Source organism: Temnothorax americanus, unplaced genomic scaffold (assembly GCF_048541705.1).
Source record: "Temnothorax americanus isolate GAGA-0224 unplaced genomic scaffold, ASM4854170v1 Scaffold12, whole genome shotgun sequence".
NCBI lineage: Eukaryota > Metazoa > Arthropoda > Insecta > Hymenoptera > Formicidae > Temnothorax > Temnothorax americanus.
In genome coordinates this window covers 2,744,287-2,988,079 of record NW_027509253.1, presented here as the reverse complement: position 1 = coordinate 2,988,079, position 243,793 = coordinate 2,744,287, and the positions used below count along the sequence as shown (strand labels likewise).

General features: G+C 44.8%; 4 protein-coding genes across 12 annotated transcripts; 2 read left to right on the top strand and 2 right to left on the bottom strand.

Annotated features, from left to right (window-relative positions):
• Window positions 1-6,505: 6,505 nt before the first annotated feature.
• LOC143893367 (uncharacterized) lies at window positions 6,506-174,077 on the top strand. Of its 5 annotated transcripts, none has more exons than XM_077398641.1 (14): window positions 6,506-7,922; window positions 104,587-104,687; window positions 104,779-105,008; window positions 107,160-107,353; window positions 159,934-159,999; window positions 164,379-164,675; window positions 164,887-165,242; window positions 165,562-165,846; window positions 167,538-167,675; window positions 167,878-168,061; window positions 168,135-168,434; window positions 168,567-169,186; window positions 169,352-169,867; window positions 169,995-174,077. In XM_077398641.1, exons 1-14 carry the CDS (start codon window positions 7,883-7,885, stop codon window positions 170,313-170,315), a joined length of 3,648 nt encoding a protein of 1,215 aa, XP_077254767.1. In that variant the 5' UTR covers window positions 6,506-7,882; the 3' UTR covers window positions 170,316-174,077. The 5 variants fall into 5 exon arrangements, with proteins under 5 accessions (XP_077254767.1, XP_077254766.1, XP_077254769.1 ...); XM_077398640.1 differs by having other exon boundaries at window positions 107,157-107,353; XM_077398643.1 differs by having other exon boundaries at window positions 6,507-7,922; window positions 168,579-169,186.
• Window positions 174,078-174,319: 242 nt separating this feature from the next.
• LOC143893369 (G-protein coupled receptor Mth2-like) lies at window positions 174,320-179,908 on the bottom strand. 3 transcript variants are annotated; one of them, XM_077398647.1, is made up of 6 exons: window positions 179,641-179,908; window positions 176,186-177,090; window positions 175,731-175,809; window positions 175,488-175,666; window positions 175,197-175,362; window positions 174,320-174,929 (listed from the first exon to the last, which is right to left on the bottom strand). In XM_077398647.1, the coding sequence occupies exons 2-6, from the start codon at window positions 176,985-176,987 to the stop codon at window positions 174,557-174,559; spliced, it is 1,599 nt and encodes a 532-aa protein (XP_077254773.1). In that variant the 5' UTR covers window positions 176,988-177,090; window positions 179,641-179,908; the 3' UTR covers window positions 174,320-174,556. The 3 variants fall into 3 exon arrangements, with proteins under 3 accessions (XP_077254773.1, XP_077254774.1, XP_077254772.1); XM_077398648.1 differs by lacking the exon at window positions 179,641-179,908 and adding an exon at window positions 177,842-178,529; XM_077398646.1 differs by lacking the exon at window positions 179,641-179,908 and adding an exon at window positions 177,774-178,528.
• Window positions 179,909-181,122: 1,214 nt separating this feature from the next.
• Aptx (aprataxin) lies at window positions 181,123-182,782 on the top strand. 2 transcript variants are annotated; one of them, XM_077426717.1, is made up of 5 exons: window positions 181,123-181,284; window positions 181,371-181,543; window positions 181,622-181,900; window positions 182,348-182,481; window positions 182,544-182,782. In XM_077426717.1, the coding sequence occupies exons 2-5, from the start codon at window positions 181,434-181,436 to the stop codon at window positions 182,702-182,704; spliced, it is 684 nt and encodes a 227-aa protein (XP_077282843.1). In that variant the 5' UTR covers window positions 181,123-181,284; window positions 181,371-181,433; the 3' UTR covers window positions 182,705-182,782. The 2 variants fall into 2 exon arrangements, with proteins under 2 accessions (XP_077282843.1, XP_077282844.1); XM_077426718.1 differs by lacking the exon at window positions 181,123-181,284 and having other exon boundaries at window positions 181,401-181,900.
• A 240-nt stretch (window positions 182,783-183,022) lies between these two features.
• Pdk1 (Phosphoinositide-dependent kinase 1) lies at window positions 183,023-206,286 on the bottom strand. Of its 2 annotated transcripts, none has more exons than XM_077426714.1 (4): window positions 206,162-206,286; window positions 188,560-188,802; window positions 187,061-188,425; window positions 183,023-186,865 (listed from the first exon to the last, which is right to left on the bottom strand). In XM_077426714.1, exons 1-4 carry the CDS (start codon window positions 206,228-206,230, stop codon window positions 186,752-186,754), a joined length of 1,791 nt encoding a protein of 596 aa, XP_077282840.1. In that variant the 5' UTR covers window positions 206,231-206,286; the 3' UTR covers window positions 183,023-186,751. The 2 variants fall into 2 exon arrangements, with proteins under 2 accessions (XP_077282840.1, XP_077282841.1); XM_077426715.1 differs by lacking the exon at window positions 206,162-206,286 and adding an exon at window positions 198,204-198,729.
• Window positions 206,287-243,793: the final 37,507 nt, after the last annotated feature.

Here is a 243,793-nt window from a genome sequence, read left to right as displayed (position 1 = left end):
CGCCCTTTTTCCTCCTCCTGTCACTCGTGCATCTCGCGCGTCTCGTCGTTTTATGCTCACCCTCATTCGGGGACGCAGATCGTTTTGCCGCAATTAGTTTTGCGGCTGGCGCGCGCCTCTAAATCGGGCGGCGATCGTAAATCCGCGCCGACACCGACCCGGAATTCATATATACGCCGAACGATGCACCACGGAAAATTGGAGCGTATCGCGATGCGGGGTGGTCGACGTTAAAAAATTGACGCGTTATGTCAGTGAAATTGTGATTTCGGATATTCGCCCGCGATCGCGCGTGTATTTTTGGCAAAGACTGCGGGCTGCTCAACGCGATTCGCGGTTTCTTCGCGCTACATGCTTCCTACAATTTTCCGCGTGACAGTTGTCAATGAAGAACTCTGAAGAAGCGTTTTTACAATTGCTTTTCCGTATCTTGTTATATCTATTGTCTTCAATTTTTTAAATCCCCGATAGTCATTTATGTGAATTTTACAACTTGAATAGAATTTTTTATTTTATGTAATATATGCGACAATATATTGTGTAAAATATGCGACTGCTAAATAGAATAAATTTAGTACATCAATTGTGTGTTTTAGAGGGAATTATTGTTTGCTACGTGCTATAAATTTTGCGAATACAATTAGGAAAATTTTGCCCGCCACAGTTTGACGAATCCAGTGTCTTCATAACGCGCTGAGTGTTCGGTCGTTGACGTGATGTCGCGCGCGGATAATAGTCCGCTCGTATTCGAGAGGGCGGCTCGTGAGAAATTAATCTCGGCATTATATTGCCACGGCGACGTCTGGCTGCCGCTTTATTTCGGACTTTTGGCCCGACCTACTACAAGTATATCTGGCTGCCGAAAGTGTTTAGCACCTTCTTCTTGGATTCTATAATCAACAAAACGTCACATACCGCGAAATGATGTCTCATTCGACTCGACTCTATATTCATCTTGGTGCCCCAAAAGCTTTACACATGGTGCGTCATTGTTGGACACATTTTTTCTACCATATATTTCTCTTCTATGAAACTGCGATTCTTATAAGCAAAGCAGCTCCTCAACTCATCTCTCTTGGAATTTTTTTTTCCATTAGAAGCAATCCTACGTTTGAACTCTGTACGAAATTTTCTGTACATTGATTCGTTCAATGTATGCCGAAACCGTATCCATCGACGGCGATCAAGATGTTATCGAGCCTTCGCCTCTCGATGCGGCGATTGACTGACGTCCCCGTAATTACGGGAAAGGCACGTGTCGCTCCACCAAATATAAAATTAATCCCGACCGCGCCACGAGATATCGCGAGATAACCCTGTCGCACTTTCACACGCTCCTTTCTCACGCCCCCACGTGTAACATATCTTTCGAAATCTCGGCGATATATATGCGTATAGATTTTGACAAGCAGAGCCGATAACGCGCATAACGACTATGTAATTTCATCTCTTATTATCACCGCGACAGATCGCTAAGAGCTGTCTGATCAGAAATCAGAACCAGTATGATTCTGATTTCTGAGCTGAAATTTCAATGTTTTACACGCCACACGGATTATTTTTAAGTCTGCTCGTGAAATCCGAAAATGCGCCATTGAGAGCAAATTATTGCTCACAATACGCAGCAATGAATTTTAAATAGTATCGTTGATTTTAAATGTTAAACGCGCTTCCGCGATGCTGCTAAAATCTTTCGAAGAAGATCTTTTAGATCTGTTAGATTATGTCACACCAAAAGAATATAATTTGGCGAAACAACTTTTATATAGTTTCGTGTATAGATATACAGATAGAAGATAATAAAAATCGTAATTAGATCGTCTCACTTCTACCAATTCGCCAGATTAGGTGAAACTCGAATTCCAGTGGGAACATGCTTGTTAGGAACGGGATTTTTGCCAAACATATCTATATAAGGAATCGTACGATTCAGATTACTTTATCTTATACTTAGTACAAGGTTAATTTACATCAGCAGCTATTATAGCTAGGGCGTCCATTAACTTGAAACATTAAAACTTTATATGTATTCTGAAGAAATTTAAATACTTGAGGTTTAATAATAAGGATATTAAAAACCTAAAATTTTAAATCTTCCGAAATTTGATACAAAAGAAATGTAACTTAAGAATTTTAATACATGAATGATAAGCAGAAGTGAAATTTCGCTAAATATTGTAAATACTCTGTGATATTGAAAATTTTACTCTTCCTATCCGTATTAAGCAATTTATTCATGGATGTAACAGCGACGGAAGGGCAGGGGGATGAGCCGTGATCGTTACAAAAACACCCTCGGAACGGTCGGCTGCTGTCCGTTTGATTCACCGTTTCCTGCGATCGTCGTATTTTTGTCCGCGCGTGCCTCCACTTCGTTTCTTTCGGTGCTGTCTCTCGCCTCGTCCTTTTTCCGCACTCTTTCATACCCCCCCTGCACTATCTACGACCCTGTCGTATTTTCTTACGCCTTCAACCCTTCCTTTTTTTCGTTCGCAACGCTCGGCCCTCCCACGCGACGCGAAGAAAACACCTCGCGTATCCGTGTGCGTGCCTGCGAAATGGTGAAGGCATACGCGCGCGCGCGATCGCGTGGAGGTGAACCTTACGTAGGTTTAATGAGCGCTATTATGACCTAGTTGCACTCGACATCGCGCACATAAATCCTCGCGGTACATTAATCCTCGAGAATCTCGAACTCTCCCGAGTGGTACCGACGCACGCGAGCAGGCCGCGGAGAATTTATTAATCGTTCAAGAAAGAAAAAACGAAGTCCCCGGCGCAGAAGAAGGATGATCGCACGCGTCCGAAAGCGATGAGCGTGGACTGCCGCCGCGACGCGAAAAATTAAGAGATCCGTGAGAAGATCTTCGCGCAACTCGCGTCCATAAATAAGCGGACGACTCGAGATTTCGGAAACACATAGATGTGTTTATTATATATGCCTCATATTTTGAGTCACGGTATAGTACGGTTTTAATCATTAATTAATTGAGATATCGCAGATTATTTACTAATTATGTTAACTACCGATTGCTAGTTATCTCATTGGAAATTGGTATATAAGACTGAACGTGGAATTTCCAAGATGTTTTCAATATTCAGGAAACTTATTTTCAGAACGGTATTTAACGAGGTATTTAATTATCTCTCTGCTTAATTCCGCGAACATTTCTCTGCGTGGGAGTTTAATTTAACTTTAAAGGAGTATTTCGTACTTCTTCGAGCCTTCTTCGAAAGGATCTTCGGTACTTACTACGCCACAAAGATACACGGCGTACAACGAGCAAAGAAAAAAAGAAGAAAGAAGAAAAGGCACGGCCGCGAAGAAATACAAGAAAAGGTGAAAAATAAATCCACTCTGCCGCTCGCGCCTCTCCTCGCGCCTTTATCTCTCGTCATCGCTTTCTCCCTGGCGGCGTGATTTACACCTGGGTTGTTTTCCTTAATTAGGTTAAGGCTCTTTGGTCCTGCTGTTGCTCGCTCACCAGAAAGGAAGACGAAGGAGGCGGTCCGAGCTTCCGATTCGCCCGCGAAATTTACTCGGCGCGCTCCGCTTGACGTAAAACGTCCGTGGTTCGTTATAACGACTGAAAGACCGCGGAAACTTTACGGAGCTCGCCTAATTAATCGCCTTTCGTTAGTATCCTTTCGTCGCGCTCGCCGGCCGTTATTACGCTTCATTGGTAGCTTTGCCGGGGCCCCGCTCTTCGCGAGAAAGAGAGAAAGAGAGACGTTTAACGAAGCGTGACACGGTAACCGACGACGGTTTAAGTAGTAACCGCCTTCTACGCCCTGGTTGGTCAGCCGTTGCGTACTCGCAGCCACCGAAGGCTGTTCTAGGCCGTTTGGTAGTAACCGTTAGGCAATGCTTCTTGTGCACCGGTTACCTTAAGCGTTCGTCTGAGCGCGCCCGTTGTCCTTGCGAAGATTCGAGCCACCGTGTATCTCCTCGAAAAACATACACGGCGACGTAATCGCCGTTGACCCGTGAACGTAAGAAGAAAGAAGAGTACGAACGCTATAATCACCGCGTGCTCGGGTAAATCTCGTCTCGGGTTATTTTCTTCTCTTTCTCTCTCTGTCTGTTTCTATCTAAAAGTAATTTCTTTTTTCTCACACGTTGATCGAAAAATACAGCGTTCTGCGTTCATGCGTTTGTAAGTCTGCATTCTTCGCGACGTGTTCACTTCACGCGGGTCGCATTTTTTCGTATTATACGTATTTTGATAGGGTTGACACCACCTTTATGGCACATTAGGTCGTAACTCGTGATACCTCGCCGCTTGATTTACGCGAGACGACCCGTGTTTATTAATTCACCGGTAAGGTACGCTGTCTCAGGAGCGCGATTTAGTAAAAGAGTCGACGCGTTAATTCGCGGTAACGTGAAATCTCTGCAGTGCGTCGCGCGTCGGGATAAAAGCGGCGGCGAAGGTAGTCCGGGACATCGTGCCCGTTGCTCTCACTAGGGAAACTCTGAAATTTATTAACTTGTAAGGTACGTTCTTGCGCCGAGCAACACAGCCACCCAGAACTCAATAAAATGTACTTTCGTTACTTTCTCGCGGTCTCTTTTTCCTCCTTGTTCTCCACGCCGTTTTGGCGCACGCTCGTTTATTTGTTGGCCGCGCGATAAAACTTCTCTTTCTCCTCTTTCAGTATATCTCTCCCTTTCCTTCTTTCCCCGTTTCTTCTTCTCATTCTGGTGGATCTCTCTTTCTTTTTCCGGGATCTTTTCATTTAAACTGTCCGCCGGTCGTAAGAAATAATGCTGGAAAAAGTCGCCGCTTATATACTTGACTCAGTTACGAGATACCCTTTTTAACGATCGCACTTAACCGTATGCCTTTTGACGCTGACGTACGACGTACACAATCTTCGCGATTGCGACGGGAATTAAGCCCAATATAAAAATGCAGTCCCTTTGGTGGCCGATTGGTGGATACGTAGATCGTATACGTTTCTTCGCTTTAGAGCCTCCGCACAAAACTTTCGTATAGTAACGTAACGTAGATCAACGCACAAGAAACGTATTGACGTATAACGCCGTAACCGATGCGTTTCTTGTGCGTTGATCCACGTTACGTTACGCTACGCTATCATACGAGAGTCTTGTGCGGAGGCTCTTATACTGCACGAGTTATAAGGCTTTCATATCTCCTCTCTTTTCTTTCGTTAATCTTATGAAGCGAAAGAGAGAGAGAGAAAAATTTGGTCGTGTTGGTCGATGTGTAACAAATGTAATGTCGTGTTATTGTAAGATCAGCAAGTATATACAGATGTTCTAGATGCGCGATCATATGCCTGGATTACGTAAGTTCGCGTTGTAGAAGGTCGGTGGTAGATTTGACAAGCGTCACACTTTTCGAGAATTGTTCTCTCGCTTGCTCGATGTCGGGCGGACGCAAACCGACCATGATAATGGCAGTATGCATATGCTTGTCGCGATTCCGTAAAGTATGATCGGTACATTGCCGAACGGCGCGGCGGCACGGTCTATGGTCAACTATAAAGGCCATCTGTTCGCTTTTAGAGTCTCCTTTATACCAGCATATGGTGACGTCACTCTCGCGCCGAGATAAAACGAGATGGACGCCCACTCCGCCACCGCGACTCGCGTATAACACCTTGCAATCTTCTTTGTCGTCCCCCCCCCTCTCCCGCGCGTCGCCGCTCACGTCCCCTTCTGTTTTTCGTGAGGAGCCATCGAATTCTCAACGAGCCACATTGACTGACGCGCATGTTATACGATGGGACTTTAACGAGTGTTCGTCTAATCGTCGTGAACCGCGTTTCGAGGAAAGTCTCACGCGAGACTGCTTTTGGCACGGTTCTTGCCATGAACGTCATTGTCGTTCGTAAATCATTTACTCGCGCTCGTTTCGACGCGTCCGTGATGACTAGGCGCAATAGTAGTCAACGAGAAGACGATCCGATCGATCGAATTTATTTTTAGGGAAAGCTCGATGTTTCTCCACTTATCCATTATTGCTTCTTCGTTCGCGACATTCTTTTATAGCAAAAGTTTTATCCGAATTGCAGTATTTTAAATAACGTACTCTCTTTACAAACAAATATGATTTCTTCGAGGCTCAATTTCTCTCTTTTTATTAAATGATACACTTAAATGATAGCATTTTATTAAGTGTTATCAATTTTAACCCATCAATTTTATCGAACCTCTCGACTATTATAGCTTCAAATTTTTTGTACTTATCTCGCACTATCGCATCTAAATTACCGAAACTCTTTTCATGAAAAATAATGAATAATTACAAATGACAATGCCAAATAACTCGTGTCATTTGACCGATCTTCAAGAATCGTTTGCGATCTCGTAAAGGCGCGCCGCGAGATTTAGTAAGGCGGCGTTAACGCCTTCCACCGGAGGAATCGATCGAGGCTGGTCGCACGTTGGCGCGATGCCAGCACGGGCATCCCGACGCTTCCCGAGATGGTGGACCGAGTCCGACCGAAAGCAAGCGTCCCGGCGTCGGCGTCGGCGTCGGCGTCGGCGTCAGTGCGCGTGTGACATGGCTGCGAAGCGCTACTACGGCGACCTAGACGACGCCCTCCACCTCGCGATGTGAACACACTCGCCCGCGACATTCTCGCCTACGATCCTTGCGCGGCTCCTCGGACTCGCAGCGGTACACTGATACCCAAACCGATACGGAGATGAGTCACAGTGGTCGAACGCTACACAAAAGACTGCAGATAATGCGATCGATCATCGTGTGATTGATATTGATACGTCGGAAAGCAGGAAGAGGAAATCAGTATCACTCATAGGAAGATCTCTCTATCTCTCATTCTTTTACGTTATCGTTATCGGCGGTGCGTCGTGCCATAGTTGTTACTCACTTATCGGTGATTACAGAAGTTCTCAATTGTCTGGAGATTCGTGTAGACCGGAATAAGAGACGGTCAGCCCCGCGCGTGACGAAAAATCAGGACGAACATTGTCTCGGAGATTTCTCTCGAGGCTTAATCGTTCGATCGATCATCATGTCGGGTCTCTGATCGTCGAGGCGTCACGGCGGCACGGTGATCGCGTGTCGAGAGACCGAGACGCGTGGACAGGAACAGGCGGAACGATGTAAGAGAAAAGAGTGCGAGGTGAAGCCGAATCTCGTACAAGATGGCAAATCGGAAGGGTTGATCCTTAGCAAGTGCGATCCTTGTCTCGCGCGTATGAAGCACAACGTACCATTCCCACAGACAGATGAAGCTGCATTCCCTCGAATCTCGATCGCGGCGAAAACAGTGGGCGACTGTTTTCGAACAATTGTACATAAATGCACGCATAGAAAGCATGCGGTCGTCAGCGCACATCTATTCCTAAAATCGAACGTTAATCACTTTATTAGTAAGATTCGCCACATTCAGTGCTGTCTCGTTCTCATCTCGTGGCGCCAGAGTGTGAACTATAAACTGTTACGCGGAAAGTCTCCCAACTTTCTTGAAACGCGATTTGCTGCTTATAGCAATATACATCGCCGCTTTGAGTGTCTCAAATCATATTAAGTTAATCACACTAAGTTTCCTCAGCGGTGCTCGATGAAGCATAACGCAACTTCGAGCGGGAACATGGACGAGCGAGGATAATCCTCGGAGTCGCGATCGATAATCGATGATCAACGCGGATAGTGCATGTAATACGGCTGCGGGCTGCACGTCGAGACAATTTTCTCTTGTGTCTGACTAGGATAATAATTCGTCGCGCCGCGAGAAGTGCAGAGAGAGAAGGAAAGAGAGAGAGAGGGGGTGGGAGGGAGGGAGAGAGAGTGGGTGCATGTGAATGTGCGCGCTCGTGCGTGTCTATGCGCGAAGTGCATAAAGCGACGATGGGATATCGGTGAGATCACGAGGTCACCGCAGAATGCCTGAGCCGAGGGCAAAGCGCTGTAAACACTGTGACGGTACGGTACGCGTGGCTAGCTGGACTGCAACACGTCATGATGAGTGGTTACCTCGCTGACCCTTAACACACCTCGATCGCTTGCGACTAACATCTGTGTCGACTAATAAAGAGTGTTACGTTTGAGCCGAGATTGCGTTTCAATCCCATTAACCCCCTACCGCTGTTGATGTGTTCGTGTGAGAGTTACGGAACGTCGCTTCGTCACGCCGAGTTTTACGCGAAGTCGATGAGTATGTAAGTCAAGCGGCGAACTCTCTTGGCGTACGAAGTAACGTTTCGCTTGACTCTTTATTCGACTTTGTCGCTAAATAAAAATATATCTTGATTTTTTTTAAATTTCAAATGAGAAAAACATAACGAAACTGATAAATGGAGAATTTTAACGGGTTGATTACGATAGTACCATTTAACTCGCGAGTCGTTTATCAGGTAACTGTTAGCGGACAACTTGACTAGATTTTCCACGTTAAAAGTCGATAGAAAACGAAAGCTGTAGATTTTTCACGAATGCAAGGGATACCAATCGGGATAGTACTATTTTATTTGTGGGTCATTTATTCCACGACTGCAACCGGTCATTTGGACCAGGCTTGAGGCAGACCGAGACGAATGAATGCGTAAAGCGCATTCCGGATCGGACGGCGACCACGTCCAACTGCACTCCTCCCCCTCTACTCATCTCGTTCTCTTCCTCGGGCTTTTTCTCTTCATCCCTCTGTCTTCGTCGTGTCCTTTTTCCCCGTCACCTCTTGCACTCCATTCTGCCAGTATTTTTACCCACGGTTATTCACCCTCTTATCTGTAGACGCTTGACGGTTGTCCACCTGTATACTAACCATCGGTTTTTATATATGTCAGTCCCGCGTGATTTTATTACGTGGTATTTTATATTTGCACGCGAATGGTCAAGGGAGCTTTTAGGAAAATAGCAGTTATTTTAAAAATTGGATTTGAAATCGAGATCTTGGTGCCGGATTAGTCGTTTATTTGAATTTCCTTTGCGATTAAATTCCCCTGTAAACACCGAACCCTACAAGTATGCTAACGATCACTCCGATTCCTGGTATTGACCTACTTACTTTCCTCAACGATTTTACCTCGGGGAACGTGTTCGTTTTCTTTACTGCTGCATCTGTTGGTAGTTTAATAAACACCGTCGCAAAGTACGGCCAGACATTCGCCATAAGTGTCAAGTGGCATAGCTTAAAATGCACATCGTTCTTTAACCAGGGAGGGGATTGTTATTTCCAAGGAAGAAACTTCATGGATGACAAATGAACCGTATTTCCGTAGACGCTTCGAAGAACTTATATATATATATATATATATATATATATATATATATATATATAGGCTGTGCGCTAATCGATTTTCTCGATAGTCGGAAATTTAAGCCAGAAAACTTTCAGCCGAACACAATGATATATGATGTTTGAACAGTCGAACATTTTTTTTCACTCTCGTGGAGAAACTATTCTTCTATATATAAATATCCGTTTTTTTTTAATTAGCTGTTGTAATTATAGAACTCAGTAAAATAGGTCAACTCTCACGTATTAAATGTCATATGTACTTGAACGTATAGAATTTTTGAAGTTCAGATTTTTTTGTGGAAGTTATTCTCTTTTTTCGATAATTCCAATTTCTAAAGTTCACCCGTGTTTCTGCAGACTTAACTTTCATCGTGGATGTGCTTGTCAAAAATTTCACGTCGACATCCCATGAACATAAAACAAACGAACCGGCTCGTTTCGCGAATATAGAAACGATGATGTGATCTTGCTGAAAAAGTTGAAGGTTACATGCTTCAGCTTTGTCTCATACCGAGCGCGTAATATATCGTCCATTTTCATCCACCTTTTCTCGTATATTTCAAAGAGAAATGGTAATCGAGTGACAGCGAAATTCTATTCTCGTTCTATCAGACGGACTTTTTTTTTATTTCCTCTTCTGTCACACGGTTATATAACACGAAGTTTATTTTTACGTTCTTTTTTTCGCGATGGTCACCGAATTCGCGGACAATAAGTATAAAATGGTTCGCTCCCGTGGGTGTTGACAATCGCACGATCGCGGGATGGATCGTCCGAGCCGGACGAGACGATCGATAAATCTCGATCTAAATTTATCTCCCTCGCGGGAACATGTTGCTCGTAATCCGCGTTGCTTTTTTCGATTTATGGCCAGCGCCTTCCGACTACAGTTTTACAGCTTTGCGCTATTGCATAAACACACATTATCGCACGTTATTCTGTAAATTCATGGCAATTATTCAGCCGCTACAGTGATGGTTACAGCGCTCTCGGGGCACGGTGTTTTTCGTCTTGACGTATGTCTGATTTTTGGAGTTTTTTTTTAATTTTTGGACGGTGTGCCGACGCGAAGTCTAACGCCCATCTCACGACGGCATAAAAGTGATTCGTAGATACGCGAATGGCTCATAAACATCGGGTTGAGCAGCTGTCGATGGAAAACACGGGCTATATTTAAGCCTGACCGCGCCGAATATCCCATGGTTAACTCTTGACAATAGATCGGACACGATTTCATTCCGCTCGGAGCCCGGCTTACGAGATACGTGCGTAATCGGAACGCAGATGTGATTAATCGTTTCCTAAAACCGACATTCCAGCTCGACCGGCGGCAGTCAATAGCAGAGCCAGGAAAGAATGCCGCGTCCAAATATTATGAAAGTAGGTCTAAGAATTTCGGGACATTGACGGCCGGCGCTGCCGCCCACGTCAGCGTAGATTTAAATGGCTTTTAAAGAGCAACTCTTTTAAGCGATTTCAGATATACTGTGTAAACGTTGTAAATCTAGGCCAGTCTAGGCGAGGACGAGATCACGAACTAACAGGTGGATCGTGCATCAATTTTATCCATCCCCCGCCATTATCATCGATCGGCGGCCGTTTCTGTCACAACTGTTACGCGTTTGGCTCATTTTTGCGGTATCTATGGACGACGTAAGTCGTCATCTAGATCTCGTCCAGCGTGGCCCGACCTTCGGAGGATTCGCGACAAGAGGGTCGTTTGCGGGATGAGAATTTTGGCAGCTCGCGGCTCTGGACGACTCTTTAGATTATTTATCGGCACGGTATGCGCGAAACGTAGGCGGTGGTCCCCCCCCCTCTCTCTCTCTCTTTCTCTCTCTACTCCACCTCTTTTCCGTTTTCTGGCCGAGCTCCAAACGGCAGCGACACCCTTACACCTATGGATTTATTTCTCGTACGACGGCCGGGTATACGTGCTAACACGTCTACCATACTGACGCCTTCGAGTGGAAGTCTTACGTGCGAACGCCTACGCTCGCACGCGCGGTTACGGGCTTACGCATTACGTCGTCGCGATTACGTGCATCTTTCGCGCATCACGCATCACGTTTGCGGACTCGGATCCACACTCACGACGTTAGTAGAAGTGCACAAAGTGTATTACGCGCGAAACGTTTGATAAAGAAAATATGTTTAAAGCTACATTAAATCTTGGCGCGTGCATAAACTAACATATTCAAGAAAGTGATTTTTTTGCCTTATCAAACTGTGCTATTTACTCGGTTTCGTTAGATAAAAATTGCAACAATCTGAAATCGTGGTCGTCAAGGCAAAACAGGAATATAATGAATAATGATACGCCTAACAAAAGTTGCGAAATATAAATTGGAACAGTTGCTGGCATGCCACACGAAAATAATCCCATAAAATCGAAGACTAACTATATGCGAATGTCAAACGTATTTGTAGTTGGCTATATATTGTTCACAACAATGTTATTATAATTCGCACATTGCATATTGTATCTATATAATTATCATTTATATAATGTTTTATATTAATTACATCGTACAATATTTTCAATTCTAAACGTAATTTTTGTATTCATCTATAAATTTCACATAAAATTTTATAAAGCTTGGCGAACAACTCATTATATTCATAAATTAAAAGAAACAGGAAATGCTCGACGATTACAAAATTATAAATAGAAAGGAATTGAAGGCCTAAAATGAATCAGACGCAAGATGCAATAAAGTATTAATCATCGCTCTTTTTACGACGCTAAAACGTATGCTTTTTTCTGACTATTAAACAACAGTACTTTTATTTTTCGTTCTGACAGCAAGAGCAACGCGTTGAGCTTGCTATTTCCGTCGTCACGATTAGGCTTGTTTATGACGGTGGCACAGAATGAGAGTAATCCCCCCGAAATATGATGTTGGACTCTCGGTATATTTAACGGCGTACGCCGTTGTCGATTGATTCCAATAGAGTAACGTAATATCTCCGCGCCGCTTCCTTCCTTTCCCCGTATACTTTCCTGCCTCCCTTTTGGATGCACACGCGCCGCGTTCTTCTGTTGCTCTTGGCAGATACAAGCGTAGTTTACGCTGTAACAGCTGTGCGCGCACGCACTTTGCTCGCGCAAAACATCGCTAATGGACCGACAATCCCGAATCCAGTCGGCTTAGGCGTATATATATGTATATAGTATGCGTTTTATCTAGACGTACTTTCCTTGTATTTTTTTTTCGTCCCTGAAATTGTTATCGACGTATGGAAATAATACGTGAGCAAAAATTTGCACTCTGATTTCGTAATATCTGAATGTTACATGTATAGTAATCCTGTCAGATTCATTGTAAAATATTATTAATGACATATGTAATTTTTAACCATTGTTCTGTTACGTTGGTACGCAGATTATTCCAATTATGATCTCTTTTTAAAACATTAAAGGTAAAACTGTAGTCATTGTGTTTAAATTGAAATTAGTATTGCGTATGTGTGTGTGAGACTGAATAATAGAAACCATTTCAAATAACTTTTATGTTAATTTCCATCAATAAATTGTCGACTGTGCACACTTAAATTCTATACAGAAGTTTACTCTCGTATTAACAACGTGGAATTCAACAGGAAACCTTCGTGAAATAAGAAGTAAAATGGAAACGTTCACGTGCAAACACGCTTCCTTATCTATAAGCTATAGCTTCGTTTTTCGCAATTCGGCACGTTCGATTTTGTCATTGAGCCTCGAACGTTTCCGCACGCGCTGCGGATGGTATCGCGCGGCGTGAATCATCGTATTTATTATGCATGCCAATGAAATTCGGCGGCGGTTCGGTATATAGATATGCTACGACGTGCAGTGCGATGCGCGCATGCATATGTGCGCGCATCCGATGTGCCGAAGCTAAACATTCCGCGGAGCATTCACCCTGGCATTGCTGTAAAAATAAACGGATCACCAACGCTGCACACGCACCCGCCTCATCTCCGCAGAGGTCTCTGTTTCATTTACGATATACCACTGAACTGAAGGTGACGTTACTCTTTCTATCGGCTTCCTCAAATCGGCAGATGACCTTCGTAGTTACGACATCTCGACAGAAGCTAACAGATATCTTCCGCATCACAAATTGAAGCCACCAATCTTAACAACGGTGTTCAGATCCGGTTCGGGGTAGATCTTGAAATCTTCGGACTTCGAGACACTCGAAAGTCCTCTTTACTTTTCGCCTCTTCCTCTAGTTCGGGAAATGCGAAAAGTTCCGCCAGCTTTCACGCGAGATCCGGCAATCCTCTAGTATTTTCCACGAAACACAAGCGAAGAAAAGAATACACTATTGCGTATATGTGCCAAGTGAGTCAGTGAGTTGGATGGCACACACGAAATTAGATCGCGTAGCTATTACGCGCGACCACCGGCGACGTCCGGCTGTTCCCGTCCAATTTGCATCATTGGAACGTACCTGTGTTGATTCAGCGATTCGACGCGTTTCTTTACGACGTTCGGTCACACCTATTACATTGTCGTCTCGCGTTAATCGAGGCTGTCGGTAATTTTTTGGCGGCGCGACATTTTGCAAATTGCACCGTACTTGTCAAAAGAGATGCGGTAGCTCCGTCGTTCTGGCTAGACGTCGCCGTTGTCCTATCGCCGTACATCATTCGCTATACTTAGAACGGAATGAGTGCCTTTTGCAGCGGGCAAGAGCGTCGAAGACTACGACTCATCACGCTAATTCACCTTACTGCGAAGTTCTTTTGAAAAATTAGACGAAGATACGTAGAAAAATTTGTAGAAGATTAAATGTTAAAACAACGAAATCTTAACCTTCTGTAAAAAAAAACAAAACAAGTTCCACGGGAGTTATTTAGTTAAAATGCGAAATTTTATTTTATTTATTTTTATTCTTATTAAGGTCTAGTTGGTCAAATTCGACCTTGTCGAATAAAATCGAATATAGACATTAATTTTATGCTTGATAATATTTTACTATTTCGAGGTGATACAAACATTTAAATGAATCTGGACCGCAAACAGCGGCGACAAGAATTAGAAACCTTCTGGCACCATTTTGACGAAACACCCTATATATACCTAATAACGAGACTCCACGAATGGAACAACAACGGAGTCCGAGATGAAAAACGATGATTAGACGAGATATGACGACACTTGGCGTGGACTTGGCGAGGAGTCTAGGAAGCGACGCGGCTGTTGTAGCCCTTAATGAGCCCAACGTGAGATCAGTCCAGCCTCTTTAACTCCGTTGCTTCTGTCAACCTCTCTGTCCGCTAAGAACTTTCACTGTCTTCTTCTTCTACTCGCCCTCTTCGTCTCCTCCTCCGCCTATCCACTCTCTCGTCCGCAGCACGTCGTCCGGAGGATGACCTGGATGGTACCCAAACGAAATACCACCTTCACTGCTTCCTTTTTCACGAGCCATTTTGGAGAAACGGTTGTCGCTCCAGCTTTCTTGGATTATTACGCTTTAGGACTACCGAGCGGAGATGATGCAACCTTGTTATTAGTCTTTGTGAGACGTAAACAACCGTACATAACTAATTTTTTAATTTTTTTTACGGAACTTTTGCAATGGTCCTGAAAAATATTTATTTTAGAGAAGTATGTTATATAAAATTTATAAGAATATATTTACAATTAGACATGCATTGCTATATATGTTATTTTTAACTTTTCTTTTTTTTTAATATGTATGTCAAATGGGGTTCACACAAACACACGCAGGAAGCAATTTTTTTTTTACACATCCATCGCTTGAGAATATGATCGATCGCGTGGTGAATTGGCGACTGAACGCGTTTGCAACGTGCCAGAAAGATGATTGAATAACCTTACGTTCTTCACCGGTAATTCTGTTGAACGGATCGACGTCAGTGCCATTGAGGGCTATCGAATGCCAATGAACTGATTTCTCCTGATATCCACGTAATCGACGTAGTCTCAAGGGTTGACGCACTCCCGAACATCACACGGCAGGCATGCATGCCTAATCGACTGCAACGTCTATGAAATCAGCAGATTAATGGAATATTAGGCAATAGGCACAATTTTGCGAGATCTGGCACGGTATTTTGGCGATAAGCTTTCCCATGATCTACTTCCTGTTAGCGTCATTGTATGCACGCTAGCGAGCGGGTAAACTGTAGCGACGAATTGGCTGCCTTCCGGACTGCGTTCTAAGTCGAGTTGGTCGACACGAAAGTCGTTTGCCATCTCGACGAACGGAGACGGCCAATTTTCGCGACAAATATTTTCAGGTATTTTTAAGCAGATTAGGCTAGGTAGAACTAAGATAGATGACGGAAATATGTGTTGGAGAATATTTAGAGGACATAAATATCTGGGAGGATACGCGAATTACCGGATGTCGATAATTAGAAGGCATTACACGCACATGGAACCTTGTAATACTTCCTTTAAGACAAGTTTAGCGATTTCTCGACGAAAATTTGAAACCGGACACGTTTTTCAATTAAGATTATATTTTGCGCTATAATATCTTACTGTTAAACATTTTGTTAAATGCTTCAATTAGCTTTAAACTGAATATTTTGATAAAAGATCTATTTTATATATTTTAAAATCTATATATGACTTTTTAATTATATATTTTTATGAAAGAATTTCTATTTAATAATTTTGCTAGAGCACATATACCTATCTATATAGCAATAATTGATAAAAGGCTTCATAAAAAAAAAGAAATATATGGATATCCTGAATGTCCTTGTTTTGCCTGTATATCTTGTAACCCCAGTTTGTCAAACGCGTGATGCGAGAGATAGGTTGTAAATGTTCATTAAATAAAGCCATATATTTCGCATTTTCATAATTCACGGAAACAACTACGCGCAGCTGAACGCCACCCACGTTCATTCGACGTCGTTCATAATTCTTCGTTATTCTCTGTAGTCTTTAACATGGCCCCCAAGTTTTGGAGTGCACGACGGTCGTCTATCTTTGACTCCCGCGCGCGCAAATGTTACTTATTATATGAGTAACATTGTGAGATAAAAACGTCAAGTGCCATTCTAGTGAGGGCGAATGAGAGTGCATGGAGCGTGACATATCTGTCATGGTATTTTGGCGAATCGTGAACTTAGGCGCCGCGAAATAAACAAGTTTATCGAGCCGTAGTGTAGCGTGCTTCTAGAAAATTAGACAACGAGGTATATTCCTGTCACGATGGCAGGTGTAACCTCCCTCACACTGCCCTACGACAATTCTTCGATTTGCTCTAAACTTCCTCTAAATTTACACCGCGCAATAAGTCCGCAGAAACATCGAACAATCATATGCATATTAATAATCTCACATTTTTAGTTTATTACATATATTAACACAAAAAAATACATCTTTTAGAATATTATAAAAACAATCGCATGAGAAAAAGATAGAAGTAAAGAGAAAATATTTACTCTTATATATATATTAACTCTTTCAGAACATAATTTGATTATATAATGCATTTTTTTATAATCTTAATTTAACATATTAATTTTTGTGCTTCTGATGTTGTCTTTAATTTGTTTTGATGCTGTCCGAAATTTTCACAATCTCGGAAATAACGGGCGCAGCTTGTCGCATATCGTAATATTCGTCCGATTTCGTTAAAAGCCTTCATGTGTCTTAACTTGGCTCTCGACTACATTGTTGCTGCGAGTTGGCCTAATTTCGAAAGGCGCCGATGTACAAGTTGGCACTAAGTCCATCGCGCGATAATGTTGAAAAGCGTCTAAATTCCCGTGGTCCGTGACAATTTTGAGATCGCATTTTCTCGAATAAGCTCATACTTCGCGCATTTTGTGCGAGGATTATGACACGCCGGCGATGCGAGTTTCGTACGTAATTAACCGGGTGTTCGTCGCGGGATTGAGCGGATTCGAATTCGGGAGTTGCGTCGTGTGTTGTGGATGCCGATATAAGCCGAGCCGGTTTCGAAATCCGGCGATTCAACGTGGCAATTCGAGCATCTTTATGCGACGTTCACGAGTTACTGAACACGCCACCCACGTGCGACCGCTGATTCGCTCCAACTCCGACGAAAAACGGGAATTTGTCTCGTTGCCCCGCGCGAGCGCGGTATACACGCGGATCGCCCGCGCCGCTCCGCACGATTGATGTCTTATGCGTTTATTCGATTTCGCGCGCAGATGGTGCGCGATTAATCAGCAAGAAAATATAAACTTGCGTCACGCCGAGTTACTACGCTTTTAGGAGATGGTCTAATGGCGGGAGCACGCGGAGGACCCTTCGACATTTCACCTACGCGTATAGAGAGAATCATGTTTGCCTGCATTTTCGCGCGGCGCATTGTAAACCGATGAGCTGTTAGCTACGAGAACAACAACTTAACAGATATTTTGAACTTAATGCCGTTTCGCTCGCGACTCGCTTGGGCGAACGTGTGGGTCGCATTGGATACATATCACGTATCGAATTTAGTCGAGCATGAGGTTCAAGAACAGGCTTTAAAATGGAAACTCTGACGTAGGCGAATTTTCGCGTTTGCGTAAGCGGAAGTCGTTTGCGCGATCGAATGGCGATTTACAGTTCTTCAATACACATCGCGAACGATGCAGAAAAAAATCTTGCAAATCCAACCGTTTACAACTTAAATTCTCGCATTTATTTCCTTTAAATGGAATATTTGTAACCGACTTTGCCCGTTTATCGAATTCGGTTCGATTGCAATTACGAGAGTCGCTTATCTCGCTCGGCCCGAAAGCTTGGCGAATATTTCGCGTTCGATGCGAGCGGTCGAGCTAGAACCGCTTGCTTGTCCTTGCGTTACGGATATTTCCGTCCAGAGTATTAGCCGGTATAAAGGCAGAAGGTCTCCCCTCTGCCATTCCCGGCATGGCCAGACGTTGGCAAACGCTATGTAAAGCGTCCGAGCAACGCCTTTCGTGCCCCTTTTGTGCCTTTAAGCGCCGGCAACGAATAACGTCCCTTTTTCATCATACTAATACTCTACATCGTATTTACTTATCGCTAGATATAACTATATAATCTATATTTAATCTCTCTCTCTCTCTCTCTCTCTCTCTCTCTCACACAAGATATTTATTTTCTAATATAAATTCATATTAATCCGAAACTATCAACTTTTAATAATAGGTAATGGATAATAAAAAATAAGTATACGTGAAGAATTATTTGATGAGAGATTTGATCCATTGATTTTTTCTAGACTAGTATACTTTATACCGTGTCGAAGTTTTATGGTCGATTAGGCAAATTACAGCAAATCATGTAAGATCGCTGTGATGCAACTTTTGTGCGAGGTGTGAGGCTCTCGATATTCTCGTTCCAACGGTCGATGCAGTTTGACTGCGACTTGTGACGAGAAAAGTCTCTTGATTATATTTTATTTAATCATTTGTTATCAAAGTCGATATTGCATCGACTTTGTTTCTTCGTCCGAGAGATTCTGTTACTTTTGGATATTATCGTGAGTTCCAATTTGTCCCGCAGGGATGACTGATCTGCACAGTCATTTGGGCTTAGCAAACCCACGGATCCGAGCTCAATATGATGCGGACACTTGCATACCTTTACACGTATATACATACTCATATACATATATATATATATATATATATATATATATATATACTTTTTTGCGAGTGATAAGGCAACAAACATTTGAGAAAAAGAGGAAGCGAGATAATTTAATTTAAAAATAAGAAGAATAAGAACCAAATATGGTTAATAAGAAAAATAAAAACAAAATATATGTATTTGATAAATGGAGCAGGATAACGAAACTAAAGCTAATTTTTTATTTATATCTTTTAATTAGAAAAATATATTTTTTGTCAATAGGCGCAAACTCGAAAAGTTTCTCTGCCTTAGCCAATCTTCGCTTAGCGCATCCGTGTGTACAGCCTTTCCAGAGTTTAAATCTGTTTTACACACTCTGTGCAGTTAAGGCATTAAATATATTAGACATTATAGATATTCCATTAGCGAGTATGTACGTGCGTCTTAAAGTTTGCATTACCACTATATGATGCTTATATGACTTCAAAGTTAATGAATACGTGTGCAAAACGCGAGCTCACTTGTCCTCTTTACACTCATTTCTTTCACATTCCGACATTCGGATTCGCTGCAATCGCGATTGCGAGTTCCTCTCGGCGTTTACCAACACGCGTTCACAGTTTCAGCAACACCTCGAATCGGTGATAAAATTGTTAAAATATTTCGCAATTATGACAGAGGTACGCAAGTGTAAGTCGATATACTATAGTAGATTTAGCTACATTATACAACATTAGAAGCAAGGAAATTTTCTCCAAGCTTTTATAAAAGTTAATGTAGTACGATTTAATATGAAAAATATATGTAAAGCATGGTTAAAGTTTTAGAGATAGACCTTATGATATGCAATCTAAAGGCAAGTAAAAATAATGAAAATTATTTTTAGTAATTCTAGATTATACTCTAGACTGTCAAAATGAACTGATGTCAACTCTGATGCTTTTTCTCCCATTAATTTTTGTTGTCGTATAACAATAACTGATTTATAATTCATGCTTTTTTAATCGTCTGTTATGCAAACTTTTATAAAATGCGGATTATTACAATTTAATTTGTTATACATATACGTAATTCAACTTGAAAATTTTCGGAAATGATTCGAGCGTCTCTCGTGCACGTCGTTACATGTAGAACGAATGTGGGTATAGTCGCGGTTTCGCTCGTTAAACAGTGATCGATCGATCATTCGCAAAGTAATTCGGGGGCTATTAAGTACATTATCGAGCGTTGCGGAAGAAACATCAACGGAACGAGGTCCTCCCCTCGTTCGTCGTTCCATCGCGACCGAGACGAGGCGAGAGCGTGCAAAATTGGGCGAGGCGAAGAGGTGTGAAGGTATGTGATATTTCCTTCGAAGGGGTTTCTTTCCCAGCCGAAAGTAATTTTCTCGCCGTCGCAGCGGCGTCGACGGCGCGCGGCGCGGCGCGGCGGCGCGTACTTAATCGCGTATACGAATTTCAGTTACTGCAGAAAACGGGGTCCGTCGCCGCAAGCCGAACGGCAGTTTCTTCCCGTAATGATCGTTCGTTTCATCGCGATTATTATTTTGCACCGTTACCTCACGGGAGCACCATTGAATGCGCGAAGTGTACTTACGTTTATAATTGCGCGCGGTGTGTTTTTACCGTTAAAAATAATCGGACACCGCCTGGTATTCGGTGATTATTAATTATCCGACGGTGCGTTTTCATCGAGCGCCCGCAAGGAGCAACGCGAAAAAAAGCGAGCATCGTACGTCTCGTATGCAAATTTTGTGGGTATACGAAGGCGACCGCGCGGCTCTCCGTAAGTAATCACGCGAGCGAGCCGCGCGCCAGACGACTTTTTGGTACAAAGTGCAAACGACTCTATACCGACTACTTATACCACCAGTTCGTTCCCGATCGATGTGTAAACGACTCCTGGCAACGACTCCAGTTAAGACATTATCCCGACGGCGCTTTGTAAAAAACACGCGCCGTTACGAAACGCACCGACGACGACCGACCGGCTTATTGTGTCTCATCGACGGACGTAATTTTGTACTTTCTTATCGAATCGCCCCAAATTTCGCCGTCCGTATCGCGCGGTATACGAGTTATAGGAAACGATTTACGAGGCAACGCCCGTCGAGCGTGTTATTTTGCAAATAACTTCATACCCTATAAATAAATGTCACTTTCTTCCTCTTTTTCTCTCGACTTATCTCCTGTAATTTGTATTCAACATAATTTAAATCGAGATTTAATTTATATTTTAAGAACGTTTTTAAAATTAAAGACGTAGTTTACACATACGCACTCACATGTTATACTTTCTGCTATTTTACATAGCAGAGCTTTCTTTATGTACATCGAAAAGACGTATATAAAGCAGATTTATCGCATTTGCAGTGATTCACGCGTAACGCGCAGAGCGGAGCGTGTGAAGAATACAGAGAGAATTTTCGAATTACTATACCTACGAATGTTCCTGATTCCTCAGGATCCGAGACGTGATCTCATCTGCATGCTCGGATATGCGTTGGCCCCGGGGAACCCACACGCGTTCGAGGATTATGCACGCGCGTGCGTTCCGATGGGAAAAGGAAAGGCGAGAGGCGGACCGGAATGGAAAGGGCAGAAACTCGTGCAAACATTTCACTTTGCGGCTCGCCGTGCTTGCCGCGAGCGTGGGCTAATATTTTTATTTAACTCCCGTAACGAGATCGCGCTCGTGAAATCTACGGGAATATTTCTTTTCGCGATGCCATCCCCCGCTATTTTTACGCGCGAACGCGGCCGCGGATTGTTATGCGACGCGTGTCGAAGTCGCGTCGGGTGCGAAAATCCGAGATATATACGTAATTTCAGCGTGTAACGCTTTCATGGATTCTGCCGCATTTATTACGTGAAATTTGACACTGTCCGTCGCGTTCCCGTAGACCGCCCGCCATTCGATGCAAGAAATAGAAAATTAGAACATATCGCGGTCTAGGAACACAAAAAAATTTATCGCAATTTTAACAGTCTCGAAAACACGACGATATTTTTTTCGCACAGCTGTAGTTTCTCAACGAACTGAGCCTAAATTCGAGGAGATACTTCATTCTCGCGTAATCGTTATTCGTTGTTTTTATCTCGTCGTTAAATTATTCTTGTGACTATAGGTATGACGGTCTGTGCTAGATGTTTCGAGTATAATAACTCAATTCGACGTCTCCTCACAGAATTTTATTTATTGGCGCTTCCAGATATCTTTCTTGCCGGAAATTTGTTATCTCAATTATCTGACATTTTTATTCAGTAGAGAAAAGAGGGATATAAAATAGCGGCGCGGTGAAATTACTCAACGCAAATAAGAGCGACATTCTCGAACGCATTAATGAAGTCTGGGAATGTATTTTTTTTCTCTCCGACGAACCATTTACACGTCGCGCTTACGCGTTTTACGGCAGGCGCCTGTCGCCGGGCAAAAGATCGATGGACCAACGACAGCGGCCGAATTTAGGTATCCGTGAAGCGCGATGAAATGTGGCGGGCAGGTGGCGTGAAAAAAATGGAAGAGTCTCAGATCGACGATTTCTTTATTCGCCGAAACGCGAATAGGCTCACGGGCGCGAGAGGCTCGACTTTTCTCTTATTCATGGGTGAAGAAAAAGCTCCGTAATCGCGCGAGGCGTTGATTTCATAAAGCTGTCGTCGCCGTCGCTCCCCCGTAACAGAAATCACGGGCGATGCGGCCGCGGTGGAAAGTAAATATTAAAGCAAGAGAGGGGAGAAAGGATAAACCCCGATACGCCGATAGTTCGGCCGGCTGAGTCATTGTTCATTAATTTTCTTGTTCGCTCCTTCGTTCGCTCTCGACCACTGCTCGTTTATCGTGCCAAAGTATCTCGCGATTCACTTCACTCGCTCATTTTGCGCTAATGCCTAATATTATCGTATTTTTTAAGTTACGGTACGTATTGATGGTTTATAATTAATGAATGAGCTTATGCGTTAACATATCGTCAGATTTTAATTACTTTTTTATCTCATATATCTATCCGTCACAGTATCAAATAATAAATATTTTTGTTTTCCTGATTTTTCCCGGTAATCTCTAAGTGCCTTATCACTTCCTTGATATTGTCTATCTAATCATAGGAGTTTTCATCGTAATAAATTATCGCGTTTTATTCAATAATCGCGCGCGATGATGAACGATGGACGGTTGCAGGCAAATGCGAAAGGTGTCGGCAGGGCGAGGAGAAAGAGGAAAGCTATGGGCAGACGAGGAGACGTTGGTCGGTAAGCGCGCCTGGTCCAACTTCCCCCTTGATCCGCCTAGCGAGACCGTTAGGCTAACTTGGGCGTTCTATTTGCGTCTTTGACTTCTTACGTCTCACTCCCCCTCATCTCCCTCCACCTTGCCTGCCCGCCGTCCGTTTTCCTCTTCAGCATCCCTCGGAGAACCCTCCTCGCTCTAGCAACGGCCGGTCAGCAACGCGGTCAAACCCAACCCGAATTACCGTTGCTATCGAGCGGAAAACATCAAAACATTCCTAAGCTTTCGATTCGCTCCGCTTTCACCTGTACGTAAGCACTCAATCTTTGTCGCGTGCAGTTTACGCGCGATTCGTCACGCTCGTAGTTTAAAGTGCAGGACGTATTGACGCCTAAATTTGATAGCAGATGTCAATACATATCCCGTTGAAAGCTCGTACTAAGATCACATTAAGATTATGCGTCAGAGATTTGATCGATTTAGCCGACGTCATGTTTATTTGGTTAATTCCCAACTTCCGACGCACAATCACAATGCAGTTATCGATGCGTGTTCCGAGACTTAACGCGTATCTTTATATCGATATCTACCGATATCAATACAGCAGGTCTTGATATTTTGTACACGATAATTTCATTGCGGGATTATCATTTCGATTATTGACGCGAATCATGCGCGAAGAATGCTAACGTTCAGAGCAGAAATTTTACAAGCATTTTACGATATCAACGAGCGCCCGAGTCCCCGACGAGTTCGCGTGCGAAGGCGGCGAGATTTCCCGCGCGATCGTTACGAAATAACTGGCACGAATAAACTGGCGGTATCGCGCGCGCGTGGTAAAGGACATATAACTCTTTCTCTCTCTCTCTCTCTCTCTCTTTTGTATGGAGGAAAATGAAATGAGAATAATTTCATCATGCGTGACCGCATTCGTCCAAAATCTGGCCGGCCGTGCGTTGGTCTCTGCCCCGTTTCCGCGAAATCGTACATTTTGGTGAATCGCACGGATCGGTCGTGGAGAGTAGGTCTTACACGCCTACCTACGTACGTGTGCACGTGCATCTTGCGGTGTATTTACATGTTACGCAATCTTACATGCGCGCGAGGGAAAAAGTCTGCTTGACCCGACATACACGGCGGCCGCCCGCGCCGCAAGTATCATCCTTTGAGTTTGAAGATGCATACTGCATCTGCAATAATGCACTCCATATATTTATCTAGCGCGTATATCTATCTGTAAGTAAATCATCGTGTTGCATCAAAATAGGGCTGTTTAAAATAATAAGAAACAATATCATATATTCTGTAAAAAGGTGGAAATTATTATTGAAAAAATTATTGTTTTTCTAACAATTTTTTTCGGTGTATACGGATTTTATACTTTATGTATCTCGGCTTTATTTATTAATTCTTAGTATAATATATGATAATAAGTATGCGAGTAAATTTGATTCGGCAAGAATAGGAATGGGTCCGCCGATAACAAATTCAATCGATAGATATAGTCGTTGGCCGTTGATACAATTCGTAAATTGATTTGCAACGGTATCAAAGAACGCCGCGAGTATTAAATGGGGTAACAAGTGAGTTTCTGTCGGGGCGTTTCGTTCTCGCGGGCCATTGGCAGCCTCCGCGTTATTATTTTAACGTGAATGTTCTGGCGATCGTCACCAAGATAAATAACAACGCTTACATAACGGACATGTAATGACTCCGTGTGGAGAATGCGTATGTCCGCTCTTAAACGTTCCGTTCCTCACCACGCTTTCCGAGCCCCCGTACTTCGGTCGCGAAATAGCTTTCGGCGATTAATCAGTTCGTTAAATCTGGCGGCGCGATATTCCGAGCTCGCGTCGCGTAGTCATTCAGAATTCTCGCTTTGTGTCTTCAATGACGAGCGCGAAGAAAAATATTGTATCCGGGTAGTAAGTTAGAAAGGTGCATCCTTGAATGCGGTGAAAAACCGCAAACTAGCCGAGGGAAGAGTTTCTTGAAATTGAGGCGATTCCTGCCGAACGGTCCTTGAGCATGAAATAGAGAAAAACCGCGCGATCCCCCTATAATCTTAACTCGGGAATGTTATAATCCCGCGTTGAATGTGTCACGAGGATCGTGAGGTAGGCGATTCGCGCGATCGAACGAAATCGGCGCTTGGATTCGGAGCGAGCGAGTGTATAGAGGAATCGCGCGAAAACACACATTCTCTTTTGGATACATAATGCTCCGAATATAGAGCGGCCGTATGTAAAACGAAAGGGATCCAAGACGCGCGATTCGCGGAGATTAATCGAGCGGAACAAAGTGCTCCTCGGGTGTGCGACGGCAAAACGCAAATATAACCGAAAGATGGCGACCACTTATGTACTACAATCAAACGTGTTTGCGGTTTCGCTGTTTATTGGCATGCGCGCGCGCGTAGTAACCGTTTATCATAACGATGCTCGCTTGCCGGTTCTCTCTCAAGGGACGACGATAATGTTCTATCGCCGATGTTTTCCAAGGATTTTACAACCAGCTCCGTTCTAGAAACGAGACGAACGCGTGACATTCCGTCGCGAATGAATAATGCGATGTGTGTCGCGAGTGACACCAATCTTGTTAATGTCGTACATACAAATGTCGCTATCACCTATAGAATCAGCGAAATTCTGTTCAAGGTAGCATTAATGCTTCGGCAGATGACCGTTAAATTTATATCCTTATGACTTTATAAAGTAATACCTATACAATCATATCTTCTTTTCAAGAAGGAACACGAAATTATTAGCTGCCATATACTCATATATACAATTATCAGCTTTCATTACGTCCAGCTTTCAAAGAATGATACCTGAAAAGTAAATATATCATGAAAATAACATTCGTATTTAATAAAGATATAAACTTATTTAACATTTCTTTCGTTACGTTCTCAACTGAGCGTTCGTTAATATCGGTTCTACTTCTGCCTTCTAAATTTCGGCACGATGAGTCTCACAGCTGACCACCGGCGGCTTTGGGACAAGATGAAATTTTCTATTTCCGTATCCGGGCAACGAGTTGGTCAACGAATGACTTTTTATTCGGACACTTGTCAGCCAGCACGTGGGCGTACATGGAGTGGATAAGGTCAGCTTCCGTTAGAAGAGCCGCCATTAGATTCGTCGTAGAAAAAAAGAAATGAAACTGTACAGCGAGCAGGAATGGCTCTCTTCCGTTCCGCGTGTTTTGAAAGAGATCACCGTCCCAAATTATTCTCTTCCGTGTCGGAAGTCTCGCGTCAGAGTCGGTCAGAGTGCTCCATTTTTCATCGACAGATGCAACAAATAGAATTAGCTTTGAATTCTCGTAGCATTTTTCACGACTCTTTAAAAATATGGGCAAAAATGGTTATTTTTAATAACAAAATAATTGATCGTACTTTATTAATCAACTTTAACATAAGAAGTGTTCGTATAGCGAATTGTCTATAAACGTTAGATAAATCAAATGTAATAATCCCGTGATTTATAACATTGGAATTTTTAGCATTATAATTTCTCTTAGTATATTAAAATATACATTATACACACATATTGAAATTTTATTAGTTTTTATCCCAAAGCTATTCTGTCACAAAAAGCAAAAGAATTTTATTTTTTATTGAACATGTATTTAAAAAAATACCATAGTAGTACCTTTCGCTACGCTCACATATAGCACTGGCACAAAGCGCTTGTCTCTTCTTTTCTATTCCCGTTTCTGTTCACCTGTTACGCAACTAATCCCCAAACGGGGTCTGCAGTCTGCACTACCAAACATCCCAGGCACGTTATGCTTAGGACATTCCTTACACCCGCTACGACGTCGAGTTTTTAAGCTACTCGTGAAAAATATTTTTGAAAATCTAGATTTTTATGTGCACCTATGCCGCTTATGTGATTTCCGGGTTTGCGACGTGTACTTTCGTACACGTCGAGTTTGTCTTTGACCTAAAAATGCATAGCTGTATATTTCTAGTCAGTCGTCTTATGTCATTAGCAATTTCCAGAAATATCTTGGGCGCGGCGTTAAGACGCAAAGTAGCGTTTCATAAGTAACGTCTGATATATTTTTGCCATTCCGCAGACGGTTTATGATAACCGTCATCAAATCACGGCGTATTTTATCATGATATCCGAACAATAATATCCTTGGCTCTTATAACGATGACGGGTCTGATCGTTGTTGATTTTTGAGCACAATCGACTTTTGGTGCATTAAACGTATAATAAGAATCGCAATCGGTGACTTCAGAGGAAGGTACAAAGGGAGAGGCGCAATGACGAAGTGGGACGGTGGGCGCTTTCGTGCGAGCTTGTGCTTGTGCGAGTCGGCAAATCGAAGGAGCAAACGAGCGAGCGCCGTTTAATTCTCGGGTGAGAGAAACGGAGCTCGGTGTGTTACGACCCTGGGCTTGAAATGAACTGCGAGGAGTCAGCGAATTTTCGAGAGAGCGAGTGCCGAGCTCAATCAGCCCGGCCCGGCGTAATGCTGCCGCCGCCGCGCGCAATCCGCCGCCACACGGGTGTCATTAACTGCCCGTTCGAATATTAATTACCTGGTCAAGTAGCGCGCACTTATCTCGCGTTCTGCAATTCCTACCTCCGGGTGCAACCTCCTGTTACGTTCGAATGACATAATTATTAAATCGGCGCAGCAGCAAACTAGCTGTTTCGACTATCTCGACGTTGTTCCATCGATTATAGACAATGATATTGTTTAAACTAGTTTGTTCATCTTTATACGCTTAGTTTCTAACTCTCCATCGAAAATTTAAACAATTTTTTTCTGAAGAGTAAAAACTTTTTAAATTATTTTATTTAAAACTTTGATAAAATTTTTCCTGGTAGCGTAATACATTAGTGTTTTAAAAAATGCGACAAAGTATGAGTATCATTTTAAATATGCACGTACTTCTGTAGGAGAAAGAGGGGCAAAGCAACTGTCGATAGCGTTTTCCTGCTTGCATAGATCTTACGTTGATTAATTCCGATGGATAACGTTATAAATGATGTGTTCCTCTGGTCGTACCGGTTTTGCAAATGTGAGCGAATATAACGGCGGCCCGCGCGTACATTTGCTCCATTTTACCGGCTCTCCGGGGACAAACGAGTAATGGTGTACCGTCGTCGTTATTATTATAACGGGAGGCCATTTATTTCAGTTGTTTACTTTGGGCGTTTGCGAACATTTTCTGTCGTTGCCTCCTACGAAATTATTTACTTCACAAACTCATCGCTAACATTATGACTGCGACACGAAATCAGCGATCGCGGTTGGCTGTTCTACCAGCGTTAGCAAATATATAATTATAAAGCGGCGCCTCAAGCGACGCTGTTGACTAAGCTGTACTTTTGCGCGATTAATATGAAACAAATATCTATTTTGAATCTTTGCTTTTCATAGAGACTTAAGATAATTTCTCAGTTAACTTTAACTAAGAATGTTTATCAAATTTGAGATATATATATATATATATACATATACTCTTTTATAATCAACATTATTTTATGAAGCATTTACTTTGCAATTTTTTCATACTTGCTATCAATAATCTACTCATATTATACATGTAGAATTTTATAATATATCTATATATTATATTATATCTATGTGTAATATATTTATAATTCTCCAATATATTTTGAAGTTTTCTGCTTAGTCACCGGTCACCGGTTGGGTACGATAAGGTCTATTCGATTGGTCGCGAGTGGTCGACTCTTCAGAATTCACGCGTCAACGCGAATACGTGCGAAATCGAGAAAAAGGCTCGGCACGCCGTTCATTTTTTTATCCCCTATTCACGTGCCATCGTGACCCCTGCATCGATATGATGAGAGGATACGACGGGTCAAAGGCGCGCTCTCCTGAGGGCAGAACGAGAGAGGACGAAAAAATGTATGAGGACCGAAGAGAGAGAGAGAGAGAGAGAGAGAGAGAGAGAGAGAGAGAGAGAGAGAGAGAGAGAGAGAGAGAGAAAGAGAGAGATGAGTCTCGCCCTCAGGACGCAACAATGCGCTTAATGAACCCCGCCCGGCTTATTACCATCGTATCTCACCGACGGAATACTCGTCTCTCGCTCTTGTTCATTGTTCGATTCTTCTCGATCGTAAACTGTTCACTCCCCGCGCGCCGCGGAACCCCGATATGATGTGCGACGACGACGACGACGACGACAAGAATGGTGATTCAGCTATGCCCATAATAATGGCTAACGAGTATGGCGGCATAGCGCCCGTCTACCAGTCATATTCGCGAATTCCCGGCCGAATTTTGACGACTTTCGTCACACCGTCGTCGCCGGAATGCCGAGTAATTCACGCCGATATACATGCTGTGCTGTCCGTCTCCAAAACGTCGCCGCGCCACGGCTGCATGGCGTACGATGATTTAACGCCTTGTCGAGAGTGGAGGACCGGTCCGCGCGACGAAAGAAATATCTTATATTGATCGTTAGGCTCTCTCTCTCTCTCTCTCTCTCTCTCTCTCTCTCTCTCTCTCTCTCTCTCTCTCTCTCTCTCTCTCTCTCTCTCTCTTTCTCTCTCTCTCTCTCTTTCTCTTTACTTGCCCGCTTTTGCGCCCGCGATCGATAATTATTTTCCCTCGTCGGTGAAGAAATCTGTCGTGGTGCCCTTAATAATATTTCAATCTTTCACGCTGCAATCGATATCGCAGAGTTGCGCAATTCATAAATATGACTCGCATGCGTGCGAGAAAATAATATATATTCGATCCATATAGGCCAGTCGTTGTATATTTTTATATTAGAGAAAAAAATGATCTCGTTTTTAAAATTCTTTATCTTGCATGTAAATCATGTTAAAAAATCGCGCGTATATTTTAAGCTTTAAGTATTTATGGTCCTTAAATCGCTAACGCATTTATGAAGAAACAAGATTTGTATAATCTTATAGTAGAATTAAGGGGGATTTACTTCATGAATTTTGTTAAATTTCCACCGCGAAGTCTGCCTAAAAAAATCATGTGATTAATTTTTATAATAATCTGAAAAAAGTCTCGTAATAGCTGAATAATAATTAACTCAATCGATCATAACGAGTCGCGCGTCACTCGTGTTAAGATTAAAATACATATTAGTTATGCGTGTTAACCGAACGGACAGAGTGGGAGGGCAGTTTGGAAGGCAGACAAAAGCGGAGGCTCGTCCAATTGTGTCACCCATCTCGAGACTTTCGCCGGACACGGGGACGGGGATGAGGCACGGGCTTTACCTCGACTTGGATGAGGAACGATTCACGGGCTGAGGGGAATAGTGCCAAGAAACCAATCGGCCGCCTCGCCCAGCTATTTCGCTTATGCGAACGTGCTCCGGAGAGAGGAGAGAGAAAGAGAAAGAGAGAGAATTCCGGCGTCAACGCGCGCGCCGACAGAAGGCACAGACGGTGTCTGTGAAAATCTCCGCGGGATCTTTCGATCAGTATTTTAACGAGCGAATTATTGGAATAAACGGCTCGCACCGCCTGTCGGATCTCGCGCCTATTTCTAACCAGAAAGCACGATCCGCCGAGTCTCGTTTCCTCGCTTTTTGTCTAGACGAAACGACGTAAAGCACGTGAGATAGGACGGCCGATACGCAGGAAATCGCACATATATCTTGGAATTTATCACGATCGCGCAAAATATTTACACAATCGTGCATAAAACGAGTGAGAAAGCGTCTCTTATACGATACGGATTGATTATATTGAAACGCACAATCGCTTCTACGTAATTTCTGTTTTGAAGCGTGCATTGATTTCAATGTGTAAATCGCGAAACAAACAGCGACGTGTCTTCCCGGCTTTGAGAAAATTTCAACGGCCTTGTTCATCTGTCGTTGCAACATCAATGACGAATGACAATTTACAGCTTCGCCCTCTTAAAAATAAGACATGCGGAAATAGAATGACGAAAACAAGTAATATTTTTTATTATAACTTGACAAATTACGTGGAATATTTTTTAAGAAAATACTTGATTTTTTTCACTCGAAATATCTAGTTTTATTGTGTCACATTTGCCAGAAATGCAACTGTCAAACTTTGAAACATATTTTGAATTAAATGTGTCCTGCAATTTCCAGATTTCTGACATTAATGTATATTATTTGTAACATTCGGATATTTACTTCTTGGGTAAAAATCGGACTTCCTGCTATATCCGCGATATCGGAATTTTATCGTAAAATCGGACGTACATAAATTTTCAATAGAATTAGGCTAGACTATGTCCTCCGTTCCTCAACGAGTTCGGGCAGGCGCGACGTCTTCGCAGGGAAAGCCGAGGGGCTCGTTTTACGATTCACAGCGATCGTAAATCAATAGCCGAGAGCTCGCGCGCGATCGGTCGTGATCGCTGCCGGCAGATAATGCGTACCGGTGGTGGATGCGATTTCACGCGTGAGATCGGTACACCTCACGCGGAATCCTGCGCGGAATGTGGCTTTTCTTTTTGCGAGAGACCTGGCGCGGGCCTCGCCCAAGAAAGGGTGCCTGAGGCTCGCGGCGCGCGCGGGACCCGTCGTCTCAGCAAATATGCTCTGCAAATGTCGATTTATAATGAGTGATAACGCCCATCAGATACCGATACCAGATACCAGACTGTCAAGTGACAATCTACTGCCCCGCGATAGATTGCACTGTGCGTTTTATCGCCTTTCAATTTTGTTCACCAGTGATATTTTGCTTTTTACCGATTACCATGGCACTAATGGTCTCGAACAACAACTAGTTCAAGGCAAATGTAGTGTAAAAACTTACAATTGGCACTAAACACTAGACAAATTCTTAGTCTTCGTACGTAATTATTATCGCCTATCGCTCTTATTTTTTTTGGAATGGAATCGAATTTCGACACGTCACGTTTAAAAAGCGACTAACTTTTTTTTTTTCTCTGCATTATACAACTGCAATTTGGAAGGGGGACCTTGGTCATTTTTTGACTCAAAATTAAACTGGATGCGCAGATGTATAGCGCAACTCAGTGATAATCGAACGTGAAGAAAAATAAATAGGCGCACGCTTGCGCGCGCGTGCGAGTTAAACAATTGTAAGCAAGGCGCTAGACGAAAGCTTATTTTCTTCGCTTTAGGTTCACGCATGCGTGAGCCCGAGCGGGATATCGCGTGGGCGTCGTGCTGTAACAACCGAGAGGGCCGCGCACGTGATGGCGCTAGAAGAGAGATATACGAAGGAGGTTGAAGACCATACCACGATGAGTGTACATTAGCGCGAGGAAATCGTTTCCCATGGCCCGCTTGGCTGGAACGCGAGGCAGCTCCGACAACCGCGCAGTTAATCCACGGTGTAATTATAAAAGGAGGAAATCCAGATCATTAAGATTATGGCCGACGTTAAGTTGCACCTTGTGATACCGGTACTTTGGCAAGTGTATGTGTGCGCGCACGCGTGAATGGCGGTGATGCATGCATCGCGCGCTTCTATAGCCGAAAAAAAGCAGCGTCTCCAATTGCGGACTTTAATTTTGTCAGCGAGCAAACGGTTCTCCCTACAAGATCGTCATTGATGTCGTAAATTTGTCTGCAATTAATCCAATTGTCATCGCTTTTTTCGATGTTACTTTCGAGGTACAACGATGCTTACGGAATTAAAAATTAAATTCATCGAAATTTTACCGAGTCCAAATTTATGTTCGATAAGTAACAAAATGTTATTTCGTTTATTGCAATTGGGTGGAGTTGTCCCAGACCTCGTCTGGCCACGCCGGAATGTTACCACTTAAACGCGAGAAGAACCGATAAATTCTCGACAAACTCCGCTCGGTATAATTTATGCGACTTTGGCTGCACGCTTTGTAACAGTGTTTCGCTCAGGCGTGTGCACGTGAACACGCTCGCGAAAGTGGTTCATGGCGCTTGATTTGTATACCCGGTAGGAAGCGAGAAAAAAAACAGCCATTGGCTTAATGCGCTCGGGCGTGCGAACGAGTCCGCGCGCCGCCGTTCGTATGAATGGAACTTCACTCGTGAAATGTACGAGCGTTTAATTCGCTCGCAATTCGGGCTAGTTGACGCTATAATTCGAACAATCGATAGAACGGACGACAGTGACTACATCGCGGATCGCGGACTAATAACGTATCGAATGCCGAAATTATATTCGACGAGTCGAACGTGTTGTTAACGCGCGTCTCCCCGAATCCCTCCTCTTATTTTTAGATCGCGTAACAGTGTTCCATCCAGAGTACGTGCACGTGTATGCAGTCGCGGAAGAGAGTCGGATACTCCCTCGGTGTTTCACGTGCAGCGTGCAGCAGAGGAGCAGAGGGCAGAGAGGGAGAGAGCTCGGGCTCGCGTAAAGCGTTCTACGTGCGTCGAATCGTGTTTACTCTGTAAACTTGTCGCTTCCTTCTGTCATCGTCTTCCGCGCCGGTCCCGTCGATGCCCGATCCCGCGACTGCATCGATCTCTCGAGCGCGATCCGTTCCGAGGAATCGATTCTGCTTGGCTTTTCTTGCACGTACGGAGAAACCGCATAGAATCCGGAGATACTCGAGATTAGATTCCCCGGGCAGTTTTGACGTGCAATTTACTTCCGCCGCTGCGATTGGCTCTGCTGTAATAAATTAGCGACATAAGTTTACTCTTCGGGTGTTATCTATATTATTATATATATAATTTTTTCACAAAATAATAGTACAGATTTTGACTCTCTTATATATAATTTGCTGTCATGATTTAATTATTATACAATTGTTTGCTAACAATTGTTTTATTTGGTTTCTATAATTCACATGATAATGTTTTACATTAGTAATTAATTTGGAAATTGGCGGGTTGGCTAGATTTTTATTTGAGTCTGTTGGAGGATTGATTATCTTTTTGCGTATACTCCTTTTTTGTTTTCCAACGACGGAATTTTCTCTCTTTCAGCAGTTTAACCCTTCACTCAAAACCGAGCGTCATTTAGAAGGTATCCGCGTTACCAAGCGCGCGACGACGACATTAGTAGACGTTAGTGCTACTTTCTTGCGTGAAACAATGTTAACGAAGCGACGTAACAAATATTTCTTCGGTCGCTTTCCACGTGATAACAAATTAGCCGACGCTGCATGAGATTGATTTGACGTTTGCGTGACGAATGTTGCGAGGCATTACCGCTAAAGTGCATTCGAAGCCATTTATGGGATCCATCAGACGCTAAAGTCAGGCAATTGCAAGCATTAGGAAATATTGAAATCGGTGTCCAAATAAATTTTAATATTTATTTATAGAATTTTTAAATATAATAAAATATAGTGCAACGTGAAATACAATTTTTTTCGAGCGATAATTCATGTGTGTGACAATCTTTATTACACCAATTAAGCATTACGTTATTATGTGCCTCACGTACGCAAATAGTTATATTCATTCCGCAAAGTTACGGCCATTGTCTTTTATTGTTACATACGAGAGAAGCAACATTGCGATGCGAGAAACATTTGTGCGTGCGCGTAAACGACCACTATTAAAATACCAGGTTAATACGGCGCGCGCTCCGCGAGGAGCGATATAGATCGTTATCGGTACCGGTACCGAATCGTTCGTATAATTCGCTCGGCATATTAACGTGCATGTTTCGAAAGCGCGTTTCGTATTAATCTCGAGCATAGGAGGTTCGTTTTATGCACCCGCGGTTACGCAAGCCGCGAGATAACGCGCTCGCGATTCTCGCGATGCTGAAACGTACTTTATCAGTCGATCTTGCGTTTGCTCGCGGAGGCGTAAGCAAACCGTAAAACGAGAGTAGACATGTGGAAAATGAAAGCGAATCGTGCGTTAGGAGAGTCGGAGCTAGCGTGCATGGAAAATTGTTTACGCGACATTTAGCGAGGGCGATTGATCGATGTATAAACTTTAAAGAGTGAACGTACGCGAGAAAGAGACAATCTTGAAAAAAAGTAATATAAAATTTAATATATAATTAAATTGAATATAACACAAAAATATACCCCGTAAAACTTAATTAATTACATAATTATGCATGTAATTGCGTAATATAAAATTTTATAGTATAAATTAACGTAACTTCGAAAGTTGATGAGCGGACATCAACGACGATGGCACGCTGAATAAATGTAAAGCAAAAAGAACACGAAGATGGACCGGCCATTTAGACGCGATCATTCGACAATAAATTCGCGCGTTTATTCCATTGCATACTGTATTCGATTATTCATTATGTAAGTTACAGCGTGACCATCTCGTAGCGCCGCCATAGAGTGCGGACCGCGCGCGGACAGGATTCTGATAATACTTGCGGAGACCTCGTAATCGACCGAATTACGTGATCATCTTTGCGTGGGAGGAGCCGAGTCGAGGAAAGTCTTCAAACAAACGCGGCCGCCGCCTATAGCGATTTTCGGGATTATTTTTTAAACAATCGCGGTCGTGCGAGGAAACGATATCTGGCTTGTGTTACTAGCTTCAATCTGACGTCACTATACGCATTCTATGTCTACGCGGTCTAATCATCTTTGTTATTGCGCCCGCCGTTGCAGATGGAGCATTTCATGGGCCATCACTTTTATTATGTGTGTGCGAAAGCATGATTATAATAAATTTTTAAGTATAAATATTATCTCTATAAGATATACATGCAAAAATATGCAAAATTTCGCAAAACCCACTATCTTAATTTTGATAACAAATTCTTTGACGAATTTCACGCCAATTTGTTTTTTAATATTCGCACACGATTATCTTTTTTATATTTAAACATCAAATATCTATGTCTACAAATAACTATATCTACATTCAATTAGAATTCATATTCTATTTGAAAGTATTGTCACGAGTAATATTCCATGTTAGATATTGAGTTTTCTTTATCATGCATTGGCCGGATAATCAACAGTAATTATCGTTATAAGCGTACCGATTATTTAACAAAGGGATGTATTATGCGCCAAGGGGCGCTGATAATTTAGCAATTCATTGACGTGTGGATCGAAATGCGTGATGCTCGATCTCGATCTCTGGGCCCCGCGGCCCTCTATTATGTCGATGTAGATACAATACGCGCGATGATAGAAAACTATCGAGTGGAAACTAATTACACCGGTTAATTGCTGCCGCTCACATAATATCGCGGGCTGCATTTTCCAGTCACAAAGTGCAACGAAGTCGGCACGGCGCTGAGAGAAATATTGCCCTTACACAACACATATACACAGTCACGGCAATCCAGATCTCGTAACTGATTTATTCGAAAGTTCTCAAAAAATTCTTGATTTACGTACGTGAGAAATAAAGCGTGAAAAATGTCGATCTTCCCCCCCCCCCCAAGAGATAAAGACTCGAGTTGAAAGGATTAAGCGCGATACATTATCAGATCACGGCTTAGCTGTTCCGCGCCGTTGTACGGGCTCTTCGCGAACGATAGGGTCAGGTGATTTTAGCGTAAAGTAGTGAAGCGATCGTCGTTCGTTGGGCCGAAGCTCGATATCGCCATCAACGCGGTTCGCGGCTTCCACGGGTGTCCAGCATACTTCTTTCTCGCACACAATAAGATATTTATCGTTCGCGTTGGATGGGGCTGAGGCCCGTGGCCCGAGTCCCCCGAAGTCACCATTGTATCTACCGGGGAGTGATGTATGGCCGTGGAATTGGTAGGAATTGAAACTTGTTACCGCCACGAGGAGGAGATACCGCCGAGATTTAAGCCCTGTCCTTATGCCGCCGCTGCCGCCGCCGCCGCCGCCGCCGCCGCCACTGTCGTCGTCGTCGCCGCCAAGATAACAACCCTCTTTCGCCGTTGCCTGCAATAGCAGTTGCGGCAATGAGCAGCGAGCGTTCCTCTCTTCTCTCGACAAAATTTAGACCGACAAATCCGTCCCTGATGTGCGCTGACCTTCTCGGCTAAATATAAATGAGCTAGTATCAGATAATATCGCGCCCTTCTAGAAATAAGATTATATTGTGATAGGAGAGAGAGGACGCCGTATATACCTACATACTCGATCGTAGATAGACAAACTTCGAGAAACTTATTTTAAAATGGAAATTGCAATGCGTTTATCGCACGCAAGATGCGAATCAGACAGCTTTTATAATATGCGCTGATAATATGAAGCATCGACAATTTGTTTTGAGACAATAATTATTTGCTGAAACACTTTAGAGCGCCTAGAAATTCTGTTCGACTTTACGTCTCGATGTTCCCGGTTTCGATAATGATCTTTCCGGGTCCTTCTTTTTATTTGCGCTCGACACCGCGAAGCCGAGGAAATTTGTACGACCGGTCGTCGTTATAGATTCGGGACAAGATTCCACAGCTGCATTTTTAACCGTCTCGGGGGCCGCGCCAGCGGTTCTCGGATAAAGACGAGCATTTGTTATCGACGACTTCGATCTGGCTGCCGCATTGAGATTGTAATTGGAGATACGTTTTATTGAGCTAACGGTTTAACGCGAAAAACTCCCGGTTTTTCCGTTTTGTGATTTAAGGTTGAGGAATTTAATTAATAGATATGGCACGAGAGAGAGGAAGATTAGTACCGATTAGAAAGTTAATATTTGCTTTATGTTTAGCAATAGCGTGTATTTTTTGACAGGCGACAACCGATAACAAAGTGCTTTGTGTATTACCACGCATGAGATCATCATCCTTAAGGATGGCTAATGTAATCACGCGTAGGCAGGAAGCGTGGGCTCGCGAAGCCGTGCGTGGCGCCGGTATAACCCCAGAGGCGATAGCGAACGAGGAGCCGAAAGCACGTTCGCTTAATTAGCGATAATTAGTAATCGTTCGAAATTGATCATCGTGAAGCCAATTATCGCCGGCGGGCCAAAGGGAGTACTTGACTAATCGCTGACGCCGCGCCCTTTGCCTGGCCAGATTTATCGAACGATTTATGAATTATCCACTAATCGTTCGACCTTCTTTATCGTCGTAGCATTTAATTAATTATGCCTATCTCTCATAATTGATAAGATTGAAACGACAAAGCGGAGAGGATTTAAAATGCCTTCACAAACCGCGGCATTTTTTACTTTCCTCACCAGTCGCTTTCGCGGAAAAAGCGTTGCAATTTACGTTTTATCGGCGCGACTGTAAATACGGGGAGTTTATTCGCGTTTCTAAATTGCCGAGTATAATAATATAGAGTCGGTCAGATATCTTGCGTGCGTGGGTGGTGACGTTTGTCACGATTTAAATGTCTGCGCGAGATCGGCCCGCGCTATCGATTTTGCTTCGGAGCTGAGAACTTTTAAGGGTCGTAAAACGACGATAAAAAGACCCGATGGTGATATTTTACTATTTTACTAGACGTCCTCCTTGTCGGCCGGGAACCCCCACGTGGAAATCGCGCGATGGAACGTCGCATGAGAACGTCGAATGTTCCGTTATCGCGAAACCGCTCGCTGGATGTATGTCCCCTTTCTTTCCCTTTCTCATTATTCCTCCCTCGATCTAAAATGCATTTTGAAAAATGATGGGACAAAAAGAAATCGGCGTGCGCGCGCACGAGAGAGAGAACGCACTTGAAAATCCGATCGAGCGATGACTCCTTTCTGCCTTTTTCAGTTCTTCCATTCGGCGCGGCCACGCACGCCATTAATAACGTATGAATTTTTCGAGCCTCGACAAGACAAATTGGCGCCCAATCGATGGTGGCCTGGTCTCGATTAATCAAAACTCGACCGTGTACGAACGGCTCCTCCGCCGTTCATTATTCTGCTTAATTCGCTACCATGGTAGGTGTACCGTAACGAGTTTTATCGCGCCGACAAAAGTGCCGTTTAATCGACGATATAGTACCCGAACGTTTCGATACCGGTGTACTTTCCGGTCTGCGAATTTGTTGTTTCTTATTGGGCCGCATTATTGGCCGAATTTTATGTAGCGTTTAATCAATGCGATCGATGCTCGGGTCGTTATTCCCATCGGTAAATCAAAGCCAGTTTAGAAAATGGATTTATTAAATTTCTCTTTCTTACATATATAAGATATATTATATTTAAATTTAAAGCAATTAGTGATACCAATGAAAATAATAAGAACAATAACGACAACGTTATAAAGAGACATAAGAGAAATAAATTTTGTTATAAATAAATATAAATAATTTCTCTACGCAGAACATATACGTATAACATCCCGTGTAGAAATGATCATAAGGCTCTAATAAGGGCCCAACTAGTTGGCCTGAATTATAATTAACATTGTATATGTATATAACATTATGTATAATTTTCTCTCAAGTCTAAACGAGCAAATTATCATATTTTTGACGCAGAACTCTTAGACTATCGCGATTACAATTACAAAATACCTACATACAACAACTAGTTTTTGTTCCCCGCGGTGCCTCCATTTATCAGACGCTCGTCACTTCCGCCCACGACGCCTCTCCTCGCGCTCGCCTTTCCGTGCGATACCAGCACGATCCCCCGCGTACTTATATCCGGCGTGGATCTGATAACGCCGGTATATAAACGTGTTAATGGCACCAGCAGGATGCTGCACGTTATTACCGCATGCTCCAATCCGCGAAATGCCACTCCAGCCACTCCCGCGGGTGGGTTACTCCCGTGAACGGGCCTTCCTCGACGTGCGGCGGATTACCCACACGCTTCACGAAAGATTACATTATTTACAAGCGGACGTCTTATCCCGCGGATCTCGCCGTGCGCCCTATAAACAACGAGCTCGGGGTACGCCATGTAAAAGCCATTACCGGCAACTCAATTATCGTTTAAAGGCGCTCCTTCGCTTTTTCGCCCGCGCGCGCTCGTTATTGTTAAAATTTCGCGTCCTTGTCCCCGCCTGCGAACGCTTACTTCGTCGCGGCAACGCGAGAGGAGATAAGCGTTGATTTATGCGTACTCTCGTCGTTCTCGTCGGAAAATAATTAACATCGCGCAGATCGATCTGTCCATCCGCGAAGTATGAGAGGAGGTGGGGACCGCTTTCAAGTTCTGTCGAGATTCGCGGTCACGCCCATTAAGAATTAGCCGTGGCCACGCTGCCGTACTACGCGACGTACGTGCGATAACTGACGTTTAACGAGCTCGAATTTCGACGCGCGTTATTTCCCCAACGATTTATACGAAGCCCGGTATGTTCTGCTCTCTCGCAACATAATACGTTGGATCGCTGGCAGTCTCATATAGTTGGAGAAATAGCGATGTATATCAGTGACAACAAAAAGTCATACATATAAGAGGTGTAATGTGTAATTATCGTAGCGCAAGATTAAGTTTAAGGTTTTTCTCTTGTTACAAAACGAAAGAATTATTTTAATACCGGATACTTTAATCCAGCCTTTTTGTCGAAAAATGCTTTTCATGCACATGCAAGTAAAATATACTTGGACACACAGAAAGCTCTACTTATACAATTAGCGGTATATAGCATGCTGTAGGATACACTGTTTACAGTATTCGTGATAAGAGTTCGAACAATGGCAAATACGAAATATTTGGCGGATGGGAACGCTCGCGCTGCCAGAATCGCAGATTTCGGTCATCTCGCAGCGGTCCGTCAATCTCGCGTGTTGCGCTAGATCGATCCGTCGGGCGATTCACCGTCACGAAAATCGTATTTATTTCTTTTGGCAGTTCTTTTTCCTTCAGCTACCGTCCCTCAAATGCGATACGAGCCCAAAATCTCGCGCCGAAGTTCTTTTGTCGGCGCGCTTTCGTTTTCGCACCATTTTTGGCGAGGTCGCTTTCGCCAGTTATTAGTTTAATTTGAGATATAAAGCTGATGTAACTCTTGCTTGCAATTAGTTACCGGCCTTATCGATTGCTCTTTACGAGTCACACGAAGGCCGCCCGTGAGCCATACTTTCGAAAATGTATACTCGCGGGCGATTTATCATCGAGCCTTTGATTACATTTTATGTTCGTTTGTTCGTCCGACATCCGGTGTAGTTCTGGAAAATGGGAGCGAGACGTGATTGGTAACCCATCGAGAGCTCATCAACGCGTATACGATGGACGTCCGTCGCGCGTTACGAATCAGCCGTCGATAACAGGGGAATGGACAGTGGCGAGGGAAAGAGGGAAAATAATTTAAAGGTCCATAAAAGATAGGACAACGCAACCATGAAATGGTCGCGACTAGTATGACTTACGAAAGTTCAGGGCGCTTACTTATTGCCGGCTCGCCTCGCCCGAATCGTTATTCAACGCGATCTTTATCTACCTCACTCAAGATTGACGTTTATTTCCACGCGAGACGGTGGTGTTCGATTTCCTGGTGGTGCTTGTTCCGAACGTTCCTCGTAATTATCCATACGCGTGCGTGATCGTATAAAATAATCCCGTAAAAGATAATTAATAGATTTCTCTATTCGTTGAAAATAGGCTCATGATAATCTCGGCAATTACACTGAGATACGCTATTCTCGAAAATTCTATTTTAATTATATAAAAAAATGTCCTATATTCGCTGCTCTTAGGTATATTTATACAAATTTGATACATGAGATTTTTTTCCAGTCACGACATCAGAAGTAAAAAAAATTGGAATATATTTTCTAAGAAATTCTGTTCTTTTGTAAGCTTTCTTTTATACTTTATATTTCTTTCATTGATGTGGCAATCACTCGCGACTTTACACGCGCCACGCGCCGCCACGTGGCATTAACTCGCCGCGTCTAACGCACGACGTGTTTCTTTGCCGTCGTTACCGATTTACGGGTAAATAATTTACGAGTGTACCGGAAGCGAGCGAGCGCGCGCGCGCGCGCCTAGCGGCAGCGAGAGATTATCTACGAAATACCGTTATTAAGGGAACGTTATTAATGAGGTACCGGGCGCGCGCGTTTGCGGCTGATGTAATAGTGGGTTTTCGAGATAATCGCGCAGGCACACACTCTAAGCGACTCGTGACAGACGATTACGGCGAGCGCAAGGGAGAAGGAGCGAGAGACGACGAAAGCGAGGGTTTCGTGCGAGGCTGGCTGGCTGGCTGGCTTGGCGAAGGTGTCGGTGCTGGAATGCGGTATTACCATATCCAAACCTGACGTAACTTTCGTTGGGCAGTGACCTAGAGACGATCCTTTCGCGTGCAACTGCGTCTCATTTACGACACCGACTGCTCGGTCGTGCTGTTCGCATTTCACGCGTGCATCCTTGCTCCATTATGTTGTCGTTCTGCGTTCTGATGCGAACGCAGTTAAGCACGCCGGTGAAAAGTGATGCGTCCATGTTGATCCTTCGTCGTATCACGTATTATCACTCTTCTCTTTGATTTTTCATTCAGATTCGACGTCTTATCTTATTTGCTTGCTTTTCTCTGCTCTCGATTTTATACTCTGCTTATTACGGCATTTATTTTTCTGCCCGACTCAAGACTCGTTTAAATTTATTTATCGTGATGTACATTTATTTAATTTATGAATTACTGATAATTAATTAGCTGCTTTTCGTCAATTTTTTACGTTTGTTTATGTATCTCCGTATATATACGACTCTTATGTCATTATTTATACAAGATCCAAATTAATTCAAGAATGAGAGAATTTTTATTTTTTTCGAGTCGGAACTTTCTGTTTAATTTCTCGTTTTGCACAATAAACAGTTGCGCTTTGTTACGTAAATGCATCGCGCGATGTACGTGTGACAAAACCCATCAGTTAAATATTCCTCGGTAACTTGGAGTCTAGTGGCGATCTCCGCTCGAAGAGTGTTACGCGCTTGTTGCCATTAATAATATCATCCCGCGAGAGGTATTGCGACGCTGGCTAGAATCGCTTTTTATTTTCTTTACTAATGCAACAGCTGGTTAGATGACGTCATGCGACTCCTACATACTCGCCAGAGTAGCGATGTACTCAACTGCGCTGAAATCTCACCGTGGAGGAAGATTACTCAATTCCTGATCTCTGGATTCTGTTCCGATTATCCGTAGTACTTTTCATAACCACAATTTAGATTCAATTATTGTCTATTATCGCACGTTATTATAGAAATGCATTTTTATAAAATCACGAGATTAAAACTTAAAACACACTAAATATCACCATAATTGATAAATTATTTGATTACTGGTCTTTAACATTTCTTTTTATTTACAAGCGTTAGTATTAGTTGATGAAATAAGAGACGAGAAATGTTTGTCTCCAATTTTTACAATCGGAAATCACACGTAGCGAGACGAGATGCCAACTCATGCGCACCGCTGTTTAAGGAATAACAGTTGTTGATATTTTCCCGAGTAGCCATTACTTTGTATCCTATTCCTTCGCTGCCGTACGCGTCGCCCACGGTGTGCCATGCACACGCCAAACTCAAACGTCGCTTCGTCGCTCCGGGAGCCAGTGTTTGTCAGTCATCTCGTCAGGTCCGACGAGTGTTTGCGGTGTTTGCGCAGCCTCGAGTGAGCTGGTTAATGCTCGCGCGATAAATGCAGTCGAGTGATTCTTCGCGCCGCTCGTCTTCCTTTTCCTCTCTCGGCGCGCTCGCCGCGTCCCGAGCGTCCGTCCTCCCCGTATTCTTCTCTCGCGGTGAACGCGAGAGGATAACGTTGTACATTTTAAGCGCGCGACGACTTTGATTTATGGGGAAATCGAGCGTACACCGTGTTTTACGCGCCGGCGAATCCGCGAACACGGGATAATATTTTCTCCTGAGATATCATAATCGCGAGAATCTTTTGCTACTGTTCCGACACGCATATATGCGCTGCTCTCTGTCTTCGCAAGTTCGTTCTCGCCCTCGTAAACGCGATATTACGGTCACGATTGAAAGCTTAAAAAAAAGAAATAGTTTATAATAATTTAATTGATCAGCAAATGAATAACTATTGATTACTGAATTTATGTTTACTTTTATATATTAGCAATATATAATTTAATAAAATTTTATTTATTTTAGTTAGAAATGTAGAAGTTGACAGGAATATTTACTTATAGTTTTACTTTTGGCTATTATGGTCTTACTATTCTTATTATTTTTACTACTATAATTTAATGATATTATATATTAGTAAAACGCTGCTGATATCAATCTCTTTCTTTCTGTTTTCTCACTTACCTTGTATATGATACGTTTAGATTTCTATCTTTATCTAGCAAAAAAGTTTTGAATTACCCAAGTATATTTTGCGATCAGTCATTCACTAATGCATCTCTATCCTATATGGTGCTTAAAAAAGTAGCGTAAAAAAGCAGCTTTTCTTTGATGCGGTTGTTACGAAGGCGAATTGATTCATCGATTCGGAAGTAACTCTCCCGATTGAAAACGAGGCACCGATACTCTCCCTTCCGCGAAATTCGTTATCTGTAGCGCTCAATCATTCCGAGGATCATGTTCCTCGCGGATCGATTCGCGTATGCTACATTCTTCCGATGTGAGAGAGACAGAGAAAGAAGGACGGTCGGTCGTTGTTTGCAAGCTGCATGCACGCAGGAAAGCAAAAGGAACTCGAGGAGAGGCTTCCTCCTTTTCGCGCTCTCAAAGGCATCGGAGCAGAGATCAGATAGGGCACCTCGGCCCCGCGGCCGGACTACAAAGTGATATCCGACGGAGATATTGTGTGTGTGCACACCGTGTTCGCCGATTACGTAACTCTGCGGCGAGCGACCGCGGCTGATTCACCGCGGGACCGCTCGAGAAGCAGGGCCGGCCTGATGCAGCAAGCAGTGCAATTGTGGTGCCGAGCCCTGCATTCAGATAATATGCAGGGTGTCATGCGCATTATATACGTTATATATAAAATAAACAATATAAATTTTTTTAAATGTAATTATGAATATGATAAATGTGATAGTGATAAGCAAAACTGATTTTTTTGCTTATTTTGACTTGCGAGGCGAAATGCAATGTTTACGGATACTGTTGCAAAAAGTGTGCACACATATAACCGAAGCGGTAAACACTTGTCACGGTCCGTCCGATTTTAATTAATCAATTTGCATTAATCAGGACGCGTCGCGTCGTCAAATAATTGGACTGGCGAAATAAGTTAGCGACCGTCACTTTGACTGACGGACGATGTCGAGTAATTGAAAAATGATGTTCAGATTGAAAGTCGGATTTTGCTCGAACGTTTAATTAACTTTATAAATGGACCTGTTAGGCACGCTGCGATTTTTCACACCTGGCCCCCAATCTGTCGCGTACTAAGATTTTATTATCAACAGTTTGAACACTACAAAGTCGTCATTCCTGTGTTCTCTTTCTTATAATAAATCATGACGGTAATTTATTATGTGCCAACTAACGCACACAAGGGTTAAATCTGTTCATTTATCGTATATCTCACTCTCGCGATTTAAGGAACTTTTTTTTTCCTTAGAGGAATAAGTTAGATAAGTTTTGACATCGTAAATTTTCGGGCCCTAGACAGTGGTGTTCCGTGGAACCTAGGCGATAAAGCGTCCCTGAAACGCGAAAAACAGGATATAAGTATCACGTGGTCTCGTTTCGACGATAGTGGCGCGATCCCTCCTCAGCCTCCTCCGTGAAGCTCGCCGGCGCGGCGCACGGAACGTCGATCTTATCTCGAACCGCGTACATACATACGACTGCGCGTACACGCGATATCTCGATCGTGCCCTCATCTGCATGCCGCGGTAATAATTCGACCGGGGCTACGAGACACGATGCGTTATACTGGTCTCCTCTCTTCGGGCCCGGCTGATGCCCGGAGAAAACCGGGCCATGGATCGCCCTCTTTATCCTTCTTCCTCCGGTTAGCCTCCCGTCGTCTCCTTTCTTTTTCTCAGCTCGGCTCCGGTTCGGCCCCGACGGATCAACGCGCATTCAATTACTCTGACAAAATCAGTCGTGATCGCTCCTCGACTCGAAAGGTGGTGGCCATTTATATTAATTCACGCCGGTGATCTCGAGCGTTAATGACGAACACCCGTTTGCCGTGATCCGGCAGCCACGGGCAGGCTGTCGTAACCGATATTTTTTCCTCGCCGAGACGACGCTATTAGACGACTTTCGTCGATCGCAGATTCGCGAAAAGTTGAAGCAACAATGCGTGCGAGACAACGTCAAAAATTTTTATAAGCCTCCTTATCCTTTATCCCCATTGAAAAAAAATAACACTGCGATCTAAAATTAGCATAAAGAAATGTTGTGGGACTGGTTGTCGACAGTATCGATTCTGCTCGTAGTGCTTGTTTCCATCATCATTCTCCCCGGTTTGCCTAGGCGTGAAATCGGCCCCGGCAACTGCGCGCATGTCTTAAAGAACGACGTCGACGCGGCGCCAGACTGCGCGGAAAGAAGCGCTTCTAACTCAACCTTCGTGAAAGCGACTCGTCGCTGCACAGTTTACACAGGCAGGATTGCAGAATTAATTATGCGTCGGGACATTGGCCGCGCCGCGGGAGTGTGTCGGCAATATCATTTAGCGTACTTCCGGCGGAGCGTTTACGACTTTTTTTTACGCGATCATCCGACGCTTGCTGTTTAACGTCCGTACTTGCAATTGGTAATCATGCCCGTTGAAAATCCGATTGTCTGTCACGCCCTTTGCGTTACGCATCGCGAATTTTAACGCAGCTTTCGCTTAAAGACAAATGTAAAATTGTTTAATGACTTTTCTCGCCATTATAATCGATAATTGAAAACAAGCCAAATATAATTGGATAAAAATTTTTGATATTTTTTAAAAAGATGCTTTAAAAAATTACACAGTAGCTATTTAATATAATTATATTAAATCTTAATTTTTTTTATTTTATTCTAAAACATTATAAGTTGCTCGTATATTCATTTTCGGTCAAATAATGGATCTGTGAAGAAAATTTGCATCGCTAAAATGGACATGTGCTAAAGAAGTTTTGCAATGCTCGAAAGAGCCTGTGAACGTAAACAGAATCGTCATTGTTCAGTTAGAGAAATCGCCTTTTCTTTCTTTTCCTGGAGAAGGGTTGTCGACCTCGGAATAATTTTCCCGCGTGGGCAAACGGGGGAAGCTTTCCCGACGCGCTGGCTCTTTCTTCGGCCGGAGTTTACGAGTTTGCGCTTACGAGGCGATTCGCGCGTAATTGTGAATTGATCGGGCGCGCGAGTGTCGACACTTAGAGAAAAAAGAACCCATCTTGAGGAGATGAAAGAGAGGGTAGAGAGAGAGAGAGAGAGAGAGAGAGAGAGAGAGAGAGAGAGAGAGAGAGAGAAGTGCGCGTGGGCGTGCTCATTGATAATCCGACAGCTGACGTCTGAACGCGACTAAACGCAACCTCGCGCGATGCAACGTCGATTTTCAACTCGAAGAGACGTTACTGAATTGAATATACACACCCCACATTGTACATATAAGCGCGCAACTAGAGAAGAAGGTGAAAATATTTATTGGTTACCTATTCTTTTTTTTATCTTGACTGTTCTCATAAAACGTATAAGGACGTAACTTATAAGATTAAACTGCAGGGAACACCGCGATATGAAATGGGGATTCCAAAGATATGAATACGAATTATATTCGTATACTACATACCAATAAATTTTTATATTTTTCTTAAAAAATGAAAAATCATATTTTGAAATTTCTGCTCACTCGCACATATCCTGTTACCTTCTTACGGATGTTGATACATACAGATTCTGTATTATGAATCTCGATCGCTATGCGCTATTTATTTTGATCTCAGAGGGAGAGAGAGAGAGAGAAAGACAGACAGAGAGAACGAATCGGCGTTCTCTCATTTGCATTCGCGAAATCTATTTTCTGAAAGCGCATAAGAATTAAACGACCTTGCGAGTAACTCGATTGCGGCCCCTCTTCGAGAGGGAAAGAGGGACGGCATGTCGATCTCTCGAGAACATGCGTGGGTGCGTCCATTGATAGCCTGGTAACCGATGCGTAACCACGACCATGCCGCTACACGCCGATTGATTGAGCCGACCGATTGCGCGCCCCAAGGCGCTCGCACATATATGCCGTCCCTTTTACGTTTCTCTCGCTGAGCAAATTGAATTTCCACGAGGGACACACTGTTGAGAAAGCGGAAGAGCGTAAAACCACGGGTATACTTTTTTAATATCCAACCGCGGCTGAGTGAAAATTTAAATTCAGCTTGCGTGTACACGCACGTTGCGCTGAGCACGCGTATGCAAACTACTTGTCCGCGGCTCTTCCGTCCCGCACTCTCATATTTCTCGTTTTTCTTTATCCCTTCCCTCTTTTTTACTATCCCACCCTCGACTCTTTTTCGGCGCACGTTCGCTCTCTCTCTCTCTCTCTCTCTCTCTCTCTCTCTCTCTCTCTCTCTCTCTCTCTCTCTCTCTCTCTCCTCCGGTTCTTATCGCATCTTGCGGTTTTGCGGCGGACGCACCCGACGCACGCCCGCCGACCTCTTTTCTCTCGTTGTCGTATCGCGGCATCCTCCAAATTGAAGGGGCATCTTGTACCTTTGTAATGTTAATTGACAAGCTAATTGGACGGTAGAATCGACTCGGTGCAATCCTCGCTCGTGAATGCAGACCTGCAAATTTCGGGCTTCAAAAGCGAACGCGAAACGAACGCGATCTCACGCTGCATCTGTTTTTTCATGTTAAACCTTCATTAACCGGAGTAATCAGGGCGACTGCGCTTGAGAACTGGATTAACGAACGCGCAGTACGCCTCGGTGCATCGTCGTAATAAACAGATTAAGGGTACCTAACCAATTCCCGAGCTTGAAAAAATAATTACAAAACCGCTACGAGACGGACGGGTGGGGCCTCGGGGGGGGGGGGGAACATCGGGGGATTAATCTGACGGCAATATCTCGGTGGAGCAACGGCGAATTAATTTCGTCGGTGCAATTAAGATATCGTCGAAGGTGGACCCTGCCTGTGTGTGTCACGATCGATCGAGTACTTCGAGGAAAAGCAGGCCGGACGCGGTATACGCGCTGTCAAATTCGCTAAGTAATATACACGGTCGCGTTGTAAAACCGGAATCGACATGTTATTATGGATACATACGCCGGGCGTCATAAGTGCCATCGCGTATAAAAATACGATGTATATCTATATATCGATATCGTTCCAGTATTATACTATGCAATTAAATTTTGATGTTGCTTGACACGCATATAACGCAAGACGGATGATCCTATCCGTCAAATCTGAAGACGTGAACCTATTTTGCGCTGTTCCCTTTATCTAACGTAGAATAATCCTTAATTTATCCCTCGGCTTTGTATTTAAGGTGTGACACGTGTCAAACGCCGGCTCTCAGTTACCGCTAATACACGTCGCCCATTTCTTTACCGCGGCCGATGATTTATGAATATCTAGACGTGAATTTCTCGAAAAGCGCTCTCCTAGTAACGCGAAGGTATTTATGACGATAATGAAAGTTGTCTCCTTGCGAGATAGACGACGGCTTACCGATCCGTAAGCCCCCGACACTTCTCGTTCTTACTTGGGATTTGTCTAATGGGTTGACAAATCGAGGCCACCGACGGTAGCTCGATGCACACGTACTCTTTGCTTTCGAGCTCTCGTTAGATCGGTAGGTAGGGGGAGAATAAGAGAAACGTGCCCGTTAAACGCGAGGAAAGGAGGTGTTGAAAATAATGGCCGTTAGCGAAAGGGCCGCTAATTAATCCGGGCTAACAAGACGCGGTAACGAAATGATCAAAATACTTTCAAATTCCTTGTCTCGCGTTCTTCGTGCCTCTTGTCAATCGTGCCGAGAATAGATTTTTCGCAAAAGATCCTCGATATCGATCGTAACTAACGGCGCAGAAGTTACATTGCAACATTCTTTTGTACGCCATGTAATGGCACCGTAACAGTTAGATGTAAACGTCAATGACTCGTCATGATCAGCAGTCGATCACCGATTTCACGTTGTCAGATCGTAGACGCTGATAGCGCGTGTTTTGGCATAATCATCCTTCATTAGCATGACTCTACGAAACGCGTCCGCTCGAGGTGGATGCGGATATAAGCGCGGAGAAAGTGAGATCTATCTAGGAACAAATCGAAAAGGTAGTTAGGCGATCATCGTGACAACTTGATCCGGTGACAGGATTCATAATAACGTTCGAAAAAAAATGTATGATGTCAAAATATACATATGATATCAAAAATTCACATTATCGTTGCTTGACACAGCATTATCGATGAAAATTTAACACATTTAAAAAACTAAATTTGAAAAATTATTGCTTTTAAACGATATAAAATTTTAGATTTTTTTCTCTTTATATAGACAAAAGAGAATCAATATACGCGCGCGCGCGATAATTGCATGTTGCATTAAATACACAATCGTGCAAATTTATTTTTTATCTCTTAGAACGTGGAAAATGACTTACATATCGTGGTTTTGCTCTACGGCGCAGTCGCAATTCTGAAAACAAGTTTATTAGAGCCGTGCTAAATCGGCCTTTTTTTTCTCTCGCGTAAAGTACGGAGGAAAAAGAAGATCGATCGCCCGAAGGTTACGCCTTTCGTTTTTCACCATAGCGGGATGTATCGTCTTGCCTATTTAAGGTGGAAAATTTACTCGTTCGTTACTATCGACGCGATACGTGCCATCTGCGTCGTTTGGATCCTCGACGCGCCGTCACATATGCCTGTGTACGCGCGCGTGTACGTTCCGTTACGTAAGAGAGTGGACATGGGCCTTAGGATTGTAACAGTTACATTAACAATACCGAGAAGCAACTCATGATGAGATCTCGAACGCCGATAATTGCGATAATTTGCGATTCGCGAATTCTTAACGCAATAATAAGGCAATATATTAAAAAAGAAGGAATGTCGTTTAGTCTCACGAAAATTCGATGTATAGTTTATAAAACAAAATATATATATATATTTGTATATTTTATTTATATATTTGTATTTGTTTCATATTTTTTTTATAATTGGTTAATGATTTTAACTATGTAAAGTAATTATTATGGAATTTACAGTTTATACAAGAGATGCTAAATTTACTGCACTTTTTTTTATTCAATTTGTAATATTGAATAAAATTAACATTATTGTGACGATTATTGCGCGAACATCACTTTTTCACCTAATTTCTCAACGAGGGGTTTCGCGAGCTAATATATCCTCATTACGTGAACAACGCGATAAACATTAGCAAACTTCTGGCAGCGTTTTAGCGAACAGGCTGTGATTTAATGGCTCTTCTCTCTCCGGCACGTGTGTAATAAATATAATTATCGCGCTTACGCAACTATTCCTGTCAGATCACAGGTTATTGTGTGTACCTATTACTCCGGTTGGACAAAAGCTTATTTTTACGCATGTGAACGATCACATCCCTTTGTGTCCACCGACAAAGGCAGTTCTTCTATTTACGGTCGACGAACCTGAATCTATTTTGCCGCTTTATCTACATTGTTATGCCTTTTCTTGCGTTCGGTCGCTTGCCTGGACACCGCCTTGAGATTCGTATGGAACTTGGACCGTCGGCGCCTTGAGCTCCGAACACAAGGGAAGCATAACCCGAACTTGGTAGCAGCGTTGCTGATTGCGCCAGTGGACAGCCATGTCGCGCTTGTGACGAGCGGATCAGCCTGTTTTTCTAACGCAATTGAATTTCGCCTCGCGAGACCGCCATTCCCCCTCGTAATTGATCACCGTCTCTCGCCGTTCTCTCGTGCATCGTATAGGAATTGGACAAGGGAAAAGATTTACTGATCCATTTTTTTTTTCTGAAAGTCATTATTAAAAAATTTCCCCCGTATCTTGACGTGAGTCATATTGCCACGACAGTTTATTCCATTGCGTGAAATAAATAGAATGATATTAATAATATGCTGTAATGCGGCAGCACGATGCATTCGCAGAAAAAATATATATATTGCACAAGCAGTGAATCGCACAGGCAACGGCCCACTCCGACGATAGGTAGTAACGATTTGTTTTATTTACTCAGAAGTTCGAGATTGGTTCGCATCTGCGGCGTCGTGTATTTTCGTTCGCTGGGATACATCGATATACGTCGATATATATCTATTTATGAGTGTACGTAAGAGGATTTGGTATACGAGCTTTCCTACGCGCGTCTCGCCTCGGCGCGTAACGCCCGAGGTTCATCCATCTCACTGGCATAGGGGCTAGTGAGATTGCTGCACGTGCATACGGCGGAATTCCGATGGGTAATCCTGAGAGCATACGAATGCCTAAAAGACGTATTTTTAACCGCGCGTTCTCTCATCGGAGAAGTCTGCTTTATTGTCACGCTTCGTCTTCTAGATAAAATGTAATGATCATTTTGTTACCAACATATTCTTTTTATCTAAAAACATATTTTATATTTATCTGAAATATTTTTCTGTGAGCGCGAGAAGAGTTACTGCTTTGAGAACAGCGACCGTGCCATGGAACATTATAAACGCCTTCCAGTAATCGCAGATTTTATCGTGTTTCTCATTTTTTTTCTTGAACGCATCTATAAATTCGCTTTTCGCGCCACAATATTTCTGAACAATGAATCTTCTTTTCCCCATCTCATTCTCACTTATCTTCTCACGTTTCTTCGACTCTCTCCAGTCTCATTTTTTTTCTGTGGCAGCACGTTCGCTGATTGCGATTTATAATGTCAACCGGCCCAACGCGGCCAGAACCCATTGTCGCGCGAGATCGAGAGGATCGGTTTCGATCACACACGTATAGGAAGCTATCGAAAACCGCTTGGGCATGTAAATTTCATGTACGCACGTGCGCACGACTGATTCTCGATCTGATCTCAAATCTAAATTTTTCCAGATTAAAATTTACCAGGTTTAAAAACTTATACAAAAAAGTTTTAAGTTTTTTAACAATTTTTTTATTAATTTTTATTATTTATTATCTTATTATAAAGTTCTATTATTATTTATTATTTATTGATATTTAATTTGCAAAAATCCATGGATTTCTAAAGTAAGTTTAATTTCGGTTCGATAATAACTTTGTCAGAAACACAATTACGCCAAATTGAGCAGAGGATTGACGTGAGACAAGTACGCCAAATTGAGCGGAGAATTGACGAAAGGCATTCGTTGCGAATACGTTGATGTTCGGGAAAACTGGATCTTCCCTCGAGCACATCGGCTCGAAGAAGTAGAAGTTCTCCGCGAATGCGGATGTTGGGGGGAAAGGGAGAACGAAAGGGAGGGCGACTGAGGACGACGAAGAAAAGAGAATGTCGAGAAGAAAGAGAAAGATAAGGAGAGCGAGACCGTAACGCGATGGGTGGGAGGGGGAATAAATTAAAGAACGGGTTCTCCCTCACCGCAGAACCTCATTACGTCCAACTTCATTTGTTTCCATTTTAATCGGGCCTCGTCCAACGGCAGTGGCGGCGGCGGTGGCGGCGGCGGTCCAGAATCCAGTACCAGAAACCAGAACTGCAACGAGTCCCGGCACCGCCGCCGAATGCACCGAGCCGGATTCTCCGGATGACGATGGCCGAGAGGGAGAAGGATGTCTCTCTCTGTAGAGTTAGCACCCCGTTTGCAGAATTTCGATATAATATATGGAGCTCTTCCGCCAGAAGCTTTAGAATCCTAATACGTTTAAAAAAAAAACTTCCGATTAAATATAAAACTAAATAAGACTCTACTCAAAATTCCTAAAGGAAACGCCAGATTTCCGACTAGAATCCTATTTAGTATTACGATTTAAATAAATTTTGATTAAAATAAAAAAATTATAGTGGAAGACACTCATATTCTCAAATTCTCTTTTTGATCATTATAATTAAATTATAATTAATCTCTTTCTGAACAGTATCATCAGCAACTGTAAAATTCTTTGTAGAATCAAAAATTTTTCCGACATCCTCTCTCTCTTTCTTTCTCTCTGAAAATGGACTAGCTGAATTTTACTGAAATGGAAAGATATACTTGATAATGATACGAGTACATGCATCTTTAATCGGAAATTCTTTTTAGAACTCTATATTTAGAAACATTATCCGTTTTAAGAAAATGCAATTCTTTTGAAAAGCAGGAAAGTGATTACACGCCGACCGTTGCACGACTGTCGACACGTCGCCGTGTAACGGGTATCAAAAATAATTGTCCCATGAATTACATTCCACGTTAATTGGCGGCAAGGATAAATCGCAGGTATAACCCGCCATAGTGTCTTTATTTTCGACTGGAACGCCAATGCCGTTGCCAAAAGAATATACAGTATATATGGTTCCTAAATAAAATTGTAAATGAAAAGAATTTTCATAATATATAAGTCTAGAATAAATATAAATGCGGTTTAAATCCCGAAATGGGGGTTTGAAAATATGTGATGCGTGCAATACTCGACGAATGTTTTTTTATTCAAGAAATAAAGAAAGTCCAGACTCGCTAGCTTTCCAACTCTTCGAGCATAAAAATATAGGTTGAAAAGTGCAATGTCGTGCCCCTCGAATCGGTTCACACGGATGAAGCTGCCCGAGAACTTCGAGACAACGCGGTCGCGCATGCGAAGTTAAACGGCCGCGCGAGTCTCGGCTGTATTACGGTCCTAAATGCCATTTTTACGGCCAGGAGAGGCGATCCGTGCCCGTTTTACGAACGGCGACTTCGTGGAGCAAAATGACCCTTAACAGTGTCGGTAACTTTTCTTACGTGGCGGAGGGCCGCTACGCGGGACGCAGAAACCGTCTGCGCCGGCACAGAAAAGAGAGAAACGTAGAGACGGCGCGGCGCGGCCGGATAACGAGTCGGTCGCGAAGGCAGAAAGACAAGGGGGGTTAAAGACAATGGGGCAGGGCAAAGGAGGAGGAAGCCGCCTTTATTACAGAGCACGGCCACGATGGACAGTCAAACGGACACCTCCCCGGCCTCTCCTTTATCGGTCCACTCCGCTTTATTACTGGTGGCGAAACGGTCGGCCCAAATTAAGCGCGTTTCGTTAAAGCGAAATTCGCGAATTTTCAACACTCACGCTGCCCCGTAAATCGCGCTCGCGCAATTGAGCGCGCTTAATTAGAGCAAATACTCTCTCGGTGCTCTCGACGATTGCTTTTGCAATCGCGGTGACTCGCCGCGCCGCATTGCACCGCCCAAATATTTTCGAAACTGTATTGAGGTACGATCGCATATGCACTTTGAAAGCACTGATCTTCTTGCGATGGTTATAGCAGCTATATCTATATATAATTCGGAAGATTTCAGAGTGCTAGGGAGAAAAGTAAATATAAAAAATAAAATTTCTATCATTATATTTAGCTTATGTAAAAAATTATATAAAAAGTAATAATGTTAAAATAGAACATGATGTATGAAATTAAGTCTAAACTTCAGTTTTAAATTTTCCTTTTAACACATACAACATTGTAAGTAACTGTGAATTATTGAAAAGTCGAGAACAAGATATACGAAAGATTATCTTAATTCGCTTTTTATCTCCCGTGCCTTTTAGCGATTATTCTTTTTAAATCGACCACGGTTTCTTCGTCCACTGTCCAGCTCCTCTCACGCGAGCCGAAGAGTCCGATACGCCGATGGACGCCTTACTCACGGCTGAATCATCTGACGATTAACCTTGCCTGCCTTAATCAGCGATTAATTCCGCGCGACGAAAGTGCTGCTCTCGACCCGCAGCTCGGTTGCGCGGTGTTTTTACCTGGAAATTGGAACGAAGGGGTTGTACGTGCGTCGAATCGATCAAGCCGATCTCGCGACAGAAATCGTGCGGACCGTGTCGACATGACTGCGATTTCGTAGAACGCGATAATATATACAGAATGAGGTAGACTCTCTAAGTAAATGGTTCGTCGCATTAGGCCTTAACCCTTTGATGCACATACTTTCAGTCTTATAAGACGTTGTTGAGATAATGTGAGTAATTGCTGTTTTCTATGAAACCATCAGCAAATATAAAAGCAGCAGAGATTGTCATGTACCTCAAATGTGTTTGTACGCATTCGTGTTAATTAATTGCGATGATTGATTTTATTTTTTTTTACCTGTACGTGAGCGAAAGATTAATCCATATTTGAAAGAAATGCGAATGCATTTATTGTTTATCAAGAAAATACAATTGCTGCTTTCATCATAACTCAGTCCGAAAGCACTTTAGCGGGATACAGTATTTAACGCAGGATCCGCAACATAATGGTGATTAAACGTTTCTAGAATGTGCGTTTTCACCACTAGCTGTTGTACGGTTGCATCAGACACGCAGTTACATTGGATCGAGAAAACTCGCGCGATCGTCGAATCTCACGGTTAGCGTAGACATCTCGGGTAATAGCCTGTAAACGGGCAAAAGATTGGGAAATTAGTTGAAAAAAAAAAAAAAAAAAATACCGAGAAGGCTCGTGCTGTTGGCGATGACAAAACTTTCTTGGAAACCGGTGAGTCGCTTTCGTACTCGAATCGTTGCGCACACTTGCGAGATTGTGAGCGCGCGGAAACGCGGGCGAGCAAGGAAGGGACGTGAGATTTTTAATCCCGCGACGGGACCGTTTGTTGCAGCATTTTCTTTTGTCGCGGCAAGCGAAGTGCGCTGTATAATATGTACGATATACGATATTTTTATGCCGTAAAGTTTGGTGACCGGTTCTGCGAGGACAGACTCTTTTCTCTTACGAAAAGTACGGCGATGAGGCTCGAGCACTTTGTACCAGCCGCAAATTATTTCCGCCGGTGATGCCCTCCATTTGTCGGCAGATAAAAGAGCCACCCGGGAATCTCGCGGGACAGCCCCTGGGAAATGTTTTCGAGATCTCCCGGGCTGGACGGATCGTAAATATTGTGAATTTTATTGCGACGCGGACCCAAGGCGGGCAGCTTCTCGCGTCGCGTCGCCGCGAGAGATATCGACGATAAAAAAAAGTCGCAGACGCGCGTTACGCGCGTCCCGCGTATACGAGTATGCGTTGTTGCGGGACGGAGTTTCGTCCGTTCGTTCATATTGCGACCACGGCTCATTTTATCGGAGGAAGTCCAGGTATGTGTGTGTACGCTGTTACAGACACAACAGACAGTAAAATCAAGTGCTCCAATTTTATGGTGTCGGGATACACCACCTTAACACGTGTTTACTCGTGCAAGTCTCTCGTCCGCGTCTCTGCTCTCCTTTCTCTCTCTTTCCTCCTTTCTCTCTTTCGGCGTGTTCACGCTCGGCTGGGCGTGTGACTGGTCGAGATAAATCGCGGGCCAGTTCGCGCGAGTCCTTTTGACTTTTTCGCCGATAACACGATCGCGCCGGACGACTGCGACTCTCGATACGCGTGCTGGACACGCGTAGATATGCGCGTTTTCTTATGCCGACTCTGCAGCTCTACTTCCACGCTATCGCGTATCGGCATCTTAATTCCGGTATAAATCATTGTCACCGCCGAGGAGAAGCTGTAAATTAATACGCGCGTTCTCGATACTCGTTCTGCCCGCTTGAATTTCGGCGCGATCTCGCGTGTAATTTTGCAAGGTGCATCCTCTTTTCTCTTCTAATTATAATAATGCGTACTACTACATTTTTCAGAATACGCTCCAATAAGAGTTTGTATTAAAATTAATTATATTTTTCGCTTTTTTACGCAGAATCAGATATAAAGTTGATTGTCGACGCACGGATCAATACGTTAAAGACAAAATATATTATTAATCTACGCTTTATACCGTTTTATATAGCTGGCAGAAAATAAACATGAAAAAATATAGTAATTCATATACATTTGAAACGTGAAAATTTCATGTATACGATATAACGCCTTGGTTATTCTTATGAAATGGATAGATGAAAAAACAACTTTGGGTTTCCCTGTGTCAAACATCGAAAATCCGCGAGAAAGATGAGAAAGAAAATTTTTCAATTGTCTCATTTGTGTCCCAAGTCCCGACATTTCGACTAGACGCCCTCGACGGGAGAACTCTTGCGTGTACGACGTCATCGACTAGTTTTACATCGCGCTGTCGGGTCATTTTTTTTCACGGCGCCTTTCCACCTCCGTGAGTACCGATCGTCGCCCACGATCGCTAATCGGCGGCAGTCCTAGTGGCAGTCCGCGCGTCCGATCCTATCCGATCTGGTGGACTACGTCATACAGGTGAATGCGTCGGCGTACCCGAGTCCATTCCGCGGTCGACGGCGTAGCCATAATTCGCCGCTATATAAACAGGTATCCTTGCGCCGTAAAAATATTTTGCTAACGCCTAACGGGTGAACGGAAAATATTAATCGGACGCTTTTTTTTCCATCTGTCCCGGTTATTAATGAGAAATACACGCAAACAGGATTTCGAGAAAAATTCAATATCGAGATTAAGATCCATCAATTAACGCGTAATTCATTCATAGATATAGTCTAATTCTTGTGTACTTAATTTGAATGAAGCATTACTCGATTGAAAATTACGAATAATATGGCCAAGGTATACGGATATTCGAAGTATCTCGCGTGATTCGCGTTCAATCGTATCTAGTCCACAACATCGCGGTCATCCGTTAGACGCAAATTGCGGAGGCAGTCAATCGGTGGAGGTAGGCGCGGAGGCAGAACTCGTCGCGTGGGTCGTCGCAGAGGCAGTCTCTGCCCTTCTCAGCTTCGGAAGAATTGAGCGCGATACCTCGCGGGAAGTACCGCGCGATCGATGCCGATCGGCAGTGTTTAAGTGTCGCTCTCGAGTCCGCGGGGAAAAGAGGGAGAAAGATATAGAGAGAAGAGGACAACGTGCGTTTTCGTGACGATAACGCGCATGGATATCGACGGATCGGCCGGGGATCCGTAAGTTAAAATCTGCACTCGACCGCGTGTCGGCCATCGTAATCGCGATAAATCACGCTTAAAGGGCCGCCAGTCACTCTCTCGCGGGTGGAATAGTCCGATAATATAATCCAAATGCGTCGGAGTGCAACATCGAATAAGGAGATACGCGCGGCGACTTTGCTCGGCGAGTGTGGCAAAAATCGAGAAAAGTCTGAAATCGGAAAGGAGCGGAGAGACGCGCGCGGCGGAGACGAGAGGAATAAGGCGGCTGAGAAAGGATCGTCCAATAGGGAGGATCGATCGGTCGAACGGTGGGGAACGTCGTCGCTGCCTACACCCAACCTACGGCCGATCGCTTCAAGGTGACGAGGTATAACCCTCCTATCGGTCCGGCTTCGATCTAAAGGCGGCTTCTGTAACACGCGCCTTTCGAAATTAAGCCAGATAGATCTAGGCGCCCGAGATTTTTCAGCGTCGTCGATCGCAGGGGGGTACGAGAGTGTGTACACACGCCGGACTTCGCCACTCGGTAGCCGTGTTTAGAGATACGATCGAGACGCGTGGAGAAAGAACCCTTTCAGCTTTATCGGCCGTTAATGTCGCTTATGATTTACGTTCGCGGCTGATCGACGTTGTTTCTATGAGCGTGCTCTCGTAAACGTGGCTCGTACAATTTTGCTTTTTATCGAATACGACAACGTTCTATAATCTCGCTTCCTAACGACCATTTTTTTTTTTTTTTTTTTTTTTAATTTTATGCATTTATGCTAATACGTTCGATATTTGCTTTTCGATGCTTACGTAGCAAAACTGCTATGCTTAATTTACATAATAAGTTGGAGTTTGTAATGAGACGAGATATTGTAACACGATAAGTTTACTATGTAGAACGTGAAGAATTTTGAAAAATTACTCACGAAGTTTATTAGTTGAGCAAATTGAAGGTTCGCGCGGATTGGAACTGCGGAACCGAAACCGATTTGAATCGTTTCCGTGACTCTCATTAAGGCAGATTCCGCGAAAGATAGAAGGCACGGGAAGTATTCGTGTCGGGTTACATCTTAATTTTCGAATCTCCTGCCGTAATCCACGCCCATCGCGTGCCACGAGGTCGTTAAATCATTAGCAACCGCTGCCACGTGGCCGACGGTTCGCACTCCGAAATGGTATAGCGCACTGTAATTTCTCGTCGGAATCGGAACATTTCGGGGAACATCGGGCGAAGCTGCCGTTGCATTTATTTGCTAGTTACAGTTTAATATACATTAAACCTTGGATGGGACACGTCCCATATATATCATTCTTTGATATTAAAGATACAAAGTATCTCTAGAGACGTGCAGTCGTTCCATTTACAAGTTGTGGGATGGTCTTATTTCGAGGTATTAAATTTAAACGCCGGAACCCGGAGCAGTCACATCGGATAATCATCGATCGTGCACGGTCGTTTTTCTCGTTATAAAAAAGAAAAAGCTGGATACATCTGCATATAAATTGCGATGCTAATCGCTACGGATTACTCGCGTATGCCTTATAAAATAAAAGCGCGACACACGCGCGAGATAATCGAATGGGACTCCTATAACGAGCTAGGAAGTGGAATTTTGATCGTTTCCTTAAAGCGCTCGTTCTTCTGTATATTCTTGAAATATAAATAACCGGTTAAGGCAATTTCACGTTAGAAATTAAATGCTGATTCGATCGACTCGTTAGATAAATTCCGTCGAATTCTCGCGTCGTGACTCCTCCGTCCCCCGAGGTAAAACCTTTACGTGGAATCGGCACGAATGGTCCGGGAGCTTAATAAACCGCGATCTCGCCTTTCTTTTAATTAGGTCCGATCACGCGATCGCCATCGCAATCGCATTTAAATTCGTGTACAAATATTGCTACATTCTCTCCCTATCTCTCTATCTTTTTCTCCCGCTCGCCGTAGCCTCTTGTTATTGATGTCGTTCGTTTTATTCTATCCACTGCATGAATATTGATACGGCGCAATTTAACGTAACGGATGAGATCGTAAATCTCAAAGGAAATTAATTAAGGAGTCACGTGGAGTAAAATGCAAGAGTCTGCGTCACGCGCGCGCGCGCGGCCCGAATTGTATGCGCGGAGGTAGCGGGCGGCGACACCTCTCATTTGCACGGGTAATTCTGCAAATCGTAATTGAATTCGAAACCGCGCCGTCGCCCATTCGGAATCATTCGTCAAAGAAATGAATGGGCCGAGAAGCGATTTCTTTCGCGGCGGTCCAGCGCGAATTCCTTCGGCCGAGCGCGGGCGGGGCGAAGTGCAAATTGATCGGCGCGTCTATCGTTCCTTACGCGCGAAAATCGCGTATTTGCGCAATGTTTCATAAAAACTGGGAAAAGACACAATCTCGATCTTTTGTGGCCTCGCGACGTTAAGGGAGTAAGGATTTGAAGCAATTTTGTAACAATCAATTTTTATTTTGAGCTAATAATTTTTACAATGATGTATATTTGACAGATATTTAATAACCTTTTACATCTGCAAGAATCGGACACCACACACACACACACACACACAAGTAGATGTTGAGATAAATAAAATAAAATATGTTTATTATATTTTTTTGTACATATGTAATTTGTGTCTGTTACAGGTAAGCATTTATGGGAAAAAGATGAGCGCCTATAAAAGGCTGAAAGCCACATTCTACTTCGGTAAGGTAATACTTTAATGACACGATTTGCATGATGAATACGGTTTCGCGTATCACGAAAGAGTGATGTGCGCGTTTATGCAAGCGATCACCCCAAAACGTCGATCGAAACGCACGCTGTTGCAAAAGCGTGTTGCCACTTTCCTTCGAAGAATTCGGCATATGCGCCATTGTCATTATCCCATATATACGAATATTCCTTTAAGTCTCTTTGTCCGCACGTTCGGGTCCCGACGGGAGATGATAACCTGGCGGTCAACTGACGCCGGTTCCGCGATTGCGTACCGCGAAAACGCAAATATCCGCAAGAATGATGAATTCGCGCGGCTGTCCCATTAATTTTATTCGAACCTTCAATTATGCGGATGCGTTCTTCTCATTCTGCTGTCACATCGCGGTCGTGAGTAGACGTGAGGCAATTCGCAACCGGGCAGATATTCCCTGTCAGACATCGGCCGTAGCGAAAGTTTAATTTGCACCGTCCGAATTTTAATGGATCCCGACATATTGTGTCCCGCGCAGGTAATTCCTGTCGGATTTAAAAGAACCGCCGGTGCCGGGGCCGGCGCGGGGCCGGCGCGCACAACGAGAACTGCTCCCGGTTGCATCGGCAATCAGAACCCCGGGACCCGGGCTTGTTGTGAGACGAGATAAAGTCAATCTTCGTGGCACTTTCGTGGCCGTGTTGCATGCCGCGCCACGTCGTTCCGCGCGTCGCGCCTGCCTGCTCCCTTTTCGATACGTCGGTCCCGATATCGCAATAACGCGCCACGACTGATTTCTCCCGCGATCGTTTGTCGACTCTGTATTATTATGCGCAAACCCGAAATTTCGCGACACCGAAACTGTCGGAGACAGCGAAGCATTAAAAGTTTTAGCCTCTCCACTCTTCGTCCCTCCTTCCCCTCGAAAGCTCCGCTCCTCGAACGTTCCGATAACCGCTCGCGCGAAGTATAGGTATCGTCGGAGCGATATATTCGATACATCGTAAATTCAGGCGGGTAACGAGGCGACCGTCGAAAGTGACTCGAAATAAACGACAGGAGGAACCCCGCTTCCACCCGGTGTCCTCTCCTTTCCGTTTCCTCCTTCTCGCCTCTTGTGTGCGGCCACTCTGCCGGTGCTCGACGCAGCGGACGGTCGTAAATCAAAAAGCGCGACTCTCCCGAAAACTCTCTTCGCAAGACGGAGGGAGGAGGGAAAGTAGCCAGGGTGCCGCGAGGAAGGGAGGAAAGGGGAGAAGGACTATGAACGGAGGAGGGAGCCGTGGTACGCGGGAGTAGCGTAAAAAGGATCGGAGACGGAAGCGACGTTCCTTATTCCCGCGGGATAAATCATGGACGGCGTAAATTAAAGCGACCGCTTTACCCTCGCGCGCTGCCTCACCACCGTCTTGGTCGTATCTCCTTTCTTTCTTCCCCTTTTTTCTTAGTTTTTTTTTTTTCAAGTGACTTATCGAGCGGGATGCCGAGCCCCCGCGCATTCTCGGAAGCGTGGCGCGGCCGCGATAAATAAAATGCGCCCCGGACAAATTGTATCGGCGTTACAAGCTGTTCCCGAGACGGGCTGTAGCGGAGAGAGATTAAAGCGAGAAATATAAGCTGTGCTTAATTCAATCAGTAGGCAGTAGGCGAGGCAACGTCGCTTCTCGGATGAAGGGAGAAGACATTCCCGAGCGTCGATGGTTTCTTACATTCGATTGATGAAAGAATAACATTTGTACAATGCTGTTCCTAATCTAGATTAATGGTTTTAATGATATCTCTGATGGTGTTGCATACGCGCGCGCGTATATGTATTATATCTATATATTTTAAGTCATATGCGTAAGACGTTAGTAATTATTATTCTAGATCTTACGCTAAAGATTTAAATACATTCAAACGTGCTGTATGTGTTTGACATACATTCGCAACGTTGGAGCATTTCCTGATATCTCGTGATGTTATTTCATACTTCAAGCAAGCCTCATCATTCCCTTTGCGTGCGCCCGCGAACAAAGGTTTCGGTCGTGCGCAACGTTGAGAAAACGATGCGGCACGTTATCGCGTCGCCCCAGGAATTTGAATGCGTGGCGAGGGTCAGTTCGCTTTACGCGCTCGTCTCGTAACGGACGCCGGACGTACGTACGGTCGACGCCGATTTCGCATAAATCGGAGAAACTTGCTCTCGCGGGGTTTTATCGCGCGTACGCGGAATGGGAGCGCGATCTTCCCACGCGACCGCAGATGCGTTCTCTCCGCTACTTTACGTCGCGGCATGGACAAACGACATGTGAACACTACGATCCTGCATCCGTCCACCCGTGCCCGTCCATCCTGCTTTCTTCGGCGACAATCGATTCGAGAAACAGCGTATTCTTGAATCCTGTGTATTTTCTTCATAAATGCAACACATTTTAATACGTCTAAGATCGTTGATCGTAGAAGTGAGGAACGTTAAAAGTTGCATTAAATATTTTTCATGAAATTTAATTTAATTTTCGACAAATTTACGTCCTGAGAACAAAAAGAGAAGTAGATTGAAAAAGAAATAGTATTTACTTTTTTTATTAGCCTGTTTAGATAAATTTTTTTCAGAAACAAAAAGATCACACGATAACAGCGAAGGAATTATCGTGACTATAGAAAATGTCACGGCAGGCGCGTCGATACAAAGAGATCGCGGGAACAAAGATCAAAGCGGAGTCGCGCATCTGCATTCCGACAGGATAAGGTCGAGCCTGGCTTAGCTACTCCGGTGTCTCGCACGCAGGTGTTTCTAATTGGTTATTTATAAGCTATTCTTAACCCGGCGCTGATTTACTGCGTTTAGCGGCACGCGCAGATGGGTTTTACACGAGCCAATTACAATCGGCTGATGGCACGATTATCTTAGTCATCGGTCTCAGCTGGCCGATCTGCCAAAGGAGATCGGTACGAGGATCGGGACGAGTGTTCGTGCCGTGTCGAAGGTTCTTCTTCTGCTAAACGAACGTGAAAACGTGTCGTCCTCGATGATGAGGTCGCGATACGTTTTCGGAGCTGTTCGAGGAAATCGTTGACAAGGTTCATCTTCGCATTAGTTTTGACTCTCACGTATTTTGACTTTTCTGCTTTCGATTTCTTTAGTTACATTTGGATATAATTAACAAATTAGCATTATTTTACAAAATTCTATTTTGCACGTTATATATAGATATATGAAAATGTATGTTAAGCGTTAATTGGAACAATAGCCATTAATTTCCCAATGACATAATTTGCGACTATTATATCGTGACGATCGACTAAACTTATATAGATTCCTAAGTGAGCTTTGAATAATATCCTAGTTGCTAAATTGCTAAATGGCGGCGGTCAAGAGTCTCTTTAGGAGACACCTTAGAAAGTCTACGACATCCTGACCGAGAATCGTCGTCTGGCGTGCTTTATGGCTGACTCCGACGTTTCCGACGTCGAGGATCGTTGTCGCCGCGGTAGCGCAAGAAGTCGAGTGATTTAATGGAAATGCGTTCCCACGCATACGCGCATCTTCTCGCGTGTCTCACGTCGCTCTTTTTTCACGCTTGTGTCACGCAGATTCGCGCGTATCGCGTGCGCGGCGCATTCGTCTATTTTATATGCCGTATATGCCGCATTTTTGTACTTGAAGACGTGTTTGCCGTTATACTATAAATACATTTAGAAAATATTTATGTCGCATTTATTTAAGATCAAGCGGGATAAATGAATCCATTGAGCAAATGAGGCAGTGCAATCTTTTGTTCGATAGCTATTATAATGGCAGTAATGATGATATGTATAACAATAGTTTTTTAGTTTAATCGTGAAATCATTTTATGTGAGGCAACTATTAATTTTGTCACCGGAAGACATCGCGCTATTCTACTTACCCGGATTTCGATGACCACAATTTATACCTCACGCTTTCTTACCACGCATTTGCCAATCGATTGAATAACATCTTCCCGACCTCTCGCTTATGATTCTCTCTCGAATGCGCTTAAGAAGTGATACTTTCATTCATCAATAATTGATCATTGCTTCTAACGGGAAACGGCGCATACTTTACGAATAGGATGAATGAAATACGGGACGTGCTCTGTCGCGCTTTAGCATCACAATCAACGATCGATAACTAACTCCTCTTAAGCGGTCAAACGCGTTTTATCGTATCTTCATCTACGAATCCATTTCCTCAGTCTGACCTTCGATTAGCGCACGCAATCACGCACGACATATCGCGCATTAAGTATAATGACATTGCTAGTGGGAGGCATAATCTCAGCGATAAAGTCGTCAGCTCAATTAGGACAATTAGCCTTATCATCGTGCCTCGTCCGGACGTCGTTCACTATCATCGTTGAACCGGTATTGAGAACGTCAAACGTAAACTCGATCGCACGCGTTAGCGATCAAATTATCGGCGATTCGGCTCGTCATTCAAACACGAAGTTTCTAAATTATGACTAGCGAAATGGTCCCTAATTGCTGCGTAAATGTTTGCTTGAAAACAGGAAGCAATAAATTGTTTCGCTTGTTCCCACATCAAGCCTCAGAAAGCCTGCCGTTTTCTTTGTGTTAGCGCGTAATCAGAAACCGATCCTCGACAGATATTATCGAATGAAGTTTCTTTGTCTTTGCATACGAGACCTTGCGGTGTAATAAAGAAACCAATTATTTAATGACGGAGAAAATATTTTAAAAACTTCTTAAGTTATCGTTATTCGTTATATAAAATTATTCACGAGAAGATTATTATTCAATTAAAACATCGGTCTGGAATGGATAACCGTTTATCTTAAATATCTTCTCCGACATGAAACAATTTTTAAAATACGTCTCAGAGTACGGTGTAGAGTTAAAGAAATCCTCTAAAGAAATCCCACGCGTGCAATAACCACGATGATTGTTGGAGTTAACGAGGAAGAAATCTTTTCGATGTTTCGGCGGCGGATCGAAGTTGACTTTACGACGTAGCCGTGTTGTATTTCGTAAAAAAGACAATTCCACGCTTGACAGGAGTAACGGTGCCGTGTCGAAGGGCTCGCTGACGTCGCGGCAAAAAGAACGGGCGTTCTTCGAAGATCAAAGCGTCGTCGTGCACCTCGAGTGCGCCGCAATGCGCGACGATGCTCGGGCCGGGACCCACCTTGGAGTCGGCGATTTCTCGGACAGTAATCGAGCCAGTTACCGCCGGTAAATGACATATAACAACGTTAAGGATAACGTACGAGCGATTCGAACGCACCTATCGCCACCTGCGCTGACCTACAACTCTCCCAGTAGTAAAACACGTCCGGCCACGTGGAACGCTATTCGTCTTGGCGTAAATTATCCATCCATCGCCGTGATACATATTCGAGTCGTAGAGCATATATTAATTAAAATTGATATGCTGGCTTGTGAAATCTTGTAATTGATCTACCTTCAACTAGATTACTAGAAAGCGGGAAAAAATTCATACGTTCGTATCGTATACAGAAACATGCACGTTGTGTTGGTAAATATACGTTGTAGATTGACAGATGATTAACATTGGCAGGTGACTTGATGAATTTCCAGTTCGCGATTGCGTATATAATGCTCGATCCTCTGATTTCGGCTTCTCAATATCGATGTCGCGAGAAAATATTTGCGCAGTCGGATAAGAGATCGAAATCACTGTCGCGGTGACGATATTATTGAAGGATAGACGCGCGCCATCAAAAGGACTAATGAATCGCGTCTTGTACTCCGTCCGAATTCGAAAGTCCTCGGACAGAATAAAGCGCCTCCTTGTCGTCCCCGTCGAGTCGGCCGCGCCGAGATCGGTCCCGAGACTCACTTTCCAGAGCCGGCGAACATCACAACGGGCACAAGAGAGCAGCTGATCAATAGCTATTGGTCGGCGGGGAGCCGTCGTGTTGCCGGCGCGGTGGCGATGTCGTCAATTTTTTTATTACGACTCAGGACACGAACGCAGGCGCGCACGCACACGAGCGCGTACGTAGGGACGAGACACGCCGCGTGCTTGAAGGAGCTTTTCGAAGGAGAGTTCCTTCACATCGGATTTCACAGATTGCGATTCCGCGATCTCGATTGCCTCTCCGGCTGTATTACTGACTGATACTCTGTATTTATTATCAAATGCTTTCACGACGCTAGAGAATGACTAACGAATGATTTAAAATGGCAGAAAATGCAAAAATTTTAAGTAGATAGAAAGATCCTGTAATAGGTAAAAAAAATGATTATAAATTTGGATATAAGTTAGAAATCCTTTTATTTCGAAAAGATATGCATACATTTTTTTAAACATTTAATTTAAAATAATAGTTCTGGAAGTTTATTGAATCCAATAAAAAGAATGATGCTAAATCTAATTTGAGAAGCGTATGTATAATTTATTTCGAACTGCATAATTTATTTTGCTTTACGTATTGAATATTACAAGTTATTACATATCTTAATCCGATTAATGCAATATCGCTTTCGGAAGCTATCGGTCGGGTTGCTCGACGTGCATGCTTCGTCATAGGGATCTACCTTCTAACGAGCATCTGTATACATTTCTGCCGAATGCCTCGGCCCCCCGTTCTTCCTCCCCTCCTTCGGAAACAATAGCTGCTCCAGCAAGGGGGTTAATCTACATACGCAAATTTCAACGATAGATCTTAAGCAGCGAGAGAGAAGGCGACTACGTGTTGCCGGACGTACCCGCGTACGTCTTCAACAATAGGGACCGTCTCGCGGCTCTGGCCGGCATCCTCCTGAAGGAAGGACAATAAGCGCAGCTTGATGGTTATTGTAATCCAGCTTGTGTTTCCTCAGGAGAGTCGACAAGGGAGGGGTCAACGCTCTGTGGAAGATAATGAATATTCCCGAGTCTTTAACAATTTTGAACTTGTTGGAATAATGCTGAACATTTTATAAGCAGTTCATAGTTTCGTAGAAACTGAAGCCGGACTTTCCTTACGACTTTGCGATATTATTCTCCGGTCGCGGTTAGTTCGAGCACATCGAGGCCGCGTTTCTAATCGCGTTTTCCCAGCGTCCCAGGTGTGTTGTTACCCATCGCGGATGGCAGAAGGGAGGGGGAGGGAAAAGCGTTTCCCTCGCCCCAGGCCGCGGCGCACGATGACCGTAGGTCGAGGATAGCGCAACGACCTTAGAGGTCGATGCACTTCTCCCGTGCACTCGGTCGGCGTGCGGCGCGGCGCGGCGCGGCACGGCACGGCGTGGCGCGGCGTCAAAACAAGACCGGCTGATGCGATGTGCCGGTTCACCTCCGTAACCGGGAACAGTTCCCACCGTCTAGTCATCCGGGTGCTCCCCTCGCGCAAGGGGGAAAAGCGGATCCCTTCTGCCTCCGTTTCTCTCTTTCTCTTTCTCTTTCGTTTCTTTCGTCGTTGCATCTTTTCGCTTCGCACGCGCGCGCGCTTGCGCTCGCGCGAGCACTCGTGCGATTCTGGGAAGCTCATGGAGGCGCAGCGCTGTCTGGCCGAGCCGGGGCCCGCTCGTCTGTACCTACCGAGGCACAAATACCCGCAAAAGATGCCGGCGGGTGCAGAGAGGGTGAGAAACGGAGGAGGTGGAGATGGCAGAGAAGATGATGAAGGCGAAACGGGAAGGAGAAGGAGAGAGACGGGCGAGGAACGAGTAAAACCAGGCTGACTCGCTTACCCGGCTACCTTGCCGCGTATAGGAGAGATATCTACGGTATAGAAGAGCGAAGAGCCAAGAGGAGCCGCTTCTAAGTAGCTACGTGATCAGTGATAATAACGCGACTTGGAAACGTGGAAGATCGTACTTCCTACCCGCTGACCCCCCTTTTTTACCTCGGGAATATGTACAGGGGGTTATATCGTCGGGTTGGTCGGTTGTTTCGGTTCGCGCTACCATTGACGCAGTGCCGTGGCGACTGGGTAGTAGGAGGCATCGCCGCGGGATTTAAGTCCTATCATAGGTGCTCCCGGGAGTGTGCATTCCGAGTTCCCGGAAACCGAGAGCGGAGGTAACGGCCATCGCGTTGCTGCGCGTCCACCTGTTCTTCATCATCTTCTTCTTCTTCGTCGATGTCGATTTGCGCTCTCGCGGAACGATAGCTTTCGCAATAAAACGTCTGGAAGATCGAACGCGACACTCTTAGAGTGCATTTTTACTCGGGGTTTACGATGTTGGTTGCGATTACGAGCCGAGTGAGAGAGGAAAAGAGAGAAAGATACCGGCGGTAATATGATGCAAGTTGGAACCATGAGCAGATAACGATCTGCATCGTTAATTGAGCCGTTGGGCAAGATAATGCTACAAGACAATAAAAAAAGAGAGTATTTTATTTTTTTTAGATTGATATAAAGTTTAAAAATTTATACTTTTATGTAGCATTATAATGAATTTAGAATAAGATATTTAAACTGTATATTTAATAATTTCGTAAAGTTTTCTATTAATTCTTATACTGTTAGGTTATGTTTCCTATAATCAGTAACATCGAATAAGGAACGAGCCAGAGATTTCGAAAATGTATACTCCTTGGTGCCTCTTAGCGATACATAGTAAGTAACTGCCATCACTTTTGCGTGATAATTATAGGCTTGCGGTGAGTCGATGAGACGAAATGATTAGAGCGTTAAGATGGTGATTAGCAACTCGACAAGAAACGAATTCTCGAGGCTACTGATTGGTCGACCTTAAGACCCCGAGGTGCGGTAGAAGATCCCGCCGAATTCGAATATCTCATCCTATTTATTAATTCGGACAAGTTAATGTGAAGAAACGATACTTACGAGCGATGGATTTCAATGATCCGTTTTGTGAAACACCTCGGAGTATATTTAGCACCGGCCTGGGGCAAATTGACGTCGATCCGAATCCGAGGGGATTAGATACGGTCAAACAAATCGCTCTCGATTATTCTCGGTATGCGTTAAATACGTCCAACTCGCAACGGAGTGTCGGTGTCACCGGCTGCAGTCACGGCTGCAGCATTCTCCGCGCTGAGGAACCAGTCCTGACAAGAATCCCGGTCTCGGCTGATCGCCGGAGCGGAGTATTATCGGGGGCCCGGGCCGGTATTTCCAGCTATATCGAAACGGTTAGGTGCCTTCGATACAATAGGGCGGCGATCGTTTGTATCGAAGGTCTCGGCCTCCTCTTCATCGTCGTCGTCGTCGTCGGGAATATCTAACCGCACGCTCGCGTTTGCCGATTTAAACCGCGATTTTGCTCGTTGCACGCCCCGAGCCGAGCGAAGTCCCGGGATTCCAGGAGCATCCATCAGGCCTCGTCAAACCAGCCGGATCGGCGCGCATCAGCAGATCGGCATTCATTGGCCACGGACGGAGAAAGAGGAAAGGCCGGCGGAGGACGGCGAACAGACAGACGAAAGGGAGAAAGAAGGAGGCAGGAGGAACGCCGAGAGAGGAGACCTCTCTTCGCGAGAGTCGTCGTTCGTCTACACAAAACCTCCTCTCCTGCCTTCGATTCCCTCCGGTAGCGAGGTCGCATACGCGCGGTAGCAGCTTTTCTGCGTCGCGTCGCGTCGCGCCGACAAGAAACTGGATAAAAATACGTAGGCACAATCAGCTGACAGATCAGTCGGTGCAGTAAATATTCTCATCGAGCGCGCAGCACACGTGAACGTGTCTTGTCAAAACTAACGATATTCTTGTAACCACGGAAACTTGTGATACGACCGACTCTCTATCTTGGACCGTAATTCTGATCTCAGGATTTCCGTCAGTGTTCCTTGACACGTTGACGATGATACCGATCGACGTGCATATGGGATGAGAAAGTCCTGGACTTATCTTACATGTTGCGAAGTTATTTTGTAGAGAAAGAATTAAAATTATAACGTTTATTATATTTCATAAAATTAAATTCGCCCATAGATAAGTCATTTTATACATATTATGTATGTATAGGACACATTTCTTCAAATATTGTAGCTGAAATTAATTCAGATTTTTTTAAGCGATTGTCTTTACTGAGACAAATACCTACAACTCAACCATCAATTTAAAAAGTTCATGAGGACAGTTTCTAAAATATTACAGTTAAAAATATTTATCTTCTTTTAACGAATGTCACAAAACTCGATGTATTATTTCTATTTTTATCCGTTACCCTTACTATTCTACCGTCACACAAGACGTTCTTTTAAGACGGTGATTGTTCTAAGATTAATGATAAAAGATCTCGCTCCTTGTTACCGCGTAAAAACGAATCCCGACGTCTGACACTTGACATCCGTGATATTTCGTGACGAAAGTGCGTTCCAGATCCTAAAACGATTTCGTAAGGCCCGCGTCAGCGCGATTCGAAGGAGAGAGAATCGGCGAAGAGCAATCAACGACGGTCTGAAAACGGATACGTGGCATTAGGGCGCCTTGATGCGATGATAATGGGTCTGCGTTACTGGGAGCGGTTAGAATCTACGATGACAGGTGGATCCGCTAATCGTTTGATGGTCTCCGCGCGGCGCGACGCCATTACGGTACCACGCAGGACTGTCTGTCACCCTCGTTTGCTCCTCACTGTCGCTGACGAAATCAGCTATGATAGCTGTAATTGCTCCTAACTGCCTGATGGCCGGTAAATGGATGATAATTGTGCTAGAACGGCACGAAGAGTTGCCTTCGCAGCGCGGACTCCTTCGTCACTCGGCTCACCGACCTGTGCGTACGCTTCGTGCTAGAAAGGGGAGAGAAAGAAACGTTCGAGGGGGCTCGCGTGCCTTTCGCACGGTCCGCAGATATCGCTACTGGCGCCTGAATTCAGTTTTATCCCGTTCCTATTTTACAGATTTTATCGTTGCAGTGTGATAGCTATGTAATGCAAAGACAGATTTACTCCTCATCTAGAATGTATTTTAAATTCCTATTACATTTATACTTATAATTTATATGTTTTATATGAAAAATCCTTAATCTTGCAAACTTAATTGTCGTTTTTAATGAAGCTTTCGTTTCGCATCGTTTTGAACTTGCTGGGAAATTTATAGTGGCATTTCCCGATTGTTGTATCAAATTTTGCTGGAGCTACGCGTGCAAAGGATCGTTTCTTTAAAAAAAAAAAAAAAAAAAAGAATTGTCAGCCAAATTTATCGCATGTGCAATAATAAAAGGGATGAAGGTGAGAGACGAAGAAGCGCTGCGCGTTATCGAGAAGAGGAGCTGATCCAGACGGTATAACGTTCTTCTGGAGTTCGTTGTCTCTCGAGGCACGTCTCTCCCAAGAATCGTTCGGACTATCTCGATGACTCGTTCCTCGTCCTTACATCGAGCGCAAGGTGGGTCTCCCCTGATCTCGATCGCTCTCTCCCTTCCCGAAAATCCTCGAGAAGTCGAATCAGAGCATCTTTAATTTGACATGCTCTCGGTAGCGCTAAATCTGATCGATTAAAAGACTTTCTTAGCCATTAATGCACAGGAAATTTCTTTTTGTAAGTAATCTTTTAATAATAGATGGTTAATGGTTAATTTTTTATTTTCTATTAAATTACATTGCATGTAAGATAAAGATAGTACAATGAATGATCTAGAAGAAGTTAAACGTTTATTATAGTTACGATTTTTATTCAGATGAAAAATCGCTTACAGTAACAATGTCAATATGATTATAAAAGCAGGTGTACAGTAATTTTAAATGAATAGCATTTATATGCTCATAAGTCGAGTAACTTTTTCGACTTTCTCCTACGAATATGCGGGGTCGGAGAGATCTTATTTTGAAGCACGTCCTCGCGATGCGAGGACATGGCCGACGGCAACGTTACGCAACGCGTTATCGAATCGATGAATCTCCGAAGTGTAATCCGCACTTAATTGCGCATTTTGCGATGACACGTCGCAGGCTACCGCGCGATCATGATTTACGCAAAGACTTTTAACAGTTTCAGCCCTCGCGCGTCGCGCATATTACATTTCCATATGCGAGATTTGTTTTTCACTTGTATTGACGAATTTCGCATTACGACCTGACACACATTCTTAACCGACGATTCATATTATTGACGAGGGACGGCCAGCGCTTATTCGCGCGAGCATTCTTCCACTCTCATCGAGATGAGGATCGGATCTTGAATCGAGACATGTCGACCGATACACGAATTATAATACCGGTATGTCTGACGAGAGACGGAATAAACGCAGGGTGTGACGGGGAGTGGCCGCGTTGATCCGAATGAACGTTCGTTCGCGACACGCGGCTCTTCGACCTTGAACCGTGTTTGCACTTTAATGTCGTTTTTTGCGCGACCAACTTGGCGACCAACGTCTTCTCCTCCGATCAACGTCCCGTAGTCCGCCGCACATCGACGCGGTCTCAAGATTCGGAACGATTCCCATAAAGCATAAAACGACTGAACGCAGAAAATAGTCCGTCCGTCGTTCTCAGGAGAGATGTTCTTCCCCGTCTCGTCCACGGTGTACGACGTCGTTAGTCAGATCCTCAACTTGATCATTCCCAGAGTCGTGGAAAAAGAGAAGAAGAAAGAGAGCAGCCCTCTCTCAGCGGCAATAGCGACTACCTCGTCAGTCGTCGCATCAGTTCGTAAGTCACTTTCGTGTACGACACCCGTTAGATGGGATCTCGACGTGTATCGGTCGTCGATCCTCTCGCAGTCTCCCGGATCGTAAATTCAGAAGCGCTGCCGCGCCGGGGGCATCCGTAGGTACGCGAGGGAGAAGAGTAGCGCGCGCGTCCTTTTTTCTTCAGGACGTTGCTCGCGACGAACGATGACGAGGGCGAGTCTCGCCGCTATCGAGTTTTACTTGCAAATCAATTTCTAAACTCGCGACTCGGCCGAGCCCCGAGTAGCCCGAGAGCCCCCGCGTTCTCGTTCGCCGCGGTCGGGGCACGCTATCGTGTTTCAGGGGAGTCTCCCTCTCGTGTTTTATCTGACGTTCGTTATGCCGCTGCCTACGGGCTCGTACATCGGGATCGACATTTCACGTTTGTAACGGATGCTTTACTGCCTCGCGAGCTACTCGAACCGAGCTTTTGATGGATCTCCCTGGTGGGTGACGACGCGCCGAAGGGCCGCGTCCCGCTGACTATCCCTCTTCGAGATCGTAAGTCGTCGCGCGAGTCCGGGGGCCGTATTTTTCACCGCGCATTTAACGCTAAATACGACCCGTTCGATTCCCGAAGTTTATCGCAGCATCGCGTTTAATACGATACATTCGATGCTAAATACACGCGGTTGGAGAACGGATCAAAAACCGCAATGCCGACCAATTTATATATTCGCCATGTGACACGAAACGTTTGCTACCATTTAAGACTTTTATTTCAATGAAAGATAGTCTTGCTTTTGACGGCAATTTCGCACAGCATGTACACTCAGCCGACGGTCTTTTTTGTAATGCCTTCATCGGATATATATGCATTCGTGAGATCCAAAAAAGAAACGAGGGGCACGCGATTCACTACCCGCTCCTTTGACAGAAGAAGCGGGTAAAAAGGGAAATTACGAGAAGTTGTACAATTGTTCGATTTCGTGACAATCGTTTTTTTTTCCTATTTTTGCGGCATACATGAAAATTTCTTGATAGGATAAATTTATATTGCTTAAACTTATTTCTATAAATGTATCTTTATAAATTATAGAGATAAGCAATACATAAATTATACTCTAATAAATTACCATGCACTTGTTAATAAACATTAATATTACAGGTGACACACTCTTAATTTTACGTAGAACTGAATTATATTTTAGTTTTTTCTCGAAAAAAATTTTTTCATATTTATATAGAATCGTAAGATTTTATATATGTTTTTCTGAAGTTGTACTAGAATCTCTCAGTTGAGAGCATTATGATCGAATCGATCATCTTGTGTGTATTAGGAACTTCGCAAAATTTTTAACGCGTCCGAATTCCACCGTAACCGGTCTAAAAACACCGTGAGTCCGCGAGCGAAGGGGTACGTGGAATATCAATCGTCATTTTATTTTGTCGCGAATCGCGCCGAGAGACGCGTGACGTATTACCGCTGCTTGGCACACATTCCACGGACATTGGCCACCGTGGCAGATTCTTATCGACTCGTGTACCACCATCTCCGCTCTTCGTCTCTTGGAAAGGTGGAATCCCGGAAGACACGATAGGGAAGGTCGGGCCGAAACGAGTTTATACGATGTTCGCGCTGACAGCGAACGTATTTTTCATTTGTTATGCGTAGCAACAATGAGTGCCGTATGAGTGTCACAAAAAATGTCACGAGAAAAGAATCTCAATTTATACTCATATATATATATATATATATATATATATATATATATATATATATATTATATATATATGATATATATTATATATATATTATATATATTATATATATATTATATATATTATATATATATTATATATATATATATATATATATATATATAAGGGTATAAATATTATATAATATGATAAAATTCAATCAGCAAAAGGTATTTCTTTTTATGATATTTTTTCCTCTATTTACAGTTCTTTGAAAATCAATCATTTAATCTCTCCTTTTTTTCCATGAAACTGATGTGAATCCGATAAACCATCGCGAAACCAGTTATATTCCAAGTTAAGATTTTCAAAGATGTACTATCTCGGAATTGAATTGAAAATGAGATTACTTCATCATGATGTTCCTATTCTACTTCTTATAAAGTTGCGCGTATGTTGTACTTCGTTCTTACATATTTTTTAGCGAAGGAGGAAAAAAATAGCGAAGGTTCTTTCGGTCGTACATCGATCGCTCTTCTCCGGAGTCATTTTCGAGTCGATCCGTCCCGCCGGCGACGAACGGCCAGTACGAGGATCGTTTACGAATCGTCTCGTTGGGGTCGGCCAGCTTGAAGCTCGCGCCGCTTAGCTCCTCGCGTTCTCGTGGAGGAGGCAGTCGAAGAGGAAGAGGAGAGGAGACAGTCGAGAGTACCACGGAGGGAACTCGTTTGTTAGTTTTTGCCCGCCTACCCAACGACGCCGGGCAACGATCACCGTATAGTTGCTCACCGCGATCTCGGCCCTGGCAATCATCGATTTTTATATAATTTTCCGTGTTCGCCGCTTTCAAAGTTTCCAATACCACCACTAACGCGCACATCCCCAGAGACAAACCTTCCCTTCTCTCTTGCCTCGTATTCTCAAGAAATTTCTTCTCTAGGATATCGATCCTGAGGATTTATTATTCGTTTAAGTTTTCTTGTGAGAATGTCATCGTTTATAATATACATTACATCATTAGAGGATAGTATTGTGTCAATATAATCTATTGTGTCAATTAATTGTTGCAACATTAATTTTCTCATTCACGTTAATATGCCACTAGTAATTAATGAATTACAATTTAGTCGTAATTCAAGAAGTCTGACAAGAATATTTACCAATGGTTTTAGAATCATACATGATAGATGGGAATATGTTGCTTTTACGATCTTCTTCATTATGTTCTCAGTCATGCTCTCATTGATATTTCTAAAAAATTAATTTCAAATTTTAGTGAATCATCTATGCTCTCTAGAAAAGAAATTAAATCTTTCAAAAAGTATATATTATACATCTGCTGATATATATTGATATACATTTTGAAAGACGTGATGGAGCTTTTAATGCGAATCTGAACTTGTATCGCGCTCGATCTCCAGGCTGTCGCCCGGAGGTGGTACCGGGAATTTACGAAGAGATCCTTCTCTACCCTTCCCTCTCTCTCTCTCTCTCTCTCTCTCTCTTTCTCTCTCTCTCTCGGGGCGACAGTTAATTACAATTGGCAAACGCAGCGCGCGGCGCGGTCGTTGCGGCAATTAGTCATACACGACAACGGCATCGCGGACGTGTAGGATGATCGATAGCGACGCTATCGGCCGATGGGCGCCACGAACTAGCGGATCGCCCTTATGCCGTAATAATCTTCCCCTCCTCGCGAGGAAACCGTGATTAATACTACCTCGCCCACTTAATCTATCGCCGTGAGGCGCTTCCCGACGATCAAACCGCCGTCTTGTATCCACTTTACTGCCCGCTCGCGCCTCCGTGCGTGTTGTTGCGAATAGAAAATCGTGATCTTAGATTTGTCCAAACGATACGGATTCATTTGCGGATATATCTCTTCAGTCTCTCTGCGCGCGCGAATAAACCACCAGATAAATTCTCACTGTGAAGATTAAAGCAATAACTCTCGATATAAATTTGCTTCCGCAAAGTAACTCCGTCCGACCGTACGTCGTATTTTTACTCTCGCAATTCGAGCTCGCGAATTTACATCGCGTTTGGCCGATCCACTTTCTCCGACAAGCGCGACTTTGCAGTGAGCGCGCGCGTAAGATTTAAGGCGGGCAAGACGAGGGGAGAGAAAAGGTCGACCCCTTAAAGATCATGGAGCGCGCGGCCACTGGCATGCGTAATTCGGCGACAAAAGCGTATCTCCCGACGGCCAGTAGGTGCGATCATTTAGGTCAGCTGCTTCGTGACGTCTCCGAGCGTGCTTTTCGTGGACCGAGAGAAAAAAAAACAAGCGGCGAGTTCGTTCGTTCGGTCGTGAACCGTGCGAGAGCAAAAGCAAGAGCAAACCGATGGGACGCACGCCGGCGAGCGGAGGTGACCGGCTCCGGGCGGTTTCGCGAGTGCACGCTTGTAACCCGGACTTTTATATCCTGCCCGATGCAATAAAACCCTTCGTCGGCATTTCGGCTTCTGTGCGCTACGACCTGTCCTCCCGTGCTCCTCCCTTCTTCTCCTTTTCCCGCCCATCGCCGTACCTTTTATCGTTCGGATATCATTCCAGATATCCTTACATTAAATTCCGATTTTTTTCCCGACGTTCTTTAATATAATCGACAGAATTTCAACGGGGCGACACGCGAGAAACGTTGGCATAAAATTTTATTTCAAAATTTAAATACTAATTATTACCAATAACATACCAAATAATACATTATTAAATTATACGGGTAATACTTGTGATGGCATCATTTAATTTTTACGCCAGCTGATCCGTATGTTTCTTTTTCTCGTATCGAGAGATTTTAATAAATTTAATGGCTAATTGTTGACTCAACGATTAGAGAGTATAACTTAAGTGAGAATCGGTATACTAATTAACATCCTCTCACTATCGATGTACGAATTAATTCTTCTTGCGCCGAAATTCCCGGGTTCTCTTCTGAATTTCTCGGAGGCTTTTGCGAAATTCAATTTGAATAATAGATGGATAACAGCTGCGTCGACCATGCATGTGGCTGGCTCATTGCTGCCTCGAAGCGGATTTCTGTAATTACTTAGCACGTGCACACACGGCCCGCTACACTGTATCGGAGTGAAATATCTCTCGGCCGCGAGTGTCTCAGGTCAAGAATCTTGTCGTGTAACGATACGTTCGCACGCGAAGGTTAACACGCGTGACTTTCCCCAAAACTTGCATCGGCGACAGTCTGACGGCGGCCGAGCGGGCGACAAATTTCGCAAAATCCACCTCGCAGTTATTCACGTCTTGCGGGAACTCGTAGGCGGGGGATTTTATGCGAAATCGCGCGTTGACGCGCCGCATCGCGCTGTTCAAATACTTTACATCCTCTTGTTAAGAGAAAATACAACGTACACTCGCCACCTTAACATTTGCGCGATTAATCCTCTATACCGAGGTGGAATCTCGCAGGCTCTCGCTAAAAATTGCTCTTCTCCATGCTTGCAAGAGAGAGTGCGATCAAAGCCCAATTTTAAGTTGTAATTTGTAAATAGTATGTGCAAATCACAATGTACAATGTGAGTTAATGCAAAACAAACATAACATTTTCCAAAACATTGAGTAGCTAATTGTGCATGTGTCTTCAGAATTTTTATAGAATTCTCCAATTCTTCGAATAAGAAAGTTTTTTTGGGCAACGCTGCGAGCATTAATATTAAAACAAAGTGTTAAACGATAGCCTCAATCCGCTGAATTAATTTGGAATAGCGAACGGCCCGTCATTCGAATAGTTGCGCCGCGGGTATTGTTCGATCGTCGTAAAAAAATGGGTCAACTGGCGAAGCGAGTCGTTCTGAGAGACAAGAGAACGAGAGAGTCACTCTCACGAACTGTCTCCGAAGCACCTTGGAGGGTCCTCGGTTGCGCGATAGGTGGGTCAACCTCTCGGCCACGTCTCTTCTTGGCCGGCGTTGTTCGTCTCGGTGAGTCATTCTCGGGCCCCGCGGCACTGCGGCCTGGCGCCAACGTTGCGCAACATGTACGCGCGCTGGCCGGGCACCCTTCGCGCGCATCTTGCAGAAGACGCGCCCCGTGCGAGATATCACGCTACAACGCCACGTTATCCAATTTATCACGCATCGACGGAACTAAAGGGGGATCGCGCGCGCTCTTAATTTACTGCGAAAGCTTTAATCCGTGCGATACAGGTATTGAGAAATTTTTTAAGACGTTACTTGAAAGATATTCGAAGGCGATCGCGAGAGTAGTGTTTTGTCTCAAGAAATTTTTTTTCCTGAGAATCTCTTAAGGCACGCTGAAAAATTATCTTTAATTTATCGAGGAAATATATTATCGTCTCGAGAAATTTAACATTTTCGTGCCATGCAAATTCTTTGCTTGTAAATCGCTGTTAAACATAAAGTTTTATCTTAATATCATCATCACTCGAGAGATAATCGAAGGCGACCACGAGAGTAGCGCATCTCAAGAATTCTGTCTTGAGAATTTCTCAAGCCATGCCAAAAAATTATCTTCAATTTATCGAGGAAATATATTATCCTCTCGAGAAATTTAATTTTGAAAATCACAAGAATTTTCGTGCAAATTCTTTGCTTGTAAATCGCTGTTAAACATGAAGTTTTATCTTAATATCATCATTACTTGAGAGATAATCGAAGGCGATCACGAAGGTAATGCTTCGTCTCGAAAATTCTTTCCTAAGAATTTCTCAAGATGCGCCAAAAATTATTTTTAATTTATCGAGGAAATATATTATCGTCTCGAGAAATTTAATTTTGAAAATTACACGAGTTTTCGTGCAAGTGTACTTCGCTTGCAAATCACTGTTAAATATGAAATTTTACCGTACTATCATCGAGCGAGGATGAAGCGTGATGTAACGAATGTTACAGCGTTACCTGTACGAGGGAGGACGTATGCGGTGATAAACCCGAGAATATATTTTCTTCGTGGTACACCCAGCGCGAGAGAGGTTTAACTCTTTATGCGAAGCTCGCTTTCAAAGAGCACGATGTTCCAAGGTGGAGGCGATCTTCTCGTCGGTCTCTCTCAGAGAAGGATGGTGATTTGCGCGCTCGCAAAACAATCGTTGTCTTACAGTAATGCGAGACGAGATTACCATCGGCCGTTTACTTTTTAGACTCTCGTTTTTTTTTCGTGCTAGCTAGTAGGTGCGAATTTGCAATTCAGCTTCTTTCGAAATCGCGCATCGCGCTACGAACGAAGCAATCGGTTGTTCGATGGTCGCGCGGTTTTTACTTTATTTAAAGAGGCTATAATTTCGCGCAAGGTATACAAGTTTGCGCCAGGTTTTGTAATACCTGATTTTTATGACGGTCTACATAACACGCGATTTTACATCGTCCTTCTTTCGCGCGTTTCTTATTTTACCACGGGAAAATATGCCTTTTCTTCCGAAGCGGTGCTCGTGCCATTGCTTTTCGTCACGTAGCGATCGATTCTGCGTATATAATTTTTCATGTTAATTCTCAAGAACATCGAAAAGAAAGAAAGATCCTTAGGAGAAAGAAATGTACTTTCTCCATTGCGTAAAAATTTGTTAATAAATAGCCTCTTCGACGAGATGACGAGATTACTTGGCAACAGGAAAGTTCACGATTCAGCAGTTTACGACAAGAAAAGTCCCGGATGTCCCGATAATATTCCCCGAGATAAATTCCACTCGTGAAGTTTAAGGCGAGCGGCGTACACGCACTCTCGCACGCAGGAATGGGAGTTCCGAGTCTCACGCCTCCGCTTCGGATGTGGGTTCCGTGAGATTTCGAGAGCCACGCGAACAGCAAGTAACTCGATCGGGCCGACCGGAGAAAATATAACGTATAATCGTCGGTAATGAGGTCGGTTAGACGGTTAGACGGTTAGACGAAAGGCCCTCATCGAACTCGACTTGTATAGGTACGGACACTGGTTTTTCGGGGCATAAAGTTCATAATTTTTAGTCTCTCGACGGGAGACAGAAAGGAGATATAGAAGAATGACGTTTATTCCTTTCTATGAATAATCCCTTTAAATCTTTTAATAGAAATGCACAATTAAATGCATGAGTAAAAGCAGTTAATTATCCGTGGCGAACAGAAACAACAAACACTCATAATTAATGCTGTAAAAAAAATAGCAGCATAACCAAGCGGAAAGATATATTAAAGGGAGAACGTTTTTTTATGTTAATGATTTAAAAAAAAATCGGCGCGTATCTCTTTCTGAGCAAAATTATTCCGCTGAACTCTTGTTAGCGAGAGACTTAGGGTTCGAAAGGAATATAAACTTCGTTAGCTTTCATACAGATCCGTCCCTAGAGGCGCAAACTCTGTTCACAGCGAAGGATTCAACCGTTTATCAGCGGTGATTTCACGACCACCCAAGCGAGCGAACTTCCTTGTGGTAATTGATCGTCTAAAAATGCACCTCACGTTTCCTCGAGCCTCCTGCCCGCGATCGTTCGCCGTGTAAACGTGCTGCACTTCGATCGCTCGAACTTCGAAAGCCACGTGTGCACCGTCGGGGCTAAAGAGTTATTTCTCAATTAATCTATAATTTATGCGCGTATGCCGAAGCGAAAGCGCATTTCCACTCGTTTACCCGCTCGTCCCGGCTCTCTCGACCACCCAACGAACTTTGTAAGCCACTACGCGATTCCGTGAGGTACCTAAAAATATTCGGCTCAAGTTTCTTCAGCGAGTGGTTATTATCCCCGTAAGTGAATACGCGGTTTAACGACAGTACTTCGACGGAGAGGTATTGCGTGTCGAGTCGTTTGCATAAAACAAATAGTGCGGGCGAGTTAATTTTCGCGGTCAGAAAACCGCTCATCCGAAATCCGCGCCGAAATTCTCGTGGAGAGAGGAGCGAGTGCGAGATTCTTTTTACGAGGTGGTTAGGTAATTTATCGGTCTCCTCATTACTGACGAACGAGAAACGAGAATGAGTGGCGGGCACACATACATTACCAGCTTCTTGACTTAGGTAACGTTAGGTGTTAAAGATATTGCAATGAGGCTAGGCGCCTCGAAGAATAATCGCTATCTCTATATGTAAGCAGAACCTCTTCATATCGCCCGCAAGATTGAACTGATGAAAACAAACCGTGGGCGAATCCGTACAAAGTCGTAAAGTTTTAAAAATTTTAAATTATTACTTTTTCAATTATTTTTGGATAATTGGAACCTCCACCAATTATCCAATTATCTTTTTAACCCTGCTCTCATGTATTCATACATAATACGTAAAAAGATATTAAAGCACGATTCCTTTTTCAAGGCGTTAATATATGCAAGAAATTTTTTACATGAACAATTATATATCGTCAATCTAAATTAAATATTTATTGCCATGGAGTACGTATGAAGTGTATTATGGATTATTAGTGACATTAGGATATTTCTGAAAATTTTTTTCATTTTTGTTCGTTTTCGATCTGCTCTCAAAGCTATCGGATGGGGGTAAGACCCCGTGGAGCTGATCGCGAACGGCGAAAGAACGGGCAACGAAACGGGGCCCCGGGGTGGCGATCAGAGACTATAGGTGCTCATAAATCTTGTCTTAACGCTCGGTTTATTACTCGTAATCAAGCAACCATGAATTCTGCTGAAATCACCTACGTTATAGTCAGCGGACGCTGCCTTCTATTTATCCTCCCTTGCGCTTCGGAGCAACCCCTGGCTACGCATCCGCCGGCTTCCGAACTGATTTCAGGATTAGAATAGAAGTTTCGCATTTTCGGCGCAAGAGAACTTTCTTTCCATCTCTAGTCAAGCAAATAATGGGTTGACTAGATTACGTGTATTACGTTTATTACGTTATCAGCTGCCGGTCGATCGAGTAAGTTCGCATAAGTTATCATTTCGTATTATATTATACATAGATACCTAATTCGATACGTGTATGAGCCTATTTTAATATTAATGGCGTCATTTCATGGAAATCGAATAATAATTTGACAACTGATAGATTTGAAAGTTACGTACTTTGTGTAGTAATTAAGTTAAGGCGTCTGGAGAAAAGGAATTATATAAACGTTTAAAAATAGAAATAATTTTTATATTCTATAAAATTTGGATTTCTTTTGTAATTTAAATAATATTGACAAATATTATTTAGTAATTACTTAATTAGAAATTTATGCGATTTGAATGTGCGTATGGTTTTCTTGAATAACAAATTACTCACGAAGAATTTAATCTCTGCTTTAATTATTCATCCGAGAAATGGTTTCATATGAATATCTTCGATTTTACATTTTTATTTGCGGCAGGATTTAATTTCCTGCGGCGTGAAGGCGATGCGTCTAATGATAATGAGGCGGGTTCCGCGGACCTGCATTTATATGCGAGAACCGCTTCGTTTTTTTTTAGCTTCGTACTTTCGTTTTTATCTTCGAGCTTAGAAGAGTGAATTAGAAAAGCTAGGCAGTAGAGTACATTAGTTCCGATTAGTACATTAGTTCCTCCACACCTTCCATCGATCTTGATCCCCGCTCTAGATACCGGGGACGAGATGAGCGTACAGCTTGCGTAACCGCGAGTATTTAATAATCCGCTGCCTGATAAATAACGTCTGTTAACTTGAGTGCCCGTGATCTTCAAAGGAGCCGCGCGTGTTTTTTATCTATCTAATCGGCTGGTGAACTTCGAAACGTCTTGGTCTCGCGCGCACCTTCCTGCCTTTGTCATTATCGCCACTTAGGATACCATAACCGTCCTGAAATTAATTTAATCTATATAAACGACAAATGTTCTAAACGGTGCCTTTCCTGATGAAAGAAGTACGGGGGTGTGTGCGCGTGGGCGTTTCTCTTTCTCAGTAGATATTCCTTCTCTTTCTCTCGACGCATTCACGAGTAACTTTGCCAAGGTTTTCCAGGTGAGTTAGCGGGAGCGTTACCAAACATCGCTTTTCTCTCTCTCTCTCTCTCTCTCTCTCTCTCTTTTTTCTTCTTTTTTCTTTAGTCAAGATGAAAAACACACGCGTAAAAGTGTTATCGCACGCCTCGTAATCTTTACGGACAGGGCGGCACCGTCGATGAAACGGAGCGACGCGTCGCCTCCCGCGGAGTTTTCGAAATCGGCAAAGCAAGCTCGTCTTTTTTCGCACACACACACACACACAGCCGCGCCGCCAGCTGAGCTTCGATGGTCATTACCTTTACGATCAATCACACCGCTCATTATGTTTAAGAGCGGCGTTACACGGCGGCCGTGCACTCGCCGTTACGGAGGATCGGCCACGCCGCCGGCCAATTATACACGTCGAATGGAACTTCTTCGTTACTTTGTAATTTCGCTGACGTTATCGGGAGGCTCCTTCCGAGCGAGCGGCCGGGATCGTCCTCGTCGATGAATATTACTCGCGATGTCTCCAAATGGACGATCTCTCATTTGCGCCTCAATTACCTCGATCGGGAAAAAAATCTTGAATTTTTTTAGCATATGCTCGTCGTTCTACATCTAAACTTTTTCACGTTGTTAGAACATGCTTTGAATCCAAATAAGTTCTCTTCGCCGATAAAAAATGTCGAGAATTCATGTATAAAAGGTGTGAAGGATTTGAGACACTTCCTGCTCATTCGTTGCGAACATTCCGAGCGTGTCTTGCGCGTAGGAATAAAACTGAGAATAATCTGGAGCAGCCTGCAGAATGATGGAAGGTGCGACCCGAATCGTTTAGCGTCGCGGAAACCGAGCGACTCGTAAATCAGTAAACTTGACCTTGCAACGCACGTGCGCGCGAGTGCGGCTTGTTTTCCGACGCGATAGTGCCGCAATTAGTACCTGTCCGTGATCAATTAATAATCCCGGCGCGCAGCTAGAGCTCCTCGTCGTCGTGGACGTCTTCTTGGCATTCGACGTACCGTCGTTCGACGAATCCACTAATTAATCCGCGCGCGGACGGCGGATAATGATTAATCACGTCGCTCTTGTTGGAAATTTCGTCGTCTGTCGTATTCGATCGGTCGTATTATTATCGATATTATTGTAGTTGAAGAAGGCTCGCTATATATGTATCTACGCATCGTCTTCGACTTTCGATTCGACACGGTCGCCCGCAAAGAATATCTTTCGCCGAATAATCCTCGATCGAAAACTCGCTTGAGGATAATAATTATGGATCTTTCTCTCTCCCTTCCCCTTCGTTACGCGCGTCTCTTCCTCTCCTTTCGGCCGGCTCCGCTTAGAAGGCACGCATTAGGAATAATTGTCGGCTGTCACGCGCCTCACCTCGCATCTGACCCCTCCTGTCGTATTTCACTCGATAATAATTGTCGGTGATAATTCATTTTATCCGACGCAAGTGAAGTAAGAGCGTATTTTCCGGCAACGTATTAATTACGACGGGACTTCGCGCCCGGAGATGTTTCGAACGTCTACCCGCGACATTCTCGTCCTTGTTGCAGCGCATTATCTTCGACAACGTGGTTATTGTCGACGAACGTTAACGCGCGCCATAACGGTATAAGCGTATAACTCGAAAGGAGCCGATTAAAGGGAGCCAGGATATGGCACGAGCGCCGCGCGATTGCAAATACGCTATTTTTATATATGCGATCAGCGAATCCTCATAATTTCAAACATCTCTATTCGGAGACCGCTTGAGCCGCAAGCGTAATAAGAAGACGAGAGGGAAATAATCGTCTGTCGCGAGGCACGATACCGCGCGGCACGTGACATTCGACAAGTCACGAGCAGGCATTTCCGCAGCGGTTCCGCAGACGTGACCCGATCTCTTCCACTTCTTACGTGTTCGTGAGTCGTCCTTCTTTCTCCGTCCTCTCTTCCCGCCACCCTCTATTTCGTCGGCGAACAGGTACGGATTGGTTAAAAAATTAATCTGCATAAAATTTGTATGTATAAGTTTTTTACTTGTCATATAGCTTCATGGAAAATGGAACAACGGGTATTTTTTCAAATAATATATTCTTTTCAGCAAGAAATTTTTTATTTATAAAATATAACAGTATAATTTTTATTTATAATATGTGATATAATTTTATATCATGTTTGATATTAATACAAATTTATATACATATTAATCGTACGTTATTAATCTAACGAAGTGATATAATATTATACAACAAAAGTTATAAATTACATGTAACGCCGATCCATTAGGTTTTTTTCTCTTAATTTTTTTTATAAATATTGCTAGGCCGCCCCTGATCGAGATACGGGAGCCCACGTGATATATATTCGGCATTGGAAATGCACGTCGCGAAACGCACTTCGCAGGCAACTCACGCGCCGTTCGGCGACGATTTATAAACGTTAATGGGTTAATATCGCCGCGCGGTTCTCGGAGGAACGCAATCACGAGAGGTCCGGCGGAGAGATATCGCGCATTCGGGGGATGAAGAACGCCGATCACCGAGATAAAAAGCGCGGCTCGATGGACCACGCCATACATAAGTATAATCCACGGCTTCATATTCGTGCGGAGCGCGGCCACACGATAAACGCATATGATGGATGACGTACAATAAATACCGGAGGCAGGGTTTTTTAGGTTGTCTATTATATGTCATACTATCATCAATAATTAATCGTGGCGCGATGCCGATGAATCGAATAAATAATTCAATCGCCGACAGTTCTGAGACCAATTTTATCAAAACAGCCCGGGCAATTAGATTTATCGCTGTAACGTCGAACGTAACCGTGTTGAGACACGCGTCAAAGAGGAGCGTTAGATAGAACGGCTCTTATCGCGATTAATGAAAATCCGGGCGAGAAGAAGGTCGTGGGAAAGTCGCCGCCTGTGATCTCGATGGATCGTACGTACGTATCCGCGAACGGAGAGTTGGATCAGGGGTGAGAGGAAAGCGATGGTGAAGCGGGGAAAAGGAGAGGATACGGGAATCGCCTCTGGTGGTCAAGCGAGCAGACAGGAATCCCGATACTTTCGTCGGACTCGCGCGTACCTACGCGCGCCACGACAAGCCAGGATCGATACGATCGATACTCTCCCGTCCCGCGGAGAGAGAGATACACGCTGACCGGCCTCGGATTGATGGATCTCCTCTCGTCGACGTTTTCGTAGTCGAGCCTTCGTAGCGCGCGCCATTGTGCAACCAACGTCGCCGCGCCGCGCGATCAACGCGGGAGAGAGAAATTACCCGAGGCACCCACGGAATCTATGTGGCAGCGTCCTCCCGCACCCACAACAGCGGATTTAATTGTCCGATCTCTCGAGGCAAACGCCGACGTTTAAGTGCAGTCTCACGTTAGGATCCATCTCTCGACCAGCACTCCAGTTCTTATTCAAACAAATCTGAATCTTGCAGTGTTACAAGTTAAATAAAATAGTACATTTGGAGGGGTAAAAACCAGAGTGGTATGTAAGTCAAATTTTTTCAAATATTTTCTCGTGTGCATAGATACAATTTATATATTGTACAGATTGCATCTATGCACACGAGAAAATATTTTTTAAAATTTGACTTACACCACTCCGGTTTTTACCCCTCCAAATGTACGTAAACTAATACGAAGCAGCCGCATTAAAAAAAAAGAGCTATATGAATTAATCCCTATAAATGTTCAAGCAAGGGAATCTTGATGCCGTAGACACTTAAAAAAAATGTTAGATAGGTATATAAGAAAGTTTCGCTCTCAACTTCGCCTTTACAATGTTATTTATAATTGCAAAATGAAGAAAGGGTACGACGTGGATACAAAAAACGGCGGCTTGTTCCGCTCTGTAGAATAACACGGCTTCGACATCGTCAACAAGCGTCGAAACTATGATGGCAAACGACGTCGGTCGTGCCGTAATGTTCTACAGAAGAGGATACACCGGGGCGGCGGGAGAAGGATGCGATCAAACCCTTCGAGTCGTACAAAGACGAGTACGAAGATCATTTACGAACGATCGGTAGATCGCAGATAAACCGAGCCGAGCGGACGGAAACGTATCTCCTCGTTTGCGCCGATCACGTCGGACAAACGCCGCCGAGCGTAATGCGCGACGCTGCTTGAGCTCGCAACTAGCCGTGTGCGCGCGCAATCTTTCGAAACGCGACACGTTAACGACAACATTAGCGACTCAACGAGAGTCCGACTTACAGGGAGTCGTGTCCGGTTGATCCCGCGATATGATCTCTCGAAAGAAGAAACGATCACAGGAGAGGCCTACGTGAACCGTAATCTTAAAAGAAATTACAGGTGCATTTAAAAGTCCAGGTAAATATACAGGACACATTTCTCATTTTTCTTGGAAATTCAATCTTGGAATAAATTGTACAACATTTTACAAATAGAGAATTTTGCGGCGTATCAGAGTGATCTGAATTGACAGCATAATTTCGTTTTTCAATTAACGTGCTTGATTTTTTTAAATTAACTCAGGACCTCTATAACAAATTTCTTACTTTTAACACCTAGTTTTGCGACGCGGTTAAATCGTTATCGGATATGCTGTCGGGCATTTTAGTTGTGTGCGCCAGGTCGGAGTGTCAGACACGCGCAAAAATTGGCACGACAACGGCCGCGCGGTCGCGAAGACGGCCCGAGCGTCTCTGATCGATGGTCCCGTGTAGTTGCAACGCGTGGACTATACGCGGGCCCGATCCTTAACTTGTTAGCCCGGGATTGCCGACCTGTGATTAAGGTAACGGTAGTCATCAATTCGGCCACGTGATCGTTAGGCTGTCAGTCGGCGACCGACATTTAAGCGGCCGCCGCTGATGTGAAATCGTTCGACGGTAATTTGCCACCGTTCGACGGCTCGGGCGCGAAAATGACCTTTTCGAATTTACTACGGATTCTCGCCCGTATAACTCCCCTGTCCGCTCCGCGTGAATTATAAACAGGACACACTTCGTCGGCTCTGTTGATCCAAACGTGTCGGCATGCGCGACGAAATGCTTCTCGTGAAACTCATTACATCACGTATCTGACGGATAAATCGATGTTGATTATTTTATTTTTATATTTTTTTTTCTATGTATTTAATCACAGTAAATTTTATACTCTTTACGACACAAGACAAGTGTGATGTATATCTCTCCGAGATATAAATTATTTTATTTTCTAACGCGTTGAGTAAAGGCATGTCTATTCTTTAAGTGGTTACGGAGCAACGTGAGGTATCTCAGATAGTATTCTTAAAATAGCTCATACAGCGCTTATCCGCTCGTTTATCCTGACAGCCAGAAGCTTCTTTCACATATCATTGTAACGAGTCGTTAACAAGACACAATTTTTTATCTCTTTTATACCTATTTCCTCAGATTAAATCATATTTGCTTCTGTAAAAATCAAATTGTCGAATATTAAATATCTGAGAAGAATGTCCCAGAATTTTAATTATATATCTTTTATGGCATAGTTTTGTCAACTTGAAGTCAGTTTCTCTTAATTAAGATCTCTACTAATAATTTCTCTGAATTATAATGGTAATTAACAAAATCTTATTGATCCATTTTGCTTCGTTATAGAATATACCCCAATATAATCGTGCAAGAAATACGTCCGGGCATATATTGCGCACTTTGATGTAATACACAGCGATTAATTCGAAGAGCGGATCTACGCAGCTGATACAGCCGGATTACATATGAAATCGTGCGCGCATTCAGCATAATACTCCGAACGGAATGCTCGACTAATGACGCGGTGCTACAGTTTATCGATGATTACGATGTGACGAGGGGGATGTGGGCGGGGCGATCAATCGCTGGAAAGCGGATTCCGTTTGCGTTCCCCTTCTCTCTCTTTTTTCCTCTTTTTTTTTCCTCGTTTTTTTCTTCACGCATTTTTCGTTTCTGCAAAATGGCCTCCGGAGACGCGCCGGTCGCGCCGATTGGCCGTTTCGTCGCGAATTATGGGCATAACGTGGGCGAGATACGTCGGCCGCGCGCGTTTCCACGGATTTGTGCGAGCTCGCCAAACGTCCGGAATGTCATTCGATGTGTTCTCGTATATAAACGGCGACGGTTGCGGCGGCCGCGACGTCTGGTGTCTCTCTCTCTCTCTCTCTCTCTCTCTCTCTCTGTCTCGCAATACCTGCATTCGATTTTCATCGATCGTCCCGTGAGTAACGTGTTTTACGACTCGGAAGAATCTCCGGGGCTATAACTTCATTTCTTCCACGCGGCGAGCGAATCGATTCTCTTTGGTAATGATCGCTCGGCGTCGTTCCGCGCAGTTGCACGTCGACTAATGCTTAATTCTTCAGTTTTTTCACGGGTCAAGTTATCCCGCGATATTTTATGGCGGTGAATAACTCTCCGTTGGGAGAATTATTTCGCGTAAAAGAAATAAACCGCGCGGGATACAAGCTTGTAATTACTTTCTTGGGATTTTTTTTATCACGTAATAATGACGAAATCAGGAGAAATCCTATCGATGCGTAGTTTTAATTATCGCGCGTACCTCTTGCAATATTGATGCAACTTTCGATGCAATCAGTCGCCGGTGAATAACGTCCCTTTTTACGCCGAGCGTTTCTTTATAATCATTTTACTATATACCTCGTATCGATGATGCATTGAGTCATCGGCGTCGAAAATCGAGTTCGCGCCACCAAATCATTAATCATCGTTGGCGATTAATGCTATCTGGCGGAAATGCGTACAAGCGCGCGGGTTTGCAAAGTACAATAGTGTCACGGCGATGATTAAGACACCGCCCTGCGACCTCACGGGATCTAAAGGGCGATTGTGGCATGTACGCCAATTTAAATCGAGACTCTCCAATCGACGTGATCGACATAATGAAAACCGCGTCTAAGAGTGCGCGGCTAATTTGCATCGGGATGAACGGCGCGTTTGCGATGTTACCGCAATAACAGGCGCACTCGCGTATAGTATTGACGGACGCTGTTGCGACACAATCTTCCACTCGTCGGTTATCAAAACGTGCTATCCGTCGCTTTTTGACACGGCGTCAACAATCCATCTGACTGACATTTGACGTTTTGTAATTTAGTATGATTTGTTTGCGCATTGAACAGGACGGACAGGTAGATGTTGAAAAAATTAATCTTCAAACTCGCGAGTAGGTCAAAAGTCGCGCAATTGAGCGCGCGCGTGTCGCGCGTGGATAAAAAAATCGTCTTCTTATAGTTTGATCAAATATATTCGCTTCTTAAAAAGGAATAAATTAATCTTCTTGGTAAATAAATTATTGGATTGTAGAATTACCTTGACGCTTAATTTCAATTTATTAGAATCCGCTATTCCGATTTTTAAAGGCGGATCTTTTTCCCGGTGCGAGCAGAGTATTCTCTTAGCGACTCTTGCGCAAACTTTCCACCAAGGCCGCGGCAAGGCTCAATCTACTTGCTTAATTTATATGCGCCGTATCGAAGCGTTAAAGGCCGCGTTGAAGCATTACGTTCATATATTTAGATTAACGAGGGAGATAGATTATACGGATTTACTTTGTGTTCGGAAAATTAATACGACGCCGCAGTGTCTCTACGATACACGTTTAAACGGATGAAACGATCAATCTAGAGTCCCGTGTGAACCCCATTCACGAGACGAGTGCCGGGTGTCAGATAAACGTAACCGCACTTCGAGCGCGCACGGCCGATCATAGATTAAGACACGTGGAATGATTATGACTTATGACAAATGTAATCTAGAACTTGACAGCTCAATCGGCGCGTCCGGTATATACCTGCGAGGGTAAACATTGGTGTTCGTGTTCCCCGTGATGGGGCCTCCGACTATTTAGATCGACCGATATATCGGAGCAAGTTATTTCCCGTTTCAATTCGTCGCTTGCATCATGGATTTTTATCTTTTCAGAACATTTGTTTGTAATGTAACTCTGTGGATGTGTGCAAGGAGAAAGGCAGTTAGATCAACTTTTATTGAAAAGATATATATTTCGAAGTTATTCTTTTGATATTATTAATGGAAAGTATATATTATTTTATTAATTATGGAATATTAATTCGCGTTTGTCATTCTTCTTTAAACTGAATAAATTACACTTAGCGGTGCCTCATTGTATATCCATTTAATTTTCTCCCCGCAAAAAAGAACTCGATAATAAGTTTCTTCTCCGACAGGAGGAGGCCTTCCATCTTTTTCTGACCGCGTTTCGGGCTCCTTTTGCCGCGGCGTGAATCTCGAAAACGCGCGAAACGGAAAAAAGAACGACGGGAACGGATCCGAAAGTGAGAGAAGACGCGCGAGGGAAGGGAAAGCAAGCCGGAGAGTTAATTATACGTCGTGCGAAAGAAGATTTATCGGGCGTACATTTTCCACGAGACGCACGCGCGCGCGAGTCTCCTACGCCCGCTTCGCCTCGTCATCATCCCTGCAGCCCTTTCCGGCTCCCTCTCCGCGTCGGCCGCGTGGGTGTTTCCTGACGACTCAATATTACTACCACAAAACATACACGCGGTCGTTACCACGGGCGAGCCGCGCGGCCATGGGCGTACCGTGGACGCGCGCGTGAAACGAGATAAGAAGCCCGAACGTCTCGGTCGAGACAGAGCGGTAGAGAAGTACCGGATGAAAAAAAGTCCCGGTGGATGATGGTGGTTGTTGCGGTCGTGGCGCGACCGGCGACGGAGGCCTCGGACGGTACCTAAACCTCGGCAAGTTACGACAGCGGTAAACCCGCGTCGAGAGATTCAAGAATATCGCGCGGTGCCCCATGGAATATCCTCGACGCACACAAGATAAACAATCTCTCCCACGCCGCACGATCGCCGATCGATGCTATAATGAAGAGAACCTTCCTTCCTTTCTTTCTTTATCTCTTTCTCGAGAAGAGATTTCTCCATCTACGCCTTCTCTCTTCACTAAATAGTGTTTTCTCCTCGAATAAAAACGCGCGCGCCTGCGTCTGCTCGAGGCACGCGCGCGCGCGCGTGCGAAAAATTCTCTGACGACCCACTTCGCGTTTCTAACGTACCGTAGAAATTTCAGGCGGGAATCGCTCGAATTCCAGGATCCTTCGTTGCTGCGTCGGCATCCTTAGAATTCCTTGTAAAATTACTCGACACACGGATATTGCGCGCTCCTGGGGGCCGCAAGGCGAATAATGCGATTACCCGCTTGAAATATTCGCGTACATCCTTTTGCGCTCGGGAGCGCACGGTTAACAAGATACTTCAATTAAGTTTCTGAAATATCCGTAGGACGTGGCAGTAGATTTAAAAAAAGTGTATAAAAGGAAAGAATTAAGACATTTTTTATTTCAATACAGAATTAATCTTTTTTTCTTACAATTTCAAATATTTCGACAAATGTTTCAACAGTTTGATCGAGTCTCTAGACTCAGCGATGAAAGAAAAAATCAAGCTCAGTAAATATGTTTCGATGGACATCTCAACATTCTCGAAACCATAGAGCAACCTCGTGTTCTTTAGCGAAGAGAAACGGCGATTCTCCCCGGCTATGTAGTGCAGATTTTAATATAATTTGGTTGGATGCCGGCGAGAGCGAATAATCGAGACAGGGTGATGCATGCCTCAAGGTTCATTGTATTGTACCCACGGGGGGAATACGGCATGAGGAAGGTGGAGGAGGAAAAGAAGAAGAAGAAGGGCTCCTTTGTGAAAGCAGTGTCAGGAAATCAGGATTGATATAGGGCTGCGGTAGGTTCGCTCGTAACTTTGTCCCGCGGTACCTGGGACTCGGTCCCGATCCATTAATCACCCTCGTACGAGGCCTGAACTCTTGGGTGATTAGCAGGCGTGAACACCGACTCACCGGAGATATATATGCGATTGGCCGCCATTGTCGACCACCGCGGACGCTCCGCGACGTCGATTGAGACGTCCGTCTTCTTCGTGGATTCTGAAAACGCCGCGGCTGGAATGAAATACACGATTTCACGGCCGGAGCTCGTGCCACGATTCTCATTTGCTCCTTCCTTGTTTCTCGCGTTCCGCAAACAATTACGCTACCGCAGATATACATGCACACCGTTGGCAACAACACTAATGACATTGTTGTGTTGTATTGTTGAGCAAAGATGTAGGAGAATCATTTTCACTCATTTTTGCATTGCTTTTTATGAATTTTTAAAACAAATTTCGTTAACGTGAACGTTTTTTTCCTCTGAACAACTCGGAAAAGTAATTGTAAATTAATTATTTGTAGTCATTCTGTGTGAGATTTATTGTGAGCATAATAGAGAGTGTTTCTTTTAGGCTATCTTTCATCACAACTGCCATCAGTTTCAGAAACGTCTTTTTCTCCTTCGTAATAGATATTCATAAGTATAGATATTAACATGCATACATTGCGCGATCACAGTAAGCGAAAACGGATATATAAGCACAATACGATATTAATCATTGCTTTAAGGCTTGTTTACGATAGCTATGAAAAGCCACGCAGGTTACGCGACGCTTTACGAAAGGGGCGCTCGTTATTCTTATTCGTAAGCGTTACGTCGGTCTTAAGTCATTCCCGTTTGTCCGGCTTCGTGATCCTCCGGGCTCCTAAAAAGAGGCGCTTAATTGTACGGCGATTTAACCGGAGGGGAACCACCCGTGGGGACTGCCAGAGATTCCCGCGAGTTTCGTGGGTGTAACTTACGAGGTAATTAATGCAGCCGTAAGTTGCGAGCCTACCTCGAGGACGGGCCTTGCTTCGTGCTTCTTGATGTGCCCAAAACTATGTTTCTTGAGCACGAATTACGCTGGTCCACTCGCATTTACTTACCGGAAACTTACCGTTAGTTTAATGCGCACATTTTATCAATGTAATCGACACGATATATAGCCGACGCTAATTTTGTTCTTTTATTTCATTATATTTAAAAGCCACATTTATGCTAGACGTAAATTCTTCCAAATGTTAAAGATTTAGGAGCGCATGAGAGGTTTTGCTTCAAAATCTCACGAAAAATTTCTATATGTTAATCGACTCTGTTGGTTTCTTGCGGTCTGATTCGTATTATTTCCTAAACATTATGTAATGTGTTTTATTCCATTTTATTCTTTTGCGCGCGCGCGCGCGCGGAAATTGGAATGCGCCGCGCATACCGATCTTTCTTCTATTCCCCATGCATGCGCATCGAGATCAGTCCCATCGCTCTTCACTGACTCTCGTCGAACCACCGTTTCAAATCTAGGGCGAATATCCGGGGAACGAGCGTTCTTCGTGGAAGAGCTCGGTCGAAGAAAAGATCGCCCCGCACGATTTTAACGACGAAAGCAGCGGATACGAAAGCACCGGAATTATTAATTAGGCAGGTTCTTATGTCCGCGTCGCGCGGCACGGTGCCGCGGAATCCACGTGGATATAAAATTAGCAATTTTATATACCGCCACCGCCTCGGTCGGCCGACCGATTCTCAGACTCGTGCCAATATCGATTATTGGGCGGGTTTCTTGCCCGCCCGCGGGGCGATCTCCCGCGCGATTGGAACTTTTTCTCACCCGCCTTTTTCTTTTATTTCTACCCTTAATTACCTCCACGAGAATGACGAGATGCGGCCGCGATGTCTTTCTTCGCGAACTAGTGGGAATTTAATTACGAATTTGTGATACGTGTCCTCCTGCGACGCTTGAAAGCGGAAGGGATTATTACGCACCGCGTAAATCCCTCGTATCGAGGTATTGCTAGATACCCGATACGCACGGTAGAATGACTTTCGATTCCTTGCGCGATTCTAGAAAAGGATTTGATGGGTTTCGTATTAGCAGGTACACACCTGGGTCACGCGTGGGCCCACACATGCACACGCGTACAGCCTATCACGCCTCCTCGCGTGACGTCACACCTGGCTATAATCGCCGGGATTCGTCGAGAGAGGAGAGGAGTGAAAGGGCGAGTGAAAAAAAGGCCTCGACGAAGGGAGAAAAAAGGAGTGACCCGAACCGGTTCACGCCAGGTCAACAGCACTCGCGCCACCCCCGTAAGACCCATCGTATACATCGGCTTGATGCGCATCTATACCGGGTGTACGAGCATGATTCGCAGCACAACTCTTTCTGGTAGAACTGACTTTGATATTATACACGGGAGGAATAAAACGTCAATTTTATCTTTCAAAACCTTTTATATTTGACATCACATTTAAATATTTAAATATCATCAAGAAAATATATAGGGCTGCGCGTTGTTTTGCTCGTCGTGCAAGTCATTAGCGTTATTACATCGACTTGGCTCGTCTTATCCGGAATTACGCTAATTATGCGAAACTCTATCCTATATCGTAGTCGGTGAAATCCATCGGCGCGAATCCAGAATTATCTGAAGAGACGGGCAAAAGGCCGTTATTCCGGTTCGATAACGAGTTATTAGTCAAACGTCGATAAGCTCTTCGTCATCGAGCGCTCTTCGTCCCAAGTAATCTCTTCTCCCTCATCCCCTCTCTCTCTTTCTCTCTTTCCCTCTCCTTGTCAGTTTCACTCTTGTGCGCGATTTCTCCACCGCTCAATTACTGTAAATACACGGAGTAATAGCCGCGAGATTATTGGCGGCGTTTCGGAAGTTTTTAATGAAAAGGACGCTGGAGCGGCAAGCCTGGTAGCAAATTATTCCGCTCGCAATACGCCGGTCTCCGTCCGCCGAGCCGGCTTTTACTACTACTTCGGCGCGCATCCTGCCATTTATCATTTGCAACGTGCAATCGAAGACGGAGGGGCATGTGCGTAACGAGAGTGTTGTACAAGGTTTCGAGCTGTGTACGACCGTGCGTGCACCGGTGTCTTGTCGCTGACGCTGGCGAGAGGAGAGCAAAGCGGCGGGATAAGCCGAAACGAGATCGCTATCGAGGCGCCGTTAGGCTGTTTGTCACCTCTCGCAAGCGCGTGGGTTGCCGTCGCCGTGCTCGCGTAACCGAATATGTGCGGTGTATGTAGTTTTTTAAGTGGCGTTGTAGATATTCCGATCGCAAGGCGGAGAAGCTTGCGAAGAGCCGATTCGAATTCAGTCTGACTGCATTCGCATGGCAGCGCACGAATGCGTTTACCGCTCAATTCGCGTGCCTCTACTGCGATACTCCGCCTCGTGCCTTCTTTGCGGAATGTATTATAAGTCCGTAAAGTGCATTATAAGTTTCGCGCTCGAACTTTTAGAGAGACTCATAGGAGCCTTGAGAATAGATGACAGTGTAAAGAAAACGTTGGGTTTTATCATTGTGAGATAATAATCGCGTGCATTGTTCTAAATACGTATCAAGCTAATTAGACTATGATCAATGTAAATATAAAGCCGTAATAAAATCGCTTCATCACGAATATAATGTATGAAAAGGATGCTGCGCGCGCATCTTTCAAAATCTACATTTTTGAAAGTAGAAATTAATAAAATTTTCTTAATTAATTTAAAGCAGGAAAGTTTTTCCTATATTAAACAAATTAATCTCGTATTTCTTTCTTCGTCTTTTCTATATTTATAGACGCTCTCGCGCTATTCTCAGCCCCGATTGTGTCCGTTCACCATTTTTCTCGGACGTTCCCAAAGATATCACGAAAATATCGAGGATAAATCGAAAGGTATACCGGTAGCGGTCTATTAGCGAATCGCTGCAAGGCTGTTCGTCATCTCACGCTTGGCTAGCTATGCCGCGGCGTGAGCTCGCTTTGCCGACACGCGACCTACACACGACGGCGCACGGCGCGCGACAGCTCGCCCCGTCCTTTTCCCGCTCGCGTAAGAACAGCGCTCGTCGGACGAACGTCCTTTTCGCCTTTTCCTCGTCTCTCTTTCTGTGCCTCCTTCTCTCTCCCAACCCTCGCTACGAGAAACCCGTCCCTCTCGCTCGCCACCCACCGATCTGACAGCGAGCGCTCGCGATGGCATAAGGGAATAAGACGGAAATAAGATACGACACAGCTGATACGCCTTCGCCCACCGATTACGCGCGCTAGGTGTACGTCAGAGATTGTCGATGATGTCATTCTCGACTGTAGATATACTTTCGGTAAGCCAAGTGCAGGACATTGGCTGGCCGATTATAGATACGCGGATACGCGAAGGGCGCCGGCGAGGAGAGTTTTCAATGGAGCGTGCAAATTTCATTCTCGATTCGTAACTAGTGCGAGACGCATTTTAATTAATCGGGTGCTTTGGTAATACCTGTAGACAGTCACGACCATTCAGAGAAAATAAGTGAGGAAGGAAATGACGGAGAATTTACGTAAGGAATCAGTTGTGACATGACGTAATATGTTTTCCTCAATTTGTCAATTGTCTCAGTTCTTATATTTAATTTTTTGTCTTATTTTTTAGTATATAATATAAGAAATAATATACATATTATACATATATCTTCTTAGTATCTATATAATCTTAGAAATCTGCCCTTAAATATTGTTACAGAACATCTTTCTTTTCGCGCTTGTCAAATTAGTTGAATACCAATGTCTTCATAGAATGTCATCATTGTCATAGCCCATCCATCAAAATTAATTATTTGCAAATTGCTTATAAACAAAATAATAACTGCAAAACAATAATGTGCCGATTATATGGGTCAATCTCAATAAAATTCGCTCGATAAACCCCGACGGGACGAAATTCGTGTCGGCGACAAAGTGAAGGGAGGTTTGTGTGTTGTTCGAAGCCGCGGAGCAAGCTGCGCCAACGATATCAATCATCCCGCGTGACCGAAAGCGAGACTTTCACCACGAACGACGACAACGAAGACGTCGATGCGGCCGGTCGTATAAAATCTTAACGGCGTACGCTACGAAACTTTTCGATTTGACGACCGTCGAGAGTTCTTCCGTGCGATCACCTCGCGATCGCGCCACCCACGATCCATCATCGCGCGCTACCATCGCGCATCGGCCAAGGAGAAATCGCGCGGCGATTCAATGGTATCGTTGATCCGTTCCGCACGGCGGGGATTGGTAGCGCGCTCGATCCGGCCGATCGAACGTGCGCTCGATCAAGACGATCCCCGCTCGCGTCCCGCCTACGCACGATCGACGCGATAGCGAGATGACGAAGAAATAAGCCGAGCGGAAGAAAACGCCGAGTTCGCATCGGTGCCGTCGACTTTTCGTAGATCATCGAATAAATTCAGAAATTTCAGAAGGCGATAAACATTTCACCATACTTTTAACTTATTCTCAAATTTTTACGCATAGTTAGTGCATGATATATATATATATATATATCTGACAATTAATGTTATATAAATGAATTATGCAACGTAGTAGCATAATACGTTTACGATATAACTGCATCATATTTCGCGCTAACATTTGATATCAATACATTTAATAGAAAAGACTTTGTGATGTATCTCGCTGAGATCTTGTCAGGAGAAAATGCAACGCGAAAGAGCGCGTTAAAAGCTACCACTGATGCGATGCGCCATATTTCTCAGGACGAATTTTATTGAGGAAGTTAGGCGGAGAGCTGGAGAAGGAGGAAGAGAGGAGGGCCGGGAAGTATTGAATTCATCGGTACGCATTGTCGACAAGATATACGAAGCTGGGGGTTACGGGTTAAGTGGGCCCTGTACCTCCGGTAAATAAGTCTCCCCGCTTTCGTATACGCGTTTCGCGCGAGCGCGTGTGAGCGCGTCGCTGACCCATGCATGCATGCATGCTCCATGCATCCGTTGTCTCTCGCGTGCCTCCGAGAGTGCATACCGGCCACGATGCGCTCGCACAGGCCAACCGCGCTTTCTCAGGGCAATTTATAATCGTACGGGTTCAATGCGAGCCCGTGTGGGACGCTCGAGAACAAAGAGACACCCCGTAGTAGTAGACGCGCGGCGCGGCGCGGCGCGGCGCAACGCGGTGCGGTGCTGCGCTCACTCTCTCGGCGGTCTCTTCCTCCGGAGGAGAAGGATCCCGTCGGGAGTAACGGCGGAACGCCGCCTTCGCCAACATGTCGTTGATTAGTCGCTTGAGTACGCGCACGGAGCACTCGTTAGAGCGATTCTTCGGGATCCCCCGGACGTTGATACCACCCCCGGGACTTTTACTCTCCTGGCTGGCGCGCGGCGTCGCGCCCCTCGACTCCAATTAAAACTTTACGACTCTCTCGCGGCGGGATGTTGAATAACTGAAACCGCGCGTGCGTCGCGTACGTAGTATGTCCCGGGGACGCATTCCGCGATTAATTTGTGTTTCACGCGTCATTATTATCTTTACGGTAATATTTGCGCGACAAACCCGGGGACCGGTGCATTACTCGCGCGACGACGATAAACCTCAGGGCTGATTGTAACTTTAGTTCTGCCATGCTTGAGTGAACGTTCCGACGTTCCTCGAGATTCATTCCTTAGGTTTTTCCTTCCGGTTCTGTGACGTCAGCTATAGCGTCACGTCTATTAAATCGATATTTTGCGAACATCAATTGTTTGCTGTAATCGAAAAAATATTTTCAATTTTTTGTCATTATCGAAAATGGTTTAAAGATACGAGATGCGTATGCGATTTCGCATAGAGATTGCTGGAAAACCGGCGAGGATAAACGCTGCTGATTTCTGAGATCAGAGAGAGATCATATTCGATATAATCCGCGATGAGGCGATCCCGGGAACGATTCAGGGAAAAGGGATCTGCGCGTGGATATTGTTTGTACGTAACTTACATATACAGGAAGGAACAAGGTACAAAGCGGCGGTTCCACATGACCCACGACCTCGCCTCTAATGAGCGGCAAAGCTTGCGGCTATTGTAACAGAATCTCCTCCTCCCGCGTCGTCTGAGGGCTTCTCTCCGTTTTCTTCGTGGTCTGCCCTCCACCCGAATCCTTTCTCCGGCCTGGCCGTGCTCTCGTACGTTTAACTCGAATACAATAAGGCAGAAGAAAATTCGATCTTTCCTGTGATTCTGCATGATGGCGCATTTATTATAGTTTATATATGCTAACTTGCCCACGGCTACAAAAGGAGATTAAAAAATATTTTTCTGCAAGAATTGATATACAAACTGCGTCGGAATCTCCGTTATTTTAACAATAGATTTTATAATCAATTTATAATCGAGCTCCTTGTGCTAAAATTGATGCAATATTTTAAGTTTTTTATAAAAAATAGAACTAAGTTGTTGCCTGTCGACGTTGCCTGTCGCGGTTATGCTTACATCAGATAGATTGAATGTTAAAGGATAACGTCTCCGAATCGCGATATTTCGCGCAGAATCTCCGCGAGCCGCGATGACCGCGTGGTCATTGCCAAGAGGAAGATCGGTGATTCCACGAAGCGATCGGCGAGAGGAAAAAAAAGGATGAAACGCAACGGGAGAGAGAGACGACCCGACCCGAGCGAACCCGCGAGCTCGCCGCACCGTTCTCGTCGAGCGAATCGACGGGCGCGGCGAAGGGGAACACCCTGTACATGCCGACGACATTCCCGAAGTGCAGCGCGCAGTTTTTCGCGGCTACCAGTGCTGTGCAGCGAGTAGCCTGTGACGAGCGAACGAGTGACTCAGAGGCATCGAGGTAGACGCAAGGGCGAAACAACACGCACGTGCTCCCTCGCGTACGCGTCTCTACGTGCATCCATGTACACGTGTATACACGCGCGCGCTCCGTTCGTGCGCGTGCGTGCGTTGCCGTACGCGCGTGTGCGCACGTACGCGCGCCCGCGGCCGGATCGCGCGGAGCGATCGCGGAGAGGAAAGGAAAAAGGGAGAAGCGCGAGATTTATTTGCCCGAATTTCGATGACCGCCGCCGTTGGCCGCGCCGCTTCCGAAGAATGCATCACGCATTCGGGATCTTTCGCGGAATATGTCTTACGGTGGATTCCCTCGAGAAGGTTCCCCTCAAGTGCTCGATCATCCGTTTTTCCGAATTCGCTCCCGTCCGCCACATCTTCAATGTCCGCTTTGCTTAAGGAGGCTCTTACCCGGCTGCTCTAATCAATGTAGCAACCGAAAAATTATCATTAATAATTGGTTATAAAATTATCGGAAAATTAAATAAAAAAATAAATAATGATTTTTACATAGTGTAAGAGTAAGTTATATGTTCTATTAGTGTAAATATTAAAATTTATACGATAAGTCAGTTGACTACGTCAGTGCTAAAGAGCAGAATAATAACATGCGCGTGTTACAACGTCGTCTGCAGCAGTCTGCAGCTAAGTGAGGTGTAGCCGTGTAGCGGGGTAGCGATTGACGCGATGAAGAGATGGAGCTAAAAAAAAGATATAACGTGAGAATGCTGAGAGGGAAAATGAAAGGAAAATTCTCGAAAATAAAGGTTGTCGATGCGCGAGAGAATAATTATGCCGCTACCATACAGCGCAGAGAAAAGACATGTGTAAGTGAGGTTAGAAACTTGGCGCGATTTTGACACTCGGAAGATCATTCGCCTAACCTGTCGTACGTCATATTAAAACTACAATATCTTTTATAACTCATCGTCAACGCCAAGTTTTCTTCTTATCATTAGAAAGATTATTATTTTAACTACAATTCCTTAGTTTTTTGTTTACCTGGCTCGCAAACTTGCCAAGAAAATACATCACTTCCGGTAAAAATTTTTGTGTTTACCATATGCCCTGTGTTAAAAATGCGAATTTCAATACTGATATTTTTAAGATTTTTATCAAAGTTTTGGGCATCGGTTCGTTGTGGTTCACTTTACAACATAATTTAATTTCATAAAGATCTGTCGTTTTATGATCGAGGTAAGAGCCTCCTTAAAGAACGACGTCAAAGACGAGAGAAAATATTCCAAAAAAGAGTTTTCGCGACTTACATTTGAAAGTTTTATGTAATTGTGATACATTCTAGATTTAGAAACGTTTTAACTATCTTATTGGCGCGTCCAGTTTTAGCCTGAAAATTTAATAATAATTAATTGTTATCAGGCGACTCGTGGTCACTATCCCGAGCTGGATCGCAACGATATCCGATAAATCAATATCCGACCAACGATCGCAGACGTGCGTCTCACCGATGATATATCGTTTTGTCGTGGATTCTCTCGAATCGGCGCTATTAGGCCATCGACGTCGCCGATGCTTTTTGTGGGGGGAATCACGCGAGGTTCACCTCGCGTGTCCCATGTGTCCCGTAAACGATGGCGACTAGTACCGCGTTTAACTAATGTGTCGGACCGGTTAGGAGCGTATTGATCAGAGACCGAGGCTAGATTTATGTCGGCGAATGATTCACGGCATGTGATTTACAGCGGATTGTCCGATGCGCGCGCATACTGATTGAGCATTTATGCCGCTCTCCCGGCATCGTAATCATTTATTGGGTTAAGGTGAAATTCTCCTTCTTCCCTCCTAACGAAGGGTACATTCGGATTTATCTTTCTGCTACGGCTTCGTGCCTCAACGTTTCGATATGCAAATTCACAGAATGGAAGATTCATTTTTACGGAAAGAAATTAAAACTGATTTGACAGGAAATATCATGTCGAAATATCACAAATTTCGAAATAAACCTTGGGCTTTATGTTACTTTCCTCTCTACGCGTGACGTATTTACTTTTTACATTTCCTGAAATTTGATAAGTATAATTTATTGATGAAATTTTTCGCTCTCGCACAATCGTTACGGAATCGAAGTTACATACTCGATTCGCGGCATTTATGTAAAACCACCAGGCACGGGCAGTCAGTGTGGTTACGTTTTAGAAAGCGCGTTCACCCTAACGGCGTCGCAAAAATCGCGTTTCCGTCGCCGATCGGAGTATTCGAAAGTCCCTTGGGAGCAGCGCTTCTTGTTTTTCATCTCTCGCTCTCTTCGATCCTCGATTACGAAGGCAGGACACGCGTCTCGCGTAGAATGTCGTCGTAACGAAGGGGCCTGCTCTTCTCTTTCTCTGTCTGTCTCTCTCTCTATCTCTCTTTTGTTTCCTTTCGTGCGTCCTCACGAGGATGTGCTCCTCGAGACCGTCCTTTACCTCCTCAGCATCCCACCGGGTGATTCCTTGGTACCGATGAACGTTTAAATTAGGCAGAGAATCCTTCGGAATGCGCGAAAGAAACGACGAGACCGGAATTCCGCGAGGTTTTGATACGCCTTTGGGCGTATCACGCTCGTGGGGCACTATTAGCCCTTATGCGGCAGAGGAATGACTCTTAAGGGCCCGACCCGCGATCCTTCGCGCCGCGGCTTCGAAACTTACACATTTTAAATCCTGTCCGCGAGCAGCGACTTGTTCATGACATCACCGCTTTACTATGTACATCATAAATTATTACTTCGTCATGCTATTGTGCATTTATATTTGTACTCAATTTAATAATGTATGCACATGTGTGACTTTAAATTAAACTAACTTTTTATTCCCTTTGGTTGCAGAGTCTGGCCACAGGTTGGACAGCGGCTCCCCGTTTTGGAGGATTCAACTTGACCAGGACCTTCTGGATACCATCAGCGCGATCTATCCAGAGTGGTTTAAGGTAAGGCCTATTTTACCCTTCCTTCACGCTGTACCAGAATCGACATACTCGTTGAACGAATGCGGGATAACGAGGTACGCTCCTCGTGCAGGATTACACTAACAGTCGAGCAGCGTCGACGTCGTCCCCCACGTCCTCAAGCGTTCCCGGCGCGCAATCCTGCAACGACAGCACCGCCGTGGTCGTCGTCACCGAACGCGGCGGTGAGCACAAGGTCGCCAAAGGCGACGCCAAGTCCAAATCCAAGGTGAAAAAGGCGGACGGCCATAAGGATAAGGACCGGGACAGGAAGGACCCTAGACGCGACGCCAAGGACGAGAGGTGAGATAATTTGCGTGTGCTGCGCCGTATGTAGATTACGTGATGTAGGAAGGCAAAAAGCGTGACTCGCCAGGCTGGAGGAGGCTCAAGTTATATCGACCGAATATTAATAAAACCTCGTGAAATATAGCGAAATGGAGGAGAATAATCTGAATCGCGTTATCATCTTCTACCAAGTTTCCACGCGAGTATAACCGGTATATGCACGCATCCCGCGTACAAACAGAAGTAATAGACGAAGTACGGCGTGGTCCCGATCGCGCGCTGTACGCTAAGGCAGACCGTTATCGCGATCGAGAAATAGACACGTCGTCGCCTCGGCACCTGTCTCGATTATTTTAACAAGCTCCGCGGGCTCCTCCCCGACGCTTTGTCGCGCGTTGCCCGCGTCATTATCTCGGGAGACGTTATTTCTATTAGCTCGCGCCGACCTTGCAGAGACGCAGCAGGAGGAAGACAGCTTGCTAAGTAGCGGGTTATCGCACGAGTCTGGAAAATATCTGAGATCTCGCGACTCGCAGGAATTTTAAAACGCGGGCACTTCGATCCAGTAATAATATTTTAATGATATTAGCACTTTGACTGCCGTGTCACATGCCCATATTTAAGTGACGCATGAGTTTCCGCAAGGGCCTTGTCATTTGTAAGTGACGGTTTTTTATTTATTTGATTAAAAGTAATTTTAGTATTTAAAATATTTAAGAAATTATTTAACAGTCAAAAGTAATATTTAATTGTAGTAATATTAAGCAAGAACTGCACAAAATGGTAAAATCTCGAATTAAAACTTTTATTAATTAGATAAAATATCGGAGTACTTATAATATTTGATTTTAAATAATAATTAAGTAGGAGTTTGACTAAGACTTTTTGATAATAAATTTGTCAAAAGATTTTTTTTAATTGCTTAAGTAGGAGATAGCAGTATTAGTTCTCATGGTCTTCTCCGAGCGAGCGCCTCAATTCGCCGCTGCGAGTTGCGAGATCGCGCGAGATGCTAGGACCGCGCCGAGCGGACGATTAACCCGCAATTTAGTATCAGTACCGCGTGTAATCGTTACGCGAGAATATAAACGCTGTTAACGACCGGCTTCCTATCTCCAGCTGTGACGAGTAATCTTTTCTCGGAACTTTCCCCTCGGCATCTTAAACTACCTCGCCGGATCGTTGGCTCTCTCGACGCTTTAAAATCTTTAATCGGCTCGCCAACTTCTCTATACATATGGATTCCGCGCGAAGCGCCGCGCGCGTAATTTCCCCTGAACTTTTAGTGAGATAAACCGAACGGGCCATATCTTTTGCGTGACATTTCGCTCGCGACGCCTCGTCTATACGCTCGCGCGTACCATCTGGATCCGCGAAGCTCTCACGAACCCATCGGTCAGGTCCATCGAGATAAATGTTTTCACCCTTCAATGACTGAAACGCTTCGTTGTTACCCTTTTGCCGCAGAAAAAGCGTGACTCCAATCTTTTCTCTTCTATTATACCAAGATTATTCGCGAGATGCATCATGTAACGTTTATTTTAACGATATTTACGTCGTGTTCGTTTTATACGATATTTGCTTCGAGATTTGCTTTATCCGGGAACGAAAATTATAGGAAGAAATACATTTGTTCTAAAAATATCACAGAAACTCAAAATATTGTGGAAAGAATGCAATTCCTCGTAACGCGTTAAATCTTTTTCCATATCAAAATAATATTGTTTATATACTCTAAATTTGTTCAAGCCGGAACCGATTCGTGGAAATTCTCGACGTGGAAATGACGTATTATTTCTAGATATTTTTAGTTTATTTAAGATCGAGTACGCGGGGATACACACTCGAGGTATAAACTATCGGACGTAGATATAACTCGACGTCTGACGTTTCTTGCTCGGTGAAGATTCGCCTCGCGCTCGAGGATAAGGAAAGAGCAACTGTTTCCGACTTTGCTTTCTGATGAAAACGTCGTACGATCGAGTGTCGATTGATCCGTCATTCCGTCATTCGCGACAAAAACACGCCGCGAAGGACCCGGGGTCCGAGATTGACACTCGAGCTTCGATCGGTAGGCTCGCTCGGTCTCCTCGAGCCGACGTATGAAAGATTAATTCACAAAACGGCGACGTTTTGCTCGTTTCGGTCCGTTCTTCGGACCAGCAGGGACGCTGGAAACGGTAAGAAAGGAACGAAGCCCTCGCCGCAGCAGGATAAAGCAGCGGCGGACGCGGCAGGAAGGAAGGCCGCAAGTGCTGTTCCAGGATCGGAATCGAAGATGGCCGAGGGCAATCAGTCGCCGCCGAAGGCGGAGGTCGACGATTCACCCCTCCAGCACGCCATGGATCGCAACAAAGAATGTGAGTACACATCTCTTTTCAATCCCCAAAAATATTAATCTATAGCGTAAGAATTTCAAGAAGTAACCGCCTGTGTCGGCCAGATCTTTTGCCGAGTTTGTTTAGAGAAACGGGTGTTTGAATCTTTTTATCAAGTTCTTCGCAAACATAAATGTATATATTTTATTTTCTAAAATTATAATATGTAGGTATCATTGATCAGATTGCATGTCAGTCAATAAAAAAAAAAATGGAAATGATAAAAATCGTCCACGATTATGTACACTCTGTGTACATCAAGTTCCGTATGCCCGTATGCCGACATACGCTATTCCTTCTTGCAATTCGCTTTAACTCTGTCACCGTTTCTCGCGGCGCGTCTACTTCCCCCGTTGTAGAAACGGAAGTGTCGCTTCTCGACGTCCGGAATAAATGATGAAAAGACCTAACGGTCCCCCGTCGCGACGATCGCTTCCGATCGAATAATCGCGCGCGGAGCATTCGCTATTATTATGCGATGCAGTCCGAGCTGTTGCGTGCTCGTCGTCGCAGTTACACACCGCGATGTTATACCGAGGTACCGAGCACTTCCTCGGAGAAGGCGCCTATAATTGAAGGGGAAGGCGCGGTGTGATGGCTCTTTTTAACATTCGCGGGCAACTTGCCATTATCCCATACGGCGACTGTAATCATCCGCTCGTTATTCGGCGCATAGCTCGCTATGCGGCCCTCGATTATCGATTCGGAATCCGGCGATTTTTTATCCAATAAAAAAACGGCTCGGAGTTTTTATCGTCGTGCAAAATGCAGCTTACCGGCCCATTCGCCACTTCCGCTACTACTACTACCGGCGCCGGCAATCGGCCGATCGTTCCTCAAGCTTAGATCCCCGTTTTGTATTCGGAACGCGACTTCCCACGGGCAGGATAAAAGTATCAGTATACTACCGCTAGTATTCGATATTGTCTTTTTTAAGTGAGAAACATAAGCGCGAATAATCGACAGTATCTCGATAGAAGTGTTTTAATTTTGTATAAAAATAATTTTTTTTATTGTTATAAGTATAATTGTTAATAAATATCGAATTTTATGTATAATAATTTTCCCACACAGCTCTTAAAAAACTGTAAATTCAATTAAAAAATACTCTTTACAAAATATTTGAGATTAAGTCCGAGATGTTCTTGATATACATCGAATAAATGAAAATGATTTTAAGAAGATTACCCGAAAACAAGCGTGTAAATATCACTCGATGCCGCTTTGAAAACTTCGCGGTGAGTTTCTTCCGCGATGAATCAAACGTGTGCCCAGTTTTTTCATCCACGAATTTCGCGGTGTATAACATATATATACGCCGATTCGTCGTGGTTGACTTCCTTGTTAAAGTTACTGGCCATCGCGTGCGCAGTCTTTAGAACGTCATTTTGTCGCGTTTATCCGATCGCCTTTTTCTGTAATTACTTGCCATCAGGCGCTCTTGAGGCGCTCTCCCTTCACGATCACGATCTCCGCGAAGAACGCGCAACGAGAGCACGCGCAGCACGCCTGAACAACGTGTACGTATCACTTTTAACGAAGAAACACAATATCCCCGTAGACGGCCGTGGAAATCAATAACACAGCCTTTTGAAACCTTTTTCAAATAAGATTTTAAAAGTCACGCATTTCAAAGTAGTTTATCATAAGAAACGTAATTCTAATATAAAATTGAATGTCTATAAAAGTTTAAGTAATCATATTAATGTTCGAGATAGATTTCTTTTACTAAAGGAAAAACTACGAATTCATTTTAAAACATTTAATAGTAAATTCCTCCAGAATTTCTCAATATTATCACAGACTGTTTGGTGAACGAATTTCGATCTGTACGTTGCCCGATCACCTGTACGTGTGCACACACTGCACACTGTGAAGTGTGCGTGCGACTGTCTACGGGAAAGAGACAGACTCGGGCATTCGTGCAGACAGGTAGGTGCAGATTCGCATGTGAGGACCGTGTACACGCGTGTATATGTATAATATACACACGAGAGACAGGAGGCGTGCCTATTTATAACGGTGATATCATCGCCGATTACCTACGCTTTCGCGTGGACAATCGTAAATTCTCGTAGCAGAAGGGTGCGGGTTTGATGCGTTACCAAATCCCTCGCGATCTTTCTTTTTGTTTCTTCTTTTATTGTCTATAATATATAATACATGTATAATTTTTACGTGACTATTATCTCTATTTCTTCGATATTTCAATCACACAGATTGAATATAATTAAAAGAGACATCTTGAATAATCGAAAAAATTAAATCTTTCTTGTCTAATTTTATTAATATCAGATCATAGTTGCAATATTCTAAATCAAGTGAATAAAAATTATATAATAAAAGAAAAATAAAAGAAAACTTGGAAAAAATAAATTTATTATCTCTTATTATTATATTTTTTATAAATATATTGCAAGTAATGTTGACTCACAAATATTAAGACATTGGTAAGATCATTAATAAAACAAATTATATTCTTTACTTAATTCATATCTACTATGATCGATTCTCCATTATCCGTATTCTCGTCGATTTTTTCCTTAATTCTTTTTTTTTATTTCTCTGAGTTTGCGCGATTTACATAACTTGCGAAATTTCAAGTTAGGTCGAAAATGTAAAGATGTGTCTACACTCTTAATCGTATATCTTTATTTCGTAGCGCAGCAAAGCGACGTAATGAATCTCTTAACCGCTCAGTCGCGGGTGTATCGCGTCGCGTGTACTTGAAACGCGAAAGTACGCCGGTCGCCGATTATGCCGAGCTAATTATCGCCGGCGTATCTCGCCCTAAACGACGACGATGCATGCACTCGTTATACCGGTACGCGAATTTGCGCGCTCGTTTCGTAATGGGAAATTATGTCAGAATTATGCGCCGTGCGCACTCGGAGAGGCCTCCTTTCCATCCTGCAAAATCGATAACCTCGAGTAGCTCCGCGACTGCTTAATGAGACATCATTATTAATAAAATGTCTCACGCGCGACGAGCTCGTTTAGTCATTACAAAAATTAACGCGTTTTTCTTCTTTTTTTGACAACAGCATGGAGATTGCGAACGATCAATTATAACGCTCTCGCTATTGTATTAGATTCTTCAAAGTTGAGTCCTCTTTTAAATTCATATATAAGCACTTGTTAAAAGTGTTTAGTTATTGTATATTTATATACTTTATTTTTATTTTTAAATTCTCTTAAAGCAAGAAATACTTCATGAATAAAAACATATTATATCCTTAACCTTTATTAAACGGATACCATAAATTAGCTTGTATTTAAGATTTCAAAATAGTTGCTCTGCATTTAAAGATTGTGAAATTCTAATTCTAAATTCGCCAGTAAAGCCTGATCTACAATGTGCTCTTTGCTTTCTGTTTTTTGCTCTTAACCTGTTTGCGACTATCCCGTATTTCGCAATTGCGTCGCGTAACGCGATGTTTTTTGTTCTCTGTCGCCTAAGATAAAAATTGACGAACTTCAGAAGAGACAAGAAACATCACGTTACGCGACGGAATTGCAAAATACGGGATAGTCGCAAAGAGGTTAAGAGCAAAAAACAGAAAGCAAAGAGCACATTGTAGATCAGCCTTAAACGACGAGAAAAGCGAAAGCGCGAAGCATTTTCGCCGAAAACAAATGAAACGAATCGCGCGGAAACGAATTTCAAGACGATTTTCGTGCACTAATTGACGCCAGTGATAATTAGTACGAGACGTTTCGTGGAATTCCGTGTAATTAAAAGAAAGATCCAGCTTCCTCTTCTCCGTAATCCCGCATCGCGATGGCGGAGACCATGCCGATCGTTACGCTTATCTGCTCCGTATCTGTACGAGCATCGGCACGATATGGACGACAAATATATCTCAAACGCGCGCGCGAGCGTCTTAGGAGAACTTTACCAATATTCAGTCTCGCTTCTTACCTTCCGTACGGGTATAACCGCGCGGCGACCTTCGTATCGTTGCATTTATCAAGGCGGCGGCGATACATGGCCGACGGGTACTAGTTAGCGTACCGAAGAAAAATGTGTTATATTAAGATAAGACGCTCTCAGCGATTTATGGCAACAGTTACGTACAGCTACAAAGATAGTTCCGTACTGTTAACTACGCATGTTTTTTTTACCTTTTCTGATTCTTGTCTCTGTACACGTTAACCTCTGATGAAGATTAGATAGTCACATCAAGTAGCAAATTATGCTCGAATTATGGACCGTGATACTCCGCATCCACTTTTTATTGATTGTTGTTCGCTACTGACGCGCGGTGTCTCCTCGTATAAGCGAGTTAACTTAACAAGACGGATTTACGGGGTCGTGTCTTTGATGCCGAGCGGTGGATTAAAATCTAGAAAAACCGATTCGATCAGCACGTACCCGCCGTTCGCGCTTTTTCATCTAAACCGTCCGAAAGCGCCGCGCGCATTACCGCGGCGAGTCGACCCGGTTTGCGGATACACGGTGCGCCTTTACTGGATTTAATTATATGACCGCTCTCGTTGGTGACCACTTTGAAAAGTCCACCGGCGGCCAATTACGCGACTCTGCGAAAACCGCGCGTTTTTCATCGCGCCGCGTAAACGGCCCCCCTATACGCAACACAATCGCCCGATTTTCGAGGGTCCGCGGCAGCGACCAACGATGACGACGCTGACGACAGCGATGACGGTGAAATTAATTAAATGAAAAGCAGGATCGTAACTCTCGGCTTTTGTCGGACCGTAAAAGCGGGCCAGCAACGCACTTTTACGGTCTCACCGAGACGCGAGGCGATCCTGAAAACATGCTCGTCACCGAAGTTAACCCACTTCGTATGCCTGCAACCCTCCGGGTGAAGTGTTTCGTCGAACAGGCGTTGCGTGAGTCCTTTAAGAATTTTAATGACAGACTGTGCCTCTTTCTTCGATAATTTCAATGATAACTTGAAATTTGTTTACTGCTTTTTTATTCTATTTCAAGCCCGTATTTTATATTTTCCTTAATCGCAGTTACTATTAGTATAACAAGATAAAAAGAAACGAAATTTTAGATGTTTTTACTATTTTCGTCAAATATAGACTTTTCACAAAGCGGGGGCGATCTTGTATTTCGACTGTAAACGCGCGTGATTTTCCCGTCGTGGAAGGATCGATCTCCGGCGTCATACTTATAAATAAATCGTGCTTTATCGTTGCATATTCATACGCGCACTGTGGTGCCCCGGGTACTCGTGGGCGAACCGGATCGGGATATGTCGAATCGGAGCCGTTCCGTGGCCAGAAAGTATGCATTGAAATCGGCGAGTGTGCCACGCCGTGACGCCGCACGGCGCCGACGCAAAAATCGGCGCGAGCGCACGCGCGTGCATGCGGGAGATAAAAAAAAAAAAAAGAAAAAAGAAAAGCACAACTCGGTGGTTGCGCGCACGGCCTACGCACGTAACACGTTGCCCCGGCCACGTGCCTTCAAACGGTCGAGAGACGATTATTTCCCTGCGCGGCGGTTTGCCACGATTTTATAACTTTTCGCGCGCGGTTATAAAAATCGTAATATCGACAGCGCGTCATGTGTGTAACGAGCGCAAGTAAACTTTCGCAATCTGTCGAATAACCGTCGTATATTACGAGCAGTAATATTTTATTTATGCATGCATATTTTGAGGGACGTAAAGATTTAAAAAAAAAAAACGAGGTCCGAGTTCAAGGTTTGTCCACCAATTCAGAGATATTGATATATATTTAAATATATATTTTATAAATATGTTGCAGAGAGGAGTCGTTTTTTATTTATATGCTAGAGGGATGCGAAATGAATTATAAAATCGAATCCATCTCGTATCATCGGTTGCCGGGATTTAAAACACTATCGCAGCTAAAACGCGCGAGCTATCTTACGAATTTGCAATCGAGTCGCACTCGCGAATCAAGACGCGACAGCGAAAAAGAATGCGTGCATCGAAACGGGACGGCGAATTAAAATTCAGCGATCAACGGCGACGGAAAACATCGACGAGAGGAAGGAAGTGGCGTTCGTTAGTATTCAAGGCTGGCCACGATCGAACGGCTGCGAGCAAAAGCATGATCGGCAAAGAGGAAGAGGACGAGGGGGAGGGGAGGGGGAGAGGGGGCGAAAGAGAGGGATCTCTTGAGCCAAAGAACTCCGGTGACCGAGTGTTAATGTTAACCGGCCGCCACTGCTCAGAATTGATTCTCGCTCGCGATGCCCACGCATAGCGAATTAAACGGGACATCTTCTCTTCCTTCCGCGAGCGATCGTGCCCGGAGACGCCTAATTCGATTGTCCGCCGACACGCCGATTAATACGACGCGCTCGTCGCGCTTCATCCACGTCTCATCTTACCAATTATCTCTACGCAGCGAATACGATACCATGTGTGTAATAGGAGATACCTATAATTTCACCATAGTTAACGTTAACAAATTTACATCGTAGTTGACGTTAATAAAATTACATCGCGTTTCATTTGATATTTAATATTTCAATCAATAAGTATTGCTTGCCTCTACAGTTCAAAACAAATCGTAATAAATTATAACGAATAATTATATTGCCATAAATTCAAACAGATAATTTTATGATAAATAAAATACAATAAATTCCAACTTGTTGCTAAATAATTACAAGAATTTCGTTAAGTTTTGCGGAGTGAACTTGCGTTTACCAAGCTTGTTTTTCTCTCGGTTTGAAAAATAGGATGGCGGCGCACGTTTGGCCAGGAAGACCCAGCGATAGAATGGCGCGCGAGTCTCACGACTCGCCGTCGTTTCGTCACCGCGACGATGGGTATAAGCGAAGTGGCCCCGCGTGTCCCCGCAGGACAATTCCACGGCCCACGCGCTATTGTGGTCGCGGCAAATCGGTCGGCCACCTGGCCCGATCCCGGCGCGTCATCGCACAGTGGCCTTCCTCCTCTTCCGTTCGCCGTCTTGTTCCCTCCTTTCTATTCCGCAGGAGATAATCACCGTGCCCTGTACACTCGAGAAGAAATCTGATGGCTAGAAAAGATTGTTTTCTGCATTACAGTTTGAATTACGAATACGTGTATCTTCACACGATATCCGAAAGAGAAAATACTTTTCAAAAAATATCTCAAAATACAGCGTATTCGAAATCGCGATTTTCATGAAAGTGCGCGTTTATGAACACTTATTTTCTATTTTTTTCTTCTTATTACAGAAATCGACGTGTTAATTTTACTCTTTTATTTCATTCAACTCATACTCTCTCACATTTAATGTACTTTTCTCTCTATCTCTTTCTCTGACAATGTAGTACCTTCGAGCAATCCTTCGAGCTTTCGCGCTCTTCCTCGAGGTATCATCTCGCGGAAATTGGAGCGAGCCGCTTTCGCCCGGCTACTTAGAATTCATGTCACTTTTAAGCGCTTTAAACCTGTCACGCCGATGCGGTCCACGGCGGCGATTTCTTTCTGCCGGTCACGGCCGTGCGCACAATTTCCCACATTAGCGTCGTAATGACGGCGGCGGCGGCGGCGGTAACGGCGGCAGGTCGTCCCCGAATCGCAACGTAGTTATTACCATTTCATTACCTCCCGGCGAAAAGGCGGCGAACGACGCGTAAATTACGCATCGTGACATAAAGTACGCCCAATTTGCCGCTCGCGCGCGCGCACGTATAACGCGTGCACGCACGCACGCATGCATATACGTGTATGCACGCATCAACAAATATGCGGGCGGCGCACCTGCTAAGACGTTTCTCGGATATCGCGATTAATTGTCGCGAATCGCGAAACCTCCCGCGCCATACGACGCTCTCGTGTTCGACACCCACAGCCCGGCGATGCCGTAATCACACGTCACGCGTGATCTCAATCGATGCGTTTCTCCGGGGGAGCTTCGGTTCGCGCGGCGAGAAAAAAAGGACGACGAGGAAAATAATTACCGGGCTGCGAATAATTACACGCGTCGTGCGGGAGTCGGGGGAAGCACCGAGGCGAAAAAATGACGCACGACAATCTGGGCTCCTTTTTTTCGTCGTTTTTCCGCTCAATCTTTTTTGCGGACACTTTCACGAGTTCCGCGATTGGGTCGAGAGGCGCGAGAGAAAAAGAGAGAGGGAGAGAATTGACGGAGGCGCGATCCGCGAGAGTTCCCGCAAGAGCCTCGAGTGCGGCGTAGCGCCGTGTTGCCGGTTACGCAAGGGGAAGGGCTTTGATTGAGGCGAGATACAAATTGCTAATTATACGTAATTAGACCCACTGACCCACAATGGGCGACCGGGCGACCACCCGGCATGCCCTCGCGTGCCATGGTGCGATACCACGTCGTAGGATCGTGCCTCGCCTCGCTTTATCCTTTCATCGCCTTTATTCTAGCAATTTTCGCGGTAATATCTTGCAGCGCGTGTATCACATTCTATACGATTACAATGTTACCATTCACCTGCAGTGCACTCGACACCAGGAGATTACGATACTTGATAGAATGATTTTGCAGCGAATTGAGGAGGAAATACACCTGTATATCTCTGTGTATCTCTGGTATTCCTATTTCTAAAACAATTTTTGTTTAAATAGCAGTAGCATTGTGTGAAAATAATATTTCACGCGTAATATTTTACCCACATAGTGTCCTAGAACCTGTCATAACTTTAATAAATTTATCGATGCATTTGTAATTAATTTCAACTTACGATATAGAATGTGTTAATAATTAAATGAGGTTTAAGATATCCCGTATTCGTATATTTATATTTGATAAATAATTCTACACTGTAAATAAGGTAGGTTAGCATGAGAAGAAAGCATCGTTTATTCAAAAAATTTTGTATTTGAGCGGATATTTTATATTATATGTAAGCAAGCGAGAGTTGTTTCAAGCATCACCCATCACGTTTCATTATAATCGCCGCGATTAAAATTATGCATGTCGCATGGACAAAAATTGCATTGCAAATTACACGTGAATCATTGATTTATCTCTTGCGTAAAGCACGTTAAGACAGTAAACAGATTCAAAACATTATTTGATTCCGTGATCGATGCGTGAAACCGTTTTAATCGTTACATCGAAACGGCTGATTTCTCCTGTCGATGCGTGAAAATCGGTTCGAGTTTATAATCATCACACGGTACCCTCGGCTCGCGAGCCATTTATACGCCGCCTTTTTCTTCTTTCGTGATTTTAAATTACCGTTCGCGCGTTCACAATATTGATAAGGGCACAGACGCAACATCGTTCGCATTATAAATTTCGGCCGTTAAACTGCGCATCCTTTCTCCTCGCGCGAAAACGAATTTCGCCACCGAGTGGCGACAGATAAGCTGCGCGTCGCGTTATGGCGTCATAAAGAGACGATTATCTTAATCAACTAGGGAATTGTTTTGGCCCACGCATTTTGCGGCGCGCTACCCACGTGCGCAGCTTTGTGTCAGGGTTTTTGACGTCGCTGCGCGCAACAAAGCGCGTTTTTAGAAATTCTTATTAAAAGCAGATAAATAGAAAATCCGTTTATATATAACTCGCGTCTTCGTTGAACGTATGCTGGGGCGCTATTCTGATTATATAGTTTTCTAAAATTAATCTAGAACACCCTGAAACGCTTTGCAAAATTCAGGGCACATGATTTTGGCCTAAACTAGAGGAATATTCTCATTATTTCTTACATATAATATGTCTACGTTACGCATATGCCATTTCATTGCAAGTTCACAATATCCCCGAAGGAATCGAAGAGTTTATGTTTCGTGTAACGCGGTTTGAGAGCTGTTGCTGTAACGTCTAGTAATAGCCTGTGATCAACACCACCGGTCACATCGCAGAGGATACGCGCGAGGTGGTGGAATTAATTATCGCCCACTTTTTATATCGCCTTACCTATCGTTGCGCAATCCAATTAAGCGTCCAATCTCTCGGATTACGGATTACGCAATCGTCGAATAATCTCTCGCAAAATGCCACGCGTGCACGCGAGCCCGAGCGACGGAGGAAACGATGGTCCCTTACGAAATTTTAGGGATGTTACGTCGCGTTGCGTCGTTAGTCTCGCCCGGGGAAATATTTTATTCACGATTTGTTTTCGCGTCGCGAGCGTGCGCGTGGAGAAACGGGAACGAGCGGAGGAGGATGTTTACCTCAGATGAGCTTACGACGAGGCTCGTCGTCGCCTGCTGCTGTCCACGCGCTCGAGTCGCGGTAATGATGGTGCCGGGGACGCCTGTCCTTGAGCGGGTAAAGGCCACGTAGGTGGTGTACGACACGCGGAAGATGGAAAAGCCGTTCTCCGCGCGCGCGCGTGTAGGCGAAATGTATCAAGGCTAACACAGGCCGTTCTGTCGACACTTGTCGACCGATCGTGACGTTTAAATAGGTGAACCCGCGTGACAAACGATCGCCATGAATGAACTTCTCTCGAGAGCGAGAAGCTGATTTCTCGCGCTCGACGCGTGTCCTTCACGTTGGTGTCCGGCTAAACACGTACATACAGTGAATTTGATGAAACTAGGTAGCGACAGCCGCATTTCAGATCCCTGTTAAGCGAACGATCACCTGTACGCTTGGAAGGAGCGACTCAAAGAGCGACGTTATAACCCTTTCTTTACGCGAAGCAATTTTGTGAATACGCCTTCGTCATTATATCCTCCTGTAATTGCGTTGGTTACATCTCGCATATATCGTGTCTCCTTTCACATTCGTACGCCTCGCGCACCGTGACATGTAACAGCGAAGTAGCGTGAAGGTACCCCAAGATATTTTCGTGCGTCGTGATTGAAAGACGTTCCACTCCCGGTGCCGGAGCTTGTATCGCGTGGCGAAACATATCTTTATTACTCCAGTCGGATATGTTAAACGCGCGGGAGAACAGTAAACTGTCGGCATCGGGCGTCTTGTTGCTACTGGCAGGAGAACGCCTTGTATTAACGTCGCGCGCTTTAAACGCTTATAAGTATTTTGTTACTCTTATCCAATCCAGATTCCATTACTTGGAATACGGTGTAGTGTATACACCGCGTCTGCCCGAATTTATTCCTCAAGAATGATGGCTCGTGCTCAGCATTCTCGACTGTTCAGAATTGCAAAGGACCCCGTACCCCACCTTCGTGTGTTCTCTCATTCCCTTCTGGTCCTTTCTCTTTCTCTCTCTCTCTCTCTCTCTCTCTCTCTCTCTCTCTCTCTCTCTCTCTCTCTCTCTCTCTCTCTCTCTCTCTCTCTCTCTCTCTCTCTCTCTCTCTCTCTCGCGTGGAGATCGGGAGAATGGCGTGAGGGGGAAAGGGAGGTGAGGGCCCGTAATGACTGTACGGCGCAAAAATTTGCAATTAACTTCTGGCGGGCGCGGTGGTGTCGCGTCGGCGTAATTGGTTTTGCAGAAAACTTTTACGTGTTTTCGCGGCATTTGCATAATGTGCGAGGTGAACACGGCCGATCGATCGGTTAATTTAAATACTGAATGCAAAACGCCGCCGTCGCCACCGCGGCGCGTACCGGACGCGCGAGCATCGCCTCCATTAGCTTGTAATTATCGTTACTTATTGCTGGTAAACGCTGGTAGGGCCGACCGGCCGGTCGACCGACCGGCTGGCAATGCGTGTCGATGCACAGGCTCATAAATTCTCTATCCAAACCTGCGATTCGATCGCTGCGCAGGACACAGATTAGAATAGAGCACAATAATGATCCATAAGAAGACTTGTTAAAAAACTTTACTCTCGTCATGATTATTTATTTGTCAAGCAAGAAGGATTTATGCATTCGGACGAATTGAGTTAGTCGTGAATCGGGAGATATTTCAATTGAAAATAGATACATAGATGAAGCATTTATTAATATTAAGCAAGCTCTCTAAGAACAAAAAGAAAAGAAAACAAAGAAAATGATAAACATATAATATAATATAAATAATAAAAAATAATATAAAAGAAAAATGATGAAATGGGATAAAAGATAAAGAATTTTACTTTGTATACCCCAAGGGGCCTTAAAGGGCGTTTTGAAGGGACGTACCCAACCCTAACTTCCAATTCATCCACTACCTTACTGTTTCCTCTTTTGGACCAACGGTTTAACGTCTCTTCCGAAAGACGGAGCCCAGTTTTCTCCGCATCTTGCACGGAGGGGCGCGGTTTTTCGGAAAAAAACTTTTCCATGTTACATGGCTCTAGTGGACTCGAACCTGGTTCCTCAGATTACGAGTCTGGCGCTCTACCACTAGACCACACCGCCGCCCTAAAATGATGAAATGGGTAAAATAAATAATAATAAACCGAGATATCGATGTAGGAAAATTTTTGTTACGTTTCTCCGAGCAGTATCTTTCGGGAGGCATAAGCGAGTTTAGGTGATGGGTGATGCGAAGTTCAATATGACATGATCCACGTTTCTCGCAGTCCTCTTCGGATATCTAGGCGACAGGAATGGGAGTAGAAAAGCGGCGTCTGCGTCTCCTCCGTTCACTGGCTCGACAAATATCGCGTTTCGTGATTTTGAAATCCGGCGGTACGACGACGGTGAATTTTGTGAGAGCGGTCCCTCCGCGGGTATATATCCATACCGCACCGTGTCGGCATGTTTCGCGGTTTGGGCCCTGGGGGACTCCAAAGGCCCGCGTCCGATTCTCGACGGACAGACCGGCACAGAAACAGCGGGGGTCAGAGGGGTCAGCACCGGAGCTCTCTGTGTTCCCGAGGCTTCTCTTGTCATGCGATATGTTGCTCGTACGTTATGATAGTGCGGCGTCGGTGATCCCCGAGGCTTTCTTGTTTTGTCACTGACAATGCTCCGCGCGCGATGCCTTTGTAGCCGCGCCTCTCTCCTTCTCTCCCGGCCGACTTCTTTTCGTTTTGGAAAAGAGAGAGTATCGTTTAAAGGAACGAGAGATATAATAGCGAGAAGGCATGTCCTGTTTGTCCACGCGTTAGAAATCATCCGGGTGAATATAAACTGTTCGTGTGTCGGGAACACGATCGTTCCTCGCGCGACGGCGCGAGTGCGCGTGGCGAGCGCTCGTGTATTTTTGATGGGTACCTTGGGTAAATGCCAGAAATTCTTTGCCTGACGACGGTCACGCGAGCAATTACTGTTATCGCTCGTACGTATCGCGCGGCTTCCGGGGTTGCACGCGAGATAATCGGTCGTTTTGTCGCGCTAATAAAGTCGCGTACAAAGTCGCGATATTAGCGCGATATCAGCGAGTGCCATCTAAATGACGTTTTCTACGATACTTTTAGAGCGTGTCCGTATCTATTTGCATTAGAATCGCCATCAATCTTTCGATCCACAACGTACGCTCTTAATCTGGAGACGCACAATTTTAAGAAAATATTTTTTTGAAATTGTTTTTTTTTTCTTCGTCTAGAAACTCACACGGAAAAAAAGACTTGGTTGAGATAACCAAAAAAATGGTCGCCTCGACCAAGTGCCTTGATTATATATAAGACAGCTGATATCTTGGTTACATATACCAACGGCACTTGGTTAGACTGCCGTAGTTGGAGCAACCATGGTACTTGGTTAGACCATCCAAAAGAAATTGGTAACCTCCACGCGTTACTTGGTTGCTCTAACCTATTGTTTTGGTTGACTTTACCAAGTTAGTTGGTTGATGGAACCAACTGTCATGACTGATGCAACTAACGGCCGTAGTTAATTTAACTATCTTTATTGGTGTAATATTAATAGATCGAAGCACTAGAAAATTATACATTTTTATATTAGATATTTTTTGTAGCTCAGTTTATCGGATAAACTGAGCTACAAAAAATATTTCACATAAAAATGTATAATTTTCTAGTTAATTGCGGTTCTGTGTTGTCGATGACGATGACGACGACGACGAAGATTCGCGCGGTCGGTGCACTCGTGTCAAAAGTCTTCGATTGCGGCAAAGTAACCGGCGATCGCGGGAAGGTGACCACGACGATGATGATGACGGTGACGATGACGGCGCGCTGGGAAACGTCGCACGCTCATAATTCACCTCCGTGCAATCCGCGGCTATCAAGCCGCGAGTTCCCCTACTTCTCCCCTCGCGGCCTCGTCCATCCTTTCGCGGTCGGGACGGCGGCGTACGCGTACGTGGCGCGTATCCGTGTCCAATATTTATGAAGTCGACCGAAGCGGAGCGTAGCCAGACCTAAGCCAAGTCGAGCGAAGCCGCGCCACGCCGCGTCGCGACGTGACGCGCGCGGTGCCGCGCCGCCCCGGGTCGCCGATCAGTCGCCAATGTGACCGAGCGCGCGGAAAAAGTCGATGAGCCTCTCGGGGCTCGCAAGCGTCGCCTGACCGATACCCGCACACGACGCCGATGAGAAAAATCGAAGACTTTTGACACAACGCAACGACAGGTCGAACGACATCACGTCCGCACGTCAGCACGTTCAGGCTTCGACTGCAGTGCAGCCATGGCGGCCATGGCCACATGTCTTAATTCACCAAGAACTTGGTTAAACTAGCTACGGTTATTGGTTGTAAGAACTAATTTCTGGGTGATCAATCAGAATACATTTTCTTGGTTACCTCAACCAATTGCGTTGGTTATAAGCACCAATAGTTCTTACCAAATTTGAATTGTCAAACTAACTCAGTGTACATGGTTACGGCAACCAAGTCAATGGTTGTAGTTACCAATATATATGTAACCAAGAAAAACTTGGTAAATTTAACCAAGCCTTTTTTTCCGTGCACTTGTCGGAGAGAACGTAACATGTTAACGGGCAAGTTGTGACACATCTCGAGGAAAAAAAAACTATAAATCTAGCGGGCCAAGCTCGTTGCGTTTTCACTTGGACCGACACCCCGTAGACACCTTTATGTCTATCCAAATATGCTGCCTGGTATTGCATAGTACGTATATTCCTCGCGGACGCTGCGGGACGCGAGGGGGAGAATACGATGTGGTAACCGCACGTGGGACCAATGCGGGATGGGGAAGAGATCTGGTACAAATTTATCTTTGTTTCGAACTTTCACGCACTGACAGCGACCGCCGACTCTGGCCGTTCTCAAACTCGGACGTGAGACACCGGCGTTATTCGGACGATATTTTTCTTGCTCTCTTTCACCTCCTCCGTGATCCGTCTTCCGCGATCTTTTCTTCCATTGATACGTGCGTGATAGCTGTAGGAACCGACTCAAAACTCTTTCCCGAATATAAAATCGCGACCAAGAGGATTTAAAGGGATTGGTGGAAATTTCTGAACGTTTTCAGAGAAGAATTAAAAACATCGAATATCGCATTCAAAATATCTTTGATGATTAAGAGCGCTATCAGTAAAACCATGGATATTTTCTCTCGTATTTTCTAGTTAAATTGTTCTTCTTGAGGAATATTAATTTATTATCGGGTTTATTTCGGGATCATTGGATATTGTCGTTGTTACATATGTTCATTTCTCGAGTAAAGGGAACATTGTCTCTTATATCGAGGACAGATAAACACGTGCGCATCGGTGGAGTAAAGTATACCGGTGAATCTCTCTCAGCGCGCGCATGCAAAGCTCACTGCGTCGTGGACACACGGTGAACTAGCGGTCGCACGCGGCGAAACGGCGAAAGGGCGGCGAGGGCCGAGGACGAGGGCGAAGAAACGGGAGGAGGATGGCAGGAGAAAAGGTAACGGCAGAGGAAGAAGCCGGACGGAGAAGGAGAGAGAGAAAGCGGACAAACAGGGATAATAATAAAACGAGATATCTCGTGCGTGGGCGGTCGTATTGTTAGCGCAACAAGGTATGCGCGGCGCTTCTGTGTCCGCGCGATGCGCGCTCGTGCGCCGGCTGCGCCCTTAATAAAGGATACGCGTGTGCGTGTGCACTCGCGAGCGCGTTTAATAAGAGGGAGGCCCCGGCGCGATGTGAGTGCGCGGCCACGGAGCTCTCTCGGCCTTATGTAAATCGGTCGGGCCCATCTGCGCGGGGGCCTTCTCTCGTGCCAAGAACAGAGAGAGAGAGAGAGAGAGAGAGAGAGAGAGAGAGAGAGAGAGAGAGAGAGAGAGAGAGAGAGAGAGAGAGAGAGAGAGAGAGAGAGAGACGAGAAAAGCCGCACGATGGAAGAGAAGAGGAAGAAGCAGCACGAGCTGCTGCCGGCATCAAAAGCAATGCCGCCACCGCCACCGCCGCGATAAACACGCATTTATTCCGGAGTGTGCTGCATACACACGAGGCGTAGGCGTACGAGCTCGTGCAGTAGCGCATGTGCGCCGCGATAAGGCCGCGTTCACATCGCGTTGGACGTAAATCTTGCCCGTAGAAAATCTCGACCAATACTATTCTCTTCTTGCCTCTTCTCCCATTCGGTTCCTTGGATCCCACGTCCGTTCCGAATCAATCATTTTTAATAATTCTTGATGTAGTTTCTGAGAACTTCGTCTAGAGGTTATATTACTGTTCTACACAATGGAAAATGATAGAAGACACTTTTCTTTTTTATGAAGCTTTATTCGATCGTACTCCAACACCATGCCTTTTGCATGAAACGACGTTAAAATCGCACAGGACTAGAGCGCTATCGCGACTTTACATTGCATTTGCATCCTAACCGCTGTAGAAACGCGTGCTGGTGATTCTTCCACGGCCGGCAGATAAGCAGATAGGCAGATGGGTGTACATGCGTACACGTAGGTAACGCTCAGATAACAAACGACGACTCGAGATGAAATCTAAGCAGATGCTTTGACCGCCGCGCGACTTTTTCGTTTGAATCGGCCACGCTGATGTGCGATCTTTGTCGGTAAATCCAAGAAAAATCTTCAGACTACTGAAATTTGTTCGGTATCAATTTATAACACGATAGGAGATGAGTCAGGATTTCGTGAAGTAATAAGTTGAATCGCTGAAATTTAATTGGACATACACACAGCATCTTTCGTGAAGTTTAATTATCAAGACTTTACGTCGACATTTTAATAAAGAATATTTGTTTTATATATACAGACAGAATTTATGACAAATAATATAACGTACATGAAACGCATATATCATAATTTATTTAGTAAAAAATTATCTGGGCTACACTTTTATCTTAATCCGAATGAGGCATAAATTCGTTGCATTTGCTCTTCTCCGTAAGATTAATAGGTCAGTTTCCTTGAGACGAAGCGTGACTAAATAACCGCGCTGCGCCTCGTGAGTTACGCAGTGCTCTTTCTTCGATCGTAGGCAGTTGTTTGTAAGAAAGAGAGAGAGAGAGAGAGAGAAAGAGAAAGGCCTTGACCCATCTAGTAAGTCGAGGAATTATCCGGAGCCCACAGAAAGTCCTTCGATCGTTTTGTCATTCAGCTGATTCTCGCTCATATTTTCCACGTTCGGCTTAACAGGCTCCTCCTTGCGCTACTTTCGTAAAAAAAATTCAGCTTTTAATCATCATAATAGCGACTTTTTTTTATAGAGGGTGTTAAAAAAAGTGTATATATGCAGAATTTATATAGTAAATAATTCATCAAGCTGAATAAAAAACTAATAAATGTGAGTCCAAAACTCGAACTTTTCGGAGTTGGAAGAGTTAGATTTTTTATGTCATAAGATTTGCTCACACAAGATCCACGTGCAGCTTGTGTGTGTCAATGGAATAGATACGTTAAAAAATATTCTGCCATGGAATATACATATTATAAGATTATTACTTAATAAAATAGTATTTCTACGATAATTAATATTTATGCTATCTTCTATAAGTATCACCAGATTTGCAGCGTTATTCATTTACGACAAATTTGTTCAATCGTTATGGTTTTGAAGTAAAAGTTTATTGACATCAATCCCAGACGGCCCGTGTCCCAGAAACCGCGAGACAAGCGGTTTCGACGCTTCCCGTCGAGGATGTGGCGGTCGCCATCACGCCGCGCCGGTACCATTGGCAGTCTACAAGTGACCGTATCGTAATTGACGTTACCAGTTTATCGCGTGTCGCGCAAGATGACGGTCGACGTGTAAAGAAGCTCACGGCAAAGATAGCATCTCGATAAATCGCGCGCGGTGGTGAAAGCGCGCAGTTTCGGACGAATTTTCACGATTACCTTCCTGTACGCGCGCGCGCGATTAATCTCGCGCGCTCGCTCTGCTCGACACCTAGAAGGTAACTTTCGGAAGCGTAATTAAACGACGCAGCGTGGGTGGTGCTCTCTTACAGCAATTTCCTTTTTATTATCCCCTCTGTTTTTTTTTTTTAAACGTTGCATAAATGCGCGATATGCGACAGCAGTAAAATTTTTCATAATAGGTTCCATCAGCGACAACACAATCGGCCTATTGTGAGGGATCTATAAATACGACAGCGTTGAAAACAACATGAAACGTAGGCACGTTAACATCACATTAATTTAAATTGTTTATCGGCGACCGCGCCTTCTGTGCACGTCGAGACATCGTTTAAGAATATCTGACGGAAAATGCGTAAATCTGTTTAGATGCTGTTATTATATAACTTGTCTTCTCTTCTTATAATTCGCATTTTTCTTTGAGACTGCATCGAGATTCGTGCAATAAGGGCAATTATGCAAATTAAAAGACGATTTTTGAAGTATATATTACGATGCAATTTTTAAGAAAGGGCAGTACAGAAATAAAATTGCTATTTCATACCACCTGACACGCCACAACAACAGCTTGTTCAGTCAACCGTCGCGGTGGTCGTTGCGTTCTCCTCACAGCGTCTCTGATTCGCAACGGTGAGATAGCCGCATTCGACCCCTTGGACAATGTATCGGCAACAGTCGCAACCATTGGCAGCTGGCCAATTGCTACGACGCCAGCTGCCAGCTATGGAGTGGGTCTTATCGCGATAGCGAAGAATTAATGCCGCGTTTCGTAGCCGCGGTAAATAACCCGTTCGTTAACGTCGCGCGCGCGCGCGCGCGCGCGATGCTCGCGTTTTCTTCCCGCCGATGGCATCGGGGAAGAAAAATCGCGTGCCAGGCACATTCTGATCGGTCTGAGAATGCGCCCGTTCGCGAGGTGTTCCCCATTAATTAGGTCACGCCGCGCCGACGGCTGGCGCTTCTAATTAAGCGAAATGTGGTCTACGTGACTCGTCGACGGCCCGATACGCGAAATTCGGTCGCTCGTCACGATCTATGAAACCGGCCGGATTGTATCAATAGCTTTGAAACGAGGACAATCGTGGTATCATTCCGAGGAAATAGAGACGAGAGAGAACGAATTTTGTGCGAAACGAAAACATTTGTTCTTCAGTTGAGATTAAACGAACGGAGATATCGAGATTTGTCAGCCAAATTTTGACAATCTTCTTAAGTAATTTTCGTAATTTTTATACAACTTTCTCTTTCTCAAGAAAATTTATGGATATAGAATATATATATATATATATATATATATATATATATATGTAGGTCCAGAGGTATGTTCCGGGACTGTTTACGTTTTTTGAAATGTACAGTCCTGGAATATAACGCATATATATGTAATCAGATTCAAAAAACTGTCCCAAAAAATGCCGTAGGACATCAATTTTTTCCAGGACAGTCCTGGAAACTGCCAAATGTCCCGGAATATACCGATATCAAAAATAAAAGTCCCGGAACATACTTCCAGACCTACATATATATATATATATAGGCGCTAAACAAAGATGTATCATCGAGTATTTTACCATCCATATCCAATTAAATCGATCGATCTTCTTGTCATAATGCCCCTTGCATTAACGTCGTTTTAACTCTTTATTGGCTAGTAATCTTGTCACGTCCCGCCCATAAACATTTTTTATCTGAAACATACTAATATTTCAAATGCGTCTCAAACTGCCGCGATAATGTTCTTAATAAGATCAATTAATTAATGAGATGTCATATTTCGCATACCTCCGCTAACGATCATAGGAACTCGCGGAATGCCGACTGGACTCTATTCAATCATCGTCGCGGTATCGATTACGTGACCAATGGAATTTTCTCCGTCGATGAAGATCCACCGGTTGCCTGCTCCGATGCGTAGAAAAAGCGGAAATGTAATGGAGCGAAAATTAGAGGCGCAGGAAGAAAGAAGATACACATGTGTTTCTTTACAATGAAAAGAAAGTAAATTAGGATACGTTCGTAAGACAAAATTAACGATTTTTTTTAACAAAATATTTGTCGACTCACGACTGTAAAACTGGCCGCTTAATATTTTATAATCTACATCTTCTAGTCTAGTCTCTGCATTAATTTTTGTTGTTATTAATTACTTAGCTAATTTGTTTTTTCATACAAAAATTCAGATCTTATTGATCTTAATCATGATCTCGCTTGAGATCGCGCGTGGGATCAACGTTTAACGTCCGTCTCTCGATCGTGCGAAAGAAAGTGGGAAGAATAATGGAAGGCGTCGATAATAAGATCGTTCGACACGCCGTCGAATTAACGATCGACAAGGCGGTGATTCCTTTGGGATCGCGTTACTTCACGAAAAAGACCGCGTCGCACCGCAGCTGTCCGCCCGTCTGTCTGTCCGCGGTGTGCTGCTTTATACCTTGTCCCGCTTATTCTCGTATTCCTCTTCGCTCTCGGCGCTTCATCGCGAGAGTTCCCTTAATCACTGCCCTCTCATTAGTAGGCGTCAAAGGCACCGACGACGCGGCGTTCAAGAGAAAGGGAGCTCAAGTCGCCTTTCTTCGCGATTCCCTTTAAACTTCGATTCTGCCTTTTTCTGTTGGCGATCGGGGCCCCGTGAAACCGTGCGGCAGGCGGGCCGCGCTGAAAGAATGATCTTTTCGGACTTAATGAAGCGTAGGAGCCGCGCGAAAAGTCCCGAAGAGAGCGCAAGAGCGCGCGCGCGATAAAAAGGTGCACAGCCCCGATGTTACGCCCGTAACATTTTGTGCTTCACGGTCTCGTATTAGTTCTCGTACCGCCGTCGTCGACTAAGCGGAATGTAAACCGGAAGTCCTCAAACGGACAAATTTGTTTTCTACGGAATATATATTATGTATTTTTTTATATAAAATTTTTTGTGTAAAATGTATGTAATTTTTTAATAATAAATAAATATATATGTATGCATATAGATCTGAAATCGCGCGAGACGTTTAATAATGTTATCGGGATCGCTAAAATTGCGTCACGTGTAAGGGTGCACAATTTTAAACGCATTTCCGGAGATCCGCCACAATAGCGCCGCTATTTTCCCCTCGGTCGCCCACGCGGTTACGCCCTGCTTTACGATTTGGCTCGTCGCGAGTCAGGCGAGTTCGCGAATTCTGGGTTGGGACGAGTAGCGTCTTCGAATAGTCACAAAGAGAAAATAAACTTCCGTCACTCTCTTCCCTCCCTGCCTGCCCGCCGCTTCTCTCCCTACTCCCGCGGATTATGTGGCCTACTGTACGGAGTTAGGAATCTATTCCGAGAGCTATCCCAAGTCCGTCTACGCGACCGATACGCGCGCGCGAACACCGCCGTCTTATTAATGCAACGGCGCTTCTCTCCGCTCTTCCGCGAGTGTATAGTATACTTCTGACGATCAACGGGGCTAACAGCTGCGCCCCGGAGAGACCGCTCCATAATAGAAGAACTATATAAACTCGGAGAAAAAACCGTCTCGATCTTCCGCATCTTCGAACTTCTTCTCTGTGTCGCCAAACTTTCCTTAAAGGCGACGAGAGTAAACATTTAACATCGCTATGCATCCTTTCTTATAGAAATAATAAAATAAATAGACAAAAATACGAAAACGTAACTCATGAAATAAGTTAAAGAAAAATTAGAAAACCCAGAATTCTTGTATAATACATTGTTTTTCAAATCAGTCGTGCAAATTTAGATTGCCTCTCAGAACGATAAAAAATTATCGAGATCATTACACCGAAAATCGCGAATGGTCTCGACGAGATCGAGCGAACCAGGAAAGAATTGGCTTTCGCAGTCGACGTGGCGAGAGCAAGAACGAGAGAATCTTAAAGGTAGCGTGCAAGAGAACGAGTTAGAAAGGGTGGACGACGGGGGGTTAGCCGGTAACAAACGACTCGCAAATCCTCGCCGTCAATTTAATCTCGCCGCGAATCCCAGAGAAAATGTTAATAAGGACCTCGCTACCACCTCCGCCACCCTCTTCCGCCCGGCAACATCTCGCGGTACGCGTGTGCTAGCGCGCGTGCAACGACACTTTATTTTCGCGCAAAGATACCGCCGCCAGCCGGCCCCCGACCACGTGGAAATTGTGTGCAAAGCGAGCTGCGCCCGCCGTCCGTTTCTCTTTTCCCGCCTCTCGCCTCTTCCTCTACCTCTTCTCTGCTGCTACCCCTTTCGGCCTTCCACCCTCGTAATTTATCGCGGTTATGCGGCGGACGCGCGCGGTGGAATCTGTACTACAGAGGATAAGAAGAGGAAGGAGGGGGAGAAGGAGAAGAAGAAGAAGAAGAAGAGCGGTTGCCCGAGGGTCCGCAATACTATCGTTTCGCTTCGATCATCCGGCCTCCACCTTCGCCACTCTGCGAGCAGAAGTGATGCAATGAAGAGATCGCACGGTTCGATGCAAAGGAAGTGCACTCCGCACAATACATTGATTTTCGCGCTCGCCATTCTAATGGCTTTCAGTGGCTCTCGGAGAGAAGCTGAAATGGAAACACGAAATATATATATATAGTCCGGGGAATCTGATTCGGTGAAATGGAAAGAGAAAATTGCGCAAAAGGGAGGCTGGAGAAGATAGGATTGAAGAAGCGAGAGAAATAAGGCGAACTTTGCTGAAAATATTTTTAGGAATAGTATGTTTCATTGTAATATAAGTATCTTATAGAGAGATACATAGACAGAAATTTGGGAAATTGAACGAATATTTTTTCATTGAAAGTAAGAAGATGCACACTGCTAATGGAATAATAAAAAATTTATTTGAATTGAAATTTTAGCTTTTGAGTTAAAAATTAATATCTAAAATTATAACCTAAATTTAAATTTTACATATAACAATATGACATTTATTACAAGAAACAGGGTTAAAGAAATACATAATTCTTCACTACCAAATATCACGTTTATAAAATTGTCAAGAAAAGTTCGCATTGTATCAAAAATATCAGTAGTGTTCAAATTAAATGGAACTATAGGAACACTACTGATATTTTTGACACAATGCGAACGCTTCTTGGTAGTTTTATAAAAATATTAAATATATTTTTTATTTTCGAGTCCTTATAAAAGCCTGCGCGCTTATTTCATTGTTGCTTAACCTCCATTCTGGAGAATCGGTTTTCTCTCTAAATATTTAGGCAAGATACTCTCGGTGGGTTGCCATCCTTGCTTCCAAGAGGTGGCGATCGAACCAAAACCGACAAGTTTTTGGTCGGTTGGATTTGAAGTCGGATCCTCCGGCTCACCAGACCAGCGCACATCTCTCTGTGCCACTCATTCTATTTGCCAATAATAAATTAGATTATTTAACTGACGTGAATGCTCTTACACAGGCTAGTAAGAGTTAAATAATTATTTTGTACGAATAAATTAGTGCTGTAGCCATCTTGTGCGCGAGCGTATCGTCCAACACGCGACAATAAATCCGACAGATAAATTTATTAACTGGCGCGCCGAACGCATTGTGACAAAGATTATTCCGTCCAATTATCAAGGACTCGCTAAGTGTCCCGCGTAGGCGGGTGTAATTGGTTCGCGCAACGTTACCGGCACGGTTTTACGCCGTGACAACTCCCTGAAATGTGTTTTTAGCGGAGTGGATAACGCGCGGCAGGCAGTACGGAAGCGTTATAATATCGCGATGCCCGCGCAACCCGGTAAAATTTAATTGCCCAATAAAAAGATCGTCGATACGGTTTATTGGAGACATCAGTTACACGGCAAGCTTTTATTGCACCGCTGTTACTCCGCGCGGTCGCGCACTCGCTTATCTTGCGTATTGAATGTCGAAATATATTGGCGGTAAATACGTTTTTTATCACGGCGGTATTTTAAGTGCTCTCTCCGCATAACATATTTCCGCCGCGGAGCCGCGGATGAAATCATTTTCTCGTCGCGATCGCGCGAGGCCGTACCTCCTAATGTCGCGCCGCATTCAACGATCTCTCGCCATCGCGTCGCGTCGCGTCGTCTCGTGACGCCGACTCGAGTCACGCGTTTTAATTAGGGGAAACTTTTACAAGCTCGTACATTACGAGACTCTCCAAATTGTCGCGGCTGTCCGGCGCGCGGCGGAGACGTGCCGCGTTACACCCACAATTAACCGGCCATGTACCAGCCTTCCTGTTTGCCAGCCTCTTCAGCGCTTCCACGTGGTGCGACGGCCATCGATTCTTATCGTGCCCGTAGAAATATGGCTCCGAATATCGGTCAAGTGCCGTAGAGGATACGCGTTTGGCGCGTGAGAAAAGGTTTCATTCAATCTTCTTCTCCGTTGCACAACTCTAACCGATTCACTCCGTTTGTTAAACAATATCCGAAACGACGCACGTAAGAGAGAAAGTTCGCTCGCGTCTGAAATAATTTGCAAGAAAGTCGCGTTGCTTGTTTGCGAGATAATTTTATTACAATGTATAAACAGACATGAAACTGCTGTTTGACTGTCGAAAATTGAAGTTTAATGTATAAAAGGAAAGGAAATATTGCAAGAGATAAGGATGACTAATTACAGCGCCGCACGGCTGATATGGAAACTTGCGAGCATTAATGTTAACGCTCTGTCACATCGTTATCATAATTAGTATTCGTAAATTAAGTATATAGAAGACGCGACCGTTAAACTTCGCGTCTTATTTTCGAAATATGTTAACTTAATGCTTCATCGCGGAATTTATCTCGCACTTAACGATGCCTGTCAATTTACGAGCGTAGCGTCGCGTCGTTTGGATGGCTTTTTCGACATCACGTGTGATTTTGGTAAACCTGTGAGACACACCAAACTCCGAGTCACAAAGTGTATCAGAAATACACGAAAAAGATTATTTTAATAATTTGCGACACCGGATATTCGCGATAGTTCGAAATCAGCCTGTGGCGTTCCGGGTTTAACAATCGCCGTTGATGCAAACGAATGATCAGTTGTTGTTGTCTACCGAACTCCCACGTGAGAAATCACACCGGGGGGAACATAACTATATTTATATAACACCGGCGCAACGACGTTGCCCGCGTGATAATGAAGCAGGAAGCGGTTTAGGGGAACGCGTGGGCTTTCGTCGATCAAGCCACGGCGCGGCGCGGTAAGCGTAAATGTTATTCCGTCTGAAATTCGCGAGCGTAAGTCTTTCGACGAGTGTCTCTCGAGGTGACATCGAGATTTCAGCGAGTGGCACTTAAGAATCGAAGCCAGACGCCGGATTATAGCGCGGACGACAAAACGAGAAGGTGGACGGAACATGCGACACGCATCATTAGACATTAGTCACGGCGCGGTGTGTACACGTCGATAGGGCCCGCAAGCTCCGTGAGATCCGCCGATAGAAAGATACGATACGGTCAATCCGGCCGATTTGTCAACTCGACTCACCACACAAGTCCTATTTCCTTAATCCAGCGCGGCGGAGCCAGATGCGGCGCGTCGGACGCGATCGGTCGACGCGGCTTTTTCTGACTCGCAGACGGAGATCGGCCCGACACGAACGATCAGGGAGAGGATGTGCATATATTATGTGTACTCGCGATGATTTTTTAATAAAAGAAAAATCGGCTGCTTTACGTCGATACACAGCGGAAGGAGATAATCTATATTGGGCAACGGGGCGATCGAATATTCAATCGTGTCGCGATGTTCTCGGCAGAGATACGCAGGACGATATCCATATATAGCCCCTCGTTCGCGGAGATTCGATAAACATAAAAATCTAGCGTTTTATTGCGAAAGGTACAAATAAGATATCACCGTCATTCGTCGAAATTAGTAGGCGACGTAAACATCTTTATGAATATTCAATATGCCGCAATAATTTCGGAAATGCCGGAGGTGCCACATATAGGGCCCCGTTCGATGGCGGGGGGATTCGAGGAAGGGAAATCGTCCCCCACAGAGTGTCGCTGGTCACGCGTGGCCCTCTGGCCGCGAGGCCAATGGGACCAAACGTGGGACGTGGGCCAACCTCAGAGAGACGTTATTTCGGCAACCATCAGACCCCGATTCGCTGCGTGGGCAGCTCTGTTCGGGAACAACCGAGCGATTCCGAAACCAACTTTTCGACTTACAAAACACACATTGGTGGGCGAAATTGGGACCGATCGTAGACGGGGAGGGACGGGGAGGGACGGAAGAGCACGACGTGTATTTTGACAATGTATATCCGCGTATTCGGAGTCTTGCTTCAATTCAGTATTATCATGTCTCGATCGCTTGGACGATCGTTTCCGGTTGCATCGCAACTCGAATGTTTTCTCTTTAGACAGCCAAATTGAAGTCCGTAAAGTTGTTTACACATAATCAAGCATTCTCTCTAACGAGCTGTCTGCTATCTATTTTATGCGGATATTTTACTTTAGTGAAATATGGGAGTGTAGAATTAGTTATTTAGGTAGAATAAAAATAATGGTTTTGAAATTAAAAAAAATTAATTATCGGACAAATTATGAACAAATTATATTAAATTTATTTACTATATAATTTTCTATTTAGAATTTATATATATAATATTATCCAATATTAAAAAAATATGTAATTCTAAAAAGAATAATATTTAATACTGAAATCCAAAAAGAAATACACACGTTATATGACACATGAGTGCAGAAAAATTAGAGACCCAACGCGAAGAAAAGGAAGCTAACGTAACAGAAAAAAAATATTTAAATATTTACAATTTAGTTTTTATAATATGACTTAATTTTAGTACACTTTTTCCTTTCATCGTCATGTATCTAAGATATTGTACAATTATTTCAGCATCGAATCAGATTTATTTGTTCTAACATTTTTCTTTATTATCTTTATGATTGATTCTTTCTCCGGTTGCAGTGGCGACTGTATTACTGGCCGCAGCGGGATACTGATAATGAATACAGAAGCGAGACGTATCCATCATTTAAGTACCAGCCCTCATCACTCGCGCCACGACACGTTTAATCTTTTCGTCGGCAAACCGTTTGCATCGCTAACACGTGGAAACCGGATAAATACGCGACTTTTTCATTGACTTTTCGCCAAGCGTTCGCTACTGACGCGCGCACAAAACAAGAGTCGCCACTTAAAACGCTCCTCGCACAATGGAAGGGTTATTATATTAACCCTTAACGGTTTTCCGCCACACGTTGTGTCGCGTAATTCATTCGGCACTCAATTAAATACGATTCTCATGGAATCTTTGATCGTAGAAGAGACAGGTGATGATGAATTATGATGAATCAAATCATATGTCCCTGTGTACTTGATTTTATTTAATAAATTCTATTTAATCGCTTGTGCACGTTTATGAAAATTCTAAAATTTCTTTCTTACATCGTTCTTACTTTGTATAAAGAAAATTTAATTTAAAAACTACATGTAATCAAAAGGATTATGCAATAATATTATGCAAATTATTGCATAATCCTTTTGGTTACGTGCGTAGTTGTAAAAAAAATAAACATCTAATATAAAATTTTAAATGATATAAATATTTTAGATAATAATGTACAATAAAAAGTGGGCTATTTAGCACATTTAGAATACAGTCTTATTTAATATAATATTATAGGTTATTATTAAATGTTTACAATAATCCCTTTAAGTTCTACCGCGACATACACAGCAAAAACAAAACTTACAGATAACGTGTTAAAATATCAGATGATTTTGCAGCAGACTCCTGTATAGCAGAGCTTTCTCCGAATATTCTCGAGGTCAGTTGAGGCTAACTTTTCGCGCTTTCGCTCAAACAGCTGTCCGTTTAAGATTCCATCCGGCTTCCACGGAAATTTCAACTTCCTCGAGGGACACTCGTTCGTCAGAGTGACGATCAGGCAATCGTGTCACGTGCCGTATACTCCTTGCTTATCGTGTACCTTTTTCGTGTCCGCCAATGAATAATTACGTTGTGTCCGACGTCGTGCTCGCGCGATGAGCTGCCACGAACGCTCGACGACACTCATATTTACGGGCCTTCGTTTACGAGCCGCTTTTAAAGCACCTGAGGCTTTTGCTTCCGGTTAAAAACTCTAGTAAGAGGTACTATTTATACGACCATTAGCGTACAATCTCCGTCTACGTTTCTATAAATACGCGGCATCGCGCGGTGCAGTTAGACTCGTTTCGTCATCACTCGTCGGCGCGCGGCGACTCTCGTAAAATCCTTCTGACAGTAAAACCTGGCTCTCGTCTCGACAGCGCGTCTTCCTATTCGCTCTTTGCCGTGTCGTCGCGGGAAAGTCCATAACGCCGCGAACGACTTAAAATTCCACCGGTTTTTAATTCCGTTATTCCGCGCCAATCAAACGAAGTCGAAGACGGAGATTATGATGAAAGATAAAGACACGTCTTCGGACTTGCGTTGTACAAGCAAAGCCTAATTAAAAGAAAGTCCTTGACAAAAATGTTGTTGGTATGAGTGGATAAGAGGCTTAAATTTTTTTTCATTGAGATGAAAAAGAGGAAGAAAAAGGAAAAAATACGTCTAAAAGTGTTTTTTGGTTGACTTATTTTTTTTTAATTTAAGCAAATACAAATTTTTATCACTTATTTATTCTTATAATAAAGAGGCATGAAAACTTAAACTCTTATAACTTTTTTAAATAAATTTATAAAGTAATGTTTTTAACACAAAACATATTGTCGAAAACATATCTGCTAGGAATGTCTCGAGTTTTATTTCCTACGAGGAATGTAAATATGTATTCTGAAGAGTGTTAATAATGCAGCAATCCTGTACAGCGATCATCTCTCGAAGTCATCTCGCGTGCGAATGGCTATAAGGGCGCGTGCCTGACCGGTTCCCTTTAAAACTCGCCTCTTCCACGAAAACTTCCACGGGACCATTAGTTCCGCGTCCCCGGTCAGTTGCGTCACGCGAAACTATAAAAGAATGATTTCGGAGCGGATCGCGCGCGGCGTCGTCAATCGCGGTTTACAGCCGGCTGGAGTCCGGTTTCGTGGTGTATACGCGCGCGGCGCGCGTTCTCCGCGCGACATTAATCGCTGCGACACATCTCTCTCGTCGCACTAATATCTAGCGTATCTTATCTAGCAGTTGTACCTATCTCGTATACCGTTACTCTCTCGCTTTTAACACCGTTAACGCCCACGCGTCGTCGCTGTCGTGCGTTTCCCTTGGCTTTTTCGCGAATCGGCAATCGAAAAATATTTCCCTGGGAAAAGCAAAGATCAAAATCTTCTATTTTTGAAGAAATTATTTATTTGTTACGTATATCTACCCCTGTTTTGTATACAATTAATATTCAACTAATTAATTAAAGATCTTTTGATTATGTTGTAGTTAATGTTGAATATTGCAGAAATATGAAATAAGATTATTTGAATGTAATATGTGGAACTTTAAATACATAAAGACATTTCGAGACGCCAACTAGAGATATTTTTATAAAGAATCTATCATAACGAATGACAAACAATACACATTTATTACGTATTTTCTCCAATGATTACGAAGCTAGCAGTCGATGTCGGCTAATAATAGCATCGTTATCGATTTCTACGCCTCGATTGCCGATACTTTCTCCGCGTTCAAAGTGCTAAGAACAACCTGCACAATTGATCCGCCTATCTGCCGTACAAATAGCCTGAATAAAAATCGGTGATTGTAAAGCACCGCGGTGCAGTCACGGCTCGTTATCAATCGTGCGTGGTAGACCATGCGAATTGACTCGGGGCACGCGCCTGGCCGGGGTCGTAGGCCGCCCCTACCTCCTCATCTCGGGCCCCCCTTGTGCCCCTCATTTTCCTGCGCCTCGCGAACGAGTAACGTTCGCGAGAGAGATTGAGAAGGAGAGAGAGATCGAGGGAGGTGACCCCACTTCTATTCGGTGCCCGTAGCGGGGCCCGCGGACCCCAGTCCTCCCACTCGGCGCTTCTACCCCCTTCCTCGCGGTACTCTTCTGTTCCCTCTCTCGCAAACATCTCCACCACTCTGACCCACGATCAACGGCGGTTCCCCTTGGCCCGCCTATGCGCCGCTACGCTCCCTTTGCGCGGGATACGAGATACGACGGCAGGCCGACTGCATTTACAGTTTCTCTCTTTCTCTCTCTCTCTCTCTTTCTCTCTCTCTCTCTTGCTCTCTCCCGCTCGCTCACCCACTCTCATTCGCTTGCCCCCTCGCCCTCTTTTTGCGCTTTTTCTCTCACTCCGTCTAATTTTCTTCTCATTGTCTTCGTTGGTTCTCTCCTTTCCTTGCCTCCTTTCTCGTTCGCTCGCTCCCTTCTCCCCTTTCTCTCTCTCTCTCTCTCTTTCTGTTTTTCTCCCAACACCCGTGCGATGCGGCCCACACGCGCTCGCGAGTCCCGCGCGCGCTACACAACACACATGGCCGGTCGGCCACTCTTACTTGCGGAGTGTGCGGTCCTACCTCCTGCAGGGGACCGTGTCACGTGGCCCTCAGGCCGCAACGGCACGCAGCGCGCAGCACACGACACCAGTCAGAGACGAACCGAGAGACCGGACCGACAGATCGCATTCTCTCTCCCAAGAAGCGCGTGTGGTGCTTTCTCCCTCCCTCTCTCTCTCCGATTCTTTCTCTCTTTCTCTCTCCATTTCTGTCTTTCTTCCCTTCGCACTCTCTCCCTGTACTACAACTCTCTCCTCCCTTTCCGTCCCCCTGTTCTTCGGCTGCGTTACATATCACACCCTGAGACTACTCGCGCGCGCCCCCGCGTTGTCTCCACCATCTGACGTTCCCGCGGCCACGTGCCAATCCCCCAGTGTTGTGTGTTTACGCGCCGTCGCGAGCCACCGCGAGCCGCCGCGACGAACCGAGGGATCGTTGGAGCACATTGGAATATTTTTGTCACACCCTGACGTAGGTGAACACACTTTCGGTGATAGAAGATCGCAAATCTCGATCGTGAAAAGTGCAATACATTGTCACGTTTGCTCCTCGGCATCATGCCGAGATGAGAACGGGCAGTAGTGTGAATCAGCTGTGTCGCCGTACAGTGCGCCGTCGCGTCGTGGTGAGATGTGCAATCGGTGCTGTGTGTCAGCGTGTTCGCGGCGACGTTGTCACGGGTGCGGTGCAGCGGAGGCTGCGACGAGGCTCTCTCGTTAGGACGACCGACGCTCCGACTGGCCTTCACGGATGAAAATGAATGGTGTGCATTCTGCTCCACTCTACGCGACCGATCGATCGTCGTCGGCCTCTGTGAATGCGTCGCGCTCGTACGTTAACGCGTTAAATGTCCCCCTCAAGTGGGACTTGATGAAGATCGACGATCGTCGATAGCGGCATTGAAATCTGCCGCGGCATTCCGGATTGTGCTAGCGACAGTCGATATATTCGATTATTAAAAACGTCATTTAACCGTCATTTAACCGCGGATCGATATTAATTTTGTAAACATATTCTTGGTAATAGAGAGGTATAGAGAGCCATGTGTCGCTGTCATTGCAGCAAAGGATGCTCGTAAATAATTAACGTACCAACCGAGTTGCTAATGGCGAAGAATATCACTTTGGGAGTTTTTGCAATACCGTCTTTCAGATACGGTAAACGTATCTCAATTATATATATATAGATACATTTACCGTCTAAATCCATGGCATGTTATCGGTCGAAAGGCGAAACTACGCATGCATATTGTTCACCGTAACGCTATTCGGGCTATTCAGATAACGTCCGATATTATTTTTGAAAAAACAAGGTTCACGATTAGCGTCGACGTCATGATTACCGTAATCGGTAACGAAATCCCTGATGTGAATTTATACCGTGAACGTATCTGAATAATTCAGATATGTTTACCGTATCTGAAAGAGGGTATTGCAAAACTTTTCTATTGACTACCGTCAATCTCTCGTTATGAATGAAAAAAAGAACGGCGCCTGGCAGATCGCGAAGTGCAAATCGAGCGTGGCATCGCGCCTCTCGCCTTGCGAACGCCTCTAGCCCATTGAGAATTTATAGACTTGCCAAGATCGTGACGGCTTTGGTCTTTGTGAAGATGACAGCGGTGGCAACGTGCCGTCGGATATGTCGGACACGCCAGGTGTGCTAATTGTATCCGAACAGTGACAGCGGGTCTCTCGCTAACGTTCCTAGAATCCGGAGGTAGAGTCGCCCGCTGGGGAAAATTGCATTCGGTCGTGATAAATTATTATCGCAGCGGCACGTAATAAAAAAAAAAAGCGAGGAAACCTAACGCCGAGACGTGGCCGCGTTTAAAGTCGGCGAACATTTTTACGGGCGTCGGCTCCGTTGGCCGCTGCGCCAAAAAGGTGCCAGCAATAAAAAGCGCGTATTAAAGCTTAGCCCGTGTGTCCGCGTTTGAGACTCGTTAAAGAGGCACGAAGCGTAAACTCTTTCCACCTTGACGGTCAACACGCAGAGGCCAGATAAAATCGGACCGGAGCGTTAGTGGACCCGCAGCGCGAGCGCTCGGACCCCGGATTTGCGTCTCCGCGAGCCAATGATGGACTAATGGACCGCGATAATTACACGGTGTTCACGTCGAAGCGCGACGTTTTTAGCGACGTTTCTCTTTTTTCCTCTCCTCCTTTTCCTCTCTTTTTCTCTCTTACCCGGGCGTCGCGCTTCTGACTGAGAACATGGCGCGCATTTAATGAAGCGATTCCTATCGGCACCGGTCGAATCTGATAATTAAATCAAGCGCCGGGCCGCGACGTCGGATATTAATTGAATCGCGGATTCGATCTACCTCGTTTCGCAAACACGTCCGGCAGGCTGGGGCTCGTTCGCGACGGCTCACGATGATCCGGTGCGCGTTTCTCCGTCGCGAGATCGCACCGCCGATTGCGGTCGATTTGGTCACTCGTACCTTCCCTCACCGCGATATGCTCTGGGCCCTTCAACAAGCGCGCCCCCCCCCCCCCCGATCTTTCGATCTGCGCCGGGGCATATTAACGGTCTTGTTCGGATAATGGACAAGATTCAATAGAGTCTCCATGACTCTGTTCTCCATTCGGTAAATTAATAGCCGCGATATGATCGTGCCAGTCGTCGTATTCGGGATTGTCAGTCATTTGCGAAAGCGGGAGTATCAGGGAAAGCAAGGAACGTAACGCCATTACGTTGAAAATATTTTCTTCATTGAGTTACTCGAATCGTAGGTTAAAGAATCTTGAATTTCGATACGTTGGATTAAAGGTATAATTTTATACGATTAAATGTTATTCTCGTTATATTATTTTCTGAATACATATTTTCCCGAATAAAATTGATTCGCCAACATTTTATTTCATCCCTCGCCGTTGATTAGATCGTTACGGGATATTTATTAGAACGTTAGGCGCTTGCTAATGTCGGTCGAACTCTGCCACTAACGTTACTCGTAACGTAACTCAAGTGAATTTAATTACTCGCGCGCCCGTGTCCGATGACACAACCGATGTATCGTTCGTCGAATTAGTTAGCAGATAGTAAAGCAGTAAGAGAGATGAACCGTGATAACCATTTAAATCCGTGTTATTCAATTTCTAACGCCGTACGTCTTGTTTAACGCTTACCGATCGTTCAGGGGAACTTAGTCTCCTTCTCGATGATGTTAATTCTCTCCGGTAATTCTCTTTAGATAGTGTGTCCATTGAAAATCAGAAGGATTAAGATGAATTATGTTAAATAATATGCAGTGATTAATCCGCTAATAGATCCACTGAATTGCATGAATAATTATACAGTAAAAATTAAAAAACGAAAGTTTATCGCAGACTATGATCATTGATTTAAGAAGAAAAAATATACAAGACAGAGATGTCACGCTTCGTTTGACAAATCGAGCTAAATTCCTGGAGCGGCGTAATGTTTCTTAATTAATTCGGAGCATTACATCGTTTATCGGAAAATTCCGAACGTATTAATCGCCAATTAATGTCCCGTCGTAAAAAGATATTGCTGAATGGTTGCGCGGTATCGATATAAAATCCACGATGTCGACGTCGACAGTTAAAGTATCACAAATCGTGATTCGGCTTCGCCGGGACTCTGGGGCCCGCGTCTCGCCTCGCGCGAATAAATTCATACCGAGAGGGGCCGTATAGTGAAAGATCATGAAGATCGGCGCGAGCAGATAAGAATCGACGGTACTCCGGGGGCTGATGGGTCCGTGACGACGAAAAGACTCTTTGGAAATGCGTGTCGAGGCCGCCGCCTCGTGGGAGGGGCCCGACTATTTCTCTCTCCGGCGCAGGGGGTCCGTTCCCTGATTTCTCTTTCGCAACCCTCTTCGTGGGGCCGTAACCAACATACCGCGGCCGCTTGTTTATCGGAAAGCGCTCCGAGTCGTCGTACAATAAAAACGTCCCGTAAATTAGCGCCCGGTGACTGTCACGTCGCTCGAGAGCCGCCTTCGTCTGCGGTTGAAATTAATGCGCGCGAATAACACTAAAGATATTGACGATTTAATACTATTATCTGTACTCACGCGGCCTAACGTATCTTCTTAATTTAGATTGCCAATAACCATTTAAAAGTTGGCAAATTTTATTACAATCATACTCGCTTGCTTTTTTTTTATATTTTTGAGCTTACCTTTATCATTAATTTGCTTTCTCAATCTTAAATCTTATTCATTTTTACTTATTTTATTCGAATTGTGTTATTTTTTCCTTTTACATTAGACTGACGATGGTTGGTTTGATAGTTGGTAAATTTTATTAAAATCATATTTTACATTTGCTTGCTTCGTTTATATTCTTGAATATTTCTTTATTGTTAATTTGCTTTTTTACAATTTTTTGGATCTTTATTTTTGCTTATTTTGTTTGAATTGTTATTATCTTTTAATTAATCGCGCTTATTAGCTTCTATCTTATTTCACAAATAAAAAAAGTCTTTTCTTACTAGCTAGAAAACGTAAAGAAACGGTATATTCTTCTCGATATTCGTTTTTCCCTCGCTAGAGAGATATGTAGCTAAATATCCGGCGACGGTATAAAAATAAAAACTAATAGAACGCGCGGGGTTAAACGAGGTTCGCCGCGGCGGCAAGATACGCTCCTCATCTAGATCTGCCACGTTAAAATTCGTAACTTGATACGTCATTAAAGTAACAAATTGCGCTATTAACCTGGCCACGGTTAATTAGGCGAGGCGTTATAAATGGCAGAAAAGTTCCGCGAATTAATCAATGCTCGATAGGGTCCGATCGCGCGCGCTTCTTCCGCCCTATCGTTCTCCGCTTCTTCTTCTTCTTCTTCTTCTTCGTGCCTCCGTCCGTCCCTTAATAACCATAAACGCAATAAGTAGGTTGAAAATGGAGATGAAATAATTTCGTGGACCGACCCGCGGGAGTGTAACATTAACGAACGGCCGGCAGCAACGGGCGCATTATGATAGTAATTACGCTAATTACACGGCGTGTAACCACTTGGCTAAGGTAAAGATAGCCCGATAAACTTGATTATAATGACATAATTCCGCCATAGAACGAGTTAATTCGACGATATTGTGATGATTTTAGCAGCTCTACACGACGGGCGAGGAAATTTTTCGGCAATCTCGGTAATATTGCGGAAAGTGATAACCACTAATTTGTATCTTAAAAGAAATCGGCGAATCCGTCGACGAAGGAAATAATTCGTTTCACCCGATCTTCTTTAGATATCGAGTAAATTTTTTCAATTACAACCGAGTATTTTATTTTTAAACATTACATCGGTTCCACGTACGGACAACCTTTTTTTCCCCGAATATTAAATCTCTTTTCTTTTTTAAAGCAGTCGTTCGAATTAATTGCTGGTACCGTAATTAAGAAGAATTTTACATAATGATCGAATAGTATAGGTGTAACGGTGCACAGAGGAATACACGCGTGGGCGGTTATTTAGTGTGTGGACAGTGCGGAGCCGTCTTTAATAATTTCGGCGTTAATTAAATGCCGATGCGTGGGTGCCGGGGACCAAGTCCATATGCCGGAGGATTCGACTTCGTTTTGTCAACTTTCACTGCGGATCCTCCACCACCGGTCTTCCTCCGGCCGCATCTTTATGACCTCCTCCGTTACGCTAGTCGTTAAACGACGACGCGACGACCGTCGTGTGCATCCAGTGGCAAAATTAAATTTCACCTCGCGCATCAATACCCGTGTTAATCGCTTAATAATTCCTCGCGCGGCCCGATATCAATTTGTTGATCGGGGGAATTACGTCGAAAGTTCAGTATTTGCCGTGGATTACACGATACAATTCCCGCAGTTTACTGATCAATATCGGTAATGGCGAATCTTCACGGCGGAGATTTCACTTATCGGAGAGACGTATCGGCGCGACGCGCAACGTGTTTAAAACCGGCAATGAACGGCCGAGGGGGGGGGGGCGGCCAAGGCAGAAATATTCAAAAACTTATTCACCGGCGGTGAAATATTTTTTGTCTCGCTTTCACCTCTCTCGATTTTTCTCAATGAGGAGCCGTGCAGCGTCGAACGCTGCCTCTCACGTTTTCGAAAGTTACGCGGCGCCCGCCCGCCGGTCCGCTCCGGCTCTTTTCACGTTGCCGGTAATTTTACCGTAATTTACGACGGCGGAATGAATCCTCGCCCACGCGCCGAGCAAGGAGAGAACACGACACAACGAGTTCGCGGCGCGGCCGCGTCGCCTCGATTCTATTAATTCGATACGATTAGGCCGTACGACTGCCCACGATTCTTCGCGCTAATTGCCCCGAGGGGGGCTCTACCCCGATGAGAAGTGGCAGGGATTATCATGGGGATTAATTAAATTGAATCAAGCTTAATTAGCCGTGACCGCTCGTGGTTCATCGAGGTGCGAGGAGGTTCGCCTGGGGCGCACTAAAATGACAAACGGGACGAAAAATTCGACGATGAATTGAATATTTTCCACGCCATTAATTCTCCTGCGTGAGGAGAAACACGCTTAGTTGAGGGGACGAACGGTATCTGAATAATACACGTAAACTAAATTTAAGAGGCAATTTTTTACTTACAATTAGAAAATATGGACTAGAATTTAATTAGGATAAATCTCGTTTTAAAATTAGCACAGTCAACTTTATAAAGTTATCTAATTACAGTAAAATCTAAAGGGTTGCTAGTCCATCTGATACTCTCATATAATACGTAATGACACCAATTAATGACGACTCAATCTTTTTTAACTGACTTATTCGCGCTCGTGTCATCACGCGCGAGGATGCAGATCTCTCAACTGTGATTCATGTAAATTATGAAAGGCGGACGTAACGCTCGCGTAACAAGCAATACGAGGAGTTAACAAACGCGCGGCGTGTCGTTCATTTAGCGTGACAATTATATCGGTAGCGCGCGACCTATACACGCGTGTCGCGAGTCGAGTACTGTCCATGAAAAATGTTCGTTTAATGTCATGCGGAGCATGGCCGCATTATCATAATTCGTTTCCCCGAATCGTAATATCGAAGCGATATATGCAAATGAAGTGATCTAACTGATAAAAAATAAATATGTGTCGCGCCACGTCAACGTTGCGGTCCGCGAGACACTCGCGCACGTGTAACCGCTGACGCATTAAACGGCGATCAACGGATCAAACGTGAAATCAGTTCTCGAGAGCATTGTGTATCCGAGGCCTCTCGTCGGGGAGAAAACGCGCGTGAAATTCGGACCGCGCGCGCGGTACGAGGCGCAATTGAGACACGAGAGAACGTGGGTGAAAGCGTTACGTCACGAGGGGCGATTGTTTAAAAATACGCGGGATTAATTAACGACTGACTAAGCCGCTGCTGTAAATCCCGATTGCCGCGGTAGGTTCCAAAGCGCACCGTGCAATTTCACAGAGGCTGGACCGACGGAAAATATTGATCCCGTATAAAAGTTAACGGGCGTTGCGAGGCGTTGAATTGAAATTAAAAAATGACGTTTCTCTATCGTGCGAAAATTGTTGATTACATTCTGTTACCTTATTGTCAAACGCCTCGCGATGCTCGGAGTGTCGATCGTGAACGAATCGGTGGTTCATTCTCGCTCGACACTCAACCGGCATGAATCGTCGACTTGCAGGGTCCGATAAAAGGAGCATCGTTCATCGTTCCGAGGGATGGACCGAAAATGAACTATTTCTCGTCAACTACATTGCGAGACAATTCGTTGACCAATCCGCGAGTCTCGTAATAAACGCGCGACCCTAAAAAAAAAAAGGAGTCATCGTTCCCCCGTCTCATTTCTTGCTGGGAGAAGTGTGTTTCGCGGAAAATGTGGGACGAGGGTGTCCCACAAAATGACTCGCACGGTCAGCGCGTGAGGTGTTAAACGCAGTAATATATGTCCCGCCGCGCATGATAAGACGGAAATATAATTTATTGTGCGCGCATCATCACGTATACGAGCGCCATGGTTACCTTGGACACCGAGCAGAAGCCCGAGAGGCAACACTGCGGCCGACGTATGTGCGCCATTTGCAGACGCATCAAACGAGATAAAGGTAATGAATGACACGATTTTTATCTTAATGCCGCATCATGTCGCGAGCGTTTAACGCAGCGGCTTCGCAAAGTGATAGCACTCTAGATGCGTATTTCGCCTTTTCTTCGCTTCCCTCTTGTCCCTCCTCTACGCGCGGTGACGCGCGTAATTGGGACACCCGTGAGGGCAATTCGCGGGGCAGGAAATAAAAGCTGAGCCAAATGATACCTTTCGAGTGCGCATGGCGTTTTAAAAACGGCCCTCGTTATCCGCCTGATCCGTTAAGATCGACAACAACTCGACGGACAATTCCGCGCTCGTTCCGCGCGGAATTTTAAGAGCCGTTATTAAGGCGGTTAATTATTTTTTTTTTGCCTTGCGCAATAATTCATAGCGCGCGTTGCATAAAGGCGGGCAGCGCCGGGCAGGGAGAGGGAATGAAACGCGCGACAGAACGTTTTACGCAATTTATGTAACGAAGGGGACCCCTTTCTCCTCCCTCTCTCTTTTCTCTCCCCGATCTTCAGTTATTACTTTCCGCGTCGAATCGTGCGTTCACCTGTCACCACTCGCGGTATAATTGCGCGCGATGAACGCGCGTTCCCCGTGAAATATACGCTCGGCAAAAATATCAGGCTCGGGCGGCATCCGAGGAATCCACGAATCAACAACCGACGACGTCTTCGCGATTTCTTGCCACACATCTTTATGTACAAAAAGTCTTTCATCGTTTTCACATCAACAATCTGCGTAAAACGTTTGTATAAAACCGCAGAGTGCTGTTATTATGCAAAAATGTAAAGTGTATCAACGGTCGGAGGAATTAATTAGGTCCTGTCAGAGCGAGGCGACTGTTATTATCATTATTATTATTATTATTATCGCGTTTAATGCGTTCGCTACAGTTTTTTCCTCTCGCTTCGCCGTTTTCAAAAGGGAAATCGGGAAGAGGAGACGACAGGACGCTTACATCGACTTACATACATTACGGAGTTACAAATGTGTATACCAACGCAGTGGTTCAAAACTGGTTCGTCCTCCTTCGCCGTCCCTCTCTCCTCGCCGTCGCGCGCGTACGTCCTTGTTGTTTCATGCAAATCGCTCGTTAGTCGAAACACCTGAAATTCCCGTGTGGGACGTGTACATTGTCTCTCTCTCTCTCTCTCTCTCTCTCTCTCTCTCTCTCTCTCTCTCTCTCTCTCTCTCTCTCTCTCTCTCTCTCTCTCTCTCTTGACGCGCACTCCGGGCCCCATGGATTATTCATCCCCGTGGCGTATTCGTGTTAAGGTGACAGACTGACTGACGGACTGACGGAGGAATAAGGAACCGAAGGTACGAAGGAAGATACCCTATTGCGCCTCGGGGTAATGGCTGTCCGTCTTGTTCGATCTGTCAGTGCGAGAGGATCTCCCGGCGGATAGAACGTTGAAAATTCGATCCTGCAGTTATAATTATTTCCCCCTGAGAAATAAATTCTACTTCTATTGTAGAAGGCGAATTAACGGAGCCAATTCATTTTACATCCATTTTTTTAATGCACATTTTCCGATATACTTTCTATATATTCTAAAAGTTAATGCGTCGATTAAATGTTTTATTGAAAAGTTATCGTATATAATTAAATTACCAATACTAATCGTTGAAACGTTCAGTCAGTTCTCGATCTCAGATAGAGCAAAAGCAGTCGCGCGAGTGATGTCAGTTAAAACCTTTCCGCGGCATTCGCGCCGAGGAAGGATCCCTCGAAGGCGTGAAAGGGCGCTTACGAAATCGTGCAGACGCGGGTATGAATGAAGGAACGGCCGCGCGCGCGGCTTCATTCATCCGCGACGCGCACGCAACCGCGTAATCGCCAGTCAAATAGGCGAGAGCGAACGCGTTCGATTTCACGAACAACCTTGCTCTATGCCTAGGCAGTTATGGCAGGCGGGCGACTAGGCCGGGAGGTCTCTCGATTATGATAAAGCGCGTGGGCTCGCCCACGCTCGCCCTTCGCTCGTTCATTCATAAAGTCAACTCTCACCGCTCGCGCTCGAGCGTGTGTCTTTCGGTGGCTCTCGCGCTACACCTCATTGCTCGATCAGGCGTGTCGTCGTCACCCCCTCCCCCCTGAATGGTACCGTTTCATCCGCTCAAGATCCGGTCGAAATCCGTCTAGAGAACCGCGTCGCGGTTAAAAAGAAGATACAAAGCACTTTTGGAAATTTTCTTTGACGATTAATAAAGAATTAGATGAACATCGTCTTGAATATTTGCGAGATTTCGATAAGGATGCGTCATGTCTAATCAAAGGTCTATCATGTTGATATATGATAAACAATGCAGATCTGACAGAATTGATTTTCGCTCCTCCCTCGCGGCTCACTCGATTTCTCCGGAGGAGGCGCCGTTTCTTTGAGAAATGTTCTCCAAGATGAAGCAAGCGACCGATCGCGTTAACGTATGGGTTCCTTTGCACATGGGCCCCACGGCGCGGCGCGGCAGCGGCGGCGGCGTTACACTCCAAGTCGATTGCAGGTTTCCAAAGTGGTCTCGGAATCGGCGCGCGATTATGCGACCGGTCTATTTCTAGAAACGCGCCGCCGACATACATACTAATTATTTTTTATCATGCCGCTTGTGCCGCTTGTCTTTGGCGAAGCGGCTGAAATAAGAAGCCAAGATAATACAGAGCCGCAGAAGAAGTATCTCGTACGTACCAACTCTCGAGGATATCGCAACCGGGTCTCTCTACAAAAGACAGACAGAGAGAGAAAGAGAGAGAGAGAGAGAGAGAGAGAGAGAGAGAGAGAAACGGAGTTCGCAGGGGGATACTATCCGATACCTACTATCCGGATAACGCAATCGGGTTTTCAGCGTGCAGGAGGGGGCGGAACGAGGGGAAGGTGACGGGGATCATCGTCGGAGATGCGCGAAGGAGAGGGGGAAACGAAGAGGGACGGCGCGAATCGGAGGGAAGAAACGTGTCCCGATATCTCGCGAGCGCGAGCGAGACCCGCAGAGAGGCGGAGAAACAATTGGCATTCTGCACGCACGTCCGATCGAGGGACGAAGGGACGAGGACAGGGTGGCGACGATGACACGGGGGGGAGCGGGGTGGATGCACGGTGGCATGCACCTGTGCATTGCCGCCATATACGACGCGGAGTTATGGCGTTTTTCTCCACGTACGGTCGCCGTACAATATGTGCGCTATACGTACCTACGTACGTATACGATCGTATCTCAACCGGCGAAACCAACTCCATTTCTGGAACGGTTCGCGTCCGTTCGTCCGTCCGTCCGTCCGTCCCGTCTATACGTTCGTTCGTACCGTCTTGCGAGGGAGCCTGAGCGAGCGCGATCTCAGACCGCCCCGAGAGATAAATTAATTGTCCGCGAAGCGTGTGCGTAACAGCGCGCTCGCCGCTCACGCATGCACGCACGCACGCTCGCGCATCGCGCGCGAAGAAAAACGGCAACGCGAAGACGGAAGACGCGCTCGTGTTTATTAGACACGCTAGATGAGCTCGCTCAACGCCGTTTTTCCGCCAGCAACGACTCGCTTTCCGCGGAAACGGGGTCTCTCTCCTTCTCTCAGTCCTCCGCCGAGGAGCTGCCACTTTTTCGTGGGAAAAGGCACGAAGACGAACGCACTGTTCGATCCTTGTTAATGTGTTTTCAGTGAGAATAAACGCGGAACGCTCATTGGAAATTAGTTGAAAACAAGATTGGAAAGCAAACGTGATATGAAATGGGAAGATCTAATGTGTAAACCTCCACATTTGGACGCATTTGTTAGAGAATGATTTATTAAATCAAAAATTATTGTGTATTTTTAACGTTTTCGTCAATTTGTGTATGCCAATCTTTGCTAATTATTGTAACAGGAAATAATGAAAATATAGACTTGACGCTTTGCTTATTAACATAAATTACAATACTATTATTTATTGAGGTCGAACCAATTTCGTTACTAACGCTTAAATCTAATTATAGTCATTGAGAGGTACACAAAAATACGCAGAAGCCGATCGTGTTAGTTCGAAGAAAATATTAGAACGGTATTCCCTATCTTTTCCTCGCGTTCTCGTATTATTTATTTTTAAATGTCGGAAAATTGGAGCTCGCGCCAACGAATCAATTAAAAAGACACCGTTATTGGAGATAGACGGCCACGTGTCCGCTGCCGTTTTACCAAAATGCCAGCCAGTCGGCGTGCTCGAGCAAAGTGTGTACCTACCTGGCGTGTGCCTCTTCTCTTCGCGGCGTAAAGTCGGAACGTAGTTGTGGGTGTAACCAGTTTCCCGTGGGCTTAGCTGTCAAGCCCACGTGGGCCGCCCACGCGGGGCCAGATATATTACTACGCCGCAAGAGAAAGAAGACGGCGCACGCGAGCGCGACGGGGCTGCGGTAGAGGGGGAGGGTGGAGGTCGAGGGGGGAAAGAGAGAGAGTGGCAACGGACCCTTCAGGAATGAGAGATGCGGCTTGCGACACAGGAAACAGTTTCACCTGGAGGGGCGTGCGGGCCCCTGCGCAGCATCCAGCACACGCCAGCAAACGTAAAACTAAACGCGCGCGGACGGACACGTGGGTGGGCGCGCGCGCGCGCGATGCATATCGCTTTCTTGACGACCCCGCGCTTTCCGCGACTTCGAAAGGCTTGGGTGATTATCAAGCAAAGGCGGCGTTTTAGACTCCTGACACGCGACCGTCCGGAACAGTCGCTTACAGTCGCTTATTATATTCTATGACACGATCCGCTCGAGGAGACGCATTCTCGTACCGCGACGATGTATTTGTAACATCGCGAATTTGTCACAAACCATATATTTTATAAACATATATTTAGGGAAAAAAAAGTTAGCGAGATCATAGAGTGCTTTGGAGAGCCGGGCATTTTTTCCCTTATTATGTCCGTTTACCTCTAATATTCGCAATTTTGCGCAGTCTGAAATTTAACACCTATTTACGGTTGTCCCACCTTTTAAGGGATAATGACGATTGCGCGCGATTGACTCTCTCTTTCCGATCGGTCGGCATCGCGCGCCTGTTCCTGTAATAATTCTTTGCGAAATCGCGCGAGACAAAAACGTCACATATACACCGTGAGCGAGCTCGCGATGTGATACAGAGTAATACTCGCCAGCGATTTCTTGCAATTACTAATTAATATGCCTCGGGGGACCGACTTTCGCCGTAAGAAGCCGCGTCTTTCGCTGTGAACAGTGACAGGTGTTTATCACTGAAAAACGATTTATTTACCAGCACGATAGTCGAAACGCGACAGACGAACGCTTAAAACAACATCGATGTCCATCTTTGTGTCAGTAAAGGCATTCTCAGTCGGCCCACATGTGATAATTATCGTAACATAAATATCGAACAATTGCTCTCTTTGATGTCTGGGACTTCTCCTCCAATCGATTTGACATCCAAAATTTAAAACGGTATGCAGCAAAAATCTTAGAGCTTTTGTAACAACCAGGCAACGTTATTCGAAATTCTTACTTGCGCTAATGAAGAAATTATTGTCATAAAAAATTTCTAGAAAGAAAAACGTCCTTAAGCTCGTTAATAAAAAGTGTTTGTTTTGCATATTTCATTTACAACTTCTCAAAAATATCTGTCCGGGACATATCCCGCACGTATAATGTTAGATGTGCAATGAAGATGAGGATCGTCGTGAAATATCGGACGTAACGGCGAAGTTTTACAAGCTCGAAGCACGATGCAACGCGCCAGACGTCCATTCGGCACCTCGTGCATCGTCGTCGTCGTCGTCGTCTTCCAAGAAGAGCGAACTACCGGAAAAAAAGAAGCATGACATCAAGAGAGAAAAGTAAAAAGATTTTAAACGGGAAAAGAGCAGACGAGAAGTAGATTATAAAACCGGCGCATTCATGCTGAAAACGTTTCAATCTGCGGAACGTTTCATAATACCGAAGTAGATTTGACGCTCCAATTTTAATAAGATTTTATAAAGCGGATTTGCATCACTATCTAGACAAGCGCCTTATGCAAAATAACGTAAAGTAACTTCGTTAAGGTATAGCATAACTTTTTCATCAAATACAACGCAAATCTTCGCGGCATTCATTTTTTTGCAAAAAGAGAAAATGCGAGAACATCGACGGTCGAGAAATGCGGCCGGACGTCGAGAAAACGGCGGAAGAAAAGAAAAAAGTAAGAGATGTCGCGGGAGGAGATCTCGAGCGGAAGGGATCCGAAAAACGCGAAAGAGGAAAAAGGGGAGACGAGCCTCTTGTCGATTGATATAACGCCCCGATTTGCGTAATATACGCTCGGTCGTAAAGCTCCCGGTGATTTATCCCGGTAAATAAATAGATTTTGGTGTTGTTAACCCCGTTTTTAGGAGGGACACCGCGCGAGCGCGCGTGCCACACACGCGTCTCTCATCCTGGATCCTCCTGGCTTGCGTGCCTTATCATGCGCGCGAGCATATGTGGTGCAACGTTTCCCCGTGCGTGCGTGGGTCGTAGGAGGGTAGAACGCGGGAAGAAACGCGCTCGCGCGCGATTAAAAATACTGGTTTCCTCCTCCGTGGGTGAAGGGGAACGGGGAGGCGAGAAATAGAGAGGGAATCGTGATATTTAAGAATTTCGGACAGAATTTACGAGCGCCAGACGGTCGACTCGGCGTGTGTCTCTCTTTCTTTCTTTCGGAGCGAGCGACACAGTAAATGTGCAGATACGGCGAGATGTCGGATGAACCGATCGTTCCTCTAGCGGGCCTGACTCCGGAATTCTTTTCACGCCCATCGCACGCGATGATCGCTCGATCCGGGGGCCCGCGCATACCCGTGTTAAACGGCGAAGTACGAGGGATAAGCCGGAGACCCGTGTAACCACCTGAGACTTGAGAGGCTATATTTCAAAGCGAATTAAATCTGTTATGTCTCTAGGATATTTCTGGTATAATTCCGAGCAATTAAATAAACGAGCAAGATGCATATGTCACATAATGTAGAAGTACAGTCCAGCAGATTTTGAAGGAAATTTATGTGAGATTTATTTTAATATATAGTTTAGGATCGCAGGAGAGTATCTAAAATTGACCAATTGTTCGTTTGTTACCATATTACAATTGTATTAAAATGCAGGATGCATCAATACGTAATAAGCAGTGCGTGAATATTAATAATTAACTGTCTTTTTTTACATTTAATATCATTTCTTTTCACATTTAATATCAAAGAATCGACACTCACATTTCTTACATAAATTATCTGATATTTTAATATCTCTCTCATGTTTTTAGTCGCAAAAAAAATCATAAAGTTAGTAGATCCCGTATCTTTTAAAAGAAATGGTACATTTACTCGCGCGATAGGCGTTCGATATTGATGACCAACAAAAGTAATACCGTTTGCTTTAACCGAACGCATCAGGCATAAATCGATCGTTCGCATCGCGCTCAACGCGCGGATAGATCTTGCAATAAATAAAAGGGGAAAAAATGTAAATCCACGTGTCATTATCGCTTCTTGAGAGGGACATTACGAAAGAAACAAGTGCGCACGTCGATTAGAAGGCGTAGCCGGTAGGCGGAGCGTGCCGAAGCCGTGTCAAGCTTACATAGAGCGCTAATATACACGGCGCGGACGCGGACGCGAGCTCTATAAGTCACTTATAAGTACGTATGCGCGCGTGCGTTTGTATGCGTATCGCACGATCGGCGCATTAAACGGCTTCCCTCCCGGCTACCGCGCGCGGCCACGAAGCGATCCATGGCCGCGCGGCTGGAGCAGCTGGAGGAACGTAGGCGCTGCTCCCCGACGCGAAAACGAAATAAATCGCATCTCGCGCGCTGATTATCCTATTAAGCGAATTAACTAGCGGGGTAATTATAAACATATTACACGCGACTTTCTCCTCCTTCTCGCCGCGACCGAGAAGACGCGCGAGTCCGCGCGGAGCGTTTCGTCGCATATATCGTTCTCACTGATATGAATTTTAGATAATAGGTAATTAACTGTGATAATCTTTGTCGCGGTGAACAAATATAATTGGATTGTAAGATACTTTCAACGCTGATAATCGTGTAATATTACGTATCATCATATCGCATCGCTTTTCCCCATTTCTTCCATTTTTTTATCATTATTTCTCTATTTAATTAAATTTCAATTCTTTTCGTATTTAACATAATTAGTTTCTATATACTCTAATGTGTTTTGTTATGTAATTTTATTTGTCCCCGAAAGAACTTTTTCTAATTATTCTCTAGTTATTATTATCATTTGTAAGAATGTGTGTTCGTAGAGGATCAATCGAATCTAACATATGAATGAACGAGTTTGTCGTTAATGCGGTCTTTTGTAAGTTTACGATGTCTTTATCCGCAACGCCCGCATGCGAATAGAAAATATAACGCACGAGAATATCAATTAAATATAAATATGCCGTAATGAGCGGAATATAAAGTGCGAACGTCAAACGGACGCCATCGGGCATTCGTCACGACGATATTCACGGTTGCGTACCTTCTAGTCCTTCCCCGCTCTTTGACGTAAGTGCACACAGGCGTGCATTCCCCGCCCAGCTGTGTGCTCGTCGGGAAACAATGGCGGGAAATGCGCCACTGAAAAATTCAACCGGCCGCCGATAAATTCGTCGGCAAATTCCAATTAGTATTCTAATAGGGAGGCCGACCGTCGGTGCCGGCTGGTTAAAATCGAACGAAATTAAAAGGAATTATACTCCATGACAATTTTGCGACTCGCAGGAACATAATTTTGAGAATTAAGTCACATTTTATACGCGCTTGCAATTTTAATTGAGAAGACGACGCCGATTTTTTGTGTATTCTCTTTTTCATTAGAATTGGGCGCGTAAATTAAATATCCCTAAAGTCACGGTTTCCCAGAAGATTTCTCTGACAAATTACCATGCAGGAAATAACAAAAGATCAAAATAGTTCGCGTAGAATGGCTATAATGTTCCTATCGAGGGTTCCGCGTTGATAAAGTGGCCAGTTATTTGGGGAATGGAATATTCCATGGCGTTCGGAAATGTTTACGCTGCTCATCTCCCGAAAATCACGTAGGCGTGGAGGAGCACAGGCGCGAGAGGGGGGGGGAGAGCACCTTTGGTTTCTATTTCGAAAAAGAAGAAGAGAAAAGAAAAATTGTCACGTTCCGCCCTGTCCACGTGGAAGACGCGTAGAAGAAGGAAAGAACGCGCGCGATGAAGCGTGAGACAGAGTGAAACTAGAAGATCGAAGAGCGCAGAGCGGTGGACAGGAGAGATAAGCGTTTGTCCATCGGAGAAGAGCGAGTCGGGGAGGATGCCAGAGGAGAGGAGACGACAAGACGACTTCTCTTGCGATCTCCGGGCTCGCAGGCTTTATTTATACCCAAAGCTACCATATTATTGGACTACCCCCGCCCGACGTAAACGTATCTTTCTGTTTCGTGAGTGTTTGACTTCTATCCACCTCGCGATGACTTCATTAAAAATTACGTGTGCTCGGGAAAATGAAAATCTTTTGGAGTTTCGCGAGATCGCTATACGATAATCCATGATTAGCATTTACCTTACGCAAATTGTAGAATTGCGAAGTCATTTAATATTCATAAACTTTTACGCTCAATATATCAACCGAGGAGTAATTTCTATTTATGCACGCGCTACCAGATGTTATTCTATGTTATTCTATCGGGATGCAATATCTCGCGGTCATAAAAGGTCCCCAATAAATACGTCACAATTTAACATGATATACTGCGAAAGCTCCCTAATATTCATAGATCTCTCTGGATAATATTGATCTGATAATTTCTGCTTGCAAATTGTCCTATCAGAACGCCAATATCCTCCGGTCGTAGAAACCCTCGGTAAATGCACGCGTTAGCATCGCGTTTTATGCGCTTTCTCGCGACACACACGATGCACACGAAATTATCGATGCTGAAACGCGGCGGTAATTTGTCGAAATCGGTTGAAGAGCGAGACCGAAAATTGGGGTCAGACCAGCGAGAACGAATTCACGAATATTTATGGGACGGTCGCAGGAATCCGGTGTCTTCCGGAACTCTTTAACACTTTAACGCCGCGCTTAGGATTCCGGTCGCGCGGTGATTTATTTGCCGACCGTCTCATCGTCATAAAGCAAGCGCGTAAGGAACGCGTTAGCGAGATGATCGTAAAATCGACGGTAGCTTTGGGTGGCCTTTACGTTACATCACTTACGTCCCGCGGATTAGAATAATAGCATCGCGTGTCGAATATCGACCGCAAGTGTGCAACTTGTATTGCATTTCAGCGACTTTATTGCTAACAAAAGCTTTTACTTTAAAAGTTGACACTTTTATTTTTACTTCTACGAGTTGCGCGCAAGCTGTGACAAAAAAGTAAAGTCGCATCAATTGTAACAATACTTATAATGTCGGACAAAATATTATCCGATTATTCTTACGACTGGATCGATCACTACCGCCGTTGAATTAGCGCGAGTGTTCGTAATGCACGTTGCATCGCGGAGGGAAGAAATAGCCGAAGCGAGAATCAAAGTGGTAAAGGCTGTACGCGTTCGATGCACGTGGGGATAATCGCCTCCCCCGAGGAATGCACCGGCGCAAATCTGCATTCTATGGATGGCGCGAATGCCTGCGGCGTCGCGTGGTTCCCATATCTCACGGCATCCGGAAACTTTGCAATTAACACGAGAGAACTCGACGCGGCCCGACGCGTAGGAGGCCGGTAATGAATTTGGCTCCAAGTGAACACCCCGATATAAATTCTCACGCATAATGCGCGCGTGTAAACGCTCGCGTAAGTAGACCCCCGCGTCTCGAATCGGGAAATGAGATTTGCATAGGGAAGAGTAATACCGTAACATCAATGCGATATTATCGTCGTGAGTTTTATTGTAATCGTAAAAGGTGTCGACTACGAGATTTATCGTGTTTACTGTGTAAACATTTGGAATCACTGGAATATGATAGATAGCAATACTCCGACGCATTAGTCATTCGTATATTTGTGCACGTAAGTGTATATAAATAATGACGGTTGCTCCAAATTGATAGGAACAGCGCAATTTTCACGAAAAAATAAAGAATAACTACTTTAATATTGCTTCGTTAATACTTATTGCATATCTATATTCCATCTCTAAATAATACTTTTCTTCATATATTTTATAAAAAAGACACTCAACGCAATAAAGTTACTTATTTTTAAATGTTTTTGAGCTAATTACTTTTTTACTAGATAACATAGGAAGATCAGATCTAAACTCGTTGCTGTGAATATTTTCTCCAAAATCTATTCGTGAACCGCGGAATATGTTTCAGAGTTATCTTCTTGAGTTTTGACCTCCCGCCGTCTCGCCATTAATTACGGCGTGTTGAAACTCGATTTCGCGCGGAACTCGGAGGCTGCTCGACCTCATGGGGTTAAGAAATTAGCCATAGCGGCACAGCGCGATGCGGCGTGGCTTACCGAAGCGAAATAACGACAGTAGCTTCCAGAAATGCGAAACACGATGAGAATTCGCATAAGCGCGATCGACCACGAGCCACGAAGTCGTAACCTGCTGTGCCACAGGCTACACACGGGACAACTATGCACGTGCGCAACTATGCACGTGTGTCGTGCTTGAGAAACAGAGAGAGAGAGAGAGAGAGAGAGAGAGAGAGAGAAAGTCATCGTTTGGTCCAGCATATCTCTCGGTAGTTAATGCCACATTGGTCGTTAGCATCTATCTTCTCCGCGTCTCTTATCCTCCCTTCCGTGCTCCAATCTGGATTTGCTCCGTTACGTTCTGCTCCGTTTCGCTCGAATCTGCGGCTTATCAAAATCTTCATTACCGATTCTCTCGTTATAAAGTTGGAAATCGAGATTGTAACTGTATAATATAACGAATCTTCGATTCATGTATTAATTTACAATGATAATTGTAATTTCTGGAATTTTTGGAAATTTTTTGAGAGACAAATATAAAAATCTTTAAGATTACCCGAGTATACCTTGAGCTTTTTGGTCCACGAGATATTCTTGCAATTCATAAAACGCGGTCACAATTGCGGCACCGCAGAACGAAGTCGATTGTCCATAAAGAGCGGCGATGTTGTTACGACATATTGTTGAGTTTACGCCGTATTATTAAAGAGACTAGAGTGGAGGTAGAGTGGAGCTGGCAAACTTATTATTTCGCAGCAACCAATCCCCGATCTGATTTAATTCGATGAAACGGAATCGCTAATTAGCGCGAATTATTATTATTACGATGCGATAATCGCGGAACGCGCCGATTCACAATCGGAATCGCGATCAAGTAGGAATTATTATAACTGTAGGTACAAGGTGCAAGCAAACACTATGGAATCTTATCAACGCGCTTTAATCGCGATCGCCTTATCCCTTAACGAGCATTCCTGATCGGTATCCCCGTTATCGATCCTGGAAATCACGTTCGGCACGTATAGTTGTACTCGTGATTGCACATTTTGTTGTACAAGATAGCATGGGCGTTTTCGGAGGGGCGGGAATACTAAAATACACGAGGGTCGCATCTATAGCAGCGAAAGCGCGTACTGGTTGCGAAACGAGAAAATATTGTTTTAATCTCGGGACGATTCTAGACACATCATGGTGGAACAAAGAAGGCGGAGCGAGGAGATAAAATGCCGAAGTAGAATCCACTAGAAAGCAAAACTATAAGACGCGGAGACAGGTGCTAATGACCACTCAGCTATAGCGAGAGAAGGAAGCGCATATAAAGGATCAAATTCCGTGATAATTTTGTCTTGCTCGACGCGTATGTGTGCGTTATTTACGTAAGAAATCCAAGGCAATACATCACTTCCAAGTGGATTTGCAACGTCGCAGCGAATAAGTTACTTCATGCCAAAGTACAATGTTGCCCGAAATCTGAGCGAACATATTTCAGTCCCGAAATAGTGATTTAAGTGTAACTACACGCAGGAAATTTAATTATTATTCATCAATGCCGACATACAGCGGAAAACACTCGCAACATCACAAGTATAATTTTAATTCAACGCTGATTAATTAATTCTAACAAGACGTGAGAGATCGAAGGAAAGAGAGAAAACTGCCAATTTAACATTCGTTGGCGATTCGAGGGAACTCAGCTACAAAGTTCAGCGGTAGCGCTAGAGTATAACAAATCCCACCGCGGATGAGCCATTATGCTCAAAGGCAATGCGCCAGACATTTCGCCGGCACATTGGCTGCTTTGAATTCAGAATCGCACGGCCATGCGGCCTCCGCGTTTTTGTTCTTTTGCAGACAATTTTATGCAATCTGGCCCGCGTCGTACGCGTATTTATAACCGCCGGACCCTTTGTGTGTTAATTTGTATTCGGATATCTTGCGCGGAGAAGAAATCGTGAATCTTCTCGAGCTTTTTGATCGATCCAACGCACCTTCGCATCTTTGCATCTGCATTTCTTGGTTTACAGGAAAGCCAGTACTAATTGGAAAACGTCAACGATGCGAGATTAAAAGTATCATGGTGCAGTTATGTTAAGTAACTTAGGTTGAAATTATTTTTTGTTAAAAATATATGCGTAAAGAGAAAGTTAATATCATATAATGTCATATAAAATCTCACTATAACAATATATAGCAAAATCTATCTACGATCTTTTTTATAAAAATTGAAATTTTTTTAAAAGATAGCATATCCAATGGGTAGGATTTTTATTTTGATGTTAATTATGTTATTATTTCTATACAATACTTTGTGCATATTTATAAAACAATAATGCTAATAAAAATAAAATTAAATTAATCCTGTTATAAAGATTGTTATATACGCCATTTCAACTTTAAAAGGACAAAAAGACGTGCGTGATATGCGAGAAGAATAACTCGGCAGGGAAAAGATCCGCGCCGCGAGTTAAGGCGAGTGATCGACTTTGATCTCCGCGATTTTTATAGAAGCATCTCGCGTCGCGACTTGAGCTTTCGCGGCTGTCGCGACTCCTCCGCGGAAATCCCACAGAAATTGGAGCGAGATGCCGGCGAGAGACGGGAGGATTTCACGAACGAGCGGCGCCGCCTCTTCGCGCCGCGCCGCGTCTTGCCGAGGTGCAACGCACTCGTTCGAATAAAAGTTCCACGAAGAGGCGGCCGCTCACTCGAATTGGCCCCTAATTTCTTCCCCATGACTAAGGAGGCGCACTTTATGACCGGCGGCACCCTTTTTCTGTTGCAGCGTTGAAGGTGAAGCTCATGCTGAGGCGACCCATCAATCAGCTGGTTGCGCAAGGCATCATGCCACGTAAGTGTTGATCCGCTTGTTTATTACACCGTTTATATACACTTTTTTTCTTTCTGCGCCGCGGAAAATTGCGCCTGTACGACTCGGGGCTGTTAAACCCTCGCCGATGGTTGCGATGGTTGCGATCGCGATCGACGTATAACTTTCGTTACAACCGTTATTGAACGTCATTGCCGGCTTGGTCTTTGCGGTCATTAAAAACATCTTCGCTAATACGTGGGATCGATTGATACACGCACGAGTTAATTATCGCGCCGTTCTCAAGGATCGTAAGAAGTATATATAGGACCGATATCTAGGACACTTCTAGATTGTGGTAAATTGCTTCGCAACGATTAAACAAATTGACAATTAGCGATCGGTTTTTGTGAGTTTTGAAGCGAAACGAATTAGGTCGCTTTCAAGTCGGTCAATTAATCTCTTGATAATTAAATCAGTCATTCCAGAAAAGACACAAATCGACAAAAAAACAATTAAAGTTTTTTCCGAGAAAAATACAATAAATTCTATTTTTTTTTTTCAAAATATATAATTATGCACTTTTCAAAAATTATTTATGAATATATTTTAGTAGTCACAAAATATCCAGTATTTTGTTTGCATTTATATTTGTAAAAGATGTAATAATAATAAGCAATCAATTTTTTGTCGCTCTTTCGATCAATTTTTCCTCGCCGTGTCGTGGGCTAAAATGAACTAAACTCTCGCGGTATGCAACGGCAAGCCTATAAATGAAGCAGCAAAAGTAAAAACATTCGCGCGGCGTATGGCGTATGCTCGCTCCCGAAATCCCCAAAGCGATCAACGGTATAAGAGCGGCAGTCTAGTTGCTCGGTAGATTTACGACGGGTACCAAATGTTTATCAGAACGAGAGCACGAGCATTCAGTAATTATTTGGGTCACACCCTAAAATATTGCTCTTGTTACCGTGCGCGCGCGCGCCGGCGCGTTTATAGCGCCCGGTATATATCGTCGGGCTGATGAAAATGCGCGGTTTGATAGGCCTCGTTCGACTTTACACGCGAAATCGCGTGTGTGCACGTGCATTTCCATACCGCGCAGAGTTCATTCATCTGCGACTTTCTGGGGCTTTAAAGCAAGCCCGCCCATGTACACATCCACGCGCCTGAAAATAATGGCTGTTTTCGCAGAAGCCGATTACGTTATAAATCCATTACTTTCAGAAATTGACAGGTTTCTGCGAAACGTTTTTCGAGATTGGACAGATTCTTTTTTTTTATCAATATTATTCGCGTGTTTTTATTTGCAATACTATTTGAAGATTATACGAAATTTAACGTCCTAGTTTCTATTTGCGATTTGATAGATATTATTTTATTTTATATTTATGAGATTATTTATGAGATTAGGTACACAAAAATTTTTAATTAGTGTTCTTAGTTTTATTAAATATGCCGGATATCGGATATGCTGAAAATTATTTATTGAAAAAATAAAACGTATAGGAAGTTGTTTATTGCGAATGCTACAAATGCAGGATTAAATTCATAGTCCAGTCACTATGTACAAAAAAACGGATTATAAAAGACATAATTCTGACCCAGGATTTTTCTTTTGGGGGGTGTTGGGGGGCTCAAGAAAAGCTTAATCTCAAGTTTTCGACCTCTGTTTCCCGCTTGCTTTTTTTACGGGAGTAAAAAATGTGAAAAAATGGTTTTTCCGCGATAACTCGGTTTCTAATAAAGTTACAAGGTCGAATCGGAGCTCATTTTAAAGCTTTTTTTACGCTCTACAAATTATGTCGTATGACATTTTTACGTATGATCGATTGTTTTCGAGACATCGAACGAGAAAGGGAAATAAAAAAGTATGAGAGAGATATATTTCGTTTTTTCTTTTTACTCATTATTGTCGTCCGAACTTGCAAAAATGCTTCAAATAAAACTTGTAGAGCGTAAAAAAACCTACAATTTTTATTTGTTATTTATTTTATTTTGTTGAAAATTACGCCTTGTAGAGCGCCTCAAAGTGGAGAGTCGTCGTCATCGCGTTAGCGGCGCGTTGGTTACGTCGATACGCGGCACCGAACGCTTTCGCTAAGATTTCAGACTTCATTGACGCAAATAAGTAACATAATAGGTGTTTTTTATAGGATTTTTCCCGCTCTACAAGTTACGTTCAGTGATATTTTGGCGTACGATCGATAGTTTTCGAGATATCGAAAGAGAAAAGGAAAAATTGAGCATTTTTGTTCGTTTTTTTCTATTTTATCGTTTTTCGCACACGAATCTGTATAAACGCTTCAAATAAAACTTGCACAGCAATAAAAATCGTAAAATGTTCTTATTTATTACTTTAATTTCGTTGAAAATTCCATACCGCACTACGCCTTAAAGTTGCAAATAAATCTTGCAAAGCCTGAAATTATTGTAGCTATTTTGAAACCGTCAAGTTTTCTTAATTACACTTACCGTTTCATTGAAGAATACATGAAAGCGTGCAGTTTTATATCTAAGTGACAATATTTGTGAAGTAAGTTTATAAGAAAGAAATACTTTATCGCTGACGCGATGGCGACGACTCTCCACTTTGAGGTGCTCTACAAGGCGTAATTTTCAACGAAATGAAATGAATAACAAATAAAAATTGTAGGTTTTTTTACGCTCTACAAGTTTTATTTGAAGCATTTTTGCAAATTCGGACGACAATAATGAGTAAAAAGAAAAAACTAAATATATCTCTCTCATACTTTTTTATTTCCCTTTCTCGTTCCATGTCTCGAAAACAATCGATTATACGTAAAAATGTCATACGACATAATTTGTAGAGCGTAAAAAAAACTTTAAAATGAGCTCCGATTCGACCTTGTAACTTTATTAGAAACCGAATTATCGCGGAAAAACCATTTTTCACATTTTTTACTCCCGTAAAAAAAGCAAGCGGGAAACAAAGGTCGAAAACTTGAGATTAAGCTTTTTTTGATCCCCCCAACACCCCCCAAAAGAAAAATCCTGGGTCAGAATTATGTCTTTTTTAAATGTACATAGTGACTGGACTATCAGTAATACGTTCTTACGACAGTATTAAATTGCCATTAAATTTGTTGCTTTTTTACATATAGTAAGTCATGCGCCAAATCGTATACATCAACATGATCGCCATCGCGAGTACAACGAATAAATACGAATAGACCTATATACACGTTTTTCTCTCGATGTCAATCGTCGTGTAGAAACCACAGTTTCTTATTATATTTGTCGAATCTTGAGTCTATTCCAACCGCGGAAGGGGCGACGTTTATTGCGGCAAATTAACGACGCAGTTCGGACATTTCGTCCGAGATTAGAATAGGCGTCGCAAGGACGTCAGACGTCTTGGAGCACATCTCATCGGGCCTCTGACATCTCGCTCTCAAAAGGAAATGAAATAACTGATGGTCTCGAAAAGGAGGAGGCGAAAACGCACGGCGACGCATTTCGATCGAGAGAGAGCAAAGCAAGAAACATACGTTCCCGCGAATAGATGTAAATTCTAGATCGGTCCATAAGCGATCCTACAGCATTCCGCGAATTTAGTACTATCCTCCGCGCGAGAGATCAGAAATCCCTCCCTCCCCATTTCTTTTTTTACTCGCCCTCTCGTACCTTCGCAAAAGTACCGTAAATTCCCCGTAACGAGTTGAAGAGTAATAACCGAGGGAACGGCGTTGCATCTCTCGCGGCCGTGCGACGACGCGCAAGAGAATTACATTCACGATTAATCTCGAAGACGCTAAAAAAAACTCGCGCGACAGGGAAAGAGCCCCGCCGGCCCGTGCCCCGTTCCACGACTGGCTGGATGGAAACTTACAAGCGCGCGGTTAAAATACCAGGGCGTCCGTGTATTTTCACATTTCCGCTGCCGACATCGGCGACACGGCGACCGTACGTGCCTTTTATTCCGCGTAATGACGACGTCCGTGTCTGAGTCGCACCGACGCGACGCGACGCGCGCGGCAGCATCCGCGTCCGGAAATAGTGATAGGGACACGCTTCGGGGATCATTTATCCACCGATTTAACGACGCTGAGGAATGCGGGAGCCCGAAGACGCGTCACGTTGACACCAAAACGGCATCTCTGAGGACCATCATTCCGGAAATTGATATCTGCGTCACGTCTCGTACTAAGAAATTCGGCGGCATTTACTATTTTCTCCTCCCTTTTTTTTTTAAAGGAAAGTCTACTTGGTCGAAAGACCGAAAATTGCGATCTAAAATTACGAATATAAAAGCAATGACAGCCCCTTGAATTTCTGCCGCGATGACTGACTCTCCGTGCTACTCGAAGCAGCTTTCAACGCGATGTCTTAAAGTTAATCGCGTCCGAACAAGCGAGTAGAGTACGATATGACACGAATGTTTTTCCTTTCCCGAGCAGCGTTGAAGACGCCACCGGCGTTTCACGAGCAACGGAAGCAGCTGGAGCGAGCGAAGACGGGCGATCTGCTGAAGGCGAAGATTCAGCAGAGACCAGGAAGGGACGAGCTGGTCCGGCAGCACATCCTCGAGGATGTAGGTCACGTGGACCCGAGTCTGGCCGAGCGGCAGCGAATGCTGAAGAAGGCCAGGCTAGCCGATCAGCTCAACGATCAGCTCAGTCATCGACCTGGTCCGCTCGAGCTCATTCAGAAGAACATCCTTCATACTGAAGAGCCCATCGAGAGGGCGGTCAAAGGTATCTCTCTCGCGATAGCCTCTACTAAAATAAAATGATACATAATATATATATATAAAAATGCGATATGTGTAAAATCAACAAGTTTTGCTTATTACGTTAAATCCATTAACGTAATATTATGTCAAATTCAATTTTTACAATCTTGAAGCCTTCTGCTATACTCTACACGGCATCAAGGCAATTTTCCTTAACTAAATTTCTTCCCCAGAGGGTCACATTCCCTTCAAGGCTACCTGCGAGGGGCAGGTGACGAAACCCCAGCACCCGGATCATTACATCACTTTCGAGGATGACTCCCAGAGCTCGGAGGGCGCGCCTTCGCCGCAGCTGGAGTCGCGATCGTCGGACGTTCTGGAAACCGCGGCGGCCTCCGCGGGCATCGTCACAGTCTCCCTGAGCATACCGACGACCGGCGGCGCCGTTGTGGTCTCATCGACATCCCCCGTCTTCCAGCAAACGTCCACGGAATCGACGATACAGACGTTCGCCGAGCTCTGCAACACCGTTGTAGGCACGCAGCAGCAGCAGCAAGCTCAACAGGGCCAGCAACACACATCTACGCAGGTAAGTTGGGCGCAAGAACAGCAATTGATGCAAACACATCAATCTCTTTATTGTCTTATACATCGACACGACACGTGTCATCGAGCTTTGTCACTCGCACTTGAAACTACAATAGTTTTTCGAGCTTGACATTTGAACGTCTAAACGGCAATGAAAGCATTAATCTTCGTCGAACGCGACGAAGATTAATCGCGACTCCTAATTCCGGTATTTAGGAAGTCGCCGGCAATTATGTCGATGGCGATCGATGTCGCGTGTCGGTCGCATTGTGGGAAGTTTGAAAAACCATCAGACGATCTCTCCCTCTTTTAATACATAGGCGAGCCAAACGAATGGTCCGTCGACGACCCTCCTACCATTGGCGCCGGCGCCGAGCCCGATGTCCCTGGGCTCAACGACGTCCAGCCTGAGCCCCCTTTCCAACATCTCGATAGCTTCGCCTCCGGCGCCACCGCCGGCGGCGATCACCCCGCGGCCCCAGCCAAGCCCGATAGCCGCCACCACGTGCCAAAGGAGCGACGCCCCCGGGAAGGACAAGAACAGAAAGAAGTCGAAGACCAAGAGCCAGCCCAAGACCCGCACGATCAAGTTCCACGAGTATAAAGTAAGTTTGCTTTCAATTTATTGTGTCAACATTTCGGCGACGAGCGAGAACAACTGTGTCATTCTGTGTGACTTGCACGAAGGAGAGCAGGGCGAGAGCGCCTATGTCGTTTTTCTTTTATCACCAGAGTTGCAGAATGATACTGTTGGCTTTCTCGTCTCGGGAGGTATCGATTTTATTACGCGGGGCATTATGTCTTCACAGAACGGCCATTGAATCGCGATGGAAGTTATTAAAGAGTATTCTTGAAGCATTCGAGGTTCTGACATCACTGTTCACGCTCACCGATTCATCGCGTGAATCTTTAAACGTAATAGATATTGCGTAAGGCAGTTTGATTGTTGATCGAGAATTAGCACACTATTTTCATTGTTTAATATTTAAAAAAAAGTTTGCAGTACAGTATTAAATCAGAAGCAGTAGTAACTTAAATTGACTACTACATCATATGCGTTCGAATTCAAGTCACTTCAAGCTTTAATTTAGTAATTAATTTAGGACGATAATAATGGTCTGAGAATTAGCGGATATTACTACTGAAATAAGAATGTATAATGCTTCTCTCTTTTCCTGTGTGTGTGCTTTCTCTTTTATATAATTTCTATTAATACTTTCGTTTAGTACATAAAAAATTTTCAATTTATGCTTTAATTATCCTTCAAGGTAAACTCGAAACAAAAGATTTTGCGGGAAATGTTCCGCTTAGTCACAGAGGCGCGAGTTCAATAAACGGATGAAACGCTAGGCGTAAAGTAGTTTTCGATCCAAGGTACGAGCAGAGTGTACACAGAGGCGCGCGATAATTATCGTGTACTCGGGACCGCCGGGTAGCACTACAAACTAGTTCCCGTGGTGGAGTGTGCGCCGGCCAGTGTGGGCTAACGGAGGTCCGCATTTCGGCGTGGCAACCGGCGAGGCAAAAAGACGAAGCGAGCAAAAAGGACGACACGAGAGCAAGAAGAAGTGACCGTGGAGGAGGAGGAGGAAGAGGACGAAGTAAAAACGAGCACGGACCGTGAATCTCGGCTCCCGTGGGCCGCCGCGGAGAGCGGCGAAGAAGCGCAGAGAGCCCCGGCCTCGGGCCCCGAGGGAGTCTCGGAGGGAGATCGTATCGGGTGATTAACTCTCGCGATCTCCCCAGAAAGAGGGGGGAGGAGGGGGAAGACTTGGGGCCCGACCTCGTTAGCTCTGAGTAATTCGAGCGCTAATTGCACCTAAGAGCGAGGAAGCCAGGGAGCGGGCTGCGCGGGGTCTTCTCCCTCGGGGCCCGATAGACACCGAGCCGAATCGAGCCGCCGGCCGGGCCCCCGAACAGCTCGCGCGATCCAAAACACCCGAGATATAGCGTGGCCGGTGTGAAAGCGAGCCGGGAATGGGCGTGCAAATGAGGGCGCAGAAAACATCTTGATGTATCATTTATCACTCGGCCCGGCCTGAACCGGAGCTACGTCACCTGCCTACCTTGGTCCCCTCTTCACCGATGCACCGAGCGCCAGACACAGTGATGTCAGGAAATATATATCAAATTTGTTCACGGGTCGCGAGCAGGATTACGTAAAGCGAGATGCACAAAGGCAGGGTTTATTCGGGCTTTTGTTCGGGTTGCGAATCGCGTACAACTGTTGCGAACGAATGATCGTAAGCTCACGTTGCATTTTTACGTTTTCCTTACGTAACGATTCTTGCTGTAGGGCCCGCCAAACGCGCAGAAGACGCCGGTGTCTAGCACTTCCGGTCTCGGCGGTGCGCAGCCCGGTGAGACCAGTTACGAGCTGCTTCTACAACAGCAACAGCTGTTCCTTCAATGGCAGCTCGAGTGGCAACACAAGGTGATTATTCGTGTATTATAGCGAAGCTTTTTGCAAGCAAAAAAAAATTATATTACGTATCTTCATGATTTTATGCAGATAGGACTATTTGCGTTTTTTTTAATTGTTTCTAAAAAAAGCTTATTAATTATACCATTTTTTCTAAATGTTTACTTTTAAAATATATAAAAATACAAGATTATAAAAAATCTTTTTCTCTCAGTATCCACAGATCATCTTGCCGGCCGCGCAGAAACCTCTATCGCTCACAAGTAGCGGCGCGAGCGATGCTGGTAGTGTGAGCGGAAGTAGCGCAAACGCCGCCAGCCCGGCTCCGTCGAATTCTTCGAACAATCCTTCGGAACAGCCTCCATTGAGGCCTTTGGGCAAACTGGAAGAGATGAAAGGTATGAATATTGAAGTTGCATCGGAGAAGATCCGTTGGGAGAAGAAGAATAATTTCCCGTATCGCGTTTGCAGTGAGCGATCTCAAGGTGGAACTGAAACGACGGAATCTGCCGGTGTCGGGCTCGAAGCCGCAGCTGATCGAGCGACTGAAGCCCTTCACGGAGTCGTCCAGCAACAACACGACCTCCAACTCTAATGGACCACATGTGACGCACATGGGACACATCCTGATGGACACGCCTGGCCCGATGGCGACGGACGACTGTAGCTCTCAGGTTAAGAGCCCGGGCTGTATCGTGAAGGATGAGCCGAACAGCCCGCGAACGGCCTCGCCCCACAATAGCGAGCACGACGACCCATCGAGTCCGCCAGGTAAAACGTCATCTCGATATCTCCTTGTTAGATTGAGCGCCACTTTAAGTGTGCGCGCGAGAGGCAATGGGAGACTTTCGAGCGAGGTCGTTGATTCGAGAGACGGCACACGTGGGTGTTTTTACGACGCAGTTCGTGTTTCAGGAGATGATATCATCAAGGTGCAGAGGAAACGAATAGAGGAATTACAACGCGAGCTGTACAAGTCGCAGCAACAGCTCCAGCAGATCCGCCAGACTCAGCCGGCGACAGTGCGCGCCGAGAAGCTGGCGCTTCAGCAACACATACACAATAAAATGCAGCAGCAACAACTGGCTTTACATTTGCAGCAGCTTCAGCATTTACAGCAGCAGCAACAGCAGCAGCAGCAACAGCAGCAGCAACAACAGAACCAACAACAGACGCAACAGCAAGCTACAATTCAACAACTTAATGCGAAGGCGAGTCTCGCGGCCTTCTTGCAAGCGCAACCAAACAATGCAACCGCCATTCTCGACTCTGCGACTTTGACCGCGATTAACAACAAGAAAAATCAATCCAAGAACAGTACTACTGTCCAAATACCTACGGCTATCGTTCTAAATCTGGCGAAACCGACCAAGTTAAACGGCTCGCTGCTTGGTGCTCTTGTAGCGCAGGCGCAGGTTCAACAGCAACAGCAGCAGCAGCAACAACAGCAAACAGCTATCACTACTACTGAAGACATTAAACCGCCACCACCGCAATATGACGAAGCTGCTAAGTTACTAAAGGTGCAATTACTTTTTATTATAATTCTACAAAGAGCAGAATTATAATTTTAAAATGAATTTTATGATATTATAATTTTATAATCAGTGTGTATATTGTAATGTTATAGTTTAATTTCTTCTAACGCTTTATTAATTGCTTTGTCACTTGGCGCGTTTTACTTATAGGTCAAGATCGAGCCGGTCCAAAAGAATCACATAAAGAGTCAAGTAGTGGATGACGTGTTGGAGATCCTCATCAAGAATGGTGAACTACCACCAAGTGCCGCACAAGATCCAGCCACTCCCACGACTCCAAACCGCCAACTACAGCAGAATCTGGTTTTCACCGCACCGGCAGACAGTCCAACTCAATCGTTAATCTTTACGGCCGGCAGTCCAATGAGTCCGATCAGTCCGATACCGATGGAAGTGTCTCAAAGCGGTTGTTCGAGCCCGTCAACACCGGCACCGCCGCCACCGCCGCCATTGCCGCTAACCGCGTTCTCCATTCAGTTACCCGGCGGAATTCAACAGCTACAACAGCAGGAGGAAATTACCCCTTTTAGCACGGATCTCCTGACATCCGAAGCGGAGCTGGATGCCGCGATGTTGCTTAGTCCTCAATCGATGCAACAAGCTTCCCCGGATCCTCAACCGCCACAAGAAGTGACTTCTTCGGACAATGCAAATTTGGATCTTAAAGTACGTTTCCGTAAAAAGAAATTTAAGAATTAAGAATAGGAAAACTTTTTAGCTTGTTAGTTAAAATAAATTTTGATATAATCGATAACACATGTGGAATTATTCAAATTAATATTGTATTTTTTAGGAATTAGGATTGGACTTGGAAACATTGGATCCAATGGACTTCGGTCAACTAGACTGCGACATGCCGATGGATATGGATGATCCCGATTGGTTAGATTCCCTGATGCCCCAATCGCCACCACCTTCTGCGATATTGTCATCGCCCAATCATCACTCTACCACTCCGTCGATTAATCTCTCATCCACCACGGATATCTATGACCCGCTATTAGGCAGCAGTCAGTACTCGTTTGATCTCTTTAACATGGAGGACACTGACTTCAAAATGTCGTCCGACCTATCATCTCCGATGACCTGGGACAAGGTAGACTTTGCGACCTAGCCCGAGATACTCTCTCGCAATCCGGCGTTATGTACTTAATCCTCGGCAGGTAATCAAAAATCATAATTCGAAATAGGCAAAGAAACAGCGGGCAGAAAGATCGTTGCATCGCCACTTGGTCGGGTCTGTCCAATGCATTTTATATAAGCCGTTTCATGACATCCTTGCCTCTGATGCATCTAATCGATATTATATCAAATGTGTACTTATACGCGCGCATCAAGACGAGAATGTTGATTTCGAAAGCATACCTACTATTTAAAAAAATACATAATCACGCGCGATCGTTATCGTAATTAACAATTAAGAACGAGAAGGCTGTCAAATTATGGACCAGTGACACGCGTGTCATCTTTCGGTCTTCTTTGATCAATGAATGCTAACGCATGTCGTTCTTTTGATCGATCGTTCCATCAAAAATAATGTCTGATACATATATGTAAAGTGTTTCTTCACGCATCTCGTCGTGCGAATTAAAATCTGAAATAGCGATGTGCGTCCATGAGGATGCGGCCGACCGACCACTCGTATACAAAAAGAACAAGGACCTATAAAAAAATTCCGGGACCGAAATCAACTTTCAAAATTCTCCAAAGAGTCAGCTTACGACAGGTTTTTTAAGCTAGTTTTTACTGTCCAGTCGTGTGTTGCTTGAGTTTTAATAACTGTGAGAAATAGCGTGTGTGTCAAAACAAGGAAACGAGAAACATTGCGTATATGATCTTCGCGGATAATCCCCTCTTTCCAAATGCCTGCCCCTCTCCCTCAATCATAATTAATCGTAACATAACTGCATAATTATACACTTACAGAATATAATATAACGATAATTATTGTAAAGATATACATACGCATATATATACATACGTAAACACATATGTAAAATATACTTCTATACGTGCGCCTGACGTCTGCGAGTCGTGTAACGTACGGATACGCGAGTTCGGGGGCCTTCCAGCGCAGCTATACATATTTTCTAAGCTACAGAGCATGTGATGTTAGGAATTATTGCGTATTTTAATCGATAATCATTATAATAGCGATGAAATCGTAGGAACGGCTGCGCGCGCGAGCGAGTTACACAATTGCCACCGGGATCGGTTTTAGCCACGGCGCGGTCCTTCGATCTTTCCACCGCGACTAGTAATCTTTTTGTTGTTTTGTGACATTCCATGTTTCCAAACTGTACGAACAAGGGAGATCGAAGCCACACACGCGTATCGCGAGCTGCCAACGGACATCGCACGATGGGCAATCGCTACGCGAATCGAAGGATCTCGTCTCGGAACGTTATGTCAGGCGAGAGTTGCTTTATGCGTTGAAACGCGTCGTCCTGCACTGAAACGTTTCTAAGACGCTTCCTCGAAGACCAAGCGGCTTCGGATTTCGACATAACGACGAAAGACCGCGCTGCCGAGCTCGGTAACAAGAGCAAGTGTATGTGTGTATGTGTGTGTGAGAGGGATGTGTCTTAAAGAGAGCGGTGCTTTGCCTGAAAAAAAAACACGAGGGAACCTCGGATTAATTTTAACAAAATTACATTATTACATTATGATGTTAAATTATATTTCTGGGGTAAAAGTTTCACAAAAATACTTTCAGAAAATGCATAAAAGATATCTGAATGTTATATCTATTTCTAATTTTTTAGATATTTTATCTAAAAGTTTGTATTATTTACAATTTTTAAATATATTGATGTCTCTATGAAATGTAACAAGTAACGATACAGAGAAGTAAGAATACAGTTTGTTAAAATTACAACCAACTTGAGGTTCCCTTGTACGAGTGCATGTGATACGTTTATATGAGTGTATGTGTCAACGTTTATGAACAGCGATGGTGCTAATCGAAACCCCAATACGCAGCGATTTTTCTAAAAAGAAAAGAAACGTGGCGGTTAATCTTTATTCTTTTTTTAGAGAACAATCTGTAATAATGCCGCAACGTTCCGAATTTTCCTCGCAACCGACGTGCCTCGAAGTGTTGTTTTTCCTTGCGAGCTTTTTTAGTTCCGCGCGGAACTGGTGTTATGTAGTATGAATAAAGAAAGAGAGAGAATGTACTGTATTTAAGTTGTTAGTTTTTTCGAATGAGAGAAAAATTAGTAAAGCGTTTTCCCACAGTCTCATTAGTGAAACGGCACATTGGTCCGCGATTGTTATATTTTTTCTCCCGCATTCACCAGAGAAAGAGCACAAAGAAAAAAAAGATGCAACATTCCAAACATATTCACGCTTCATGGAGAATTCTAAAGACCTCGAGGTACTGCCATGTTCCGTGTGCGCGAGAGCCTGACAGAGGAGACGAGGAGCGCGAACGTGCGCCGTAACGCATCGCCGAATCCGTCGAGATACGCGCGGAAATAATTAAGCCGGAACTCAATGCATTTAATTAAAGGAACCGGTTCGCCTTCCTGTTCTTCTTTCCTCCCCTGCCCTGACTCTCAGGGCCAGTTGCAAAAACATTCGTCTTTTTTTTTTCACTGATAAGCATCGATTCCATAAATTTTATAAATTTCATAATTTATCTGTCGTGCCAAAGGAATCGATCGCTTATATATTCTACACGTTGCACGGTCGAAGATATCGTTTTATTCGTAGGAAGGCGGCTTATAAGCTGTTGATCAATTTGCAGCGTAGCTGATTCCGCGTAAAAGCCGCTTTTTTAAATCGCGTTTTGCTAATCTGCATTTAAGATATCGCTTCCATATTGCTTTTCCCCGCCGTTGTGCGAAGCTGTTAAAGCAAACACGGCCTGCAAACTCGTCTGTCACGACAAACGGAACATGGCATCGGGGTGAGAAACGAAGGTGCCAAAAAGAAAAAAATATCCCTTGCTACAAGCATCACGTTAGAAAATCATTACACTCCTCACCATCCGTTGCCTCATGACAATAAGGATTTTATTGTTCTCTGTAAAATACTGTACATATATATATGTAAAATATAATGAAAGAGATTGTGAGTGTTTTGTAGTAGCGAGCTTGACATAATGAATTTATTTAGGGTAATTAAAAGGCGACTAATTAATTAAAGATCATATTATATCATAGAACGCCGCGTCCCTATCTCATCGAACTCGCGTCGCAACGTACATCATGCTTGGAGACGTTGCAATCGCGTAATTATTTTAAGTTCGAGTCGTTCATCATGATTCTGCCGATGATTGATCGATCTGTCAGGCTGTGCGAATCTGGTAGTCTGTCGTGTTTGGTGCATCTCTGCAGTGTATGTGCGTATACGTATGAGTAGTTAGTGTTTATGACTCGTGAGTGCGAATCGAGGACGAAGTAAAGGCAGCTAAGCAAGCTGTAAAGTATGTAAACCGATCGCATCTATACATATATACATAGCTTCATCGAGTATATAACAAACCGCGCAATTGCATCGAGGAAAAAACGATAAAAAGATGCAATAGCATCGTACACATGCACATACATACACACACACACACACACACACACACACACACACACACATACACACACACACACACACACACACACACACACACACACACACACACACACACACACACACACACACACACACATTTGGTATGAACATCGTGTGCGCGCGCGCGCGTGAGGAGTGGTATACATATAAGTTTTTTGTTATTAAGTATCATTGAATTTATTGTAATGATATACTCTTAAGTAACGATCACGTAATTATTGCTAGAGAGAGTGTTATTTATTTTTATTTGTTGCGAATTTATCGATTGCCTTCCATTTGAGTAAAATAAATAAATATAAAGTTATTCGCTAAAGCGTTCTAATTATATTCCCTTAAGATTGTCATGTATAAAGATATCCACATAAGTAAGCTATGACATGCCGATCTTGATAAGTTTGTATAAAGAGAGAATTATAAAAAATTTCATATAAACTTGATTTTGTGTAAATTCGAGCGTAACTTCCAATAACTTAAATAATCACAAATAATACTAAAAAAGTATTCTTACAATTAGCATAAATAGGTATTTGTATAAAGTTACAAAAATTGCTTAAGAAACTTCTTTATTGTTAAATATAACATATTAAGAGCGATTTACATATATTTATGTAACGTAACAATTCTATAATAACTACATATAAACGTTACGGGACTTTCATGGAATGTTTTACAAATATACAAATCAGTATCTCCAAAGGGAGACATAATAATGTAAGATCAATCCTTGATTGGAGAATTAAATTATGATGCTAATTAACTATTAACATTCATAATAGAATTCTCCTATGATGTTGCATTGGATTCGACATTAGGATCAGTCTGCCGACTGACAGAAGGATCGATATCTTTCATGGATGTTCCCGATGTCGATGAGTTCCGATGGGACATATTCGAGGACGTAGTAGAATGAGTGTATAATGAAACATTTCCAAACGGACCGCGACCCTGCCAACCGAATCGTTTTAGCAACAGCTGCAAGACTTTCTTTTTGCACACGTATACGATGAAAATGACCAAGGCTCGCGACATGTCTATCATGTAGCTGATATACCAAATGGTCGTCGGTATGGGAATGCTGGTATTGACGAACCACAATATTACATCCAAACTCCAGCTTACTCCCATCACAATGAACAGCTTCAGATACATACTAAACCTGTGAGCAAATACATTTATGTATCATTTGTGATTACAGTCATTACATAGTGTCTTCTAGCAGTATTAGAAAAACATTTATGAAAACACATGTTGTTAAAAAATTATCATATTTTTTCATTTAAACAAGTAACAATATTTTTATCTATACATGGCACGACTATTTTGTTTTATGTGAAAACGGGAAGTATATCGATAAATTGCATATGCAATTTGTCGCGAATTGCATTGGATGAGATTAATTCTTTCGACTATGAATTCTACGGACTTGCGCTTTTTTTTATCGTAGGACCGGCTCTCCGAGTCTCTCAGCTGATGGGCAGTATGTTTATTATGGTACAGAATCGCTAGTGCCGTGGCGATGAAGAAGCAATAGTTGCTAGCAAAAGCGACACCCGTGGGCCCGTAATAATACGCTGATAATGCATCAACCCCTAAAATGGAAAATGGATTCTTCGCGCTGATAAACGTAGATGTATAGTTTTAATTGAAAGTTATATTTATCAAGACTTTAGTGAGATGTTCCACCACCGCTAGTAGAGATTTCATTGTCACTTACGACCGAACCAAAATTTTTTCTTGCACATTTGCGGTCGAATCCAATCTTTCGGTATGCCGGAAGTATGATCCACGATGGCACAGACAGCTGTGAGAATAAAAGTGACTCCCCATCCATAGATAGAGTATATCACGATTTTTTTTTTCTTTTTCTTTCCGTGTGTAGACAAATCGAGTTTTCTGTGAAGTGCGATTTATATTTATAGCCAACAACAAATTATTTTTTAACATCTTGACAGCTTACCTGAACGTCCACCAAATGTCGATGCACATTGCGTTCAACCAAAAGCAAGCCGCTAACATCGAGAAATTAAAAATGTAGGCTGGAAGGAAAATAATAATAAATTAAATAATAATGCGTTAATCGTCATGTATTAGAATTAATAAATAAAATTTATCGTTATTATGCTTCTCTATGAGATTTTCTCAATCTTCCTTTATTGCAAATTTGTAACAAGATAAAAATGAATTTAATAAATGGCACAGTATAATTTCTACAACGTTTAAATAAAAAAATTATTCACACAAATGTGAATTATATGTACATATATATATATATATATATATATATATATATGTACATTTAGAATTTAAATATTATCTATTTTTTAAACTTTTAAAGATCGTATACGCGGATATATCTAGTCTTATAAATAGAAACTACATTGCTACATTGTATATAATTTTCGCATGCTGTACCCAATGGAATGCAATATTGCCATTCAGATAATTCAGGGATCTCTTGGACGAAATATATAACCACGTTTGTGATGAATAACGAGGCGACTTGTACGCGCAACGTATAGCTGTGTAGGTTTCGAAGCTCGGGCAATATGGAATATATCACAAACGTCAGCACCAGGAACGGCAAGGTCACCAGGAGGTATATGGATATATATGTTGGAAAGCCAATTTGATCCAAGCAAATAACCGCGTCATAAGTGTTCCGATCGAAGGCGCCGAGGCAGTAAGACGTCGATGGAACGAGCTCGCCAGAATCTCGATAATATAAAGAGCCGTTGATGAGAACCGAGTACTCGTCGGGATCAAGAATACGGTGCGCACTTCCTTGCAGAACGCACGGATGGTTGACGGTCAGTTGAAATAACTCGTCCAACTTCTTACTCACGGAATTGTTTTGATCATAGACGTCTGGAAAAGAGTAATTATTCTGCCCAGCGACGCACTTTTTCCCTGACGTTAGACGATCACCGAAAGGGCAGCAGAGCTGAATGCAGGTCTCGTGGTCGCATGCTTCATTCGATTTAATATAAGGTTCGTGCCGCGTTTTGTCGTCATTCTTGGTAGAATTTTCGCGCAAAGTGTACACTTTGTCGTCTCGATCTTTCATAGAGTTTACAAAAAGATCATGCTGCACTGTCGGGTTGTCCCTCTGTTCATCGTTCTTTATAGAATTTCTCAGAGACTGCTCCAAGGACTCCGAGGACGAAGCAACGAGCAGAAGCACGTAGCACCAAAGTACGATACTTGGTGGACACATTGTTAAACTATCGATGCGAATTCACAAAACAAACTTGGTCTCGCTTGATAAACAACTATGTGTGTCCAGAGCGAAACTGTCGATTATGGAAACGAGCTGGATTCTGCAACGGTTTTGAAAAGCACAGGATGAGCCTATTTTTGAAATGAATAAAACACGCGAATGCATATTAGCACGAGGACTGATTACATCGATAAGAAGGTACCTCGATAAACTAGGTCCTCGATCTACTATAACAAATAATAGAGAGAGAGACTTTAATTCTTTTGAATCTTGAGAGGCAACGGCAATCTTTTTAAAATATATCGCACTCCGAGAAGAATACTGTCACAACAACTAAAAACTAAAAACAATTTTAAAAATTCGTAGTTTTCAGGAGAAAGGAAAAACAAATTTAATTCAGTTTTTTTTTAAATGGTGAGATAACCAACACAATTACAATTATATTTTGTTACAATGAAACTTATATTGTTTCTTGGAGAGGTCTGTTGTGATTCATTTGTGATTTATCAATTCCTTTATAACACTTTTCATCCAGGAAACCGCAACATAGCCGGTTTAAAAGAATAACATTTCCGCTTCGTGCAGCGGATTTTGCACATAGATAACACTATTATAGTACGTAGGCAATATTTTAAGTATACTTTTCATGTGCTTAACTCAAAATCGGAATTTTTTAAGTTATCACAGTATTCTTCTCGGGATGCGATATGTTATACGTAAAATGTAAAACAATTTATAAAAAGCGTGTGGGAAATCAATTATAAGCAAAAGTCTTATACATACAAAGATTAATTCCATTGAATTAGTGTGGTCTTATTCTAGAATAACGCAATCCTCTTCATTTATAATACCGTATCGGATATTAGAAGTCGCGTCATTCTACGGATATACCATCGCGATGCACAGGATGGATCTGTTTTCTGTTACTGAACTGACTGCACTGATGGTTCAGAGTTTATCTTTTCGACTCGACAACAACACCCACACCCACTGAGCAAATCTGCCAAGCTCTACGATAAGCGATCAATCATGTTCAGTTATGCCATCACTGTAGCACACGCTTCCTATTTTTTTTTACTTTACATTGGAAGAAAAAAGATAAACTCTGAATGCAGCCAATTCAGCAAACAGACCCGATGTGTTGAAATTTCATTTTTCGACATCGGATTATCAAGCAATACGTCAGACAGACGATATTCGCGTAGCGATAAGCCGAGCAGATTCCTTAAATCGGGAATCCATGTAGACGACATATACATAGCGGCCAGGAATGCGAAGTGAATTCAACGCGAGACTTGTTTAATGCCGTTCTCTTTCAGAGCAGCATCATGTACTTGTAACTTCTCGCTCTTGCCGTAATATTGACGATATTTCAATCGAATAAGATAATCTTTTATCCTTTCTCTTTCAGCTAAGAATTACAATAAAACTTTCATATTCTTAACATTTCTATATTCCTCAGAACGACACTTTCATCTTGCATATAAGTCATTGGAACAGATTGCGAGCGAGATATAAATGAGGAACTTTAAGAATTTTGAATATGTTGAAAGTATTAAAGAGAAGAATTACTATTGATGATATTTTAATAAATTGCTAAAGAGCAGTTCGTTCGAGCTTGATATGTTATATGAATAAAGAGGTTTACTGTTCGATTCAAATAACGCGCGTTCGTTAATGCAAGGTCAATCTTATAAATTACTAGTCCCGTACCGATGAAGAAAACATCGAAGCAATAGGATAGCAACATGCAGAGTCTTCCGGAATTAGCGTTGTCGAAGGCCATTGTCTACAGGCACAGACTTTGTAAGAGCGAAAGCAAACAATACGTTCTCACGATTACTCATAAAATTTGCAAGTTGAATCGCAGCTGGTTATAAATAAACAAGTTAAAATTGGATTGCTATTTGTTAATGCCACTTCTTTCACGTTTTAATGCCGTTGCACATATTAGTTAATTATAATTATTAACTACGATAATCGCAAAAAATATATAATCTATCTCTATAAGCATTATCTATATTTCTATATATCTGTATATCAAAAATGCGTAATCTATCTATAAGTTTATCTGTAAGCATTAAGAATATAAATTTTCTTTAAATGTTTGCTAATCGTTTTTGATTAGCTAACGATTGATTTGTTTTTATCACAATTATTTGAAGATTTATCATGAATTATATCATGAAACATTTATCAAAGAATCTTATGGTATAATTGCTTGATTATTATCAGGTCTTCATCTTAACCGGTTTGCGTTAGATAAGGAAATTTACAAGAGAAATATTCTTTCCGGTTTTGCTTATTCATACATACATATACATATATTTATGCGCACACAAGATTCTAGTTATAGCTATAACAAAGTGCCGACAAGAGTCTAGTTGTAGCTAATAAAGAAACGACAATTGTGTGTGTGTGTGTGTGTGTGTGTGTGTGTGTGTGTGTGTGTGTGTGTGTGTGGTGTGTGTGCCGTGAAAGATAAAAAATAAAATAATTAAAGAATTTAAATTGCATATATGTTATTTAATAGAGAGAAAAACAAATATTACTCGTATATAATAAATAACACGGAATTAATGCATAAATATTATTATTTAATAAAATATTATTTAATAAAAATCTGTAAAAAAAATTTTTATTTGATTACCTTACTTGATGCACGCAATATAACTATATATTTGTCAAGAGTAAAAGTATGAAAAAAAGCTCATTTATCGCGGATTTTTTCCGATAAAAACGTGAAGAAATCTCTGAATCAAATACGACACCGTTATTTATATACGATTATGATTAATTTTAAGCTAAATATAACGGCAGATAAGAAAGTGTAAAGTCAACACGTTCGATTCCGCGATTCACTTCCCGGCATACGAGAACAGCGCACGAATATACTCCGGCAAGCAACGAGACATGACTACTAGATAACGAGTAATAGACAGCGTTAAAAACCCGTAGTCTTCCTCCTAGGAATTTACGTATACATGGTGTTCGAAGAAAGAAGCTACCGAGAAACTTTTAACATAGTAGTAAAGTAGTTTGATCGATTCAAATCCACATACATTTTATCTGGATTTATATACTATTCTCTTTTTAATATCATCAATTTTTTTTTATGAAACCATATGATTCTTCTTACACAAACACATAATTGGCTTCTCCAGTTACTTTAAAAGAATTGAAACACAATTGTCGAGACATTAATTTAGTTTATAAAATATTTTATATCTTAGCCTTATCTGTTTTGACATAAAATATTTTATATTTTAGCCTAATATATTTTGACATTTGTCTTGTAAAATTCTTGTTTTTCCTCTAATACTATTATACACAGAATACTGTTATAGTAATATGACTCAACTGATGTCTGTGTACATATCATATATCGAGGCCGGTATTCATAGTCGATTCTTATTTCAAGAGCGCAAAGCATGCAGAGATGACAAATTCAGATAAATGCAAATGACGTAAGATCCAAAAGGGATAATAAATTTCCCACATAATTAGAATTAATAAAAATATCTCTTTGTATCTACTTTGCAAATTATAAAAATTATTTTTCATATAATATATTAATTCAAAATTATTTTTAAATGAATTAGTAAAACTGATTGATTTCTAAATCAATTACCTAGGTAATTAACTGAAAAAAAATCTTTTTTATAACAATAAATATGTTGGATCTCACGTCATGTTACTTACTTTAACTGGTAAAATTCAGTGAGTATGCATGTTGAAAAATTTTGGGTTGATATATCCGCAATGCTTTAATATTGAAAAATGTAATCATTTTATTGAATATTCGCGCGATACATTTTCGGCCGAATAAATCTTGTATTTACATGCGAACCATCCCGTGTCTATCACGTTTCGTTATAATAACGACGAAATATTCGAAGACATGCATTTTCGGTCGGGTATCATGTGACTACGCGAGTCAAATCGTTAATAAAAGCGTTGATCAACCGAAAATACGCAATTCAATTTTAATATTGCACGCACAGTATACAATAATTAAGTTTATTAATGTCGCAAAAATAGATTATATATGTAAAATTACATTTTAAATAAATATAATATATCATACTTTTCAGGTGTAACAACTGTAACATCGGGTGTATATTTCATACAGCTGGCAACACTGCAGTCAGCTGTTTCAGCTGTTTGTTTTCGGAGCTGTCGTTTGTCGGCTAAAATCTCATATATATTGTTTTCTTAAATTCTTCATCGTACTTGTGTCTTACTACTAATCCAAGGACACGCTAGGCATCGGTGTCAGAAGTCAAAGTGCAAAGTATGTAATAATGTAATTTGTCAAACAATATTACGTATTGTAGGTTAGAAGGACCTAACCTCGTAATCGGTATTCTGACATTTCAGCTATCAGATATGACAAGTATTGATCATTTTCCGAGGCAATAACGTTTTTGTCATTAATTATCGATGATTACTCGCGCCGGGAATAAGCTTTCTGAAACTGGGCTCATTGCTGTTCCAAGTACTGTACTATTATATATCTGTACATACGATATACGTATACAGTTAGATACACAGTAAGTTTAGATGGGTTTCTGACATTATTCAACAATACAAAGACATAGAATTGCGATAATGAAACGTAAAGCCACAAGTTTTACAAGTGAAACCAACAAGACAGCGACTGCGAGTAAACATCATTGGTCGGCTGGTTTACTTAAATCAATAGAGGATCCTGAATGTAAAGTCAAAGAAGACGATAAAATAATTGCCATCAAAGATAAGTACCCTAAAGCGCAATTTCACTACTTGGTTCTACCGAAAGAGGACATTCTCTCTATATGGCATGTCAAAAAGGATCACCGAGATTTGCTTACGCATATGCACAATATTGCATGTGACCTGGTAAAAGTCCAAGTGGATCATGAATTCATGTGAGTCTCAAAATAGAACAGTATTAATAGTGTGTAATGATAATAAATAAATAAATAGAAACCAATTATATATAGTGTACACACGTGATTATAAAATAAAATGTATACACGGAAAAAAAAGATTTATCAACAGCATCAGTGTTATCGGGATAAAATTTATTGATGCAACATCAATATTAATAAACAAAAAACATCAGATAATGGTTTCAATAATTTAAATATTTGGTCCAATAATATCCAATTGAATTAACTATTTATGTTTGTGGCAGCTTGTGACGTTGATGTTTAATTGAATCAACTTAATTCTTTTTCCATGTAGGCTGTGCCTCAAATATATGAAAAAAAATAATACTATAATACTATAAAATAATACTATGTATATAGTATTATTTTTATATATTTCAGATATTATACATAAATATAACAGATAATTTTTAATTCTTACAGCATAGGTTATCACGCGAGGCCAACTATGCAGAGGCTGCATCTACACGTAATAAGCACGGATTTTAATAGTCCTTGCCTTAAAACAAAGTACCATTGGAATTCTTTTACAACACCATTTTTCTTATATTCGTCAGGTTTGTATCAATATCTTTATTTAAATGTATAGTCCTAGATACAGAGGCAAATTGAATTTTAGATGTATGTCGTCAATTGCGCGAAGAGGGCGAAATCAAAAAGGTTTCTCCGCAGAAGTATACGGACTATCTGCAGACAAAACTGAAGTGTCACAAATGCTCAACGCAACCGAAAAATATGCCAGATTTGAAAAGGCATTTACTAACACACATCGATAAATGAAAACAATAAAATATAGAATGTACAGGTAATTTAAGACTTTTATGTAATAAAAAAATATGAATTATCTCTAGAAAATAATTCTTTCTCAATATCTTTATATCATTAAACAGCTTGCAACCCAAAAATATTTAGTATAACGCAATCGACAAGCAAAAAAGTATGTTACATTATTATACATACATATATAAAACACGAAATTTTTACATTCCATAGGTAAAATAAATTGTTTCTCATAATTATAATGTAATATATGTATCGCATTGAAGAACTTTTTGGAATAGGACATGTTTGGAATAGGACAAAATTAATACAGGTTCATTTATGTGATATTTCGGAAGATTTATTCTGAATAAATTTGATGTTATCCTTAATACATCTTGGCGCCTATAATATCAATTATATCCTAACTATTTACAAAGTCTTCTCGTAGGTTGCGCGAGTGTATATTGACGGTATTTGTGTGTACGTGTATGTGTGTGTTGTGTATTAGAGTGTGTGTCACATTTAATCTGATACATTTAGTAATACTGCAATCAATAGTTTGAAACGTTTCTGCTGCATCGAAACAGTAGGCATCTGAACATTCGCAAGGCCCTGCTGTTATTTACTTGCGTGTTTCGCAGATCGTAAAAGATTTCGTAACGGTGTAAGAGTTTCGATTTAAGTATACGTCTCCTCTGACAAACTTCTAGCCTAGTTAAATTAGTTGTCTCTTCTCGTAGTGTCACGTAGCGCCTAGGAGGCATTTCTCCTTTACGAAGTCACGTCCAAATCCGATTATTTCGCTATGATATAGTATAGTGAGAGGGGAAGGTCCGAAGCGCACGGACCGAAGGGCGGCAGGAATCTCCAGGAATAGTGCCGGACAAACGAACGAGCGTCCGACAACGCTCCTTTGCCCCTTTTTCGGAAAATCGAAACGCGCCATTGTGTATCCCTAAGACGTGCGCGCGTTTCCATCTGAAAGTTTGCAAAGCCTGCACAAAACATGGGGATCTGCAAAGTTTCTCCATGATGGGAACGACGCGCGCGATCCGTTCTCCCTTTCTCGTATACAGAAAAAAAAAAACAAGAAAGACTTCGACGTGTGATACGAGATCGGCGATCGGAACTTGAAACGCGTACTCTCTCTCCCCGCAAAAGAAGCACAACGTCGACGTATGATATATTTACACATGCACGGAAATATATTATTTGTTCCTATATCGAAAAATATATTTTTTTTAATGTATGACTTCACGCGCGATTAATGAAACGAGATATATATATATATATATACCAAAATCTCACGACACATGTGCTTCGTTCACGGTAGACAGATTACGTTGCGAAATTGAGGCGCGATTCGCCTGAAGCGGAACTTCGAACTAAGGGGGTAATTTTCGCTCTCTCTCTCCCGCGATCGGTTCTCACTAGAAAAAGAAAAAAGTGGAGTCTGGCCGGGACGCCGACGGTGGTTGCTCGCCCGCTCTTCGTTTCTCGTCCGCCCGCACCGTACGCGGCCCACCAAAAGCGGTCATTTTGAGCAAAGCCACTGGGCAAGCGAGGAACAATGCCGATCCGTAAAAGAACGGATCACCATTTTTTCGAACATCGCACGACGAAACACGCGCCAACCACCGACTGCCACGACCATCCTCCGAATACCCTGTTTATGTCTGCGCCATGCGAGAGAAAGAGAGAGAGAGAGAAATATATAAAGAGAACAATAAAGCTTTTCGTTGGCGGAATCGCGACCGAGCCGTACCGAGAATCAACGAGAATTTAAACCTAAACGCGATTTTTACCCTATAAACATTTATACACAGTTTCTTTCCCCTAACTAACGCACTATTCACATTATATAAATATTTTATATATATATACCGCACAATATACCTATATAAATATTCTCATATGTTTAGTAATGTACAGTTTTATATACAAGATCGGACTACGGCTCGGTCGCGATATCACGGGTCGAATCGCGCCTCGATTCTTCCTTTTCCTCCCTTATCAACGCGGTAGTACGTATTCGCAGTAAACGTGTATACCTAAAAAACAGCTAAGTCTAACGACAATAGTTGACGTATATATAATATAGAATATATATAATATATATATATGTACGCAGTAACGTAGCAACAACGCAGTGGTGACGGTAGTAATAGTAAGAGTAGTAATAGCGCTATACTCTCTAATAATATATAGTAAATACATAGTCGCAGAGCGGGTGTAGCGAGATAGTTAACTAGTCTGTAATCTCTATGCACGAACGTTGCGGTCCTCGACGCGCGATATTTAAAAAGAGAGAAAAAACAAGAGAAAAAACGAAGAATAAATAATTCGAGAGAGAGGCAAGTAACAGTAGAAATAAATTAACGAAGCGCGAGGCTGTGTTTAATTAAATATCTAATTTATACATATGCGAGGAAAATAGAATACTCGTAATACTCGTAGCCGCGTCGCCTGTCGCGGCAATAATTACGCGGGCGATAATAATTTTCGCTTGAACGCTATATAAATCATACCGTAAATAATAATCCCACTAATGACGACTTTAACAAATTAGCGAAAACGCTCTAAGCGAATTTTACTATAGCGCCTCTTAAAGCTATCAAACGAGTCTATATTAGTATAGAGTCCTTTCTCAGGCGTGTAAAAGTCTTTTGTCGGAAGGGAAAACGTAGCTCTCCTCGTTTCCTATGCCCCTTTTCTCCACCGCTTCCTCTTCGTGTGAACGTGCGGGGATGGAGTGCGATCTCTCCCCTTTCCTTCGACATTTCCCACCTAATCACTGGATCGCACGCTCAAGTCCGCGAGGGCCAGATGACGAGAAGCGTTAATTAACGGCGAGACGAAAAACGCTATGGTAAGATAACGGATACTTTCCCTTTACTTTTACTTATGTATCTACTATGTTACAAAGTGTACTTTTACGCGGCCTGCTCTTCGTAGAAACATTATGATATTTACAGAGAATATTTACGCAAAAGGGGAACGAGAATACGAACGCGGGGAGAAGGGGGGGATCAACGACGTGACGAGGAATACTGTCTGTACACCGCGAAGAGGGCAAAGATCGCCCAGAATGTCGCGATATTCCGGGAATCCTTTACAGGCGACGTAAAACGGTTTCGTTAAAGCTGCGTAGTGTATCTCGTTATCCTCCACTGCATTTTTCGTGTTCCTTTTTTCCCTTTTATTTTTGGCTAACCACGGGCTAAATTGATGTCTAAACTGGCGCGGCCACGTTACACGGCTGCGGCCGCGCGCGGTTTTTAATTTTAATTTCACCTAGATACGCATCGCGTTTTCATCGCGTGTGTAAATTGGACTATACTTTATAAAGTACTATAATAACGCCGTGCGAAGCGTGTTTTGCGCGACCAAGGACGCCTCCGGACGGGAAGATACTTCCCGGTCCCTTCCTGGGACACGATCCGGTCTCTTTTTTTGTTTTGTTTTCGTTTCTTTCTTTTTTTCCCAAAAAAGCCGATTCGTGCGAAAATTTGTGGTTGTGCGTGGGATCCGGATTATGCATATCGCGAGAATTGTAAACATCGAAATTTACGGGTGCGTGAACTTTGTTTTCCTTTGCTTCACAGAGGCGACCTCGATCTCACGCGAGTTACGTCACACGGCAACAGGCGCTGCGAATACACAGCCGAAGCCATGGCTAAAAGTTTCTCTAATCCTCCGTCTTTACTTCTTTTTTCGTGCACACATTGTGCGATTGTCGCGCGGATGAATGCGATCTCTCTCCAAAGGATCGTCAATAAATAGCGAATGTAAGTGATAATGGAGACCGCGCGACCGCGTGATTCTCGCGACGACGGAGGTCGCGTTTCGGAATTTTTGCCTAATAAATTTCTGCCTACACTGTACAATGCGCGCGATTCGGAGCGCGCGAATAAGTCTACTAGTCTACTTTTTACAATGGGCTAATACGTGAACAATCGATTTGCAATCTCTTCTCGTCGGGAATAGATTCGGCCTTAGCGATCGCCACTCGCGGACTTTACCACTCGTTACATGTTCTGTCTTTTGGATCTCTCCCATTGTCATTTAAGCGGTGGTCATCCCCTGCAGGCCGTAACAGTGGACTCGCGTCTCCTCGATTGCTCTGCACCACTCCAACGCGAATCCCTCGGGATCTTCGAGGTAGTACGTCCTGTTTGGCTGTAAACAGAAATATAAGAACTTAGATATGTGTATTTTTAATTTTTTCGTTCTTATATGTATATATAGAAATTGAATAGAAACATAAAAACATACTATTTTAATCCATCTGTCCTTTTATTTGAGAGGCGTAAAAGTATCAAATGCCTAATAATTTACTTATTTTGATTTAAAGGTATTTCTAAAACCGCTTACCGTGTGGACGAAGAAGATCTTGAAATTCTTTGGCTCGACCCTCAGTTCTGGACTCCAGGGTATCTCGCCCTTGAGCACATTATTGAAAGGATCGACGTAGTATAGGTGTGGTCCGGTGGTAAGAAGGAGCATTCTCCGCCTGGCGAACAGGCCTTTCCTCTTATTAACAAATCCCTGTTTCAGTATGAGATTGCCCTCGACGAAAGGATGCCACTGATTCGTGGTGCGCTGCTTCTCTAGCCGCATCCTGATCTGTTCCGGGGTCAAATTGGCGATGTTGGTGCCGCTGTCGAGTCTGTTATTGGTGCACCTCCTCAGTGGCTTGTCTGTGGCCGCGATGATCTCGTTGAAAAACGCGTTGACAGCGCGTTTCTCCGCGCCGGTGGTGTCGTTGTCGTCATCGATGTCTTCGGTGCCCAACCAGAGGAGCCTGGTGAGTTGCTTCTGGTCTAGACCGGGCTCGAGATTATCGGGCACCCTGTACTGCGACCTCAGCTCCTCGTGTTCCGACGTGCCGGGTAGATACGGATAAATCGGCGGCGGTGTCTGCTCGTGAAGGGTCTCGAAATCAACGCCCTCGAAGAAGGGATGCGCTCGGATGCTGGGGTAACCAGCGCCGTGCTCGTCCAGGGCGCCCAGTCGTTGCGTCGGCTCCAGAACGAGAAGCTGATTGACGAACGACCTGGCCAGCTCGCAGAAACCATCCGGTATATCGTACTCGAGTTTCAGGATCTTCTGGAACATCAGATATTCGCTTCTCGAGCGGAAGGGCGGCAGGCCGGCGACCATCTGGTAGACGAGACAGCCCAGGGCCCAGAGATCGGACGCTCTGCTCACCCTGTTGTTGGTCAGTAACTCCGGTGACACATACTGAGCGGTACCGACGAAGGAGCCGCTGCGATCCCTGAAACCCGACTGCTGCTGAGCGTCCGCGGGCGTCTCCGGATCGTCCTTGAGGATCTTGGCGCAGCCGAAGTCGGTGATGAGCACGTGCATCTTCTCGTCCAGCAGGATGTTCTCCGGTTTGAGGTCACGGTGAATGATACCGAGCCCGTGCAAATACTCGAGACCGCGTAGGATCTCGGCCGAGTAGAACTTGGTGCATTCGATGTCGAAAGAGCCCACCTTGTTGATATGTGGCAGGAGCTCGCCGTTCTTAGCGTACGACATGACAAAGTATAGTCTCTCCGCGTCTTGGAAGGTGCAAAACAGGCGCACGAACGAGTGCTTGGCGTCCGCGAGCATGTTCAGCACCTCCTTCTCGCGCTTCACGTACTCGGTCTTCTTCTGCTTGATTATGTGACTCTTATCGCACACCTTGATCGCGTACTCCTTGCTGGTATGGATATCCTTGGCAAGGTAAACCTATCGGGGTCAAAGAATCACGGGTTCGTTATTCTTTTCCCGCATTTATCGTATTGTTAAAAATTTGAAATTTATGCTCCTTATTTTCTTTTTAGTAAATTCGTGAAAAAAAAAACGAGGAGGAAGAGACTTACGGTGGAGAAGCTTCCTTCGCCGATCACCTTGCCGAAGATGAAGTCCTTCGGGGTACGCTTGTGCGTCGGTGGGTTGTTGGTGAGAGACGGGTTCGTGGTCGGTGGAACCCGAGGCGCCAGGGTGCTGGGAGACGCTACCACACCGTTGTTCACGTCGTTCGTCGGTGGAGACATTTTGGACACCGGCCCCTCCACCGTTACTGCCGGCTGTGGCGAAACGGTAAGCGCCTGGTTCGCCACACGCTGCAAAAGAGAAGATGCACGACTTGTCAGGCACACTGTCCGTGATCGTCTGATCCATTTTATTACTCCTCTCGCCGATAACGAATATGCTAAACAGAATCTACAGCCTTGTCGCCTCACAATTTTCTACAGATAGCAGAATTGTAAACTTGATAAAGTGTCGAGTCAGAAGTCACGCGAGACCGAGAATAAATGTCGCCTCACATCTAACCGCGATATTAATCTGAAATTGAGGTAGGTCTAAAATTCCCCGATTGTTTTCTAACTTAATTCTAACTTAATAATAACAAAAAAAAGCAACCGCGGAGTTTGAGACGTTAGATGACCGCCGCCCTTCCGCTAGCGAAAATATTCGCGCTCGCGGGGCACTCATTATCCTTTCCGCTCCGGAAGACGCGAGAGACGCTCGCGCCGAGGAGGCGGAGGAGGAGGAGGCACGGAGCTCCCGTGTCCGGCACTTAACTCCTCTCATCCGCCAACGGTCGTCCGGTACCAGGAAATCACGTACCGGAAGCATGACGTCACCGACTGGCACGTGGTCATGTCGTGCGGGTCAGAGGATAACGACGACGACGGAGAGAAAGAGAGAGAGAGGGAGAAACAGACATCGGTTCACGCGCGTTCTCGCGCCACGCAGAAAAGCAGAAACGCATTCACGCGGGCACGAGCGACCCACACGCGCTGGAAGATCAAGGCTGCACGCGGCCGAAGTCCAAAGTCGTACGGGGTTAATCACGCGCGCTTTCATAAGCCGCGCGCGTTTCGCCATTTACATTTACGATTTTATGGAAGCACATCCTCTTTCGATATGCAAATATATATATGTATACAAGAGAAAAAATATATATATGGAGCAATATTGTAGTCGCTAGTTAGACAAGTTGCTGCTTGCCATCTCCTGAATACAGAACGGCCTTGATTGTGAAAATTCGAAGGGCCAGCGGGGCCCGAAGACGTATTCGTACGTCCGTTAACAAGGTTGCAATGCAAAACTGAGGGAACAGGAACGACGATTCAGATGAGAAGGGCAAGAACGTTTTTTCCCGCCGGATTTCCCTCGTTACAACGGAAGAGATCATTGTTGGCTACCTCTCTACGAGATGTAGCGCTTAATTGCGACCCGTTTGTGAGATGCTTTTTATAATGCGCCAGACGACTGGGTGTGCTCTCTCACGCGCGCTCTGGTTCCTCCTATTCACGTAATAGAAAAAGAATCGCAAAGGGATCGGTACTGGAGCGTAAAAGGCATTATAGCCGCGATACAGGTTGAGCAACAGATGTTCCACCTCTGGTACCTGCTCGGTAATCTTGCCGGGGGGTTGAAAACGATTAAATACTGCGTTTAGAAAGAGGTATGAAATTCAATGGCCGAAGGGGTGAAGCCGAAAACCGGCCCGGCGAGAAAGTGCCCGGAGGAGCACTCGGAGTATTTCCGCTCCGCGGAGAGGAAGATGATCATGATCACGCGGGGGTCCCCGTGAAGAAAGATAAATGTCTTTCTTTCGTGCGGTCCTAATCGTCCCTCGTTTCCGGCTCGAAAGACGATCGAGCTCTCTTCTTTCCGCCTGTCATTATCCTTGCACTTCCGCAAGAAAACGCAGGAGACGCTTTGTATACGAAGGATCGCAACAGGTTTCCCGCCGCCCGCGATCGACGGGATCCCTTCGTCGTATTCTCTTCTCTTTCAAAAGTCTTCGTTAAAGATATTGAAGATATTAAGACGACGAAGATAAGAAGATATCATAAGATTAAAGAAAAATGTGAAATCTAATCTTCATGCTTTGAAGGCAAGATAGGCGGAGCCACTCCAGGAACCCCGAAGCGAATTTTAATCAGTCTCTTTAATGATTTTATAATCAGTTCTCACGATTTATATTTAATAGCGTCCAAATTAATATGTCGACAGTGAAATTTGCAATTATTAAAATTTCATTATTTAGTTGCGCGAGATTTTATACCGGAAGTTTTTCAATTCAAAAGCTACTCTAGCTGCTCGACATATTAATTAAGGGAAAAATCCCATCAGCTCGGCTTCCGTCGTTACTCGACAAACATCTGTCGTACAATAAACATAAAAGACCCAAACTCATGTACGTATTTCTTGGCTGTTGTTCATGTCATTAATCTTCGTGGATATCTTATCGGGACCAAATAATGATTGAATAATTATGTCTACTCTACTGGAAATCATGGCGTGATGGATGACGTAAAGCCGCGACTGGCGACAATGTTATGCGCGGCTCATTGAATCCAGCTTTACGATTATTTGCGACAGATGGTCGACAAGGAGAAACACTTCCCCCGTGGAATCTTCTTAAGTCCGCGGCGACGGCGACGTCGATGGGTCGATACGCAATAATAATAATCGCGGATGACCGGGACGACCGAGTCGCGCGGGAGGGAAGTGGTATAACGAGGCAGGATACGATCGGTAATTAACTGCTCGCGAGCGGAGATAATCTCGATATACCGTATGATGTTTTTGTAACTGTTTTCCCAAGCCGGGCCGGGGAATGATTTTGGGCGAGAATTGCATAAAGTCGACGGTGATAAACGCGGGCGGCCCCGAACGCGGACGGTTCCTCTTGTTTTATAGCGGGATTTTCTTGCGGCCCGTCGTAATTTCGGGCCGCCGCGCCTCCGCTGGCGCGGGTAACACTGCCAATAAAAAAGAACCCCCCGCCCCCATAAAATCCCCACAAAAATCGTAAAACCAGGACGGACAAACGGGCGTTTCGTGAAAAACACGAGCGAGCGTTGTTTGTACAACGGCCGTGCAGGCGAATTAAGTTTTATCACTTCATCGAGCATTCTCGGCTTTTATGATTTTCCCGAGCCGCGGTAATGAAGCGCTTCGCATTTGTTGGGGACGGAACGAGGACGACAATGACCAACGGCAACGAATACCGTATTATTCTGGTGTCAAATTTTTTCTCACAAGCAAGAGAAAGAAAGAGAGAGAGAGAGAGAGAGAGAGAGAGAGAGAGAGAAAGAGAGAGAGAAACGGTTCTTTAATTTTAAGCGTGTTCCTCCTAAATATTGGGTTATAAATATATAGGATGTACAATATACAAAAGAGAAAAAAAAATGATGAGGTAAACTAAAGAGATAAATAATGTAATAATTAAAGAAATTGTAGAAGTAGACAAAAGAAGTAAAATTTATGTATTTTATTTTTTATAGAGTGAAACATTCGTGAACAATTAAAATATATACTTAAAAACAAGAACAAATATATGACAAATATAAAATGAAAGCTAAGATAAGAAAAACGGAGCTCTTGCTGATCGAGTTGAAATAAAGGTGGCGCCAAAACGCCTCTTAAAGGTATTAATTAATTCTCGTAGAATCAATAATAAAGGGAGTAAGAGTGAAACATCGAGGGAAGGATAAATTGCGACGCGAGGAAGCGTCGGATTAGCGGCGGCAAGCGAAAGAAATGTAATAAAAAATATCCGGTCGTGTTGTACAAGTTATAACGGTGTGTGAGCACGGGGAAAATAGAATGAGCGAACGATAAAAGCGGACCGGCGGCGAAAAGCCGCAGGTACGGTAAATAGCGGCGAGATAGGAGCAATAAATACGCAACGCCCCAATTTCGTGCCATTCGTCCCGTCTCTGTCGTCCATCGATCACACTTTTACCAGAGAAAGAAAGGGCACGGTGTAATCTGGGACACTCGCGGGGCACTCAATGGAGAACTAATGAGAGCTATCGACGTCACGGAAAATCCACTCGAAATTGGTCGAAAACTTCACGCCCCCCTAAACGTCTTCGTTTTCATCTTTAAGGCTACTTTATAGGCTGAAAGAGCGATCTATATGCTCTACTATTATTCCGATCCTTCTCCTATAATCTAGAAAGGGAGAACGAGTGCCGAGGTAGGGGAGTTGCCAGCTGACCCAGACCGATCAGCGAGCCGGGGGGTACCAGCGATCTATCGTCTTCGCGGAGGGCGAAAACGCGTCGTTGCTCCACCGCGAGATGGGCCCTTTCCTTTTCTCTCTTTTATCTACCTTTTCTCGTTCTTCTTCCCAGGCCGGTTACGAGGCGGGCCCCACGGCGTCAACCATCCGTGTCAGGCCGTCGACCTCGCCGACGAACGTTCGCCCGAGTATCACCGGTCCTCCTCGGCCTCTCTTTCTCTCTCTTTCTCTCTTTCTCACACGTTCGCCTCGAACTCGCCTTGCCCCGCTAGTTTATTTATTTGCTTATCTATTTCTCGTCGTTCCCTCTATACCCCCGCGTGCCGACGACGACGATGACGACGACGAAGGTATAACTCAAGCAGCGGCACCAGATACCAGACACTTCGCAAACGCGAGGCGCCTCGGCTCGCCTCGATCCTCAGGTATCGAGAGACGAGGTGGGGAATTCCGCAGAAATAATCGATACGCGAGCGACAGTCCGCCGTGGAATGACCTGGGAAAGATTTGCTTAGATGGCAGATAGCGTGCAATCCCGCGCGGGGAAAGAGAGAGGAGGTTCTCGCTCTTGAAGTATTTGAAAAGCAATCGGTGATATATATATATATATATATATATATATATATATATATATATATTTGAATTTCGGTCGTGAGCAAAGGCCTCTCGGCCCAGAGAGGACGTGACCGGCGGTCCAGGGTCCCACAAAATTGGTGCCTGTTATTTATAGAACGAATTCGCGGTGAAGGACTTAGAGCCCGGCCTCTCTAAGCAAGCTAACATTGAGATTCTACAATTAAAAAATTCGAACTCTTTAACTGTAGAGGATACAAATATTTTTCGTACTATTAATGAAAATTGGAGAAGTGTCACACCGATATAATACGAGTGTGGAACTTCTGAATCTAGAAATTTCAATAATTGAGTCGTTCGTAAGTACGAAAGCAGTACATGACGAAAATAATGTCCCATTTGAAAATAGCACCGTTGAATCACATGGTACTACTACTCCTGCTGCTGCTATTACTACTATCATCCGCCTCGTGAAATCTCGCGATGAAAAAAAGTTAAGGACTATTCTCGGAGCACGTCGATACGCGAATCTATTTCCGGCGACGCGAATATAAAAAGCGCGCGAGAAAAAAGAGAGCGAAAGAAAAAAAGAAAGGACCCCATAGCGCAAGATCGACCGCGCGCTTTCCGATGTCCCTCGCACGCGAGTATTCGCGCGGGTATCCGCTACGCGTCCTTAGGGGCTTCGCCGCAGGACGGAATAAACTATCCGCGTATATCTACTCTCCTCCGTCTCTACCTCTCTCTCTCTCTCTCTTTACTTTTCTTTCTCTCTCACTCGCTGAATCATCCTGTACACACCATCACTACCAGCGGCATTCCAACGGACATTCTAATTTTAGCCCCGCGCGCGTCTTCTCCCCCTCTCTCTCTCGTTCTCCCGCGCGCATTCTCCAGTCTTCTCTACCCTCTCTCTCTCTATCTCTCTTTCTCCTCCATCTTATGGCGTTCCGCGTTCTCTCCCGGTACGCGGGCTTTACTCTTCCCTCCTTTCCCTTTCCCTTCGCGCGGTCGGAGGACGAAGGGAGGCAAAGGAGAGTGCGACGCTCTCTATATACTCGCCGCCGCCGCCGCCGCCGCCGCCGCCGCCGCCGTCGTCGTCTGCCTCCTTCCTTCTCTCCTCCCGCGTTTCTCGGACCTCCCTCTCTTACTTGCGCGCCACTACTCTTGTTTTTGCCGCTCTCCCAGGTAAGGGACTACGCCTATTGGCGCAGGCGGTCAGCACTTTTGCCCGTGAATGAGATGTTTTGCATTCGCAGACGCTGAGAAACATGTCGCGAGCGCGAGCGAGCGAGCGAGCCGAGCGAGCGTGGTTAAATTGGATCACGCGCCGCCAATGCCGACGAATAAAAGTGTTCGTTCGACGAGGAGAGAACGAGAGGCGAATGGAATTGAATAGAATACAGTTTGCCCGCGCGACATACCGTTCTAGCGCGGCATAAACCCCCGTGTCTCGTCGGAGGCTACGAGACGAAGGTAGTCTTAAATATAAACATATCGATAGAACGAATTATTAACAGGAAAGAAGGATATAAGCGTCGGGATATATTCCTCCCTCGCAAGGCTCGTTAATTAAAAACTCGATTACAAGCGAGAGAGAGAGAGAGAGAGAGCGAGAGCAAATACTTGTTAGACCGAGCGATAAATATTTTTCCAAGCGTGTAAACGAAAGTACGAAGTGCGCGAGTGGTGATATAATAGATAATAAAAAAAAGCGAGGAAACTGTTAAGCCGTCGAGTAAAAATTGCCGATAAGTACAGAGTATAGATCGGCAATATCACGTTCGTAGAAAGCAGGAATGCGATAACGCCACGCGGCATTATTGTGTCAAGTGTTTGTATCGATCGTAGCCTTTTTTTTTATATTTATCCCGGAGGGGGGAACAAGGAAGATGAAAGGTCTGTCTCCCGTTGTGAAAACAAAGGTGATGGCGTTAAACCTTTGCCCCCGATTCTTCTCAGGTAACGAAATCATTCTCCAATATACGTTTCGTTCCGTCGGCTCTTCTTTTAATTAAGGGTCTACGAGGATGAGGAAAACATGTTTTCTGTTCAATGGAAATTCTAAAGCGTGAGACTGGATGCTGCCAAGGGTAAGCGAGCTACAGAGTCTGTCTCACTCTCTCGGTGCATGGAAAAGCCGTGTGTGTGCTGGAGCTTTAGAATTCAGGGGATTCTTTGACAGGGCAACAGTCGACCTTAAACACATTTCGACTTTGTTGCGATCCACCTCGAGGGCGGACAATGGTTAGTCTGAGGGTGAGCTTTTCAGTCGAATCGAGGAATGTGCACGCACTCGGTCGGTGACGTCCTCCGATTCGCAGGGGGAGGGTGGAGAAAGTCAAAAAGCGCGACAATAACGTTTCTAATGCACTTATGTATCGTTATTGCCGCGACTGCGTGCATCGTGTGTAATAGCGTCGGATATTTACGTGTTAACGTAACTGCGACATGCGACACCATATGTGAAACAACAAAATATATGTTACAAAACTAAACAGGGATTTCTAATTGCGTTAATTCTATTTCTATCGTTGTTATGATACAAGAAGGATGAGAAGTATGATCATAAATAAATATAACGTACGTAATGACGTTGGCGAAAGCTAGTGGCGCTCGATAACGCGCGTGGTTCCGTTAGCTTACTCGAGTATACCCTGAATTGTTTTTCAATTAGCACGCAGCTCCCGACGCGAAGGCTGGCGCCCGCGAGTTTCCCCGCGTTCCTTGCATCACGGAGCCGAGAGAGCAAAGTTCCGAGAATTATGCGCTACACCCAACCAACGCGGAGGCGAAGGCTGGGTGGTCTAATCCGAAGGTGCCACGGGCACGGATCATAATTTCGCCCCGCGTTGGTACATTTGCGTTACGATACATCAGCGGGTGATTATTATTCGTAAACGCGCGGATATTTGTCACGCAGTCTTATTTGGATGTTTACGCCGAGGCGTCGGAGAAGTTACGTAGCGGACAGGAATAATTACGAGAGACGCCAAATACGTTTCGCAAGTTCGATACCGCGGAGGGGAAAAAAATATCTCCTTTAACCGCGCTTCCTTCTTCCTCTCTCGCCGTTCTCTGTCTCTCTTCCCTTTTTATTCGCGCGCCGCGCGACCGTCACCGAAGATAACGCCGCCTCGCGCCGGGACGAAGATCGGAGCTCGCCCGCTTCGGAAACCTTTAAAGTGTTTGCTTTCATATGGCATATATCGTATAAACAACCGGCCGCGGACCAAACATGTTTTTTCGATCGGGATACATCATCCACGGACGCGCTTATACAGCGACATTCTCTCCTCGTATGCGGGCGTGACGGAATCTCGCTCGATCATCCACGGTTCATGTGTCACGATCGCCACGACCTTACGGTCTTCGGTCGGTTTCCATAATCGCGCTCCGGCCTCTCTTTTACCCTTTTTCTCATTCACTTTTATTTTCGGCCACGAGAGAGAAAAAGAGAAAGAGAGAGAAAGAGGATGTCGCACGCGCCAACTGATACTCGGTCGTGACATTCCGCTATCAGACTCGCCAAACGCGCCGAAAACAAGGACGGCGTTGCCGAGCAAAGTTAGAAGGCTCCCCGATCGATTATCGGTATCGGCAAACAACAACTCGAGAGCGTCCTGACGAATCTTTTCTTTTCTCTTTATTTTTCTCTTTGATTCCTCGAACATCGAATAATGTTTTGCCAGCCGCGAATATTATCGTCTCGTTCGTCGTGTGCGTCCCTCGCTATTTGCTGGTAATGCCGCGCGTTACGTTTCCCAGCTTACGTCACACGTGTTTACGACGCGCTGCATCGGTTGGAGACCTAATTGACGGGCTTCTAAGTAATTTCACGGAATAACATAAATAACCGGGCGATAACGAACGAGACGAGATACCAGGCGGTGATATCCGGCGAATTCGTTTAAAATTAACTGCGCGCAGCGCGCGACCGTAAACAACCTTCGGGGCCGAGTCGAGATTACGCGCTTAGTTTTCCGAGCCGCCGCCGCCGCCGACGACGACGACGACGACGACGACGACGACGGTGTCGGTGGCGGGCGAATTTATTTAAATTCGAGCGAGTGTAAATTATTCATGCTGCGAGGCAGTATATAACAACCTCCTCTCTTTCTCTCCTTCTCGCGTCCTCGTCCCCCGTTATTTATTTCAGCCGCCCGTTCCCCTTTGTCCCGAAACGGACAAGTTTCCGCTTCTTCCTCGGACTCTCGCATACTTCACGAGCCTGCCATAATCCGCCGCGTAAACACCGCGGAGACGGTCTATACACATTTATATCTCTGTCGATCGATCCGCGCGCATATACGGGTGTTGTCCATCGTTCCGATTGCCGCGACAATTGACATTGTTTATTTTGTTCGCCGACGTTCGCGATGATTCTCGGTGGGCGTCGCGAACGCGCGTCTGTCTCCTCCCGATCGCGAGATATAAGTATCTATCGCGGAGTTTTCCCGCCAACCTTCCGCAGCGCAGGAAGTCGCGGACACTGATCTTCGTACCCCCGCGCTTAGCTAAACAGCCTCGTCATCCTCGTCGCCTGCCAACTTATCACGCGCGTTCTCTCCCGCACTAGCTAACGCGTCCGAGCCAAGTCGGAGGAGCGGCTCTTCTCCCTCGGCGCGTCGCGAGTGACAGACGAGCGAGTCTGTCGCGCGGAATCTATCGGGGCACAATTTACGTCGTTCACCACATATCCTTCGCTCTTCCGCCGAAAACCACACTCGAGATCTCGCGCACTATCAACCTACGTCCCTCCGTTGTGTTGGATACGCGCGCGCGAAAATCTATCGCGCGGTCCCCTCGAGGAAAAAGAAAAAAAAAAGAGAGCGAACGGGGTGGAAATCGAAGAGGGCGATTATACCCGAAACTCGAGAGAGCGGAGATGGATTCTCTTACCTTGAATAATTTCTTAAGCCTCCGGTAGCCGCGAAGTAATCGCGACACGTACTGCTTGTTGGAATCCAGTTTGATTGATTGAAGCCACAGTTGCGGGAACGAAGATGAAGGACCAAAACCGAAATGACGGGGGGGAGAGTTTTGTAGAGCGAGATGAAAGAATTTTTTTTCTTATTATCTTTTTTTATGCTGCTTTTTTTAGTCGCGGGGATAGATGCGATGTAGACGGATGTAGTTTAAATACTTCGAAAAGCGGATCTGTGTCGCGGTAGCTGATGTTGTCGCCGATGTTGTTGTTAACGATCTGACTACTGTTGGTCGTCACGTCGTCGCGGTCGCCGATCACCGACTGCGTACTCCCGACGACGAGTGTGTTGTTTCTCGCGGGTCAGTCTCGGATAGTTACATATATATATGTCGCCCGTATATTCTCACGTATATATATATATGCATGCGCGGGAACCGAAGAACGGAAAACACGTTCGTGGCCGTTGAGAGCCGTTCGCTTACTGAATCCGACGGTTGGCGTGTCCGGGCTGCTAACCCGCGCTTTCTCCCCACCACGAGGGTTCGCCCGAGTTGGCGGCAAGCTTCTCCGTTATGGCCCCCCCACCACTTCGTAGGGCACCAACGACGAGGATCCCACCACCGACGCGAGGGTCTGCATCCGGGAACGGTGGTGGGGCACGGCGTGAGGGGTAACGCGCGCGCGCTCCCTCCGCTTCCCCTCTGCTTCTTCTCTGCCGCCGCCGCCGCCGCCGCCGCCGCCGGCCGCGCCGCGCCGGTAATCTTACCGCGAATCGTAAAGCACGCTTACCCCTGCGGTCAAGTGCGAAAATTGCAACGAAAGCATCGAGAGCAGAGAGCGCCCGTTTCTCCGAATTCCGCGCCGACGAAGGGTCGGAATGCGCGTCGCCCCGGAGTTTCGGGAGAACCCCGCTCGAATTTACAAGTGGTCTCGCGTTAGCGTGAGATTAATGACCCCGACGCGCGCGCGGCGCAGCTGCCGCGGATGGAAGCGCAGCGGCATCCCGAAACCCCACCCTCCCCCATGTCCCGAATTTCGTGCCGCGACGACGGGCGAACGCCGTAGGGCGTTAAAAGCGAGGGCCTCGCTCGTCCCGATATCTTCGCATTATCGATGGTAAACAGCGTCGACTGTTTGTCACCGTCGCCGTTTCGCTCGCGACAATTTTACGTTGCGATTTCGAACGGGCGAGCGCCGGAGGGGAAGCGCGTGTGTGCGCGCCTATCGTGGACGGTGGAGGGGCCCGCCGACGGTTTTCGCGCCCGGCGGGTGCGGCGGGGTGGGGAGAAACCAGGGAAACCCCACGCACGGCGCATGCACCGGTCGCGCAATTGGCGAAGAAGAGGGGTGGGCGAGCAGGGGGGGGTTCCCTCAACCGACGGCGCCAGGATCAAGCTCCCCGTCCCCGCGCGTGTTCCCTTTTCCGCCGCGTCCGGCAACGCGCGGCAGGCGCGGCGGCTAGCGGCTCCTCGTCGGTGCACTCTCCCGCGTTGGAAGGGAGTGCACTGATCACACGCGCGGCGGTACCCTCTCTTCCTGCCGCCCCCTTCCTCTGCTCTCCCTCCCTTCTTTCGCGCTCTCTTTCTCTCTCTCTCTCTCTCTTCCTCTCTCTGTCTATCTCTCGCTCTCTCCTTATCCCTCCAACTCGATGTGTTTGTTTGTTTATAGTCGCGTCTGGGAAATACCCGATACGCGAGTAACGGAGTCTCATACACGCGCCGCGACGCGCGCGGCCGCCTGCATTCCCATTCTGGACTTGCATCCGGTCGGTTCTCGGATTCCTCCGAGACTTCGGAAAGCGGCCGGTTGGCGGTATACGCGCGGCTCCGGGTCGGAGACTCGGAGAGTCTCGGGGAGAACGGACGCGCTTCCCTTTCTTTTCTCAGCTACCTGTGTGCCGGCGCCTTTCAACTTTTCCGGCAGCGACGGAAAAGCTTTTGAATAATAAAAAATGGAAATCGTAGTCCCTAGGGAAGCAGGTATATATTCTCGCAATGACATTCCAGATTTTTTGACCGCGCCTAAGAATAGAAACGGTTCCGAAAGCAGCAGGGGGTAAACTTACGATACTTTACGCTTTTACCGCCGCATCCTGTGCTGCCTGACGTTCTACGGTTCCACACGGTTCCCCGATATCCCGTATTCCGATACCGCGCAGTCCAGTTGCTCCGGATACGAGCGCGTCCGCTCATAATTTATTAATATAGACGGAGCGCGAGAGAGATCGGGCGCGCGGTCGCAATCGTCAATCATCGTCGATGCTGGCTGCCGCGCGCGCGTTCCCTTCCGTAAATCTTCCTGACGCGCCGATAGATAATCCTCTCGCAGCGGAGTCGCGCGGTCGACGCGGGCGGGCGGGCGGGCGGGAGGAGTCGCGCGCGTACGAGATCGATAGCGGAGAACGCGCGCCGTGGCCGCTTATCGGCTGGCGTTTCTGAAAAGTAGTCCACCTATAATCTCAGGAATGCACTACGTCAGCGGCAATCCACAATGTACATACGCGCGCGCGTGCCTGTCTCTGTAGATCGCACGGCAAATATTGTACAATGATGTTGCGTAATGATGCGTAATGGCGATGCCGCGTGACCTGTACGAGAGTACATAGCGGGGCCCACATGACGCGACGATAACGTCGAAGATGACGGTTAATTAGGAGCCGCACGATGAGATGCCGAGAACACGGAAGCCTTACGGAAGGCACGCTTTGCGAGGAAAATCTCTCGGAATTCGTAAACGGAAGAATTCTTCCTATTTTTCAAGTTTTATATATATATATATATATACATATATATATATATATATATATGTGTGTGTGTGTGTGTGTGCGCGTGAAAAACATAAAAATAAATAAATATCATTAAGATATTATATTGACATATATATAAATATAATTTAGATATATGTACAACTAAATTATAAATTGTATATTCGTAAATGAACTTTAGAACGTAAAATTATATTCCGAGATCCTACGTGATCTTTTCGTAACGTCACACTCTCGTGCTCCTAAACAAATATGTACAAGTATGAAGGAGATTTTAGATAATGTCAAACAAAACTCTTGAACTGCGCAGCCGATCTATCGGTTTTCCTGCGGCCGTGGACGCCAGCTGTTCTCCTCGCTGTTTTTCCACTTTTTATCTAGTTTTTAGACCTGCGGGGAAGGTTCCGCTGTCAGGGGGAACGTCCACGCAACGCGATATATCGGGTCGAACGTTTCCACAGCGGGGAAAAAGGGAGAGGGAGTGAGAAGGAGGGACAAAAAAGAGAAGAAATCTTCGGGATGCTGCGGCGCGTGCATAACAACGATATATAAACGGCCGGCAATTATTCACCGAACGGTATGATAATGCCTGGTGATTCGCGGAAGAGTCAACAACAACGCCGGCGGATCCTCTGTTGGACTTTGTCGCGCGCTTGTTGCGTAAATAAGATATCGACGTGCAAATTCCACGTGCCGGGGCAATACTATTATTAAAAGAGCGGGTCTCGACGACAGATATTAATAATCGTGAGAAATGCAAAGTCATTGAGAAACGCACATCAATCGACGGTTGCCGTAGCTGACAAACTCAGTGATTTCCTACATTCGCCATTCGTGCGGATGTAAACGCGCCGTATTGCGCTTCCCTAGGTTCAAAGGGCCCGTAGCCCGCATAGCGTTCGCTTTCTGACCACTGACACGTGATAATGAGCGAAAAATATGTACGCCATGTGCCTCGGGTCTGCCTTAAGACCATTTAAGAAAGACCGGAAATAACAAAGCAAACACAAAAGAAGAAAGTCATTCGGATACTTTTCCTTTCCTTCTGGAATAATCTCTCGGGAGATCTCTTTGCCGAAGGTATTAGGCTGTAAAGCGGTCAAAAGTTTTCTAAAAATAGTTCCACTGTTTTTATTATGGAGTTGAGGCAAGCCAAGGAAATCAATGCTGACAAGGTCCGTCAGCACGATATCAAGATGTTTTGAAAACAAGAATACGATGAAATATGCTTTGCAAATAACACCACCATGATCTCTCTTTCTCTCTCCCTCTCCCCCCTCTCTCTCTTTCATATGTATATATATATATATATATATATATATAAAATTTCGTGTTTTGGAAAAATATTATTGATGATATAATATTTTCCCCCGCGTCGCCCTTGAATTCAAAATATATTTACGTCGAGGGTGAAATTTACCCCCTAAATACACTTGACACTCTCTCGGGAGGTTTCCACATCAGAAATTTGTCGCGAAGTCATTGAACTTCACGCTATCGTCATTGACGTATACTTTGGCCCGGGCCGTCACGAGCCAGGTACAACCGCGGACTGTTGTCGTAGTCCCGTAAACGGGGACAGAGAATTATTTCTCCCTCTTTCTATCTCTCTCTCTCTCTCTCTCTCTCTCTCTCTCTCTCTCTCTCTCTCTCTCTCTCTCTCTCCCTCCCTCCCTCCCTCTCTCTCTCTCTCCGTACAAATTAGCGCGTGAAAATACACTTTTGCGAAATCGGCAATGGCCGGGGCCGCCGTTCTGGTATGTCAATAAACAGAAATCCTTGTTCCCCTTCGGACGATCCCCCGCGATCGCCGTCACATCTCATCCCTTCCCCGCCGCCCTTTCTCTTTCTCTCGATCTCGGCTCTCTCGCGACGACGAAGGCCGCTCGCGACTTTCAAATACGCGCGGTGCGCAGTGAGGCCAGTGAGAACAGTCGAATCATTGTTTGCATGATCGCGTCATTGTCGTCGTCGTCGTCGATCCCCACCTTAATGGGATGATGATAATGCAGACTCCGAAATTCGATCGCGGAATATTTTCGGATGGGGCGCGCGACGCGCGCGGCGGAGAGTCTCGAGTCGGTGTCTCGAGATTGTTGCCCCGGCGACGACAATAGGCGGGATTAGCGAAAGGCGACAGTTCGTAATTATCTGACAAAAAAGATGATGCACACACATACACCACACACACACACACACATAATAACGTAATATTCCTTCTTATTGTGTACCCGTGCATCGATGCAAGATGCTTCGCTGCAATGAATGCGAATACAGGGCGCAAATAATTAGTGAATTATACAATATCAATCTTTTAATTATAATAATGATATACTATTAATTAATATTGACAATACACATTCTAGCAATATTTGATCGCTGGTTTTTTAATCAGATGTGATAATAACACGGGAAAAACGACAAAAGAGATGATCATGGAGAAATTTACGAGAAAGTAAAAATAGGTCACGAAATTTCAGTCGTAGACGGCTTTCCTTCGGTTCCGGAAAGAGAGAAAAAGAGAGAAAGAGACAGGCAAACTGTAGACGCGAGCATCCGCTGGATATGACGCGTAATTAAGGATGTGCGGAATCGGGGTCGTGACTCTATCCTCGACGGCATCACAATGCGGAAGCGCGTATTTAGCGCACCCGGTATACGCGCGAGCGGACGTCTTCTATATAGCGGCTCACTCGTACTCGGGCGTATACATATATACGTCGGTGCCAGAAAATCTGCTGGAAAATCGGTCACGAGTGACTAATCCGGCCGGAATTCACGCTCGTGGGTTCGCGATTGTTCCGCGGCTCCGAGTCGTGGGAATCGAATCGTCATCGGCCGGGAAACGGCGGGAGGCGAAAATGCATTAACGCGTCATAATTCGTTCGCGGCATGACGGACGAGAAACGGCCGTGTTTTTTTCTTCTTTCCCTGATCTGCAATTTCTCTCTGGAATGGATTCCGCGTAAGACGCGCGGATAGATCGCGGAATAGAGTTTTTCGGGGCGGATCTAAAGAGATTCCAATATCCCGTTTTCTGTAGGATGAACAATTACGGGGCCGGCAATTAAGAGGAATAAATACCTTGACTTACCGAAGAGCGAAATTGGACGTTAATACTGTTTAAACATCGCACAGAGGATATTCCATATTTAAAAAGATAGCCCCCCCCCCGCTCTCCCCTTAATTGCCACGAGCAACGCACGAAGGTAACTATACAGCTCTTCGCGGAGGTCTAGTTGTATCGGTGATTTATTAATGATAATTGTACGGTAATTTAATTCAGATTTGTACGAATTCCCGACGAAACGGGCCAGAATTGAAGTGGACGAAGAAGCGCCCATAATTCTTTCAACCCCCCACATTAAACTGCTACGCGGATGTACATACGCGCGGCCGCCGCGCTGTGCGTGAGCGCGTCATTATTCATTTATCAAAACTGTTTATTACGAGCGGACGAGCGACCGGAGAGACTACCGCTTCGCGAAAGAGGAATAACGTGCCGCGCGCACTTTCTTGACCGCAACACAACTCGAATGTGTAGCGGTCGATCGCCGTAAGGGAGACGTAGGCTAAGAAGGCGGCAAGGTGCACACCGTCACACGACGCTCATGTGTCATAAGTCATAATGATATGCGATAAAATTATCGTATAACAATAACTACCTCGCCTTTGTTTGGATCGTCGGCCCCGAAAGAACGCATTCGAATAGCGCTAAACAAATGCCCGGCTAATTAATGAATGCGCGCGCGCGCATGCGAGGGAACCTGCACACGCGGAAAAGAAAAGGGGGCCAGCCGGCACGCGGCGCAAATAAAGGCGCGTTCGCAAACACACGGTCGTGCGCAATTGTCATAATAATCGAAATTACGCCGATTGCGACGCACACCGCGCGATCCCGTAGCGGCGATATCACTTCCGCTCCATTCCTCTCTTCCCCGCCATGTTTACGACCGCCATTAACTCCCGCGGTAATTAAAGGCTGATCTCTTTCTTTCTCTCCCTCGGTTTCTTATAAAAAAGTCCTCAAATTCTTCAAAAAACACATCAGATAACAGTCGGTCTCTCGACTCTCCGTATGTAATAAATTATATACACAGTGCGAATGAAAGTTTGTATCAATTTGAATAAAGTGCACTTTGGATGGTGCAAGACAAAATGCCGCGCTTTTCTCTCGCGCGTAACAACGGGACTCGTCATCGACGCGGTTAATCCCGATGCTACGTTGCTGTTTTAGCGTTGGACGCTAAAATTTCACACGTTCGAGTGACATCTACGCGAATCGACATCCACGGGCGTAAAGTTCCGCCGTCCCAATCATCGAATTCCAGAGCGCCGATTGCTCCGGGCACGGTATCCAGGCGTTTACGTGACTAATTAATCGGGCATTCGAGGGAAATCGGTCGCGTTACGATGTGTCCTGATAAACATTCTCTCTCGGGCTCGGGGACTCGGCGATTTATCGATCACAAATCGTGCAAGGAAGGAGAAACAAAACCGGTCGCGGCTAATTACCGCGACCGCCGCGACGAGTACGGTATTATACGGCGAGGGAAATGCGACGTGAGGTGGCCGTAGATCCTGATCCTCTTCGGACGACAGTGTCAAATTTGTGCAAGTGCGTCAGTATAGGCTAACATGAGGACCCCACTAATCTAAAGTCCATATATTTCCATGGTCATGCACGTTGATGATCTCGTCGATCTTCTAATGTATTTATTTGACTAATGTCCATTTCTACCAACGTAGATTAACTTTAATCTCGGTTTAACTTGTTTTTTTTTTTAAATCTTTCTCTGGTTCTAAAAATTAGAAAAAGATAAAATTTAAGTTAAACCAAAATTAAACTTAATTTACGTTATTAGTAGATAAGGACATAATGGTTTTAGAGCAAATAGTTTTGGTACGCTTATAAAAAAACTCTCTTTCCTGATATTCGAAAATACACACCTTGGAAAACGTGATACAATGTAATAATTCTTTGCGATCGAAAAATACGACTATCAACCGTATCGAGACCGTCATGTCATGCGTGATCGGCGTGACCAAGGAGTGACAACGACGTAAAACAGATCAATCGACAAAGCCGGTTGTTTGTGATAAACAAGCGGCTGTTTGCAGCCGGTCTATCGATTGTTTATGACGGGCGGGCGAACTCTCACTTACAGCAGCGTAGTAAATTGCGTAGGCAGCGTGAATCATTCTCGTGGGCAGGCGACGATCTTCGGACCTCATTCACTAGTCTCTGATACTCGACGGCGTTGATTACAGTGGCGATGGTGGCGATGGCGATGGCGACGGGCGACGGTGGTAGCGGCACAGCGGCGACGTTGGCGGCGGCGGCGGCGGCGGCGGCGGCGGAGGCGGAATTGCAGAAATCACGCTTCTTAATTAATCCCCCGAGCGAGCGAACTTCGTCCGGTCGATGGGTCCGATAAGGCGCACGTGAACGAGCTTGAGGGCAGAGAGGGGGGAAGCTGAATCGGCAACGAAATAACGTCTACCGAGTTTGCTGCGCGTTTGCTCGCGCATTACGGCACACACACGCCGGCTGCGGAGGAAATGTCTTCATCTCTCGTCTACCTTTCTCCCTCTTCCTCTCCTTCCTTCTCCCTCCCCGCGCGAATTAAAAATACGCCGTGCATGTATTTATAGCTGTTGCAATTAAACGTTGCAGCGTTGGCGCGCGCGTTACGTCACCGTGAAAATAATCGACACGCACGCACGCACGGCATGTCGATGTTATTTGCAGGTGCATGTTGCGCGCGAGTGTGCGTGCCCATTTAAAAAAAATCGCGGCGATTCACTCCAAGGCGGATAAACATTATTATTAGTAAACTGCGTCGAATTGACGCGCGCGGCGGATCACGAAGGAGGAAAAGAAGTATATGGATTTTACGCCGGCGTAAAAATATATACGTGGTGTGTTATTTGCGCGTTAATCGCGTTAAAAACAACTTGCCGGACTAAAATAAGCGCGATTATTGCGCGAACGGGTATCGAGCGGGAAGAGAGAGAAAGAGAGCGAGAGAGAGACAGAGCCGGGATTATCCGGGATCTTTCGCGGAATTGATCCGGTTGATCAATCACCCCTGAGATTTATCGCGACGGACGGGGCTCATCACTTCGCTTGGAACGCCATTTTGACGCGGAAACGCGACTTTGACGGTCGCAGATTTGTGACGTTTCGCCCAAAGAGAAGTTGCCGCTAAACGGAACGGCCGCTAACGAAACCGTCACTGCGTGTCGACTGTAGTCTCGATCCTTGATTCGACCCTCCGCGGCGCCGACCCCTCAATGGCGCGACTATTTATTGCCGAATCGCCAACGGAAATTTGGCAGCAACTTACTGGGACAATGATGCCACGCCGCGTCGCGCTCGTAACGATCGGCAGGAGTGTGAATAAGAGCGGGAATTAGCGATGTAATTTTTATATTGTCTGAAGCTCTTCTTGCCGTTTTAAATCGCGTGATTTGACGTATTTATGTAGTATCATGAATTTCGAACAAGAATAACTTTAACGTAATAAATAAAGCAGAGCATAGACAATAGATATCGCTAACTCGACAACTATACATGTAAACAGCTGGTCTTTAAATATTCTACATTTACATCATTAACGTACAGACAATAGATATCGCTAACTCGACAACTAATATACATGTAAACAGCTGGCATATACGTTTAGCCAACCTCTGGTCTAGAATTAAATATTCTACATTTACATCATTAACGTATCGTCATTCAAATCACGATTGAACGTATTAATTTTTAATTGAGTACGATTAAACGTTAAATGACGCAAGAAACATGTATAAAGAGCTTCGGTCAAATGTGTCATTTTTAGATGTAAAAATAACACACTTGGATTTGCAGAGCATTTTTATTATGCCGGATGACATTTAGATTTGTAGCGGCTACGTATAGATTCATTAAGATGTCTCCTTGCTTATCAATTAAGATCTGTAATACGGGATACGTTCGTTACTTCTGTTAATAATGGCAAGTTGTTAAGACCCCGACGAAGGGAGATCAAATTGGCGCCTTCTTATTGGCGGTTGCGACCTAATTTCCGCGTCCGCGGATTCACGGGCCCTGAATCGCTTTAATGATGCAGGGGGTTTGAGCGAGATCAGGTCGCTCGAAATCCGGCCGAATCTTCCTCGCAATTAAGCCCGATAATTTGGCGGACGTGAAAGGCGGAGGAGAGCCTCTGCGCGGCGATGGGGCAATTGCAGATCGTTATCGTCGTGACGGCAAAGACATATATACCCAAGATACACGGGAGGGATAGATTCGTCGAAACTTGGGCTTAGAGCTTCTGAACACTTCTCGAGGAGAAAAGTATCGGTCTCGGTTTTTTCATAAAAGGTGGACCACACTGACGTTGCCTTGTTTCTCGCGAAAGAGCGAAACGGAGTAAACGATCCCGTCGCGTCGAAGGAGATCCTCGATCGATCGTAGGTGGCCGCACATTCGTTGCGGTGACTTCCGGTACGTCGCGGTCGGTAGCGGGTGGACAGAAACGGACAGGTACACCGGGGCGAAGAGCGCAAGACGGGTGGGAGGCGGGTGGGAGGAAGCCGAGGTGTGTGTACGTACACATAGGTATACGGCGGCGGCCGCATATAGGATGAGGATGACCTGATTTGTATTCGCCGGCGGAACGCCGCGTTCGCTAACTCCGACGAAAACCCACATCTTACGGAGTTCCGGCGCCTCTCGCTAGCTATTGGTCACGCTTTGAATGCGAAAGCGACTGAATTGTCTTGCATAGACAAAGGAGCGTGTAATTTTCTGCAAGTCCCCGCGGCCGCACGGCGACGACGCCGAACCAGGCTGGAAATATCGCTCCGAGCTTTCGACTTTATATCCGCCTCCGGGAGTCGGGGACAGACGCGCGCGCGTAAAAATAAAGGACGCAAAGTACTAGCCCCCGCGCTTCCGCTCGACGTTACCTCGACGAAATATTCGATGAGCTATCAGCGACACAAATAACGCGAATTATTCGGTACCCTACTTTTCGAAAGGTCTCGGAACGTCCCTTTCCGAACTAATTCGATTTAACCCTTTAAATATATCAAGACGTGAAACGAAAGACAAATAACTTTGGTTGCAGAACACGCGTGATGTACTCACAGTTTTATTTTAATCTCAACCTATTCGATTTATCATAAAACAAAAATGTTATTTAAACATTAAGCGTTGTATTTTGTATTATATTTTATCGAAATAAAAATATTGTAGGAAAACAGGATGAGAAAATTTGGATTTAGGATACAAGTGTTGTAAGTTTTAAAATTCGAGGGATGTTATTTTTAGAGACAAAGCAAGGTATTTGTTTTGTGTTTAAGGGATAGAATATATTAAGAGGAAATATGGAAAAGTATAGAATGATGAACAGGATAATGTTAACATTCTCGCATTGTAAGTAAGAAAGGTATGAGTGTGTTTATATTTGTAAATCAAGTCCACTCCTTAGCTTTTTTTGCTGAAGTGGATTAGGCTTCGAGTTTAGCGCGCAAATAATAAGTTTCGTTGTATAAGGATTGTGTTGTTTATTAGTATTTAGAGGATATAATTAAGAAGGAACATAGAAAAATAGCACGCGATAAGTAAGGAAGGTATAATGAGAGTGTTTATATTTGTAAACCAAGCTCACTTGTTGGCTTTTGGAACTGTAGTTAAATGAAATCTATTTATCTACTAACAATGCTGACTTTGACACTTAGCGTATGACTCTTCGCGACGCAGTTTATTCATTTCATGCGCATGATTTTTATCAGGTATAACCCGATAACGTCGCGTTTCGCGTTCGTATGGCGCGGCGATGTCGAAAATGCGAGTTTCGAGTTGGTTTATAGACCACTCGTCGGCCAGTAACCGATGCGTTCAGCGCACCGCCGGGCCAGACGGCCTGGAAAGCGAGCGAGAAAATATTTTTTTCTCCCCCCCCCCATCCCGCTTGCGATATATTTTCTTTTCGTTCGGGATCACGCGCGCGACATGGGACTCGCGCGGTTTATTCGAGCACCGTGCGTCATCGCGCGCATCTTGCAGCAATAACACAGACCGCGATCGAAGAATCGGCGATGAACGATACTCCCATCAGTGGCAAACAATATGATTGAGCAACGAGTTACAAAGATCGATACGATACACGCGCTACATGCCACACGCGTGAATCGCAATTATTGATGATTGTTCGCGCGCGCCATCGATCACCGTGTCACCGATTCGGACAAACGCTTAATAAATATCTACCTTGACATATTTTGCGAATGAGTTGAGGTGTTGATTTACAGTCTAAGACAGGAGATAAAGAAAAAAAATGTAAATAACAATGTAAAATAATTATACACAGGCGATTCGTTACTGCGCTCTCTCGGAATGAACCTCCTGGTGTCGTCTGAGCAATTAATTTCAGAAGAAAAATATATAAATCGGATAAATTCATATATCTAGTCATTGTCCTTGTGTTTTCTATAGTCTTGTTGTTCAACGAACATCGGGGAAGAACAGAATGCATTTTCGAAGGTCGGGTATCGGGGAGCGAAGTGGAAGGTGCCGAGTAAACAGAGAAAAGAAAATATTCGAAAAATGTTTTCAAAGAATCCGTCGTACTGCTCCTTCTAGTCAATGTGTCCACTTTCGGGACAGCAATTATCGTGGTCGCCACGCCTGCAAGGATATCCAATTGGAACGGGCTTTTGCGAGCGGGGCGTGCAAAGCCGATTGCCCTTGTCGCTTGTTTTCCATGAGCAGGTATAAAATTCGGGAGGTTGAATGTGTGTGCGCTCCGCTGGACGGAATTTTCGGACGGACGGCAAAAATATTTTTCAATGCAAATGCCGGTCAGGTGGGCGCCGTAAATCAAAAAGGAACAAACAGAAAAAAGTATCGCCTATGCGTCTTGGCGTCTCCGTTGGTAACGAAATTAAGTCGTATAGGCGTGCAAACAAAGGGCAGCGAGGAACGGATCGGTGGACGATGATTATCGTCGAAGGCTCAGATGCTTGAAGGGGTGCAAATAATCGTCGAGCGAATAGCAGTACTAATAACCGTTTAAAATTTAATTTTACTGTCAACTAGTTTATCGTCGGACCGAAATGAACGAATCGAGCGCCGTTCTCATCATCCGCGCGATATATCTGAATGAATCCGTTTCAGCGGATTATCGTGATAAGAAATCCCTCCGCAATTACTTATTATTAACGCCGTAAGAATTACGAGTAAGAACGCAAACAACAGGTTCAATGTTTAATCATTATCTATTTCCAAATTTGATATGCAATACCTGCCGGTATAATAAATAATAACTTATCTTTTTGAATCACGCGAATTCGTAAGGCATAACAAGGCAGCTGACTCGTACCCTCTTCTGCGCAATAATCGATTTATTTATGAAGCCACTCGGAATTATTTAAGACTCCGCGAGGACCGTAGTTTCGGGAAAAGAAACTAGACGGTAACTTCATTATTAAAAAACGAGGCGTGTACAAGATGCCTTTGACTCTGATACCTTATTTATAATGCCGTTACATTAGCTGCAGGGTTGCCATTGCGTATTTACGCCGCTCAGTCTCGACGTTGCATCTTTAATGTGTGGCTGCGGGAGCGCGTAAATTCACAACGCTAATCGATGTGTTTAGAGATCTATATTTTTCGTTTGTTAAGGCGGCACTCGCGCGGCGCCGCGCCGCCTCGACGCTGAGTGGCCCTTGAAATTTTCAGTCCAACACATAGACACGCACTCGCGCACGTCGCAATACTTTAGTCGTAATACTTTAAAGGGAAATGGAGCGCGGCGAGGTGCAAAGAGTGGATCCCGAATGCTGGAATCGCACAACCGCGTATAGGAATCGTAATACCGGGCCAACAGTACGCGTCCACCGCCACCCAGCGCGACGGCCGTCCGTATTATCCTTCATTTCTCCCCGGTCGGTCACGTATTATACATTCTTAGACGTTTAATACGCGGAACGACGTGTGCGGCGCGCGATCTTCATTAATTAAATTCGTCGCGCGAGAGACGCGCGGCTTCCGCCCGTCCGCGTCCTGCTTTTCGATGCATACTCCGTCTATTTCATCGGCGGACTTCTCCTTCGAGGAGCGCGCGTCCCGGGGGCTCTCCCCGTCCTCCCTCTTCCTTCCTTACCTTCCTTTCCCCCGCCTTCCCACCCCGTCGCTTTAATAATACCATGTATGCAGTCGGCGGAATTATACGCCTGGGAATATAAAAAAATGCAGTATCGCGCTCCAAGTACCGCCAGACACTTTGCATACCGCCGAGAATTCAAGCTCTCGTTTCTAACGTTATATTATCCCATAAAGCATGGTGGTGCATTATGTGCACGCACATACGAAAGTCGCGCGCGCATGCAACTCGACGCCCCGGCTAAAGAGGCCCCGGCTAATGGCCAACCATAAACAATGACTTCGGTTGTACACACGTCTTACAACGCAACGGCGCGGTGCGCGCGACGATTGGGTTAAAGGAGCGCATTTCCGGTGTTTGTATGTACGTCGCGTAGTGGCCAAGATTGGAGCTAGGAAGGGACCCGGTATACAGGGTCGACCCGAGACACACATAAGAACACTCGATATCGATCCTCTCGGCACACGCGGTTCGTCTCTCTTCATAATAATATATTGCTTCGTCTGTCGAAACACGTACAGTTCTCGAGAAACGCCTTTTGAATGTTTCGCTGAATGTTTGTGTGCTCCGCCGAGAGTTTAATCTTAATGATAAGCAAATTGGCGGTTGAGCGCTTTCCGAAGGTATCGACAAAAAGCAACGGCTCGCTCGAGCTACGAGAAATTTCATTCGAGAGTTAATCGCCAAAGACATTTGTATTTTTTTTTGCACGCTCAAAAGACTTAATTATACTACTACGTCAACAGAGGATCTTTTTACTCTGTAATAATACTCTATTCACGGCCGCGACACGCATAATCGCTCGGGCAGAATGAATCGATACGCTGCCGAGAGTCAATAAGAATTTAATTAACGAGGCGGCGATATGTCATGTCGACTTTTTCGACGTCGCGCCGCCCGAAAATAGACGTTTCTAAATTCCATTCGTTATCTCCAGAGTCGACCCAGAGTTTCTCACGAAAAAAACGTGTTTGTTCCACTTAGGATTTTCGGTAAATACCGATTTGCGTTTCGTAACTCGCCGTCGCGCCGCCGGTAGCCCGGCGGTCGATTAGTCCCCACTATACGGATGCAAATATTTACGTTTTTCTAATCGCGATGTCGCCATGACGCGCGCGATAACGAGCTTGTGTCGATCGACTGGGCCCACGATGTCCAACGCGCACGCGGCCACGAAATCCGTTGTTGCTCGATAAAGCCGAATAATTTACGACGACGCGCGCACACACATGCGCCTTGCTGTCATTCGGGCAGTTTCCATTTCGTAATCCGAGAATTACAAGAAGAATGTTTAAGCAGAGCAGTTTCCGCCCAAAGATCTCTCGGGTTTCTTCCATTTCTCGGATGAAATCAGAAGCGTATCAGCCGTAGCTCTCTGTCTTTCTCTCTCCAACTTTCTTCGCTTATCTGTATTTTTTTGCCTGTTTCTCCTTAGGTATTCTTTTTCTTTTCCAGAAAGAAAATATATTACATGAGTCGTAGCACATTCATCAATATTAATTTTACGTAAATTTATATAACGCTTTCCAGCGGAGAAGAGCGTTATAATAAATAATAAATAATAATAATAATAATGTAAATTTATGGCTGTGAAAAATGATAAATTGGATATTAATAAAAATCAGGAGGGGCGAGAGTCTCTCATTATCGAATTTTGCATAAGAGATCGTGAATTCCCGACTACGTCGTCGGAACGAGGAAAAACGCTGTTTTCTCCATGAGTAAGCCGCGGCGAATCGGTACGCGCTTTATTTCCTGACGCGGTTTTACTTCGCGCTTCTTTCCCCGCCGCGCGCGATAATCTTCTCGGATCAACCGTGCGGCCACTTGCATCCGCGCGATTATACTTTGGCGGTCGGGGCATCTGGCGCGCGCGCGGAACAACATCCATCACTTCTAGCTTTCTGGCGCTTTCGAAGTAATTAATCACGCGGCCATTGTTCAGCGCGACCCTCACCCCTCCCTCCCCCACACGGATCGTCGCGCGCGGGGTCGTGATAACGCGTTATCGCGATCCAAGGGTGCGTCGCGGAGACGCGTGTATAAATATGTGTCGATAGTATCGCGTTAGAGTTCACTTTTCACGCGATCGATTGCGCTCTCTCTCTCTCTCTCTCTCTCTCTCTCTCTTTTTTTTCTCCCTTTCTCTCGTCCTCGTTAAAACTACCCTACCTACCCTACTACTGGGCTGATCCGAGTTCCAGTCCTGCCCGTTACCGAATTATTTATCGCGTTTTCGGGAATACGCAGCGATTCGTGCAGTTTCTCACTCGACGACGATGGCACTCGGTGCAGACTACAGGTGCATGGCATGCGGTCTGCAGCGTGCATCTTGCGACCGCGGATATTTAATGCGCTTACACACGGAACACACTTTAAGCGCACGATGCGCTGCGCGTTACCGTGTTACGTGCATCGTGAATCGGTGCATCGTTGTGCACGTGCAACTACCACGTGGGATTCGATATTGGCCTCTCGACCGCGCGGGGAGAGAAAGGGGAGAGGTTGGAGGAAAACGTTTCTCTCTCCTACCCACCGGCAGCCTGTATTCACGACGTTTACCCGGGGCAAACGTTCGACAGTCACGTGTAAACATGCAAATTGTGTAACTGCCCGCGCGCGTGCACGCGGCCGGGCTTATAAATTTATACGAGCCTACATAGAGGTCGAAGATGGTTAAATTATATTCGCGTCCATTGGCGCCACGACCCGGGAGCGTAAAGTTGGGTTTTGTTACAAAATCGCGCTGTTAATGATGCAAGCCGGCGCGATTAATGCGACGCGGCATATCAAATTATAACGCAATATTGAGTCATACTGCGACGCGAAATATCGAATTTTCCGTGACAGAGAGAGAGAGAGAGAGAGAAAAAGAAACAAATATTTTTTAGAAGGTTATTGCCGCTAAAATATTCGGAACATTAAGAAATTCACTTTTTCATGATTGACATAAACCGAATAAGTAACATTTACTTCGCCAGTCCATAATTAACCTAATTAACAGTAAAAACTTTAATAGACTCTATATACTGGCTATCATTATAATCGTCGTGATAATACGATTTTCTAAATTGATGTCATATTTCGATGCTTATAATTTGATACTATAAATATTAAAATCCGTAACGTTTATTCCATACAGTCTTTCAAATAATAAAATAATTATTGATTTTATGTATTCTCTGTATATGAATTTGACCTATTACATTTCATGTAACTTGATAATTTGCATAACACTTTTCATAAACATTTTGATAGCACATTTATCGTAATAAATTACTGCTATCAGTAGATACTAATTTTGAAGTATTAATAAACGCTCGTGCACGATTCTATAGCTTCGCGATAATAAAATATCTCCAAAACTCTTCCACTAGTGAAAGATTTACTCACAAGTGTCCCGCGCGATTTACGTCAATCTTTCACGTAAACACGTTTATCGACTCGCGATTAATCGATCGCCGTATACTCAATTAACTTTAACGTTATCCGACCACCGGTTTTACGCGCCGCGACAAACGACGTTAACCAACCCGTTCCTCGATTCGACAATCTCGCTCTCGAGGGATCTGGCGCTAGGCGGCGATCTATATAGATTCTCGATTTTAGAGTACGAAGCTTAATACGATTCGGCAATTATTTTATTTTTAACCGATCGGTCTAAGTATAGAGGTACACGTGAACTCGTAGTACAGATCCATAATACGACTGTACAGTGTACACGAGTGTGAGCGACAAGCCAAATGGGTTTCGAGCTCACCTGAGAACACACACCGGCATTCATGTTTACACCCGCGAGTTATTGTTGAGCGTTTTCATAAAAGTTTCAACTGAGCGAGAACGCGCGTCACTTCGAGCATATGGATTTAATGAAGCTTAATGAAAACGAGTGTTTGCAAAATATTATTGAGTCCTCTGGCTGATCGTCGCAAACATGCGCGCGCGCGTGTGCCTCTTATTAATGAGCGGAAAAGTGTTTATCGCACGTGTACACGACGAAAAGACGTCATCGCGCCGATACCTATCACGACGCAGGCCTGCACCTGTGGATTGCATAATTTTTGCTTATTCCGCGCCGAACAATTATGAGATACATTTATTTTTTTCCACACATGCGAGAGATAGCACACATCGTGTTATCGTTCGCGTCGCGTCGTTCGCGAATGACTGACGCGATGGCTCGATAAGTAAACGCCGGTTAATATAATTTTTAACCGTCGAACTCGACGCGTTATCTCGCGTTTTATTTTTATCGCGCTCCTGATTTAATTCTAATTCGCTAATTCTCGGTCTTGTCTCAGCGAAATGAAATTTCACATCTACGTGGAAACGTTTCATTAAGTATACCGTTCGTCTCGTCCCCAACGTGACGTCGCGTGTTGTGCGTTGTCACATGAGCGTGTAAAATACTCGTGAATGTATATATTGGTAACCGGGCTGATCGCCAAAAAAACCGAGCGCGTGCGAGTCTGACGGGTGATCTTTAGAAAAATCATATTTGTCAACAGAAAGTTAAAATTATCGTACCTCGTGATTATCCATCAATATAGTCATCATTTCGGGAATAAGTCTGGATCATTGACGATTCTCTGGTCATATGGTTTTCCAATTCGTAAGGATACGCGAAATGACATAGATTTAACCCGATAACTACGAACACACAGTCACATACCTACTTTCATTCACCAGCTGACGAAGACGTTCGAAGAGCGGCGCGAAAGAAACGCAATAACTTCGTGACTTTTATGACTCACCGAGAACAGTCTGCGCGACGTCTTCCTGAAGTACGAGGACACATTATGGCACTTCTTGCAGGCCATTGATGGAGCGACGAAGGATATTATACGGCGCGAAATTTTTTTCGTCGGAAACCGCGGATTCGCTGACTCTATGTCTCATCCATCGGTCCTTACGGGAGATCGCGTCGTCGTACGTTACACACTCGCGATCAATAGGTAATCGCGGGACCTTTTTCTCGATGACCGACGATCACAACGTGGACGCGACGTGCGCCGGCGGGTATCTAAGACTCCGTCCGAAAGATTAAGAAATTTACGCGATAGCATATACGGGATTTCGGTACACACTTTGGCCGAGTTCCAGGATCCAATTTACAAAACGGGACGAGCCAGGATGTTGCGAGGAACTAAGTACGTGACGGCGCGGCGAGTTCGATTTCTCGGCGGCCGAGCCGAATTGCTCGGAGATTCGCGGTGCATCTCTAACGATACTCTTGCACTATCGTCAAACTAAGCGCCGGGACTGATAGTCGTAGCGGCAAGCCGGGCAATTAAATATGCCGTTGGCATAGGAAGTTTCGGCGACGTCATCGCGCGCGAACTTACACGTCACACATTTCCGTCACATTTTTTATCGCCCCGCGATTGTCGCGGGTAACACAATGGGACGTAAAAGTCCCACAGTCGCCGCGACGTATACAGCCGCAAATTTATGATCCCAGGAACGTTCGTTCGAAGCTCGCCGTAACGATCCATAATCGATTATTTCAGTAACAACGGCGCAGCAACAATTTTTATGACAATAACAAATTTTCTACTCTGACAATAACGGCAATATATAACCACAATCTCAGTAATAATAACAAATTTGGAGAGAATTGTACGTTCGCGAGAGGAAATATTTTAGATATCCAGCGGAGATCGATGTTACAGATCGCTTATCAATGAATCCGCCACTGGGCGTAGCATCGCGATGCAAATTGCAATTCTGCGTGCGCGATTATGCACCGTGCGACTCACGGTCGTCCGTCCGTCGGTGACGACATCCGCGTCATGCGGTTGTCGTGACGAAAGAGCGGCGTCGCCGTTCACGTATAAGCGAGAGCTTTGACGGCATCGGCTTCCTCCCACGTCGATTTCTCCTACGAGTGTGCAACGCGAGTCTCTCTTATCGCTTCTCGATTGGTGGCAGGCTGTCTTCCCGTGGGTGGATATTAGGTGTCGATGGCTTCTGACAAGAAGGGCCGTGGCAAACGCGTCACAGGCTCCCCGCGATAAGGAGAATTAAGGATAGGGTGGGATCGATTTATTGCTCCGGAGCCTCGACGGTATGCAGGGCGTATAAAGCAACGCGCCTGTAGAACACTAGATTGTACACAGTCTCGGATATAAAGATAATAAAGCGAGAAATAAAAAAAAAAAAGATAAATAGCGAAAATAATTTACAGTTATACCAGGGTAACCAAAAACTACATAATGCTTGGAATAACTGAGGGATTATATCATTGAAAATTCTATATGACACGACTTTTTTTTACGAAAAATTAAGATTAGATATATTAGCGTTTCAAAATACCAGATACATATCTGTCAGATAAGAGGTGGATCATTTCAAAAGGTGGACCCCCAAATTGTTTCGGGCAGCCATCTAATCGCGTGGGTAGAGAAAGAAAGAGCGTGTTTGTTATGCTCTGAACCAACACCGAGAGCGCGTTTACATTGACAACAGAAAATTCCATTAGCTTCCTGAATATTTCCGGCGGCGGAAATCGTGTAACGCAGAGATACGTCGTATTCACGAACAGCGCCGCTGAAATAAATTTGTGGGCGGATAGATAGGATTCGATTATTATGCCGCCAACGACGTCAACGGTGTCTACGGCGTATTGGATAATGTTGCGGAGAAAAAAAATCTGTGACGTCAGTCGCCGTACAATCGATGAAACTTTGTTACTCCCCCTCACGAGTTGAACGACGATAACGGACCCTACGTGTATCTAATCTCGCGTGAGAATTAGAAAAGTGTCGGATTTTTGTCTTCGGACGAAAAACGTGCACGTAAAGCACAACGGAGTACCCTCTAACACGGGTTCTTGACTCTGCTCGGCCGCAATTCGCGATACGATTCGCGAATGAACGCGCGGCATCATTGTCGGGGCGAAGAGGCGATATCGCCTGCGAAAACAGGATGTTATTCGCCTTTGAAAGTGGAGAGACGTACCGAATCTCTCTCTCTCTCTCTCTCTCTCTCTCTCTCTCTCGGAAATCGCCAATTGAAAAATAAACAGCGTCTCAGGCTCTCCAGCGCGGCAGGCACCTATCACGCGCGGCTATCTCCGCAGTGGAAAACTCCCTGCATTCTCCGTGCGTTATCACCCGATTCCGGTCGATTGGTGCACTGGCCGGTCGGTCGCTCGGTTATAAGACGCTCCAATTAATTTTCTTGTTTGCCCCACGGACAAATTCGCGAATCGACATCGCGCAGATGCAGAGTAGATTAGATGTACTAGAAAACTTGTGAGTGCGTGCTCCGATACTTAATTAAGTCTTACTTTTTTCGTCCAAAGAAACAAGAGCGAATTAAAACTTGCCGTCTAATATGAGGGTCGTTCTTATGAATTTCTAAAAATTTAAAAATAATCGAAGATATTTCTTTAATTAGATGTTGAAATTCGAATGTTTAAATTTAAATAGTCAAATGGATTCAAATTCACCTTTAAATTTAATAAAATTGTTAATTTGAATAAAGTTGGGATATAAGTTATATATCATAATAATAATAATATAAAGTTATATATGCGACGATAATCGAATAATACGGCTATTGAAAAGTGTTCGGGTCGCATAATCAAACGTGAAAGTCGAGATTAAAATGCTAATTGGCGAGCACGTAGGTGTGCGTGAAGCAGGCTTACATATAATAGAATAAAAATTAAATTGTGCGGCGATATTATGAAATAGTATCGAGCGACGTGTGTTGCAACATTTAATCAACGCGCTGCATTATTTGCGCACGTACGTACATTGAATGCGGCTGAAAGTTGCCGCGTTACGCTGCAAAATCCGGCAATCCCGGCAAAGTCGCACGATCGGAGTCGCGTAAAATTGAAAATTAATTAACAATCTTGCCGCGGTGCCGCGCGCCCGCTTAAGCGTGGCAAGAAGTCCGCCGGGGTCCGACGGAAAAAACCACCCGGTTACGGTGCATCATGCCGGTTTGCAATTTTGCTGAAAGGATAGAATAAAAAGGCGGGGTGCAGCGCTCGCGCAAGTATCTCGGGGCCCGTCCGTTCGGTGGACTTTCTTTTCCAGGGTTTCTTGCGCGCATAATTAAATTTCTCACGGACAGATCGACTGCGAACAAAGAGTCCCCCAGTCTCGCAGGGATGCGGCGGAATATGAGAAGGAAAAATGAAAAACCGTATATATAATACACAGACGTTTGAGGGGGGAAAAAGTAGGAGGTGGAGGCGGACGGAAAAGCCCGCTGGCGTGTTGGTGCGACCGTTCGGCGGGAAATTATGTGTCACCGTGTAGGAACGTTCGGCACGGCTTAGACGACAGATAAAGAGATAAGGCCTACTGGAAAATCTATTTCGTGTACTCGGTCCCTAGCGAGTACGACTCGCTCTCGAAATGCCAGCCAGACAGCGATATTTCCTGGTCCATTTCGTGTATGAAAGCTAACCGAGAGAGAAAAAGAGAAAGGGAAATATTCGTTAAAGTAATAATTTCGTGTATCATCGATCGCGTACCATTTCGTGTCAAAATACCAAAAGTACAAAAAGATTTAAATTATAAAAATAAATATATATTTATAGTTAAAAAATTTTAATTATATAATTAATATATAAAATATTTGCAAAAAAAAAATTCGACGAGGTTAAAGAAGAAGATCGAATTTGAAAATGCGAAAGCAGAACCGATGCATCATCCGGAAACAATTCGAGTAAGAGAACGCGCGCAAAAGGAACACGAATGTATGACTTTCAATTTCCCTCTGTCGCGCACGAAATATGAAAGGTCTCGCCGATATGGAAATGTCAATCCTTTAAGGAACAACCCCGCCGATTACTGTCCCCTTTCCCGCATATTAACGACGCCGTCGCGCCGCCGCCGCCGCCGCCGTCGTCGTGCGTCCGTGTCGTTGGCATCGGCTGCCGAACGGCGTGAGTGTACCGCGGCGCGGTCGCTATATTTATCGTAGGAAAAGTCGTCTTGCCAAGTCGAGTAAAGTGTCGCGCGAGAGTATAGCAGCCGATGCACCACCAAGTCGAGAGTGCCGCCGGATAAATCCGGTTCGATGCCAGAGGACGACGACGCGGGGCATAAACATAGCCGAGACAAACGCGGAGAGGCGACCTCCACAACGGCGCGGAATCGGCCCCGCGCGACGGATCGATTTCGATGATCTCCGCGAAGATCGGATTAGCCCTCGCGGATTAATAGACCCGCGAAATGTCGGGGCTGAAAATATCGGCGATTGATTCCGTGGAAGACGCGACCCGACGACGACGTCGACGACGATGACAACTCGCGTCGTCGTCGCGCGCCTCGCCCGGGAATATTTCTGGCGCTTGCGATCGCTCACGATTGCGTCAATTCTCTCGTGTTATGTCTGGCGGACATAACACGGGAATTAATAACCATTAGTCAAGCCCGATGTCCCTCGTATACGTATATCGCCGCGAGTGATACGGAATTGGAGTGAGCTCTTAAATTTTACGGTCAATGCGGCACGTGTGCGTGTATTCGTGTTATTGTGCCGTCGCGGTAATATATATGAAGCGCGTTTCTAGCGGCGATCTGAAAATAGACGGCGACAATGCATTAGCGGTCTAATAGCGGATTCTGTGTTCACCGATTTCCGGTCCGTTAATGCCCGAGCGGGTTTCGAATGATGCAAGCGAGGCGAGCGCGCGATCAGAAAACACTCCGGTCTCCGAGTGTGGATGAGACCTTAAAACGCATTCGTAGACCCAGTGAGAAAAAAAAGAGTAAAGATAGCATCGCGCGGGGTACAACTCTCGAGTTAGTCCCTCGCGGTGCTAAGAGAGTTAGATCGGCTATTTCCGTCAGGTCTCTCTCTCGCGGGCTTCACAAAAACTGCCCTAAGGCTCTCTCTCTCTCTCTCTCTCTCTCTCTCTCTCTCTCTCTCTCTCTCTCTCTCTCTCTCTCTCTCTCTCTCTTTCTCTCTCTCTCTCTCGTGACGTAATACGTCGCCGTGACAAGCAGGTGAAGTCGAGCTTGGAGAACGCCGGGGAATTGTGCTTGGCCAGATTTAAACGGATTCTAGCAGTCATAACAATTATAGATAGACAACTCCTTTCGGCGAGGGAGCCTCTCTCGCAAGAGCACCTCCTCCTCGAGCCGTTAATCTCCCAAATATGTTCCGTCCGATTGGAGTTGGTCGAAAAAGGTCAAACATTAAAAATACTATCTCGTAATTAAATTATTCTTAAAGTGTTTATACAACTATCGAATTATTTATCGTTAAAGAATGTAAGCGCTTAATATATATACCTTACTTTACACGTGCAGAAACAAAAAATGCCAGAAATAAGTATAAAAGCTGCAGACGATATGGATGCCATGATTGTAAATCAAGTCCACTTCTTGGCAATGTGTGTAAGCTGAAGTTAATAAATTATTATTATTATATTACGTGCAGATATACTGCAAGAGAATATCGAGATCAAGAGAAAGGCTCGATAAAGCTCCGACGTCAACAAACTTGCGAGGAGCATTTCGTGAGCTGCAATTCGCGATTTCAACGAGATTAACGACGCACGGACGCGCGATAATTAACTGAGAAATCGGGCGAAAGTCGGGAAAGCGCATGCTAATCCGTCGTTCACTCAGGTATCGGGATAATTTCAAGCCGAGAGTCGAAAATATCTCGGCGCGATTTGTTTACTTCCGTTTGGGACGAGAGCGTCCCGGACGTTCGAGCTGTCGTCACACACGAACCTCGGGATCTACACGGCGTAAAATTATACGAGAGCGGATCTCTTCGTGAGCGCGTCTTTCCGTTCCCGCGTAAGGAAGGGAAATTCGAGGACCGACAACGGCAGAAGATACGGCGAACCTTTCGGCGAAGAATTTCCGCATTTTCGATCTCCCGGCCCGCCGCCCCCCGTTCCTGAGGTCCATCCCAAGGTCTGAGACCTGTCGAATAAACGGTGTCTTCGAACGGCATTCCCGGGGTCCAAGTGGCGGTTAAATTAAACTTCGTCCCGTTGCGTTGTGTCGCCGACCATTTCAAACGCGGGCGTACAGCAATTTTGCGTCGTATCGTGATGTCATCGTGAAGTCACGGATAAATTCGAGAAGCAACATTCTTTCCTCAGCCTTCGAATTCGATTAACTTCGATTTAACAAATGTGCTAATATCGTAAGTTATCGTTCTTCATAGACTTCACCTTTTGAGCATCCGTTGACATTCTAGTTTACACGTGGCTTTATTAATTTTTCACCGTTCGTCAAGAGATATTTCGAAAATTGCGTCACCGATATCTCGCGATGCTATTTTTTAAGAATATCATTCACCGTACACCGTTTTACTCTGTTTTCATTTCATTGTACATTTTTGTATTGGCCGTTTATTCCTTACCTCTCGACAACTCTCGAAAAACTAGCTCGATAACGAGACGCATCCGTGATCCTGACGAGGAAGCGCGGGCGAGGCGAATCGCCCGTTCAATTTCGCGCAACCATTAACGCTGGAAACTACATCGCGCGCGATCATTTAATATATAGCTCCGATATACGTGAGCGTGCCCGCGTCGTCGAGCTCTGCTCCCGCGAGAGACGACGCTGGATATTCGCGCGGAAATCAGATCCCTCGGTCTTTCCAACGATTTAACGAGCGCCGCATCGCGCTTAGGAGATGCGGGCTAACGCCGCAGGAGTGAACGGACATGCACAAACGCCGGTCGTAATAAATACGCTCGCTCTTTTTTCCTCCCCGGAATCCCCCTTCCACCCCAGCCCCTCTCTCTCTCTCTCTCTCTCTCTTTCTCTCTTTTTCTTTCTTTCTCGCTCTCTCGCTCTTTCTCCCGCGTGCGGGCGCGTTCGTCAACCTCGCAATTTCTACCACCTCTCGCCGCATGTGCTCGCTGCCGGGCTATTTTCCACTCGTCACGTCATCTGGCTGCTGCACACGTCGGGGGAGCGTGTGGTACAACCAACAATGTCCGCGAGCACAGGAACCAGTATACATACCGCCGTACAGTCGGTGACAGTACAGTCAGATGGTCGTTCACCACGAGGACTCACTATGTAGTACGTTTATACGAGAGCCCGTAAGCCACATCCGGTACACGGTGCATTTCTGCCGCACCGCGCCGTCGCCGTCGTCGTCGCCGCCGCTACCACCGCCGCTGCTTCTGCGTTCCAGATAAATAATATACCCGCATACGGTGGCCGTCGTCGACGGTATCAGCGGTTTCTCGTACTACAACCAAATGCCCCGACAAATCAGCCTCGTTATACGCGACGTCTTTTATTGGAACCCTATCCGCGGTCGGCGGACGATGGGGCGGTCGGTTTTTCTCCCATGTCCTCATCGAGACGAGATCCCAGCGATGCGTTAAAACCGCCGCGATTTATATCGATATTACTCGTAAGATCCGCGATGTGCGACGAGGCGCACGTATACGACGCGCGCGCGCTTTGACCGTGACGGCATTCGCGAAATTGTGCTCTCCGCAAGTCAATTTTCTCCCTCGCGGCGCAACGTCGCGCGCGCTCTTTGCCTCGCTTGGTAAACTTTGATGAGGTACGTGGATGAGTTCTCGATATCGTCAAGATACGGCAACTAGTTATAGATACCCCGTTAAATCTGCGTATCGTTAATCTGCAGAGGTGTGCCGCTCGCATTCTTAGACAAGTATTCCTCATTGTGGCGCGACGGTTCGCACTTCTGACGACGCGGGGCCGAGAGGTGCTGAACGGTATCGGTTGTCGCCGGTGTCGTCGCGGAACGGCAAATAATTAGCCAGCAACGCCGGGAAGAGAAGAGCCCGGCTCTCTGCATCGCTTATAGCGCGCGTGGAATGCCTCGCGGGCCTTCTGCGGCATTCTCGGACAGTTATTCGAGGCCAACGTTCGAGAGCGCGGCTAGGGAACCCCGCGTAGAGAGCGCCGGACGACATCGCCGTTTTCCGCCGAGCGGGAAGTCGACGATGACGACGACGACGTCGACGTCGGACGACAACGAGGTCGAGGATGAAGGAGAATAGGGTTCGTTCGCAACGGAGCCCGGTGTACTCGAGTCCGGTATGCGGCGATATTCTGTAGTTTTCCGACGCGCGGCTAATATGCGCGCGCGCATCGATGCGTGCTCGCTAAATAACAAGGTGCTAGGGTAAACGCCAATCAGCAGCCGGGGTAATCGTGCCTTTCATGATACCGCGGGTCCACCTCCGGCCCGGAGTCCGCGCTCTCGTCACCCCCCCTCCTCATTCAGCCTGCCGTCAAAACGATCGCACCGGACGTGTAATCAAACGCGGTGCCGACGTTGTGGGAATACATTTTCGCAAGGGGGCCCTATCGCGGCGGCAAGGAGAGCACGCTGCGAGAGCACACTGTGCGATACGAGACTGTACAATCTGAGAGAGACTAGTCGTTAACTCGCGAAATTTTAATCAACCTTCTAAGAGATTGCGCGCGGAATGGACGTTGGCAAAAAGTTGACCACTGCCTGATGCGATAACACGGACATAAAACAGCCTCTACTTTAAATTTAATTGATGCCAAGTTAAAAAATTGCAGAGATTAACTCGATATTTTGTCTTTAAAAAAATCCCGTGCAAAATTTTTTAATCAATTATATTAATAAAAAATATTCTGTATAAATTCTTAGAAATATTTGCTCTTTCAGAACAACCACGTATTTATAATTTTTACTTAGCATTCCGTATTCGTCTTTTTAATGCGACGAGTCATTAACGTTGGATTTAGAGTCCGATTTATGAATCAGCGTAAAAATGTCGAGATAAAATTCACCTTCTTTCTCTGGGCGTGATTCACCGTTCGCCTTATCCCACGGTGACCTCGATCCCTCGAAAGCGTTAGCGGGAGCGATCGGCCTCGTCGTAGTTAAATTCCGAGCAAACTCAAAGTGGCTTCGTTTGCATCGCGGTAATTAGTACGGGCCGCGCCGCGCCTCGGCCTTTGGCGCACACCGTTTCACACTCGCACGCGCGGCCCCGAGAACGCGGGTGCGCGTGCACCTGCGCTGTAACACGGCGCTAATTGACACGAATAGCACAGAGATTGTTCCCCGAGGATGTTTTTCGCGAGACACTTATTGAAATTATCCCCGCGCCGCCGTGGTCGCCGCCGCCGCCGCTGCCTCGCGCGTTCCGGCGGAGTGAACAGGAAAATTTCGAAGTTGCGAAAGATGCAGTCGGACGATTAAGCGAGCGCTTCGTTTTTAAGCACGTCACGTGCTTTTCGCGTATTACAATTATCCCCGCATCGCGTGTCGCTACGACGGAGTAAACAGAAAACTTTCGAGTGTGTGTGTGTGTGTGTGTTGCGAAAGATGTATGCGCGAGTAACAGGAGGAAGTACTCTCCATCCTTTGTGTATGAAAAGGCGAGGAATCTGAAGCGGAAACGGAGAGCGAGGGCATCTGTTTTGCTCTAATTTGGACATATCTCGTTTAAGTCTTATTAATCTTTATTAAGGATCTAATATCAAATTGTCCCATTTTTCTCAAAAAAGATATATCGATTTAGCTTCTCCGACAAATTGCCCCGCGTACATCCTGCAGGACGTACTCGATGCAAACGATATCGCATACACACACACACTCGTTCGAGATCATTATATAAATATCTTCGTTGCTCGCGCAGCGCAAATGCCGTGCTGAGACAGCGATCTCTCGGGAGAGTCTTGCGAAAGATTCTTATGCCACGACCATGTTATCTTTTTTCTCCCTGCAATGAGTTTACGCGTACTTATCGCTTCCTATTCACGCTGCAACCGAAGCTACGAAACGGCACGCGATGCGTTCGACCTCCCCTCCACGCTTTACTCTTCCGGTTCTAATATTCAGTCGCGAAAGCGTAATATTTTTTTTTTTATCCTAGCGAAAGACGAACTGACCGTTCGCTATCCGATTCGGATTCGAGAAGGAGCGAACGTTATATCGCGCAAAATGCCGCATCATACGATAAACCGATTCCGCCTGCAATGTACCGCACGAAGAAGCGGATTAGGAGCCGGTTGTAGCATCGCGCGGCTGCAACTCGCGCATTCCAGCGAGGATGAAAAGGAGAAGAGAGATCCCGCGTCGAGCGTTCGCTCGCGCACTCAAATGGCGATCCCGATTCGCGCTGACTTCTGTACGTCCTTGGTTCTCCGTTTCCGATGGCTCCGAGGGAGGAGAGTCAGCCCGGCGATTTCTCCTTCTTCTCCTCCTCCCCGTTCGGGATTAGAACGCGGATGACATCGGCTCTCCGTTTGCTTTTGCGGATATTTAAATGCAGTTACGACATTTACGTGCTTCCTCCGCGCGGCGCGTCTCCGATTGCATCGGCATTTTCTCGAGGCACATCCGCGCGCGCGGACGTCGAGGACGTTTCGCGTCACGACGATTTGCGCGACGTAAGCGATTCCGCCGTAAGCGAGCGGCACGGCGCGCGGTTTCGCCTTCCGCATACGCCGTATTCTCGAATGCCGTCGCATTGCGGTGTTTTAGGTAGTGGATAAGGTCGGAATATTACGAGGTGCTCATTACGCGCGTTTTCTCTAATCCCAACAGTTTCCGCGACAAGCGACAATCATAACTTGGGCTCACGGCTACGGATATAGGAATGTTACGTTCCGCATGAGCGGTACAAACAACGCACGAGTATCGGATGCTTTCGAAGGTTTTATATACGGTACATTTTTTTACGGAAGACGTGTAATTCAAATCACACATCCGTACCTCAACGTTTTCTCGAATCTTTCTCTATGATATTTTTACTTTTTCCCTGCACGTATAGCGTGCCTCGGAAGGAGAGAACTCTCCGTTTCCATTTGAGTGAAACTCACGTTTTAAGAGCGAGATTGAAAGTCGTGTACATTTACGAACAATAGCTTTTTGTACAGAAAACGTTTTACCTGTGTGACGCATCTGCGGCGCGTTACTTACATACATGTCCCATATACGCGAGCGACTGCTTGACTTGATCGCCTTCACAGCCGCCGTGTGTTCTCGTAATACATTTTCGCTGAGAATTCAGAGTCACTCGATATCACGCGCGTGGCTGACATTCAATCGCCGTCGCCGATTCTAGTCGCTGTCGCTCTCCGCTGTTTTCTCCGCGGGCATTTCGGAGAAGAAGCCGGCTCGAACGCGAACGTCCCATTTGATCGCGTCGCTCGTACACGGGACGTGACCTGCGCGAGTAATATGTGTCCGCCGCTCTTTCTCTCAATCTTTTTCTCTCTCCCATGCCCTACTCTCTCTTTCTCTCTCTCTCTCTCTTGGAGAACGATTTTTCCTCGTGTCCCTGTTTTAATCGCATGAGGAAAACGCCGAGGCGCCACGCGCGCGGATTTAGCATCACCCGCTTGGCGCGCGCGGATGCGGTTTCGCATATCCGAATGCTGTTTTTCCTCGTGACGCCGCGCGCGCCGCGGCGAATCTCGGTCAACGCTAACTCTCCAACGTTGGCGCGGGTGACACATGTCCCGCGCCATTAACCGCGTCATGGCCAACGCGGCTGTTATTCGTACTCGCTAATTTAAGGTTCCCCGAGAGGACCTTCTCTTACGTCAGGAGATTTATAGATATCCCTCGCGTAGAATTTCTCGCGGAATTCCCGACCATTATTTCGTTATTTTCATAATTTTACGTAGATATCATATATCCATGTTCATTTTCACAATTGTTAACCAACTGTAAACGTATTTTTATCATACTTTCGCGTGTGAGGAATCATTCAAATACATGTTTGCTGAAATCTTGAAGTAAATACCGCACCGTTATAGAATTAAAAATAGTGGCTTCGTCGACAGTTCCCCGATTTACCAAATTATTATTTACATCTCGCTCCCACACGCACGCACACACACATAAAAGGACACGTGTTTCGTTCCAAAAATGCATTCAAGATGCTCGGCAAGATGCTGCGCCGCTGTCTCTTCGGGAGGCAGGAACGCGAGGTTCGCTGCACTTGCCGCCGCGCGCGAGCGCATATCTCGCGTGCACTTTCGTCATCGATGTGCCCCCACACGCGAAAGCCACGGTTTTGCTCGGAGCAAAAGCGAAGAAAACGCCTGGTATCCCGAGAATGCTGTCTAGGTAGGAGCGGCCCTTGCCAGCCAGGACACGCGAAGATCCTCTTAGCCGAGGAGTTAGTCGCTCCGAGCTAGATTCGAATTGAGTTACACAGTCTGGGCGATCAACAGATTTCCCAGCAGCAAAATCGCGGTAATTATTTCAATTGTTGTTCCATTTAAAAAATATTGATCATAATGGTCAATCAATCGTAGCCGCTGAAAATGTCGACTTTTGAAAATTTTAGGAGGCCTATTATGTCATCGATGTCATGGCACAAGATTATGTCATCGACATAATATTAATATTTATAATCGCATTTGTGTATCCTGAATATCTATGTTAATGTATTTTATGCTAAAATCACGATTGCATGATATATGTAAATTAATTTGAGAAGATGAAAAATGACTTTTAGAGATATGTAAATCTGATTTCTCAAAAAATCACAGATTTTCTCCAAAAAAGTCGTCTCGCAATATCTTTTTGAGGATAGAGATAAATAGAAACTGCGCCGAGAGAGAATATCAGTCTTTTCTTGAAATGATAATCCTATAAATAATTCATAAATCGAGTATCTTAGATCTCCACGTGTTTCCTTAAACAACGTAAAATTCTACATTTGCGATTCCGATATGAGTGGACGATATATGATCGATACCGCGCTGGCTGTCAAGCGGAATAAGTCAAAATGAGAATGATGAGGATATTGTTCACGCGAGCCGAGCGATAATGACCGTAAATCAAATTGGGACGGTAAAAAGGCAACTATTTCGAGTAGGCGGCCGTTATAATCGATACCGATAACGTAATAAAATCGCTGAATTATCCTTTTCCCGCGATATAATGATTCATTAAACGTGTCCGATCGAGAGCTTAGTCACGCGTCGCTAAATACATCGTCGTGAGTGATTGTTTATCAGCGAAGGCAGTTGGTAGACGCGCGGCTGCCATCGATTGCCACACATTGATGGATGACGATGGCAATGAAGTCGTTAAAGGTGCATACTCGTCACGGAGGAACGTAAAGAGGAAGGACGAACGGCTCTCGGAGAAGTCGAGAAGTCTCTCTTTGCGAGAGGCGAAGTCGTTCGACTTCGGCCTTTGATCGGCGCGCCACGCGGGGTCGCGTCTTCGTTCCTCCGCGACCCCGGCACCTTTAACGGCGGCGGCGAAGTCGTTAAGCGCACTTACACTCACGGACGAAACTTCACGCCGTAAACTCCGCGATTTTTGCGGCCGCGTGCAAAACACGGCAACGGGACGCTAATCGACTTCGCGAGACTTCGCCGTGGAGTTATCAATTAGCGGTCGGGAGAGCTTATTATTACTGAATACTGGCTTTCCTGTGAAAGTCGTCGGTTAGAAGCTCTTCGGAAGAAAAAAAATTGCGCGCCAGATTCATCGCGGCGTTCATCAATTGAGCTATTAATCGATGATGATAGTAATAACGCCCGTTAAAAACGTTTTCTGCCGAGTTTATGATCGTCCGGACAAAGTGGCCTTAAAACGCCCTCGCCGGACCGTTCGTTCGTCCGTCGGTATCGCCGGCCATTACGGATGCACAATATCCAGCAATTTATGTATTGATAGTTGATGATAGTAATAAAGTCGCTAGACTGCCCTAACCGTGCGCCTAGCGAGCGCCGATGAGAGAGACTGATCCGGGGAACGGGATTGCATGGAGAGGGAGGGGGAGATCGCGCGTACTTTCGCGGGGCGCCCTTTGATCAACAATCATGGGCATCCACAATCTCGCGCAATATAGATCCACGGTTTCCACGAATTTCGCGCATTGATATATAGCGGTGGTGAAGGAAATTGCTAGGTTCTCCGTCCGGCTTTGAGTCTACGGAACCGTCGAAGATAGAGGCGCCAGGTAAATTTCGCAGAAAATTAAGCGCCCCGGTCGAAAAGCGAAGCCTTTCGCCCGTGGTAGTAAGCAACGAGGCAAGGGTGCGGTGCCCGGATCGACTTGATCGATACGATCAATAATGATAGTGATAAAGCGCCTTAGAATCCTCCTCGAGTTTAAGACGGATAAGTGGCGTGCCGGACGAATCTAATATAAAATCGCGATGTTGTATCGATGATCGTCGTCAACCTATTCGGGACACAACGAAGGATAACAGTAGCGTTAAAATCCGAGGTATCAATTATCGCGGGGATTATCGTCATAAAGTCCTTCCCACCTGAGATTCGATATATCTGAATCGATATATCTGTGAATGGCCAGTTGTGGCCAGCGTCAGTTAACTCCGACCGCACTTTAATCCGCAATCTAACTACAAATTCAAGACCGCGTAATTTAATTGAGCTTAAATTAATCGACATTGGCGAAACTGGCGTTTAACAATAACGAGGTTGTCGATAGCACGTTTCTGGGCGCGTCCGAGGATTCACTCTGAAGACGGTGCGAAGATAACGCTTGGCGAGGGATCGCACGAGAAATTAAACTTTGCGGAGCAAAGTTTGAGACCCGCGGAATTTCCCTTCGGCCGCACAAAGTAGAGACACGCTCGTCGCTGTTTGATGCATCGCGGCGGATAATAATAGTAATAAAGTCGCGCCGGGTCATCGCGTGCGATTCCTCCGGTCATCGCGATGAGTGGCACAAATCCTCGGCGATTGAAACGAGATTTTCACGCCTCAACCGTTGGAGAGCGTCTTTTCCGACAACGATACAAAGCCGGTAGACCGTCGCTGCTGATATATTGATCGGTAAAGATCAGTAACAAAGCAGTTAGGTCATCACTGAAGAAGAAGAACGTGTCTCCCTGTGGCAGTACTCGGTTTCCATATCGATCAGCAGAAAAAGCAGAAAATCGACGATACTCGCGAATTTATTTCAGTCCTCTACTCTTAAATTTACGTTTATGTATTAATTAATAATTATAATTATTAATTATGACAGCTAGATGCTGCTGATCAATAACCCTTAAGAAGAGATTGCTTGATGCTTAGAATTTATTTAAAATCTTTAAAAGCGTAAATATATGAGTCTTGCAGCAGGAATGATAAGAGGCGATTAAACTATCTGAAGAAACTGAATTCAAATTGGCTCTGTGTATAGGAACCGGTAGAGAGAAGACGGCCAACAGCTGTGCACAACAAGAATTTCGCTCGCGTTATCGGCAACAAATGCGAGTGTATCGCTTGAAAGCGCTGGAAGCGAGTAGATAAAAAAGAAAAATGCATCCGCGTTGCAATCACCTTTCACACCGGCTTACCTTGTACGTCCGACGAGAATGTACAACGGAATATTATTAAACAATCATTTCTATAGAATGCGTTTCCTACACTTGCGAGGTCCGGCATGGCGCGGCGCGGGGCAATCCTTGCCGATAACAGGCGCATAAATTCTGATTAAACGTACGCTATGGTTTGCGCTCGCTCACTTTTACTTTCCGCTGGTTGCAGGAAGAGAAACCGAGTTGCGTGCGAGTTGCCAACGACGACGACGACGACGACGAGGATGAGGACGAGAACAATAACGACGAAGCGTGTCTCCCCTGCACGTTCATTCCGTTCTGCGAGAGAAACGACGTGCGCGTCCGCTCGCGGAATTCGTCGAATCATCGTCGGCTAAATATAGAATCTCCCGCCATCTCGGGTGTCACTCATAAAAAGAGCAGCGAAAGGCCATAAACGCGCGAGTCTCTCGCGCTGCTGACGGGTGGTACACCTTAAGCGAAGATTCATCTCGAGAACGATCGAGGAGCGCCTCTTTGAACTCGCTCGCTCGCGAAAAACCATCGCGGAAGATGCGGTTCTATCCTTCTCTTTCTCTCTCTCCCTTTCCGTCTATCCTTCGCAGAAGACTTCGCACAAGAGCGCGACGATACCTTTCATCGCCAACGAGGTAAGAAGTATCTGCGCTGCTGGAGGAGAAGTGAGGAGATCGGTACGGCGACGACGTCGGGGAAAGGTGTGACGAGGGAGGAAGGGAGGAGGAGGGGGTAGATAGATCGCAGATAGAGGCAGAAGTGAGTGGAAAAAGGTGAGGAGAGCGGCGAGCATTTGCTCGACGCGGCCTTAGAAGGTCGCTAGCTCGAGCTAGCCTTCTTTAGCATCCTGCATGGCGCGCGTTCTCTCTCCTCCCGCTTCTTTCCTTTTCTCTCTGTTTGCCTTATCTCTCTCTCTCTCTCTCTCTCTTTCTCTCTCTCTCTCTCTCTCTCTCTCTCTCTCTCTCTCTCTCTCTCTCTCTCTCTCTCCTTTTCTCGTGATCGTCCGCTCTTCGCTCCTTCTCCGTTTTTCTCGGCGCGCACAGCCGCAAGATCAGACCGCCGCCTATGTATCTACATTGAACTGCAGCCGGCCGTGCACTCGATATACACATATACACGTGTGAACTGACCTCGAGGCTGCCACGGCCTGAACTCGCTCGGTCGTTTCCACTTCATGGAGATACGACCGCGAGCGAGTAAATGCCGGAGGAGGATGCACCTGCGCCCGAGTATCCGGATGCAAGATGCACCGGTCGGTCAGAGGCTCCTTTCTTCTCCTTCTTCTTCTTCTTCTACTTCGTGTGGCTTAGGCGTATCTAGCTTTACATGGGCCGTACCCGTGCCGGGGACCGGTCGCGAGAATCGCGCTCGATCAGCTTGGCGTCGCGCTAAGGAAATGCACGCGTCTCATTCGAGATTAATTCATAGTTGGATCCCGGCTCCGCTGCTTCGCTAATCGATACAAATAACCGCATAATAAAAACATTTGTAAATAAATAAGAAAGGAGAAAAAAGGAAGAAGAGATTATAGCCAAGGAGCACAAAAGTAGAAAATTAATCTTCATAAGGTGGTTACACACTCTCCAAATAAATAAATAAAGGCAATTAGTTCGAGTAACAGCGCGGCGTTATCCTTCCGAGTGAAAATAGGCCACTATAAGTATATATACATATAGACGTGAGTTACGAAAATACATGGCGCAATATTTCACACTTAATTCCGTATTGCAGGGCTTAATTTAGCTAAGAGCAATTAGCGTGTCATAGACAGCGCGATAAGGTAGACAGCCAGATAAAGATTAAATACAGCTTACCGTATGCAAAATTACATTCGCGTATACGTTAATTACGCTCGTGCCGCGCTAATTATGAACCGAACTCAACGAGCGATCCTTCGCGTGCGCGAAATAAGAGTGCAAATTAATTAAGAACATCGCGGCGAATGGCGTCGGTTAACGCGAGCGGGATAGACGCGTCGTCGCGAGAATTGCGTACAAAACCATTGGCTTCCTCAGCGATCTGTCCGACTCCAAGTCCTAAAAAGACGCCTCGACAAGTCGCGGAACATCGCAAAAGGTGGAAAAAATTGACAAAAGATATAACATGGAGAACAGAAGCAAACGATAATTCGCATATATTAATGATATGGTGCTAATATTACACAATAATTATCCAACGACACTCTTGGTAGGTCCAGCCGCTAGCATCAATACGCTAAATCAGTAATGTCGGTCGTTGAATCCGACTCTGGCATTAAAATTGAAACAGCCGCCAGCAGAATCCATCCGCATTTCCTTTACTTGCGCAATCTCGTCCATGATAATTCGAGATTGCGCAAGGCAGTGTTTGGCAGAGCGAAACGATTTTCTTTCAATAAGATAATTTTCCAACAATAGCAAATTCAGAATATTTGAATCATACAATTTCTATGGTTCTTTACAGACACAATGAATAAGTAATTTAATCTAATTAATATCTGGCAATTAGGCAGGTGATCACTGCCGCAAGGTCGTCGAACTGTAGCAAACATACACACGCGGGGGATGATTCCGTGAATCATACCGGATTTCGCTGTGTGGAACCTATGCGTCACCGATTAACGGATCACGAAGAGGTAGAAAGAGAGAGAGAGAGAGGGAGAAAGAGACGGGGAGAGAATTTCGTGCGGCAGGGACGACTGCCGGTTCTTTGATGGCCGCCCCGGGAACCCGAGGACCGCGCTTGATCCAATCGACGGAAGTGAATTAAGATCGCGGGGATGACCGCACTTGCCTCAGCTTTCGGATACAGGATGAATCGGTCGACGCTTACCGCGTGCGCCTCGTAATTAAGAACCACGAGCTGGGAGCCGGGATAGGCCACGAGACACGGCTCAAAGTACATACGGGATATCCCTGGGGACCATCGATAAGAGGACAAATTAAGAAAAATGAGACTTGTTTCAATATAGCAAAGCATAGGTAGTTACGGAATTATTCAACACTGAAGATTAAGACTAATTTCGATTAACTGACAATGAGCATACATTAGATAGAAAAGTAAATCGTTTCTTTTTAGAAATAAAAAAATTATAAATATATATAATAATCTCAATGTGTTCAGGAATAAAAAAAATTCAAAAATATGTATTGTCAATTATTGTCAATCATTTTATAACGTTTTGTTATACGGTTCTAAAAAGGGAAAAATATAAAATCTTTTGGTAATGTGCTAAGGTACGTAGCTATGCGTGAAAAGTGACGTATATCTAGTGATTTTTACGGCGCTATTATCAGCAACATTTTAAAGCACGATCTCGTTGATAGATCCGTCAGATATTGTCGATCGACAACGTTGTGTTGCGATCGCGCGAGTCGTCGGGCTTGTTTCTCTTATAAGAGAATAACATGGCGAAACCGGCGGACGCGAAATAATACTACCGCGCTCAAAGGAAGCCGATGTTTGCCGATTCATCCACTTTCGCCGACCGGTGATTGGTCATCCGCGAGCGGCACGATCCAATTATCCGTCGATCAATACGAATTCGCGATCCGTATCGGCTCCGATAAGATCGTCTCTTTTCTTGCCTCTTTCCCGTGCGACCAGCAAACAGCCGCGGTCGCCGTTGTTTCTTCGCGCCTCGATCGCGCCTCGATACACATCCGATCCAGTTTCGTGGATCGTGCGAACCGCCTCCTATCGAGTTTCGCACAAATCGCGCGCACGTATAAGCCAGCTTTATGCTCTATTACACGGTGGCCGACTGTGTGCTTTCTATTATAAACGCGGCTGCCTCTTACGGCGCGCGGCTTCTTATCGCGAACTGCCAACGTGACTTCCTCCCGCGCAGGTAGATCTACCCGTTATCGCAACGGCGATTAACATCCTGGGTGTTTGGCGTATTTTTAAAAGGACGCTGCCTTCGAGCGCCTCTTCGTATCGCTTCCCCGGAATGAACTTTGGTATTAAATATGCAAGCAGCTTATGAATAAATGTAGATAACAAATAAACGGGGTAATGTGAGATATAAGTGGAATTTATATAACGTAAAATATAATAAATAAGACGAGAAGAACGAGATTATGAAATAAATATATAAATGCTGCAATAAATCATATATTTAATGCCGGAAATTAATTCTTGAAATAATTGTAATTTTATCTCTTTACGATATATCATTAGTATCGAATTCGATTTGAATCGCTAGAGTCAAATGAAAGAAGTCTCAGAGGAACGTGGGATTAATGGCCGCGCAAAAAGTACAATGGCCCTTTCGATGTTAACGAACGTGTGTGTGAAATCTCCGCGAATTCTTTGGATTATCGTTTTCGATGACGATGACGTGTCGCCGAGGTTTGATGACCCACGCCGGAATGCAACGCGTGCCACAAATTCGTGCATTATCGCTGAACACGGCAGAACGATCAACGAGGTGAGGAGGAAGGGGCGATAAAACACAAAAGATGTTCACTAACTTGCCTCTGAATTCTCTTTTTGCCTCGTTACCGAGTGCCACTTTAATATGCACACACGGAAAGCCGCGGTCGGGCGTTTAAATGCGAATCGCACAGTTGTAAATTCTCGGTTTATAGCGCTAAGGAAGGGATCCGCCGTCATTCACGGGATCAACCGAAATAATCGGACGTGACAAAAACATGCAAAAAATGGCCAGAGGACAATAAATAAGCCGGTTCGAAACATCAGTCATGAAATAATAATTGTCAAACCGACACCTTTATAACACATGACCATTAACGACACTTGAATAATTTTACCATGGATCTTCGAATACATGAATAATGGCATATCCATTATACGGAAATTCCGTAAGATTTATCGAAGTTTGTGTGAGAAAGCGTCATGTGTTGCATATGGCGATTAATCTTTGCATCGTTAAACAGTCGAAATATTTTTCTCTATACATCATTTTATGTTTATATATATCATTCCTCGGGATACGATTGCGACGTCTTAATTATCATTTCGCTGTGAGAAAGCTTTGTAAATATTTAAAAGGACAGACTTCGTGGTTGCAACAGACGACAAATGTAAAATAAAAAATTTAATACTTTCCTCTAGCACATACCGATTTCTTAACGTGCACTGTCAGGTCATCTTTTTCCTACAGATTCTAGCAGGTGAAGTTGACGTATTTTATCTTTTGATATATTAGATATTTAAAATTATAAGCTTCTGGGGGGTTAATCTTTAGTACATTTTATTCAAGTTCTATCAAATTTCTACAAGAAAACAAATTATAGAAAAAAGAAAGTTTTGAAATCTATTGTAATCCTAATAATTAACTAAGCCGAAATCCTTTAATGATCGGTTCAATGTAATAATTCTATAAACAATATGTTCTCTTTTAAAATGATTCTCACAAGATATCAAATTCTGGCAAATTTCGTTTTATCTGTAATGCACGTGTTCCGAACAGCCCTGAGTTCATGAACCGCGCATTGCCCGAGCTTTTGAGAGTCTCCTCGTGAAAGTCACCGTTCACCGTTCAAGGGGAGGCGACTGACATCGCGATTGCACACGTATACGCACTTGCTTTCCGTCCGACTAAATGACCTTAACACGGCGACGAGTACTTTCCTCGGCAATCTTTCTCCGCCGTCCACACAACCGCCCGTCATTTGAGATCGGCATCGAGAAAGCCTCGAGAAAGTCACCCACGAGGCGAGCCAAGCCATCGCCGATCATATTTATTCTCAGGGGAGAAATGCCGTTTAGCTGCCCGGTACAGGATCTTTTTTTACTCACCCAATGTCGCCTCATTTTCCTGGTCATCGGCTCAACCAGAAGTCCAAGGGAGAAGAAGAGTGCCACCACCGAGTCGCACTCGAGTCTAATGTTTAATCGCGAGCGCACTCGCTGCGGCTACCTTTTCCCACCTGGCCGTCATATTGTCTACGTAGTGAAAGGAAGTCTGGGAGGTGTGTATTGCCGCGGCGCGCGGCGCCGTCTACGGATTTACATAGGAATGAAGCACTTCCTGCTTTTATTTTTGACTCCGGCGATTACGTTCCCGGCTATATCCGCTTTTTCAAATGTATCTACGCGAGGCTGCGGCGCGGCATCGCACACGCGCGCGATATTGCAATGCCGTAAATAGAACGGCGCGGTAATAAACCGTGCAGCGCGCTTAACGGGAGAAACGAGCTTCTTAACGCGTCGAGTCATCGGACTCGGACTCGGCGGTTTTTGTTGGACCCTCGCGCGGACTTCGGGCGTCAGAACTGTCGTTAACTCGCCTCGACGCCCAATCCTTTCGGTAACGGCGAAAAGACGAGGAGGCGGCTCGCGAGCGACCGGTCGAGAAGTATAACTGGTCGATCCGTTAGTCCGTCTCGGCGTGGAACCGCGAAGGACTAAGCCACGGCCTTCGGCAAAATACCCGCGAAAAGAGAACCGCGATGAACGAGAAAATAATTTCCGCGATATTAAAATTGCGTCGCATCTATACCGGTTACACAAGCTCTTCGGCAATCTGTTCGGTCAATCGGTCCGATCCTAAGCGGTATCGTTAGCTATCGTCCGGGTTATCGTTAACATCGGAAGTGGCGCGTGCATGCAACCGGATAGATATACGTAGCGTAGGTGCGTAGAATCTCCGCGGGACGTGCGATCGTATCTGCCGTGGTATTTAGATCGAGTCAGCCAGCCTCCGGACTCAGTCTGCCGCGCCAACGAGTCAAAGACCTCCTCTTTCACTCGTCCCTCGCCGCCGGAATCCGATCGGAGAAACAGTGGAGGCGTTCATGCGCTCATTCAGCCCTTTCCATTGTTCGACTCGCGCGCCAGGCCCAGCAGCTCCGGCCAGACCTGTCTGACGCGAATTATCGAGGGACCCGATTTAAGTCTGGTTAACGAACGCACCGACCGGGGTCGACCATCCCCCCGGCCTGTGTTGAACCGGGCAGAGATGAATTTAGGGCATTCGCACTAAAATGTACTTGATTCTACAGTCTATCAAAAATTCTAATGTATCGGAAATAAAAACGTATGTATATATGAGAGTATAAGTGCGAAATAAAAAATTATAATTCTGAATACGCATTTATGTTATTCGATGAAATTCATCGTCCTAGAAAACTACACGCGAATACGGCTGTATGGCAGAAGGTGCAGATGCGCGAAAGAGGCGATCGCTATTACACCATCGGACTCTATCGCGGTCGAAAAATCTCTTATCGGAGAGCAGCCCGGCCGAGACTGCGTTTGATCTCTTCGAAAACAGCCGGTGTTTACGTCCTCTCGTTTAACCGTCCATTGTTCCCGTAACAGCGCGGTCTGTCTACCGAGAGAAGGCCCCCGTCTAACGGCCAATGTAGGTTATCGCGAAGCAAAATTCAAATCTGACAATGTGCAACCCACTTTCGGGTACGTATGCAACAACGCCGTATTTCAGATTCGCGGGATGGAAATGCGCCCTGACTCCTTCACGCCGGCGAATAATAATCACGCGTAATCTCCGAACGAGATCATAACTTTTGTTTAATCTCCGAGCGAATAGCGGCCAGCTGGTTTGACCAAACGATCCGCTATGCCTACCCCCCGTGTAACGCCGCCTAGAATTATTATTGTTTTATTTTGTGGCCGTATCTCGCGAAAACTGGTCGACGGCGGCGGTCTGTCGAACAACTGCAGCGGGACTCCCGGCCGATGACCGAGCTGTGCCGGCATTATTTAACTAATGAATCGCAGTATAGGCTAGGATAGTTCTGCCCTGCCTTGCCCTGCCCTGCCGCCAGCTGACGTTGCTTAATGCCTTCACGATCGACGATCGCTTTTCAGTCGATTCGACCTCCTTCGTTCGAAAAAATTCAAATATAGTCCAAATTACCTCATATTTGCCTATGGGGTTTCCTCGTCTTTGTCGCCCGACCTTCGAGCATATTTCGTGTGCTTTCTCGGCGCGGCATGTCGTTAGTGCCGCACGAATAATTTTCGTCCAATCTTGCATAATATATAAGGCATCGATAAACGAAGTAGATATATGCAGCTTTAAATTATTAAAGGAAATGAATAGTCAAAGAGGTAAGTTTCTCAAATATCGTGCTAGCCTAAATTGCCTAGGCCATATGATTAGAACCTTTTAGAATTTAGAATAGAACTTTTATATATACTATACATGAAATTTTTGAAATATTTTTTGTTGTAATTTAAGAGAGCGAGAGAGAGGGAGAGAAATCTGTTTTTAAATTTTACTGTTGGCTAATGATTAACTAACATTCTTTGATTTTTTATTATAACTTGACCTGACCACACGCTTTTGCTTCTTCGGATTTCACAAGTATCGAGCGGGTTAAACAGAAAGGTGCCACGTAACTCAGAAGAAAAATATTGTTCGCATATTTTGTTGCAAAATGAGTACGTTACGGCGTGGGCGGCTTGGGGGGGGGGGGGACAGCCACCTCTTTTGTGTCTGCAACGGAGTTGGCACTTTCCTCGTCGCAGTCTGCGACTTCTCGGAACGCAGGGACGAGGGTCCAGCAGGAACCTGGGTCCGACCGGGCCGGTTGGCCGGCCGACCAGCCAGCCGCGGGGCCATATCAAGGTGTACACGGTGTATTTTCTTCTCTCTCTTTCTCTCGTTCTTTCTCGTTCTTCCACACCGATGTATCCGTACGTACGTATGACCCGCCGCGGGGCCGGAGGGTGATGCGGGAAGGATGGGGACCAGTATAGGGTGAGACAGGAGGGGCCCACGGAGGCGAGACAGGCCTTATACGAGCGTGGTGGTCATCGGAGGCCCCCTCTAATGTTTGATAGTTGTGTGTGGGCCGCCGGCCCTGGCTGGCTGGCCGGCCGGCCGGCCACCGCCGCCGCCGCAGCGTGAGAGAGGAATGCGAGGATGCATATATAGCCGACTCGTGTTGCCGTTCCTCGAGTGCAACGCGCCCGAACGCGGCGACCGTCGTCGCTCACCATTTCGGACAATCGACAGCGCTCTTCCAGAGCGCCGCGCCGGGTCTCAGAACCCGAGACGCGTGCTCACGAGATACACGCGTGCACGCAATGAGTCACACCTCGCTCTCTGCTGTTGACCTCGGGGCAGCGTTCATCGATTTCGTAATCCGGCGCGAATAAAGGATATATATACGGCCGTTCCGTCTTGTTTTTTTCCTTCTTCCATTTTTTTTGTTCCACGAACGTATCGAAATCACTCGCGCGATCGCACGTGCGCGCGCGAATTTTTTATCGCCATTTCTTACACGCCGAGAGAGCGAGAGAGAGAGAGAGAGCTTTGAGTAACGAAACGAATTGATTTTTGATACTGTAAAAGAAAAAGTCGTAATAGCGTGCCGTTTATCCTTCGAAGACGCTCGTTCGCGCGCAAACGGTAATATACGACCCTCGGTTTATTCGGTGGAAAAGGGAACAACACGCGATTTATCTCTCTATATCGCACTCGTTAGCACGCCGATGATTTATTCGGACAATAGGGGGGAGCTCTAACGGAGCGTTCGGCGATTGAGAAGAATACATTTGGACCTCTCCCGGTCGATGACCGACATTTGGAAAGGGTACCTATATGATCGATCTCGCGTCTCAAAGCCAAACGAGGCGAACTCCGTGGGCACGATTGTGCTTCCTTACGTTGTCGGCGGTTGTTTCCCACTGGCCGCGTTCGGTTTCCTTTTCTTCATTTAACGAGCGATAAGATTATAAAGGCCGTTAAAGCCGTTCGATATACAGCATACGCGCCGCACCGAAGTGGCCTAATTGAGCGAGAGACTCTTGTAAAATCGTGGAAGCGGGTGGGCGGCTGTTTGAAGCGCGCTACGTCGATGACTCACCGCGCACCGGGGCGGCTTACCGAGTCGAATTTATCGTCCACGCAGAATTCTCGATCCACGTGAATCTATTTCGCGCATAATAACAACGGCTATCGACTTGCAGATAAGCTATTTCGGAATATTGATAGAGCATTCCCAACGAAAGAAACGCGCGCGTGTGCGTGTCGAACATCCAGATGTTAAATAAATCTATTTTTCATTAGATAATCGTGCTCACGGTTGTAGATCAGATAAAGTTATTTATCATATAAAGTATCGCATTATGTAGCATGTGTTGTTTACGAATTAATTTTTTCTTTCTTTTTTTGTTTGCAAAACACACATATTAACATCCGGCTCGGACACGTTCACTATCAAGGCTGATGGGAAATCGGTTTTTTCTAGCACAATCTTTTATTTTTTTCTCAGACTTATGTATACGTGTTGCACGTGACACTGATTTATTAGATGGGAAGCACACGCCACGTGTACGAGACAGTTGGCAGCGCGAATGTGTTAATCAAAAAGTGCATGGAAATGTGATGATAATTAAATAGAATCAGCGGTAAAAAATTCCTATTGCGGACGATCGCGGATTTTTACATACCGTCGACTTCACCAAGGTAAATGGAGATAAGCGAGCGTGGATACTGGCGGCGCGGCGCGACGTTTAACTCTCGGCGGTTATCATCGATCGGAAACGCGAAATTGATATACGGTCGCCCCTTCCGCATTCGTTAATAGCTCGATTAGCATAACCGCATAACGCAATTGAATTAGTTTGCGGGCGACTGTTTACTCCGGAGAGCTGCGTATCCGCATTCTCAATCGAGCCAAACGGGAATACCTGATGTCTCCCGCGGCCGTGCCAAGAGCGGGTTTTTTTTCTCTCTCTCTCTCTTTCCTTACGCCGGATGTATTATTGAGTCCACGAGAGAGAGAGAGAGAGAGAGGAGAGTCGGGCTCCTTTCCATGGAGAGCAGCAATCTTGAAACGTTAGGAATTATGATATCGCTTCTCCCTCTCTGTCTTTCTCTTTCCTTCTTCTCCTCCTTTCTCTTTCTTTCTCTATCTCTCTTTTCCCTCCGCTGCGAGAAGAGGGCGATATCGTCCTGCTTCTTGAGCCCCGCACGACTCGGACTCTGCCAACTTGGCTTATCGGCACTCGGCTTTTTACTCTCACGCTACGACACCTTTGTGCACTGGTCCAAGAACGATAATTCTTCCTCATTCGCCAGAGGCGTCCTCGCTCTTTCCTTTCAGATCTTACGTAATCGGTGCGAGACGTCGCGGCGGCGGTGGCGGTGGCGGCGGCGATGGCGACGGTTTTGCTGCCAATTCCATTATCGCTAAATATGTATGCTTCATTATTGTCCCGACGGATAAAATTTCAACGTCCACCGCGCACTGCCTCACCGGGACATCGTATTCCCGGTAGTAGGTGACTGTAGGATATTCATCTTAATTTCGTGCTTGAAAGTCGTGATTAAAAATTTGAGGGGTATCTCTCATTCCGTTGGGGGTAATAATTTGTCTCATTTCGGTGTAGAGTTATCATACTTACGCTAATTAAATCTAGATTATTAATTATCATGAGATTGAGAGACTAATTATTGGAAAAGCAATGAA

What these genes read in the sequence shown, in the direction of transcription:
- Aptx (XM_077426717.1), top strand. Translation starts at nt 181,434, where the DNA reads ATGATTACTCGCGCCGGGAATAAGCTTTCTGAAACTGGGCTCATTGCT. An exon ending in CGTATACAGTTAGATACACA is followed by an intron (nt 181,544 to 181,621) that starts GTAAGTTTAGAT and finishes TAAAGCCACAAG; the next exon opens with TTTTACAAGTGAAACCAACA. An exon ending in CAAGTGGATCATGAATTCAT is followed by an intron (nt 181,901 to 182,347) that starts GTGAGTCTCAAA and finishes TAATTCTTACAG; the next exon opens with CATAGGTTATCACGCGAGGC.
- Pdk1 (XM_077426714.1), bottom strand. Translation starts at nt 206,230, where the DNA reads ATGAGGTCCGAAGATCGTCGCCTGCCCACGAGAATGATTCACGCTGCC. An exon ending in ACGCAATTTACTACGCTGCT is followed by an intron (nt 188,803 to 206,161) that starts GTAAGTGAGAGT and finishes TCTCTTTTGCAG; the next exon opens with CGTGTGGCGAACCAGGCGCT. An exon ending in GCGAAGGAAGCTTCTCCACC is followed by an intron (nt 188,426 to 188,559) that starts GTAAGTCTCTTC and finishes TGACCCCGATAG; the next exon opens with GTTTACCTTGCCAAGGATAT.
- LOC143893367 (XM_077398640.1), top strand. Translation starts at nt 7,883, where the DNA reads ATGCCTGAGCCGAGGGCAAAGCGCTGTAAACACTGTGACG. An exon ending in AGCTCGAGTGGCAACACAAG is followed by an intron (nt 167,676 to 167,877) that starts GTGATTATTCGT and finishes TTTTTCTCTCAG; the next exon opens with TATCCACAGATCATCTTGCC. An exon ending in AAGCTGCTAAGTTACTAAAG is followed by an intron (nt 169,187 to 169,351) that starts GTGCAATTACTT and finishes TTTTACTTATAG; the next exon opens with GTCAAGATCGAGCCGGTCCA.
- LOC143893369 (XM_077398647.1), bottom strand. Translation starts at nt 176,987, where the DNA reads ATGTGTCCACCAAGTATCGTACTTTGGTGCTACGTGCTTCTGCTCGTT. An exon ending in GCAATATTGCATTCCATTGG is followed by an intron (nt 175,810 to 176,185) that starts GTACAGCATGCG and finishes TTTTCCTTCCAG; the next exon opens with CCTACATTTTTAATTTCTCG. An exon ending in TACGATAAAAAAAAGCGCAA is followed by an intron (nt 174,930 to 175,196) that starts GTCCGTAGAATT and finishes ATTTGCTCACAG; the next exon opens with GTTTAGTATGTATCTGAAGC.